This window comes from Xyrauchen texanus, chromosome 8 (assembly GCF_025860055.1).
Source record: "Xyrauchen texanus isolate HMW12.3.18 chromosome 8, RBS_HiC_50CHRs, whole genome shotgun sequence".
NCBI lineage: Eukaryota > Metazoa > Chordata > Actinopteri > Cypriniformes > Catostomidae > Xyrauchen > Xyrauchen texanus.
In genome coordinates, this window is record NC_068283.1 from 4,448,822 (window position 1) to 4,733,284 (window position 284,463).

At 39.8% G+C, this 284,463-nt stretch overlaps 4 protein-coding genes and 1 pseudogene across 6 annotated transcripts; 2 read left to right on the forward strand and 3 right to left on the reverse strand.

Moving 5' to 3' along the window:
• The first annotated feature begins 47,936 nt into the window (after window positions 1–47,936).
• On the forward strand, window positions 47,937–220,870 carry LOC127647503 (gastrula zinc finger protein XlCGF58.1-like; annotated as a pseudogene).
• Window positions 72,216–114,858, reverse strand: LOC127647412 (ubiquitin carboxyl-terminal hydrolase 36-like). Of its 2 annotated transcripts, XM_052131625.1 has the most exons (21): window positions 114,747–114,858; window positions 107,202–107,463; window positions 106,711–106,932; window positions 105,480–105,590; window positions 104,419–104,521; window positions 104,278–104,345; window positions 104,035–104,105; window positions 103,821–103,903; window positions 103,430–103,541; window positions 103,202–103,342; window positions 101,148–101,248; window positions 100,528–100,663; window positions 99,849–100,202; window positions 96,163–96,369; window positions 95,136–95,236; window positions 82,946–83,536; window positions 82,382–82,569; window positions 78,865–79,050; window positions 76,264–76,379; window positions 74,791–74,925; window positions 72,216–73,855 (listed from the first exon to the last, which is right to left on the reverse strand). In XM_052131625.1, the coding sequence occupies exons 2-20, from the start codon at window positions 107,452–107,454 to the stop codon at window positions 74,794–74,796; spliced, it is 3,276 nt and encodes a 1,091-aa protein (XP_051987585.1). In that variant the 5' UTR covers window positions 107,455–107,463; window positions 114,747–114,858; the 3' UTR covers window positions 72,216–73,855; window positions 74,791–74,793. The 2 variants fall into 2 exon arrangements, 1 of the variants encoding a protein (XP_051987585.1); XR_007971053.1 differs by lacking the exons at window positions 72,216–73,855; window positions 74,791–74,925; window positions 76,264–76,379; window positions 78,865–79,050 and having other exon boundaries at window positions 82,454–82,569; window positions 82,861–83,536.
• Window positions 115,261–127,634, reverse strand: LOC127647432 (metalloproteinase inhibitor 2-like). 2 transcript variants are annotated; one of them, XM_052131664.1, is made up of 6 exons: window positions 127,537–127,634; window positions 127,268–127,416; window positions 120,275–120,375; window positions 119,467–119,572; window positions 119,242–119,366; window positions 115,261–117,515 (listed from the first exon to the last, which is right to left on the reverse strand). In XM_052131664.1, the coding sequence occupies exons 2-6, from the start codon at window positions 127,392–127,394 to the stop codon at window positions 117,318–117,320; spliced, it is 657 nt and encodes a 218-aa protein (XP_051987624.1). In that variant the 5' UTR covers window positions 127,395–127,416; window positions 127,537–127,634; the 3' UTR covers window positions 115,261–117,317. The 2 variants fall into 2 exon arrangements, with proteins under 2 accessions (XP_051987624.1, XP_051987623.1); XM_052131663.1 differs by having other exon boundaries at window positions 127,268–127,419.
• Window positions 220,871–228,040: 7,170 nt separating the features above from the next.
• On the forward strand, window positions 228,041–237,039 carry LOC127647426 (gastrula zinc finger protein XlCGF7.1-like). The gene is made up of 2 exons (XM_052131648.1): window positions 228,041–228,312; window positions 234,688–237,039. Exons 1-2 carry the CDS (start codon window positions 228,231–228,233, stop codon window positions 235,533–235,535), a joined length of 930 nt encoding a protein of 309 aa, XP_051987608.1. The 5' UTR covers window positions 228,041–228,230; the 3' UTR covers window positions 235,536–237,039.
• An 11,211-nt stretch (window positions 237,040–248,250) lies between these two features.
• Window positions 248,251–254,914, reverse strand: LOC127647427 (gastrula zinc finger protein XlCGF8.2DB-like). The gene is made up of 2 exons (XM_052131649.1): window positions 254,699–254,914; window positions 248,251–252,242 (listed from the first exon to the last, which is right to left on the reverse strand). Exons 1-2 carry the CDS (start codon window positions 254,778–254,780, stop codon window positions 251,398–251,400), a joined length of 927 nt encoding a protein of 308 aa, XP_051987609.1. The 5' UTR covers window positions 254,781–254,914; the 3' UTR covers window positions 248,251–251,397.
• Window positions 254,915–284,463: the final 29,549 nt, after the last annotated feature.

The window sequence follows — 284,463 nt, forward strand, 5'->3', positions numbered from 1 at the left end:
GCGGGTCCGAGCTCACTCGACAAGGAGTGTTGCGTCCTCGTGGGCACTGGCCAAGGGTACCTCCCTGGCAGACATTTGTAGAGCAGCAGGTTGGGCGACACCCAACACCTTTGCGAGATACTACAATCTCAGGATTGAGTCAGTTTCATCCCGTGTTTTCTCAGGTCTGAGCCAGTAGAACTCGGTAACATGCTGATGGGCTGGCCGGGTGAATCGCTTGCATATACGCCCTTTCCCTCGCTTGAGGTAAAACAGTCCGTCTTTTTTCCCAGGAGACTCCACTCAACGCAAATCCCTGGTCAATTCCTCCCTAGCCCTCATGGGTCCGCAGTTCGGCGGAGGAACTTGCCGACCCAATCCACTGCGGGTACTCAGATCTATCCTGTACTGGAATAGGGGGACTCTTACGTGGACTCCCCCTGTGTGTATTTGCCGCGATACGGTCCCCTTACGAGCAGATCCGCGTTTTCCTTGGGTAAGTTTCGGCTGCCCCCCGGTCGCCGTGTGTAGCAACTCCACCCTCGCTGAGGCTGGATCTGTCACCGCGCCACTTCCACGTACCTCCCCAGTTGGGCAGGGGTGGTCTCCGCAGGGTCTTTTCCCCCCTGGAAGAATGGGAATTGGGTAAGACCCCCTTCCCTCAGTGCGTGTAAGGGCCCCGGCTATCTATTGCTCTATGCGAGAAACATAGAGAGAAAAGAGGCCCAGCCAGGCTTGGCCCGTTCCCAGGTTGGCAAGCGTCGCCTTGTTCCCCTGTCTAGGGTAACCATAAGGATTCCGACAACTTTTCTGGGGCATTGGGGAAGGATACGTGCAGTCTGACACAGCTGGTCGTATGGCACGTAACAAATACCTGCCCGCTCCTGTGTCAGCAGAACACATACATGGCTCAGCGCATGGCGGATTTAAATTGGACCCCTAGTGTCGCATCTCCGACACAACGTGGAGAGAGCGACAGATGGGGAACGTCTAGGTTACGGATGTAATCTCTGTTCCCTGATGGAGGGAATGAGATGTTGTGTCTTCCCGGCCACGTCGCTGAGCCGAACCGCTGTAGTGGCCAGAACCATTTCCAGCTCCTCAGAAAAATCCTGAATGAACTCTAGTATTTGCCTCGCCTTTATACCCATATGTCCGGGGGCGGGGTATGCAAATACTGACTGCCAACTTCTCATTGGCCTTTTTTCAATGGATCAGAGGCATATTCGGCGCTCAAGAGAGACCCCTAGTGTCGCTTCTCTGACACAAAGTCTCGTTCCCTCCATCAGGGAACGGAGGTTACATCCGTAACCTAGACGGTCACAAGAGATGCATTTAAGTGACCAACGGTGATGTGTCTACCCTGACCACATGTAATCGGATTACACATGACGTATCTTAATACCAGGTGTTAATGGGGTCATAAACAAGGAAGTGGATTTTATTGAACCACATGTGCAAGCTGCCTTATCTCTTTGCATTGCTCAAAAATGCTCTCTCACTTGTATCTGGAGCAGTTTTGTTTACTCAGCGTGTGTGCAATAGAGACTGAAAAGAAATGATCTGGCCTCTCAGCAAGCTGCTGACAGGTATACGTAAAGATTCTGAATAGCTGCCAGAGAAAATAATTATTTTAAGATTTTAAACTTCAGCACAAGATGAAAAGATAAATACCTGTAAAATGTGCCTCATTTACAAACATTTTAACCTGTGCATATTTAAAATAAAAGTTAAAGTTCTTTGTATAAAGTAAAATATATTTCTGATTATTTCTTTTTTTTTTTTCACAGAACTTATACACCGATCAGAGCGTTTATCTGAGTTACCGTAAACTTTGTCAGTTTGAACCAGTCTGGCCATTCTCTGTTGACCTCTCTCATCAAGGCGTTTCTGTCCACAGAACTGCTGCTCACTGGATGTTTTTTGCTTTTGACACCAATCGGAGTAAATTCTAGAGACTGTTGTGTGTGAAAATACCAGGAGATCAGCAGTTACAGAAATACTCAAACCAGCCTGTCTGGCACCAACAATCATGCCACAGTCGGAATCACTGAGATCATATTTTTACCCCATTCTGATGGTTGACGTGAACATTAACTGATGCTCCTGACCTGTATCTGCGTGATTTTTATGCACTTCACTGCTGCCACACAATTGGCTGATTAGATATTCGCATGGATGATTGTTGGTGCCAGACGGGCTGGTTTGAGTATTTCTGTAACTGCTGATCTCCTGGGATTTTTATCCACTGCAGTTTCTAGAATTTATTCTGAATGGTGCAAAAAAAAAAAAGCATCCAGTGAGCATCAGTTCTGCAGATGGAAATGTCTTGTTGATTAGAGAGGTCAACAAAGAATGTCCAGACTGATTCGAACTGACAATGTCTACGGTAACTTGGATAAACACACTGTACCTTTGTAGAGAGAAGAATAGCTGGTTAGCGCTGTTTTGGCAGCATGCGGGGGACCTACACAAAATTAGACAGGTGGTTTTAATGTGTTGTGGCTGATTGGTGTGTGTAAATATGTGTTGTGGCTGATTGGTGTGTGTAAATACACACACCAATCAGCCACAACACTTTAAAACCACCTCTCTAATTTTTTTATATATATAAGTGTATACATTACATGGAGGGTCACTTTTATTGCTTTTCTTTGATATTCATTGATATTTTCTTTTTAGACTTGATGGAAATTAAAGAGGAAAATCAAGAACTGATAGCAGTGAAAGAAGAAAGTCAAGAACAGAATGAAGTAGAGGAGGAACATCAGTATCAGAATCCTCATAATTTCATAACTGAAGAAACAGAGAGGCTATCTTAAGAAGCACACGAGAAAGCACACTGGAGAGAAGCCTTTTCACATGCCGTCAGTGTGAAAAAAGTTACACAAAGAAATTTGGCCTTAAGAGACACAAGATTTCACACTGGAGAAAAACCTTTCACATGCCATCAGTGTGGAAATAGTTTCAGACAGAAACAAAGACTTCAGACACACATGAAAATTCACTCTGGAGAGAAACCTTTCACATGCCCTCAGTGTGAAAAGAGTTTTATTCGGAAAGGAGATCGTAACAGGCACATGAAAACTCACACAAAAGAGAAGCTTTTTACATGCCTTCAATGTGGTAAAAGTTACACAGACAAATTAGGTCTTAAAAGACACATGCTATTTCACACTGGAGAGAAACCTTTCACATGTCTTCAATGTGGAAATAGTTACACGTCTAAACAATCCCTTACAGTGCACATGAGAATTCATACTGGAGAGCAACTCTACACTTGCAATCAGTGTGGAAATGGTTTCAGATGGAAAAGAGATCTTAACAAGCACATGAGAAATCACACTGGAGAGAAGCCATACACGTGTCCTCAGTGTGGAAAAAGTTACATGGAAAAATGTGATCTTAAAAAACACATGCTATTTCACACTGGAGAGAAACCTTTTATATGCTCTCAGTGTGGTAATAATTTCACATGTAAAGGATATCTTAAAGTGCACATGAGGATTCACACTGGAGAGAAACCTTTCATGTGCCCTATATGTCAAAAGAGTTTCATTTCTAGAGGAAACCTTAAGGATCACATAAAATCTCACACTGGAGAGAAGCCTTTCATATGTTTTTAGTGTAAAAAGTGTTTTGTTCATAAAAGAAGCTTTGACATTCGCATGAGAATTCACACTGGAGAGAAACCTTTCGTGTGCCCTCAGTGTCAAAAGAGTTTCATTTCTAGAGGAAACCTTAAGGATCAAATCAGATCTCACAATGGAGAGAAGCCTTTCATATGCTCTCAGTGTGGGAAGATGTTTGCTTGTAAAAGAAGCCTTAACATGCACGAGAATTCAAACTGGAGAGAAACCTTAAGGCCTTTGCACATCAAAGATATTTCGCCACAATTAATATTTTCAGAATCTGCTTTATTGCCAAGTATGCTTACACATAGAAGGAATTTGTCTTTGTGAGAGGAGCTTCCAGTGCACAACAATACAAAACAGCAACAATACATAGATAATAATGAAAAATGTTATAAAAAATACAGTATTTATAGAATACACAAGACAATATACACTCACCTAAAGGATTATTAGGAACACCTGTTCAATTTCTCATTAATGCAATTATCTAATCAACCAATCACATGGCAGATGCTTCAATGCATTTAGGGGTGTGGTCCTGGTCAAGACAATCTCCTGAACTCCAAACTGAATGTCAGAATGGGAAAGAAAGGTGATTTAAGCAATTTTGAGCGTGGCATGGTTGTTGGTACCAGACGGGCCGGTCTGAGTATTTCACAATCTGCTCAGTTACTGGGATTTTCAGGCACAACCATTTCTAGGGTATACAAAGAATGGTGAGAAAAGGGAAAAACATCCAGTATGCGGCAGTCCTGTGGGCGAAAATGCCTTGCTGATGCTTGAGGTCAGAGGAGAATGGGCCGACTGATTCAAGCTGATAGAAGAGCAACTTTGCCTGAAATAACCACTCGTTACAACCGAGGTATGCAGCAAAGCATTTGTGAAGCCACAACACGCACAACCTTGAGGCGGATGGGCTACAACAGCAGAAGACCCCCACCGGGTACCACTCATCTCCACTACAAATAGGAAAAAGAGGCTACAATTTGCAAGAGCTCACCAAAATTGGACAGTTGAAGACTGGAAAAATGTTGCCTGGTCTGATGAGTCTCGATTTCTGTTGAGACATTCAGATGGTAGAGTCAGAATTTGGCGTAAACAGAATGAGAACATGGATCCATCATGCCTTGTTACCACTGTGCAGGCTGGTGGTGGTGGTGTAATGGTGTGGGGGATGTTTTCTTGGCACACTTTAGGCCCTTTGTGCCAATTGGGCATTGTTTAAATGCCATGGCCTACCTGAGCATTGTTTCTGACCATGTCCATCCCTTTATGGCCACCATGTACCCATCCTCTGATGGCTACTTCCAGCAGGATAATGCACCATGTCACAAAGCTCGAATCATTTCAAATTGGTTTCTTGAACATGACAATGAGTTCACTGTACTAAAATGGCCCCCACAGTCACCAGATCTCAACCCAATAGAGCATCTTTGGGATGTGGTGGAACGGGAGCTTCGTGCCCTGGATGTGCATCCCACAAATCTCCATCAACTGCAAGATGCTATCCTATCAATATGGGCCAACATTTCTAAAGAATGCTTTCAGCACCTTGTTGAATCAATGCCACGTAGAATTAAGGCAGTTCCGAAGGCGAAAGGGGGTCAAACACAGTATTAGTATGGTGTTCCTAATAATCCTTTAGGTGAGTGTATACACATATATATACATAGTGTAAATTTGAATACAAATCTGTTATATAAGGGAATGTAATGGCAGAAGAGGTTGGATGTGTTTGATAAATATAAAAAGACTAGACTGTACATTGCACATAATTATAGCTCAATGGGGCAGTTTTAACTGTTCATGAGATGGATAGCCTGAGGAAAAAAAACTGATCCTGTGCCTGACGGTTCTGGTGCTGAAGCATCAGCCAGAAGGCAACAGTGCAAAAAGGTAGTAGGCAGGGTGAGTGGGATCCAGAGTGATTTTTTTCCAGCCTTTTTCCTCACTCTGGATGTGTATAGTTATTGAAGGGAGGGTAGGGGGGCAAGCAATTATCCTCTCAGCAGTCCAAACTGTCCTTTTGTAGTCATCTGATATCCAATTTCGTAGCTGAACCAAACCAGGCATTCATTGAAGTGCAGAGGAGCGTGTTCAGCTCCAGGATGTTTTGACTACACCAGACAGCTAGCTGTTCAACCTACCTTCTGTATGCAGACTCATGACCACCGCCGATGACGGTGGTGTTGTCTGCAAACTTACAGGTACAGGTGCTGGAAGTTAATTTCCCCTGTCTCACAAGCTGTTGCCTGTCCATCAGAAAGCTGGCAATCCACTGATAGATAATAGTGGGAACAGAGAGTTGGCATAGTTTAGTCTGGAGAATAGCTGGGATGATGTGGTTGAAAGCCAAGCTGAACTCCACAAAAAGGATTCTTGCATATGTCCCTGGTCTGTCCAGATGTCACAGATGTCAGGGCAACAGGTCTGTAAAGCAAGGTTTATTTTACAGTGAGTGTGCCACTAAATATATATATATATATATATATATATATATATATATATATATATATATATATATACACACACACAGCGGGGGCCAAAAGTTTGGAATACTGTACAGGTTGTCCTGTTTTGGAAGGAAATTGGTACATTAATTCACCAAAGTGGCATTCAACTGATCACAAAGTATAGTCAGGACATTACTGATGTGAAAATCAGCACCATTGAATGTAAAAAGGCCCCATTTCAAGCAGCCATCACTCCAACACCTTATCCTTGAGTAAACATGCTAAATTGCTAATTTGGTTCTATAAAATTACTTGCCATTATGTCAAACACAGCCGAAAGCTATTTGGTTTGTTAAACGAAGCTTAACATTGTCTTTGTTTTTGAGTTGCCACATTATGCAATAGACTGGCATGTCTTAAGGACATTATTAGGTCAAAAATGGCAAAAAAGAAAAAGCTTTCTCTAGAAACTCATCAGTCAATCATTGTTTTGTGCAAAAAACTGAATATTTCATACAAAGGTGTACACTACAGTCTTCAAAGACAAAGGACAACTGGCTCTAACAAGAACAGAGAGAGATGTGGAAGGTCAGATGTACAACTAAACAAGAGGATAAGAGCATCAGAGTCTCTAGTTTGAGAAATAGACGCCTCACATGCCCTCAGCTGACAGCTTCATTGAATTCTACCTGCTCAACACCAGTTTCATGTACAACAGTAAAGAGAAGACTCAGGGGTGCAGGCCTTATGGGAAGAAAAAGCTAATTTTGAAACAAAAAAAGGAAAGGTTAATAGTGGTCAAAGGAACAGACATTGGACAACAGATAATTGGAAGAGTTTAATGGATCTTAACCCCATTGAGCTTTTGTGGGATCAGACAACAAGACAGCCACATCTATGGCAAGTGCTACAGGAACTACGGGGTGAAATGTCACCCGAGTATCTGGACAAACTGACAGCTGGAATGTCAAGGATCTGTAAAGCTGTCATTGCTGCACATGGAGGATTTTTTTTTATAAGAACTGTTTTGAAGCATTTTATTTTTTTTTTTTATTGTAATGGTAATTTTTCACATTATTAATGTCCTGACTATACATTGTGATCAGTTGAATGGCACTTTGGTGAATAAAAGTACTAATTTCTTTCCATAAGATCAAAATAAAATCTGTACCTTGTTCCAAACTTTTGACCCCCAGTGTCTGTACATACATATATATATATATATATATATATATATATATATATATATATATATATATATATATATATATATATAGTAACATTGCCACATAAGGGAAGCTTATTTATAATAATTGAAATTGACTAAATTCTTGGTTGTCAATTAATTAATTGCTTTGCCCGGTAATCTGTATTGCCCTGACTGTTGTGAGATCGACGGCGATATTTACATGTTCTCGCGATCACTTCCCGTGATGTCTCATCACGTTACTATGCGACATGTAAACAGGAAATACGAGGAGTTGGGGATATAAGGAAGCGGTATTCCGGTACTCGAGAGAGCTGTTACAATCTCTGAAACCTTCAAAAAAGCAAGTGGATTATCTTTTTTGCTGGCTGTTTTTTTGGAGCATGTACATGCCGTTCCTTGGAGGAATTTCCAGATAGCGATCGCTTGGATTCTCATTCTGTTGGGACTTATAACAGTCACCCTCATCACATTGATCCTGCTCACGGACTGAACAGATCTCCGGTGAGACCGATCTTACACTGTTTGTTTGTACACGCTGGATTTTCAGACTGTAGTCACCTCCATACCGGACATTGAAAAGGATACGGAGGTAAATGACTTAAGGTGTAGCGCTGATGAAGCACAAGTGGCTGATTTCACAGCAGGCCCATTTGTCACTAGACGTAATCCTACTGCAGAAATAACATCTATGCTGAGTACCATGTATATTTCTGATGATGAGAAAACTGATGATGGTGATGATGCAAAAGATGTATTTAATGTAAATGTAGTACAACCAATGCAAACAGAGATTGAAAAACTAAAGGTGGATTTATTGGCTCTTAGTGCAAAAGTACAACATAATGAACAGGAGCTAATACAGTCGGTAGATAGTTCCCTTAATAGAGAAACCAGTTTCCGGGAGGCAGTGGACGCTGGTTTGGCAGATATAGAAGATCATTTCCAGAGGTCTATAGAGAAGTTGGAGAGAGCGGTGGTTGACTGTTTTCTGCAGAGAGATGCTAGATGGGAAAGTCAAATGAAAAATTTAAGATTCACCAGTACCCCATCACGTTCTCAAATGCAGACTTTTTACCCTGCCCCTTCCCTATCTACGGTGAATGATTTGAAAACTCCCGTACCAGCAACAAGAGTTAAAGTCCCCCCTGCTACCAGAGTCAATGCTACCTATGATGTCACTGCTGGAGCTCAACTATCAAACATGGCTCACCCTTTAAGTATGCCCAGTATATCGTCTTTCTGTGGGAGACCCCCGATCCGTCTGGAATTTCCTTCCTTCGGTGAATCTTGTGAGACGGCAGATGTACTCCATTTTGTCGAACAAGTTGAAAATTATCTGGCTATTAGACCCCTGCCTAGTGTGTAGCTCGTTGGCACACTGAGTACAGTGCTCAAAGGACCCGCTCAGAGCTGGTGGAAGGCTGAAAAGAACAAGATAAATGATTGGCAATCTTTCAAAAATGCTTTTATGTCTGCGTTTCTCCCAGAGGATTACCTAACGGAAGTGGAAGACAAGTTGAGATCCCTGGTGCAGCAACCCAGTCAGCATTTGAGAGATTTCGCCTATGATCACCGAGCCCTCTGCCTCAAATGGGAGCCAGCTATCACAGAAGAGGAGATGGTGAGCAAAATCCTTAATAACATCAACCCAAGGGTTGCGGGCTGTCTGAGAGGGAAGGTGAAATCTGCGGAACAGTTGGTGAAGGTGGGATCTATGGTGGAGAAGGACTGGATGGGAGCAAAAGATTACTGGCAGAAAGTGGGCAAATTGAACGGTATAGAAACTGCGACTAAAAGACCACCTGAACGAAATACCTCTAAAAATCTAGCAGGATTATCCATTGCACAACCCCACACTATGACATCCCTTCTAGTAGTGCCAATAACGATAAAAGGACAAGAGGTGAAGGCGGTGCTGGATACAGGGAGCACGTACACCCTTATTCAGGAAAACCTGTGGAGACAGTTAGGAGGGGAAGCAAAACCTGACCCCCCAGGCCCTCTTCAACGGTTCATTATGGCTGATGGAAAAATGCACCAGGCGATTAACAAGAAAACAGTCTGTTATGAGTGGCATGACAAGGTATGCAGGTTGGATACCTATATAATGAAGGATGCTCACCTGGCCTTTCCCCTTATAGCTGGTCTGGACTTCCTAAGAGCCGCTGAAGGCATAGTGGATGTAGGACAAGGGAGATATGGACTGAAAATGGGCAAAGGATATATTTATCATCCATTCCTAACTGCACTTATAAATCCGGTGCTGTCTTCACATCTGATGGGTGAAAGCATAGGCACGACTGCTGCTGTGAGTCTCTATTACGCCTTACCTCCAACCTGGAATCCACCAATATATGACTTACACCACAAGTTGTTCTCAGCTGGGACTCCGACAATCAGGAGGAATTAAGGAAGCTGATGGATAATTGGCCTCGTACCACCTCTCAAGTCCTGGGAAAAACATCTGTGGAACAGCACAAAATTATACTTTCTGACGAAATGCCCATGAGATCCAGAGCTTATAGGGTCTCACCGTTGAAGAAAAAGATTATCGATGAGCAAGTAGGACAAATGCTACGAGACCATATCATCGAGCCTTCTTTCTCTCCTTGGTCATCACCTGTAGTCCTGGTCCCCAAACCTGATGGTTCCTACAGGTTCTGTGTGGACTATAGGAGGCTTAATAGTAAGACCATACCTGACGCTTATCCAATGCCAATAATCCACGACATCTTGGAATCCATGGAAGGCGCCTCCTGGTTCAGTACATTGGATTTGCAGTCAGGATACTGGCAGGTAGAAATGGAGGAAAGAAGTAAAGATAAAACAGCCTTCATCACCTCCCAAGGACTATTCCAATTCCGCTCCATGCCATATGGATTACGGAATGCCGCTGCCACCTTTCAGAGGCTGATGGAGAAAGTCCTAGCAGAACTGAGAGGGAAGTTTTGTTTCGTCTATATTGATGATATTATAATCTAATCAACGAACTTTGACTGAACACGTCCAACATCTGAACACCATTCTGCAACGCCTTAACCAAGCATCGCTTACCCTGAACATGAAGAAGTGTCACTTCTTTAAAAAGCAGTTGAAGTTTATTGGACATATAGTCTCAGAGAAAGGAGTGGAGGTCGATCAGGAAAAGACCCGGGCGGTAGCTGAATATCCTCCACCCAAAGACCTTAAGGCCCTACAACATTTCTTGGGATTAGCTGGATGGTACCACAAGTTCATCCCACATTTTGCTGACATCACAGCTCCGTTAAACCACCTAAAAAAGAAAGGAGTAAAATGGGATTGGACCCCTGAGTGCCAGTCCAGTTTTGCAAACGTCAAGGAAATGTTACAAGACCCACCTGTATTGATGCAGCCTGACCTCAATCAACCTTTTCAGGTACACGCAGATGCTAGTGATGTGGGTTTAGGAGCTATCATTACCCAGCAAACTCCTGAGGGGGAAAGAGTGATAGCATATGCATCAAGAACATTGCGTGGACCTGAGGTAAACTATTCAACTGCTGAAAAGGAGTGTCTGGCTGTAGTCTGGACAGTGGAAAAATGGAGGCACTACCTTGAAGGAAGACAGTTTGAAATTTATAGCGATCATGCTGCCTTAACGTGGGCCTTCAATAGTCCAAAAACCTCCTCTCGACTGACCCGATGGACTCTTAGGCTGCAGCAGTTCATTTTCCAAGTTCATCACAGAAGAGGATGTCTGAACCTGGGACCAGATGCCTTGTCACGAGTCTGTGAAACTCAAGAAAGTGAAAGTGTGCCCTGTATGGCCATAGTAACATCAAAATGTGCCTCAGACATACCTCACACGTTAGAGGAAATCTCTCAAGCACAAAGTAATGACAATACAGTGTCTCTCCTCCAACTGGCCCAAAAAACCAGAAAGGTTCAAGCTCACCAGATTACCTTTGGGGTCCACCAGGGGGTGTTATATCGCCGGGTTCCTGTCAAGAACAATGGAAATAAATTCCAATTGGTTGTTCCTCAGGCATTAATTCCTGGATTCTTACATTACGTACACGATAACCCGTTGGGAGGACATCTGGGACGACTGAAAACCTTACTGAGGCTCTTGGAGGTGGCGTGGTGGCCCACTGTACGTAAAGACGTCTGGCAATACGTCAAAGGATGCGCTACCTGTCAGAGATACAAACATGACAATACAAAACCAAGTGGATTCTTACAGCATACGCAAGTTACAGAACCAGGTCACACTTGGGGAATGGATTTCATGGGACCTTTCCCGACCAGTAAGAAACAAAATGCTTTCCTACTGATGTTAGTTGATTATTACACCAAATGGGTAGAGTTGTTCCCCCTTTGAGATAGTAAGACCCCTAAGATCGTCAAAATCCTCAGGGAAGAGATCTTTACACGATGGGGGGTGCCAAAGTACATCATATCTGACCGGGGAGCCCAATTCACCTCCAATGTGCTCGCAGAGCTCTGCAAATCCTGGGGAAGTATTCAAAAACTCACTACCAGCTATCACCCTCAGACAAACCTGACGGAAAGAATTAACAGGACGTTAAAAACGATGATTGCGTCATATGTGGAACAACATCATGAGAGATGGGACCAGTGGTTGCCTGAATTAAGATTTGCTATCAACACAGCACATCAAGAAACTACAGGTAGAGCTCCTGCTGAATTAATGATGGGCAGACAGCTACATGGTCCACTAGAGAGGTTAATCCTCAAAAACCCCACGCCGGACCAAACATCGTATAATCTGATTGAAAGACAAAGAATCATGGCAGAGGAAGTAAAGCTACGAGTAGGAGTGCAACACGCCAGACAAGCTAGATACTACAATGCTCGACGGAAGGATGCGCAATTCCAGCCGGGAGATCTAGTCTGGATAAAAACTCACCCTCTCTCATCTTCTTCCAATAAATACTCTGCCAAGCTAGCGCCCAAGTGGGAGGGACCGGCTGAAATAAAATAAAAAATGGGGCCAATAAATTCACATTTGGTTGGGGTGACCCATATAAAACAGACAATATAAATGTGGTAAACCTGAAACGTTGGTACGGACAATCTCCTCCGATGCCGAAGGCTGGGGGGGGGGATTTATGTAACATTGCCACATAAAGGAAGCTTATTTATAATAATTGAAATTGACTAAATTGTTGGTTGTCATTTAATTAATTGCTTTGCCCGGTAATCTGTATTGCCCTGACTGTTGTGAGATCGACGGCGATATTTACATGTTCTCGCGATCACTTCCCGTGACGTCTCGTCACGTTACTACGCGACATGTAAACAGGAAATACGAGGAGTTGGGGATATAAGGAAGCGGTATTCCGGTACTCGAGAGAGCTGTTACAATCTCTCAAACCTTCAACAAAGCACGTGGATTATCTTTTTTGCTGGCTGTTTTTTTGGAGCATGTACATGCTGTTCCTTGGAGGAATTTCCAGATAGCGATCGCTTGGATTCTCATTCTGTTGGGACTTATAACAGTCACCCTCATCACATTGATCCTGCTCACGGACTGAACATATCTCCGGTGAGACCGATCTTACACTGTTTGTTTGTACACGCTGGATTTTCAGACTGTAGTCACCTCCATACCAGACATTCCTACATTCACACACACATATATATATATATATATATATATATATATATATATATATATATATATATCACTGTCTCAGTCATTATCATGCCATTATATGTTTTGTATATATACTTTTCCTTTAATGTAAATACACGTGTTTGTGTAGTTTCTTCCTCAACACTATCACTTTAGAACAGCACCGTTCCCTTTTTTTGTGTTATACCCCTTATTTATTTAGGGGAGTGTTACTAATATATATAGATAGATAGATAGATATATAATATGATATATAATTATATATAATATAATTTACTTTTTCAGTTGAAGTCAGAAGTTTACATACACTTAGGTTGAAGTTATTTTAAAAAAAATTTTTAACCACTTCACAGATTTAATATTAACAAACTATAGTTTCGAGAAGTTGTTTAGGACATCTAATTTGCTCATGGTATAAGTAATTTTTCCTACAATTGTTTACAGACAGATTGCTTCACTTTTAATTGACTATATCATGATTCCAGTGGGTCAGAATTTAACTGTACCTTTAAGCAGCTTGGAAAATTCCAGAAAATTATGTCAATTCTTTAGACAATTAACAAATTAGCTTCTGATAGGAGGTGTAATGAATTGGAGGTGTACCTGTAGATGTATTTTAAGGTCTACCTTCAAACTCAGTGCCTCTTAACATCATGGGAAAATCAAAAGAATTCAGCCAACACCTCAGAAAAAGATTTTGGACCTCCACAAGTTTGTTTCATCTTTGGGAGCAATTTCCAAATGCCTGAAGGTACCACGTTCATCTGTAAAAACAATGGTATGCAAGTATAAACACCATGGGACCACGCAGCCATCATACTACTCAGGAAGGAGACGCATTCTGTTTCCTAGAGATGAATGTAGTTTGGTGATAAAAGTGAGTTTGGTGATAAAAGTGCAAATCCATCCCAGAACAACAGCAAAGAACACTGTGAAGATGCTGGAGGTAGACAAGCATCTATATCCACAGTAAAATGAGCCCTATATCAACATAGCCTGAAAAGCTGCTCAGCCAGGAAGAAGCCACTGCTCCAAACCACTATAAAAAAAGCCAGGCTAGAGTTTGCGAGTGCACATGGGGACAAACATAAAACTTTTTGGAAAAATGTCCTCTGGTCTAATGAAACAAAAATTTTACTGTTTGCCCATAATGATTCTGAAATGATACATTTTGTTTGGATGAATGATGGTGAGGTTTGCAAGCCAAAGAACACCATTCCAACCATGAAGCATGGGGATGGCAGCACCATGTTGCAGGTGTGCTTTGCTGCAGGAGGGACTGGTGCACTTTACAAAATAGATGGCATCATGAGGAAGGAAAATTTTGTGGACATTTTGAAGCAACATCTCAAAACATCAACCAGGAAGTTAAAGCTCATTCACAAATGGGTAATCCAAATGGACAATGACCCCAAGCATACCTCCAAAGTTGTGGCAAAATGGCTTAAGGACAACAAATTCAAAGTATTTGAGTGGCCATCACAAAGCCCTGCCCTCAGAACTGAAAAAGCATGTGCAAGCAAGGAGACCTACAAACCTGTTTCAGTTACACTAGTTCTGTCTGGAGGATAAAGCCAAAATTCCAGCAACTTATCGTGATAAGCTTGTGGAAGGCTACCCAAAACGTTTGACCCAAGTTAAACAATTTAAAGGCAATGCTAACAAATACTAAAAAAGTGCATGTAAACTTCTGACCCACTGGATATGTGATTGTAGAACTTTACCCACTCAAGTTGAAAATCATTCTCTCTACTATTATTCTGACATTTCACATTAAATAATATTAAATAATAACTATTAAAATGCTGGCGACCTGTCCAGGGTGTCCCCCGCCTTTCGCCCAATGTTAGCTGGGATAGGCTCCAGCCCCCCGCGACCCTGTACGCAGGATAAGCGGTTGACGATGGATGGATGGATGGAACTATTAAAATGAATTAGCGATCATAACTGACCTAAGACAAGGAATGTTTTCTACAATTAAATGTTCAAATTTGTGAAAAATTTATTTGGTGTATGTAAACTTCTTTCTTCAACTGTATGTATGTGTATATTAGGGGTGTAATGGTATGAAATGTTCACATACGAAAACCTTCACAAAAAATACTGCGGTATTACAGAATCACAGTATTAAAATGCATTGCTGAAATTATTAGCAGTTTAATATTTATTTATGTAGTGCATTTTTTCCGGAAATAAAGTTGCACCCAAATATAAGTCAATGCTTTGCTCAGAAAAAAACAACAACAACAGATAAGTCACATCTCTGTATAAATCACACTGACAGAGATTGTATTTGTCAGGCACTACCCAGGAGCAGCCCCCACAGTCCTGACTTCCCTTCATCTGCTCAAAATTCATGTGCTCCGTTATGAAGATTATATTACCTCAGGAAATACAGATAGTCTTTTTTTTGTGCTAATTATAAATTTTTAAAAGTTGTAAGTTACATAAATGCATTTATAAGAGTGTCCTGAGTGCAGTACTTGAAGTTTGATTGATAATATTAAACGTAAACAGCAAGAAAAGCCATAAACATGATTGTCAACAGACAACCTATTTGCTATTTACTACAAATAAATTGCACATGGGCACTTAATGTCTTTTTGCTTAGTCATGCAGGAAAACTTACAACTTTTTTTAAAAGTTGTAAGTTACATACATGCATTTATAGTTGCAATCAAAATTATTCATAAAATAATGTATATGCAAAAATGTATTTCTATGCAAAAAATGCCATTGAAAATAAACTGTCTCAAAAGCTAATAGAGGAGATTATTTCATTACACGAGAAAGGTCATGGCTAAAAGTACAGTGGGTACGGAAAGTATTCAGACCCCCTTAAATTTTTCACTCTTTGTTATATTGCAGCCATTTGCTAAAGTCATTTAAGTTCATTTTTTTTCCTCATTATTGTACACACAGCCCCCCATATTGACAGAAAAACACAGAATTGTTGAAATTTTTGCACATTTATTAAAAAGAAAAACTGAAATATCACATGGTCCTAAGTATTTTTGCATATTAATTAATTGATGTCGCAATATTTTTTAAACACATTTCATTACTGTTTATAATAAGTTATTGAAAATAATAAAATTTAAAAAAGTCATTGTCGAGTCTCGAGTCGCTGGTTCTCAAGTCAAAGTCAAGTCATTTTCTCAAGTCACAAGTCCATAAATTTGCAACTCCAGTCAGACTTTAGTCAAGTCATGTAACTCGAGTCCCACGCCTCTGATAAAGACTATGGCTCCCTGCTCAGCACCCTTAAGAGGAGGAGGCAGCTGACTGCTGATGAGCTTAGGTTCATAGCAGAGGAGGACAAGGCTCATGAGAGCATGAGCACACAAGAGGAAGATTTGGAGTGGTGATGGTGTAGTGGTCTAAACCACATAACTGGTAAATTGGTAATCAGAAGGTCGCTGGTTCGATCCCCACAGCCACCACCATTGTGTCCTTGAGCAAGGCACTTAACTCCAGGTTGCTCCAGGGGGGATTGTCCCTGTAATAAGGGCTCTGTAATTCGCTTTGGATAAAAGCGTCTGCCAAATGCATAAATGTAAATGTAAGATTTGCTGGACCAGGAACTACTGCAGGAAGACCCAGACCATGAGGAGATTGAGGATGAGATGGAACCTGATCGCCAGCCAAGACCATCAAATGGGTATGTATGAATGTGTAAGTATTGTTTGTTTCTATTGCTCATATGATTGATACTCACAGTAACACTAACACTGTTACTCTTATTATTTTGGGTATGGCTAGCCATTCTCGCACATGTCCCAAGTCAGCTAGATAGTGTAAATGCTTCCCTGACTCTGTAGCTTTTCCCTTGCTGATGCCGAAATTTTTAGTATATTGCATTCCATTTCAAGATCGTAGTCCATCAATAGACCGAGGTGATGCAGGCAGAGATCAGGGATGTGAAACACAGTTCACAGTAATTTCGGTGAGGTTCGGTGTGGTCCATCCTAAATCCAAGGTTCAGACAATGGCATATGAATATGGCATAAGACCATGTCTTATGGTTAGAGTTGTCATCAGTTAATCCTCTGAAGCCCATCATAATAGACTGAAGTGATGTTTGGCTTGCACCGGCTGCATTTAGTCATCATCATTCAGCGACATGTAGCAGTGGAGTCCAACACGAAGCAGGAATGGTGCTGGATCCAGCCGGTTCTGGTGACCTCCGGATAGGCGTCCCGAGGTTGAGACAGGGAAACAAATCAAATAATAGAAACATAGATGCCATTCAATTTATTGCAGAGATATAAATCATGATCAATTAGGTGTATGCCTGGCTAAATAGATGAGTCTTTAGTCTAGAATTAAACTGAATGAGTGTGTCTGAGTCCCGAACAATATTAGGGAGACTATTCCATAGTTTAGGAGCCAAATAAGAAAAGGATCTTCCTCCTTTTGTGGATTTTGATATTCTAGGAACTATTAACAGGCAAGAATTTGGCGATCGTAATGAACGTGATGGAATATAGCATGGTAGAAGGTCACTTAAGTACAGCGGAGCTAGACCATTCAAAGTTTGTAGTTAACAGAATTTTTTTATTAATACGGAAGCCAATGTAACGATGATAAAATGTGGCTAATATGATCATATTTCTTGGTTCTTGTTAGCACTCTGGCTGCTGCATTTTGAACCAATTTAAGTTTATTTTTTTATTTTGCTGGACATCCTCCCAGTAATGCATTACAATAATGTAGTCTTGAGGTCATGAACACATGAATTAGTTTTTCGGCATCAGCAAAAGAGAGCATGTGCTGTAATTTAGCAATATTTCTTAGGTGGAAGAATGCTGTTCTACAAACATTGGTAATTTGATTTTCAAAGGACAGATTGGTTTCAATTATAACACCTAAGTTCTTCGCTGTTGAAGATGATGTAACAGTACATCCATCGAGAGTCAAATTATATTGTAGTGGCTTATTTTTAGAGTTTTTTGGTCCAATAATTAGAACCTCTGTTTTGTCACAATTGAGTAGAAGGAAATTTCTGGCCATCCAATCTTTTATTTCATTGATACACACTGCTAATTTCGAGAATTGTGAAATCTCATCAGGTTTTGAAGAAATATAAAGTTGTGTATCGTTGGCAAAGCAGTGGAAACTTATTCCACGATTCCTGATAATATCTCCCAGGGGAAGCATATACATGGAGAAAAGGTGTGGCCCTAAAACTGATCCCTGTGGCATTCCATATTTTACTTTTGTTTGGTTTGACAATTCCTCATTTACATAGACAAAGTGGTAGCGGTCTGCTAAATATGACCTAAACCATGCTAATGCAACTCCACAAATGCCAACATAATTCTCTAGCTTATTCAAGAGAATGTCGTGATCTATCGTGTCGAATGCGGCACTAAGATCAAAAGGCACTAGAAGAGAAATGCAGCTGTGATCAGTTGATAAGAGCAAGGCATTTGTAACTCTGTCTCTGTACTATGATGAGGCCTAAATCCTGACTGAAATTCTTCGTATATACTATTTCTCTGTAGAAATGAACATATTTGGGAGGATACTACCTTTTCTAGTATTTTTGACATAAATGGGAGATTTGAAATCGGTCTATAATTAGCCAGTTCTCCAGGATCAAGTTGTGGCTTCTTAATAAGCGGTTTGATAACTGCCATTTTAAAGTTTCTTGGGACATGTCCTGAGCATAGCAAGGAGTTAATAATATTAAGAAGAGATTACAGGGGATACCTCTTTTAAGAGCTTAGTTGGTATAGGATCTAACAAACATGTTGTGGCTTTTGATGTTTCGATAAGTTTTGTTAGCTCTTCATGACCTATGACAGAGAAGGATTGAAGTTGCACGTGAGGAAAATTATTAGACATTGTTCTCTGAGGTGCTATGACAGATGATTGCATAATTCCAATTTTATTTAAGATTATTTAAATTTTATCTGTAAAGAAATTCATGAAGTCAATACTCTTGTGCTGCGATGGAATATCTGGTTCTGTTGAGGCTTTAATCCTAACCAATTTAGCCACAGTACTGAATAAACATCTAGGATTGTTGTGGTTATTTTACTAAAATATGCTGACCTGGCAGCTTTTAGTGCCTCTGTATCTACAGACACTATCCTTCCATGCACCACAAAATACTTCTAATTTTGTATTTTTCCACATGCGCTCCATTTTCCGAGCTGCTCTCTTGAGAGCATGAGTGTGATCATTGTACCATGGTGCACCATGGGTTTATTTCTTTAATTTTCTTTAATCGAAGTGGGGCGACAATATCAAGAGTGCTAGAGAAGACTGCATTTATATTTTTTGTTATTTCATCAAGTTCTTCTGGGCTTTGGGGTTTATTGAGTGTATGAGATAGATCTGGAAGATTATTAGTGAAGCTATCTTTAGTGGTCGAAAGAATAGTTCTACCTGAACGATAGCGTGGTGTAGATTGAGTGACATTAGCTGATTGCAGCATACAAGAGACGAGGTAATGATCTGAGATGTCATCGCTCTGCTGCAGAATTTCTATATTATCAACATCAACTCCATATGACAGAATTAAATCTAGCGTATGATTATGGTGATGAGTTGGTCCTGTTACATTTTGTCTGACTCCAAGAGAGTTGAGAATATGAATAAATGCTAATCCCAATGTATCATTTTCATTATCTGTGTGAATGTCACCAATAATTAAAGCTCTATCTACAGTAACTACAAGATCTGATAAAAAATGAGCAAATTCACCTATAAAAAATAAGGCCCGGGTGATCTATTATTATAGCAAGGACAAAAGACGACACAGATTTTTTTATTTATATCTGATGGTGTCACATTAAGCATTATTAGTTCAAAAGACTTTTCAAAAGACATTTATATCCTGTCCTCTGAGTAACACCAAAAACTTCACTGTAAATTGTAGCAACACCTCCTCCTCGACCCTTCAGACGTGGCTCATGTTTATAACAATAACCTGGGGGAGTAGATTCATTTAAACTAATATATTCATCCGGTTTAAGCCAGGTTTCAATCAAACAGAGTGCATCCAATCTATGATCTTTTAATCATTTCATTAACAATTAGTGCTTTGCTAGAAAGAGATCTAATGTTTAGTAGCCCTATTATTATATGATGTGTATTTTTTATTTGTTTGTTTTGTTCAAGTTTGACCTTTGTTAGGGGTATAACAGTTATGGCCCGACCAGACATGGAGAAAGAAGACCAGGAGTCGAGAAGTTCAATTAAAGTATCAAAAATTTACTGAAGTATAGTCTGCAGTGAAATTGGTAGAGCCAGCGGCAAAGTCTCACGAGGAGATCGAAAGCCAACTCGTACCTTACACAAAATCTTACATCAATTATACCATTTGCAAGGACGTACATTCCAGTATTTTACTCCTGATTGGCTAAAAGACCATAAAGTCACAACATATAGATAGCTATGCGGCCTATCAACATTAATCAGCGCACTTGTCGTCCGAGCCCGAGATTTACATCTGAAGTGACCTCGCAGATGGTCGCGGGGCGTCTTCGAGTCAGCCTGGTGTGCATCCCTGGGTTCAAAACCTGGGTAGAAAGTCAAACGCACACACAAAACACTGACGAACGACAGTTCTTCTCTGGGCACAAGAGAGCCAGAGCACCACGTTATCAGGCCATTTAAACCAAAACAGAGAGATAAAATATTCACTCCTCGGGCAGAGGAGAGGGGCAGAAATAACATACATTTCTTCCCTAAAGAAATAATAAGAGAAAATCACACTTCTACTATTCAGGTATTATTACATAGGACTTTAAATCATATAATTAGTCATGGAAAGGTAACAATCAAACACAGAATACATCTGGAACCTATGTTTAACGCATTCTCCCAGAGCATCACAGATAAGCTTATCCCCAACAGAGAGAAAGTCTCTGGAATGTTCCTAAAAGAGACTAGTTAGCATTCAACACACATATGATTCAAAGTATATTTCAGTTATGCATAAGAAAATAGAATTGATTATGTGATCATGCATATAGTTAATTCATCACTTTATTAAAGAAGTTAAGCAACAGAATACAGATAGATATTGATATAAAAGGATATATATATATATATGTATTGATATATCTGAAGAGACAAGGGATTTTGACCCTCACCCTTCAGTCCCCCATTTTAGACCAATGTGGGGTCCAATACCACCACATCTGGTCTACCAAGTGAGGTCACTACGGAAGGTGGAGTGGTAACGCATGCTTCCCTGACGGGTCACACTTGTCTCTTCGCCTCATTGCGGACATGCTGGATACTAAAAATTCCCAGTCCCCACGCGAAGGCTCTCCCACCTTCCACTCACAACAGGGCATGGATGTTATCCTTCTTAAGTTTCTCTTTCAAGCGTGTCGTCAGTTTTCTCAGTCGGTTCTCCTCCTCGGAAGGGTTCAAGTTACTGCAAGCAGACCTGCATACATAAGAAAAACAGAAACAAACACACATCCACACACACAGACAGAGGACACCCACTCCCATAAGAGCTCCAAAAGCATATAACACATATTTAACAGCTCCCATGACCAAATCCTCTGACGCAGCCACAAACTCCTCCCAAGCTTCCTCCACATATTCCTCCACTGTTTCCGTCATCTCAGTAAATATTGTTCCTACCGAAAAAGCCAAAACCAATGCTACTGCTATAGCAGACGGAGGTTCCGAATCAGTATACCATGGATTTAAGCCATACGAATTCAAATACTCATAACCTGCAAATGGATCATTAGTTTTTATCTGTTCCAGAAATGCAGTGATACATTTCTGCCGAGCTGTTTGTGCCTTCAACCGAGGAAAATATTCAGTCTTCTGCTTCAACTCTGCAACACAAAGAGACAGCTCTGCTTCGTTAGCTTTCTTACTCTTATCAACTGGACGCCATGCAGGACCCATGGGGTGTGTCAACCTGTGTTTAGCACAGTCCTCTGATGGAGTCTTAGACTCTAGATCTCTGATTTCCTGTACTGAAGGAATTGGACTCAGAAATTGTCTAAATTGTTTTGCCCTGTCAAACCATTCATCTCCAATAGCTACATCAGACAACTGAGGCCACATCCTCACCTGAAATGATTTATAATTGTCCCACAACAGCTCCTCATACTTTAAAGGTACCAGACTAGTCTTTGCTCGAGTGTACATCATTTCAATATTCAGTTTAAACACTTGCAAGTGCATCCATGCTGTCACATTATAAGCCATCGATGTAGGATTATAACATTTATCTTCAAGGTAATCATGCAAGTGATCCATGTTGAAAACAGTTCTGTTAGCAAGGTTCCTAGCAAACTCATACTGGTGCAACACATCAGAAAAACTAGCCCAAGTGTAACCTGACTTAACAAAAGAAGCATTACACACCTCCCAGGGTATCTCCATCATCTTCACACCGGTGAGCTTCTCAGAAATTTCTCTACATTTATCAACATCTCCAGGAGGAAACATCTTAACAAACCACTGTTGAATTTCTTTACCTAAACAACGCTCAACATGTGCAGTCTCCTTCCAAGGGTCATCGAATCTAGTGGACCTGGGCCAAGAGAGGGACAAAGCATTAATAACAGGCAAACCATTTTTACTGCCATTCAGATCGAACTTGTCCCTGTCAGTTTTATCTATCCGTCCTAACCTATCACAGACTGCACCGTAAGCCCTATTAGTGTCCCATCCGATCATGTGGCATTTAGTTGGGACTAACACTCCCCATCTCATCAAATCCTTATCATTTATTGCTGTTTGATACTCATCAGACCCCGGTTCTTCTCTAATCACAATATAGCTGTATATATAGCTTTGGGCTACATCTTTAAACGACTTTGTTGTAACCAAGTTCATTCTTAGCTTTGGGAAAGTAGTATGACATGATGTGGAGAGGATCAGGAGCACTTGGGTATAACGGAAGTTTCACTGCTTTTCCACCTAAAATCATGTGGGAGTCATTCACATCTGCTACCTGACGCCTCCTTCGTTCTGCTCTACTCTCACCTTTTCTAGATTTTAACAAATATCGATTAACCATATCCATTCGTTTAGAGCATGCACTCATGTTTTCACGAGCTATGAGGTCAGGGATCCAGCTCATTGAACTGAAATCTCCTTCAAACAGGTCAATGCCTCCACTCCTCATCCACCGACCTTTTTGCATAATGAGGGTAGTATCGGGATAATTTGGGGAGTGACCAAGCCAATAGGTCACTGTCTCATTTCCATCCAGACGATAACAACAATCATTTACCTTTTGGTACATGGTCGGAATTAAATTTAGACCCTCATTTGAATTTAGACATAGGTATTGTACCCATGATGGACGGTTATCGATCTCCTCACAATCCTAATGAGTTGAAAACGCATGGAATCTCCCTGTCCAAATTGAAATTTGAATCCACATTAAAAATGATAAAGCGATCAGAATTAAAAATACCAACGAGAGCGGAAGTACCAATCGGATGAAAGCTCGTTTCACTTTCAGTCGTCTCTCACTACGCACTCTTCTTGAAGAATTAGCAGCTTCAGTATGTCGTCGGATTCAGCCATCTGTAATGATAAAACATTTGTTCTAGAATTCTAGAATTTTAACATACACGACAGACATTTAATGATCCCGAGGTAGTAAGTTTCACTTTTCAAGTGGTTTCACCTGTGACCAATGTCTCCATACGGTACCCAAAACCCCCCTGTCCAGTAGAACAGAGGTGTTAGTGGTCAATACCACCTGATAAGGCCCATCAAATTTCGGACTTAAGGGGGAAACTATCTCCCGCTGTAACATTACATTGTCACCTATTTCAGGCAAAGCAGGCATGTCTTTTTGCTCAACATTATCTCGATCTGCTTGTCATGTGCTAACACTAACCCGTGTGTCTCGCAGACTGTCATCCAAAGCTTTCAGATAATTTTGTAAAGTGTCTTTCAAAGGCCCGGATGGTCCCTCATGTTGCAAGGGGGCATCCCAGGGCAGCCGCATGTAGCGACCTGTCATTACCTCAAAAGGGCTGAGCTGTGTAGTCTTGTTAGGGCTGGCTCTCATGCTTAACAAAATCGCTGGGACAGCCGCATGCCACCCTTTCCCCCACTCCAACAATCTCTTTCTCAATGAAGTTTTAAGCGTACAATTAGTGCGTTCAATAGATCCGCTAGATTGGGGCCTAAATGGAATGTGAAAGTGTTGCCTCACCCCCATCAATTTCATGACATTTTTCATCACCTTCCCAGTAAAATGTGTACCCTGATCTGAATCAATTTGTAAGGGCAAACCCCATCTTGGGAAAACTTCATTCAACATAATCTTGGCGGTTGCATCTGCGGTGCAGTTTCTCAGTGGAAATGCCTCAACCCATCTGGAAAACAGATCAACAATCATTAGAATGTATGTAAAACCTCCACTAGGGGCAGTGGACCTATGAAATCAATTTGGAGGTGTGTCCACGGCCCTTGAGGTCGAGGGGCATGTCCTAAGGGAATTTTCAGCTTAGAGGAAGAATTAACCTTAAGGCATACTAGACATTTCTTACAAAAATCATTGCAAGAAGCCCTCAGTCGGGGCCACCACCAGGTTTTGGAAATCATTGCATGTAGTTTTTCAGGACCTGCATGTGCCAAACCATGATACAAAGACATTAGTTCAGTTCTAGCAGAAACAGGACAAATAGAACGCTCATTAAATTTCCACAGTCCTTCTGCATTTTTCTGAGCTCCTAAGGGTCAGGGTCATCCTCATCATAGAGTTTAAAAAGGTCTCTGGGGGTCTCACTCTCCTGAGGAGCAAGAGCCATAACACTCACGCAAGTCTCAGTCTGTGTTGCAGCCTCTCTGGCCGCTGTGTCAGCAGCTCGGTTTCCTGTGGCCTCAGGAGAATTGTCCGTTGCATGTCCAGTGACTTTGATAACTGCTCCTGTTGCAGGAAGATCACAGGCATTCATAAGTTCTTTTACCTGCTGTTGATGAGAGATCGGCAGACCGGCAGTGGTTAGAAATCCTCTGCGTCTCCACACAGGGCCGAAGTCATGAACAGCACCATATGCATAACGGCTGTCAGTGTAAACATTGACTCGTTTCCCCTGGCCATACTGCAATGCTCGTGTGAGCCCCTCCTCCTGAAAGAGAACCACAGTCAACAGTTTCACCATGTTCATTTACAACAGCCCAGCCAGTGAATCGTTTCCCTGTTCATGAAAGCTGGAACCATCCACAAACAACTTCATGGCATCAGAAAGTGGTTCAGATTGAAGAGGGCTCTGGCTGTCCGTCTCGATCAGTCGGGCACAGTTGTGTGCAGTTCCTTCTTCTTCTGATGAGTCACAATGTCCTCGGTAATCTTTACAGCCCACTCTGCACAGTCGCATATCAACAGGCACGGATGCTGTCCTGCCATTGAAACAGGAATAGGAGCAGAATAATATCCTACCATCCCATAGGAGTTTCTTCCTGGAACCCTTTGACCCAGGGCCGCTGAAAAGGATCGAGTTCCCACCCATGTCCATAGATGGAACGGCCTGCTGGCATCGGCATGACGTAATGCTGGGGAGGAAGCAAGAGTTTCTTTGATACTCACAAACGCCTCCTCCATCTCCTCAGTCCAGTCGATCAGCTCCGATCCAGGTTTTCCTCCTTTCAGCGCCTCTGTGAGTGGTTTAGGAAGTTCAGTGTATTCAGAAACATACTGGCGGCAGTAATTCAAAAGACCCATTACTTGCCTTAGACCAGTAACCGTGTTTGGTTTTGGAAGTTCAATGATAACTTTAACTCGTTCAGGAGTGATGCGTCTGCCGTGCACACCCACAATTTGCCCCAAATAAGTCACTTCAGGCAGTGCTAGCTGTGCTTTCTTCAAGTTCACTTTGAATCCTCCGTTTTGGAGGGCATTCAAAACAGTCTGTACAGCAGTCAAATGTTTGAACTTGGTTGGATTAGCAATTAAAATGTCATCCACATATTGTAGGACAACAGATCCGTCATATTCAATTTGTTTTCTTACCGGATCGATGAAGGATGCTAGTACCTGATGAAACAGTGTGGGTGAGTTGCAGAAACCTTGTGGCAAACGACTCCATGTCCATTGGCGACCCCTGCTGGTGAAAGAAAATCTGCCTTGGTCCTCCTTGGCTAGGGGACAAGTCCAAAAACCGTTAGAAATGTCTAAAGCAGTAAAAAGATAATGTTCAGATCCTATCTCATGTAGGATAGTTGCGGGGTTGGCCACCAGAGGGTGCATTTTCTCAGACACTGAATTCAGAGAAGTGTAATCAATGGTCAAACGCCAGCTCCCATCCAGCTTTTTGACAGGCCACATGGGAGAGTTAGTGGGAGAGGAGCAGGGAATCCCAATCCCCCGTTTGCATAGTTCATCTACAACAGTGTCAGCTCCCCCTCGAGTCTCATTTTTCAAAGGATATTGTCTTCTGGCTTCATGCAAAGGACCTGGGATGCTCAGTGGCTGAATCTGTGCTAAACCACAATCATATTTATCTTTTGCCCATACATCAGGAAATTTGGAAATTATAAACTTCCACTCAGGGCGAGTTTCAGTTAGACTAGCAGGTTCAGCCACTGCACATCTCTGCTCATGGTGGGGGCCACTCTGAGATAATTGCAGCCAAGCACTAGCTTATCTTGAGAAAGCAAAACATCAGCTTCGAGTTCTTTCAGAATGTCAACACCGATTAGTCCTACAGTATTTTTCCCTACCCAAAATTCAGTCCAATAGACTTTTTCAGAGTTAGAAATGGTTAGAGGGATAGGAACAGATTTATGATATACATTTGTGCCATTTAGACCTTCTATATACAAAGTTTCAGAAGTGATCTCAAGATCGAGATCTGTAATTGATACAATCGCGCCCGTGTCAATCAAAATAAGGCATTGCCGGCCTCCTAACAACGCATGTATGAATGGGCGGGTGTCTGCATAATTACATGAACCGGAGGCCGCTGACCCCTATTCGTCCCCTATCAGCTGCCTCAGCTTTTTGAGCTCAGCTGTAGTCAGAGAGTTAAGCTCGAGCATCACTGTTGACAGAAACATCATTTTTAGGACCTTCCTTTTTCTCATTTCTGTGATTTTTTTGTTTACCACTACGACAATGTCTAGCAATGTGGCCCTCTCTGTTACAATTTCTGCATCTGGCAACAGGCTTGGTACAATCTCTAGAGGTATGACCTCTCTCGTCACAATTATAGCAGGTTATGTTATTGCGGGGACTCATTTCCACTTCAGCTGACACAGCAGATACTTTACCCACATTAACATCATCATCACGTGTTTGCAAACGGCTCCAGCTTACAGAGCACCAACGAAGCAAATCCTCCCAATATCTGATGTCAATGGCACTGTTCAACAACATGTCTCTGTATTGTTTATTCAATCCGCCTGTAGCGGATTCTATCACTATGGCAGAATCAAGATCTTCTGCGTTGTTGTTTGCACGTTTCATAGGCTATGCGAAAGCGCTCAATGTATTCTAAGGGGTTTTCGCCAGCCCTCTGTTTAATCTGTGTCACACTGGTCCAGGGAAAAGACCCCGACCCAAAATATCTTTCACGCGTAACTTGTAATCTGAGTAAGCTTCACAAAACTCAGGCCAATCTGTGGGGACTCTGGGGTGGAAAGGAGCAATCTGAACCGCCCTTAATTTGCTGGTGGGAACCAAACCCTCAACCAAAGACTGTATATCTGCCATCCCCAGATTCTGTTGCCTAGCAACGGCCTCTAGCCTGTCCCATAGAATTTTGTTTGGGTTATACAACTTAAAAGGTTCCAACCCTGCAAGCAAACTGTTTTTCTCAGCCACTGTGAGTCTGACCCATTGACCATCCTCCCAGCCAGCACCCATCTCAGTATTCAATCCTCCCCAAGCCTGATGTCAGATTGGGGTGTCGAATGCCGTCTCGATGGGTTTAGACATTTCTCTGGGGGACAAGTTAAGATTTCCGACCCCCGGTTTTTGCTTAATCTGCTTTGCTTGCACGGCAGGAATCTCCGAAATGTCATAAGGTGGGGGGGCACGAAACAGCCACATTCAACAATCCGCGCGCCTCAGCATATGGCCCATCGTTCTGATTATCAGTCTGATCAGCAGCGCTGAAAGCAGCAGCTGCCTGAGCAGTCAGAGAAGAGCAGGTGGGGGGCCAAGGGAGCACTGGGAACTGTCTCATTTTTCACAGCATTTTCTGCCTTCTCACAAACAGCCTCGAAACCCTTACTCAAACTACACAGATCACAGCCGACTTCCTGCCCAATAATTTTTGCCACTCTATCACGCTGGGCAATCAAACTAGACCATCCGTCCATCATATTTGGAATTGCCTTTTCATGGCTTAAAGGTATACCACCCAGTTTACAAATCCATGAATAGGCAAACACGGATAGATATTTGGCCCTATCAGCGTCTTTTTTGTTCTGCAGCCAGTCAATCTGCTGCATGACGTTCCAATCAGAATCAAACCCCTGACTGACCATTTTCTTAATGAGCTGTGCACATTTCTTTGATTTGAGCTCGTCAGAGCAGAACTGTTTACAGCGTGTGCCCTCCTCGTTTTGGTCAGAACTACTCAGAAAATTCCCTTTATCAGTCATTTTTCTTGGTCACAGTTGAAAATCACTACCGAAAAGATTTTAGCAGCAAATATTTTACGTGGATAAATTAACTATAGCAGCAACAATACTGGATTTCTACACAATACACCACAAAGTATTCTTCACAAACATCCTGGTCACATATACTGATCCATACCAATTCGGGTCATAATTTATTTATTTACTTGGGACCGCTCCTGATGCATCCCTGGCAAAACAATCCCTATTGTATTTTATTTTATTTTATACCTAATATCTGAATCCCTAACTGCCTGATTCACTAAGCTCGGGGTACCCCTATCTGAGGTGGAAGAGATTGAGCAGGTTTACGGTGCCACTGGACCTCCCGTCCAGGGACGCACTCTGCCGGGGTGGTGCTACACCAATGTGGGTCCCCCACAGAGCACGCTTCACTTGCGCTGTTTGCTGTTTTAACCCTTAACAGCTCTTTCAGCGACTTCTTATACTTTCAATAGTATAATTAAATTACTCTTCACTCGCCTCATTGGAGTGAAGCTCTCCCGCTCCCCTTCAAAATCTCTTCCAGTCAGACAGCCCTAACAATTAATAAAAGCTTCCTACCTTGTTTGCTGATTTGCCAGAGATGTCACCACGGAGTGATTGCCCGCCGAATCCTCCACCAAACTGTTAGGGGTATAACAGTTATGGCCCGGACCAGATATGGAGAAAGAAGACCAGGAGTCGAGAAGTTCAATTAAAGAATCAAAAATTTACTGAAGTATAGTCTGCAGTGAAATTGGTAGAGCCAGCGGCAAAGTCTCACGAGGAGATCGAAAGCCAACTCGTACCTTACACAAAATCTTACATCAATTATACCATTTGCAAGGACGTACATTCCAGTATTTTACTCCTGATTGGCCAACAGACCATAAAGTCACAACATATAGACAGCTATGCGGCCTATCAACATTAATCAGTGCACTTGTTGTCCGAGCCCGAGATTTACATCTGAAGTGACCTCGCAGATGGTCGCGGGGCGTCTTTGAGTCGGCCTGGTGTGCATCCCTGGGTTCAAAACCTGGGTAGAAAGTCAAACGCACACACAAAACACTGACGAACGACAGTTCTTCTCTGGGCACAAGAGAGCCAGAGCACCACGTTATCAGGCCATTTAAACCAAAACAGAGAGATAAAATATTCACTCCTCGGGCAGAGGAGAGGGGCAGAAATAACATACATTTCTTCCCTAAAGAAATAATAAGAGAAAATCACACTTCTACTATTCAGGTATTATTACATAGGACTTTAAATCATATAATTAGTCATGGAAAGGTAACAATCAAACACAGAATACATCTGGAACCTATGTTTAACGCATTCTCCCAGAGCATCACAGATAAGCTTATCCCCAAAAGACCTTCAGCCTACGTGCAGGACAGAGAGAAAGTCTCTGGAATGTTCCTAAAAGAGACTAGTTAGCATTCAACACACATATGATTCAAAGTATATTTCAGTTATGCATAAGAAAATAGAATTGATTATGTGATCATGCATATAGTTAATTCATCACTTTATTAAAGAAGTTAAGCAACAGAATACAGACAGATATTGATATAAAAGGATATATATATATATATATATATGTATTGATATATCTGAAGAGACAAGGGATTTTGACCCTCACCCTTCACCTTAATCACATTTTTTCTAAATGATTTAGTGAGGGTATTGTGTTTGGTAGTTCAGGGAACAGACACAGTCTCTATGAGATATCTAGGTGATACAGTCTCTATGTGTTGTAGTTTATGTGACCTGTGTGACGTCTCAAGGCAGCTAACAGACGTTCGGATTAACCAGTTTGTGGTGGCAGAAAGCCCGCTGATTGTTGTGTTAGATTTGACAGATTAGAGGATTAATTGAAAGAATGACTCAAAACCATCATAAATACAAACATATTCTTAGTGATACGATTACTATAATGTATGAGTTAATAACAAACATGTAATCATGGTCACTATAAATTTATGCCGCAAAGTTGTGAGTTGAAATTATCTCCTCAGTCCAGTCAGCTCTGATGATGATCTTGAAACCACAGCAGTCATTTAGAGTCATTTGTTTTTTTTTTTATGCGAAAGTGGTCTTAAATTGTTCTTTTATTTGGCCTTAAAAAGTCTTACATTTAATTCCTTCGAACCTGCATATACACTGTTTTAGCAGCTCTACATGTTGTAGACCCTACCACAGAGGATAATCAGGATCATCTTAGGAAGTTGTGGTTATGAACCACCTTAAACAAAAATGCAAGCAGCTCATTCAGCCTAACCAAAATCTCCCAATAGTTGAACGTATGGTCAAGTCTAAAGCTCGGTCAGGATTTAAACAATACATGAAGGGCAAGCCTAGTCAGTGGGGTTTTAAAGTATGGGTAATTGCAACATCAGACTCTGGGCATACTTTCGACTTTAATGTTTACACAGGTAGTCATGATGGGCATGTCACTGACTTGGCCACCAAAATAGTTGAATCGTTACTGCTGCCATTCAAAGACCAGGGCCACAATGTTTGGTTTGATAACTTTTATACATCCCCAGCTTTTATGATTAAGTTGTTAGAAATGGGAACTAATGCCTGTGGGACATGCAGGGTGAATCATAAATTGTTTCCTACAGAATTTAAAGATATCAAAAGATGAGAACGCAAAACAGCTTGTGGGGATATGAGGTGGTGTAGGATTGAGGGGAATATACTTGTAATTCAGTAGAAGGACACGCGTGCAGTTACATGCCTCTCCAATTTCAACAATGCGAATGGCTCAACAGAAATGACTAGGTTTGTAAAAAAGGATGGCGACTGGACAAAAGTAGCCCTCCAGCCCACTGTCATCAGCGATTATAACAAAAACATGGGCGGTGTTGATAGGTCAGACCAAATGATAAAATATTACGACGTCCTACACAAAACTCAGAAGTGGTGGAAGACTCTTTTTTTTTCCCACTTCATAGACATTGCCGTCGTCAATAGTTTCATATTGTTTAAGGAATGGCAACACATTCATGTGGCACCAGGGGATGAGGGTAGACCGTTGAACTTAACCCAGATAAATTTCAGAGAAAATCTGACTCGTCAGCTGGGAGGTATTGATATTCACGCAAGTTTCCCTTTGCAAACACTAAAGCCTGTAGTCCCTCCTTCATCATCACTCATCACAGACTATGTCCCTAAATTTTATGAGTCCTCTAAGAGATGTTGGCTATGCTATCGGAAAAGTAGGACTGAAAATATAACTAAAGTAGCTTGTTGCGTGCTGGAATTTAATGGCAAAGACTTTGCTTGGTTCGCGATAGGATCTGTTTTCAGTCTTGGCACTCGTCTGTGGACTCGGGAGTGTCAACAGTTTCGTGAAGAGGCCTATGTTGGGCTATGTTTACTGGTGTTGTTGTCCTCCTCTTCCACTCTTTTCTCCCTCTCTTCTCTCCAAAGGTATTGAAGTTGTTGAGTATTTATGAATTTATATATATTCTGATTCTGCACTCTTTATTATAAATGTATTTACTGTAGAAAGTTTGATTTTGTATGTTTTGCTGTGTAATTCTTGTGTAATTCCAATGTTCAAATTAAATCATGTGTGTGTGTTATATTGAACACATAAAATGTATATTTCAGTGTTTGTGTCCTTCAATTTCAGGTCCAATCTCAATTTATTATTACAGGTGCTCAAAAGGAGTATTTGAGGAGTGGTCATGTGAAATGTATCTTAACATTCTAAATGTTTGTTTTATTCCGTTTTCCCACTAATCACTAGAATGATCATAACTTTTAAACCATAGATTATATTTCTAATCTGTCTGTTATTCTACATTGCCAACACAATTTTGCATATTTCATACACTCTAAGTTTCCCTTGCTTGTAAATAAAATGGTTGAAAATGCAGTTGTCTGATGATATATAGAAGACTTTTGTAAAAACTGCTGTCAAATATTATTGATAAAGGATGATTTAAATAAAGCCTTAAATAATCATACATATATTTGAAATACATATATACATTATATTTGAAAGCCCTAGTTCTTCTCTTCAATATGGTATATACTATACAGTTCAGGTATGTGATGTTATATGGATATGAATGTAATATGAATATGGATATGAATATCATATTCTGACAAAGAATGGAATTTTTATGAATTTTGGGCTCAGGCCTTAAAAGGTTAACCCTCTGGGGCCGACGGACACGCTGGCAGGTCCTGCTGGATTTTTTTCCTCATAACAGTGGAAATAATTTAAAATACTTCATTTTTGGGCATACAGATAAGATAAGACCTCATTAGAAACTATAAATGGTCTACTTTTATTTGTGTACACTCACAATAACAACAAAGCCTTGTAAAATAAAAAGCTTTTGTAAAATAAAGAAAATAAACAGGGTGCACTTTCATCCGTCTCTGTTTCCCTATTTCCCATCAGTTATGCATATAGGCTACTCTTGGGAATATATATGTAATAATAGTTTTCAACTTTTAGGAATGTGGCTGCATCACTCTCGCCTTCACCTGCCATTCGCACTAGGAGGGAAAACAGCACTCCAATCGAAAATCAGAGAGAGTAAGTACACATTTACCCACTATTTTACAGATATTTGTTTAATTTTGCTTATATAATTAGTGATAATACAATATTTATATGTGCCTATGTGGCTTACAGCTATAAGAATGATAGTGATCAGACACCTGTTGCAAAGAGGGCCAAGACAAACAACAGGCAGTCCACTCTGTCATGGAAAACAGAGACTGATATTGACATGGTTCCACAGACTCTGAGATTCCTGTCTGCATGGGAACCTGGGAGTCCTGCTGATGCACACACTCCCCAGAGTCTCTTCAAAATGTTTTTTTTTTTTATGAGAATGCAGAGTCAACTCTGTGCTACAACACCAATGCTCAGGCTGCCGGGGCGATTGCAAATTGCCACAAATATAAATGGATAGATGTCAGCATCAGTGATATGTACCGCTACATTGGCCTGTTATTTACATGGCCATGGTGAAGGTGAGCTCCATCAGAGACTACTGGCAGCAAGACAGTCTTTTCTCTGTGCCTTTTCCTGCCACAATCATGTCAAGAGTCAGATACCGCATCATTTCTTGGAAGTGCACATGAGTCACCCAGTTGCAGATGGGTGAGGAAAATGACAGAAGGAAAATGACAGAAAAAGTGGCACAGCTGAACATGACTGTCTTTTCAGGGTCAAACCTCTCATGGACACTATCCATCATGCTTGTAAATCCATCTATCATCCTAAAAGAAACTTAGCTGTGGATGAAAGAATGGTGGCATGTGAAGCAAATACAGGAATGACACAGTACACGAACGCCAAGCCAACCAGGTGGGGCTTCAAGATGTTTGTCCTTGCTGATTCATCAAATGGATACACTGTGAACTTTTCTGTGTACACAGGAAAAACAACTTTCCCACAGGCCATGGACTGTATATGATGCTGTGACATCTCTTTTGGACTGTAAAGTTTTAGGCTCTGGCTACCATGTGTACATGGACAATTTCTACACAAGTCCAGACAGACTTGTTTGCAATGGGGTTTGGTGCTTGTTGGACTTACAGAGACTATAGGAATGACTGCCGATGGGATGCAACTAATTCACTCTTAAAATAATCTGCCAGGGAATCCATCAGGTGGATTCGGGATGGACCTCCTGTATTTGTGAAGTGGATAGACACACGAGAGGTATCTGTCTGTTCTAACATCCATTCTGCTTATACAGATGAGACAGTGCAGAGGAGTGTGAAATCACAAGATACATGGAGGACAAAGACATTTCCATGTCCTGCACCTGTGACTGCCTACAACAAACATATGGGGGGCATTGACCTGTCTGATCAGCTGTTACAGTACTATACTGTACAACACAAAACAATAAAGTGGTACAGAAAGATCTTTCTACACTTACTGGACATTGCTTCCACCAATGCTTTCATTATGGACAAAGAGCTAGGTGGTAACATGACTCACAAAGAGTTCATGGAACAGCTTATTGCAGAGCTCTGTGGTGTGTCACAGATAGTAGCACCAAAACAGACCAGTAGTGATCATGTACCGGTTCCAGGAGCTCAGCTGACATCAGATGCAAAGAATATTACCACTGTTGGTCGACGGAAGTGCATGCTTTGCAAAGTACAGCACAGTAAAAGGCAGGTCACACCTTGGAAATGCCAGGCATGAGATGTTCACTTGTGTCTTCAGTTGAACAGGAACTGTTTTCAAAAATGGCACGAAGGCATGTAACTGTATTCTCAAATATGTGTGCAGTGAACTGTTCACTTCAAAGTTTACAATGCTTATGTGCAATACTATGTGAGCGAGTAGGTTACGCATAGGTGGATGAGTTTACCTTTGGTAATACTCTCGTCTCTCCCTATGTGCACTGGACACTTTCTTTTACTTTCATCTTGCACTGTCCCTGTTTGCACTTTTGCCCTGAATGTCTCTTTTGTACTGTCTTTTGTACCACTGCTCAATGTGTTGTTTCAAGTGTAAAACTGATCGAATCTCAGACACCTTGGCCTGGATGAAGGAACACCACCTGCAACTCAATCCAGCCAAAACCGAACTCCTGGTCTTTCCAGCCAACCCTGCTGTTGAACACAACATCACCATGCAGCTGGGTTTGACTAAAGTAACACCTTCAATAACGGTCAGAAATCTAAGGGTAACCATTGATAACAAACAAAATTTCATGGACCACATATCAAAGACTGCAAGATCATGTAGATTTACACTCTATAACATCAGGAAGATAAGACCCTTCCTATCTGAACATGCCACACAACTGCTTGTTAAGTCACTTGTCATAACTAGACTGGACTACAGTAATGCTCTCATTGCAGGCCTCCCTGCATGTGCAATTAGACCTCTGCAAATTATCCAGAATGCAGCAGCACGTCTGGTCTTTAATGATCCAAAGAGAGCACATGTTACACCACTCCTTGTCTCTCTCCACTGGCTACCGGTTGATGCACGTATCAAATTTAAGGCTCTGATGCTGGCATACAGAACAGTCACTGGGTCTGCTCCAACATACTGTACCTAAAATCATTTCTGCAGAGCTACACGCCCACTAGAAGCCTGCGGTCGGCTAAGGAACGTCGCCTTGTACCAAGGCACCAAAACACTTTCTCTGACTTTCAGCTTCATAATACCGCATTGGTGGAATGACCTTCTCAACTCCATTCGTGAAGCAAACTCACTCTCTGTCTTCAAAAAATGACTTAAAAGGCATCTTTTCCAAGAGCACATAACTAGTCATTAACAACAAAAAAAATATTTCAAATAAATAATTGCACTTTTATATGTTTTGAATACTAGTCTGATGCTAGTGAAACTTTGTAATATTCCACTTTTGTACCACTGTCTCCTTTTAATGATTCGCTAATGTTTTCCTTTTTTTGTAAGTTGCTTTGGATAAAAGCGTCTGCCAAATGAATAAATGTAAATTTTGTAGCAAAAACTCTGGGCTACAAGATCCAGTTCTCAAAAGTCTTGTGAACAAATGTTTAGAATATGTTATATGGCCTTATTTCAGTGACATCAAAAACCATGCATAAACACTATTTTCTAAAAAATACAAACATGTACATACATGTTGCTCACATATTATTGTAGCCCAGATTGTGCTGAATAAAGCGTTATCATCCCAGTTACAATCTGGGAATCTAAGGGGCTAAAATAGTTAGAGAGAGGAGAGAGGAGACTGAGATAGATGTGGCTGATATGAGCACAAGAGTACCTGTTTCAACTTCCTAACTCAATCCAGAGTTGAGGTATGGTGATTAGAATAACAATGTATCCCATTCAAAAATGTAAGCAGTTCGTGGACAGTTGAATTTTGAGTTAATTTTTGGGTGCAAAGAGTTTCAGTGAGGGTGCTGAATGCCAAACTAGTGCTCCTATCAAAATGAATCAAGTAAATCAAATGTGATCAACCACCTATCCAGTGTTATTCAAATACATTTTAGGCAGGCAGCCCACTTGCAATCTGTTCAGTTGCCTCAAAAAATATGGTTGGTGGAAATTTGTTCTAGATGACGCATTCTTGCCCTTTCTAAATACTATATAAATCTTGCCACTTGCACAGAGTACTACTCTGATCTTCATTAACTTCCAGTGGCGAATTCTCAGGGCCAGCAAAGCCTTCTCTGCTGGCCTAACATGCCAAATAAATAAATATTTTTCATCCTTTCATTCTCAATCACATTTTTGCCTATGTATTTTTAATTGATTTCCACTCTAAATTAATCTACAAAAAAATTTTAAAATTAATAGTTTATCCAGTCAGAATTTATACCTTGATGCTTACAAGCAAAGCGTGATGGCTGTTTCACAAATCGCATGCTCGAAGCAGTGCGTAAGTCTGAGATCCACCCCGTTAGGCTTTCAGAATTTGCACAGAATCCCTCAAAAGTGCAAGTGAATGTGCATCTAATGTCAGATTTTCAGATTCATCAGCCAATCAGTTTGATTTATTTGTTCTTGGTGGGTGTGGTCTTTAAGATATGTCCCAGTTGAGGCCTTCTAGCTGGCCTTGAATGACCCAGTCATGCTTTAAGTGATGTACATAATTTGAGAGCGAAAATATAATATATATATATATATATATATATATATATATATATATATATATAAACAAAATTTGAAAGCTGAAGAGCACAAGATCTTGCTGACGAGTCGGCTGTTATCACTACTGTTATTACCATTGAGAAAGCAATCTTTATATATTGAAAAACATGAGATGTTCTGCATGACCGTGTGATTTCTTAATTTATTAAAGAGGAAAGGAGGACTGAATTTCACTTCAAGTAAATTGGTAATTGCTTTTTGCATTATTATAGCAACATTGGGAGTTTTCAAAGTGTAAATTATGCTGCTTGAGCATTCAGTGTTAGATCAAATTTTGAAAAGTAGTGCTGCATTCCATTCAACTCGGAAAGTCAGATTTTACAAATTTCTACAAGGAAAAGTGCAATGTAGTACATGTTTAAGTTGTAGGCTTGTGCAGAAATTCTCAACTCCAATTTCGCAGAGATGCAGGTAACACAAACATGTTGACACTCATACACATATACAAAGTAAGTGATAAACATTCACTTTATTAAGTAATATCGATAAATACGTTTTTGTTTCCACATTACATGATATTAAAGCTTGTTTAAAAAAATATCTGCAGAAACAGGTGTATAAAACATGGTAAATTATAATCTCTTTTGATAATCCTACACCTGAAGCACAAATGCTAGTGCTGCAGCATTGTTTATCAGTTGGGTTGCTAGGACACATCTCTAATGAGAGTCAAACCCCTGCTAAGATAATGGGAGCCCCCATATTCTGAATATCAGGGAATGGAATGCATTTATGGTCAGAGATCGGAGATATCGAGTAGGAATATCTCACATCCAACTTTAATGGAACACAGCATAACCGTGTACCCTGATGAAATGAAATTTATTGCAAGCAACATTTAAATCTCAAATATTATTAGATAGATTAGAAGAAACTGTGAAACTGTGTTTTCTTAATGGCATGAATCATACTGAAGGCCTAGACTTTAAATGCATGGCCCACCACTGGTTAAATACAATAAATGTATGACTGCACACAGTATATTTACTTGTATATAAAATATATTTTCAGTTTATTTATATATATTGTATCCTCTATGTTACGTAATATGCATAGTATAATAATATAGATGTGTATTTATGTACCAATCTTGCACATTTCACTTCTGAACCACATCATACCTCATACCTTACCATGTCTTTGCACTACAGTGTTCATCTGCACTATTATACATATCTACCTTATTCGCAACTACATCAATTGAAAATACCATCTAGATTTTTCGACAGGTAAAATTCAGCCCCCTCTATTTCTCTTCACAAAATTTGCTTCCACAAATTCAGTGGTTCAAATTCGTTTGGAAATTCAACCTGCTACATCCGGGAACTGCAGGAAAAGCAGCAGCATAGTACCAATGCACAATCTCAACCTGGTGCTATTCGTTCTCACCTGTTGGTGGTGCAATGCGATTGGGTGTTGACTGCTGAAGACCAAAGCTACAGGCAGAGAGAACAGCCCTGTATGTTTTGATGGTTTGTTTTTCAATTTGAAAAGAAATGTGCAGAAACCAGAATGAAATAAAATAACATTACAATAAAAAAAAATTAATGAATTAAATTAATTGGGCAATAAACGATAGGCCTACCTTTTGTGCATGAGTTGGTACAAAATGGCCGCATGATATAGTATGAAATTCAGATGGAAGGATGTTGATGTTATACTGTATATATGGGCAATTTGCCTATCTTGGCGCATCTTCCCACATTCCTTCTCTTTACCAACTCTCATCTTCCTCTCTGACACTGAAGGGCGCTGTCACACGCACATTGTTATGCATCGATGTTCAGTTTGGGCGCAAAGCACAGATCTCCGCTTAATCAGTTGTTTGTACATTTACCCTATGATGGTGCTTCTACTGCACTATTGTGCGCATGAAATAGGCTTGCCAACACGTTAACCACTTTATACTATTTATATGTTTCATAGACCCTAGAAGCTTGCATTCCGATTGTCACAGAGGATAAATAAAACATTGCAAACACACATTTGATGAACAAAGCAGTGATTGTGTACAAACTGTAGATCGTAGCCTACAGCACAAAAATAATTACAAAACAATGTATTTTATTATGTAGTTAATTAGTTTGATTAAAAAAATCGCTTTGAACATTTCTCAGCGAGCTAAATTATAAGTATTTATAGTTATGCACAAATCTATGTATGAGCGACCCAATACGGTCAGATTTCAGCACTTCATAATGGACAGTAAAGAAGCACAAGTGCATTGCGCATTCCTGTTAAGTGCAGGTTTGGGAAACGCATGTAAAAAAGGAAAGAACATTCACAACTTCGCATGTAGAGCACAGTGTCTTGCCCAAGGACACTTTGGCATGTGGAGTCATGTGGGCAACGATTCAAACCACCAACCCTGCGATTAGTGGCCAACCCGCTCTACCAACTGAGCCACAGCTGCCCAACAAATAAGTCATTGTAGATCTGTTTTAACTTCCCTCAAGGAGATTGAGTGCCCTGTCAACACTCTTCAGTTAAGATGCAGTTGACCACAGATTTTAAACTGGGCTCACTTTGTTTCTTTAACTGTTGCACTTCATATAGTAGTTAAATAAAATCAGCAGAAAGTCACTTAAATAATAGAAGTAATTTGAATAATTATCAGTTGTTACATGAGTCTGTCTTTGATTTGCTTACAAGAAAACCTGATGCAAATTTTGCACAGCATTTATTTGTATTTGTTTAATTTAATTAGAATCAATTGTAATATTTTTGGGTATGATATGATTAGCACTGACAACATGTCACCCATTGAAATCAGTTCATTTTAAAATTGGGTTTTATTTTGCAGTTTATTTTAACCTGGCAAATCTACTTGTGCATATGCTCCCAAGCCCTGGCTTTCAAATAATATCTCTTTATGAGAGTTTCGAAGGATCGTGTAGTTCTTGAATTATTTTCTTCCGTGTTTTCAGCAATCTGATATGAGGTCCGTAAACTGTTGTATGATTGGCTGTGAATACTAAGCCTTTCAATGAGTGCTGCAGAGAAAAAAATCAGAAAAAGCTTTATTGCCAAGTATGTTTGTGGCAGGGGGGAGGGCGAGGCCGGGTCCTGATTCTACACACCCTTATCAGGCTAATCAAGCCTCCGAGGGGGATAAAGGCTGACTGCGGAGGATTGTGCTGGAGACATAGTTTACGGACATGTCCGTCATGTGTGTTTGTGTCTTCAGTTTCAGTTTATTATTAAACTATTATTTATATTGAAAAGCCGGTTCTCGCCTTCTCCTTTCCATTGAACTGCTTTACACTGGTGCCGAAATCCGGGAAGGAGGAGGGATACGCCGTACTAGAGCTCTTGCCACTACCGTCCACCAACGGAGCAGCCGCGGCCATCTGCTGGGGGACGAGGAGCCCGGCCGCCTGGAAGCAGACGATGGCTGCCGACCGCGAGGGGAGAAGGGGCTCCTAACCGACTGCCTGGAGCGGTCAGGGCTGCATTATGAAACTATTATTTATATTGAAAAGCCGGTTCTCGCCTCCTCCTTTCCATTGATCCCTTTACAATGTTTTTTACGCATACAAGGATTTGTTTTGGTGATGTAGGCGCGTGTCACATATTCTCTAAATATAAAAAACAAGTATTAAAATATAAGCAATATGAATATGTCCACACAGTATATATTAAAAGTAAGAATAAAAATAATAGAGCAGCAGAGTAAGTACAGTGGCATGTAGAGCCAGAGGTGGAGTGTGGAGAGTGTCAGGGTGGGTACCGGTCCTTGTTGATAAGGCAAGTGGCGGATGGGAAGAAACTGTTCTTGTGGCGTGAGGTTTTTGTCCTGATGGACCTCAGTCTTCTGACAGAGGGGAGTGTCTCAAAGAGATTGTGGCCAGGGTGGGAGAGATCAGCCACAATCTTTCCAGCACGTTTCAGGGTCCTGGAGGCGTACAGGTCCTGGAACGGTGGCAGATTGCAGCCAATCACCTTCTCTGCAGACCGGATGACACGCTGCAGTCTGCCCTTGTCCTTGGCTGTAGTAGCAGCATACCAGATAGTGATGGAGGATGTGAGGATGGACTCGATGATGGCTCTGTAGAAGTGCACCATCATTGTCTTTGGCAGGTTGAATTTCTTCAGCTGCTGCAGGAAGTACATTCTCTGTTGTGCTTTCTTGATGAGGGAGCTGATGCTCAGCTCCCACTTGAGGTCCTGGAAGATGATAGTTCCCAGGAAGCGGAAAGACTCCACAGTGTCGATTGTGGAGTCACAGAGGGTGATGGGGGCAGGTGCAGGTGAGGCTGAGTTCTTTCTGAAGTCCACAACCATCTCCACTGTCTTCAGAGCGTTGAGCTCAAGGTTGTTTTGATTGCACCAGGTCACCAGGTGGTCAACCTCCCACCTGTAGGCGGACTCTTCACCATCAGAGATGAGTCTGATGAGGGAGGTGTCATCAGCGAACTTCAGAAGCTTGACGGACTGGTGACTGGAGGTGCAGCTGTTAGTGTACAGGGAGAAGAGCAGAGGAGAAAGAACACAGCCCTGGGGGGATCCAGTGCTAATGGTTTGTGAGTCGGAGACGTGTTTCCCCAGCTTCACATGCTGCTTCCTGTCAGACAGGAAGTCAGCGATCCACCTGCAGGTGGAGTCAGGCACATTTAGCTGGGAGAGCTTCTCCTGGAGCAGAGCCAGGATGATGGTGTTAAAGGCAGAGCTGAAATCCACAAACAGGATCCTGGCATAGGTTTCTGCGGAGTCCAGGTGCTGGAGAGCCAAGATGAGGCTCAGAAAAAGAGAAAATATTTGTACCGCTCGCCAGGGATGGATTACTGACCAGGCCAATGGGGCCAGTGCCCAGGGGCCCTTGACTGCCTGTGGGGGCCCTAGGAACCCACGCCCCATACCGAAACCAAACCCTTCTCTGCACTACCCATGGTTTTGTGAGCCCCCCAATCACTGAGTGGACATAGTGTTTACTTTCAGTTATATATTTACACTCTGCTTTATTTACAAATTTTGTTCATAGAAAACTCTCTAATGGCTTATAAGCCCCTGTCTGTCTTCACTTAAATGGGATGAATATGGGGAGAAGAAAGAAATGGGCAAAAGGTTGATTTAAACCCCGGTCGCACATACTGATAGCCATCTGTCGTACTACTGTTGCCACACCACTTCTTAGGAAATCATGAATCAAATTCACATACTTATTTTGTTATGCCTTTTTTCTTTAAAGATTATATTATTTTTTTTCGTAGTTTGATTCGTAATTCTGTCAAACTATTGGTATGCTTATATCTGGGCTGTTTGCCCAGTGCTATTTAAAATTAAAGCAAATACATATTTGTCTATACCAATCCAGTGGTAGTGGGCCCCCTGGTAGCTATGGGACCCTAAACTGCTGCCTATAGCTAGAATGGCCCTGATTAGAGAATAAATACTGAAAGTAAACCCAGACTCTGACTTTTATTTTATGACTTTCACCACATACCCAAACTCAACATGAGTAGGCCTAATTTGTAGAATTTTCATATTTCTCCCAAGTAAAATCAGATAACTTCATAAGAGTAATTACTCATTGTTACCCTTGCAATCCATTTCTTTAGTAAAGAGAAAACTGTTTTAAAAATCTCTAAATCTGGTGGCTGTATTATTGTTTTTCTGTTTTAACAAATTGGTACAGATTACAGAAACCAGGTTATTTGTTTCAGATAGTCATTTAAATTATATTAATCTTGTTTATACTGTAATATTGTATTGGCTTTTGGGTAAATGTTCATATTCACATAGCCAGAAGTAATACATTTCAACAGAGTGCGAATTACCCCACCATAATTGGGGGGTACTGCTCCTTCACTTCTTCTATGACCATCATGGTCCACTACCATATCAATCCCCACCGTGATCGCCAAGTGCAACATGTGTTGTGCAACACACATACAAGGTCTAAACATGCGACAAACTGATAATCAGTAGGCTACAGAATATCTCATTGTTATTATATATCCAAAAGAGAACTGTTTTGATCAACTCCCAAAAGTTAGAAGTTAAGTGCACTGAAATACCATTCTAATCACTAGTAAAAGTAATACCTTTACAAGAAGCCTATTGCCTATTTCATGAAATATTGATTTGGTTTATTTTTAGATTTCATAAGACCTGGAGGTAAGACTCAACCCTCTCATATACTGTGTAAACAGAAACCAATTTTCCATTATAGTCTATGGTAGTCAGTGTCAAATCAACACAATTACTTGAAGATATGTGAAACCTGAGCAATCTTTAATGTGATTAAGGAGCATACTATCAAAAACCATACTACCACAGAAGAACTACATAGCGGTAACACACAAGAATCCGATAACCTGTTAATGTCAGAACAAGCTGGGTATCATCAACACTACAGTATCCTACAAATGAGTCACATATACACACATGCACAAACACAGATACTCTACTTCCAGACATTGTATTTACATTATATAGCACTATATTTCTAGACCTGTCCAAATCTGACATAAGTATGTTATGTATGAGTATGTGTAAAAGGTGTATATTGTATTGTATATGTATTATGCTTGAAGTGCACTGAAAACTGAAATAGTAAATGGCTATGTATTCCAACAAACACTGTTGTAATATATGCAGCAAATCAGGCTTGTTTTAAAATACTGACCACAGAGGTCGGGGTTTTGCCTCTTTTGCCTTCCTCCCTGGCACCCATGATTTAGAAAGGCGATGCCCTGCCTTTACCCAGGACATCACATATGGAGCAGGGTTAAAGATCTCCAAAGGAGGGCCATTAAGGTCCACAAAAAGCAGAGAAGACAGACTCGTTGCACGGAGCTTGTTGCGCGTTTTTCTATCTGTATCATTTACTGCCGAAAATCCTCTCTCACATTCAGCAGAGGTGGCCAAGTACGTGTTACTTGCAATGATAAGTTTTTTCAGGGTCCCTCCCTCCAGTGTTCCTTGTCATTTATAATTTCTGAACAACTCCACTGCTTCTCTCCCTGGCTCACCAAGGAGCTTTGCCAATGTACGGACCTCAGTCTCTCCAAACAGTACTAGGTCCTCACGTTTTTCTGGCCTGCTGGACTTGTGGCTGGAGGATGCAAATGAGGTCATCAGCTGGCATTCGGGCCATCAGATTGTCCACTACCGCTTGATAAAATTGTTGCCTATTAGTCTTTCCTGCTCTGTCACCCACAATGTTCACCCCCTTAAAAACACCAGCTGACAAGCCTTGTTGTGCCTTTGCGGCAGACTTTCCACCTTGCGATTTCATGACATTTAGAATTTCTGTTGTCTGTTTGATGTGGTGGTAACTCTGGACAATGGTTGTCTCCCGTTTTTGTAGTTTAAGTGACAGGCTCTGCAATTCACGCAAGACATCTTTCATACAGGCTAAATCATGCACAAAGCTGGCATTGCTAAGGTATTTCAATAGACCCAGGAACTTCTTCCTCACTTTATCAGAGTTGCCAGTATTTTCACTTTCAATTTGAAAATGTCTAGCCAGAGCAGGGTAATTTTTCCAAACAGCTCTCACAGTGTTAAAGCTGCTGGCAACCCATCTGATTGTAAAGATCTCCCCTATCCTCAGAATTTGAACATTGAGCTCATCTGCTACTTCTTTTAGCAATCTGGCCAGTTTGTGGGATTGATTAAATAAACTGTACAATTTAGAGATGAATATTTCAAAATAATTGCAGGCAGTCAGGGATTTTATGGAGTCATGGACAGCCAATTCCAACCTGTGAGCCATACAGTGGATGGATTTTAGCTTTGGAAATTCAGATTTAAATCTAGTAATGACACCAGACTTGCACCCTGTCAAAACTGAGGCCCCATCAGTTGCAATGCTTATGAGGTTTTTTTGTAAGAAGTCATCATCTAATCCAGCTGTCTTTAGGCTTTGTCTCAATGCATCATAAATGGAACTGGCATCTGTGCCCTCCTTTAGTTCAACAAGATCTAAGAAGATGTTCTCAACATCCCCATCACCTGTAACATCACACCTGATAAATACTATCATATAGGCCAGCCCAAATACTGTGCTCTCATCAACTGTCAATGAAATGTGAGTTTTTTTCTTTAATGTTCTTCACTACCACTTTTTTCATTTCTGTGGCAATGTGGTTCACAATTTCAGCACAAGAATGATCTGACCTATGCACATTCCCTATGACAGCACCATTAAGTTCTTGCAGAATCATGAGAGGTGGCATCTTTCTGAAAGCTAACCTTTCTTTCGCTACTGCATATGCAGTTCTGAAAGAGCTGGTTGTTTCTTGCACTAAAGCTGCATTGATTTCCAAAATGCCTTTTGGCAGGACCTCCTTTTGTTTCTGTTGTGCTATCTCAGTAGACCTCTGGTGCGAAGCACTATCTCTGTGTTTGTATATTTTTTTTGCTAATGTCCGTTTGCAGGTACTCCCCACTGCCCCATTAACCCATTCACTAGCAAAATTCATCCCCGGACATTTACCAGACAATAGCAAAGTCTTTGCGTCTCTGCATGGCTTGCAACCAAGGCATCCATCTTTTATGTGTAACTAGGGGTTATGTTCTATCCAGCCCTGCCATTGCTTTCTGGTCCAGCAGTGTGGTGTCTCTGTCCTCTCTGTCCCTCCATCTCCAATGGCCTTCAGACAGAAATATTTGCTTGTAAGACTAATTTCATTCTTGATGACACAGTAGGCCTTAAAGGGATTATCTGGAGTGAATCAACCCATAGCCCTGTTGTTTGATGTTGCAGAGTGCTGTAGGGAGGTATGAGAACAACAGAATTTGGTACAACATGGGCCAAATAGTGAAATAACAGCCAACTCTAACTCATGAGGGCAAGGAAGCTTTGTTTTATTTTTGTTCTTCTATGCCCCCATTAGTTAGCATTAGCTAGCAGTTTGCAAATTTGGTTTACATGCACTAAATTCTCTCTTTCCTATACCTGCCCGGACAACAGGGCTATGAGTTGATTCAGTCCAGACAATCCCTTTAAGTACAGCCTAATTTCTAACTCACCTCTTGGCCACATGCTGCCTGCTCAATGTCCTGCATTCTGCCCTCATCCTGTTGTGTGCCTGCTGCCTGCTCAGCGTCCTGCACACTCTCATCTTCCTGCCATCTACTTTCTGCCTGCCGAATGTCCTGCACACTGTCGTCCGCCTGTTGCCTGCTGAATGTTCTGTATACTGTTGTCCTGCCGTCTGCCTGCCGAATGTCCTGCACACTGTCATCCTCCTGCCGCCCTCCTGCTGCCTGCTGAATGTCTTGTGCAATGTCGTCCTCCAGCCATCTATCAACTGCCTGCTCTATGTTCTGCACTCTGCCCTCATCCTGTCGTCTCCCTGCGGCCTGCTCACGGCTTTCATCCTGTGCCTCTCCTGTCTGCTGGGCACCCCTTTCCTTAACACATATTCAGTGTATAAAACCTAACCGCACCTACACTTTTAATGTAATTGTTTGTAGATCTTAGTGCTAATATTTCCTGCTTACTCTTTTAGCACCAAAAAAGTGCCTGATGTCTGTGTGCCCTTTCCTTTTCCTCATAGTGTCTCTGTGAATTATTTCCCAGATGTAGTTTTGGTATTGAGGTCAAAGTTAACTTGCCTTGCGTTCGCTATACAAGAGTGGGTGATGGTCACACAAGACGACTCGGCAGATTTGAAGTGTTTCTATTGCAGCGACTTTTTTGTGCATGTTCTGCAGACAGGGTGACCAATGACCATCCTCGATTAAGTTTCCCTCAAGACTTTTGTAAAAACCAAAATATGACCACACCTCAGATTTGGACCTCTTAAAAGGCTGAAAAATCTCCCGAGCACGGTCACTGCCTTCCGCCATTCCTTCTCAAATAAAAAAAACCCCAACATTGCGCGCTGCGTCAGACTGTGGACATGATTTATAGTAAGTTATTAAAATTGCGATAATCAAACACGGTTTTAATGATAATTAAATTTGAAACGATAATACTAACCGTCAGTACATTTTATAGTGGTTTATAGTGAAACCGGTAATCGTCCCATCCCTACAGGTAAGTAGCCGGTAATTCAATGTATGAAGACGTGACATGAGCTATGAAAGAACAAAACACGTTAATAAATGAAGGTTGTAAAATCAACAAGCTAGACGTCAGCTAGCAACTTACATTTATTTATCCATGCACGTCAGCAGCAAACCGTTCTCTAAACCATCTCTCTGACTCTGACTCGTGGTTAAAAATGGTACGGTCCACAATAGGGGTGTCTGAAATCGCTTTACATTAAAATGTTCCTACAGTGAAAATAGGAGTTGACTTGTATTGTAACCGTAAATATATTTTTTCACAATATCAGAAAAATTATCTGACCCCCCCAAAACTGATATTTCTGTCCCTTTGTGGGGGATAGTTCGAATTACAGGGGGTACTGGGGGTACTATACCCCCCAATGAAGACCCAGTACCCCCTGTAATTCGAACTATGCATTTCAAACCTAATTTTAGATTATTTTCTGTTGATGTGAAGTCCTTTTTTTGGCCTCAAAGTTTCTAGACCCATGAATACTAAAGTAATACAATCATAAATTGAAATTCGGATTCCTGGTGGTGCATTGTGATCTCCGTCCGTTGTGTAAATGTTCTTTGTTACAAAGTTTATTATTTTTTGTTTTTTACGTCTTTGGTCCGTGCTCCCAATAGGTGGCGATAATGCGCTGTTAGTTTGTAATTCGCCATTAGAGAAGAAGTACAAGCAAGTCGCTTTTTGCTCTTGTCGAATGAAAATGAATGTGTGTCTTTCATCTGTTTTATTTCTTCGGTGATTTCACAAGTTTCATTTCCGACCTCGATCGTCGTTCCAGTGTTTATTTTCAAGTAGAAGGCGGGAGAATTGTGAGTTGTCTGTAATGCAGCAAAACGCCTGTAAACAAGTGAATATGAGTGACACTGTTGTAAAGATGTTTATTAAAGAGGAGAGTGAAGATATGGCTTATCCAGAAGCATGCAGAATTAAAACCGAACACACTGACGAACAAACAGGTTGGTGTTCATTCTTTACATTCAGACAGTTGAACAGATTTGATGACTGTAGTTAATGAACCAGACGAGCTGACAAATAACCTTGTCTTGTTTGTTTACCTATAAGTTAAACACACTTACGTTGCAGCGACGTCGCTGCCACGTTCCATTTTTATCATTGCAATCGGTGTTTTCTACGTTGCTTCCACGTAGAAATGTGAGAAGGCTCAACTTTCAGTGACAGCGAGACGGCGATCGATCGAAGACATACGAAGAGATTACCAATTATTTCTTAAATAAAAAAATTCAAAAATCAAATGAATGAAGATGTACACAGTAAAAGTCAGTCAGTCGTTATTATTTGGTTACATGTAACAGACATGAAACATTGATTTGAGTAGAAATTATTTAATTTGAGAAGAGAGACTGTGCAGTCTCCTGAAACACCAAGTTCTGATCAACTTGTTTGTGTTTAAGGTTATCAGAATCACCTTTATTGCCAAGTATGCTTACATATACAAGGAATTTGTCTTTGTGACAGGAGCTTCCAGTGCACAATACAAAACTGCAACAAGACATAATATTAAATAAATAAAAATGTAATAGAAAACAAAGTCTATATAGAATACACAATAAGACTGTATATTAAACTATTTATATTGTCAAGTCAGTTATCGCTGCCTCCTTAACCTTTAACCCCCTTTACACTGGTGCGGAAATCCCGGAAGGAGGAGGGATGCGCCCTAGTTCTCGGCGCTACCATCCACCCCAAAGGAGCAGCCGCGGCCATCTGACGGAGGAGCCCGCCTGCCGACCGTGAGGGGAGGAGGGGCTCCCAACCAACCACCTGGAGCGGTTACTGTTGCCAGGGGTGGGGGAGACCCCTACCATCCACCAAAAATGTGGCGTGGCGTTCCATCCGCCAGAGGACTGCCTCCGATCTGCCTGTGGAGGCGTGGCTGTCATCCATTGGAGCGTGGAGGAGTGGCCGAGGACCAAGCTACGGCGTATCGGTGAATCGTCAAGTTTTTTTTTTTCTCCCACTGCCACTCCGTGTTGGCCTTTCCCTCTTTTTTAAAATGTTTTGTTAATTTGGCATGATTGTGCCACATGTAGGTGCCACACTTTTCTTTTTTCATCCCCTTGTCCCCTCCCTCAGACATGGATGACCTCCCGGCAGAAGGCACGCCCCTCCCCAAGGAAAAGGGGGGGGGGGGTACGTCATGCCGGGGGCCGACTGAAGACGGCAGTGCGACAGAGAGAGAGAGAGAGAGAGCGAGAGAGCGAGATTTACGGACAGCTGTCCGACACCTGTGTGTGTTTGTCTTTTTTTTCAGTTTTATATTAAACTATTGTGGCAGGGCGGAGGATGGGGCCAGTTCGTGATTCTACACACCCGGTCCCTTATCAGGCTAATCAAGCCTCCGAAAGGGATAAAGGCCAACTGCGGAGGATTTTGCGGGAGAGAGAGATGGTTTAGTTACAACTATTATTTATATTGTCAAGCCGGTTCTCGCCTCCTCCTTTCCCTTTAACCCCCTATACAATATATATATACACTCACGTAAAGGATTATTAGGAACACCATACTAATACTGTGTTTGACCCCCTTTCGCCTTCAGAACTGCCTTAATTCTACGTGGCATTGATTCAACAAGGTGCTGAAAGCATTCTTTAGAAATGTTGGGCCATATTGATAGGATAGCATCTTGCAGTTGATTGAGATTTGTGGGATGCACATCCAGGGCACGAAGCTCCCGTTCCACCACATCCCAAAGATGCTCTATTGGGTTGAGATCTGGTGACTGTGGGGGCCATTTTAGTACAGTGAAGTCATTGTCATGTTCAAGAATCCAATTTGAAATGATTCGAGCTTTGTGACATGGTGCATTATCCGGCTGGAAGTAGCCATCAGAGGATGGGTACATGGTCAGAAACAATGCTCAGGTAGGCCGTGGCATTTAAACGATGCCCAATTGGCACTAAGGGGCCTAAAGTGTGCCAAGAAAACATCCCCCACACCATTACACCACCACCACCAGCCTGCACAGTGGTAACAAGGCATGATGGATCCATGTTCTCATTCTGTTTATGCCAAATTCTGACTCTACCATCTGAATGTCTCAACAGAAATCGAGACTCATCAGACCAGGCAACATTTTTCCAGTCTTCAACTGTCCAATTTTGGTGAGCTCTTGCAAATTGTAGCCTCTTTTTCGTATTTGTAGTGGAGATGATTGGGACCCGGTGGGGTCTTCTGCTGTTGTAGCCCATCCGCCTCAAGGTTGTGCGTGTTGTGGCTTCACAAATGCTTTGCTGCATACCTCGGTTGTAACGAGTGGTTATTTCAGGCAAAGTTGCTCTTCTATCAGCTTGAATCAGTCGGCCCATTCTCCTCTGACCTGTAGCATCAACAAGGCATTTTTGCCCACAGGACTGCCGCATACTGGATGTTTTTCCCTTTTCACACCATTCTTTGTAAACCCTAGAAATGGTTGTGCGTGAAAATCCCAGTAACTGAGCAGATTGTTAAATACTCAGACCGGCCCGTCTGGCACCATGCCACGCTCAAAATTGCTTAAATCACCTTTCTTTCCCATTCTGACATTCAGTTCAGGAGTTTGTCTTGACCAGGACCACCCCTAAATGCATTGAAGCAACTGCCATGTGATTGGTTGATTAGATAATTGCATTAATGAGAAATTGAACAGGTGTTCCTAATAATCCTTTAGGTGAGTGTGTGTGTGTATATGTATATATATATATATAACAGGACAGGTTCCACTCAGAACAGGCCTCATCATGGTCGACCAAAGAAGTTGAGTGCACGTGCTCGGCAGTGCACTCAACTTCTTTGGTCAGAGGTTGAAGAGGTGGGGGGTCAGCCTGTCAGTGCTCAGACCATACGTCGCACACTGCATCAAATTGGTCTGCATGGCTGTTGTCCCAGAAGGAAGCCTCTTCTAAAGATGATGCACAAGAGAGCCTGCAAACAGTTTGCACATCAGAATCAGGACTACCCACGTGCAGTTGTTTGAGTGCCTTGGCCTGGTGTACCTGCAGGATGGCCATGGAATGCAGGGCGGAGGTGGCCTGTCCAGCGGCACTGTAGGCTTTGGTCACCAGCGACAACGTAGCCCTACTGGCTTTGGAGGGGAGCGCCAGTCGATCCCGCTAGGTGGCAGTGTTTTGCGGGCACAGGTGCATTGAAAACCGCCTTATCCAACTGAGGGACCTCCGTGGACCACCCCGCCGTCGAGGGGAGTAGAGCAGATGAACCGAGAAGTCTGTTTCGGGCAGCGAAAGGTGCCCTCCACAACATCATCAGTTTGTCGTGCACCTCCAGGAAGAACGGGACCGGGGGGATCAGGAACCAATCATCAAGCCATGAGCACTCAGTGGAGGGTTCCAGTCCAACCTGATGGTTGCGGCACCCCGGGCTAGCATGATGGTCAGCTCTGCATCATCAAAAGTACAGTAAGTTCCCTCCGTCTGATGCCACAGGAATGTCTTCCAAAATCAGTGTATCTATTACCAATATTTCCTTTTTTTAAAGCGTATATTTTAATGCCTTTTCAATTAGTTACATAAATTAATATAGCTTAATATCATCTGGATAACTATTACTTCTGAAATGAGTGCTCAACATGTTAAATAAGTATTTTTCATTACTTGGCCAAAGTTTGTTTTCTAGAAATCTCTATGTGTGCGTGGGAAATTGCATACGTGCATTTCATTGCCCAATTTATGAGATTAATGTTTGTCCCTGATCTGGTCTGACTTAGTTCATCATTATTTAGGCGAACTACATTCTATATAAGGTGTGGCTCATTATAAGGAAAAGAAAAACACTGCTTTTGAGCAAACAAAATAAATTTTTCATATGGCAAATCAAACAATGCAAAAAGCACTTTTTACACTTAAAACACTGTCTATTTCTGTATTTTTCATGATTTTCTTTTCTTTTTTACAGCATTTCAAATTAGCATGGAATTTTATTTAAAACCCTATTTAAGTTTAAAATGGCATAAAATGCTGTTTGGATGTAAACGCATTACCATCATGGCATACAGTAAATCTGAGCTGTTTGGCTTACCATAGAAGGGCTCTGAATTATGCGTTCTAATGCGGTAGGCAAGAACACGATTGGCCGCTGTTGCAATCAGTCTTGTGATCAACCATGTTAGGATTGCAGTAGTCAAGTAAACATTATGCCTTTTGGTTCTTTTAGCCTTGATATCTAAGCAGCAACAATGTGAGATGTTAAATGTTTAACATATCAGAGTTACAATTGCAATTTCAAAATGTTGTGCTTTATTGTTATTATTGTTTTTTTTTTGTTTGTTTTTTTGGGCCAAATTGTGCAGCCCATGTTTGTTGGAATTAACATGAACAAGACACTATGAAACTTTAGTATATAATTTTTTATTTTGTAGTAGATTTCTTTCATTGAGAGTCACTTTTATTGATTTTCAATGATATTTTCTTTTTAGACTTGATGGAATTCAAAGAGGAAAATCAAGAACCGATTGAAGTGAAAATGGAAAGTCAAGAACTGAATGAAGTGAAGGAGGAACATCAGTATCATCAGTATCCTAATTTCATAACTGAAGAAAAATATTTCAGTTGTTCACAGACTGAGAAGAATTCCTCACTAAACAAAACTCAAGAACTGATAGAAGTCAAAAGGGAAAGTCAAGAAGTGAAGGAGGACTATCAGTATCCTAATTTCATAACTGAAGAAAAATATTTCAGTTGTTCACAGACTGAGAAGAATTCCTCACTAAACAAAACTCAAGAACTGATAGAAGTCAAAAGGGAAAGTCAAGAAGTGAAGGAGGAGTATCAGTATCCTAATTTCATAACTGAAGAAAAATATTTCAGTTGTTCACAGACTGAGAAGAAATCCTCACAAAACAAAACTCAAGAACTGATAGAAGTCAAAAGGGAAAGTCAAGAAATTAATGAAGTGAAGGAGGAACATCAGTATCAGAATCCGTATAATTTCAAAACTGGAGAAACATCTTTCGGTTGTTCACAGACTGAGAAGAATTCCTCACAAAACAAAACTCATGCCAAAAATTCCTTCACATGTTCTCAGTGTGGAAAGAGTTTCAAGCGTAAAGGAAACCTTTTAATTCACATACATCTTCACAATAGAGAGAGCTCTTTCACATGCCATCAGTGTGGAAAGAGTTTCACACAAAAAGTTAATCTTCAGAGACACACAATAATTCACACTGGAGAGAAACCATTCACGTGCCCTCAGTGTGGAAACAGTTTCACACAGAAAGAAAGTCTTCAGAGACACTTGAGAATTCACACAGGAGAAAAACCATTTACATGCCCTCAGTGTGGTAATAGTTTCATTTCTAAAGGACACCTTAATGATCACATGAGAATTCACACTGGAGAGAAGCCTTTTACATGCCTTCAGTGTGGTAATAGTTTCTCGTATAAAGGACACCTTAATGTGCACATGAGAATTCACACTGGAGAGAAGCCTTACACATGCCATCAGTGTGGAAAGAGTTTCATTAATAAAGGATACCTTGATGTGCACATGAGAACTCACACCGGAGAGAAACCTTTCACATGTCCTCAGTGTGGAAGGTGCTTCACACGGAAAGCAACTCTTAAAAAGCACATGCATATTCACACTGGAGAGAAACCTTTCACATGCCAACACTGTGGAAAGTGTTTCAGGTGGTCAAGAAGCCTTAAAAGACATGGGAGTGTGCATACTGGAGACAAGCCATAACTGCCCTTCATGTGGGAAAAGAAATAGAAAAGGGCATTGCCCAGAGTTGTAGTGAGCAAACTGCAGGTAATCGTGTCATTAGTATGTAATTTAGAAGAAGTCAAAGTTAGAATTTCCCCCAAATGAGCATTTAGTCTTTAGCTACATTGCATTACCTGTAGTGATGAATCAGCTGTCGTTCTATGTAAGGGGTAGTAGGAAGTAGATCTATTACTTGGATCTGTGCTTGGGGTCATTATTCAGGGGTTTTATTGGGTCAAAAATGGTCTTCTGTGGTGACTTGCATCCACAAGTGCGAAGTTGGATGATCACATAATTGCAATTAATATTGAATGTAATTAAGAAGTTACATTTCATGTCATCTAGAACCTTTTGAAATCTACAGTTTTTGTGTAATTAATGTCGATGCATGATATGGTGTTCTCTCTTTTCCTTGCCAGTGCTTTTCAGAATATCAGAAATATCAAGCTGTTGGAGATTTTGGCTTCCTCCATAGTGCTTTAAAGTAGATTCTCAGGAGAGATTTATGGTTCACGCCGAAAGCTCGTTTGTCTCGTGAAAGTTATCCAATCACATCATGCTTATTGAGGGGGCCTGGTTGACGTGTTGGCACTTCGTTCTGTTTCCTGTCAGGGCTACTCAACTTCGGCAAGCTCAAGGGCCGCAAAACAGGATCCCAACAGCCCTGAGGGCTGCACACATTTATTTATGTACATTATATATGGCACATACTGTATATACACCAATCATTAAACCAAAATATTAAAAACACCTGCCTAATATTGTGTAGGTCCCACTTGTGTCGCCAAAACAGCGTCAACCTGCATTGTACAAATTGGTTACCTGAGTTACCGTAGACTTTGTCAGTTCGAACCAGTCAGGTCATTCTATGTTGACCTCTCTCATCAACAAGGCATTTCCATCCACTGAGTTTCCACTCACTGGATGTTTTTTGTTTTTGACACCATTCGGAGTAAATTCTAGAGACTGTTGTGCATGAAAATACCAGTAGATCAGCAGTTATAGAAATATTCAAACCCGCCTGTCTGGCACAAACAATCTTCCATGCGATTACACTATGTAACACAGTTTCTGTTTCTGGATAGTCTAATTGTTTATGCCTCAAAAGTATAGAAAATGGGTATTATTCCCCACAAACTTTGCTTTTGTGACCAGGACAGTGATATTTTGAAATGTACCTATTTCCAGTGAAAAAACGGGCAAATTTGTGTCTTTTTGTTCACATAAATTTAGATCAAAACAACATGAATCCAAATTAACATGTATTTATACTAAAGTAATACAAAAATGACTACTAAGTGAGTTGTTTTTCGAGATTTACGATTATATTGTAAATCATTTTCACGAATCAGCCCCCAAATGTTGTCTCTCATCATGTTCTGTATAAGTATATCCTGATTGAAGTGTTCGCCTTGCTCCTCTGATTACACTCCCATGTTCTCCTTGAATTTATCAAGATGAGCATCAAGAATATGGACTTTAAGGGACATCCTACAGCCCATTGTGCCGTAGTTCTTCACCAGTCTCAACCAGCTCCACATAGTTTTCGGCCTTGTGATCCAGGAAGCCCCGAACCACTGCGACAAAGCTGTTCCAAGCTGCTTTCTCCTTACAAGTGAATTTCTTGGGGACTTCATTGCACTCCAGGATCTTCTTTGCCTCATACAGCTTAGGGAAAAAGTCTTGTACTTGAAGGCTGCTGACTCCTTATCTAGAGCTCTGACAAATTGTTTCATAAGGCCCAATTTGATGGGCAGTGGTGGCATCAGCATCTTCCGGGGGTCCACCAGTGGCTCCCACTTGACGTCGTTCTTCTCCACAGAGAACTCAGTCCGCTGTGGCCAGTCCTGCCTGTGGTAGTGCGCCTTGGTGTCCCTGTTGTACCAAAGAAAAAACATTTTAAAATTAAAACCTTTTTCATTTCGAAAAATTTACAAATTTGCTAACAACATTCCCGAGCAACAATTGTACATCTTACCTTCCTGAGTTTGCAGGTGAAATGAGGCGCCCAGGTCTTTGATCCCTGACAGGCATGATGAAATATGCCTTGTAGGCCTCACACATCTTAGCAGATGCTTCCACGGAGTACTTTTTCACTCTTGTCTTGATAAATTGGCTGCAGACATAGCAAAATGTATCTGCCGGATGCTTGCAGCCTCTTGATGCCATCTCAGAAACGTAGGCTGCTGGAACTCAACTAAACTGGTTAGCTTAAGGCCCCTGTATTTATACTACTATTTATATTAATTGAATGTTCTAGGCAGTTCTAGAAGTTACTCCAAGTTTACTCCGCACTGAATCTATCTGGAATGTTCTGGAAAATATGTAAATTTTTGTGTCCTGGACACAAAAGCAAAGTTTGTGAGGAATAATAGCAATTTCTATACTTTTTAGACATAAGCAATTAGGAAATAACACTACCAGGAACCCAAAAAAATACAAATATATTTTTGTTACATGGTGTTATCTAATCAGCCAATCGTGTGGCTGCAGTGCATAAAATTATTCAGATACGGGTCAGGAGATTCAGTTAATGATAACATCAACCATTAGAATGGGAAAAAAAAATTGATCTCAGTGATTTGGACTGTGGCATGGATTGTTGGTGCAGAGTATTTCTGTAACTCCTGGGATTTTCACACACAACAGTCTCTAGAATTTAATCCGAATGTTGCCAAAAACAAAAAACGTCTAGTGAGTGGCAGTTCTTTGAATGGAAATGCCTGGTTGATGAGAGCGGTCAAAAGAGAATGGCCGACTTCCGGGAGGCGCCATGTGAGAGTAGGACGCGTGTGAAGGCAGCTCCGTAATTTTTCATTTATTTGTGAAGCAAATTAAACAAAATTTTATTTTCACGTCATTAAGTTTATAATACCCATTTAATATGCCAAATAAATCCAAAAAAACTGCAGAACAAACAACTGAAGCCCCGAGGGACATTCAGGACGACAGCAGAAGCGAGGCTAGCACTCTGGCTAACAATGCAGAGGGGATAGCTGCTCTTCAATCAAATTTCCAGCTATTTAAGTCAGAGATAGTTGAGGCTATCAACAAGAGAATAGAGCAGTTCTCGGTCATCATTAGAGCTGAACTAACTGCTCTCAAAAATGATACTGATGTCACTATCTCAGCCATGAAAAGCACGGTGGACGACCAAGCTAAAACAATGGCGGAGCTCGAACGCAGCGCAGCTTTTACTTCTGACACGGTCTCCCAGCTACAAAAGGACGTTGAAAAGCTAACAAGCAGTGTCTTGCAGCTCACAGATAAATGTACGGATCTGGAAAGTCGCAGTAGAAGGCAAAATCTACGCATTCTTAATATTAAAGAGGGCGAAGAGGCTGGGTGTAAGCCCGCCGATTTTATTGCGCACCTGCTGAAGAACACGCTCTCGTTGGAAACTCTACCTTTGATCGACCGCGCTCACGGATCCTTGAGAAAACGCTCCGATAATACCTCATATCCCCGGGCCTTCATTGCTAGGATCCATTACTTTCAAGAATGGCAGGACATCATCCGAAAAGCTGCTCAGCTCAAGTCCATCACCCACAACGGAGAGAAACTTCTGATATTCCCTGACCTCCCAGCGGCCATACTGAAGCAACGTGCCTGTTTTAACCGGGCTAAAGACCTGCTTCGAGATCGTCCAGGGGTCCGCTTTGGTTTTCTATACCCAGCGAAGTTACGGGTCACACACAACGGAGAAGAAATGTACTTCACGGACCCGGTAAAGGCGTTCGCATTTGCAGAGCAACACTTTGGTGAGGGTAACCTGTCGCCATCATAATTTCTCCTTCGAACTAAACTTTATAACCAGGCTAATAGAGTGGGCCGGTGCGCTGCTCGGACAATTACAATTATGCGCTCCCCTTTTTTTTTTTTTTTTTTTTTGACGTGATTTGTTTAATATGCATGGTGTATATGCTTCATGATTCGAATCTGTAAAAGACTGAGCTGCCTGCGTGTGCAGACGACCATCTATAACACTCATAGAAACTGTTCACTGAGCTCCTGATAGTCAGCTAACTTCAGTCAAGCTTATTGTAGCTTGGTAAAACTTTGATCTGATGTTCAGGCAAGCCTGTGTTCTCAGGTACGTTCTTGTTTTGTTTTCTCTTTTCAGTTCTGTTGTGATAAGGGATCGTGGGAGGGGATGTTTAATGGGGTTTCGTCTGTGGGTGCATACCGCGGTGAGGGGAGGTAACAAACGCAATAACTGGGGTGGCTGCCACTCAGAGTACGACACTTGATAGTGGGTTGGGAGCGTTGATTTTTTCTTCCTGGAATGTTAAAGGCTTAAACCATCCTGTTAAACTGAGTAAAGTTTTGTCTCATCTAAAATCTATGAACACTGATATTATATTTTTACAAGAGACACACTTTAAAAATGATTCTCACTCTAAGTTGAGAACCAGATGGATAGGTCAGTCTTTTCACTCTTCCTTTTCATCTAAGGCTAGGGGTACTGCCGTTTTAATAAGAAAGGGGGTTCCGTTTAAACATAGGGCTATGATTACGGATAAAGAGGGACGATTTATTATAGTTGCGGGAGAAATATTTTCAACACCCATAACCTTAGTTAACATATACGGACCAAATTTTGATGATCCACGCTTTTTTCAAAATGTGTTTTCACAGATTCCCGATATATCGACTACTAATTTAATTATAGGGGGAGATTTTAATTGCGTTCTGGACCCATATTTAGACAGATCATCTGCTCATCGTGCTTCACCCTCTAAGTCCAGGGACTTTCTTAACATGTACATTAAAAATTCTAATGTTGGTGATGTATGGAGGCTAGCCAATCCAACTGGGAGGGACTACTCCTTTCATTCACAAGTCCACAATGTTTATACCCGTATAGATTATTTTCTAGTTGATTTTAAGTTAATTCCTTTTACGTTCAACGCCACTTATCATAATATTCTAATCTCGGGCCATAGTCCAATTAAATTTGCTCTAAAACTATCAGAAATTGTAACAACCCAACCATTGTGGCGGGCAGACCCCTATTTATTAAAGGACACAAAATTCTGTGAGTATTTGCGTACACAGCTTGAGTTATTTTTTGAAACTAATGATCAATCGGACACTTCCCCTTCTCTCTTATGGGACACCTTTAAAGCTTATTTACGGGGCTGTTTTATCTCCTTTAAGGGTGCAAAAAATAAACAAAATGCAGCTGCTCTACAATCTTTAGAAAGACAGCTTAGTCAAATAGATAATGAGAACGCTACAACACCCTCTTCAGAACTGCACAAGAAAATATTAAATCTTAGATATCAATACAATAAGATTATATCTGAAAAGTTTTCAAGCTCTTTAATGTTTATGAAACAAAAATATTTCGAATTTGGTGATAAGCCACACAAACTGTTATCTAGACAGCTGCGAAAGCTGGAAAATGACCGTATAAATCACCAGATCAAATCAGAATCCGGGACTTACTTATTTTCTCCTTCAGAAATTAACAAACGTTTTAAACAATTTTATGAATCATTGTATGCTAGTAATACAATAGATGATCCCTCCATCATGGACACTTTTTTAAACAGCTGTAATCTTCCAACGCTAGATCAGGAGGATGGAGAATTTCTTGGAGCTGATCTCACATTAGATGAATTAAAGAGCACTATAAAATCACTTAAAGGAGGTAAATCCCCCGGCCCCGATGGAATCCCGTGCGAGGTATATAAAACATTTACTGATCTATTGGGGCCCTATATGCTTAAAATGTTCTCCCAGGCTCTGGAGGTGGGACAACTGCCTCAGTCGTTTAATGAAGTGGTTATCACAGTCCTACCCAAAAAGGGCAAAGACTTTGAGGAGGTTGGGGGGTATAGACCAATTTTTCTCATTAATGTGGACCAAAAAATTTTAGCTAAGACATTAGCCATCAGACTCAATACGATTTTAGGAAAATTAGTAAAACCTGATCAGACCGGCTTTGTTTCAGGTCGTAGCTCTTTTAGTAATCTCCGTCGCTTGTTTAATATTTTATACTCTTCCCAGACTAATCGGTCTGATCTGGTGATTTTGTCCTTAGACGCTGAAAAGGCATTCGATCAGGAGTGGCCTTACCTCTTCGCCTTGCTACAGAAATTCCATATAGGAAATAAATTCATCACTTGGCTTAAAATTCTATATAAAAATCCTAGAGCGCGTATACTCACAAATAAAATTTTGTCACCATCCTTTACTTTATTTAGGGGTACTCGTCAGGGTTGCCCGCTTTCTCCCCTTCTGTTTGCATTGGCCATTGAGCCACTAGCGGAAGCCATTCGCTGTGATGAGAGAATTCATGGGCTACATACGAAAAACACTATAAATAAAATTTCTTTATATGCGGACGATGTCTTACTGTACGTGACTAAACCTGCGTCTAGTATCCCTGTAATCTTAGAAGTGATAGAACAATTTGGCTCATTCTCAGGCTACAGAACTAATCTAAATAAAAGTGAACTCATGCCAGTTAGGCTTAAAGATCTTTCGCAAATTTACCCCGTGCGGTTTAAAATAGCTAAAGACAGATTTACTTATTTAGGAATTGTTGTAACTAGGAAGTTTAGCTCTCTACGAGAAGCCAATTATGTCCCCCTTTTAGAAAAATTGAAAAGAAATATTCCCATCTCGTTAATAGGTAGAATAAATGCCATCAAGATGGTTTTTCTCCCGCAACTATTATATCTTTTGCAAAACACCCCTTTATTTCTCCCCAAATCCTTTTTTAAGCAACTTGATTCAACTATCTTACCCTTTATTTGGAATTATAAAAATCATAGAATTAAGCAAATACATCTTTCCAAACCCAGAAAGGCAGGGGGTTTTGCTTTTCCGGACTTCCGCTGCTATTACTTGGCAGCTAACCTCAGAATTATATCAATAATATTAAATGATAAAAGTGGACAACTGGGCTGGCTCAGATTAGAACAGGATGAATGTACCCCCTACGATCTTGGTGCTGTGATTCTTTCACCAACGAGCTGTAAAAAAGAAATCTACAGATACAGCCCTGTCATTAGCAGTATGATCCGTATTTGGAAACAAATTAGAATTCATTTTGGGGTGGAGACGTTACCTTTTATCAATTCCCATAGCTGACAATCCCTCTTTTATACCCTCCATATTAGATAAAGGTTTTCAGCAATGGAAAGAATCAGGAATTCATGCAGTAAGGGATCTGTATCAAGATGGTACATTCGTCTCCTTAGAAACATTCCGGGAGAAATACAAACTTCATAGAAGTAATTTTTTTAGGTTCTTGCGAGTCAGGAACTATGTACAATCTTACTTAAACAGGCTCTCTACAATTAGCCCTTCTTGTCTGGACACCTGCCTTAATTACTATTTTGGCAAAGGGAAAATTATTTCCTGCATTTATACCACCCTTCAGGCCTCCCAATTGCCTGTTACATCTTCAATCAAGAGTCTATGGGAGGAAGAATTAGGGTCAGAGATTTCTGAGGAGTTATGGGCTGATAGCCTGGAAGAGATCAATAGATGTTCTATAAACTCCAGACATTGCCTCATTCAGTTCAAAATATTGCATAGACTACACTATTCTAAAACAAAATTATACAGAATATTTCCAGCTGTCTCCCCAAAGTGTGATAAATGCAAGACGGCGGATGCGACCCTGCTTCACAGTTATGCAGTTTGTCCTAATCTTCAAAACTTCTGATGCAAGATTTTCAATGTCATCTCTGAAATCACAAATCAATATATTGAACCAGATGAGTTTTTAATTGTGTTTGGGGTTTCAAGACATGAGCTCTGCTTGTCCAAGTCTCAACAACAATTTCTTTCCTATGGTCTTTTAACAGCCAAAAACTTATTTTAACTTTCTGGAAAAGCGAATTGCCGCCATCTTTCCAGCTATGGCTTGAGGAACTCCACAAATACTCTTCATCTGGAACGTATACGGCTCCATATAAGGAATAAAAGACAACAGTTTGCTAAAATTTGGGAACCCTTCATAAGGTATTTAGGTGGAGAAGACTTGGAGGAAACGGATGTTGACTCAACTTGAGTTGGACCTAAGATCACTCCAATTTTGGTAGCTGTTTTATTATTTATTTATTTTGTTTTTCTGTTTAAGTACTCCTCTCCATGCAGTGCATATCAGGCGGAAGGGGTAGGTGGGAGGGTGGGAGTTCTAGTAGTTTTGTCTTAAAAGTTTCGGTATGCTGAAATATAAGCTTATGTTTGTGTGTAGGTGGCATGTACATGTATAGGCATGTTAATGAATATGTGTATGCGTGTGTGTGTGTACAATTGTATGTATAGGCTACATATGAATATATATATATATATATATATATATATATATATATATATATATATATATATATAATTAATAACTGCAGAAGGAACTATACTATCTTGTTAGATGTTTGTAAGTATAAGGAAAAGACTGAGGATTTTTGGATATATTTTCTGTGAAGCTTATTTGCTTATTTTTTTATTGGAGAAATATAAAGAGAATGGCCAAACTGGTTCGAAATGACAAAGTCTACGGTAACTCAGATAACCGCTCTGTACAATTGTGGTGACAAGAATATAATATCAGAATGCTATTCTGAGATGTGGGTTGGTGCTGTTTTGGTGGCACGAGGGGGACCTACACAATATTAGGCAGGTGGTTTTAATGTCGTGACTGATCGGTGTAGATTAGGGGTGTAACCAGGGCTGAACTGGGGCAAGAAATAGTCCCTGAAACTATTCAGCCCAAACAGCCCATGTTGGGGAGGGGGGAGGGGTTTATGTTTTATATAGTGATATTATTATTGAATAGCAAATGCAGTTATCATATTATTACTTCATATTTTTTGTTGCGTGGAAATGTACATTTGACTGTGAAGCATTCAGTTGGGAGGCAGATGTAAATGTATTGATATTAACAACAATAAAATCTATGGCTAACATTAACGCTATAACAGTAGGATTTCTATTAAATTAACTTTTTCCATTAAAGTTAATTAGGACTGAACATATTTACAGAGGAAAACCACATAGCTTCATCCTTAAATCACGAGGGTCCAGGCTTTAAAGGTCTTGTTAAAGTCTCCTTTGTACTTGCCTTTATGAAATAAAGAAATTTAAACTGTGGTATTAGTAAGAACATAGTGATCACAGGTAAACCATGTTCCTTATTACCAGATGGAATTATGTTTTTTCTAACTGTACAATTTATTCGGGTAGCAGCATTTCGTCTTACTTTTGGAGTATTTGGTGTTTTCCATGCACAGCAGTAAATGGCAGTGCTTAATAAATTAGAGTGGGGTGATTGACCGGCCCACTGGAAAAGTCCCAGTGCTCCAGATGACCAGATGGTGTAACAGTTACATTTTTTTCATGATTTGGTTTTATTTGTTGACAGAGCCACTTTCTATCACATTTATGATATGATAATTTCTGTTGTCACTGTCAAAGACTTTGTCAACTAATAAACACCATCACATACACCAGAGTTGCTCTCAAAAACAAGAGAGATTTATCCAATACTAGGACTTTACAATTTGGACAAAAATTCATAATGCGATTATTTTGAAAAACATTGCAATTGCGATTTGGACTACTAGTAAGTGATTCCTTTTTAACCAAAATTTGGTAATATTTTGTGCATGTTCCACTGCCAATTAAAAAATGAGGCTATTGAGGTATTACACCTAACTCTTAAGAAGAACCAAACTGAGACATTTTTAACTTCAGCCACAAACAGTGAAAAAAAGAAAAAGTTTTCAAATTGTACCTGTTCACTGTGTACCTGTTTTTGTCCACTTTGTGATGGTGTCTCAGTCCACTATTTATCATTATTCTTTGGAACCCATTCAACTTGAATATTAGGGATGCTCTGATTAGCATTTTTACAACTAATAGCGATCACCGATTGTCTTTTCATCTGATCGGTCAATGCAGACCATTTCATTTGTTATCAGCATTTCTGTCAAACTGGTTATATGTAAGCTTTCTGCTCATTGTCACAGTTTACTGAATTTCCCTGTTGGTAATATCATAGTTGCCTAGTTTTTTCGACAACAAACATGTAAGCTTACACAAAATATTCTCTACTGTATATAAAGCTGTTCAGGTTGTAGTACACAAACCCGGAAGAGAATTCTCAATGGGCTCCCTCTGGATTTTCCAGTGGGTTTTTATAATGGCAGTTTTGGATTTACTTGCGTGAAATAAATGATGTGGTAAACATCACTTGAAGATACAGTGCATCTGGAAAGTATTCACAGCGCTTAACTTTTTTCACATTTTGTTATGTTACAGCCTTATTCCAAAATGGATTAAATTAATTATTTTCCTCAAAATTCTACAAAAATACCCTATAATGACAATATGAAAGAAGTTTGTTTGAAATCTTTGCAAATGTATTAAAAATAAAAAAAAGTAAAAATCACATGTACATAAGTATTCACAGCCTTTGCTCAATACTTTGTTGAAGCACCTTTGGCACAAATTACAGCCTCAAGTTTTTTTTGTGTATGATGCTCCAAAGTTGGCACACCGATTTTTGGCCAGTTTCTCCCATTCTTCTTTGCAGGACCTCTCAAGCTCCATCAGGTTGGATGGGGAGCGTCGGTTATGGAGTTAGAATCATGCCAAAACCTCACACACACACACACACACACACACACACACACACACACACACACACAAAACGTGTTTTACTCACACCCAACGATTCACAAACAAACTCAGTGTGGTTTGCAAATACAAAACATCACTCACAAACTAATGCATTTTGTTCTGCAAATAAAAAACGTACCTATCAAACAAATACAGTATGTTTTACATATACATAGAAACGTATTTCTTCAATGACAAAAATATCCTCCAAGTACAAGCTAAAATCTTTCAAGTACAAAACAAAATTCTACAAGTACAAAACAAAATTCTACAAGTACAAAACAAAATCCTTCAAGTACAAAACAAAATTCTACAAGTACGAAAAACTGTCACGTGACTTTTGGCACTAATTTTCCGCCTTGCTGATCCACACACAAATGCCTTAAGATCCACACACATGATAGTAAATTGTCATGTAATTCGCACTCCACAACATCAGGTGGCGCCGCCACGGACATGGAAAGAGAAGAGAAGAAGAAACGTTAGCGTGGGTAGGGTGTTTTGAACACGATGAGTGGCCAACAGGTGAGTTTGCAGTCGTTGCTGGTGAAAAATCAAATGTTAACTAACTAAACTCCAGGAATTAGTGATGGCGAGATGAAGCTTCAAAGCATTGAAGCGTTCCATCCAATTGGTTCACTCATGTGCCGAAGCTTCATGGTGCTTCATTTGCTCTATTGTGCCATCAAGTGGACAATAAATGTAAAACGTGCAGTGTGATTATAATGACACTATGGCTTTGGTGTCTGTCTTTATGATACAATGACAGGGTCAAAATGAAAAGTGGAAACAAGGGAGAGTGTGTCATGTGAATGTGCTTGTGTTACTTATTTATTTATTAGGTGTTGTTGTTGTATCCAAGTTCTTTGGGACACAACAGACACTTCACCTTTTAAAATACCAGAAATAAGATGAAAGACATTAGAACAAGTAATACCTTGTGTTGCCACGTTTATTTATATTACACTAGTTATTATTACAATGTAAATACATTATTTGGTGAGATCAGCTCAAAGTGTTCCCAGACAGGGGAAAATCTCCTTTTTCTTGCTGGTTCCATCGCAAAAAAAAGAAGCTTGAATAGATCGCTAAGTCCCAATTCCACAAAATGTGAGGGGGAATCCATTGCATTTTGCTGGCCCTTATATTTCAAATAGACCGCCAAACCGCGAACCACTTCCTGAAGCAGTCACGTGGTACAGGCGGCTCGCGAGGCTTCAAACGTCACCACACACGTCACCGACAAGCCTCGATACGCGCTTCACAGAAATCATCCCGGATTACTCGACGCACGCTTCGAAGCCTCGATACGGGAGGACACATCACTACCAGGAATGTCTGTCGTGGGTAGGGTGAGATATATATACATATACATATTTATATGTGTGTAGCTTATGGTACCGCAGGAGCTAACCTAGCTTACACCGATTAGGCTAATTTTTCATTTTGTTTCTAACTTAACTAAATTAAACTATACTATGGTCACATATAATGTTACACTTGATACGTCTTGGTCTTAAGGCGGAATTTTGAAGTGAAGACCACCTCAGGCCACACACATTTGTTTAAGCACCATCTGAGGAGTCATGTTAAGTCACTGAAATAACAAAGTCACGGGAGGCTTTAAATGTGAAGAGTTTATAGGAGTTGAAATGTCATTAGCGCAAACTTTTTTAGTGACGCTGCTCGCGCTAATTCACGTGAAAAGATGTGGAGATATTTGGTGCTAATATGTTCACGGAACAGTTATAAATACTACAGGAGGTTAAAGTGTTGAGAAACAGCCACAGTGCGCTAAGTATGTGCGAAGATTTTAATTGAATTAAAGTATATTCAATCAGTTTTAAGAATAAACTTGAGGGAGGTTCAAGGGGGTCTTTTATATTTATATATATATATATACACACAACTTTTTAATTCTGACTTTTTCTAGAAATAGATTTTTAGAAATTTCTAGAGATAAATTTCACCAAAAATGCATCCCATTGACATTAATTTGAACATACATTGACAGAAAGTAATGTTATTCAGTCTCAGAATAAATATTGTGTATTTCTGGAGTTTGTTTCACAATGTTATCAAATGTGGTCCGGGTCCTTGATGTAAAAATGTTTGAAAACCACTGCTCTACATAAACACTTTACATGTCTTTTCAGGGATTGTACCTACCACATTTGGACTGGGAGGACAGTGGTCTGCCTGATGAGCCACACCATGGTGTCACTGTTCCTGAGATGGGCGATGTACTGAGTGATGAGCAAATGGCAGCACTAAGGGCAGCCATAAATCCCCTGGGACACTCCCAATCACATGGCTCAGACATCTACCTACTTACTGTGCAGTATGTCCAGCACTTACTAGGCTTACAGTAAAACGTACTCAGCAAAGGACCTGATTCGATGCAATTGTAGCACAAATACACTCTCACATTCTCTACATACATTTGGGTAACAAAAAGAACACTTATTTACAGAATAGTGCCCCTGCTAATAACTGGTTTGTAAGAGATGTTACAGTATAGGCCTGTAAGAGATGTTACAGTATAGGCCTATCATTTCTTTTCACACTAAAACCAAATAAATATTTCAGAATCAGTGAGGTTGTCTCATGTTTGATTTTTCTCTGTTTAATCAAATCAGACCAGCAGGAAGCATAGCTTTCCTCAAGCAGTGCTAGCAGCGGACTTTCAGCTCTCTTAATATCATAATGAATGTTCAAACCAAAGACATGTAGATTGTATTATTTTTATTGTAGTGTGAATACAATCTTAAAACATCTGGGGGGTTGGAATAACCAAAAAAATACAATAACTTTGTTTAACTGACAGCAAACAACCCAGGAGACAATGCAACGTGGTCGCATCGGGGAAAATGTTGAAATAAAAGGTTTTGAAGGTGTCAAAAAGACGACAAAAAAAAGATTAAAGAGAACCAAACTGGCTGCATTCTGGAGTTTAGTTAGTTAACATTTGATTTTTCACCAGCAACGACTGCAAACTCACCTGTTGGCCACTCATCGTGTTCAAAACACCCTACCCACGCTAACGTTTCTTCTTCTCTTCTCTTTCCATGTCCGTGGCGGCACCACCTGATGTTGTGGAGTGCGAATTACATGACAATTTACTAGCATGTGTGTGGATCTTAAGGCATTTGTGTGTGGATCAGCAAGGCGGAAAATTAGTGCCAAAAGTCACGTGACAGTTTTTCGTACTTGTAGAATTTTGTTTTGTACTTGTAGAATTGTGTTTTGTACTTGTAGAATTTTTTTTTTGTACTTGAAAGATTTTAGTTTGTACTTGGAGGATATTTTTGTCATTGAAGAAATACGTTTCTATGTATATGTAAAACATACTGTATTTGTTTGATCGGTACGTTTTTTATTTGCAGAACAAAATGCATTAGTTTGTGAGTGATGTTTTGTATTTGCAAACCACACTGAGTTTGTTTGTGAATCGTTGGGTGTGAGTAAAACACGTTTTGTGTGTGTGTGTGAGGTTTTGGCATGATTTTAACTCCATAGTCGGTGCACAGCCATTTTCAGATCTCTCCAGAGAGGTTCAATCGGGTTCAAGTCTGGGCTCTGGCTGGGCCACTCAAGGACATTCACAGAGTTGTCCCGTTGCCACTCCTTTGTTATCTTGGCTGTATGCTTAGGATCGATGTATTTTTGGTCGATGTATTTTTGGAAGATGAACCTTCGCCCCAATCTGAGGTCCAGAGCGCTCTGGAGCAGGTTTTCATCAAGGATGTCTCTGTACATTGCTGCATTCATCTTTCTCTCAATCCTGACTAGTCTCCCAGTTCCTGCCGCTGAAAAATATCCCCACAGCATGATGCTGCCACCACCATGCTTCACTGTAAGGATGTATTGGCCAGGTGATGAGCAGTGCCTGGTTTCCTCCAGACATGATGCTTGCCATTCAGGCCAAAGAGTTCAATCTTTGTTTCTCATGGCCTGAGAGTCCTTCAGGTGCCTTTTGACAAACTCCAGGCAGGTTGTCATGTCCCTTTTATTGAGGAGTGGCTTCCGTCTGGCCACTCTACTATAAAGGCTTGATTGGTGGAGTGCTGCAGAGATGGCTGTTCTTCTGGAAGATTCTCCTCTCTCCACAGAGAAACGCTGGAGCTCTGTCAGAGTGACCATCGGGATCTTGGCAACCTTGGCAAATTTGCAAAGATTTCAAAAAACTTCTTTCATGCTGTCATTATGGGGTATTGTTTGTAGAATTTTGAGGAAAATAATTAATTTACTCCATTTTGGAATAAGGCTATAACATAACAAAATGTGGAAAAAGTGAAGCACTGTGAATACTTTCCAGATGCACTATATGTAGACATTTTGTTCATAACATAAATCACACACAATCATACCCCAAATGTGAATTTTCAAGCCGTATTGAATTGCATACATTTTTTAAAAACCACTGTGGCTTCAAAATTAACATTTAAGTTATAAAATTGTGTAATTTATGTTGTAAAACAGAATGCCCACATATGGTGAAGTAATATTAACCACAAACCTTACTCATAAGTTGAAAACCCCCACAGGAAAATCCAGAGCATCCACCTAAAAATGACAATTCATTGTGATGTGTAGTGAAATCTTAAATCTGAAACCAGTAATTACAGATGAAATGTCATGTGCAGGCAGATCTGATCCAGGTTTTAATGGAGCATGTTCATAAAATGAAAAACTGTCTATTATTAGCATGTAAAGACTGCAGTAAAGATAGTTTGCAATTTGAAACTCAGACTTTCAATTGGCTATAAATCTGCTGTGCTGTGGTAGACATGTAAATGTTGTTGCATTTTATTCTTCAGGATTTGTGAATTTGGATGACATGATCTTCCTACACTCCGCATTCGGTCATTTAAATTTTCCAACTCTTAATGTTCTAATCTAAATAGATCAAACCACTCTGATTTGTGAATTAACAAAGGATTATTTTATAGTATCTAAATATTGAATAGCATTGTTTTTTTATCTACATTCCTAGCCTTTTCAGTTTTTTGGATGAGATTATATTAGTTCCATGCACTTTCACTTGTTTCCATTCGAGTTTGAATGAGGGGAACACTCTCTCCTGAGGTGAACAAATGAAAGGAGAATGGAGGAAGAGCACATGTTTCTGGAGTCCACATGTGCTACTGTTAATGCAGTTTTCTCAGGACTCATTTAATAAAGATGTCTGAATTATGCCTCGTCGCAAGATCACTTCAAACTAAAATTCCTACAAAATGACTGAAAAGGTGAGTTCTAAATAAAGGTCATGTTTGAGCCCTCTAAACTCTCACAGTGAATGATAAAGTCAGCAACGGGAATATGGGATATTGATTATCACTTCTGAATGAAATGTGCACTAGTGTTGTTGCTCTGCTTCTACTCTGCTTTATTTGACTTCCAGGTTAAATACACATTGTGCTGAAATCTGTTTTTCAGGGCGTGCACATAACGGCAAGGCCTGTTGTGGACCAATTGACGTTTATACATATTGGATGCAGCCGAGCTACAATTGCGTTATTATGGTCTAGTTCAATTTGACTATTTTATAAAGACAAATTATTGCATTAATTATTCATATGGTGAGAAGCCAGCCAATGGAAATCAAGCACGCAGAGCATAGAAGCTAAAGATATGGATATACGGCAAAAAAGCATTTTTTTGGAGCTCAACTTTTAACACCGCTCACCTCCAGCTTGCATTGCAGTTTATAGAGGCTGTACTTTTCACGTTTTCCAACCAAAGACTGCACCCAAACATGTTTGGCCTGTTTCTTTCGTGATTCAGAACACAAAGCAGCAACAATGACAGCAAGCTCCTATAAAGCCTGTTTATGTTATAGTCTGTTGTGATCGGACTGAAAAGACATTCATGTCATTCAGTTTTTAATGTGTAATGAAATTGGTTGCTCAAAGTGTGTGATGTCTAGTATTGTAAAATGTTTTCAGATAAGGTTATTGAGTGATAATGTTAAACCTGCACTACAGAAGATTTCTTGGGTAAAAATGATCAAAAATCCGTTATTGATTGAGTACATAAATCAGTTGTCAAAACAATGCCCTGAATCACTACGGTAAATCTACAAAAACTATCTGTATTTTGAGCTGTCGGGTCAAATTTTGGCACAACATTTTTGCCATTTGTCTTTACATCATGTCCATATACAGAAAAAAGTCTGTCACGTGTTCTCACTGTTTGTTCAGGAAAGCATCGCTGCAGTCTGGATGGATGTTTATATGTTTAGTGTAGTTCTTTACTTGCTAGAACGCTTGGGTATGTTGTCTAGTAGGATCGTGATGAATCTTTTACTAATATTCATGACTTCTGAGTATTTTATAACATTGCTGTAATTTTGAGGTTCCCTAACAGTGTGTGTGCCGCTGTTTTCACATTTCTATTGTCCCGTCACAGAAATGCACAAGCTATCTCTTGTCCTTTTAGCTGAATTAAGCAAGTAGTCTGTCTGTTTAAAAGCCACTGTCCAAGTTACTATAAGGTAGTTTACTCATGAATGTATGCTCATCTCAAGTGGTTTATAATGAGCCGATTTCATAGCACATTAATGTACATATTCATTTGTTTAGTGTAACCATCTCTATTACAACTTTACTGCTAAAGAAATGATTAAAGTATTATTGTAATTGTTATATTGCACATTTCTGCTTATTTTAATGTTTATTGAAGTATATTCCATCCCTATATGTTTTTAGCTTACAGTGTTGTTGTGTGCATTGCATAGATGTAGCTACTATTGTAGTATTATGGTTCATTGGCATTACCAGCTGAGGCTGTACAATATAATATCAAAAGAATAGTCTTTCATTCAACTTCTCTTTCACCTCTTAAATTGATAAAACACTTGTATAATCATATTAACATATTCTGGTAACTGGTGGTTGTGGACAATCTCATGCTCTGCTTGAAGTGTCAGAAAAGCGCATGAAGTGTCAAATTAATTCATTAAAAACATGTAAATTACAAGTGATGTGTATCTTAAAGTAAAATTTCAGTTTTAAATATTTATTCAAATAACATATCAACAGTAAAATAGCATGTTAAGGCTCTAAATATTTTCCAGTCATGATAGCACACAGACAATGTCCAGGTAAATTCAAATCATAAGTTTCATCTGCCAGAAGAGCACAACTCGCATAAACTGTTCTTCCACAAATGTCTTGCAATTTTAGACATTCTTCTGCTAGAGAGAAGTTATGTAGTGCAGCTTTGCATCTTGAAGCCATCTTTTTGAAACTGTATTTTCACATTTACAGGCTTCATTTTCTTAGATTGTAAGTGTCGTATGTAACAAACAGCCTTTTGGTATTTTTTGTAATAAATGAAAGGTGAGAATATATATGAACACTGTTAAATGATTTGAATCCTGAACATTTCTTTAAATCCTAGATACAACTTTAGTAAAAAATAAATACAAACATTTATATCTTATGTTATAGATCATTTCTGTTGACCCACTCATCCAATAGTCCAAATTACTTCATTTACCCCTCATGTCATTGCAAATTTGTATGACGTTTTACATTGGAACACAAAAGTACTTTAATTGGATGGTTGCTCTTCCCCCATGCAATTTTAAATGGGGACACAAAAGCACTTGTCTGCTATTCTAAAGTCATTCGATTATTTTTTATGATGAACAGACAACCATTTTTTCCCTTTTATTAGAGGACTACATGATCAAACACATTCAAGAAAATGACACTTTTTCTTCACAAAAGTCACAACTTTATTGCACCAGTATATCTATATTTATATTTGCAATACTGAATGACTTCTCCCATCAGAAAAGGCATATGTACAGAACCATCAATTCAAATATGATAAAGACACCGTTGTGTTAGATTTCAATCTAAAATGAATTTCTACAAGAATCCTGACATTCTACAGAACGTATAGAGAAGTCTTTGCCACCTTCTCACCCACTGCTTTTTGGGTCCTGAACAAGACTCCAGAGCAGTCTTTCAAACACAATCTATTGGTTAATAAAAATGTTCATTTACAGTTCAACAAACCTTAAATACATCAGGCTTCCATTTAGTGATGTGCATTTTTACATGCATGTCATTTTCAATATCTTCTATTCTTTTTTAAAAATGAAACCAAGGCAACTTCTAAAACAGACAGATTCATGGTAAGAATGGTCTTCAACGAGACTGATTGAGGGACACGGTGCGCAAAGTACACTGTACAATGTTCTAAATAGAAAAGCATCAACACAGGTTTCCTCCTATTAGTTCATTTGTGAACAATTGTGAAATGTATTTTTGACCCAATGTGTTACTGTTAACAGACACGGATGTTTAATCAGTGTAAACAAAAGGGTGATGACCGTTTACAGAGACGATGTTTGACCAGCGATCAGAGTTCTCCCTGGATTTAACCCTTTGCAGAGCATCCATGGGACTGCTGGAGTTGCATAGAGAGTATACAAGAGATTCATGGTGTGACAATCCAACAAGTTACTTCCTGCTTACAAGGGGACAGTCCAATTAAAAAGTAATTCAGCCCTCCTGGCAAAAACACAGTGGTTTGCATTAATGCCCATTTTTTTATTTTTCAAGGAAGATATGTTCATTTTGCATAAAACAATGCAAGACATGTTATCTTACCGAAAATGTTATCAGAAAATGTCACAAGAGTGATTTATATAATCTTATATATTCTTATTCAACAAAACACTGTCAATGAGGATGGGCTAGTATTCAAGCAGGCAAAATGCAAAAATGTTAAACTACAGGAAATCAATGTATTGCAATACAAGATGCCAGGGCTGTGACAAACTAAAAAGGCAACATTACGCCATCCATCGAGGCAAATAATTGCATAATACTTTTTGTAATAAACCGGCTCAAATATGCAAAAGCCAAATAATTTGGTGAGCAAAAGTTCTGTAATTACAACCTTTATGTTAGATTGGTTGATAAAGAAAAATGATGCTTAAAAATCATTAAAAGGAAGGGGCTACATAAAACTAGAAATAACTTCCGAAGGGGGGTTCTTCTCTTAAGTCTAATAGACATCTTGTCTAGATAAATCTGGCCCTGGTAGACATTGGTGATCTGGACTATTTTTCTAGTAATCAGCACTGAAGGTTAACAGGCTGCTGGCATTATAGTTCACATGATCCCAAGAGCATAATGCCACTATTGTTGTGTACACTTTAGATTTGGATTTTAGACAGTGACTAAAGTGTCAGGAGATGACCTCAACCTCATTACTTTAATTATTTCACAGTACTGCTGCATTCTGGGAGGACTGCAGAGGAAGTACCGGAGACAGTTCACAAAGATTCTGATCCAATAAGGCAGCTGGTCTGGTCAGGGAACACAAACAGGATCCTCATTTCAAAACTGTAATAAAGAGTTCAACAACTGGTTAAAAAAATTCAGAATATTCTGCTTCAAGGTTCCTACTTGACAAACATTTTCAATAAAATATCACTCAAAAATGAATTGTCAATTAATATGGCGAGTTAAATGTGGAAAACTTGCAAAGACAAAAATAATTTTTAAGTATTGATGCACAGATCTAGAAATGTTAATTGTGGCTGATAACCACCATGATGACATATTATAAATGTACACTCAATCAGGAATACCTGTACATCTACTTATTCATGCAATTATCTAATCAGCCAATCGTTTAACACCAGTGCAGTGAATAAATTCATGCAGATGTGGGTCAGGAGCTTCAGAAAATGTTCACATCAACCATCAGAATGGGGGAAAATTGTGATCTCAGTGATTTTTACCGTGGCATGATTTTTGGTGCAAGAAGGAAAAAATAAAAAGCTTTTGCTCCACCCCTTCATCGCTGCTTGATTTGAGCTAAATTAATACGTCACTTAAAAGATAAAACTATTATTTGAAGAACAATTACATTTTGGCTCTGCTAATTAAACAGCACTATCACCTTTTCAAAATGTATAAATAGAAATAAAAATGTCACCAGCTTTTGTTGCATCCCACAGCACACTGGAGATATATGGAATTTTGGTCATAAACATGGCGGCACGGTCCTACAGTGACGTTGCATAAAACAGGTCAATAGAAGAGAATATGTTTGGTGTGCTTCAAAAGTAATACATTTTATCTGCATGCGTGTTCAGTGGAAACCGATCCCCTGACCTTAGCGTGGCTAGTACCAGGTAAGCTACAGGAATCTTAGAAGGCCCATACTGATGTAGTGTGCATCACTTCTGAGAACCCCAGCTAAATACCAACATTATCAACCACTCATAACAGTGATGTCTTTGTCCAAGGCACAAACGCAAAACTCCCTCTACCTTTCAGTGTCGATAACCAAAACTGCTCCGCCTGCCACTCGGCGTCACTGACCACATGTTACGATGCTCTTGGATCTTCTGGAAGACATTGCCATTTCTCCTCCTCTTCTTTTTGTATTTCTTAATTTTCTTCACCTACTCAAGAGGGGGAAATGCAATTACTCTGTAGGTACACATGTGAACAGGGCATGATTTAAAATTATAATAGTTTGAATTACATGAAATGCTAATTACACACACTCACAGTTTTGGAAGGAAATTGGTACTTTAATAGTGGCATTAAACTGATCAAAGTATAGTCAGAACATTACTGATGTAAAAAAACAGCACAATCACTATTTGAAAAACGTCATTTGAAAAGTAATTCAAATCTAGACAGCAGCAACACCTTATCCTTGAGTAATCATGATAAATTGATAATTTAATATTAGAAATGCTTCTAATGCTGCTGTTCATTAAATGAAGCTTAACACTGTGTTTGTTTTTGAGTTGCCACAGTATGCAATAGACTGGTATGTCTTAAGGTCAATATTAGGTCAATAATGGGAAAAAAGAATCCATCCGCTTTCTCTAGAAACTCGTCAGTCAATCATTGTTTTGAGGAATGAAGGATATACACTGCTTGAAATTGCCAAAAAACTGAATATTTCATAAAAAAAGTGTACACTACAGTCTTCAAAGACAAAGAACAACTGGCACCAACAAGAACAGAAAGAGATGTGGAAGGTCAGATGTAAAACTAAACAAGAGGATAAGCAGATCAGAGTCTCTAGTTTGAGAAATAGACACCTCACATGTCCTCAGCTGATAGCTTCATTGAATTCTACCCGCTGAACACCAGTTTCATGTACAACAGTAAAGAGAAGACTCAGGTGTGCAGGCTTTTGGGAAGAATTGCAATGAAAAAGCCACTTTTGAAACAGAAAAACAAAAAGAAAAGGTTAGAGTGGGCAAAGAAACACAGACATTGGACAACAGATAATTGGAAAAGAGTGTTATGGATCTTAACCCCATTGAGCTTTTGTTGGATCAGCTAGACTGTAAGGTGTGTGAGAAGTGTCCCGGCAAGACTTTCTGTCACATCTAGTGCGACAGAAAGTGTGGGGTGAAATATCACCCGAGTATCTGGACAAACTGACAGCTAGAACGCCAAGGATCTGCAAAACTGTCATTGCTGCACATGGAGGATTTTTTTTGATGAGAACTCCTTGAAATAGTTAAAACATTTTTGTGTTTAATATTAATGTCCTGACTACACATTGTGATCAGTTGAATGCCACTTTGGTGAATAAATGTACCAATTTCTTTCCATAAGAACAAAATCTGTATATTCCAAACATTTGGTCGCCAGTATGTATATAAATTAGCTAAGAAAAGCATTTGCTCCCAAATGAAGATATAGAAAGACATAAGCCTGTATACACAACATTTTTATATTTAGTTCATTTAATATTAAAGCACAACAGCACTTACTTTTCCACTGTCAAAATCCTCATCCCACTCATCAATGACAGTATTGTTTTGGGCATAGTGGGTGTCTTCTATGGCATCTCTGCTGATGGCCGACTGCTCTCCTTCCCAACTAAGCACTGATGGCAGAAATTATTCAAAACGCAATAATTATTTCGGTACACTAATAATCCAAGCATTTCATTTAGAACTTTAAGAGCTTTATAAGTCATAGAATTGAACTTAATTAAATTTTCTTCCGATTAAAAGCTGTGCATTATGCATAAGCATTATGCATGGAGAAATTAAAGTAGATAAAAGAAATCAATATTATCTTTGACATAATTCTCAGTGTAAATAAAATGACAGAGTAAACTGGAACTGCATCAAAACCAAATAAACCATACAGAACGTAAAATAAGATAAAATCATATTGAAAGAATTAACGGTAACAAGTGTGCGGAGTGACTCCAGCCAGGTCTCCTAAGCAACCAAATTGGCCAGTTGCTAGGGAGGGTAGAGTCACATGGGGTAACCTCCTCGCGTTCGATATAATGTGGTTCTCACTCTCAGTGGGGTGCATATCAAGTTGTGTATGGATGCCGTGGAGAATAGCGTGAAGCCTCCACACGTGCTATGTCTCTGTGGTAACGTGGCATATTTCTATATTTTTCTTTGCATGCCCTCGCTTCAATTTAGAACACTTGATTAACTAATAAAAATAAAAATATGCTTTGAAGTTAGGATAAAAAATATGGAAGATTTAGACACTGCAAATCCCCTCAAGATTTCACCTCTAGAGACCAATGTTTTTATTTCACCTCTAGAGACCAATGTTATACTGTAGAGCAGGGGTCCCCAAACCTTTCGCTGCCAGGGCCAGGTCACTATGTTTTCAAAGGGGGGCCAGACTGAGCCTATGCTTTATTACATTTATATTACACTTTTATTACATCTGCTTTTTGATTAATTTGACAATTAAAATCCATTTCACAGAACATGATTTTTATATTTGTAACTTTATTGTATGTACAGTTAAAGTCAGAAGTTGACATACACTTAGGTTGAATTCATTAAAACAAATGTAACCACTTCACAGATTTCATATTAGCAAACTATGGATTTGGAAAGTCTTTCAGGCCATCTACTTTGTGCATGGTGGGGGGTGTACCTGTGGATGAATTTTAAGGCCTACCTTCAGTGCCTTTTTGCTTGACATCATAGGAAAATGACAAATAAATCAGCCAAGACCTCAGAACAACTATTGTGGACCTCTACAAGTCTGGTTCAAGTCTGGAGGAAACAGGTAGACAAGTATCTATATCCAGAGCAAAACAAGTCCTATATCAACCTAACCTGAAAGGCTGCTCAGCAAGGAAGATGCCACTGCTCCAAAATTGCCATAAAAAAGGCAGACTACATTTTGCAAGTGAACATGGGGACAAAGATCTTACTTTTTGGAGAAATGTCTTCTGGTCTGATGAAACAAAAATCCATAATGACCATCGTTATGTTTGAAGGAAAAAGGGTGAAGTTTGCAAGCCGAAGAACACAATCCCAACCGAGAAGCATGGGGGTGGCAACGCCATGTTGTGGGGATGCTTGCCTGCAGGAGGGACTGGTGCACTTCACAAAATAGATGGCATTATGAGGAAGGAAAATTGAGAACCTCAAGATATCAGTCAGGAAGTTAAAGCTTGGTGGCAAATGGGTCTTCCAAATGGACAATGACCCCAAGCATACCTCCAAAGTTGTGGCAAAATGGCTCAAGGACAACAAATTCAAGGTATTGGAGTGGCCATCACAAAGCCCTGACCTCAATCTGATAGAAAATTTGTGGGCAGAACTGAAAAAGCATGTGCAAGCAAGGAGGCCTACAAACCTGACTCAGTTACACCAGTTCTGTCTGGAGGAAAGGGACAAAATTCCAGCAAATTTTTGTGAGAGGCTAGTGGAAGCTACCCAAAATGTTTGACCCAAGTTAAACAATTTAAAGGCAATGCTAACAAATACTAATCTTCTGAACCACTGGGTATGTGATGAAATACATTATTCTCTCTACTATTATTCTGACATCCCATTCTTAATATAAAGTAGTGATCCTAACAGAGCTAAGAGAGGGAATGTTTTCTATGATTGATGTCAGGACTTGTGAAACTATAGTTTAGATGGTCTTATTAAGCTGTATGTAAATTTCCAACTGTACAACCTCTGCTTGGACAAATTTCCAAATATTTTTGTACAGCTTGTCTAAAAAAATAATAATGAGTTTCAATCAAGTCTATGCCATTGCTATAAGTTGTTTATCAAAAATGTAACAAACGACTTGCCGTCTCCTCTCGTTTAGTTGTTCAGCAGATCCTCGTTAATAATGTTGACTGATACATGCATTTTGTTCACGAACAAGTGCGCCAGTTCAGTTCCTTCATGAATGAGACGTCTCACCTCATTCAGACTCAAACCGTGAAGGGGCGTATTTGTTCAGTGGGTGAAACCAATAATATGCTTCTAAACAGCCTGTACTCAAATGCTATTGGGTCAGCAATAGCAATGTTTCCAAACTTATTACAATACAATTCTCAGAGAAAAACAAGCCTAGGTTCAGCACACAAGATTTCTGCTTACCTGCAGTTCCATAGGCTTTATCAGAAGCGCTCTTGAGGAGTTCCTGAACCACATCACAGCTTTTCTTGCCATCCCAACCTAGAGGGGCAGAGGACAGGCCTTTCTTCGACACGCCCTCTGGGTCGTCATTGTTCAGGTTGCGCTTGAAACCATCCTGAACTTGACTGTCCCAAACAATCACAGCAGCTGTAACAACACATATGTGATGTTAGTTTGCTCATTGTGCATAGTGAGCAGTTAGTCAGTAAATAATGTGCAAACGTCAAAGGTCTGATAAAGATTCTGCTGTACCATTTATATGTGCTGCACCACTTATACGTTTTTAAATCTATTATTGAAGCGTTACACTAATGCGAAGCAGCTATTCTTGTGCTGATGCCAGACTTAACATTCATTTATTATGAATAATCGTATGTTTTGGTTTGAGTCCATTAATTTTAAAATAAAACATCAAATTCATATCAGTCATTACATTATTAAAAAAAGACAATACATTGTTATGTAATATACCATATATTTTGGGTCTGAATCCCCGCATAAATAACTATCCACAATGTTTCTGAGCCCTGTGATGCTTTGTGGGTGATGTGGGTGGAACTTCTGGTTAAGTGTAAACAGTCCCAATGCAGCATTAAAAATTACGGAAACTTGAGAACAAATTATCACAGAATTATAGCGAGGCGATATTTTTCTTCCTCAACTATTTGTTAATGACTATGGATTTCAGGATGGCCAAATATTGCGAATATAGAAGCATTTAGTTATACGGTTGAGTCTTTATCCATCGATGGAAGAACCTGAGCAGACTAACCTGAAAAGCTATGTAGCCTATTAGCGCTTTCAAAGCTGTCAAGTTAAACATGTTTTGAGAACTGTCGATAATTAGTTATTTTTAAACATATCTAAAGTCTAGTCAGAACTTGAAGAGTTTGTTGTACTGAGATTATGTGCTTACTGCAGACACAGGGGAGGTCTAGTCTTAGCAGCCACACAAATAGAACTACATGCAATAAAAATAAACATTTATTTGGACATACATTATAAACATTGTAAAATGTGCCACCGCGTTATGTAGAACGGACCACAAAACGGCGCTGCGATATGCAGAAAAGGACAGCGAACACCGCCGGTCCCGGATCGATTTCTCTTCCCAGTCCAGCCCTAATAATATGTGACCCTGTCTGTGAAAACCCAGCGAAAGTCATTTTAAAAAATATAACCTCGATCTCTTTAATATTGACGGAGTAAAACATTTGCTGTATTTTGGGCCCACAGAATCATGTTTTTGAGAAAATCCAATTTAAAAACAAGCTTATTTTTAAAACTGCAACACATTTGAACCATAATTATCCTGACTATGCACCATATACGACAATAAAGCTGAGATTCTCCCATTTTCAGTGCTATATTTATGGGAAAATTCTTAAAGTTTTGTAAAACAGGCCTATTTATTATGATGCGCATGTCCAAAATGCATAAAAACATTTAAACGAATGGGGATACCACAAGAGCTTGATTGTAGCAAAAAAGTCAATTCGGTGGAATGATTTCTCATACTGGGCTACTGTGTAACATTTGGAGTAAAAAAAAAATTAAAATATCATCTGTTGAACACAAAAGATGATATTTTGAAGAATGTTGATAATCAAACAGTTGAAGGTAGCCATTGACTGCCATAGTAGGCAAAAAAAATACTATGGAAATCAATGGTTACGGTCAACTGTCTGGTTACCAACATTCAACAGAAGAAAGAAACTTATACAGGTTTGGAACAACATGAGGGTTAGTAAATGACAGAATTTTCATTTTTGGGTGAACTATCCCTTTAACAGTTCAGTTTAAAAGTATGTCCATTTTGGTATTAAATAGTCAAAAATTAGTATTCAAATAAAACAATAAAAAACGGTTATATCATAATTTTGGGAAATTCCACCAAGATTAATATCATGCACGCGGTTTAAGCAATCAGCTATTTTCTGTTCCTGCTCGCGCTTCATAGGTGCCATGACAGATCGTTAATTCATCAACCCGAGGCATCAGAATCCAGAAAACAAATTATTTGGCAGGTAGCAGACCTAAAATGTCCTTAAAATAGGCTGATTATTATTGACAGAATGTTGAGCTACAAAACAAATAAGCTGTTATAAATATCGGTGATGACACGAAAGAATCTCCACAGACATCGGAACCCGGCTTAAGTCGCATTTTTTTGCCTTAACTGGTGTTGACCTGATTGCTGCTGGTGCGGATTGATATTAAAATGTATTTACACTTTGTAATGGTAGAAAAGAAGTTCCTGATACGAATGAGACAAGAATAAGTAGGCGATGGTTTGGAGTGGTGATGGTGTAGTGGTCTAAACCACATAACTGGTAAACTGGTAATCAGAAGGTCGCTGGTTCGATCCCCACAGCCACCACCATTGTGTCCGTGAGCAAGGCACTTAACTCCAGGTTGCTCCGGGGGGATTGTCCCTGTAATAAGGGCTCTGTAAGTCACTTTGGATAAAAGCGTCTGCCAAATGCATAAATGTAAATAAGTAGGTGTTTTTGTGCCGAAATAAACCCAGAGACGATTGAAATCAATGTTTAGGAAGCCCAGGTCAGTTATTTTTTTGCGCAAAATTATAAAACGTAGCGTCAATAAAATCATTAATTTCAGTATTCATCATGTTATGAATTAAAATTTGAGTATTGAATCTCAAATCCCTTGGTATAATATATAATTACAGCAATAAACACACATTACCTATTTTCGTCATTTTTATGGCTGACTAATTTGACGCTCTTAATCTCATAATTATATTATGCGACTTTAGCCGGGGTTTCACAGACAGGGTCACATACAAGTAATCCCTGCTGTTGACGTCTTGCTAATAAAGTTAATAGCACATAAATATTCCAAAGCTTTTTCAAACAGATGTTCCTAAGTCAATCCTTCGGTAGGCAGCCTAAGGAAGCAGCAGCATCTGGGACTGCAGCCCTTTGCAACTGGTTTTTGATCATAAAATTGCCGTTTTAGATCAAACTTTAGTTTTGCTTGATTATTAGGATAACCATTAACTGCACACATTGTCTGGGGAATTTTAAAAGACATCTTACAACATTTAAAAATCAACAATCTAACCACATGACACGCAAGCAAGCAGCAACACACAAAACACACTTCAGCTAGCCAACCGGAAATTCCACCCACCTTGCAAAATAGTGGATTCGCTCAAATAATGTGGATGTGTGATATAAATAACAATATACTTATTATTAGCAGCATGTACCATAATTCAGAGCTCAACAATAAAATGTGAAGACTTGAACTCTGGTTTAAAGCAACTAATTGAGTTCAGTGTTAGTGCGGTCTAAGGTGAATATGGATGTTCCCCTGCCCTAGCTGTCAGGTTGTATTGAGCTCATAAAACAGTAGAAATAAACATGTTGCTCGACATTATTATTGTTAAAAATCAGTATGCGACTTTGAAACTTCAATCTATGACTGTGAGCTCCAGCGCCTGTATTCATACCTGTGCTGCTCATCTGACTGAGAGGCTCTTCTCCATTGGTCTCTTGAAGATCCACATGAAGTGCTCGCGTCTCCCTGCGTTTTTTCTCCTCTTCTCTCAAGTGTTTAGGTTTCCTCTTCTTTTTTTTCCTTGTCTCTAGAAGATCTTCAGTCTTTGGGTTTGCTGCTTCAACCACTTTGATGACAGCACTAGAAGAAAAAGACAGAAAAGGGCAACTTTAGGTGACTCAAGATGTACATTAAGAAGTACATTTCAATATATTATAAGGGCCTAGCCCTTAAATATGATTTAATAATCATAAAAATGTAAAAGATTTTCCATGGTGTTTTTTTCATGTATTCAAATATGTATTTTACTTCTCGCATTAATCATATTGGACCCACTTTATATCAGGTGTCTTTAACTACTATGAAAACATTAAAACACCCAAAATTTAACGTGATTATGTGTAACTACATGTTGTTCTGAAAAATTCTCACAAGATTCACATTTGCTGCTACTGAGGTTAAGGCTCATAATCGTTCGTCCACCTCTGATTACACTTCACTGCAATAACCAACTGACCACTTGGAAACTGTGGCTCCATTTCTGAACTCTTCCTGCTGCTCCATTAGTTTGTGCTTCTTTTTCTTCTTCCGGGTGTGGTCCTTCACTGGCAGTCCAGCCATATGAGCTGATTGAGAACTCTCTGGCGCTTTAGCCGACTCTGACTCCGCAGCTGCTGGGACAATGCTCCAGGTTTCTCCAAGACACCAATCCTCACACGGATGAGGCTCAAGATGGGACCTCACATTCTCCCTCTGTCCCTCAAGACCATTGGCCTCTTCTCTCTTCCTCTTCTTTTTTCTCTTGTTTGGCTTTGGTTCTTCTGGGAGTGAAGCTTCCTGCTCCATTTCAGAATGTTTTCCCTTTAATTTATTTTTATTTTTAAATGTAGGACTCGTCAGACCCTGGCTGAATCCTGTAGCTGAGGTTGAAGGGTTCTGGCTCTGGATTGGTCGTATAGTGGGCGTCTGGGGCTTAATGCCATTGGTCTGTGGAGAGCGAGCAGGGGCGGTGGGCACATGAGTGAAGGAGGGCCGTTTAAGAGGACTTGAATATTTAGAGAGATGAGTTGAAGATGGAGACTGCAGGTTACGAAAATGAGTTGGAACTCTGAATAAAAGACAAAAAGCAAGAAAAAAGTGCTACAGTAAAAACCATACTTTTTTATTGATTTCTTATTGCTTTAAAAAAATTACACAAAAGTAAAAAAACAATTATAGAATCAGGAATCGGCAACCGATATATTTTTTGGCAAAATCAAAACATAAAAATTGTGCAATATTTTTATAACATTACCTGAAAAGTTCAGCTTATGTGTGAACAAAGATGTAAGATTAAAGATTTGAGCATGGGCAAAGTCAGGACGAGTTGGCTTAAACTCACTGGAATTCCTGTTGCTGACAGCACGCTGCATGATTGTTTGTTTGTAGCCTGCTTAGCATTGCTTATTCTTATTCTCAAACGTTCATCGTTCCATCCTATGTCATTTTACTGCATTTCAGGTTTTTCCGCTTTTCTACCGTTTCATCTGCGTGTATTTTACCTGTTGCTGCAGTCTGTGTTTGTAGCCTGCTAGTTTTTTTTTTTTTTTAGCATCGCTTATATATCCGTTTTCAGCCTTTAATCTGCCATTTTTAAGCGTGCATCGGGTTTTCCCTCGTATTATTCTCTTATCGCGATTCAACTGCGCGCATATTCCACCTATGTCCACATTCTATTTTTATCACGATTAAACAGTGCATTTTTTCAGCACGCATCCATTTTTTCTCCTCTGCAGTACACAAATTATTGCATCGATCTCAAAGCACCGCTTATCAAGAACAACCAACAACAACAAACAAACAATTGCGTGAGGGATTCACATCAATCTCAAACCCTCACCGCTCAGGAACAACCAACAAACAACAATTTGCAGTAAGTCATGGCATCCGCTCATGTTATTTCTTCCTGCATTTTATGTCACATGTTTACAATAGCCTCCTCTGTCAGCAGTGAGGGATTCACATGTGATAAATGTAAGGAATTAGTCATGTTGACGGAGAAGGTTAATGAGTTAGAGCCTCGCAACCGAACGCTAGTGGAGGTCAGTGAGAAAGAGAAGCCGGTAGATACGGTTTCAGATGAGAAGTACAGAGAGCAACATACACACTTTGGTTCCGGCTGTAGAGACCATGCAGCAGGGCATTTGGGTGACGTCTCGGCAGCATACTTGCTCAGCAGAGACACCACGCTCCCGTTCCTGTTAGGGTTTCCAATCGATTCTCCCCACTCAGTGATAAATCCACTGAGAATCATGTTGAAAGAGCCCTTATTATTGGCAATTCTATTGTAAGGAACGTGGAAATCGAGACTCCGGCCACTATTGTTAATTGCATTTCGGGGGCCAGAGCGTCTGACATCAAATCCAATTTACAAGTGCTGTCTAAATTTTCTTAAATTGTTATTCATGTAGGCACTAACGATGTCCGGCTTCGCCAGTCGGCGATCACTAAAGATAATGTTAACATTGTGTTAACACAGTGGTTCTCAACCTGTGGGGCGCGCCCCGGACACTCTCCCGGGGGGGCGCGAGTAGGCTACGATGGAAGGGAAAAAAAACTGAAAACATTTTTTGGGGCACATTTTTTTTATCACTAAACTACTGTCATAAAAAGTTATAGTTTTGTATATACATAACTCCTGAATAAAAATGTAAATGTGTTTGGACTGATTTAAAAAAAAAAAAAGTTTTGAACAAATTTGATTGGTTTGTCGATAGTGAGCGCAAATGCAGGTGATAAGCGGTTTCATTAAGCCAGTCATTGAGTCGTTCATTCAAACGATTCGTTCAAACGGCCGATTCATCAAGAATGAGACAGATCTTTGTGAATGGGTCATTGAATCTTTGACTCAACCGATTCGTTCACAACACTGAATCATTCAAAACACGATTGAGTATTGCTGTGAGATGCGCTATGGCTATGCTGTGATCTTTGTTTGGATTCATCGGATCTATTTTCGCTGCTAAAATAGACCAAAACAATCATTATTTCGTCTAAAATGTAAGTGACTTAATATTATTAACTTGTTTGTTGAACTGTCATATGAAATCAGTGTCACATTTTCAATCGTGAGGGGATGGCAAATTAAGTGATGGTCAATTGTCAGCTCTCTTGGTCGTCAGGTCGTGTGATGTATGTTGCTGAACTGTATTCAAATGTTATAAATATAAAAACACCACATTTTTAAATTTAACTGCAGTATGTCAATTTAGTTTATTTGTGTGTGCTGCGCTCATAGACTTTAGAAAACGGCGCTCATTTGTTTGATTTCAACCTGTCTTTGCAAGGCCGCGAAACTCATATTTTGCTCCTTGCAGACATAGTGCACGCTTTCACACAAAAACTAGACCTCTGGCATGGCCGCATCAGTCGAGGGAACTGCGACATGTTCCCCAGCCTTGCAGACTTTATCACTGATGCAGGCACGTCACACGATTTCTCCTCCCTATTTCAATCAGCGTCTGAGCACCTGTCAGCAATGAGAAAACAATTTGCAACGTACTTTAAAGAGGATTATCGCTCTTTTGCGTGGGTTCGAGATCCGTTTGTGTGCACAGCAAACGAGCTATCAATTGATATGCAGGAACAGCTTATTGAGCTGAAGAGTGACAGTAGACTGAAGGAACTCTTTAGCTCCTGCCCTCTTTCGTCATTCTGGGCAGCATTGATGCAGGAATACCCTGAACTCTGATGTCGCCTTGAAGATTCTCCTTCCTTTCGCGTCGACATATTTGTGTGAGGCAGGATTCTCAAAAATGACTGCACTCAAAACGAAATACCGCAATCGTGCACAAATCGAGGATGATTTGAGGCTATATTTATCAAACATTGAGCCAAGAATTGAGGATCTTTTCAAGGCAAAGCAGGCTCAGGTCTCACATTAACATCACCTACCAGCAAGCTTCTGTAAAAAATGCAGATGATGCCTACTATTAGGCCTAGTAATAATAACAATAATAAAGCATAAATTAATATCAGAGGTCTGGTGCCAATTCCCAATTATAGCAATAGCCTAGTAATGATAATAATAATAATAACAATAAAGCATGTAACCTCATATAATTATATAGCAATAGCCTAGTAATGATGATAGGCCTACTGATGATGATGATGATGATGATAACAACAACAACAGTAAAGCATGTAACCTCATATAATTATACAGCAATAGCCTAGTAATGATGATAGGCCTACTACTACTCATAATAATAATAATAATAATAATAATGCCTGCAAGCTCACATTAGAAGTCTGGTGCTACTGCCAATTATAATAATAATAATAATAACAACAACAACAACAATAAAGCATGGGGTGGGGCAGGGGGCACTGGGGCCCCAACTGCAATGAACCAGCTTTGGGGGGGCCCAGCTTGCAAAAGGTTGAGAACCCCTGTGTTAACATAAGAAGTGTGCGAATTTGCAAAAACTATGTCAGACACTGTAATATGCTCTGGTCCCCTCCCTGCTCATTGTGGTGATGAGGTTTATAGTAGATTAGTGTCACTGAATGGCTGGATGTCGGAGTGGTGTCTGAAGAATAAAATAGGATTTATAGACAATTGGAAGAGTTTTTGGGGTAGACCTGACCTGCTAAAGAGAGACGGACTCCATACCTCCAGGGAAGGTGCCGCTCTCCTCTAGTAATTTGGCTCATAGTCTTAATAATGATAGTATTTGACTAACTGGGGCCCAGGTCAGGAAGCAGACAAACTGTTTAATCCGAACGTCTGCTAGCTGCCATGAGACATCACACAGGTCACATAAACTACAACACAGAGACTGTATCACCTAGATATCTCATAGAGACTGTGTCTGTTCCCCAAACTACCAAATACAAAACCCTAACTAAATCATTTAGAAAAATGTGATTAAGGTCAAACTTGAACCAAACAAACAAATTAAAAATGTACATCATATAAAAATAGGGCTACTAAACATTAGATCTCTTTCTACCAAAGCACTAATTGTTAATGAAATTATTACAGATTGGATGCACTCTGTTTGACTGAAACCTGGCTTAAAACAGATAAATATATTAGTTTAAATGAATCTACTCCCCCAGGTTATTGTTATAAACATGAACCTCGTCTGAAGGGTCGAGGAGGTGGTGTTGCTACAATTTACAGTGACGTTTTTGATGTTACTCAGGACAGGATATAAATGTAAGTCTTTAGAACTAATAATGCTTAATGTGACACTGTCAGATATAAATAAAAAAAATATTTTGTCCTTGCTACAATGTATAGATCACCCGAGCCTTATTCTGATTTCCTTGGTGAATTTTCTAATTTTTTTTTATCAGATCTTGTAGTTACTGTAGATAGAGCTTTAATTGTTGGTGACTTCAGCATTCAACTAGATAATGAAAATGATACATTGAGATTAGCATTTATCGATATTCTCAACTGTCTTTGAGTCAGACAAAATGTAACAAGACCAACTCATCGCCATAATTCTGTCATATGGAGTTGATAATATAAAAATTCTGCAGCAGAGCGATGACATCTCGGATCATTACCTCGTCTCTTGTATGCTGCAATCAGCTAATGTCACTCAATCTACACCACGCTATCGTTCAGGTAGAACTATTCTTTCGACCACTAAAGATAGCTTCACTAATAATCTTCCAGATCTCTCTCATACACTCAATAAACCCCAAAGCAGAGAAGAACTTGATGAAATAACAAAAAAATATAAATGCAGTCTTCTCTAGCACTCTTGATATTGTCACCCCGTTTGATTAAAGAAAAGTAAAGAAATAAGCCCTGCACCATGGTACAATGATCACACTCATGCTCTCAAGAGCAGCTCGGAAAATGGAGCGCATGTGGAAAAATACAAAATTAGAAGTATTTCGTGGTGCATGGAAGCATAGTGTCTGTAGCTACAGACAAGCACTAAAATCTTCCAGGTCAGCATATTTTAGTAAACTCAGAAAATAACCACAACAATCCTAGATGTTTATTCAGTACTGTGGCTAAATTGGTTAGGAATAAAGCCTCAACAGAACCAGATATTACGTCGCAGCACAAGAGTAATGACTTCATGAATTTCTTTACAGATAAAATTAATAATCAGAAATAAAATTGGAATCATGTAATCAACTGTCATAGCACCTCAGAAAACAGTTTCTAATAATTTCTCATGTGCAACTTCAATCCTTCACTGTCATAGGTCATGAAGAGCTAACAAAACTTATCGAAACATCAAAAACATGTTTGTTAGATCCTATACTAACAAAGTACTTAAAATAGGTATCTCCTGCCATTTCAAAACCTCTTCTTAATATTATTAACTCCTCGCTATGCTTAGGACATGTCCCAAAAAACTTTAAAATGGCAGTTATCAAACCGCTTGTTAAGAAGCCACAACTTGATCCTGGAGAACTGGCTAATTATGGACCGATTTCAAATCTCCCGTTTATGTCAAAAATACTAGAAAAAGTAGTATCCTCCCAAATATGTTCATTTCTACAGAGATTTAGGATTTAGTCCTCATCACAGTACAGATACTGCACTTATCAGAGTTACAAATGACTTGCTCTTATCATCTGATCTCTTCTAGTGCTTTTAGATCTTAGTGCTGCATTCGACAGGATAGATCACGACATTCTCTTGAATAGGCTAGAGAATAATGTTGGCATTTGTGGAGTTGCATTAGCATGGTTTAGGTCATATTTAGCAGACCGCTACCACTTTATGTAAATGAGGAATTGTCAAACCAAACAAAAAGTAAAATATGGAGTGGCACAGGGATCAGTTTTAGGCCCTCTGCTTTTCTCCTTGTATATGCTTCCCCTGGGAGATATTAGCAGTGGAAACTTATTCCACGATTCCTGATATGCCGACGATACACAACTTTATATTTCTTCAAAACCTGATGAGATCTCACAATTCTCTAAATTAGCAGAGTGTATCAATGAAATAAAAAGACTGGATGGCCAGAAATTTCCTTCTACTCAATTCTGACAAAACAGAGGTACTAATTATTGGACCAAAAAAACTCAAATAAATAAATAAAAATAAGCCACTACAATATAATTTGACTCTCGATGGTGTTATATTTGATACCAATCTGTCCTTTGAAAATCAAATTACCAATGTTTGTAGAACAGCATTCTTCCAAATAAGAAATATTGCTAAATTAAGGCACATGCTCTGTTGCTGATGCCGAAAACTAATTAATGCATTCATGACCTCAAGACTAGATTATTGTAATGCATTACTGGGAGGATGTCCAGCAAGAACAATAAATAAACTTCAATTGGTTCAAAATGCAGCAGCCAGAGTGCTAACGAGAACCAAGAAATATGCTCATATCAGCCCCATTTTATCATTGTTATATTGGCTACCTGTTAAATTCCCTGTATTAATTTTACAATTCTGTTAACTACGTACAAAGCTTTGAATGGTCTAGCTCCGCAGTACTTAAGTGATCTTCTACCACGCTATATTCCATCACGTTCATTACGATCGCTAAATTCTGGCCTGTTAATAGTTCCTAGAATATCAAAATCCACAAAAGGAGGTAGATCCTTTTCAAATTTGGTTCCTAAACTATGGAATAGTCTCCCTAACACTGTTCAAGATGAAGACACACTCCCTCAGTTTAAGTCTAGACTAAAGACTCATCTATTTAGCCAGGCATACACCTAATTTATTGTGTCATATACAATCGTATTTTATCGAATTACACAATGATGATTCATCGACATTATAGATATTACAGTTTTATCGTCTGTTAATGCCTGATCTTCTTTAAAGCTGCTTGAAAAACGATGTGTGTTGTGAAAGGCGCTATACAAATAAAATTGACTTGATTGACTTAAAAAGTCAATCATCTCTGTCAGAACTTTGCCCAAAGCAATTATTCAGGAGTAGGCATGTAATAAAATATTCATATATCGATTATTGATCGGCACCTTATTTTATCAATACGTTTATGAGGCATCAACATTTAAATTAGGAGCCTCATTTGTGGGCTTTCAAATTCACTGTCAGTTGACCTTCTGGCGTAATAGTGCTGCAATATAACATTTATTAATAGTCCGGTTGCACGATGGACTAAAAGTGGACAAGATACAGGTATCACAACAGGACTCATTAATGCGGTACAACTGGCAGTCCAAACTAAGTTGTGGATCTATTTATTCATCATTATAAACAAAATGTACAAACTGAACGATTAGAAATAATGCAATTTCTCTGTATGTAGACTTGAACAGTTTTAATTCAAGCTGTCAGACCATGAAAAGACATACTTGAAACAAAAACAAAAAAACTTTGTGTAGGCTATATGAAAGATACATAATTACATCTAGTGATGGCTCGAGTAAATATTCTATGTCCTTTGATAATGATTTGGGTCGAATTTAAATGGAAAACTATGGGAGTGATGCTCCATAGCGCTGCAGAATTTTAAGCAGACTCTGGAGACGGGCGGTGTGTGTACCTCCATAGAAAATAATTGTGTGCGGCCTGTCACAATAACAACATTATAGACTTATACGATATATGGACATGGCCACGATTATTTTTGATGAGCTCAATTTTGCCCATTGTGTTTACATGTATGTTTGTTTACATGAGAATGAATGTCACCAATATTTTAGCCAGTCTCGCCTGCTCTGTGTCAGAGGTGGGGCTCCAGACACAGAGTGGACAGCGACAGGTGAAGATTACGTGTTACTCGAGGCTATTTGGTGTTTTAATACGTTTTTTCCCCGAAGACTGCATAATTCCAGCCAGAAAAAGTACAAATTAACTTTTATTTCAGAGTCACATTCCAGAGCTCCGGTGTGGGAACATTTTGGTTTTAAGCCGAATGAGAGATGAGACCCCATTAACGTGAAGGAGCCGGTATGTCAACTTGGTTTAAAAACAGTGACGATACAAAACGCTTGTCCGCAAGTGGATTTTTGCAGTGTTCACACGGTTTGTTTTGTAGTTGAATGCTCATTTCGTGTTAATTAGTTGCATCATTTTAAGTTACTTCAAACAGATGTCATAATGAATTTCGCTATTCTCTCTTAATTTAGCAATTCATTGAAATTACCATAAATTATATAATTTATTAAAGTGTCGACAGCATTTGTGGCATAATGTTGACTACCACAAAAACGTATTTTGACATCCCTACTTTTCTTGAAAAACAAAAATCGAGGTTACAGAGAAGCACTTGTGTGGAATGTGAAGCTTATAATTGTATATTTTTACATTCATTATTCTGTTAAATCTCATTATTAGAGCTGTAAAGTTGTTTAAATTGACAGTTTTACAGCCGTTTTAGGTTTGGTTGACATTACATTGTCATCGAAACTAAGTAAAATTGGCTATAACTTTACACGGAAAAGGTTAGTAGTTGATTTTATCAAACTAAAATCATGTGAACACGAATATTGTTTTTGTCTTGTGGCTATACTTTTGAAACAATTAGTATGTTCAATAACCAATCAGCCACAACATTAAAACAACCTGCCTAGTATTGTGCAGATCGTGCCACCAAACCTGCATCTCAGAAAAGTATTCTGATATTATATTCTTCTCACCACAATTGTACAGAGTGATTATCTGGGTTACCGTAGACTTTATCAGTTCAAACAGTCTGGCCATTCTTTGATGACCTCTCTCATCAACAAGACATTTCCATTCACAGAACTGCCGCTCACTGGATGTTTTCTGTTTTTGGCACCATTCGGAGTAAATTCTAGAGACTGTTGTGTGTGAAAAATCCCAGGAAATACTCAAACCAGCCCATCTGGCAGCAAAAATCAATCATCCATGCAATTATCTAATCAGCCAATTGTGTGGCAGCAGTGAAGTGCATAAAATCAAGCAGATATGGTTCAGCAGCATCAGTTAATGTTCACATCAACCATCAGAATGGGGAAAAATATGACCTCAGTGATTGGGCATGGGATGATTGTTGGTGCCAAATGGGCTGGTTTGAGTATTCCTGTAACTACTGATCTCCTGGGATTTTCACGCACAACAGTCTCTATATATATATTTGTGCACACAAGTAAATTCTAGTGTTACTAAACCAGCAGAGTTGAATTCACATTGTGTTAGGACAAACTGCTCCATGACAATAAGCGAAACTCTGAGATTGGCTGAGGGAGACAGGCTCCAATCAATTCTGGACAAATTTCTGAGATCATCTGATAAAGATCTCATGTTATGCAAGGTGAGGATGAAAGGAAAGCTTTCTTGGAAGAACCACAGCATTTTCTTGTACCCAGATTTTGTGAATTCAACAAGAGAAACATGAATGATTCAGGGAATGCAAGAAACTTTTACATCAACAGAAGGCCGCTGCTCTGATGTTTCTGGTCAAACTGAGAATAGATACTAACCGACTTATTGAACATACATTTGACTGCCCGACAAAGCCGAGCGCCTTTTTGTTTCTCTTTGTGCTGGTTCCGTCTAGCGGCTGGAGCTTGTTTTGTGGAACACAACTTTGGGACAATTAAGTGGATGAATTTATATGTATTTTTGTTTATTCCACTTATGGGATGGGGTTTGTTTTTTAGATTATCTTCTGTTGTGTAATTCTGTCTTGCAAAATTTTGCATAGCAGCCCTTGAGCAGACTTGAGCAATCTGATGGCAAAGTTGTCATGGGGGATCTCGTAAGGCGTAATATATAAATATTTCCGTTTTTTTTATCTGCGTGTGTACTCAGACTTGGGCCATAGGGATGTTTGTTGGGGGTGGGGGAATGGAAACAACGGGGTTTAATGGTTGACTCTGTATATGAATGTTTTGCATTGTGTCATGTTGAGAAGCCAATAAAGTTAATCTGAAAACAGTGTCATATACTTCAAGCTTTGCAATCACACCCACACTTTCTGCAAGATAATTATCTCTAGAAAGCTTTAAACGATCATGTGTTGGACACCTGGCAAGCCACTTGTGTGATGAAATGATAAAAAATGGCAACTTCATTTTCAAATGCCCCAAGTATACAAACAGTGTTGATTCATTAAATGTTTGCTTACTCAGCTACATTTTACATTCTACATTCAAATGATGATTGGACGCATTTTACATTGCCACAAAAAAATGCGTCCAATCATCATTTGAAGTCTGGATTAAAATCACTGAATCCACTTTCACACACTACGAGCCAGCGGACACAGCGTTTGAGACTATTGGTGAGAAGCGGGACTACAAACTGATAAGAGCCATTGTATGTAAACACTTGTGTTACTGACTGTACTGTAGGCCTACAGAGCCATCTTGAGGACAAAACTAGAACATGTTTAAATTTATTTTACAAGCTGAAATAAACTGATAGAAAGCAAAAGCCACCTTCCAGAGTGGCCTGTGACACTAAAATTCACCAGCCAAATCAGAAAATTGTTAATTTCGGACCCTGGAGGTACTTACAATGGAAGTGAATGTCAAATTTTTGGAATGTTATAACACTCACTTTTTACAGTACAGTCACAAGACGTAAACAATATGCGTGTTAACATGATCTTAGTGTGATAAATTCACTTACTTACCATCTCTGTGTAAAGTTAGAGCCAATTTTACAACTTTGTTACCATGAAAATGTCAACAAACCTTAAAATGACTGTCAAAAAATAAAATTTAAACAGCACAAATTATACGAGTTTTAACAAAATAATTAATGCAAGTGCTTTTATAAAATTGTAAGCTTCATATTTCTGCTTTTAAACCCTCCAAAAATTGTCCCCATTCACTTCCATTTCAAGTGTCTCACTGTAAACGATTTTTGCTATTTTTTAAAGAAAAAAGGAGGGATGAGTTCAAATACTGTCAATTGAACAATTTCTATTGAACCCAAAATATTCCTTTAAGCTCTATAGGTCACAGGGAATCAGTTAAAGGGATAGTTCACCCAAAATGTTTAATTCTCTCATCATTTGCACACCCTCATTTCATCTCAGATGTGTATGACTTTTTCTTTTGCAGATCACAAACAAAGATTTTTAGAAGAATATTTCAGCTCTGTATGCCCAAACAAGTGAATGGATGCTAAAATTGATGCTCCAAAAAACACATGAATGCAGCATAGAAGTAATCCATATGACTCCAGTGGTTAAATTCATGTCTTCAGAAGTGATATGATAGGTGTGGGTGAGAAACAGATCAATATTAAAGTAATTTTTACTTGAAATTATTTTACGTCTAGTAGTGGGTGATATGAACGAAGAATATGAATCTCCAAAAACACAAGAATGTGAAAGTGATTGTTTCTTACTCCCACCGATCATATAGTTTCTGAAGACATTGATTTAACAACTGGAGTCTTCTGGATTACTTTTATGCTGATTTACATGATTTTTGGAGGACGAAAATCTTGGCAGCCATTAATTTGCATTGTATAGACCAAAAGAGCTGAGACATTCTTCTAAAAATCTTCATGAGTACAACAGATGAAAGAAATTCATACACATTTGGGATGCATGAGAGTGAGTAAATGATGAGAATTTTCATTTTGGGGTGAACTATTCCTTTAAGTCAATTTTATTTGTATCACATTTTTCACATCACGTTTCAAAGCAGCTTTACAGAAGATTGCGCTGTAACAGAAAATTGTGCTGCAATGTCTTAAGTCCTCATTGAGCAGTTGAATGAAAAATGTGATGGGGGAAAAAAAAAAAAAAAAATCACACTTTAAGCAGTGTTGGTACCTGTGTTGCATGTTAGGCGAGGCCAGGCTGAGGGGATGTGTGGGGTCACTGGACAGATGAAGAGCTTCAGTGCTGCTGCTCGGGCTCTGCCGGGGGCTGGCCTGCAGTTATTGACATAAATAAAAACTTTGTGGTCTAAAAAAAATATTAAAAGAATAAAAACAAAAAAGCCATGAAATGTGAATGACAAAGAGATCCAAATGAGGAAATAATCAAGGCCAAACCAAAAAAAAAAAAAACAACAACAAGTAGGAAGGGGGAGGGACAAAGAGTGTAGCAGAGAAGAATTAGAAATTTTTAAACAAAAAAAACAAACAAAAAAAAAAGGTAAAATAATTGTTTTTAAAAGGCGCAGTGCAGACAACAAACCAACACAGAAGACATGAGCGGAGATAACTTATTAAAGGATGTTTTGTTATAAAAAGGTAGGGGGGTGGTATGACCAAAAATGTTTATTACTTGTATATTTGTTTAATAAATTCAAATGAAAATGGTTTATATACCAAATAACTATGTGGTAATGCCTAGTTTTAGATATTCAAGGAAATTAAGTAGTTTAACAAATGAAAATTACTTCCCACACTTCTTGACCAATGACTTTCCATGACATTTCCAGATATTTGAAAGTACTGGATAAGAAGTAAAAAAAATCGTTTTGATTTAGACAGATTTGCTAATAAACCCATTCTTTGAGAAGAGATGAGTATGTCGAAAATTACTAGACAATGTTTACTGTAGAAATTTCCATGACTTAAGATTTTATTAATTTAACCTTTCCATGCCTGGAAAACAATTAGAAAATTCCCTGATTTTCCAGGTTTTCAATGACATTGGGAACCACAATTCTCATCTGGCTAATAGATTTAATTCGTCTCACAGTATACATGGTCATACCACCCATCCAATTATAAAGGGAAGTCTTAATGAACACCTGACTCTCTACGAGGATGAAGTGGACAAACACAGCAAACACATTCTTTAACCCCAGCAGTAGATGAAACCAGGTGGGTGGGGCTGGTGGACTGACCTTCTTGGCAGACAGGGCGAGTCGTTTGGCGGGCGGGGGGGACATGGTGCTGACGGGCACTGATGTGATGTTGGTGAGGGCCTGCGGTTTGAGCTTCACTACCTTCTGATCATCTGCATTCACGCGCTCTGTGCTCTTAGCAGGAGATGCAGGACCACTCACACCCGACGAGTCGCCAATAGGTGCGCTCCTTGTGCCAGTTGCTTCCTAAGAGTTCACACAGAGTACACTACTGAATCTTTACCCTTTGGATTATTGTGGGTCATTATGGATGCAATTCCAAGTGTCATAAATACATTGGAGAAAACATTGGTATATGACTCCTTTAACAGTCAATGTGAAACCACGTTTGCAAACTTTTCTTTACTTCAGTAATGTGACATTTCGAAATAAAACAAGATGTTCAACAAGAAAAAAAATAAAGTCTCCATATGACAGGTGGTTGCATCGGGGCTGAAAATTAAGAGGGCTTTGTGATGTCAGCCAAAAGGAAAAGCTGTTAGAAGCGGAGCAACTTATGAAATTTTCATACATTTTAAATTTTTTATTTTTAAATAATGCACACCAACGAATCTCAGTAAATCCATGAATGTGTTTCTGGGATCAATACAAGTTAAGCTCCATCAACAGTCTTTGTGGCATAATGTTGATTGCCACAAAAATATTTTTGACTCGTCTTTCCTTTTCTTAAAGCCAAAAAATTACATGGTTAATTTTCAGTATAAGTATTACTGAATTATAATTAAAGAGAAAAAAAAAAGGCCGAAAATATATGCCTCCCCGACCCTCAGTGCTCAGATTTCACTCTCGATCGATGTAGCCATAATCACGGCACTACCAAGCAAAGATCGATGTCAGCGGTGCGGAAATATTTAAAAGCAGTACCGAAGCTCCCTATACGCATACTACGCAGTCTGCTTAGGGCACCAACTCCCTAGCGGGGCACCTTCTTACCATAGGAGGGCACCAGAAAGTCCACCGGGTGCCCTTCCTCGCACGTTATTCAAGGACCCGAAAGCAGTTGCGGAACACAGTCGATCGCTTCACACTCATATCACGCGAACACGACAATCCTCTTGACTACTGGTGCATGAACAAAGATTGCTTTCGCAGATTGCACACAGGTATTTATCTGCCCCAAGCACCAGCACAGAGAGAGAGAGACTATTCAGTGCAGCATCTCATGTTCTTGAGTTGCCAGAAAGCTGAGCAACTTTTGTTATTGAAGATAAACCGAGACACTTTTACTTAAATAGAAAGCATTCCAATTTGCTGTGTATAGCAATTACATTAAAATTTGTTTATCCCTGCAAAACTTTATTCTTCACTTGAGGTTACCTTTGTCGTTTACAGTTTGAGGTTGGTTTAAGATCTATTTCTGTTGTTTTGCACGATAATTTTATATTAAAGTATAAATACGTTTACATAATCAGAATAGATGCCCTCTGCCGTTCTGTGTTCTGCCTGTTGTTTTCATTAAAATGACTGTGTAGCATATTTAAACTTTTTTATTTGCAAGATACTATACTAGTGCTGCTAAGTTCATTACTTGACTGCTGTTTTGCATATCATTAGAGTTTTCTAGAACGTTATATTATTTGGATAGTTGGTAAAAAAAAACAAATCTGTTAAATGTAATTGTTAAAGAACTGAATAAAGAATCATATATTTAATATTGTTATAATATATTTTCTGTGTGATCATTTTATTGGTTTGTAGTTTTTCAATTCAGATTAATTAAATTCATGAATATATATATATATTTATTATTATCACTTCGTTATTTTATTTGCTTTTTCGTTTGGATTGCAATTTGAATAAAAAAAAAATATTTTTTATAAGTTTTTAATTTTTTTAATCAATTCATTACATTTTCAATGCAAAATCACTAAACCAAGAATATTCACAATCTCTTGGTTTGCCGATGTAATTGGATATTGTGATTATATATATATATATATATATATCCTTAAATATTGCCAGAGAGATGTTCACAACTGTTGTAAATTGAAACCTGTAGTTTAACTTAAATTGTAAGAATGTTGCAAATCACTCAGTCTTTGTGCTGCATCTTATATTTTATACATATCGGTCACAATATAGAGATAGGCTGATCGGTGGAGATAGTTGTAGATAGTTTTTTCATCATTTCAAAATAAGAGTCCCCGTAGTGTTTCGGGCTTGTTTATACTTCAAGTCCAGTGTTAATCCCCAAATCTTAATTTGTTCTGGTTAATTTGGAGATTTTGGTTGAATAAAATGCATCTGGGATTTCATTTATTTAGGACTCTTTGCCTGTGCCCTTCAAGTCAAGTCAATTTTATTTGTATAGCGCCTTTCACAACACACATAGTTTCAAAGCAGCTTTACAGAAGATCAGGCATTAACAGACGATAAAACTATAATGTCTATAAAGTCGATGAATCATCATTTTGTAATTAGATAAAATACGATTCTTAATCGTATTTAAAAATAATTAAATAATAATTGTATTAATAACCCCAGTGAGCAAGCTGTAGCTGTTTCTTCATAGTTTTTTGATATTCTATTAATCTATTTGAAAAGCGAATTAGCCGATTTAGCTGTTTTCGGCCTTTCCCATCACCTTGGTTATCTGTAAAATTCACTATTGGTCAACCACAATGCACCACAATAACGTTTTTTTCAAATGACATCACCCTTACTAAAATGCAAAAAACGTTTTTACAGTAGTAACAGTAACTGTGGCATTTTGACAAATGTTGTAGGCTTGTTAAATAATCTAGTAGGTAGAATCTTTTTTTATAACAACTACTGCAGTTACTCAAATTCTTCATTGACCTAACTACAGCAATGTGGAGCCATCCATGGTCTTACTTGCCCTATAATTACAGTGCAATGTCATATAAGCACAAGCACATGTCTGAACCTCCAAGACTTGACAATTGATGGACAAAGTTTTCCTCCTGTTTAATAGATGTTGTGTTTATATGATGTTTGATATTTGCCTTCATATATTCCTAGAGATTACTTAAGTCATTAAGAGCTTGAGGAAAGGAAATCAATATCTTTTATAGAGTAGAAAAATTTCACTAACAAAGTACCAACTAAGAAAACTACTCAGGGGAACAGTCAGAATATTATAACTAGTTCTATAGAAATAGTTTAGAAGTTTACTTTGATTTCACACAGCACCTTACGGTATGACTCCAGCAGTTAAATTAATGTCTTTTAAAGTGATATGATCACTTTTAGTACAAGAAATATCAATATTTAAGTACTTAAAAATCCAACGCTTCATGAGGGTGGAGTCAAAGGTCTCTCGAGTGACGTGTTCGCGTTGCCTTAAGATACCGACATAATCTCAAGTTCTCCACTCAGTTGAGACATCCAGGATAAGAACACAATCGCACCATTGTGAGTAAAGAAATGGATAATAACAGATCTAAACCAAATCCAACCAAGCTACTTAATTTAACTATTGGAGTAGTATCAATGAAGTTTATTCTGACTGTCTGTGAGTTTTGGAGCTTCAAAAGCGAAATATTCATTCACTTGCATTTTAAGGACCTACTGAGCCAAGATATTTTTCTTCAAATGTGTTCTGGTGAAGAAAGAACGTCATACACACCTGAGATATCATGAGGGTGAGCAAATAATGAGAGAATTTCCATTTTTTGGTGAACCATCCCTTTAAGAAGACTTACTTTAGACTGAGAGGTGGTGTCTGCCGAGGAGGAGTCAGAGAGGGATTTGAGTGAGGTAGATGAAGGTAGGCCGCGGGACTCGCTGCTGCTCCGCTTGTCAGTGTCGGGTTTGGCGAGGCCGTTGGGTAGAGCTGGGGTGCTGCTGCGAGACACAGGCAGAGGTGCGGGCTTCTTTACCTTCTTAAAGGGCTCATCGATCAGTGTAGGGCCACTGGACGGTTTGGGCAGCGCATGGGAGGTGGCTGTACCGTTCGACATCTTGGGAGACTGGAGCCCCAAACAATTTCTGGCTAATGAAATGCCAAGACCACCATCTACAGACTGGATCTTCCTCAGCTGAGCAGGATCAAGCTTCTACAGAGTATAAGATGATAAAAAACAAAATCTTTATTGCCAGTTAATATTAATAGTGCCTAACAAAAAAAACAAAAACATTTTCCATGTGCTGCTACAGTTTGCACACAGTGGATGTCACAAAATGTAATCATTCGCACAGTATGATCATGTCACCTGCGCATGCCTCTGCCATTGTCTATCACAAAGCAATCATAGTGCGCATGCATAGAACGTATGGGCTTGCAGTCAAAAGAGTATGCTGTAAAAGGCTAGCGCACTTGACTGTGCGTGGGAAATCTAAATATACCTTTGAATATCTCAAGCTCGTGTCAGGGGTCTGTACCTTCATAATCTGCGGTGAAGATGGCGGCCCATTAAGTGTGCTCCTCTTCAGTTGCTCAGAGGTCATATTAGTCCTCCCAGAATGCACAAAGTTTTGTTTTGTATTTGAAGCATCTGTATTCTTCTTCTCTGGGATCCTACCGAACAAAACAAGTGAATGTAAAATAAAGACATTTCTACTTGCTGTAACACAAGCAATAGAAAGTAGAGGTCGGGCAACACATTTTGCCCATAACCATAATGGAGGCGGTGGGAAAGGCTGATAACCGATTAAATCGGCCAATACTTTATAAAACTGATTTATATAATATCAAAAAAATTCCTGCACAGAAAGAGAGAAAATTAATGAAATCCCTGATTCAGATTATTGTTCAACCAAAATTCCCCAAAATAACCAGAAGAAATTCAGATTTGGTGCATAACGCAGGACCCTTAAAGTATAAACAATCCAAAAACACACTGGGCACTCTTATTGAAATGACAAAAAAAAATATATAAAAAAAAAATCTGCAACTATCACTATAGAATTTTGCAGATAAGGATAGTTCCAAAAAACAATTATCAGTACAGACTAATCTAAAAAAACGGATATCGGTCTACCTCTAAATGAAAGAGAACTACCTCAGGTAAAAGAGCACATAAGCCTGCTGATTAAGGACAACTTTGATATTACTCGAGTGCACCATGGAGTCGTTCATCTGATACCACTGTCCGTTACTGGCCTGTGGAAGAAAATTAGCATTAGCCAAGACAAACAATAAACAAATAGCTAACCACATAGTTAAACCAAATAGATAAATTCAATACAAATCTAAATTGACCCAATTTTCTTTCTTAATAAATATTTCTGGTTTTAAATGCACAGAATTCATTAGTGGACATTTTTCCCAAAGAATAAAAAAGTTTGCATGGGTGGGTAAAATTCATATCAACTACTAATATACACATATTATTAACACATATACACTCACCTAAAGGATTATTAGAAACACCTGTTCAATTTCTCATTAATGCAATTATCTAATCAACCAATCACATGGCAGTTGCTTCAATGCATTTAGGGGTGTGGTCCTGGTCAAGACAATCTCCTGAACTCCAAACTGAATGTCAGAATGGGAAAGAAAGATGATTTAAGTAATTTTGAGCGTGGCATGGTTGTTGGTGCCAGACGGGCCAGTCTGAGTATTTCACAATCTGCTCAGTTACTGGGATTTTCACGCACAACCATTTCTAGGGTTTACAAAGAATGGTGTGAAAAGGAAAAACATCCAGTATCGCGGCAGTCCTGTGGGCTGAAAATGCCTTGTTGATGCTAGAGGTCAGAGGAGAATGGGCCGACTGATTCAAGCTGATAGAAGAGCAACTTTGCCTGAAATAACCACTCGTTACAACCGAGGTATGCAGCAAAGCATTTGTGAAGCCACAACACGCACAACCTTGAGGCGGATGGGCTACAACAGCAGAAGACCCCACCGGGTACCACTCATCTCCACTACAAATAGGAAAAAGAGGCTACAATTTGCAAGAGCTCACCAAAATTGGACAGTTGAAGACTGGAAAAATGTTGCCTGGTCTGATGAGTCTCGATTTCTGTTGAGACATTCAGATGGTAGAGTCAGAATTTGGCGTAAACAGAATGAGAACATGGATCCATCATGCCTTGTTACCACTGTGCAGGCTGGTGGTGGTGGTGTAATGGTGTGGGGGATGTTTTCTTGGCACACTTTAGGCCCCTTAGTGCCAATTGGGCATCGTTTAAATGGCACGGCCTTCCTGAGCATTGTTTCTGACCATGTCCATCCCTTTATGGCCACCATGTACCCATCCTCTGATGGCTACTTCCAGCAGGATAATGCACCATGTCACAAAGCTCGAATCATTTCAAATTGGTTTCTTGAACATGACAATGAGTTCACTGTACTAAAATGGCCCCCCCAGTCACCAGATCTCAACCCAATAGAGCATCTTTGGGATGTGGTGGAACGGGAGCTTCGTGCCCTGGATGTGCATCCCACAAATCTCCATCAACTGCAAGATGTTATCCTATCAATATGGGCCAACATTTCTAAAGAATGCTTTCAGCACCTTGTTGAATCAATGCCACGTAGAATTAAGGCAGTTCTGAAGGCGAAAGGGGGTCAAACACAGTATTAGTATGGTGTTCCTAATAATCCTATTATTACCACAGCTAGCATGTAATAACATTGTATTTTTCAAAGCACTTTGGAATAGCATGTGCATGCCAAGCTTAGTAACAATATACAACAGAATTAACATCTGATGCTTTCATTGCATTGTTTAACGTTAATCTTTATTTTGCTGTGCTGTCACCAAGTGGTGTAGATTTAACAAAAGATTTCAATTACCGCTGCCATCGAAGAAATGCTCGATTACCAGCCAGTCATGATTAATTTATTCCGTAAGTGAAAACATTCAATTACAAGGGATAAATGAGATGATTAATAAAGCAAGAAATATTCGGTGCTCATACAATCTCAACATGATTTTTACCATTGAGGTTCGATGTCATTGACGTGTCGCCATATTACGGGAGTTGATCACACATAACTGCTAATAGTTGATTGTCAACATTTAGCAGTACATAAGCATAAATAACCTCAAAAGCTCTGATTTCATTTTGATTTTATAAAACCAATTAAATTCACTACTCTCACCTTGACGTAGCAGTAGTAATGTCCAGCATGGCAGCTGTACCCAGAGTGCACGAGGACAGCATAGAGGCCATACATCACAGGATCTCCAGTGCTCTGCGACATGTACGGCCGAATGTTTAGGAACTCTGGGTAGCCAACATCCTAACAGAAAGCATCAATGGTGAAATCAGTGGTTTTCTCATGGGCTAAGAGCATGTTTGAGACTCAGTGGAGTGTAAAGGCGGGTACCTTGGTAATTTTTCCTCCACTGAAGTTGGCGAAGCGTTTAAGTGACAGCGTCAGCACATTGGATGTTCGGTGAACTGAGAACCGTTTAGTTGCTGGAACCTTCTTCTTACATCTAAAGCATGAAAACAAAGAATGATGCAAAATTTTTAATGGCAGGCTCTAGCGTTAACTGAATCAGAGTTGTTCTCTGTGGTTTTTAGCATGTTGCCAAGTGGGATTTCCGAGTGGCTCTTAGGTGGATATGCACCAAAGTTTAAGCTGAGTTTTGAGAAAGAGGAAGTACAGGCAATAGAAATCATGATTACTGACCATGCAGAAGAGCAATTTCAAACATTTAAACAAAACAGTCAAAACCACTGGAACATTTAAGAAATATGAGTGTACAACTCACTTGGCACACATGTAGGCATTCTCACCACTCAAAAAGTCAGGCTTGATAAACAGCTCCAGAGCACGGACAATGTTAGCCGCTTGCTAAAAGAGACAGAAAGAGAGAGTTAAAAGTTATTTAGAGGAGTTTTCCGTCCTGAACACAAGACATTAATCTTTCTTTCAAAAAAGATGAGGGTCAAAGTCTCTGACTTTTCTGTCTTTTTCTGTCTCACCCGAATCTCTAGAGCGATGTCTAGGTATGGGTCATACGTATCTGACACGCTTTTACAAATGGAGCACTTCACTGCAAAAACAGCAAGAGAAATGTTTTAAGAACACGTTTTAAACAGTTTTAACAAAAAGGCTTCACTTTGAAAAGTTTGAACGCTTTTTCAATGTCATTTCATTGGAAAACACTCCCTTAGATCTCAATGTATCACAATAGCCTTGAAACCGATGCGGTAATTGGTGCCTACCTCGGGACCTTAAATAACCCCCAAAAATCTGGTGGACGAGCGTGGTGGCCTGGGTCTGCCTGTCCAGTCTGTAATGAAAATAGGTTAATTATTCCTCTTATCCGAATCTTTAGGGTGCAGTAACACTAGTAGTGATCTTACTTTGGATATCCATTCAGACAAGCTTTCTGCATGGCATCAATGGTGTAACGCAAAAACTCGTGAGCATCCTCCTGGCTCCCAAATCGAAAATGGCGAGCAATTTCTGAAGGATCAGAAAAAAATCTGATTATTTCAGAGGTTACTCTCCCAAAAAAAAGGGAAAGTGGTTGGGGAACAGGAGGGGGGAAACTTGATTAGTTCACCTAAAAATGAAATTATCCCATAATTTACTCACCCTCAAACCATCCTAGTTGTACATGACATTCTTCTTTCAGCCAAACACAATCAGAGATATATAAAAAAATATCCTGGCTCGTCCAAGCATTATAATGGGGGTGAATGGTACCTTAGATTTTGAAGCCCAAAAAAGCGCATCCATCCATCAAAAAAGTAATCCATACAGCTCCAGGGGGTTAATATAGGCCTTCTGAAGCAAAGCAATACGTTTTTGTAAGAAAACTATCCATTTTTATAACTTTATAACTAGAATCACTGGCTTCCCATGGCTGTCCGCACGTTCACAAGAGAGTCGAATTCCAGCGTATGATGTATGCGTAGCGTAAGCTCCGGTGAGAAGTGACGAACGCGGAAGCGCGGAGGATAGTGATTATAGTTCATAAAGTTAGAAATATGGATATTTTTCTTACAAAAATGCATCACTTAATTTCAGAAGGCCTTTATTAAGTATGGATTACTTTTCTGATGGATGGATGAGCATTTTCTGGCTTCAAAATCTAAGGTACCATTCACTCCCATTATAAAGCTTGGAAGAGCCAGGACATTTTTTATATAACTCTGATTGTGTTTGGCTGAAAGAAGAAAGTCATATACACCTAGGATAGCTTGAGGGTGAGTAAATTATGGGATAATTATTTTTGTTTTTTGTCTGGGAACTCAATTTCATGGCTCAACACATTACACTCTACCATCAGGGAGCCTAATGAATCTCTGCACTTCCTGTAACTGTTAACTCATCTGACTCATAATGCCATGTGCAAGTGTTGTATTACTCTCTAAAACAAAAAGGACAAACTTCAACAGTCATTAGACAAAGCGCTTACTTTTCAGGTCTCGGATGAAAGATACAGGTTTGATGGCATTGCCTGTGTTGGCAAAGGCTTGGATGATATGGTTCTGCATTACACAAATCATGCAGAATCCAGACTGGTGACCTGAAGGTGACAAAAGAGGGTTTTAGTTCAGATTTGTATGGGTTTTTCATAGTAAAAGCTAGGATAACACCTTTTAGAAGAATTACCTAGAAATACATTTTGATCTACTTTACACTTGTTTCTTGATCCGGTTTCTTTTAATCAACCAATTTAAGGTCTGCAGCATAATTCTACACAATACTTAAGCATTTCAAAATGTTTATAGTAGGATGTTGAATTAACTTGCAAATTCAGTGTGATTATATATAAAATACAGAAATATAAAACAATTATTATTATTATTATTATTATATTTCTATAATTGTAACAATTAAAGCCTTTTTGATCAGGGGGCAGTAAGCAAAACTCCAGCTGTATAGGCAACTTGCAGTTGTACAGCGAACAATCCACACTTGCTTGACACTAACGATAGCACAAGATGAGAATGTATTCTTGCATTTAAACACAGCTGAAAAGAGGGCAAGGGATCTCGAGGCACATTTTTCTTAGTTTCAAACTACATTAAACTTACAACCGTGACCTAAAAACACAGCATTTATGACCTAAGTGAGGACTGCGATTTGTTACACGAACTCAAGAACACACAATGGTTCTCATTCATAACTTTTGTAAATATGTACGTAAACTGGGAGTAATTTGCACATAAAATGGACCTTATGTACACCCCAGATTTGTAAGTTAAACATATGCATGTTGGTCAATTCCAATCATTCATAAATAGTATGCACGTGCACAATCACTTACAATTATCATAATCCACGTGCCTCAAATTTCATTTAACGAGCCATCAGACTCGCTAGTAAATGCATCTATGCGGAACAGAAAAGAATACTTCAGTTGTCCGCGTTGCTGGTCGGAACGCACAATATGCTTGATGAAAATTTCATCATCAGCACAGACTGTCCATGCGTGGCTCAGATTTTGTCCATACGTAGACAGTCCTTGTCTGTACTAAGAGCGTCACAAAGCAGTCAAATTGCGCATATATCGAACACGTTTGTATTCACTCACAGTCAAAAGAGAATACTTTGAAAGGTTTAGTGCTTGACTGTGTGACAACCAGGTACATGGGAAAACAAAGTATACCAAAGCCTTAATATTCAGTGAAGTGGTTGCTCACAGGATCGGCTGTGCTCCTTCGACAGGAGGTAGTTGGCCAGCGGTGGGGTGTAGGTGAGACACTGCACAGTGGAGTTGAGGAAGCAGGTGTTGCCCAGGTTGTGGAGTCCAGCTCCAACCCGATACACCCGCTCCCACTTCATGGAGAGCTTGTTTCCAGGGAAGAGCATCTTCTGTGGAGCAGGGATACCATCGCTCTGCCCAACGTTCAGGTTCTCTGAAACTGCCGGGGAGATGAGACCAGTTACAATCACAGATGAAGGTTCATTTTATCATGTAAATTAAACTTTTCTTTAACTAAAGAGTGCCAACTGACATCAAATTTCAATCGCTGGGGAGGCTCAGCCAAGAAGGCTTTACTTTTCCTGAAGAAAATGTGAGTTGTGCTTGCCTTGCCTGCAAGGGTGGTTGCTAGAAGCTGAAAATAAACTTAACTGTTGAGCAATGTGTCGAAACCCTGGCTTTTATGTCATGAGAACTGATTTGTCTTACTTTGTCTCTTAATCGGAGCAGGCTCGAGTGATCTCTGTGATGCTGCCCCATCATTCTTGGGATTCAAGATCACATATTTCGTCTTGAGGGTCTCCAACTGGTAGCTGAAGCCTTTGCTGGCCGGTTCAAACTCTATCTTCTGCAACAGCACTTTCTTGGCGGATGAAGCCAGCAACTTGTTGAGGTCACCCTCATCGCTGGAATCCTTGCGGCCCGGCTTCAGGGCCTCTTTGAGCTTGTCAACTATTGGCATTATGCGTCACTGATGGGGGAAAAAAAAACATGGGTTTAACAGTTACTAAAAAATTGGGAAAACTTCAGCTCCAGGGTTCCATTCTTCAAACGTGGCTAACTTGGTCAGCCGGATGTTTTGTGATAACTAGTGCTTTTCCATTCTTCAAAACAAGCTTCAAGGTATAGAGCACCCAAAACTGAAAATTCAGTCATTTACTCACCCTTCTGTGTTATGTCAAACCTGTATGAATTACTTTCTTTTATGGAACACAAGAGTTATTTATAGCAGAATGTCCAAACTGCTCTTCTCCATAAAATGAATGTTAACCACGGCTGTCATGCAAGATTTTGAGTAAATATTTAATTTCAGTCTATTCCAACACACACACGCTATCATTTGGCAACTACAATTATGTTTTATGGTGCTTTGGAGCGCAGACATTCTGCAAAACTTCACCTTTGGTGTCTCAGAGAAGAAAGGATGAGTAAATGATGAGAGACTTCTCATTTTTGGATTATCACTTTAAGTTCATCGAGCTGTATTAGCGCACAACATATCCGAATTCTACAGTCAATTTCCCAAATTTTTATGAATCTTGTGCAGCAGATATGAAAAAAATTAGACCAGTACATTTGGTTGATACAATGAGGAACATCGCAAAGTGTACTTAAGCCACAACCCAGGCTTTGACAGTTCTGATAATAACCTGGATGATACACTGCCTATAGTTGCATGCAGGCTTGTATGAACTGAATTCTAAAGGTGACCAGTTAAGACTTGGCAGCCATCCAACCAGTTACTAAACAGAGATGTGTACCTGTGGCTATATTTTAGACATTGCTGTCATTGATTTGATGAAGACAGCGCAATATAAAAAATAAAAAAAAAAGGGAAAAAAAGCATTCCATTAATTTAAACAATGCAATTAACACATTTACCTATTTTCACAATAGATACTGATATATTATTCAGCTCTGTGTGAGTTGTAAACAAAACATTCTCTGCAGCACTTTTCATGTTGAGTTTAAAAATGGAGAAAATCATGTAAATGCAGCTTCACGATTGTTGTGGCAAAGTGGATAGCCACGATTTATATTGTGGAGGATGACACTTTGAAATGTAATGCCCATTGCAATGAATACTTAACCTATGCGAGATCTTATTATCAGTTCACCTCCCATTTAAACTTTGGAAAATGTTTAATGTAACTTTAATTGCTGCTTTTTTTTGTGAATTTCTGTCGTTGTATTGTGGAACACTTAGTTTGAAAAATGCTTATAAAATATTTATTTTCAATTTTATTATATATATATATATATATATATATATATATATATATATATATATATATATATATATATAATCAAATTTTAGCACTTTTAAAATATGTGATTACGGAAAATCATTAATTATTAGATTAATCATGATCAAGTCTTTTAAATGACTAAATGGCACTTTTTATTTTTTTTGCAACATGCTCCATGTGCGCATGAAGTGTTCAATGTCTAAGCCCAGACAAAAACAGACTTTTCTGACACTTTCTGTGCTGATTTTGTTGGAAAATCTACTACATTTTATGGAATAGATTTTCACATGGTAAAATGTAATAATCGGAATACTACAATCTTAATGGCTGCTGAATGTATTATCAAATTAGTTAAATATTTATTAAACACTCAAGACACATGGAATGAATTATTTCCCAATTTAGGTGGAAATCTGCAGAATTCTGCTCTCACAGATTATATCAGATATTAGAGTACAAATGCATTTTACGTGGTCATTTATTATTTAAATCATATTTCTAATATTATAAATAAGCCTAAATGAGCAAACATTTTTACATGTTCATTTATCATTGAAATTATATTAAATATTATAAATTAAAATCAGCATAAAAGGCATTTTACACAGATAGCTAGACCAATTACTAGGTGACTAGGAGAACTGATGACAAAAACAAGCTATATCTGTAACATTAAATGAGAATTTCAGTTTCTTCTTTAGACATCCCTGCAAAGCATCGGTTTTAGCTGGCTGTAGAGTAGCTAGAAATGTATTTATTTGTATTTTTTTAAGGACAATATTTCATTTGATGCATTCAGGAAACAGATAAAAGGCCGAGTTCACAGCACTTGGGCTTACTCATCAGGTCTGTTGCTGACGTACAGAGCAGAAGAGCAGAACGGTGGCTGCACATGCATTAAAGCCACAAGGGCAGACTAACCTTCATGTGCGCTTGTGATTACTGGTGACAGAGCGCTGTATGAGCTGCACTCATATGATGTAACAACTGCTGCCTGTGCATCTCCTGTGCATTCCCTACCTGTATTACTAATGTGAATAATTTATTCAAAAGCATGTCTAAACATTTAAGAAAAAACATTTCATTCAGATTTATTTAATCGCAATTTTGTATTTAAATTTTATATTGGGTTGGGAAGTTATGTTATAATGATTAAATGATAAAAAAAATCAATACATGAAAACATAACCCTATAAAGGCGGACTGCCAGCATACAAGTCAAAAATGATCATGATGTCAAGAAAATCAAGAGAACGAGGATTCAACAATGTTTGATAACGTCACTTAGAAATCAGAGATAAAAAAATCTAAAGAATAACCCAAATGTTTTAACATGATTTTTCCAGTTGTTTGCAATTACTGGAATTAATTAAATTAATTAAAAAACATTTTAACACAGATTGTCCTCACCAAGAGCAATTTCAGGCCAATGAAATACTTTAGAGCGGAGCATTGAATATTCTGCTAAAATGGTAAATCTCACGAAAACTTGTCAACTTGCTCATGTCTTATTTCACAACGAAATAAGCTGTTCAGGTTGTCGTCCAAACACCCTGAAGAGAATCAGCACTTTTTTTCATGGCAGTTTTAGATTAAGGAGTAAAATAATGTCATGGATATTTTGTTCTGCAAAATTTAATTAAAAACAATCATACCCAAAATGTTAATTTTGAAGCCCTCATGTTTTTTAAAAAGTATGTAGCTAACAAGTTGCTAAAAAAGGACTACAACGGTGTTCAGTTTCGTCAGGCACATGCACACACATGTAGGCCTGTCGCGATTATTAACTGACTGTCTGATTGCGTTTTTGAATCTAACCGCGGTTATTTGAGATAACTGTGACTATTGTGCACTTCAAATTCCAATCATATTTGAATTCCCACATGAGGGAATTTAAAGTGACTATATATAAATGCCATAAACTGTGTATTTGTGTGTCGTGCATGTCAAGAATGTGTGTGAGGAGGTCAGGAAATGTAATTATACCTGTAATTGTATAACTCGAGTCTGAAGGAATATAAAGACATTTTTATGAGTCTAAACTCCCAAAGAGAAATAGTCCAGTATATAAAGGCAGTCTTAGCACGAATGCACCAAAATATTTTACTATTGCAAAAAACAATATCATATGATAAAAATATATAACAAATTGTATGAATTCCAAAACCATGTAAATGTTAAATAGACAAACTAATGTTGACCAAAACGAGAGACATCTTTTAAGTATTTAGAAATATTTAGATATTGCAAACATGATTTTTCATGTCATTCATACGTTTTTGAACCCTTAAAAGGAAATCATATATTCCTATTTTATTATTTGTTTTCTATTTGGAAGTTAAAGGTGCAATATGTAACAATTTTCATGTATACTCGCCCTTTTTTTTTTTTTGTCAATGTGTGAATGGCTTGTATCGCACCTTAAAAGATTTGCCCTTTCCGGACTTCCTATGTTGCCTCTTAAAGCCTGTAGACTGATTTTCACGTGAAGGGAGCGGGTTGCTTTCGCCGGCAAAATCCAAACGATGTGACGTTTATGCACGCTACTGAGAGCCTCCTTGCCTCAGACAGTAATAGCTTCTCTTCCGCTATTAAACAACGACAACAAACTGCAACACAATGTAACGTTATCTTCGAGATGGAATCCAGCAAACATCCGGCTCCAACCACAACACCGACTCCTACACAAACTTTGAGTTAGCCAAAAAAAAATAAATAAAAAAAATGTATCTACTGAATCCCTTCTGGCTAAGCGGGAACGTGATCGTGGTCGAGTGAAACTATCGGCAGGGCATTTGATTCCTGGAGGGACCTTTGTTCGGCTTTGGGAATCAAAACCCTGAATTGGTGTTCTTCTTATTGGACAGGTAAACTTACATAACAGCAAACCATGTGAAATATAGTGCCATAAGGATTGATCGGTGTCATTTTAGACAAACTACAGTAATACATGAAATTAATGCTAAACAATGTTCAAGGTCATGCAAAAAGCTCCATTCATTAGTGTAACGTAACTTGGTTATACAGAAAACATATATTCTATTATTATAAAACAGCATTTATTATAAAGCTAACGCAGACATAGACTATCGTATAAATGCAGTCAATGTATCATGGAAAGAAAAATGATCTTCAAACTACATTCTCACATAGTCAGACCAATATCCACACTTTGTTTTAGCCCTGTTCCAGCACTGGAGAGTCAAATATAATTTACAGTCTCAAAGTTTGTAGTAAAACAATCATGTGTCATTTTAATTATGGTAACTCATCTGTCATCATGATGTCTGTGAATCACGTTCAGTCTCTTTGTTTTAGTTGATACTGGTGTCCCTATGGACTGTGTGCAGGAGCACGAGCAACAGGTAGCTGCAGTTCACTTAACAGCCACAGGTGTCATTAATAACAAGGGTTTCTGAATCTTACATACTGCACCTTTAACTATGAAAAATGACTTTGTAAGGTGTATGAAGCACATATACGACAATACATTTTGAAAGGCCTAAAAGAGACAATTAATCGTCAGCCAAATTTCATAATCTTGAAAGCCCTACAAACATGCTTGTGGTAATTGTAGTTCTTGGCTAATCGTAAGCCATATACATATTTAAAAACAAGGCGGCTCAATTCTTTTGACACCTAGTTCATTTGTCCACCAAATTGTCTTTACTGTAATGCGTAAAAATTCATTTTAAATATTACGTAAACTGGCGACCAAAAGTTTGGAATAATAGATTTTGCTGTATTGGAAGGAAATTGGTACTTTTATTCACCAAAGTGGCATTCAACTGATCACAATGTATAGTCAGGACATTAATATTAAACACAAAAAAATTCAACTTCAAAGAGTTCTCATCAATAAACCCTCCATGTGCAGCAATGACAGCTTTATAGATCCTTCGCATTCTAGCTGTCAGTTTGTCCAGATACTCGGGTGACATTTCACCCCACACTTCCTGTAGCACTAGAATTTCAGGTCTTGTCGGGCACTTCTCACACACCTTACAGTCTAGCTGATCCCACACAAGCTCAATGGGGTTAAGATCCATAACACTCTTTTCCAATTATCTGTTGTCCAATGTCTGTGTTTGTTTGCCCACTCTAACCTTTTCATTTAGTTTTTCTGTTTCAAAAGTGGCGTTTTCTTTACAATTCTTCACATAAGGCCTCCTGAGTCTTTTCTTTACTGTTGTACATGAAACTGGTGTTGAGCAGGTAGAATTCAATGAAGCTGTAAGCTGAGGACATGTGAGGCGTCTATTTCTCAAACTAGAGACTCTGATCTGCTTATCCTCTTGTTTAGTTGGTCTGGTCTTCCACATCTCTTTCTGTCCTTATTAGAGCCAGTTGTCTTTTGTCTTTGAAGACTATAGTGTACACCTTTATATGAAATCTTCAGTTTGTTTTTTTGTCAATTTCAAGCATTGTATAGCCTTCATTCCTCAACAATGATTGGCTGACGAGTTTCTAGAGAATGCGGTTTCTTTTTTGCCACGTTTGACCTAATATTGACCTTAAGACATGCCAGCCTATTGCATATTGTAGCAACTCAAAAACAAACACAAAGACAAAGTTAAGCTTCATTTAACGAACCAGATCGCTTTCAACTGTGCTTAATATAATGGCAAGTGATTTTCTAGTATCAAATTAGCAATTTAGCATGATTACTCAAGGATAAGGTGTTGGAGTGATGACTGCTGGAAATGGGGCCTTTCTAGATTTGATAAAAAATGACTTATTTTTTCAAATAGTGATTGTTTTTTTTTTACATCAGTAATGTCCTGACTATAATTTGTGATCAGCTGACTGCCACTCTGGTGAATTAAAAAAAATGGAAATTAGTCTACAAAAATACAAATACAATTTAACTCAGATGTTAGGCCGTCTGGACACATTATTGTAATAAAACTTTGAGGTAGGAAATTTGCTTAATTGTCATTAGAAAAAAACAACACACAATAACCTTAATGGTCCTTAGAACGGGCATCGTTAACTTTAAATAAAACACAATCTCTTTATTATTTTCATGTGAAATGTGACCTGTACATGTTTTCGTGAGATTCACCCAAACGTGTTTGTAATGAGGACTCGCGTGACATTATCCTTGAACATACGGTCAATAATATTAGCATAATTTCCCATTAACATTCATCTAGATGTCTTTCAGTCAGTCGGCGTATTAAAACGCGAGTTTTGCGCAATGTTTCACCACAAGATTGTTCTGTTTATTAATTCTCATCTCGCGTTTCTGCTTCCGCCACATTGACAAACTACGGCGTCTCAAAACCTAGTGAGCTCTCGTTGAGCGTCAAACTGCTGGCTATCTAGGGAGCTCACTAGGTTTTGAGACACAACCTAGAGGTTTACAAAGGTGAAAAATGGTGAACCACACATAGAGGTTCACCATTCATCCAAAATAAAAATGAGAGTACTTCCACTATTATTGGAAACCGAACCACTAATTTAATTAAAATTACATTAATTCGTGCTTTTATCCAAGGCGTCTTATAACTCACGTATTACACATCTAGTAACGCCGATGTTAAATACCTTGATAAAGGACACCATGGCGATAATTTATGCATCAACCATGCTTGAGTTTGACCCGTAATGTGACAGTAACTATCCCAGACACGTTAGAGAGCGTGTTTTGAGCTGCTTCTGTCCGCATACGTCAAAGAGTCGCTAGTTAGAGCGCACTTGAGCACTTCACACTAGACACGAGCTAACAAGCTAGTTTAGCGTCTGCTTCAGTGTCAACAGGGCTGTTCTCATCGACAGTCGCCGCTACTCGCGTATTTAATGTTCATTTAGTCACTGCCAGCTGGTTGTTTACGGCCGTTATCAGACGCTTCACTTCCTGAGCCGCTTCACAAAGCGAACGTGGCGTTCATATTGCTGCAATGTGCTCCTCCTCGCCTTGCTCTAGGCATTTTCTAAACAATTCACAACATTACGCACAGTATCCTCCGTCAAACGCATGCCAATAACACGGTGTACATACCCATCCGTGGACGAGCGCGAATCGTTTGATCTACTTGGATGTTAAGACTGTATTCCACGCGAAGCCGTCATTTTGTCACGTTCTCTCCCCCATGCTGCATTATGAAAGGGCGTACCCTTGCGTGATTGACGCGACGCAGCGGCCAATCAATCTTACGCACGGCTATGACGACACACTTCATTCATGGCGCAAGTGTCCAATCAGAGGGCAGATATCGATCGCCGTCTGGATGCTTTTAATTCATGCGTTGTTTACTCGCTGAGGATGCGGACGGAGGTCTCCTCACTCTGAATGTGTTTATTACTGCATATTTATAAGAGTACTAGTAAATGGTTGGACACATTCATCAAAGTAACATATATGTTGAAACGATTTTTAATCCTTGAATATAAAAATTGTGTTTTTTTAACTTTGGCCATTTCATGTACCAGGTGTTAGTTTTTAATAAGCAAATAGATTTAAACTCTAAACTCTTGTCATTGATTAAATAATTTATTCAGGACCAGCTTGTGCTCAGTCTTTTATTGTCATGTGTGAAACAGAAGCAAGTTCTCCAAACGATGCCCTTTATTTTTGCAGCTAATTTGCAATACCTGAATCTTTAAACTACAAGTATACAAAAACAGATATTCAACAACCATGGATGAGTTCCTTTATTCATGAATACCATAACAGTTCGAGCAATAGGAGTAATGGTCTATAAAAGGCATGCAAGGATATCTCTTAACAAATCTTTAGTGGTTCCAATACTAGAAATCTCAAACTACACTTCAAAAATGTTCTTGTATGATTAAAAACAAGGGAAAAGAACAGAATTGTAAAAAAATAACGTGGAAACAAACCTTTTCTGGCCTTACAGACATAAAAGAATCAGAGACAAGGCTTCATATTTGATACTGGGAATATAAAACAAATATAAAATAAAAGCATTCCCTAAATTAAAAAAAATATTTATATCATGCTCATCTTTTTTTTAAAAAAAAAGAAAGAAAAATATAGCAATTAAAAATACAAAATAGAATTTGCTTTCTTAACACATTCAGTGTGGAATGATTTTGATAAATAAATAAAAATGTAGTTCGTCACGGCCCACTCCCTGAACTATTCTATACAATTTGCAACTATATATTCAACACCCATGTACCAAATTCGTCTTCTGATAGACCTCAAATGATACAAGGACCCATTTCTTTTTTCTGTTCTATTTTGGCCATTTTCCAAGCTTACAGTATAAAATACCAGCCTGTTCGCAATGCCTTCAAATCATATGTCCAATATTTGTATTATATTGCATGATCGTCTTTCTGCTTTGCATTAAAAATTTAAATAAAAGACCTAAGATCAAATACTTCTTTGTGGGTCTTACTGGTTCTGAAAAGGATCTGATGTAATAGCCCAATTCTTCTTTATTAAAGAGCAAAATTTTAAGAAACAAGAGCTTTTGGGGTTCTCAAATTGCAGAGGAGAAACCAAATTTATGCCAGAATCTCGGTCATAAAAATAACTCATAATTAATTATCAGAGCTGAGTTTCACTTGATATATTAACATGCAACCAAATGTATAAATCTTGCCATGTCTGGCTGAATCTCATGAATGAATGTCATACTACACCCCAAAATCAAGAGATAAACAATAAGAAAATCATATTTTGTGTAAAGAAATGTAATTTTGCATTGTGAATATTTCATGACAATTAAATGAATTTCAACTCCCAAATACTCATTATCGTAATCATCACGATGTTCTACTTTTTTCCGTTTCATCCTTTCCAGACCCTTATTATGCAGCTCTCTGGAATACTCGATTCTGATTGGTCAATGGCGCCATCTAGCGGTCTGATATTTCTCAGTAACAACTGCACATCCACGTATCAGACCGCTCATACGAGTATTGTGAGTCGTCTCTCCTGCTTCTCAGATCACTGTGCAATCTCTACAAGTAAACTAATAAAATGATTTTAACACAAATCAATGTTTTATGTGCATTTATTTGTTTATTTGGCAAGTAGTCTTGTAACAAGCGGGATAATGAGGAGTGAGATGGTCATTAATTACTAAATAAATACCAACAGAACTCACAAACCGGAGGAGAAATTCAGCTGTTCAGTGATTTATTTCTTCTTACATAATTTCAACTCAAATCAATATTTTATCTTCATGTATTTATGTATTTGCTTAGTAGTTTGTAATATGTGGGATAATGTTCAGTCAGCTGGATGTTATTGCAAAATAAACCCCTTCAGGGTGATGCAAGAGTCCTCCCTTACAAACACTTGACTATTTAAACAAAGTATCATTTTTATTTTTTGGCATCATAAAAATAAGGCCTTTTTGTCTTAAACTGGTGCTAAAAATAAGCCTTATTTGCTTTATGGAAAATATATTTATTTTTATATTATTACAAATATATATTATTAACAATTTATTATATTGATTTTGGCATGAAATATGATGCGGAAATGTTCTTGATGGGTTTCGTGAGATTTACTAGTCTAGAATGTGTTTGAAGAATTAAGTTGCTTAAGGTGTTTTGTGAATGTACTGAATGGGCGATTAAACTGGGGTTTAGCTTATGGTTCCTCAATTTCCTGGAACTCTCTTTTAGGTGGGATGGCTCCATGGTACCAGGAACAGCTGCCATCATTCCTCTTAACGCAGGTGTAGTACTTCGCCTGGTTACCCTGATGGGTGCCCTCCAGCACCCAGTCAATCCAAAGACACCCGGCGGTTTCATTAATGGAACAGGGGATTGATTGACATGGGACGATCTGCATAAAGACAAAAGACCAGACAGAAGAGAAAAGCTGTGAGAAGGAGCAAACAGAAGAGGCACGGGAGAAAAACTACAGGGAAATTATTCATAAGTTGTGTCAACAACATTGTCAACATTACAGTCAATTCAAAGTAGCCAAAAACTACTTTTTTTTGTGTTTCCCAGAAGAAAGAAAGTCACCCAAGTTTGCAAAGACGTAAGAGTGATTAAACGATGACCGAATGAATGAAGATCTAATAATCACACAGTAAAAAACACAGTTTTATTTAGCATTAGATTACTTTTCTAATGTTTTGATATTATTTTATATAAATCTATCATTTTTCAAATGTTTAATTTATTCTGTTACTGAAAACTTAAATCACTGTTTAATCTGTCCTCGATTTAATTACTGGGTCTTGAATAATTACTTCAATGTTTCTTTTGTAAATGTGGCTTCAAGCTTTTAAAGCATATTTGCTTATTTATTTACCAGTGCAACACCAAGTTAACATAGAACTGTTTATGAAGCTTTTTTCCTCTTGTTTTGCTTTTTATTTCACTTTTACCATTTAGAAAATGAACGGGCTAAATCCTTTTTGTATGCTCTAAATTGTTTTTACCTTTTTAACAGGATTTATTTATTTATTTATTTATTGCAATAATAACACAGTGCTGTTTAGTATATAATGTGTTAGTTGCATCCACTTGAGGATTTAGGACTTTTTGATACATATTTTTGATTTACAACTTCCATTTCTTTATGTTTATTGCTTTTTTCAAATGAACAGAAGCAAAGAACATTTTGTTAGAACCTTTATCCAATTACATGTAACTTTGTTTAATAGCCTTATCCTCAGGTTTTGTAAATCACTGAAATATTTTTATTCTTCAAAATCGTGAAAGAATCGTGATCCTTTTTTCTTCAAAATCAAGAAAGAATCGTGATCCTTATTCTTCAAAATCGTGAAAGAATCGTGATCCTTTTTTCTTCAAAATCAAGAAAGAATCGTGATCCTTATTCTTCAAAATCAAGATAGAATCGTGTTCCTTATTCTTCAAAATCGAGAAAGAATCGGGATCCTTATTTTTCTAAATCGAGAAAGAATCGGGATCCTTATTCTTCTAAATCGAGAAAGAATCGGGATCCTTATTCTTCTAAATCGAGAAAGAATCGTGATCCTTATTCTTCAAAATCGAGAAAGAATCGGGATCCTTTTTTCTTTAAAATCGAGAAAGAATCGTGATCCTTTTTTCTTCAAAATCAAGAAAGAATCGTGATCCTTATTCTTCAAAATCAAGAAAGAATCGTGATCCTTATTCTTCAAAATCGAGAAAGAATCGGGATCCTTATTTTTCTAAATCGAGAAAGAATCGGGATCCTTATTCTTCTAAATCGAGAAAGAATCGTGATCCTTATTCTTCAAAATCGAGAAAGAATCGGGATCCTTTTTTCTTTAAAATCGAGAAAGAATCGGGATCCTTTTTTCTTTAAAATCGAGAAAGAATCGTGATCATTATTCTTAAAATCGAGAAAGAATCGTGATCCTTTTTCTTCAAAATCGAGAAAGAAACTCTTTATTCTTCTAAATCGAGAAAGAATCGGGATCTTTATTCTAAGCAAAAAAAATTTGATTCTAAATTCATCCAGAATCGTGCAGCTCTAGTATATACTGAAGTGAACTGAAGTATAATTACTCAAGTATTTTAAACGCCTGGAAAAGTGAAAGAAATAGTCATACCTTGCACTCGCATCCCATCTGGTAGCGCTCACCCAAATTCTTTTTCTGTGTTAGACTGAGTGACTCCCAAGATTCAATGTAGTCACAAAGATTTACACCCAATGTGCCATTTGAATCCAGATTACCTGTACGGAGCAATGAGAATGAGATTCTACTGTATGGAGAAACAAACGTAGGAGCTTTTTCTGGATACTATTCTCTATTTTAAGTGTATTCCTTCTTTACCTGTGATCAGGTATTCCTTTTTGCCATCGCTCTCAAGATTGACCCCACACAATGAGGAGGGGCCGGTGAAGATGGCATCAATCTGTTGATCGGGGCCCTTAAACATCTAGTGAAAGAAGATGGTGTGAAGAGGTCAATAAATAGTACACTCATGACTTCCGAGCCATATATAATGGTAAACGTATGCTGCGTTCACATCATGTTGGAATTACCGCAATTACGAGTTTCCAACATGTAAAACAATCCAAATGAAAGCTGCTTCAGCAGTTAAAAGTAGTTAGGTAGATAATTCGATGAATTCACAGTAGCCCCAAAAAGTATTTGGACACTTTAAGCCATACTTCACAATGTCTAAAGGTCATTGCACTAGGTACAAAATATCAACGCAAATGGCATCTACAAACAAATGATGCTAAAGCTTTCTTTAGAAAAGAAATGCACTTTTAAACTGTACATATTACTTAAAAAAAACCTAACAAATTACATTTTCTGAGATGTTTTACCTGAAAAGTATGCTTCTATCTTCCTTTACAATAAACAGCACTTGGTTTGATGTTTTGCTGATCTGATGCAATGGCATTCAGACATAAAAGTAGCTTACGTGCATATGGATTCATTTTGGCATCAAGAACATGGCATTATAAACAAATATTTGACAGCTTGGAGTCATATTATAATTATGGAAATTCTGACACAATGTGAACGCAGCAATAGTTTGGAGATATAAACATGAGCTTTAAGGAAACAAACTAAATCAGTACTGGCTTGAAATCTGTGGATAACAACATGAAGAATGTTCTCCACCAACCTTTGTCTGTTTGATATCATATTTGATCATCTTGATTAGGTTGCCATCAGTGTCAGTGCCAGCCACCATCTGCTGGTGTCCGATGACTGTGGCTCTGATGACTGAAGGGGGGAAAAAAGCACTTTAAAGTTTTCAAATCGAAATGTTTCAGGCACTTCATTTACAGTAAAGTGGGGCATTCTGAAGAAAGGGTGAAACTGAAGAATAAATTCTGCTTGAAGAAAAGATCATTTCTAGGTCACAAAATATTAGTGTTAGTTTACAGTATATTCCTGGCTACTAGTTGCAGGACTTCCACAGTATATTTGTCAGTAGTATTTCTACAATTGAATACAATTAATAGACAACATAGGTCCAGGACATTACTGTAATGTAGCCTTGCTGTGTTGTAGAATCACAATGACCGTCTGTATTTTTCTTATCTACAGTGTTTGTTAATTGTCACTATAGTTAAGTTTTATAAGCGGAGTTTTGATATCTGTGCGTGCCTTGCTGACAATTTTTTCCTAAAAGTTCATGAGAGATCAAACCAATTACATCATAGACTTGCATTGCAAAAATCCCTCCTTCATTCTACATTTAAAATGACAGTATTTCTTTACTTTCAATTACATTATACAATGTAGTCTACACATCATAACCAGACATAAAGTCAACCTTCAAATTGAACTGAATCATTCCATTTGCAACAAATTGTGTTTTAACCACAATTGCACCAGCTGGAAGAACATTAATAAGAAATAGTTCTAAAACAGTTAAAAAGGTCAAAGTTCCCATCCAAAGGGAACACTAAAACACCATAATGGTGACTTCAAATGAAACACAGTTATCCTTCAATGCAGTACGATATTATAATTTACTTTTTCACAGTAATTTGTTGCGTTATGATAGAAAATGACCAAGCTTGCATTGATTTTACAGTAACATTTTATTGTAAAAATTACTGTGAAACCTTAAACAAAATCCTGGCAATTTTTTACAGCGTATGAAAGATCAGGTTTCCAGAAAAGATGCTCTTTGGAACGTTCTTAAATCATGCCGTAAACATAGATCATCAAGTTTTGCACAAACGTATGGAGTCCATGCCAGTTCAAACACATGCTGCATTAAAGAAAATGGGAAGTGGGAATTACTGCAATTTATGAGTTTCTGACTTGTAAAGCATGTTCACATATTTGTAGCACTTGCAAAGTTAGAAACCCATAATTAAAAAAAAGCTACAACTTCTCCCACTTGACCGTTGCGATGTCATGTTAAGACAACCAAAAAGGCTGCGGCTTCGACAGTAAAGCGGGAACGTTGCGTTGCATTGCAGGTAGGTCAAGGCACAGGTATCACACACAGGATGTGTCCTTGCGGTACAAGTTACAGTCCGAAATTGTGAATCTTGTCACTATACACGAAAATGTTACAAAGCTTTTATTGTACTTCAGCAATGAGTTAAGGGTCGTTGATGAGTTTGCAGTATAGAGTTTGAAATTGATGTAACTGTGCAAACTGAACGATTAGAAATGACAATGGTTATTATGCAATTTCTCTATATCTTGCCTTGAATAGGTTTCATTCAAGCTGTCAAACCACAAAATACATACTTGTAACTTAAAATGCTAAATGAAAGATAAATATACAAAATATATCATCCAGTGATGGCTAAATATTATTAAATAATCTTTGTTCTTTGATAATGATTTGGGTCAAATTTAATGGAAAAAAATGTGAGGGGCGCTTCATGGCTCTGTATAATTTTGAGCAGCCTCTGCAGTCATAGCGGAGTTGTTGGCATCGGTGTGCGCATCTTCATTGAAAACACTTTATTCGAAATGAGCCGTGTCGTCCAGCAGACGAATCCAGTGTACGACCCCATTTAGTTAAGTACCAACCTCTACACATAGTGCCATTTCATATGCCATTTTATTATAGCAAGTGTTACCTGTTGCACTTTATTTGTCCTTCAATATCTTGTGCGAGATTACAGCATTAAAATGACAGTGGTCTTGAAGTATTTTGACACTTATGGACAGTTAAGCCACACTTAAAAATGCAATTTCTGAACTTCTCTTTCAAATTGTTGGGCGGATAATATAATTTGCATTTACAATTTTTTTTAAATAGAAGCATGTTCACCAATGGTCTCAGATCAGGAAACGAGGACATAGCAATCGAAGCAAGACGGATTTGTAAAATGAAATGTCCTTCTCACTGAAGCATACCTTCAAAGCGCCATCTCTTGATTAATTGACAGTTTAATAATAAATCCAAATTATTCAAGATGTTAATATGTGTCAATTATGGTTTAATTAAACCGCAAAAGTGAAACGTGAATTAAAACTCTTGTGTCAGATGTGAAGGGGAGGAGAATTTATGCAGGGGTCAGGTGCTTCGACCAAAAAATCTTCTGCATAGGATGCTCCCTATGATTCTTCGCTCAAGCGTCATTGGTGAGCGTCCTCCATCCTTGGTCCTCGCCTCAATGTGGTGCATTTAGGGAATCGATACGTCCTTCACGAATGTTTTCTTAAAAATCGTTGTAAATAACATCTTAAAGTTAGGATATCCTCACATTTGTCTTAAATTCTAAAAGGTAAGATGTTTAATGAATTGACTGGGTTTTTCATGTTGAGTCTGAAGTCACAGTGGGCTGTTTACGTAGAAATGTGATTTTAGACCAAAAAATTGTTATGACTGTTTTGTGTTTAATTATATTTTTATTTTCAGCTTTCAAACCATGTAAATGTTATCACCAAATCCAAACAATAACTGTTGATTTGAAGCTTATTGGTGACCAATCATGCTAATGGATGCGATGCATATAGCGCTCTCGCTATATGTCGTTCATAGGAGCTATTTCTCATTCATAGAAACAAAATAATTACAAAATTTGAATATTTTGTATATGAAAATATTTCATGAAATATTGAAATAGCCTATTTAGTTATTTTTCAAATAATTCGCAAGTATGTTTAATGGAGTAAAGATTTTTTTCAACATAGTATTTCTAAACGTAAGTTTATTTAGGCAACTTAGAGTGTTTATAATACAAATAGAAACAAAATTATAACCAAGAATAATAAAATCTACAAGTCAAAATGATTATCCCTCTGATGTTAATGGTCAATAGTGTATCCCTTTTGCTTGATAACAGCCTTTAGTCATTTGTTGTAGATCTCAAGAAGTTTTAGGCATTTCTCCTGAGTCGCCGCACCCCATTCCTCATCAAATCTCTCAAGCTCCTCCAGATTTGTTGGTCTCCTAACATTTATTAATGCAATTGCAATATCAACTATGATATCAATTGTGAACAATTATGCATGTGTATTAATCATGCAGCCCTAATGGTTTCTTAATCTTTTTGTAGGACACTGATTCATTTGCGGTTTCCTTCAGTCTGGCCCACAGATTTTCTATGGGATTCAAGTCTGTTCACTTTGCTCATTTGGAGGTAGTTCTTCACCAGAAGTGAGGTATGCTTTGGGTCGTTATCATGCTGGAAGACGAAATGTCGACCCAAACCAAGTTTTGTTACAGATTGCCTGAGGTTGTCTTTCAAAATCTTCTCGTAGTCTTCCTTTCCCAGTTCCAGACGCACTGAAACATCCCCACAGCATTATACTCCCACTGCCATGTTTCACTGTGGGAACGGTGTTCTTTGGGTTGAGCGCCTCTCCCTTCTTTCTCCAAAAATATGCAACATCTCTATGGCCAAAGAGCTCTAGTTTTGTCTCATCTGACTAAAGGACATATTTCCAATATGCATAATTTTTCTCTAGGTTGTCCTTGGCAAACTTCAGTCTAGCTTGGAAGTGTTTCTTTTTCAGAAGAGTTTTTCTTGGTCTGCAACCTCGCAGTCCATTCCTGTGCAGGGCTCTAGTGACTGTCTTCACTGAGACATCAATCCCAGACTTGGCAAAATCATTTGCTAGTGTCTTGGCAGTTGTTCTTGGGTCTTTAGAAACCTCTCTCACCAGTTTTCTTTCCAAAGTTTTTGAAATCTTTCGTTCTCCACTGTGTGGTCTCTTCAAACTTCTTGATAATATTTCTCACGGCAGTTCTTGACACATGAAAATGTTTTGATAAACGTGTATATCCTTCTCCCTCTTTGTGAGCATTAACAATTATTTTTCTCAAGTCTAAACAAATGTATTTTGTCTTTGCCATGATGACAGTTTTATATTACTTCACTAGTTGTTTTGCAAGATACTAATCCTCAGTTTAAAGTGCAACTTAAAGGCTTGGGGGATTAATTAGGCGAGTCATTAGATACAATGGTTGGGTCCGTAGCCAATCAAACAGATCATTTCTTAAGGGGGCTAATAATATTGACCTTAGCAGTTTTTTTTTTTATTTTTTATAATTATTCTATCCAGGCAAAATTGAAATAAATAAGGCTTTCTCCAGAGGAAAAATATAATAAGAAATACTGTGTTAAATTCCCCTTGCTTTGTTAAACATCACTTGGGAAATATTTGAAAAAGAATTGAAATTTCATAGGGGGGCTAATAATTTTGTCTTCAAGTGAAACACTGTGGATTCTATGATTAAATTGGCCTGATTGAATGCAAAGCTCTAAATAACTACAGGAACCATTAAATGAGACAATTAAATAAACTAGATTTTACAGATTTGTTGAATTTTGGTAAACACCTACCTTACCATGATTCTTAACGGCTTATCCAGTGTGTGCAAGTGTTGTGTGAATATCGGTTTACGTTTTGACGTCAAAAACAGAGAATAAACCAATTTAATTTTAACAAAATGTTTTGATTTTTGGTACATTACGAATATGGCCCCACATAAAATTAAATGTTAATGTAAACTCTACTAACATTTATTATTGCAATTACAATATCAACTATGATATCAATTGTGAACAATTATGCATGTGTATTAATCATGCAGCCCTAATGGTTTCCTAATCTTTTTGTAGGACACTGATTCATTTGTAGTTTCCTTCACTTCCTTTTCCTTAATCAACAAATATGCCATATCATTTTTTGGCATTACTAATTGTTGAAACCCTTCTTTATCATTGTACATTTGTTGAATGTTAAATCACAAAACCAATAAGTATTATGTGTGTTTCAAACATGCAGCCAATATCATGGTGACGCATCCCAGTATGTGGATGGCAATTCCAGTGGTGGAATCAGATGTATTTTTTTCAATGGGTCACTGAATGTATAGGTGGGTGTGCAGTGACTGTAGCTGACCCCAGTGACCCTAGTCTCACCATCCTAAGTCATGTAATATCCTTTTACTAACGACAGAGAAAACCACAATATGTTGTTTGCATGTGGCAATACTTTCTCAATGTTTTACATTTTTTTAAATCAGACTGTTGAAAGAGGTCTTGCAGGGCTGCAGCAACGAACAATGGAAAATGCATAGATCATGTAATGGCAGGTTATAGCAGGGACACTGAAGGTCAGAGGGTCGGTGGTGAGACAGGTTACACACAATGACAATATAAAACTAAAGTTAGTCTGGAGAATCTTCTCTTCAACCACACCACAAATTTCCACTCTTCAGTCTTTCTATATTCAGTATTTTTATATCCTATATCTATATTGCATATTTCATGGTAAGTGGTAATAAAAATAGGTATGCATGTATTATTCAAAGTGCTCAGTATTCACAGATTTATTAGATATTGAAAAACAACATATCTTTATAGTGGATAGCCTGAGTTAAAGGAATATTTCAACCCCAAATGAACATGTGCTGATACTTTACTCACCCTCAGGCCATCCAAGATGTATTTGACCTAATTTCTTAATCAGAACAGGATTTAAGATTTTTAGGAAAATGATCCCAGGTTTTTAGCTCCATCAAATGCAAGTGAATGGACACAATTTCTGACGGTCCAAAAAGCACACTTAGTCAGCATCAAAGTAATCCACATGACTCCAGTCAATGTAGTAATGTCTTCTGAAGTTAATTGATATGTTTGTGTGAAAAACAAATTGCTAATTACATTTTTTTAACTTTAAATCTGCGCTTCCGCCAGTTCTCTGTAGCTGTTTGAATTGACCTAACTCTCGCATGAAGTATGTTCCTCTGTGGTAAACAGAGTGGAACACCAGCGTGATGACGTCACGCGAAAGTGACGTGAGGCATTCAATGTTTACAGGAAGCGATTTTTAAGGTTAATACAATTTTAATTAGCGATTCGTTTTTCACATATCTGTATCGATTCACTTCAGAAGACATTACTTGATCGCCGGGAGTCGTGTGGATTACTTTGATGCTGACTAAGTGTGCTTTTTGGACCGTTAAATATTGATGTCCATTCACTTGCATTGATGAAGCTAAAAACCTGGGATACTTTCCTAAAAATCTTATATTCTGTTCTGATGAAGATAGAAGGTCATATACATCTTGGATGGCCTGAGGTTGAGTAACTTATCAGCTAATTTTAATTTTAATTTGGGTGAATTATTCCTTTAAGATTATTTTGCAAACAAAATCACTATGCACATTCAGGCTAAATGCAACACAATTTTAAATAATAATAATAAAAACTAAAACTGATTATTGTACTTTACAGCTTTCAAAGACAAGCATGTCCTGTCCAAGGATCCTTGTCAGCATATGTTTTTATGCCATCAGAGCCTTAGCCTAAATACTTTTGAGTTAAGTACATGTATAATATATATATATATATATATATATATATATATATATATATATATATATATATATATATATATATGATTAATTAGGCAAGATGATAATGTCATAGGCTACCTCCCAATGTAAACATGCAGAACCTTTAGGCAAATTTTGCGCATATTTTAAGGAATAAACCTCTCTTTGGACAAGACCTTTAAAAAGTCGTTTTACCCATATTTTTATGTCTTTTTAATATATTGGTATTGTGAATATTAACACTCATTTGCGCACAAGTAAAAAGTGTTTTCATCGGCAAACAAGTGCATTATTATAATATAGACATGGAGTTATGAATATGAAACAGTTAAAGGCATGGAATCTTACCGACATCCGCATTGCAATAGGCCTGCTGAGGATGTGCAGACGAACAGCTGCAGGCTTCAGCAAACTCTCGCGCTCCACACAACACGAGCAGCAGCAGACAAACACTGGACGACCGCATCATCTCCATCGAGGAACACTTCAAAACAAAACTGCTGAAAGTAACAAGAGCGTGAATTTCCTATATCAAGTTGCTTCCAAAGACAAGCTGATTTTGAAAAGCTAACTGACTCCAAACACTGTTAAAAATATTGACAAGAGAGAGTGCTGACCTGGTGCAAATGCTGTAACGTCAGAATACGGAGCGAATCTTCTGTCAGGAGTACAACGGCTCTCAGTCTGAATGTCTCTGTGCTTTATTGACGGCTGAGCTCCGCCCATTTGTGGTCTACATGTGCCTTTTGACTCATGTCCTCAGTGTGCTTTTTGATATTTTTTTTTTTTTACGTTAGAGTGACTCATTGTGAAATATAATAGTCTATGTTGGGTAACACGGTGCCTCTGACGTTCAGTGCCCATTGACCTGACCCTTTATTAAACCCAGTTTACTGAAATCTAGCAGCATTGCTAATGATTGAGCAATATGCATCACATTTAACAAGGTTTATTCACCAATAATATAGATCTATAATTATTGAGCCATTTCTTATCTATAGGTCTGTTTTAACATCAGAATCATTTCTTGAGAGGGGTTCACAGCATTTTTAAAGCATTCAAAGTATTTATACATTATATATTAAAACGGGTGAGATCAGATCTAAATGTATCACTTCCTAAAAGGTTTAATCACCTATATTTGACATTTATTATCGGGACTAGTTGGAGTCCTGGAATGGACAGGGCTGGAATGTAACTTTTTTTATGTTCATTTTTACGTTCGCCATAAGATTTGGGTTCTCTTGCAATAAATGTACTATTGTTTTACTACAGTAACTATATTTTTATCATGATATTCATAGTGAAACCATAGTAACAATACAGGGAAACTAAAACAATGGTTATAAAATAATAATTTTGTGGTTACTATGGTTTTACTAAAAATACCATTGTTTAACCAAAGTATTTATAGTAAAACTATAACCACAAGATTAACAATGGTGATTCTGTAATAAAACCATGGTTATGGATACAGTACCGTATAAAAACCATGGTTTTCGCTAAAGAGAATTTGGGTACTTTATATAGTTACTACAATATTACTATAGTAAAACCATTGGTGCTGCCAAAAACATGGTCAGCCTACAATCAAGGTTACTACAATATTACTATACTGCCCTACAAAGCAAAAAGGCAGTAACTACGCAGAGTGCAGAACTGAGAAAAATGACTTTAAAGTTATCCTGTCATCCAGCCTAAGTAGTTGTAGGTAGATTATTGGACATGTGGCTGTTTTGTTACTTTATATTAGCTTATTCTTTGTACATATCAATCCTCATATTTAATTTGATATTTTACCACTATTTTGCAGTTAATGTATTCTTGCTTTGTATTACTTACCAAAAACGTGGCACCATACCAAGGAAAAAGGCAGTAACTACAGATTCTCCAAAAACAATTTTGCCACAACTTGGGCTCTGGGTGTGTTAGATACACTGTATTTGAAATAATTGGAACCATTTGTTTTCCTGAACATGGATATACCAAACCCAAACTAATTTGACCATTTTAGGTCAATATTTTCCACCCGGAAGCTGTTTTGATGCTGAAACGGCTGCTTAAAGTCTCACATTGCTAAGCTGTATCAAGGCCCAAATTGGGACAATTTATTTTGAATAGGACCACATGCTTTTCTAGTTATTGAATATTTTTCCACTGCTGGTTGGATTATAACTTTGTGACATGAACAACAAAATGATGACATGGCATCGGCGATGATGTGAAGTTACAGAGGATAAAGTTACAGCTAGGAGCAGGGAGGATCAGGGGCAGGTAAGCAAAGCTATTTAAAACATCGCCTGTCAATTAGCATAATGCTATCTGAATGGACCTCTGAGAGGAAGTCCTGCCCTGGTGGCTGACAGGTGTTTATATTGTGATAGCCTAGCCTCTAAATGTTTAATTTGTCACTGTTACTTACCATTCTCCGGGTATTTTCTTTTCAATGCCAGTTCGACCATCTTCTTTCCCCAGCTTTGTGCCATCTCAAACAAAATTTGTGTGAAGTTAGAAGGGTGAAATCGCAAATGTTAAAACCGTCCCGTGAGGATGCCGCGAAGTCAGCTGTGTGTGTTCACCATGGAAACAGTAACTTCACTGCGCAGCAACACGGTTATTTTTTGTTAGGTAAAACATAACAAGAATACTGTAATGGATGTTACTGTACTCATGCTTTGTTTCACTAGGGCTTTTTGCAGTTACTGTACAAACGACTACCATTTTTCTCCAAAACGACACACATTTGAGATAAGATGTTTTGTCACATAACAAAGGATGCCTTGAATGTCATGAAAATGATAATAACTCATTTTTGACCAAAAATGCAGTTACTGCCTTTTTGTTTTGTAGGGCAGTATAGTAAAGTCATGGTTTCTAATTCTGCACAATTGTAAACTTGAATAAACTTTAGTCACTAAAATAGCTGGAATTGATGATTTTAGCTTATTCTTTAAAAATAAGTCCACAGAAAAAGTATTTGTGGACCAGTGATTGTCTTAACTTTTTCACCCCTCTCATGAGTTTACATCCCTATAATTTGTTGTGGAATTGGAAGAACAAATCTACAAATTAGAAAAGAAGCAAATGTGTTGTTTTTTCATTCCCCGTTTAGCGCTCTTGCCACCTGTGACTTGCAGGTGGAAAGACACCTGCCGACCTATGTGACTTGTTTTTTTGTTTCATTTTTTTTTCATAGCCGAATTTCAAACATTACAAGTAAACACTCTAATAAGACACACAGAAAACATGGACAAGTTCTTGAAAAGGAAAAATATTGAAGATGGTTAGCCTATGTGGGATAGTGGTGTGCCGTAGAATTTTTAAGTTGTGAAAAGTGTGCCGTGGCAAAAAAAGAGTTGGCAAACACTGCCTTAGACAACAGTTTTGCATTCTCAATAAGTTTTGGGTTCCCTTTCAATACAATTACCATGGTTTTACTACAGTAATCATATTTTAACCATGATATTCGTAGTGAAACCATAGTATATATGTATATATATATATATATATATATATATATATATATATATATATATATATATATATGTATGTGTGTGTGTGTGTGTGTGTGTGTGTGTGTGTGTGTGTGTGTGTGTGTGTGTATTTATTTATTCTTTACGTTAACAGGCAACAGAATGACTCGTTGTGATTTTATGCAATATAATAGTCTATGTTGTGTAACATGGTGCCTCTGACGTTCAGTGCCCATTGACCTGACCCTTTATTAAACCCAGTTCACTGAAATCTAGCAGCATTGCTAATGATTGAGCAATATGCATCACAATAATTGACACATTCAAAATGTGCCCATCTTCTGCAAATGTCACAGCACAACACCAACTCCTACACAAACTATGATTAAGCCAAAAAACTATAAAAACATTTATCTTCTGAATCCCATCTGGCTAAGCGAGAACGTGATCACAGTCGAGTGAAAACTAGAGTGAACATCAGCAGGGCATTTGATTCCTGGAGGGACCTTCATTCGGTTTTGTGGATCAAAACTGACCCTGAATTGGTGTTCTTCTTATTGGACATGTAAACTTACATAACAGCAAACCATGTGAAATATAGTGTCATAAGGATTGATCTGTGTCATTTTAGACAAACTACAGTAATACATGAAATTAATGCTAAACAATGTTCAAGGTCATGCAAAAATCTCCATTCATTAGTGTAACATAAATTGGTTATACAGAAAATATATATTCTATTATTATAAAACAACAGTGCATCAATTTATCAAAATGACAGTTGTGATAGAATCACATCAATACTGAATTGTGTTTGTTGTAAAACAAGCATGTGTCATTTTAATTATGGTAACTCATCTGTCATCATGATGTCTGATGAATCAAGTTCAGTCTCTTTGTTTTAGTTGATACTCGTGTCCCTATGGAGTGTGTGTCATTAAATTAATAACAAGGGTTTCTGAATCTAACATACTGCACCTTTAACTACGAGTTCCAAACCAATATTCAGATTTGACAACTCTGTAGTTTATTCAGTCAGACTTACTTTATCTCACTGCCGTTTCCTGTATTTTGTAGATGAAAAATATGTTTAACATTTTGACATTTGAAAAAAAACTAGATTTAAGGTGTTCTGGATGTTTTTTTGTTTTGTTTGTTACATATTGCTATGTGGTTTCTAGGGTGTTCTAGGGGGCGCCAAAGTGATGACGTGATGTGAAGTGATCAAATGAAGGTTTTGAAGGTGTATTTTAGGATTTAATGAGTAAAGTGTACCTCCTTAATCGAAAACTTCAACCTAAACCTATCTGATATTACCCTAAAAGGAAATGAGACATGAAAAGCACATTTACTGAGGCAACCACGTCTCCTCGAGTCAGTCTCTTTTCACGTGTCAGCTTGTGAGTCCATACCATGCCAGCACTCCATGAGGTGACCTACCACGGAAGCTAATCACATTTGAGTGTGTAAATGCCGGTCTGTCAAGCTTTAAAATGAATAATATTACAAAGGATGCGTAAGAGTAGAAGTGTTTTGACATCATAACTTAGCAGTATCTGAGAAACAGTGTGAGAAATACGTGTGTGTAAAGTTATAATCAACCGTTTTAGTAGTGATTTGTGTGAAAGTGAATAAAACGCACAGTTGTTGTAGCACCTCTAGTGTTAATTTCACCAGATAACTGATGAAACCATTTTGATTTGCAAAAATGTTGTTATAATAACGTCAATTCTGCGAGACTATGTTGGTGGCACAACATGTGCAGGACAAGGTCCATGCCAGTAATCGTGCTTCAAATCGTGTTCACACCAAGGATACTGCAGACCTCAAGATTTATAGTGAAAAAGGAGTAACATTATGGTCTGTTCTCACCCAAAACCAATCGGATCACTTCATTAGATATGGATTAAACTATATGAGTCGTATGGATTATCTTTATGCTGCCTTAATGTCGTACTTGGATCTTGAAAGTGTCAAACCCCATTGACTATCATTGTGTGGACAAACAGTCATCATATCTCCTTTAAAATATCTTCATCTGTGTTCCGCAGAAGTCATACACATCTGGGATGGCGTAAGATGGAGTAAATGATGAGAGAATTATAATTTTTTGGGTGAACTATTTCTTTAATGATACTCTACACATATGGGGATAAACTCCTTAAACCTCACTGTTGTGGAATAATTACAGGCTTCTTAAGACAGCAAAACACAAAAGCTTTTGGGTTAAATGGAAGGAAAGATACCTAGAGATTGTGGCGTATGGGGGCCTGAACCATAAATTATTCAAGCTGACCATTTATCCTTTCACAAAACTGCCCACATCTGGTTTACTTCCCGCCAAGCTCACAAGAGGACCTGACTTCTGAAATCAAGGGAGGATTCACGTCACCCCTGCTGCTTATACAAACAGAGTACATTGTTGAGGAATGTATTGCATGCCCAAAGGAGAGCATCTGTGAGCGCACATGTGAGTTATGACTTACAGGAAAAGAAATCAGTGAAAGTGTTATACAGTTGTTATGAGAGTGATGAGTAATGTGCAAAACATGAGCAGGATTGTATATGTAGTGACCTTTTCAACAACATCCATTATACCATTGCATGCCACAATCCTTTTGCTCTTTGCAATATTTCCAAATTTCCTTTAGTTCTTTCTGTTTATGTGTTGCGATGGTAAAAACAGTGCAGCAGTTTTCTGACTAAATCGTAATTACATTACAGTAACTAATTACTTTGTAATCAGATTATACACAAACGGCTAAGAGGAACTATAGCTCCTCATGTGCTAAAGTGGTAAAAAGTCGTAGTTCAGAGTAAAATGACCTCAAACAGTCTTTATTCCTGCAGTGTGAAAGGGCCTAATCTAGCCCATTTATTTAGCAACATGATCACATGGGAAGTCGGCATATTGTTGCAGAAAGTTCCGGTACCCTCGGATTGGTCACATTATGCTGAATCACCGGCAAGTGGCATCTTGTATCAGATATTTTTGCATCGACTTTGTTTACCTTCCTCTGTTGCGCGACTGAAAGCACATTGCATCGGCTTCATGGGAGACTCGTGTTTGTATCCCACATTGAAACCAGGAAGTACTCGCATTCGCTTAAGCAGTGACTAGCTTGATTCAGAGGTTGCATTTTTCCCTCTAACATTACATTTTTACTCCACTGATGGTTAAGTTTAGGACTGGATTTTGGTGGGTTCAGTATTCAAAACATGCATTTCTCTTCACTGTATTACAGCCTGTACAGCTGTAAACAACTCGTTTCACAACTCGCTTTTGGCGCCCCTCTGTGGACATTGGATAAAAGTTTCCCCAGAGTGTGCATAGATGCAGTCTTGACAACGGTTGACTGCTTTGCAGATCCTTAAATATAAGACTTATTTTGGTAGCAGCATAATTCCCATTCTAAACGTTTCACCAGTCTATATACTATACTATATAAAGATTTCCCGCTCACAGTCTGAAATAAGATTACGCATCTCTATGAATCAACAGTCCAAACTTTTGTCTTTACTGAAGGATCTCCTTGTATGGAAGATTTAATTGTAACTTGCCCAAAACCTCTGAGAAAAGAGTGGGCAATAAACAAAGAGGAGTGTGGAGTCAGACAATTAAAAAGCATGAAGGGGAAATGACAAAAGCAACTCAACATGGCACACCACAGCCTGATGAATAAAGCAGAGGTTTCTGTACGTGGGTGAAGTGTGCCACCACCCTGCCCAAATAGCCCCTCTCTTTCTGATGTGGCAGGGACAGTTTAGAGGAGTGTGGCTGGGATGTTCATTCCCTATAATCTCTGATGGCTGAACCATTCCAGGCCTCTGATATCACAGAGAGCACATGGCAGATTAGTATTCCAGGAATTCCAGCTAATATTTTCCTACTGAAACTATTTAAATGTTGAGTAGATATTTAAAAATAAATACAGAACACATACTGTACATAAAATAGATTAAAAGTAAATGTACTTTTCCATTAAAGGGCAGGAATTTCCCCATGGATTTGATTTTCTGGGGCATTTTGTACTTTTATAAGAGCATATTTTGTTCCAAACATAAAAAATATGTTTAGTGTTATCCTTTCTTTTCATGTCTATCTATCAGTCAGGGCCGTTTCCAGCTATAAGTGATATAAGTGGCCACTTAGGGCCCCCGAGCCACCAATGGCCCCCACACAGCAAGGCCGTTTTTAAAATTAAATGTTTTTGTTTTTTAAATATTCTAAAAGCTGTGCGTTAGACTGCTGTTTTGGCTCAATTAGACAGTTATAGGGGTCCCCCTAGTGGCCTGAGAGGGAAGGGAGTGTTGGGGAGGTGTATGGGGCAACTCACTTTTGGCGCTCACAGTCCATAAAACGTATTTACTTTAATCGATCTGTAACGTTAAAAGATCTTTCACTGATTACAAATATTACAAAATTCAGAACAATCTTCCTCTGATTTGCAGAAACATTTGATAAAATAACAATAATAAATATACTGCTACGTGATAATGCATAATAATTATTATTTTTTAAATAATGTACTTTCAGTTATGATGAATTGTTGAATTGAATGTGTTTTTACGAGGGCTGTCGATTAATTCAGTGCGATTAATTTGACAAAAAATAGCGTGTTAAAATATATATATATATATATATATATATATATATATATATATATATATATATATATATATATATATATTTTTATATTTAAAGATAGCTATGTATAATTATATATTGATATAAATATGTATAAGCTTTATATATTGAATTATTGTTATATGAGGGGCTTTCTCATCAAATATTTCAATATGTGATTAATCGAGATTATACTACAGGGCTGTTGAATGCTTGATTCTGATTGGTTGAGAACGTTCTAAGGTGTGCAATTATTTTCAGGGAAACGTACGGCTAAAGTAGTTCCAGGCAGGTCTTGACCGCATTACAGTTCCATATCACAGTTCCATATCACTCAACTGTAATAACGGAAAATAGGATACAATTCATAACAAGAAGTGACAGCGACAAATCCACTTCAACTTCAAGAGGAAAACAAATGACAGACTATTTTGATTTTCCGGAAGTAAATTTTAATATTTATGGTGAACATAAACATTTTAACAACTGGGTGACCGCAGTATTGGATAGCTCAGATGAAAAAACAAATAAACGGAAGAGGACATCAAAGGCAGCCGGCAACAACAAAAGACATAAAACAATCAGCGAAGAACAGCTAGACCGACTCGAGGGCGAAAAACATGAAGAAAACACCAAAAAACAACAGCTTGGGCTGTCAATGTGTTTAACGTGCAGTTTAATTTTAATAAATAAATTCGTTTGAATTAACGAATGAATTATAACGTATGAATTAATAAATAAATTAAATAATATGACGCACATGATTTTCTGTCTCATTATTACAACCTCTGTCTCTCTAATAACTACACTAATAACTGCATTAGTCTGCTGTCAGTGGCTCAAACCTCCGTTACTAACTCTAAAATGACGTTTTGGAATTAGCAACGGAGGCATGGGATTAGATGCGTAAGAAATTAGTCCTACATACAAGAGTGTTTTAATGACAAAAACTTGACAAACGTCTAGAATCACATCATCTGAACAATGTTTCGAGGTGTGGTAACTGTAGTGTAAGCGGAATAATTGACTCCGGGCCGTTGAATTATTAGAAAAATAATGCACACCCGAGGTGTAACGGCCACTCCGCTTCGCGTCGTGACCGCATTACCACCCCGGGTGTGCATTATTTTTTTAATAATTCAACGGCCCGTCGTCAATTATTCCTTACTTAATTAATTGGGACACCATGTAATTAATTCGATTGAAAATTGTAATCGATTGACAGCCCTAGTTTTTACTAGTATATACGTTTTTACCACATACATTTTACCCCAGATGGCTCAACTTACTACCCATTGGGTAGTATTTCTTCACTTAGATGATAACTTAACTAAAACCTGCCTCATATTAGACCACTTTCACTCTTTGTCTTTTTTTCATGTCTGGTTTTTGTTTTACTTTTCTTTGAGAAGTTTTTTAAAGCATACACAGATGCATTATTCTATGATACAATTTCACCACACACTGTATTTTTAAATAACATATTTTTAGATATGATTCAAGCAATAAAATGTATAGTGTAGGGAAAGTTAACAATATTGTACAAATACAGCCTTCTGGCAATAGTGAGCATGTAGTCATGCCATACTCTAGCTGTCAGTGTTTTATCACATTCTCTTAATGAAGAACAATGCCATTTCATATTATCCAGACAGCAAAAGTGACATCACTGAGGAAAGAACAGAATTGTGCAACTGGGGTGTGAGTGTGGTTTAATACTTTTGAGGGTTGCATGGCATTGCTTTTCAAGACTTTGGTGAGACGCAGTACTTGTCCTAACACAATAAACAATCATTTGATGTATTTCTCAGACCTAGCTTATCCAAACAACATTAGTCACTTTCTTTGTAGTTCACGTTTGACAAAATCTCTTTTGAATCAAACAAATATTGAAATTTAATCAGAAATGTGTCATGAGGAGTAATCCACATCCTTTGTGTTTAACAAGAAATTATCTTAACTGTGTGGTCTTTTACAGGAAATATATTTTCTTTGTCAGAGGACCACTTAAATACGTGGGCTGCTGTTCATAAACTAGTCTAGACTCGCAGACTTAGCATTCAAACCAAGACTATTAGACATGTTTTCTTGTATTGCTATTTTAAATGACTGGGAATATTAGAGTGAGTGTGCTCACTGGTATTTTACTTACTGAGGTTGATCAGTCATGATTCAATGCCCTACAGAAGGTTGTTGCATGTGTTATCAGAGGTTTGATCAAATACAACTAAAGGATTTTCCTTAAGATTATCATAAATCAAAATCAAACATTGTAAATGAAGATTAAACATGATTTGGAAACTGTTTTTGAATTGGCTAGACAGAACTGAAGTAAAACGCAATAACCATCCTCAAGTGGTCACATATACTGTGGACGCACAACAAATCTAAAGCTGTATTCATCTGGACAGGGGTTCGGCAAGCCCATACTACTGTTGTTTGGAATGACCGCCACATTTTTTTAAATCTTGTACGTGAAAGACATTGTTTTACAACAGATAATTAACCTGTTGTTGTAGCAAATGGTGCTGGCATAATCCTGCATATTGTTATCTGCGAAGAAACTTGCATCAGGGAGAGAATCACATTTAAAACTATAGTAAGAGCATTCTTGAATGCTAAGAAAAATAGCACTAGTGTGGGCAGGAGTTGAGAGAGTTTGGATTCTGTTATTTTGGCCGTAGTTGTTATGGTACCAGTAATTGGCTCTGGTGTCATTGATGGATACACTCCACTCTTCTGCAGTGTAGATTCTGGGTAAATACTCATCACTGATGTTATTAATTTGCTTCCTGATCTGAAAGCCTTTGAGCATGCCAGTTAGGTACAGTTTCTCATGTTTCTGATGGAGAATACTTGAGGTAAACTGCATGTCATAGAGTTTATCTACTGGGATCAACAAAAAGCGGATGTGATTCAGGAAACTGGCCTGTTGTTCTGGACTAACTGCATCGGCTTTGTCTTGGATCCAGGTCTCCAGTGCTTCAAGAAGAATAGCTTCATCCTTCACAACCAGGTCTGAGCGCAACAGCAGAGCGTCTATCATGTGAAAGGAGAGGGTGCTCCACAATGGAGAACTTATAAGGAACTCACAGTTCCAGGAAAGGTACTGAAGGATGTTCTACTGAAGAACAAGATCACCTGTGCGGACACCATACTCGTACGTTGATAACTGGGTCTGGAAGCTGTTGTCTTCAGGAATGAGTAGAGTGAAGACCCTGCCAACATTCTCCATAAGCTTCTTCACTCCAAAGATGTAAGCCAACTGATGGAGGCTGTCACGATCCCTTGTTGTCTGTCCCGTGTTTTCTGTTTCACTAACCACGTTCCATGTCACGTTTTCCTTGTTGTGCGCCCCGTGTTTCACTTGTCTATTGTCATGCACTACATTTCCCATAGTTCCCTGCCTTCATCACTGGCCATGCACTTCATTGTTCTCACCTGTATGTCATTTAGTCATTAGTGTGTCTGTGTATATAAACCCTGTTTGTTCCCCATTCCCTTGTCTATCGTTGATGTTTGTGGACGCCTGTTTCTGTGTTCTTTGTATGTTTATCCTGCCTGCTAAACTCCTCGTTTGTCTTCCATGTTTTTGGTTTATTTTCCCCATTGTGGGTATTTCCTTTGTTCTAGTTTTGTCTGTTTATTTCCTCCGTTCCTAATAAAGTTACACTGTGATTAGATCCTGTCTCCACGTCTGCCTTCATCTACGTGCATAACAGAACGATAGACCAAAACAATGGATCTAGCGGTGCAACACGCCAATTACCAACTGCTCTGCCTGAAACAAGGGACCCGACTGGTAGAAGACCACATCTGCGACTTCCTCGTTCTGGCGAGCATTTCGGACTTCCCTGACTCCTCCCTTGTGGTCTTCTTTAGGGGCAACCTGTGTGACTGGCTAAAGGAGTGGTTGCCACCGGCAACGCGCCACTGGAAGCTCCGCGACTTCTTGGAGGCAACTTTACTGGTCTGTGGCTCACCGTTCACCGTGGGCGTCGCTGAGGAGGACCCTACCTCTCCTCCCTCAGTGGTGACTCTCCAGTCGCCCATGGTACTTCCTGTCACGCCAGCCCCATCTGTCAGCGAGCTCACCCCCACGCCAGTCACTTCCCTTGAGCCAGTGCGGTCAACTTCGTCCGCCTGGAGGAGGAAGAGAAGATGGGCTTCCGCCTCCCAGCCCACGCCTGCCCCGGTCTGCGAGCCAGAGCCCACGCCTGCCCCGGTCTGCGAGCCAGAGCCCACGCCTGCCCCGGTCAGCGAGCCAGAGCTCACGCCAGCCACGGTCAGCGAGCCTGATGCAACACCAACCATGCACAGCGTTCCAGCATCGCCAGTCTCACCCGCCCGGAGGAAGAGGAGAAGGGGAAAGTCCTCAGCTATCCGACCTCCCACAGCTCCGTCCCCAGAACCCCCCGCGGCTCGGCCCTCAGTGTCCAGCGGACCCAAGCTCCCGCATACCACGGCTAACCAGCCAGAGCCTGAAGCCTCAAACGTCAATGAGCCAGTGCCAGAAGCCTCAAACGTCAGTGAGCCAGCGCATGTAGCCTCGACCATCCCTGAGCCAGCGCCTGTAGCCTCGACCGTCCCTGAGCCAGCGCCTGTAGCCTCGACCGTCCCTGAGCCAGCGCCTGTAGCCTCGACCGTCCCTGAGCCAGTGCCTGTAGCCTTGACCGTCCAAGAGCCAGCGCCAGTAGCCAGGACCGTCCAAGAGCCAGCGCCAGTAGCCAGGACCGTCCAAGTGCCAGCGCCCCTCGAGTCTTCCAGGGCTCCTCCTCCCGAGCCTTCCAGGGCTCCGCCTCTCAAGTCTCTCGAGCCTCCCAGGGCTTCTCTCGGGCCTCCCAGGGCTCCTCCTCTCGAGCCTCCCGAGCCTTCTAGGGCTCCGCCTCCCAAGCCTCCCAGGGCTCCGCCTCTCAAGTCTCCCAGGGCTCATCTCGGGCCTCCCAGGGCTCTGCCTCTCAAGTCTCTTGTGTCTTCCAGGATTCCTCCTCCCGAGCCTCCCAGGGCTCCACCTCTCAAGTCTCCCGAGCCTCCCAGGGCTCCGCCTCCCGAGCCTCCCAGGGCTCCGCCTCCCGAGCCTCCCAGGGCTCCGCCTCTCAAGTCTCTTGAGCCACCCAAGGCTCCGCCTCTCGAGACTTCCAGGTCTCCGCCTCTCGAGCCACCCAAGGCTCCACCTCTCGAGTCTCTCGATCCTTCCAGGGCTCCGCCTCTCGATCCTTCCAGGGCTCCGCCTCTCGAGCCTCCCAGGGCTCCTCTTAGGCCTCCCAGGGCTCCACCTCTCATGTCTCTCGAGCCACCCAGGGCTCCGCCTCCTGAGCTTTCCAGGGCTCCGCCCCCGAGCCTCCCTCTGCTCTGCCTCCTGAACCTCCCACGGCTATGCCTCCTGAGCCTCCAGAGCTCCCCACGGCTCCGCCTCCTGAGCCTCCCGAGCCTTCCTCGGCTCCACCTCCTGAGCCTTCCTCAGCTCCGCCTTCAGAGCCTTCTTCGCCCTCGCCTCCTTCGACTCCGCCTCCTGAACCTCCCTCGGCTCCGCCGCTAGAGCCTCCTTCTTCTCCACTTCCTGAGCCTTCCTCTGCTCCGCCTCCAATGGCTCCCTCAGCTCCGCCTTCTGAGCCTTCTACGCCATGGCCTCCTTCGGCTCCGCCTCCCGAACCTCCCTTGGCTCCGCCTCCTGAGCCTCCCTCGGCTCCACCTCCAGTGGCTCCCTCAGCTCCGCCTCCCAAGCCTTCTACGGCTCCGCCCACAGTGTACCCCACGGCTCTGCCTGCCTCTGCTCCACCCCCAGGGTCTCCTGCGGCCCTGCCTGCACCTCCTTCGGCGCCGCCACCCAAGTCTTCGACTGCTCCGCCTCAGAATTCCTCTTTGGCTCCGCCTCACGCGGCTCTGCCAGCTCCCCCAGTGGCCACTCCTCCTTCCAGGCTCCCTAAACCTGTCCCTGCCCGGTCGACGCCTCCCAGACCACCTAAACCTGTCCCTCCCCGGTCAACGCCTCCCAGACCACCTAAATCTGTCCCTGCCCGGTCGACACCTCCCTGGCCTCCTAAACCTATCCCTACCCGGTGGACGCCCCCCCAGGCCACCTGACCCGTTCCCAGTCTCATACCCCCATGGACTGCCTGTCGGCCCTCTCGGCCTCCCTGGACTGCCTAATTGCCCCTTGTGCCTCCTTGGTCTGTCTCTGTGTCCCTTGTGCCTCCTTGGTCTGTCTCGTGTCCCTTGTGCCCCCTTTGGTCTGTCTGTTTTCCCCCTTTTCTAGCCCCTCTCTCCTTGAACATTTGTTTATTTTTGCTATTTTTTTGTTTCTTAGGACCATCTGGAATCCGGTCCTTTTGAGGGGGGGTTATGTCACGATCCCTTGTTGTCTGTCCCGTGTTTTCTGTTTCACTGATCACGTTCCATGTCACGTTTTCCTTGTTGTCCGCCCCATGTTTCACTTGTCTATTGTCATGCACTACATTTCCCATAGTTCCCTGCCTTCATCACTGCCCATGCACTTCATTGTTCTCACCTGTATGTCGTTTAGTCATTAGTGTGTCTGTGTATATAAACCCTGTTTGTTCTCCATTCCCTTGTCTATCGTTGATGTTTGTGGACGCCTGTTTCCGTGGTCTTTGTATGTTTATCCTGCCTGCTAAACTCCTCGTTTGTCTTCCGTGTTTTTGGTTTATTTTCCCCATTGCGGGTATTTCCTTTGTTCTAGTTTTGTCTGTTTATTTCCTCCGTTCCTAATAAAGTTACACTGCGATTAGATGCTGTCTCCACGCCTGCCTTCATCTACATGCGTAACAGAGGCATTGAGCCGATGTGATGGAAACATCAACCTGCCGTGTATACAAATACCTGAGAAAAAATTTAAATCAGATCCTGTTAGCATTTAACACTAATGTGTCATTATGTTGTTAGTAGCATTCTGACATGGCTCGTTCTTAGGAAACAGTGCCATTTGTGCAAATAAATAAATAAAACCTGGATTTTTTATAATAATTTTATATGAAAATGCTACTGCTGAATTTTCCCACCTGTGGTTCCAGGGCCATAAACACTATTGATATGCAGGGTTGGGAGGGTTACTTTTCAAATGTATTCCACTACAGATTACAGAATACATGCTGTAAAATGTCATTTGTAACGTATTCCATTACTCAACTCAAGGCTAGTAACGTATTCTAAATACTTTGGATTACTTCTTCAGCACTGGTAGATTTTTTTCACTTGTTTTGACTATAAAAACTCTGCCAGTACAGTAAGACAAAATACACATGTTAAAAATACATTGTCTGAAAAACCCAATATCTTATGCAGTGTTGTTTCTAAAACAAGATCAATCATATTGATCTTGTTTTAAGGATTTCTTTGATATTTTTACAGGAAAACAATACAAAAAACAATATGATTTTTGCACTAATATCAAAGGTCTTACTAGAAAAAAAGAAATTATGATCCAACATGAATTTTCTTGTAGGCAAAATATGACAGTGCCTGGTAACGTGCATGTATAATGGCTAGAAATAGCATTTTAGCTTAGCTGACAATTTACTCAAGGTTTATTTCTATTTCTTCTGATCTAAACTTACTTTAAACGTACTTCTCTGTCTGATCGTATGAATGTAACACATCATAAGAAAGTGTTTCACCACTGTTCAAATGCACTTTGGATCACATCATTTATATGTATATATGTTTTCCATCTGAAAGGACCAAATATTAAATGAAACAAATGACAATAAAATGCAAAGTAATCTCTTCAGTAATCAAAATACTTTTTGAATGTAACTGTATTCTAATTACCAATGATTGAAATTCTAATTGTAGCGGAATACAGTTACTTATATTTTGTATTTTCAATATGTTATCCCGTTACATTTACATTTATGCATTTGGCAGACGCTTTTATCCAAAGCGACTTACAGTGCACTTATTACAGGGACAATCCCCCCGGAGCAACCTGGAGTTAAGTGCCTTGCTCAAGGACACAATGGTGGTGGCCGTGGGGTTCAAACCAACAACCTTCTGATTAACAGCCCTGTGCTTTAGCCACTACGCCACCACCACTCTGTTACTCCCCAACACTGTTGATATGAGGGAACCACCATAGGGGGATGTGACAGGGTGGAGGGCGGGGCTGTGTCGTGATTATACACACCCGGTCCCTTATCAGGCTAATCAAGCCTCCGAGAGGGATAAAGGCCTATGACAGACGGTGGTGCGACGAGAGAGAGATAGTTTACGGACATGTCCTTCATGTGTGTGTTTGTCTTTTGGTTTATGTTATTCATTAAAATATTATTTATATTGGCAAGCCGGTTCTCGCCTCCTCCTTCCCGGGCTTCGGCACCAGTGTAAAGGAGTTCAGTGGGCAGGATTATGGTAAGCCTTGCATCTGTGGAAAGACATGTGGCTTAACTTGTAAAGCATTCACGACAAGGACAAGACCTTCCTGTTGGACACTCCCATTTCCCAGAATGGTCTTTTTGGTGATGCCAAGAGTACCATTATATAAATGTTCTGTTATGTGCAGTACAAGCACATTTTCCCTCAGCAGTCTCGCAGATCTCCTTCCTTGAGGTAAAGATTGATTGGTGTACCATGAGGGTACGGCTCTCAGATGCATGCGTCAGGTCCATTCGGCAGAGCTTGATTTTAGTCATGCCTGGGCTGAACCTTCTGATTTGTCTATGAATTCTAGGCATGATTTCTGCTGCAGCCACAGTCACACCTTGGGGTTGCTTCACATGAGGCCTCTTTAGTGTTGGGTGAATGCCAGAGTCCCCCGGTTTATGTGGCAAAGCCGCATGTGCCAATGAGTCACCTGTATGGCAGCACTCTTGCTTTGGAGGAAAACCTCATTCTAGAGTGGGTGGGGGTGTGCCAGGTGTCCCGTCACAAAGTGGTTATGACAGACGCATTGCTCACAGGCTGGGGAGCCTTATACAATGTATGTCCCATGTTTGATTCCTCAGCGAATCAGCGTGGTTTGTCACACATCAATCACCTAGAGCTTGCCCATTCATCAAGGTATTTTACCTGGGGAGAGGCAACTGCATCCTCAGACAGTTCACAGCTTAGGGGCAGAGGTGAGTCTCTTTGCCTTATCGGAAACAACGCAATGCCAGCTCTGCTGACTCTGGCTTCCTTGAGGATTGATGCTCTGGCACACAAATGGCCTCCCTGTGCACTCTGTCCTGCATTTTCTTCTGGAATGTCTGAAATCTGGTTTTTCCCCATCCAGGTCCAATTTTCCAGATTCTCCAAAGTCATACTTTGACCATGGGTTTGTTATGTGCAAAAATGCATTCCACCCCGGTTATAGTTTTGCAAACCTTTTTGGTCCTTATTTGTCTAGCACTCACTGTTTTCTGTGGCAGCAAGCAGAATTTTGATAATGTGCGATAAAGTTCACATAGAGTCAGCAACTGACACAATGTTGAAGTGACCGTAATAAAAGGGAACGATTGGGTTATGTATTTTGGGTATTGGGGTGAGCAAGAGACAGACACAGTGGGTGTGGCATCAGGCCTCGATGAGGCATTTATTTTATATTACACACAACATCAAATTTCCAAAACTGGGAATATAAAGTGTTCATGGGGATAAGTGTCCAAAACAAAGGGAAATATGGAATATGGCATAATCGCAGTGCAACGCTTTGTGTAGGTTGGGGAGTGTCCAGAGGAATGGGCCAAGACATGGGTGGGGTCTGGCAGTCGTACATGCTCCACTCCTAGGTTTGGAGCATGAGGGGCGACAGCTTCTCCTAAGTGGCTCAACTTCCCAGCGCCGTGTGAGGGAAAGGGCAGCCTGGTTTCCTATCCCATCAGCCATGATGCGTGCTGTCATACCCGGCGACACATCTATGACAAGTGTCCAAAAAGGGCAGACAGCATCCTAGCCCATCAGCAGTGAACGAAATGGCACTGAGGTCAGCATTTAAGCACTGCAAGGAGTGTGCTTAAACCTTTCACACTCAAGTTTTCCCGATCCCAAAGAGTAATTTATTTAATGTCATTTTAAAATATGTCACTGTATACTATACAGTAGATGCACTGGAGGACATTTTATAAACTCAGCAAAAAATAAACTTGTTCTCACTTTCAACTGCTTTTATTATCAGCAAACTTAACATGTGTAAATATTTGTATGAACATAAAAAGATTCAACAACTAAGACATAAACTGAACAAGTTTGTGACTAACAAAAATGGAATAATGTGTCCCTGAACAAAGGGGAGTAACAGTCAGTATCTGGTGCATCTCCTCCTCATGGACTCCACCAGATTTGCCAGTTCTTGCTGTGAGATGTTACCCCACTCTTCCACCAAGGCACTTGCAAGTTCCAGGACATTTCTGGGGGGAATGGCCCTAGCCCTCACCCTCCGATCCAACAGGTCCCAGACATACTCAATGGGATTGAAATCTGGGCACTTTGCTGGCCATTGCACAACACTGACATACCTGTCTTGCAGGAAATCACACACAGAACGAGCAGTATGGCCAGTGACATTGTCATGCTGGAGGGTCATGACAGGATGAGCCTGCAGGAAGGGTACCACATGAGGGAGGAGGATGTCTTGCCTGCAATGAAAACAAGCTCAGTCCGATGATGCTGTGACACACCGCCCCAGACCATGACAGCACCTCCACCTCCAAATCAATCCAACTCCAGAGTACAGGCCTCAGTCTAACGTTCATTCCTTTGACGATAAACGCAAGTCCGCGAGTCCCCTGGTGAGTCAAAACCGTGACTTGTCTGTGAAGAGCACTTTTTGCCAGTCCTGTCTGGTCCAGCGAAGGTGGGTTTGTGCCTATAGGCAACGTTTTTGCCTGTGATGTCTGGTAAGGACCTGCCTTACAACAGGCCTAAAAGTCCTCAGTCCAGCCTCTCTCAGCCTATTGCGGACAGTCTGAGCACTGATGGAGAGATTGTACGCTCCTGGTGTAACTCGAGCAGTTGTTGTTGCCATCTTGTACCTGTCCCGCAGGTGTGATATTCGGATGTACCGATCGCGTGCAGGTGTTATTACACGTGGTCTGCCACTGCAAGGACAATCAGCTGTCCTTCCTATCACCCTGTACAGTACGGACATTGCAATTTATTGCCCTGGCCACATCTGCAGTCCTCATGCCTCCATGCAGCACGTTTACGCAGATGAGCAGGGACCCTGGGCATCTTTCTTTTGTTGTTTTTCAGAGTCAGTAGAGTTTAGTGTCCTAAGTTGTTATAACTTTGACCTTAATTGCCTGCTGTCTGTAAGCTGTTAGTGTCTTTATGACCATTCCACAGGTACATGTTCATTAATTGTTTATGGTTCATTGAACAAGCATGGAAAACATTGTTTATACCCTTTACAATAAAGATCTGTAAAGTTATTTGGATTTTTACAAAAATATCTTTAAAATACAGTGTCCTGGAAAAGGGGCGTTTTGTTTTTTTGCTGAGTTTATACATGTAATGTGGTTTTTAGATGTTTATAATAATTTATTATGATAGATAAAATGGGATCACGTATGCTATTGTCGGGTATGCATGCCACCATGTTGTTAACATTGCAATGCAGCATGGAATTCTGAGTTTGCCATTGAAGCATACATGGAGGAGCATAGATAGTTAGTTTCCCTGAACCGGAAGTGATGACAATTAGTGACAGACGGAATGGGAGAATGCTAATGTGGACTAACTAGTTTATATTTTCTTTGTTTGACGTCAGAAAATAGCGCTGCATTGCTGCATCAAAACAGCCAGCTCCAATGGCTTCATACTTTATGTTAAAACATTCAAATAATCACAAAATAAAAGTTATTGTGATGTTAAAAAGACTATTTGAGATTTTGGTACCCAAATGTTGACAGGTATGCTTGTAACAGACTGCGTGTGTGACATGACACGAGATTAAACAACTTGAGCAATGCTACTTCATAAAAGTACCACCTACTCCATATCGTGTATTTTGGGCTGAGGAAATGTATCAGATTTCTGAACCCTCTGTCCTCAACTATGGAGAACGACTGGTCATCCAGGGCCATGAATTCCATAATTTTCCTCGTAATTGCTTTGGTCTTTTCGCTGCTCATACCAAGGAAATATAAGAGAGGCTGCTGACTTGTGGATGGCTCTAAACTCTGGCTAGCTTTAGCCGCTTTCCCTTTTTTAGCTTCTTTTTTAAAATAGGTATATTCAGCTGGGTGATGGTGTTTTAAGTGTCTAATTAGGTTTGTTGTTCCGAATGTTATTGTGGTGGTTCCCCCACAGTTTACTTTAGCCCTACAATTATTACAGAGTTATTGACAATGAGACAAGCATGGCGGAGAGCATGGTGAGTTGTCTAACGTTTTTGACATCATGTTGTGAAAAATTATCGCATATATTAAGTTCAGCGTTTATCTGCTAAATATTTAATTTGTGCATAACTTTATCATCTTAATGAAGCTTGAATATGTTGTCATACGTTCGATACATTTTTGCGTGTTGTAAATGAGCCTTGCGGTGACGTTTTGAAGACATCTTGTGAAGGTGTTAAAGTGTTTGTTCCACCTTCCTCTGTTATATGCATTGTTTGTGAGTTAATGTTACCTTATAGTTGAGGTTTTTTTTTACGTTGAGATTATTGTGTGGTGCTTTCATCTCTTGTAGAGACATTTCGAATGAATGAAGACCACAAGGAAAAGGCCCGCAACAATCTCCTGGAACAGTCAGAAGCTTCCAGAGAGCCCTTTCTATTTCATTTTGTGTTCAGGGATGACATGGAGTTATTTTAGCAAGAATGTAAGGACAAAATGGGCCTGAGAGTGAATTCCTCATTTGATACATTTTAAGTTTAATTTATACAGGATTGTCATGATAAAATGGGCCTAGGGGTGAATTGGTCATTTGTTGTATATATTTTTATTGTTTCTTTTAAAATGATGCTGAATTTTCTCTCTTTTTTAGTTTTTTGACATGTTTTATTTTACATAAAGAAAAATGCATGCTGCACATGTTCTTGTGAAATAAAGTATATTTTATATAAATGCCCATAAGTTTCAAGCATTATTTTTCACCATCATGATCAGGAAGTAACTCTCATAATACAATGAAACGGATAACTATATACAATTATATTACACAAGATCAATGTTTTAAAGTGCTTATTGTACTGTACCTTAAAGAATCATTATAACATACGTATAAAGTATGATGTTTCATTTGTAATAAAAGCAAAGTACTCTCCAAAACGTTAGGTGGCGCTACTCGGTTTCGAACGTAAGCTCCGCCCCTCACTTCAGGTTCTGGCGCTGGTGTTCTGAAACTGGTGGTGCTGCGGGTCTGCAGCTGGATACTATTGAACTATTGAGCTTGACAATGCATCAGTATAAGTGTAAATACAATACAAAAAAGATTGTAAGAGAAACTTAGCTTTTAAAGGTTTAATGATGTCACTCCCTCAAAAGATCAAACCAAAGTTAACCAAAGCGACATCAATAAAATACAAATTTGGGTTAAACTAAATAAATTATATTATTACATTATGGTATTTGTATATATATATATATATATATATATATATATATATATATATATATATATATATATATATATATATATATTCACTAGTGGCCAAAAGTTTGGAATAATGTACAGCTTTAGATGTTTCAGAAGGAAATTGGTACTTTAATTCACCAAAGTGGCATTCAACTGATCACATAGTATAGTCAGGATATTACTGATGTAACAGCACCATCTCTATTTGAAAAAAGTCATTTTTGATCAAATCTAGATTAGCAAATTAGGCAGAACAGTATACAGCTGTCATCCGAGGGTAGTGAATTTCAACTTTCTATTAACCATCATTAAATTCTAAGAGTTATGAGTTTATTTTAGTTATATCTCCCCAATCTGACAAAATTGAATGGGTGTTCTCAAAATGTCCTGATTTTAAAATGTTGGCCTACCAAGTTTCATAAACTTTACATTCAGATGATATTATACAATGTATTTGAATGGTGGCCAGAACTCTGAATCTTCAAAAAACACAAAGGCAGCACAATAGTAATTCATAAGACTCCAGAAGTTAAATCCATATCTTCTAAATCAATATGTTTTACTATAAATCTCCACCTTTGACCAGCCCAACCAGTAGGAGGTGATATGCACTAAGAATGTGAATCTCCAAAAAAAAGAAGAAGAATGTGGATGTGAAAGTGGAGATTTACTGTATAGTAAAAAATGACTCAAATATTGATCTGTTTCTCACCCACACCTATCATATAATTTCTGAAAACATGGATTTAACCACCGGAGTGTAATGGATTAATTTTACGCTGCCTTTATGTGCTTTTTGAAGATCCAAAGTTCTGGTCACCATTCACTTGCATCATATAGACAAAAAAAAAGCTGAAATATACTTTTAGAAATCTTCCTTATTTTTCTTCCTTAAGATTTTAAGTCTTGTTTTGAGAGAAATCTAACCAAATCTAGTTTAAAAGAAAACGCTTAAAAACTGTTTGCCAATGGGGTAAGAATGAGGGTTAGGTCAGGGTTAGGTTAGTTTGTTTTGCTTATCCTCTTTTAGTTTTTAAATCATTAAATGGTTTGGCTCCTCTTTATCTTACTGACTAAATAAAGTCCCGCTTATTCTCTCCTGTCGTCCAACCAGAAGCTGAAGCTGTAGGGGTGAATGCACCTTCTCGGTAGCTGCACCCAGATTGTGGAATGCTCTGCCCCTCTATATCAAATCACTATCTGTTTTTAAATCTAAGCTAACAAAATCTCTTTGATTTGGCATATAACCAATGAGGAATTTTACTGCACTGTATTTTAGTAATGATACTACAGTATATTGTCTAATTGTTCTGGTCTTTATTGTGCAGCACATTGGTCAACCCTGGTTTTGTTTAATGGTGCTATATAAATAAAATTGACATTGACATTATCCCATTGGCAATTTTATTTTTGTTTAAGTCTAAAATTAACTGAATTTTTTCAGATTACTCTTAAAACAAAACATATGTTATACAATTTTTCTTGAAAAATAAATAAATCAGGTTAAGGATGTTTAGATAATTTTATAGGAAAACAAGACAAAAATACTTTTTTTTTTACAGTGTAGAAAAAGAAAGTCATAAACATCTGGGATGGCACGAGGGTATACCACAGTTAGTTCCGGTCCTCGAATCTGATTGGACGAGAGACGTTCCATGAGCACTGATGGTGTGACAGCATCAGCACTCACTATGTGTATCACTCCGCTTGTGTTTGTGCTGTTCTAAACTAAAGTGTAAGCGTAGTGCATATGTGTTAGTATTTTTTTAATTTTTTTTTTATTACATATGTTAGCCAGCAGGTGGTGGCAAAAAAAAGAATTTTTGTGTGTAATATGAGCCAGTTGGTGACGTAAAGTGAATCCGTTAATCATTGTTTACATAGAACAGCGCTCTGTGAGTTTCCACATTGGATACATACTGTTTAAAATGGTGAAGGACGTCGCTGTTTCTATAGTGAATGACATTTGCGCACTGGCTACCCGAAATAGAGAGGAATACCCCGCTTGGATGTCTATATTCCACTGAGAAAACTGACCTTCAGAAATCTGACAGCATCTCTGATTGGGTGTGGCAACAGGTGATCACACACACTCCATCTCTCTCTCTCTCTCTCTCTCTCTCTCTCTCTCACACACACACACACACACACACATCCATCCGTCTATCCTTGTTTATCCAATAACTTGTTAGAAACAGCACAACCCCTGATACTATTGATCTATTGAACAATTGATCTCTCACGATCAATAATTTGCACTGCACTTTATTAACCTATAATCTCACACTGGACTGTCAACATATTCTCCTCAATACAACTACTTATATATATATATATATATATATATATAAAATGTATACTCTTTACTTATTGTATATTGTGTATTGTATATTGTGTGTATTGTTTAATGTACATTGTATATAATTATTGTGTTGTGTAAGTATGTGTACATTTGATTTGTAAATTGTGTTGTGTAAGTATGTTGTTTACTGTAATTGGTATATGTCTCGTCACTGTCATGACCGCTATGTTGCTCGGACATGCACACAAGAATTTCACCTACTGTTGCACTTGTGTACATGGTAGTGTGACAATAAAGTGATTTGATTTGATTTGATTTTGATTTGATACTATTTCTGAAGTGAACATTTTGAATTACTAACAGAGGCTTGAACGCATCATTTGTTTTGAACCAGCAACAGCAGATTCTGATTGGTTGCTTAATAAAGTAGTTCCATGCATTTTTATGACCTTACTCAGTTTTTCCTAATTTTTTTAAATGTACTTGTTCATTGAACTGTTGTATATAAGCAATATCACACTCGCAATCATGCTATATGACCCTAAATCATCACTGCTGTAATTACCTACGGCACTCGGCCTGCAGCCGAATCACAGCAGTGCTGATGTAGGGCCATATCGCACTCATGCTCATGTGATATTGCAAAAAAAAAATATATATATATATATATATATATATATATATAGTCCAATTTGCCAATCACGGGCCACACGCAAAAAAAATTCATTGGGTTGCATCTGAACAAAAACGTTTATCTTGCTAGCCCACACGTTATAAGCTAACCTTAAAAACTTAGTTGCAGGTGGATGTATTTGCGCTTGCCCCCAGTAGTGGGTGAAATCATACCAAAAGTCACAGGTTTCGAAGCCCTGAGTCGATTAGGGAAGAAAGGAATTTATTCTAATAAGAAAATCTGAACAATAACATGAAGATTCCAGTACCTTCTGTGCTTTGACCCCTTAAAATTAATAAATGGATAGCTGCCATCTCGTTATGACATTGCATTACTGTAGATAACGGGGCAATTCCATGTACAAACAAGAGTTGCAATGTGAGGAAGTTCCAGTAGATGGCTCACCAGTTTCACAGACAACTTCTGCATCCTCTTTATGTGTACAGTCAGTAACACCCCAACCTTTGAGGCCACAATCAGACAAAGAATTCTCAGAGCCTTTACATTTAATGTCGTCCAGCCAGACTGGACCAGAGACTAAAAAGGGAAAAGAAATAAGTCAACTGTTGACAAATACAAAGAGCTACTATCAAACTCTCTCCAACACAGTGCAGAACTTGCCTTCACCATAATGTCCTCCAGTGGTGGCTGATATAGCTCCAGGAAAACCCAGCTGATGACACACCACCTGTGCGTCAGCTAGTTCCCATCCATCATCACACACTGAACCCCACTGTCCATCATGATACACCTCCACACGACCAGATGAAGGCAGATTGCCCACCAATCTCACTCTCCCTTCCTGTGTTTTATTGGTCATCTGGAGGAAGTGATAAAATGTTTTATTGTTTAATGAAAATGTGCTCAAAATATGAAATGCCTTTAAAACTATTATTGTCACGGTCCGGTGAATTCGCTGGTTTGTTCTGTTTGTTTTGTTTTTCTCTCATGTGTCTCAGGTACTGCCAGCATGCGTGATCGCGTTTCCATGGGAACACTGATTGTTTCCATGTGAACGCTGATCATGCCACTAATTACCGCGCTGACAGCACCTGTTCTCCATTGATTCTCTGCCTACTTAAACCCTTCATTGCGTCATGATCTTTGCTAGATTGTTGTTGTGTGTTCAAGTAACCCATCTCGCTCTCTCTGCCTCAGTTGGTCCTGTCGCATGTATCTGTATAGATGAAGTTACTGTTTACAAACAAATACCCCGCTCCTTCCAGGGGGCTGTTCCATAAACCAAGATTAGAGTATAAGCCAGGCTTATTTCGGTTAGTCAGGCTTATTTTTGGTAGATTCGGTTTCATAAATCAAACTTAAAAAAGTTCAAACTCAGTTACCCCGGCAACTTATGCTGGCAAATTAACCTGGTCCGAGGCAGGCTAACTGTCAGGCTAAGTCTGAGTTCAGGCTTAACGCGCATACCATTTATACTGGTATTTCGATGTCATTTTATTTTACTTAACCACTATTAATAAAATTTGTTTTTTAAATAAATAAATAAATCAGGAAATGTACTTTACTAATAAATGTAAGAAATTATAAGGTATAAATACACTAAGAAATGTTCAAAACTTGTGTGTTTAATTGGTGAGTTTGGTTAATGAGTTTGGTAATTAATTAAAAGTATATAAATAGGGAGCTGAACTCGTTTCCAAACTTAACCATGGCGTGTCCTTTCATAGATGAGGTGGTAGATGAGGGAGCTATAGTCTTATGGAGGGCATTTCAAAGAGAGAGAACTTTCAGAGACAGGTCAGACCCATTGGCTTTTAATGACAGCTACCTGTATGAGCGATATAGGTTCTCAAGAGATGGCATTGCATATATTTGTAGATTACTAAGCCCACACATTGCAAATAATACACGCCGCAACAGAGCTCACAGTCCCACAGACGGTGTGCATTGCACTTCGCTTTTTGCCAGTGGAACATTTTTGAACACAGTTGGAGATGCAGAGAATATCAGCAAAGCATCAGTTTGCCGCTCTGTACGAACTGTGTACCTTTCTTTAAAAAGACTACTCAATGTGTTCATCACATTCCCTGGCCACAAAGCTATTCGTACCATTAAACATGCCTTTTATGGAATAGCTGGGAAGTTCAAATAACTATAAAACTTGGAAATATTTCTTGACTGTTGATTTTACATGGGACATATTTAAAACAAACAAATAATTTTCCTAGGTTTCCCAAATGTTATCGGTGCATTGGACTGCACCCATGTGTGTATTAAGTGTCCGTCTGGTCCACATGAAGCGGACTTTGTGAATAGGAAATCAGTACACAGCATCAATGTACAGGTACGGTCCCACTGAGATGATATTGAAGGCTATGCTCTAGCACTGAGTGTTCTGTACTAAGCTGGGCACCAGTGTTTAGTTCATTGCAATTAAAATGTAGTTACCTACAGGTTTAATTTATTTTAGATGATTAGTGATGCAGATTGCATCATCACAAATGTAGAGGCCAAATGGCCAGGCTCTGTGCATGACTCCAGAATCTTTAGAGCCTCATCTCTCTACCAGCAACAGGTATGCTAGTAATCACTTAAATCGCAAAAAGTCTTAAAAAAAAAAAAAAAAAAAACTACATTATATAATATATATATATAAATATATATTCATTCTGTCTATGCAGGAGAATTCTCAGGAGTTTTGCTGGGAGACAAGGGATACCCATGCCTGCCTTACCTCTTGACTCCCCATCAGGAGCCCCAGACAGAGGCACAGCACCGCTACAACATTGCCCATGCACGCACAAGAGGTTGTATAGAGATGGCATTTGGGCTGATAAAGTCAAGGTTTCAGTGCCTGAAGCACCTCAGAGTGACTCCACCTAGGGCATGTGACATTGTAGTTGCTTGTGTAGTGCTCCATAACATTGCTTGTCTGAGGAGAGAGAGGCAACCAAGGATTGTTGAAGAGGAAGACTGGGGCAATGAAGCAGTATTGGAAGAAAACGAAACAGGCAGACTTATACGAGACACATATGAAAATAATTATTTTGCTTAATATGGTCTAAACCATGTGTAGCCTTTAACATTTTCCACTGGCCCCTCAACTTTCTCCTTAGTTGAACAAACACACAGAAGTCAAAGTATTTAATGTGATTTGTCTTTATTCAGAGTGAATCTGCCTGTTAGGGGTGAAAACACACAAATAAATGTTGTGGAAAGTGATCAAAAAGGTAATGTTTTTTTTTTTTTTCCCCTTTTCCTTTTTTAAAAATGGTAGTTCTACTTGCATTTTTCTGTAGCTGTTGAATTTCCAGCTCCAACTTCCTCATCTTCAGTTTTTTATACTGGATGTCGATATCAATTGCTTCCATTTGTTTAAGGAGGCAGCGTTTATACACTCCTTTTATGTTTTATGGGTTCTGTAGCAACATAGATTTAAGTTATTTCATTGAATACTCTTATCACATTGTTTTCATTTCTTAATACTCACTTTGTCACATGTGGTCCCAGACTGAGAGGGCTCTAGAACAGTGTCAGCATCCTGAAAACACATTATGATCATTTTATCACAAAAGTACACTTTTTAATATTCAATACAGTATAGCATGGAACCTGTGAGTACCTCAGGCCTCCTTGAACATACAGACACAGTCTCCTCATCCTCCTCAACTGATGGGCCTTCTCCCTGTGACCACTGATTAAACTCAGTTAAACTCATTAGCTTACATGACCGATTTAAAAGGTCTCATACTCACAGGCAACATGATGTCTGGTGGATCCATAATGCATACAGAATCTTGATAGAAAAAAATATATTTTGTTTTACCAAAATGCACCATTACAGTAGCACAAGTACCTCTACGTGACACTACTGCTATAATAAGGAATAATGATAAGAAGGAATAATGATAATAAAACACACACACCTTTTATATACTCACTCCTTATACTACGTGATATCATTTTAGATGATGTCCCCCCCTCTATTCCCTCAAGGACAGGCCTCCCTTTATTAATTTCCAAAGCCAGCTCCTCTGCAGGAGTGAAGCTGGCTGGTGGTGGCCCTCCCCCAGTGCCAGCAACCTCAGTCTTCTTTTTGGTCGCTGCAATTAATAAAAAAAAAATTAAAAAAAAAAAACCTGAATAGTTGTAACTTAAAGCTGGCATTGATTACATATGTACATACCATTAGATTTACTTACCATTCTGAACTATATTTTTATATTTTATTTTCACCTGTTGCCAGGTTCTTTTTCCTTTACTTAAGTTGCTGCTGCGTGAAAGCAATTAACGTTACTGTTATTCACACAAACTTTGCAATGTATTGTGACACACATTCAATGTTGATAAAGTATTTTAAATAGTTTACACCGCTACTTACGCATTGAGACGATCAGAAATTTCCTGCCAACCTTTCTCTCTTGCTTTATTTATTGCCGCTGTATTGCCTTTTTTGGTGATGACATCTTTAAATTCTTCATATGTTTCCAATAGCAAACGCTGTTCTGTTGCCGTGAACATCGCTGCTCTATCTTTTCCTTTTGTTGCCATGGTAGCCCACAGTAAATCGATTGACCCATGCTCGACTTTTCAGGACTTTTAAACAATGGCGTGCACGCGCAATTATCTAGACTATTTAAACCTGACTCAAATTAGTACGATCACATGATCCTCAACTTACTGTTATGGAACCAATTTAAGCGCGGATGTTTAGCTCGGCTCATTCAAGCCAGGTTTTGGACTTTAATCCCCGCTTTTCTAAGCGGCTTTTATGGAACAGCCCCCTGGTTTGCTTGTTGCCCAGAAAAGAACTGCTGTCTATGGGTGATTTGCACAAATTGTGTCAAATATGCTCAAAAAGTGCTGTTTGTGGGGTTGGAATACCCCGTTTCCCACAGATTATTGGAGAGTGGGGCGCCTTTAAATTTCCACCAGATTGTTGCACCAGGAAAAAGGATTTTAAATAGATTATGATAATTCATGGGTCACCATCATTGTTATCACTTCTACTCAAATAGACACAACTGATCCACAGCAGTTATTTGATTACTTTTTGCACTAAGAAACTACATAAACTGATTGTAAACAATTTTTATTTTAAATTTCCAAAGTGCTGTCGCTGTGACCGATATGATGTCAGATATGATCGAACAATGGTATTGTGACGTAAGTAGGAGGAGGCAGATGAGGAGTGCGGATCTAAACGCTGGTTTTTATTGAGCAAAAGAGAAAACAAGACAGACAGGAACAAAGGAAACATCCACGATGGGAAAAAGAAACCAAAACATGAAAACATCTAGGGTACACGAACTGGGTGAACACGGCAAGACTTCTACTTCCAGACATCTACAAACAACCATCGACTAGGAATGGAGGAATAGCAGGGTTTAAATACACAGACACGATAATGACAAAATGACATGCAGGTGAGAACAATAAGAAAGTGCTGGCAGTGATGAGGGCCGGGAATCATGGGAATTGTAGTTTGTGACAGGGGACACAAGAAACACGGGGCAGACAACCAGGAATCCTAACAGGTATTATCTGATCAAGATCACCGTGATATAGCAGGAGGTACAGATCCCATCTTCACCACCACAGAACATGGACTACTGTTTGTGAAATGGCAAGTGAATAAAAATAATATAATTTTATCAGTATGATGCCTTTGCATTTATTTTGAATGCAGTAGGCCTAGCTTATATTGTTCTAACGAAAACAGCTGTTATGTTTTGATATGGAATATGATCAGACTAAAGAATATTATTATTTATTGTATGTGGGTTAATAATTTAAGCAATAAAGACAAATATTGCATGTCTAGTGGTAGATTTATTTTTATATATCACTGTGGAAAGAACGAGACAGGGGGCTGTGATGCCTTTTTATGTCTGTGCAGTCCTCTCCAATCAAATCAACATGTGACACAAACTTTGTTAACATAAACTTCTTCAGCTTCACAACACTATCAATTTCAACATAAACTCTTCAGCTTCACAATAAACATTTAATACAACACGCCAGTCCCTGGTGACGTGTGTCGTTCACTCTCTCTTGCGGTCGTGTGGCCGTTTATATGCCACTCTCCCCATGCTCACTGGAATTAGAGACAGATGTTAGACATAATTTAGCTCAGATATAAGCACCCTTACCGCTTTCTCTCTCTCCGGACGGATGCTTGACCACGCCCCCACTGCCACAATCACATTTCTTAGGCTTTAGAAGTGTGTTACACATGAGGATGTGTAATCATCAACCTTTCATGTCCGACATAATCATACAGGAACCAAGTTTAAACTTGTTTTGCTGATATTTCAGAAAAGATCCCACATAATTTCTTCACTGTAGACCATAGGATAAACCATTTATAATAAATTAATATTAAAAGGCAATATTACATTCTATAAAGCATAAAAGATTATCAAAACTTCAGCGCTGCCTATTTCCACCATTGAAATCTGCTGCTCGAAAGAACCCAGATGCACGGTTTCCTGTGGTGTGACGTCAGAGTAATGTAATCTATTAGTTACCTGTCTCTGCCCATGTGTCTGGAGTGCAGTTACCTTCCAGTGTGCTGCTGCGCTTATCCTTCTGCCTACACATTCTTCAACTGAGGATTCCTCACGGATCTGTTCCCTATTACCACGACGCATACATGCCCACGAACACAGTCACCGCCTTCCTTCTGCAGTCGGTGCCGGGCTCCCCACCCTTCGCCAGCCTGATGTGTTCTAATTTATTGCCAATAAATCATGTGAACTGTTCCTCTGCTCTTGGGTCTCTTGCTTTCTGACAATTTTAGGTAATATTGCAAAAGCATTCATGCCCCCATAAGGAAAATGCAATAACTATTGCAACACTGAAACATAAAAAGTATAATAGTAAAAGTTTTTATCGGATTTTGTACTTTTACTTCGTTACTGAAGTTTTCAAACTCCCATTTTCTCTGAATCTGGTGTCAAACCAAATCTGTTACAGGAAAGATCATGGTCAAGAAGAGATCTAAGTTTGATTGTAACTTGTTTTGCCTTTGCACAGCAGAATAGACCACTGAATATTACATTTTAGAGACTACTTTACGTCTTAATTTTTTCTTTTTAACATGCAAACATGGCCAAACTTTAGGAGACACAGTATCTTAATATGGAAATAAATACATTTTAAATATGTTTTTATTGTAATACTTTTACATATTTGCTCCAAATGCAAATAATTGTTGTGCCGTTATTATATCTAAAAGCAGAGGTTAGTCGATATACTAACTACACTCTAAAAAATGCAGGGTTAAAAATAACCATTGCTGGGTTATTTGGTAACCCAGTGCTGGGTAAATATTGGACAGAACACATGCTGGGTTATTTTTGACTCAGCTTGCTGGGTTATTTATTTTAACCATTGTGCTGGGTTGTTTCTTGACACAATGCTGGGTTAAAGTGACTACTTTTTAAAGGTTCTTTATTTTAGATAATCTACTACTAAAAATAGTAATAAGCAAGTTATGCTTCTTAAAAAAAAAAAAAAACATGAAACATTTACATGATTTAATTATTAAATGGCCAGCAAAAACTATAATGTTATTCTGAATCAGAAATTTAAAACTCTATTAAAAAATATGTTTTTGGATGACAAAATAATAGCAAATAGTTATTTTACAGAATATCAAATTAAATAAATACTATCAGTATTTTATTTAACATTTAATTTCTTTAGTCCAGCATAAAATTATTCAAACAATGTTTAATTACATTTTTGGAACATGGCAGTGCATTAATTATTAAGAATGTAAAAGTATTACTAAATTATAGCAAATCAATTCACAAAACACCAAATAAATAAATAAAAATAGATACATACATGGATATAAAATACCTGCATTAGTTAGTTTAATAAACAGTTTAGTCTTCAGCTGCATAAATGGAGGCACGCAAAAAGCAAATTGTTGAATTTTCGGGAACCAGGCAACTCATAAACTACCTGCTGCAAAAACACACAGGCAGGGGCACATTGTTTTGGAAAGTGGGTGTCAAAGCATAAAAAGGACTTGAAACCAACATCTACTGCCTTGAGGAGAATCTGCTCATCTAGGGCTTCCCCATTCACCACCACGAAAAACTGTCCACCAAATCCAAGTTCTAAGACAAATGGGAAGGGCTTCTCCTCCCTCTGTTTTAGTAGGTACTGCACCATGTTGATTTCAAACTAAATAAGAAAATAACATCAAATTTAAAGTGCATGTACTCCTTACCAACATTTTTTTACAGGTGTAGTGCAATCGAAGAACAGCTGTAATTTAAAGTAAATAAATAAGCATGCTCTAGTGTTGTTTTCACATGTTCTACTTACTGGTTGTACATCAATGAAAAAGGTTCTGGCTTCCTCAGTAGTTGGCTGGAAGGTTTTGTTGCCAATCTTGTACACTGATGGTGGAAGGATCTGAGGTAAATTTTAGTCGGAGGCCAAATTTGGAATGAGTGCTGCAATTGTGTTCTCATCCAATAACAAGAAACTGTCATCATCTGTCTGCTCATCTGGAAGATAACAAGCAAAAACAAACAAACAGTAAAAGCAGGCATGGATTAAGTTATATACAGTATATATTACTCTGACATGGGTTAAATGCTATAGCTGACACTGGCTATATTGGAGAAAATCACAATTATTTACCCCCCAAAAAACAAACAAACCTTTAGCGTAATTGAAAAAGATGTTTGTGAATGGTTACCTGCCAGTTGGTGAGTTTTTGTTTCACCAAAATGTCCATTGCTGTACAAAAACACAAGGAAACATCTGATTAGCAATATCTTGACTAGGTTAGCTAGCTACTGCTAACTAAACCTAGCTAGCACTGTTGTGTCTTGTTAGCTAGTTTTCTTTTTGTCTATTTCAGCTATCCTCAAAGACAAGAGGTTGTAATATCCCTAACAATTCAACATTGTAAGGGTTTTTATGTTTACTATTTTGTGTTTAAAAAAACATATTGCACCCCTTTTGTGATGATATGACGTGTATACTAGTCATTGGTTGTTAAACAGCAGGGTAGGGTTGCACCTGCTGTGCGTAAATTCTCAAGTAAGTTAGGACGTAAAGCTCACACTAAGGGCTAACTACTATTTAGTTTGTAACTAAGTCAGTGCTTAATTCGGTTGCACCACCTGTTCTTAAGGCAGAACTCAAGATGACGCAAGGGGGGAGGTCCCTGCCCTCAGGGAATTCCCTGAGGGGGATTTCCCTCTAGGCCAGACCCGTGATGAGGCCCTCAAACACGCATTTGCCCAAGTGAGAGTAATTGATGGTCAACAGCTCTGGCCTGACGTCACAATCACATACCCATATTTTTCAATTATCAAAGATAGGTTGTATCGAGTGATGCAGGATACTCAAACAAAAGAAAATACAACCCAGTTATTAGTCCCCAAGAGCCGTCGGGAAGTGATTTACTACGTGGCTCACCATAATCCAATGGCTGGCCATTTAGGTCAGGAAAGAACACTAAAAAACGTTTTGTTTTGGCCGGGCATTCACGGGAATGTTCGCAGGTGGTGAGCAGTGTGCCATGAATGTCAGTTGGTGAATCCACCGCCCACCCCAAAAGCACCACCGTGCCCTCTACTGTTATTCAAGGTACCCTTTGAAAGAGTTGGTATGGACCTCATCGGGCCATTAGAATGGACTGCACGCGGCCATCGCTTTGCATTAGTTCTGGTGGACTATGCAACATGATATCTGGAAGCAGCATCCTGCGCAACATCTCAGCATGTGTAGCGGAAGCACTCTTCGGAATAATCTCCTGAGTGGGGATTCCAAAAGAAATCCTCACTTATCAAGGCACTACATTTATGTCACAAACACTATGCGAACTGTACAAATTAATTGGTATTAAATCTATTTAACCCAGTGTTTACCACCGACAAACTGATGGGTTGGTGGAACGATTTAATAAAACCCCAACAAACATGATCCGTAAGTTCATACATGAGGATTCTAAGAATTGGGATAAGTGGCTCAAACCCTGTTATTTGCCATGCGAGAGGTCCCACAAGCCTCCACAGGGTTTTCCCCATTCGAGCTGCTGTATGGGCATCTGCCACGCAGTGTGCTCGATGTCATATGGGAAACTTGGGAGGAGGGACCTTCAAACATTAAAAACGAAATTCAGTAGATTCTTGATCTTAGAGCAAAACTCCATACTTTGGGTCAATTAACACGGGAATTTGCTCCAAGCTCAAGGACATCAAATCCGGCTGTTTGACGGGGGCACTCGACTACGGGATTTCACATCAGGAGATAAAGTGTTTGTATTAATACCCACATCAAGCTCTAAAATTTCACCAGGTGGCAAGGGCCCTTTGGGGTCATGTGGCAAGTTGGAGATCTCGATTATGAGGTTAAGTGAACGGATAGGGATTGAACATGTCAAGTTTACCATCTCAACCTCCTAAAATCATGGAGGGAGGCAGTCCCTGTGGCCTTGGCGACATAGTTCCCGAGAGGGCAGAGCTCAGGTCAGAGGTGATGCTCAAACCTAATCAGTTCATCCCTTGTGGAGACCACCTCACACCGTCATAGCTCACAGAGTTAGGCAAGTTGCAAGTGGAATTCACGGAAGTGTTCTCGCCTCTCCCGGCCGCACAAACCTCATTTAGCACCACATCGAGACCACCCCTTGGGTGGTGGTTTGTAGCCGCCCCTATCGCCTTCCTGAACACAAAAAAGGTAGTTCAGGAAGAATTAGAGGCAATGCTCGAGATGGGCTTAATAGAAGAGTCACACAGCGATTGGGCCAGCCTGGTGGTTGTGGTACCTAAGAGCGACGGGATGGTCCGATTCTGTATGGACTATCGAAAAGTGAATGTGGTGTCTAAATTTGATACTTACCCAATGCCCCGGAATGACAAACTGCTCAATTGGTTGTGCACGGCTCAATTTTATTCGACACTGGATTTAACAAAGGGTTATTGGCAGATCCCCTTAACTCAAATCTCTGGAAAAAAAAACATCTTCTTTTAGATGTGTTGTTAAGTTGGTCATTGATGGTTACCCCCAAGTTTCTGACTGTATTGGATGCCATTATAGTTGATAAACCAGCCGAATGGTGATGTTGTGGAAAAGCAGGGTTGGCTGAAAAGATGAGGAGCTCGGTTTTCGCTAGGTTGGGTTGAAGGTGGTGTTCCTTCATCCAGGCTGAGATGTTTGCAAGGCAGCCTGAGATCCGAACAGTCACCGTGTTGTCTTCAGGCTGAAAAGACAAGTAAAGCTGCATGTCATCGGCATAGCAGTGGTAAGAAAATCGGTGTGCCTGATTGATGGGTCTCAGTGATTTTGTGTAAATGGAAAAGTCAAAGACCAAGCCCTGAGGCTGATTTTGAGGAATTTGACAACCCAGGCTACATTGAAAGACATACTTTACAACTTGATCCAGCAGAGCACAGTTCCTGTGATGCCCAGAGTGGAGAGGGTGACTGGAGGATCTGATGGTTGACTGTATCAAAGGCTGCAAATAAGTTCAGCAGAATGAGGATGGATGATCTGGAGCAAGGATTCAGTGATAGACAACAGTGCAGTCTCAATGGAGTGTCCACTTTGAAACATGACTGATTGTTGTCTAGCAGCTTGTTCAGAAAGGCTGATTGAAAACCACACTTTCAAGTGTTTTGCCAAAAATGGGAGAAGAGAAACTGTGCAGGTTTTTTAAGCAGTTGTTAGAAAAATAAAACACACAGGACCAGGCGTCGATCTTGAGACGAAGATGTTTAAGTTTTTATTGCAGTTTCGCTGTAACAGTACATGAAGCTCTTCAGATCTGTCAGAGTCAATCAAAGAGTTATTTAAAGAAAAATGTAAATTTCAACATATTAACCAAAAAAATCAGGTTGAGAATAAACAAAAGTATTCTTTACTCTCTGAGTCAGCTTCAAAAGAAAAAAAAGTATATATACACAAAAATAAGAAATTATAGCTCCAAAATATAGTAATATATTACAAAAAAAAAACAAGTACAATAATAATCAATTAGAATATATATGTACTACATATATTCATACAGTATAGTAACAATATAGACAAAATGAAGCAAAAATGTAAATAATAATAATAATTTAAAAAAAGAAAAACACACCAAAAAAATTAAAATAAATAGTTTGCACCTTTGTGGACAATCACTGGCAACTAGTGGGAAAACCAAAAACAATTTTTCCGCTTTTTTTTTTTATGTACACTCTGTTTCTTAATTAGTTAGGAATGAGAGTGAGGACAAGAACAGCAAGGGTCAAATGCAGAGGGAGGGATACAAATAGGATTACTTATAGGAAAACTATTATTTCTTTAAGTACAAAAGGAAAGGCTGCCAAATCTTGTGAAATTGTTCAGATCTGCCAAGCATCGTAAATCTAATTTTTTCAACAGGTCATGCATCCAATGAAAATAACTGGGTGGGGAAGGATTTTTCCAGTTCATTAGTGTAAGCCTTTTAGCAATTATTAAGCAAAAAGCTAGAGCATTTGACTGTAAAGATGATAAGGACACCTTTGCTGGATTTAGACCAAATAGCTCAACTAAGGGACACGGTTCAACATCTAAAACAAAAACGTAATTGATTTGAAGATTGATGTCCAGAACGAGGTCAACGCCAGACAAAGCCAAAAAGAATGATAAAGAGTGGCCGGAGCTTGTCGACATCTGTCACAAGTAGGGTCAAGATTCGGGTGATGAGTGAGGAGCACAAATAGAAGAGGTATTTACACGACAAAGAGCCTGTGACCATTCCTGATCTGTAAAAGAGTGGTTAAGATCTGATTCCCAACTCTGCTTTATTTTAGACAGGGTTGAAGAGTCTGACAATGCAGTAAATGAAAAAATAGCTTTGTAAATATTGGAGACAGTACCTTTAGAGACTTTTATTTCCAAAAAAAAAGTCTGAAAAAGTTGCAAAAGTATTCTCATGGAAAAGAATATGTGAATATTTGCCGCCCAATACTAAAATAAGAAATAAGAAAGTGCGAATCCAACTAATATTTTGGGTTGCTAAAGAGATACTTTCTGGATTCTTACTGGGCCCCCATTACAAATAAATTCAGAAATCGCTCGATCTAGTGATTTAAAGGCTTTTGGTATAAATACCAGAATATTTTGAAATAGAAAAATAAATTTGGGTAGAATATTCATTTTTATGGCATTAATTCTAACTACAAGTGAAAGTGGGAGAGTTGTCCACCTAGCAAGATCCTGTTTTGTGTAAGTTATGCTTAAAGAGATCATGGGGAAGACAAATTTCTGGATGTGAGACATATAACACTACATCATCAGCATATAGGGAAATTTTCTGTTCTTTTCCTGCTCTAAAAATGCCATTTATAGGCAGAATATAAGAGTTTAACCCAGGACACGAATTTATCACAAAACCCAAATTTTTTCAAAGTATAAAATAAATAGTCCCACTCAACATGGTCGAAGGCCTTCTCCGCATCGAGAGAGACTAGGGCCTCTGGCATAGATGAGTCTGTCGGGGTGTAAATTATGTTCATATATCAAGACTCGCCCGCCATCTCCTCAGGTCGCTGCCCGCCACTCACATCCCAATCACATCTCAACATGGCAGCGGACACGCTGTCGCGGCTGCGGTCCAGCTGATTTGGGATCGGTTCGGCAAAGCACTAATAGACCTTTTTGCTTCCCAAGAGACCTCCCATTGCCCGCTCTGGTACTCCCTAACGGAGGCTTCCCTAGGGACTGACGTGCTGGCACACAGCTGGCCCTGGGGGCAACTCAGGTACGCATTCCCCCCAGTGAGCCTACTTGCACAGGTGCTGTGCAAGGTCGGGGAGGATGAGGAACAAGTTACTCTAGTGGCCCCCTACTGGCCCACACGGACTTGGTTTTAGGATCTCATGCTCCTCATGACAGCCCCTTCCTGGCGAATTCCCCTGAGGAAGCACCTTCTTTCTCAGGGACGGGGCACACTCTGGCATCCGCGCCCAGGGATACGGAAGATCTAAGTGGCCTACCACCTGCTGTCGTAGACACGATCAACCAAGCCAGAGTGCTTGTTATGCTTTCAAATCAAAAGTGAAGAAATTGCCTAATGGAAGGCCAATGGTCAGTTATCATAGTTTAATTGTTTTAATGGATGCTGATCTTGATTCTTAGTTCCTTATATTCATCTAAAGGTTTTCTTTATATTTATACTCTGTATGTTCAATTTGTTCTATTAATGTACACCTGTTGGATTTATCACATATATCTTTTAACGCTAGGGGGTTGCATAATAATATTAAAAGAAAAGCATTATTTCTAGACAATACAGCGCTGATTTCTGTTATATACAAGAAGCTCATTCGGTTAATGATGATGCCAAATTCTGGAAAGCTCAATGGGGTAATTCAATATGTTTTTCCCATGGTTCTGAATATTCAGTGGGGGGTAATAACACTTAAGAATAGGTTTAATGGTGAAGTTGTGCGATCATTATGTGATTCAGAAGGTCACTTTCTTTGTTTGCTACTCAATTATAATGATATGTTTATTATTACAGCTAACGTTTACGGGTACAATAGGAAGTCAGAAAATGACAATCTTTTGGGGATCATAAAGAATACATTTAAAAGTTGGTTAGACAAATATCCACATGCTTATATTATAACTGGAGGGGTTTTTAACATTGTTCAGGACTATGCCGTAGATAAATGGCCAACAGGTCGACCAAACTCTACAAATACTAATCTCAAAAACGTTATGGATAAATTTAATCTAATAGATATTTGGAGATCTAAATGTCCTAATAGTTTAGCCTTTACATGGAGAAACAAATCAGGCTCAAGTCTGTCTAGAACAGACTACTGGTTAATTTTTGAAAGTCTTGACAAAGATGGGGTAAATGTAGATATTTTACCTACTCCCTTAACAGATAAAAGAGCTATTTATATAAATGTGAAGCTGTTCCCCAAAAAACACATTGTGAAATCTTCATTTTGGAAATTTAATAATTCCCTTCTGCTGCATAAGAATCAGAATCAGAATCAGAATCAGCTTTATTGCTAAGTATGCTTACACATACAAGGAATTTGTCTAGGTGACAGGAGCTTCCAGTCAACAACAATACAAACAATACCAAAAAACAGCAGCAAGACATAGGTAATTAAAAACAAAAAAGAACACAAAATAAATAATTATACATATACGTACATACACTCACCTTCATACATACCCACATACACACACGTAGTGCAAATCGAATACAATCTGTTATATAAAGAACAAAAAACTGTATATTATGTACAGAGCAATGTAAGCAATGGCAGAAGTGGATATGTTGAATAATATAAATTAAAATTAAACTGTGTATTGCACATAATATTTGCTCAATGGGGCAGTTTAATTGTTCATTAGATGGATGGCCTGAGGGAAAAAATTGTTCCTGTGTCTGACCGTTCTGGTGTTCAGAGCTCTGAAGCGCCGGCCAGAAGGCAACAGTTCAAAAAGGTAGTGGGCTGGGTGGGTGGTGTCCAGAGTGATTTTACCAGCCTTTTTCCTCACTCTGGAAGTGTATAGTTCTTGAAGGGGGGGCAGGGGGCAACCAATAATCCTCTCAGCAGACCGAACTGTCCTTTGTAGTCTTCTGATGTCTGATTTCGTAGCTGCACCAAACCAGACAGTTATTGAAGTGCAGAGGACAGACTCAATGACTGCTGAGTAGAACTGTTTCAGCAGCACTGGTGGCAGGTTGAACTTCCTCAGCTGGCGAAGGAAGTACAACCTCTGCTGGGCCTTTTTCACAATGGAGTCGATGTGTATCTCCCACTTCAGGTCCTGTGAGATGGTAGTGCCCAGGAACCTGAATGACTCCACTGCTACCACAGTGCTGTTTAGAATGGTGAGGGGGGACAATGTTGGGGTGTTCCTCCTAAAGTCCACAATCATCTCCACTGTTTTGAGCGTGTTCAGCTCCAGGCTGTTATGATTGCACCAGTGAGCCAGCCGTTCAACCTCCTTTCTATATGCAGACTCATCATCATCTCGGATGACACCGATGACAGTGGTGTCGTCTGTAAACTTCAGGAGCCTGACAGAGGGGTCCTTGGTGGTGCAGTCATTGGTGTACAGGGAGAAGAGTAGTGGGGAGAGCACACATCCCTGGGGGGCACCAGTGCTGATGGTACAAGTGGTGAAAGTGAATTTTCCCTGCCTCACAAGCTGCTGCCTGTCCGTCAGAAAGCTGGTAATCCACTGACAGATAGAGGTGGGAACAGGGAGTTGGTTTAACTTAGTCCGGAGTATATCTGGTATGATTGTGTTGAAAGCCGAGCTGAAGTCCACAAAAAGGATCCTTACGTATGTCCCCGGTCTGTCCAGATGTTGCAGGATATGATGCAAACCCATGTTGACTGCATCATCCACAGACCTGTTTGCTCGCTAAGCAAATTGGTGGGGGTCCAGAAAGGGTCCAGTGATGTCCTTCAGGTGGGCCAAAACCAGTCTCTCAAATGACTTCATGACCACAGATGTCAGGGCGACAGATCTGTAGTCATTAAGTCCTGTGATTTTAAGGAGGTCCAAAAGAAATTTTAAGATTTGTTTTCTAGTTATTGGATTAAAGCCAAGATGGAAAATTCCTTTAGCAAAAATTGGGAACTTCTAAAGTTTGAAATTGGCAAATATATGAGAAAATATGGTTCCTTTATGGCCAAAATTAGAAGATCCATAATAACAAGAAAAACAATTTTTTTCTCAGTAACATCCAGATTCTCTCCAAGAAGATGAAAATTTAGAAATGGTCTAGTTAACGAGTAAATTAGATGATATATATAAGAAAAAAAGTAGAGGGTGCCTTTATTCGTTCAAGAAGAAGGTGGCTTGAGGAAGGGGAACAAAACTTGCATTCGTTTTTCAATTTAGAAAGGCAACATTTGGTTAGTAACAGAATTAATAAGTTAATTTGAGGTTAGGCAAGGCAAGGCAAGTTTATTTATATAGCACATTTCATACACAATGGTAATTCAAAGTGCTTTACATAGAAGAGATTAAAATAAGAATAAAAAAAAGTAAGAGTAATTGAAACAGTTTAGAATATAAAATAAAATAAAATACAGTACAAACAGTCGGACACACAGTGGCACAGTGCTCATTCAGTAAATGCACAGCTAAACAGATGTGTTTTGAGTCTGGATTTGATTGTGAATACTGTAGGAGCACGTCTGATCTCTTCTGGAAGCAGGTTCCAGCTGCGGCTGGCATAATAGCTAAAAGCAGATTCTCCTTGCTTAGAGTGAACCCTTGGTATTTCTAGCTGATGTGATCCTAATGATCTGAGTGATCTGTTGGGTTTATATTCAGTGAGCATATCTGCAATATATTGAGGTCCTGGCCCATTGAGTGATTTTTATACCAGTAATAATACTTAAAATCAATCCTAAATGTAACTGGGAGCCAGTGTAAAGACCTGACCTTATTAAAAAAACTTTTTATAAAGCCAGTTTGGTCTGGATGAATGATATCTTGGATAACAAATAAGGATTTTCACATCTACATTAAGAAGGGAAAATGGACGGTAAGACCCACAGTCTAGGATTTTTTTATTAGGTTTCAAAATCAGTGAAATTGATGCCTGACTCATGGAAGGAGGAATATCTCCATTATTTAGGGATTCTTCAAAAAATGAAAGTAGTAGTGGGGAAAGCTGAGAAGAAAACTTTTTAAAAAACTCTGTGGGAAAGACATCTGGACCCAGGGATTTTCCACTCTGCATCTGTGTAATAGCTTGCAGAATTTCTGTTAGACTGATGCAGACCACGGCAGTCTTAATGACAGAACTAGCAAAGTCCATCGCTGCCTGCAGAGTCTGGAATATATGATGCTGTCCTTGGAAATCAACGCGGATTCTGGCGGGATGCAACATTCCATAGGTGATGCCAGCGTTTTGAAGTGCAGTTTTCAAGTCTTTAAAATCAGTGTGGCTTCTCACCACCTCAGCAGACATGTCAGGGAAAATGCAAACACCGCACCATTGAACTCCAAAGAGCCCAGCTCATGACTTAGTTTCAGTATGAGTTCTCTTGTTTGGTAATGGTGGAGCCAGACCACCATGTGTTTAGGATATACATTTGTTGAGATTTTTGACCAACACGATGGGCCCGATCGATTTCCAGAGGTCTCTTAAAGATGTTGTCTCCAAACAGTTCAGTAAAGAATGAGGCCATAAAAGCAACCGGACTTTGGCCCTCCGATCTCTCTGTTATTCCAATGATCCTTAAGTTTTGCCTCCACGAACGGTTCTCCAAGTCGTTCAGCTTAAGCTTGATGCTAGTGTTTTCTGCTTTCAGTGTGTTACACAGCTTCTCCACCTCTGTCAAACGGCCATCTGAAGCGGATGGTGGATGGTGGTGTTATATCTTCCTCCGCTTGTACTGGAGCGGTAGCTTTAGAATTAGCTGTCTGCTCACTGCCCTTGTCAGTCAGCATTTCTACAATGTTTCGCCCTTGTTTTCCTGATTTTGGCATTCTTCTATGTGAATGTGTAATAAGATCAATTACTTGGTGTATATATGATCAAAAATAAATAACACTGCTGAAAAATTGTATGAATGTTCACGGAGCGACTTCCAACCACTTCTACTCACCACAAGGCTGAATTTGGCTAATATTTATGCACCTAACGCTGATGATCAGGGCTTTTTTTTAATGGATCTTGAAGGGATGTTGCAAGCCTCATAATATAATATTGGGAGGAGACTTTAATCTATCCATGGACTCAGTCCTTGATCATAGTGAAGCAAAAGTGTGTAAGCCCTCTAGAGCAACATTGACGCTTCACAGGATGTGTAAAAGCTTGGTCTTACAGATATTTGGAGACATTTGAACTAATCTGATAGGGACTATACATTCTTTTCATCAGTCCATATGATTTACTCTAGAATAGATTTATTTTTTTTAGATATATCTAAGTCCTTAATTTCATCTGTTGTTGGCTGCTCAATTGGAAACATCTTAGTCCCAGATCACACTATGGTGAGTTTAGAGATGTTGCATACGGAGAAAAGGAAATCATATAGTTGCTGCTTAACCTCTTCCCAATCCTGTAAAATTAGCCTAAAACGCCTAATCAAGGCATACCCAAAGTAAATTTAAAGCTGTTCTTGAACCGTTTGGAGTACATGTATGGTTTTGGTCACATTTGGACACTCTGAAGTTTTTTCCCCAGTAGTCAGAATTACTGTAAGTGCTAATGATTTTGAGTAATAGAAGTTTGAACACAATGAAATAGAAGTTTGTATTTCCGCCTGAAATTTTTTTTTGCATACAGATGCCTGCAGATGACTATAACTTGTAGCTATTAGCTTGAGAACACAATGGGATCACAGCATGAAGCCTTACCTAGTCCAAGTTCAAATGTTATAACAATACCATAAAAAATGAATATTTTACACATGTTTTTCTAAGGGTACACCCAGGCGTTTTACAAAAGTGCCTTTTGGATACTCCAAAAGGACCCTTTGGTAACCTAGGACAAAAAGGCTACTACTTTTGAACGCTTCAACGTACAGTCATAATTTTGGGCTCTAATGAAAGATGACACTTAGAGCTATCATATTCCATATCCAGATCCACTATTAGTTTTGCTGACACAGAGTAACTGATGCATAAACACATTAGAGTGCCTTTTCCCTTCTTGAAACTAAATGTTGTGCATATAAAAGAGTCAAAACTAGTGCTATGGTGGACAATTTGTTTATATAAAAAATACACAACAAACTATTTACATGAATTTTTACACAAAGTATTTACAAACCATTATAAAATTGTACATGTTTCTAGCAACATGCCAGTCATTGTAGCAGTCACATTTGGGTACAAAGCACAAAGGCACATCACAGGAAGAGTACTTCACTGGTGTCTTTGCATGACACTGCCTGCACTTCAGACGACCAGCGGTGCAAGATTTGGTGATGTGCAACGGCCTGTGATGTGCTCTTCGTGGAGCAGGAGATACGGGTCTGGCTGTGGAGTGAGACCCCAACTCTGCCAGCTCCTCAGCAAGGTTCTCTCTGAAAGCCCTCCTCTCTTGATGAGGTGCTGTCCTGCTGCTCCACTTTATGTGGCCCGCATCCGGCTCCCAATCGCTATCTGATTCAGTGAGAATAAATAAATGTAATTTACAAAGCTAGACACAACTTTTCCATCTTTTCTGTATTCTATATATATATATATATATATATATATATATATATATATATATATATATAGTTTTTCTTTTCGACTGTGTAAATATGTATTATTGTATGTATATTTACTGTAAATACTGTATACTTTGCCAATGTACTATGGAACAAATAGATGGGCCTACACCTCCCCCCATGAATTCAGCATTGTAACAAATAGATGGGCCTACCCCTCCCACACCTCCCCGCATTGTAACAAATAGACTCTCAAACACAACATATATTCTTATTTTCAACTTATATTTATTGATTTATTTATATATATATATTTCGTGTCCATTTATATATATATATATAAATACATATTTACAGTAAATATACAAAACATCTATATAGCATGTCAATAAATCTGAAACAAACAATGAACTAAAACCTCACACACGCACAAACAAATACAAAAAACACGCACAAACGGTTCAAACACTCAATGAACTCACACACGCACAAACAAATACAAAAAACACGCACAAACGGTTCAAACACTCACTGAGGAAACACACGACAAAGGGTAATTACAAAATGTGTATTCATTATTCAAACTAAAGCTTATTTATGCGGAATATACAGTATATATGTTATAAAACACAAGAAAACACTTACTTGTCCAGAGCAATGTCTCATCTCTCCATAAACATTTCCTCTGCCTCCGAATTATCCGTATTGTTTTCAGAAATTTAATCTCCAAACTCATCATTTCCACAGTAAATGCCTTCTTATATCACATCCTGGGGTGAAATTCCTGTTTTTCGCGTCCGTTTCACCATATTTAAATCGCCAAATGTGTAAACAGTTCCAAAACAGCTCTCCAATATTTTTACGCACAGACGCACAAAAAACTGGGTAATGGCAAGGCAATTTTGCGCACACACATTACAGAACCGTGCTCTAATCTTCCCACTAAAGCTGCATATCACTGTTTTCAGAATTTCATTGGCTATACGATGCGTCAGTCATTTCCACTCTTCGATGTAATTGGTTTGATCAGTAAACAAAGGAAAGTGGGTATGCCCTTACATTCGACACAGACTGTGGTTGGGTAATGAAGGCTTTGGACAGGACATGGAAGCTCCTATTGGGTCAAATGAGGTGTCAATCGAAAGGTCAGAGTGCGTGCTTCCATTTTGATACCGGATATAGGAAATGTTTACATCTGAACTGAAGTTATTACCGATAATATGTGAAAGTTTAGGTACAGCTGCCAGGTGCTTTGAAATGATGCAACAAGAGTCTGTGGATATTTATTGATGTAATAATGTGATTTGGACTAAACATTTTACTTGATTTGATCATTTGGACATTTGACAATGAAACAACACCATTTTTGTCGGGAAGTTATGGATCAGTGGAATACTATGATGCTTCATAGGTGAGTTGCCTAAATTTTGTTATTGGTTGTTTATATGTTGGTGGTCTGACAAAGATATCGATTGTACCTGCTGTTGTGATTGTATCTTAAAATGGTTTATATCAATAGAAAATCAAGAAATTTAGCTTTCCAAAGATATGTGGCATGTGTACCAATGTAACACACAGCAGTTTTGTTTATCGCATACTTTTATTTTGTACATTTAAGGGCCCGTCCGCGGGCTGTGAATTCTATCATGTTAATGTATCCCTTTTGCAAAATTCCAATTCCAACAAATGTTAAAGGCTGAAATTAATGTTTATATGGAGACCAACTGGTCCTCCATATTCTCTGTGGGCGTGGCTTGGGAGGCACTTAAGGTGGTACCTAGGTGTCGGATCATACAGTATGCCTCATTCATCAAATATTCCAAAGCACGAGAACTCGCGGAGATGGAAGGGAATATTAAAAGTGCAGAGGCAGAGCCGAAGTGCTGAATGTCATCTGATGGCCTCAGGGAATTGACCCATTTGAAATACAGATATAATACTATTTCATATAGTGGCATACTATTTTATTGCAGAAAGTGGAGTTTTGGCTATTCAGGGCAAGACAGTTGTCACGAACCCCACTCCTCTGCCCCATCCCCGCTTCGTCGCACACACACTCACTCCCTCGACCTCACTCCCTCGCTCTGCCCCCTCGAGCTTTTCACGCTCTTTTTGCTCGCTCGAGCCCTCACGCCCACTTTGCGCCTGCTCGATCACATGCTCGTAGGTTCTCTCCCTTCCTCGAGTTTCTCACGCGCTTCCAATCCTCCTGCACATTAGTTTCACCTGCACTCGTCTCATCACCTTTCATTGTTTACACCTGCACCTTCCCCTATATATATCACCACCCTTTCGCTGCACGGGTGTTGGTTATTGTATTTAGATTCCCGTGTCTTTACCCCCCGCTAGTCTCGTCTAGTTTTGACCCCCCTTTGATTCGTTACCCCTTAGCTTGCCAGCTCTCTTGTTCCCCTAGCTCCCCTGTTTAGGCCTTACGATACTTTGATTCCCCGGCTTTTGACCCTACGCTTCCCTCGACGACGATTCTCCCTCTGGATTTGCCCTTTGTACTTTTGCCTGCTTTGCTTTTATTTAATAAAGCAGTTTTTTCCTGACATTGTGACAGCAGGTATGCGCTATTTCTGATTTGTTTCACCCTATTTTACCTGTGTCTGCCCCTGAGCCCGTTTATGCCTCCAGTGCATTTCTGAGCGCCGTGCACTCTCCACCCCCGGAGAGGTTTTATGGCTCTTCGGACGCTGACCAAGGGTTTTTTATGCGAGGCAGCGGTTGTGTAACTCATAACCTCGCCCTCGACATTATGGAGCCAGCGGCCCGACTCGTGGGGTTGCATCAGGGGAGTCAACCCTTGGAGGTTTATGTTGTAGATTTTTGTGCCCTGGCCAACCAGGTGAATTTTAATGAGGTGGCTCTGAAAACCATTTTTCAACATGGACTGAATGAGCCAGCCTCATCATTCATGCCTGGTGGTCACTGCTCCCTTAACCTGGCTCAGTTTATTGACCTCGCCCTACTGTACGCTGGTTCCTCGTTTACTGTAGGGGAGGCAGACACTGAACCAGCATTCCCTACCACGGCCCCCGTCTTGAAGCCTACCACGGCCCCCGTCTTGAAGCCTGACACGGCCCCCGTCTTGAAGCCAGACACGGCCCCCGTCTTGAAGCCAGACATGGCCCCCATCTTGAAGCCAGGCACGGCCCCCGTCTTGAAGCCAGACACGGCCCGAGGCCTGTCACGGCCCCAGCCTCGAAGCCTGGCACGACCAGCGAGTCAACGCCCATGCCTGCCACGGCCAACGAGCCAGCGCCCACGAGCCAGCGCCCATGCCCGCCACTGCCAACGAGCCAGCGCCCATGCCCGCCACGGGCAACGAGCCAGCGCCCATGTCCGCCACGGTCAGCGAGCCAGCACCTGTAGCCTCGACCGCCCCAGAGCCAGCGCCTGTAGCCTCGACCGTCCCCATGGCCACGTCCCCTGTTGGCCGAAGACGTAAGAGAAGGAAGAGGGCCCCTTCTCCCCAGTCTCGTCTTGTGCTCAAGACCGCAGAGGTTTCCACAGTTCTACCGACCTCTGCTCCGCCCCAGAGTCTTCTATGGCTCTGCTGGGTTCTGCTCTGCCCCCAGAGTCTTCTACGGCTCTGCTGGGTTCTGCTCTGCCCCCAGAGTCTTCCACGGCTCTGCTGGGTTCTGCTCCGCCCCCAGAGTCTTCCACGGCTCTGCCGGGTTCTGCTCCGCCCCCAGAGTCTTCCACGGCTCTGTATGCCCAAAAAGCATACAACAGTCATGCTTTTGAGTCGGGGGACAAAGCAGAGAAGCTTTTTGCAAGATATATAAAGCAAAGAGAGTCTTTTTCTACCATTACCTCAGTGAAATCTGCTGGTGGTGAAATATTTACCTCTTGATATTAATAATGCTTTTAAACAATTCTATCTTGATCTCTATAGTTCCACTTCTTCATTTACTGATGAAGATATTAGAAACTTTGTGGAATCATTAGAACTCCCTGAACTGACGAATGAGCAAAAATATTCTCTTGATTCTGGTATAACATTGGAGGAGCTTGGTGAGGTAATTAAGGCCTTGCCAACAGGCAAGGCTCCGGGGCCAGATGGCTTTGCAGCTGATTTTTTTTTAGATCTTATGAGAATTGGCTGCACATTTGCTAGAATTTTATACGGAATCATTAAAGAATGCATGTCTTCCGCCAACCGTGACACAAGCCCGGATCAATCTGATTCGTAAAAAGGACAAAACATCCAATTTCCCTGATCCAGCTAGACATTAAAATATTGTCAAAACCTTTGGCTAACCGATTAAGTAAATTTATGACATCTCTTATACATATAGATCAGGTGGAATTTATTCAGGGCTGTAGCTCTTCTGATAGCATTAGTCGTTTCATTAATATCATGTGGTCAGTGGCGAATGATCAGACTCTTGTTGTTGCCATCTCACTTGACACGAAAAGTTGTTTGATATGGTATAATTTTGGAAATGTATGGCTTTGGGAGTCAATTTATTGGATGGATTAAGTTGCTTTATAGACTGGATTAATTTCAGATTACTTACTCTGGATAGGAGAACCCTGCAGGGTTGCCCTCTTTCCCCATTATTGTTCTGTCTTGCCCTGGAACCATTAGCAGATGCGATAAGAAAGGAGGATGATTTTCCAGGGGTGATGGGGGTGAGGTGTGGCGCATAAGCTTCTGCTTTATGCAGATTATATTTTACTATTCGTCTCCAAACATTCTAGATCTATGCCTTGCCTCCACAGAATTATTAATTCCTTTTCTAAACCCTCAGGATACAGAGTTAATTGGTCTAAATCTGAAGCTTTGGCTCTAACAGCGTACTGCCCAATAACGGCTTTTCAGCCAGGTGCCTTTCAGTGGACCAAACAGGGCATTAAGTATTTGGGTATTTTATTCAGAGCAAATTGTAATTTAGTTGGGAGTTAATTTTGACCCTTTAATAAAAAGGTTTGAGCGATGTGGGCAGGTTGGCTTCATTACATTTGTCGATGAGAATGTTAATCTTATTAAAATGAATTGTATTCCAAAATTCAACTACCTGCTACAGTCTCTCGCTATTGATGTCCCCTCTCTTATTTCAAGCAATTTGAGAGCATAGTGAATTCCTTAATTTGGAATGGTAAAAGTACCAGATGACATTTCTGTAAGCTGTATAGGCCGATTGACAAAGGTGGGCTAGGTCTACCCAAGGTATTTTTTATTATTATGCTTTCGATCTCAGACATTTGGCTCATTAGTCACTTCAACCTGAGAGAGCTCCTCCCTTATTTTGTATTGAACAGGAAGTTATTGCCCCTATTTCGCCATTATAAAGCCTTTCTTTCAAACTAACCGGAGAAGTTAAATTACACCCAGTTATCTCACATTTGCAATCAGTATGGACAAAAGTGTCCAGAGTGTTCAATACTGACATTCATTTAAATGTTGCTTCAAACATATGGCTGAACCAAAAATTATGTATTAAGAAGTCCCCTTTTTGCTGGTTAGAGTTGATTGTGAGGGGGGTTCCTACACTCTGTGATCTATATGAGAGCAGAGTGTTGAAATCCTTTGAAAATGTGAAATTCCCAGATCTAAGTTCTTTAGGTATTTAAAGTTGCGCCACCTGCCCTGTACTATTTTTAGGAGTAGTACACACCCCCATAAGCGGCAGACACTCTGGCAGAGGTGATTACTGCTGAAACTACTACGGATTGGAAGGGGAAATAAGGGGGATTAATTGTTGATTCTATGTATATATGTTTTGTTTTTCTGTGTTCAATATGTGAATCAATAAAAAATTGTGAATCAGAAAAAATTATTGCAACTTTTTCTGAACCTACACTTTCTGAGCCTCAAGCCAAGTCAAGTCAAGTCAATTTTATTTGTATAGCGCCTTTCACAACACACATCGTTTCCAAGCAGCTTTACAGAAGATCAGGTATTAACAGACGATAAAACTGTAATGTCTATAATGTCGATGAATCATCATTGTGTAATTAGATAAAATACGATTGTTAATCGTGTTTAAAAATAAGTAATTCAATAATAATTGTATTTATAACCCCAGTGAGCAAGCTGAAGGTGACTGTGGCAAGAAACACAAAACTCCATAAGATGTTGATTTATGGAGAAAAATAAACTTGGGAGAAACCAGACTCACCTGTGGCGGCCAGTTCCCCTCTGGCTAACATCATGAATATAATGTAGATATTATATATTTCAATATATTTATATTTCATGTCATGGTTTCAAATTATTAAACTAAGTAAATTAAGGGTCAGTGTTTAAACATAGATTTTGTTTGAACTGTAAGATTAATGACTAATGTCTTTGAAGTCCATCCTGGATTAACTGCAGAAGTTTACATACAGTATATGCAATTGTCTTTGTTAATTGGCTGATGAAGGCTTTTGTTGGCAATTGATAGCCTATGTATTCCATTATAAGAGTGTAGTCCATCAATAGACGGATGCTGGCAGAGATCAGTGAGGTGCATCGCAGTTCAACCTGGCCAGTAATTTCAGTGAGGTTTGGTGTGGTCCATCCTAAATCCAAGATTCAGACAATGGCATATGAAGTATCCCATGTTTTATGGTTGGAGTTGGCATCAGTTTATCCTCTGAAGTCCATCATAATAGACTGAAGTGATGTTTGGTTGGCACCGGCTGCATTTAGTCATCATCACACAGCGACACGTAGCAGGAATGGAGCTTGATCCAGCCGGTTCTGGTGACCTCAGGATAGGAGTCCCGAGGTTGAGACAGGGAAACAAATAAAATAATATAAGCATAGATGCCATTCAATTTATTGCAGAGTTATACATCATGATCAATGTTTCTGGTTCTGGCAGACTAAACTAAAGCAGCCTAATTGTGGGTTGGAGGATAAATTAGGTGTATGCCTGGCTAAATAGATGAGTCTTTAGTCTAGACTTAAACCGAGGGAGTGTGTCTGCATCTCAAACTGTGTTTGGGAGACTATTCTATAGTTTAGGAGCCAATTATGAAAAGGATATACCTCCTTTTGTGAATTTTGATATTCTAGGATCTATTAACAGGCCAGAATTTGGCGATCGTAATGAACGTGATAGAATATAGCGTGGTAGGTCACTTAAGTACTGCGGAGCTAGACCATTCAAATCTTTGTACGTAGTTAACAGAATTTTTAAATTTATATGAAATTTAACAGGTAGCCAATGTAACAATGATAAAATGGGGCTAGTATGATCATATTTCTTGGTTCTTGTTAGCACTCTGGCTGCTGCATTTTGAACAAATTTAAGTTTATCAATCTTCCTGGACATCCTCCCAGTATGCATTACAATAATCTTGTCTTGAGGTCCTGAACGCATGAATTAGTTTTTCGGCATCAGCAACCAAGAGCATGTGCCGTAATTTAGCAATATTTCTTAGGTGGAAGAATGCTGTTCTACAAACATTGGTAATTTGATTTTCAAAGGACAGAATGGTATCAAATTGTAACCCGCACAAGAAGAGACAGTCACAATGATGAATACAAAACAGCTTTATTAAACACAAAGCGTGCAAAGTACAAAAAAGGGCAAATCCAGTGAAGAGGCGTCAAAGGGGAGCATGATGTCGGAGCCGGGGAATCAGAATAGAAGGAAGGGGCAAATCCGGGAGAGAGTGGTCAACGAGAGCGGGAGGTCGAGCCGGGAAAACAGTTAACAACTATGGCGTAGAACAAGACGGGACTAGCGGGATCAACGACAGGGGAACAAGGGGAGCTGGCAAGCTAAGGGGTAAACAAGAGGAGTTCAAAACTAAGCGAGACTAGCGGGGGGCAAGGACACGGGAAACTAAATACAATAACCAACAAGCGGGAGATGAATGTGCTGTGATATTTATAGAGATGAGTGCAGGTGTAAACAATGACAGGTGATAGGGACGAGTGCAGGTGTATACAATGAACAGGAGTGCAGATGACGCGAGTGCAGGTGTACATAATGTTCTGGCGATAGAAGTGGGCATGTGAGCCCGAGGGGGGGAGATAGTGTACGAGCATGTAAGCTCGTAGGAGTAAAACGAGCGTGCAAGCTCGAGCGAGCAAAAAAAGCGTAGAAGCTCGAGGGGGCGGAGCGAGGAGCGGAAGCGAGCACGCCATGGAGTGCGTGTGTGTGCTCGGTGAAGCCGAGCGTGCGCGTGAGCTGGACGAAGGGGAGCGCGTGTGCGGGCTCGAGGAAGCGGGGATGGGGCAGAGGAGCGGGGTTCGTGACAGTACTCCCCCCTCTATAACGGACAGCTCCTGACGGCCGCGCTCGGTTGTGTGGAGCACGACCTCTGGGAAGTGGTGCTGGACGATCCCCACAAACAAAAAACAACCCTGAACGGACAACCCACAAAACACACAAACAAAATTGAGGGCAGTCCCTGGGGTCAATGGGCAGTTTCAAGGCAAGGTCAGGGGGAACATAGCGGACAGGCGGGTGGTTGGGAGATCTAGGGGGCATCCAAAGGGCAGAGACTGGGTCAGGGGGTCTGGAAGGCGACTGGAGGACAGGGACTGGGTCCGGGGGTCTGGAAGGTGACCACCGGACAGGAATAGGGTCCGGAGGCCAGGGAAGAGGCCACAGGACAGGAAGGGGGTCAGGAAGTCCGGGCTGAGCCGTGAAAGGCGGTGCCGTCAGAGGCGGCACTGTAGGCGGCTCTGGAGGTGGGGTTCTGGAAGGCTCTGGAGGTGGAGCCGAAGGAGGCTTTAGGGGCGAAGGCCTGGAAGGCTCTGGAGGTGGAGCCGAAGGAGGCTTTAGGAGCGAAGGCCTGGAAGGCTCAGGAGGTGGAGCCAATGACAGTGGCGCCGTGGGAGGCTCTAGCGAGGTAGGCCTGGAAGGCTCTGGAGGTGGAGCCAAGGGAGGTGGCGCCGTGGGAGGTCCCCGAGGCGACGACCTGGCAGGCTCTGTAGTCTCGGGGGGGTAGAGCCGTAGGAGGCCCGAGAGGCGGAGCCGTAGGAGGCTCGAGAGGCGGAGCCATAGAAAGCTCTGGAGTCTTTGGGAGCAGAGCCGTGAGAGGCTCGGGAGGTGGAGCCGTGGGAGGCTCTGGAGGGGGAGTCGTAGGAGGCCCGAGAGGCGGAGCCGTAGGAGGCTCTAGTGGCAGAGTCCTGGAAGGCTCGAGAGGCTTGGGGGGCGGAGCCCTGAGAGGCTCGAGAGGAGGAGGAGCCCTGAGAGGCGTGACAGGGGGAGGAGCCCTGAGAGACTCGAGAGGCGAAGCCGTGAGAGGCTTGAGGGGTGGAGCCATGAAAGACTCGAGGGACGGAGCCCTGAGAGGCTCGAGGGGAGGAGGAGCCCTGAAAGACTCGAGAGGGGGAGCCCTGAGAGGCTCGAGGGGAGGAGGAGCCCTGAAAGACTCGAGGGACGGAGCCCTGAGAGGCTTGAGAGGAGGAGGAGCCCTGAAAGACTCGAGAGGCGAAGCCATGAGAGGCTTGAGGGGTGGAGCCCTGAAAGACTCGAGAGGAGAAGCCATGAGAGGCTTGAGGGGTGGAGCCCTGAAAGACTCGAGAGGAGAAGCCCTGAGAGGCTTGAGGGGTGGAGCCATGAGAGGCTCGAGGGACGGAGCCCTGAGAGGCTCGAGGGGAGGAGGAGCCCTGAAAGACTCGAGAGGGGAAGCCCTGGGAGGCTTGAGAGGGGGAGGAGCCCTGAAAGACTCCAGAGGAGAAGCCCTGAGAGGCTTGGAAGGAGGGGGAGCCCTGAAAGACTCGAGAGGAGAAGCCCTGAGAGACTCGAGAGGAGAAGCCCTGAGAGGCTTGGAAGGAGGGGGAGCCCTGAAAGATTCGAGAGGAGGAGCCCTGGGAGGCTTGAGAGGCGGAGCCCGGGGGGGCTCGAGGGGTAGAGCTCTGGGAGGCTCGAGCAACGGAGCCCTGGGAGGCTCAAGAGGAGGAGCCCTGGGAGGCTCGAGAGACTTGAAAGGCAGAGCCCTGGGGGGCTTGGGAGGTAGAGCTCTGGGAGGCTCGAGAGGAGGAGCCCTGGGAGGCTCGAGAGGAGGAGCCCTGGGAGGCTTGGGAGGAGGAGCCTTGGGAGGCTCGTGAGGCGGAGGCCGCGAGGGCTCTGAGGGGCGAGCAGAGGCTGGCAGAGTCGTGGAAGACTCTGAGGGCGAAGCAGAACCCGGCAGAGCCGTGGAAGGCTCTGAGGGCGGAGCAGAACCCGGCAGAGCCGTGGAAGACTCTGAGGGCGAAGCAGAACCCGGCAGAGCCGTGGAAGACTCTGAGGGCGGAGCAGAACCCGGCAGAGCCGTGGAAGACTCTGAGGGCGGAGCAGAGGTCGGCAGAGCTGTGGAAGACTCTGAGGGAACCTCTGCGGTCTTGAGCACAAGACGAGACTGGGGAGAAGGGGCCCTCTTCCTTCTCTTACGTCTTCGGCCAACAGGGACGTGGCCATGGGGACGGTCGAGGCTACAGGCGCTGGCTCTGGGGCGGTCGAGGCTACAGGCGCTGGCTCGCTGACCGTGGCAGACATGGGCGCTGGCTCGCCGGCCGTGGCAGGCATAGGCGCTGGCTCGTTGGCCGTGGCAGGCACGGGCGCTGGCTCGTTGGCCGTGGCGGGCATGGGCGCTGGCTCGTTGGCTGTGGCGGGCATGGGCGCTGGCTAGTTGGCCGTGGCGGGCATGGGCGCAGGATCAAGTTGTGGCTTCTTAACACTAGAAGCACCGAGCATGCAGTCATTTGACCATTGTGCATTAAGAAAAAATTTATCTTTGCACTCGATCAAATTCCAGGGCCCTACTTTCTTGACTTTTCCTAGATATTTGAGTTTTATCACCCAGTGTGCTTACATTTTCAAAATCGCACCAGGAAAAGCTAGTTTAAAGGAATTTCTTCTAATTCTGTGAATTGACGGCCGCCTTGCGTCCACGTCATGTTTATTTGTGCCGCTCAAGGCTGCAATTCTCTTTTCTTATTATATATATATATATATATATATATATATATATATATATATATATATATATATATATACATGTAAAGTGTATTATTTTATAACTAAATACAATATATATACATTGAAAATATAGACAGTAGGCCTATATTGTATATATATTCATACATTTTTGTACAATAAATGCAGATGTCGAGTTTTTCACTTTCCTTGTGCCGTACTTCAGTTACAACAATAAATGGTAAAACATAGATACTATAAAATATAGGCTACTATAGGTCTACTGTCTATATTTTTGATTGATAAATATTGTATTTAGCTATAAGATAATACACTTTACAGGTAAAGCAGTCAAACATAAATACATTTGTGAAAAACATTTGTAAAATCTTTCTTTTCTGTACATGTGCGTGTAATCTGTCATTACCTTGACTGTAATTAATAATCAATTAATAATAAAACAGTAATTAAAAATAATGAAAACATAATTATTTTAATAATAAAATAAAATGAACAGATTTCGTTTATTAAATGTTATGTTTATTAAAAAAAAAGTTGGCACATAAATGCATATAGGCTAGTGCATTTATATATATACACCGAACAGGACTTGAACCACAGACTCCAGCGTGAGAGACGGATGCACTAACCACAAGGCTAGAGGATACAACATCTATTAATAGTCGGTAGACGTCTTGAGGTTTAACCTACTGTGGGTGCAAGCCAGCCAGATGCTGATCTTTAGACTTTAAGGACAAAAACAAATGTGAATTCTTACTCACTGACTTCTTTCGGATATTTTAGAAGGCTCATTTGCTTCATTTTTGCTGTCTTTCCTGCTAACTGCTGTTAACTCGCCACTAAGTAACGTAAGTTGATGTCAGCTCCTCCCCTACCTGCTGCATATTCAACAGAGAGTTCGCCCATAGGCTACCGACAGCAAAGGAACTTATTCTATAGGCTAGATTATGCCTATGTCTATTTTTACAGGCTGTATGCAGTATGTGCAAAGCCAAAACACAATGAAATGAGGCAACTTGTGATTTCGGGGGTTTACATAGGCTATTGTCCGGTTTCATATTTGTCAGTCAACTTTTCAAAATACATTCGGGGCTACACTCAAAACATTTGGGGCTGAAGCCCCGGCAAAATCGGCTGCCGCCGCCTCTGGAGGTGCCGTTGATATTGAATCTGATTCAGATTCAGAATCAGACTCTGAAATTGAGTGTGCTGGGGACTCATTTCAAGAGGTTGCAAGAGATGGCACAGTATGGGTTGAACAAAACCCATCTCTACCCCTCGGGGTAGAGCCCAAGAGGCCAATATAATGAGAGAACCCCCAGGGCCAACATCTTATGCCAAGGACAATATTACAAGTCCATAGAGCAGCTTACTGTGTTTGATTGACACAGAAATGTGGCAAAACATACAAAAGTACACAGATGCAGAAGCTGGGCAGAATAATGCTGAAAAGTTCAAACTGACAGATGATGAACTAAAAGCATTTGTTGGTCTTGTTTATTTGAGAGGTGTTACGGGAGGCAAAAGCATGAGATTGGATGACTTTTGGTCAAATTAATTTGGACACTCTTTTTTTCAAAGAGACAATGTCGCAACAGAAATTCTGAGATATCATGCGCTATCTGCGCTTTGATGACAAGAACACGAGAGCTGCCCGCCTTGTGACAGATAGATTTGCCATGATATCTGAGAAAGCTCCTTTACCAGCTCAAGAATAAATTGCTTTCTGCTGATGGTTACATTCATGCACTCTTTGTACAAAATGTGTGCATTTATTGCAGCCAGGTCCAAGACGTTGTAAAACACAGCTACAGGCCAGTGACAGGATCCACCCTTTACCGAGTACAGTCATGCCATCTGGTCCATTACAACAACTGCAACTTTAGTGCTATTATAGTGGGGAATTGTATTGAAATTATTAAACATTCTGAAATTATAATGCAAACGGAATAAATCTGGATGTAAAGAATTACATTTATTCGATGAAAATAATTTTTTAAAGACTGAAAATACATGAATGGTATTTTATTATTAATTGATTATTAATTTCAGTAAAAGTAATGACAGATTACGTGCACATGTACGTGTAAACGCATGCACAGAAAAGAAAGCTTATATTTCTATGTAAATACATGTTAAGATTTCGAGAATTCAATGATTTAATTACGAATAACAGCACTAAATTTATTATTATTATTTATACTATATACACTACAATTATTTTCGATTATATTATAATAATTTTTATTGCAAGACAAAGCACGCCTTTGCTAAAACTATTATAAATGATAATTAATTAATAATTCAAACAGATAACACAACACGAAGTAACGCAAATAAATGAGAAGAAATCGTGAAAGATTTCTCAGTGCTCAAGAAAAAAAGATTCCATGATGAAATTTTAATATTTACTCAATCATATTTTGGCTTGTATAATGGTGATAAATATTAATATCACACTCGCGATCCTCCAGCTACAAGCCTTCGATCACAACATAATTTATGCCAAATGAGAACAAATTTATACAAACTAAATATAGGCGCATATCCTAAAATAATTGTAAGACAATTTTACACGGACAAATGGATCTGAATCAACCTTAGACAGAATGTAGATAAATTCAGTCTATAAGCGTTTATAGGCCTATGCGTATTTATAGGCCAACTGCTGCCTAACTTGCAGTGACATTTTTAAGACCAATCCATTGGCTACGCACAAGAGGCGCCATCTAGCGATCATTATGTGTCAGTAGCAGTGTCCCTGTCTGAAGTATAGGCGGTCATCTGACCCCTTAATCGTGCTATTCGTAGGTTACAGTGGCTCAGCGCTTCTAGTGTTAATAAGCGGTTTGATAACTACCATTTTAAAGTTTCTTGGGACATGTCCTAAGCATAGCGAGGAGTTAATAATATTAGGAAGAGGTTCTGAGATTAAAGGAAATACCTCTTTTAAGAACTTAGTTGGTATTGGAGCTAACAAATATGTTGTGGCTTTTGATGTTTCGATAAGTTTTATTAGCTCTTCATGAACTATGACAGTGAAGGATTGAAGTTGCACATGAGGAAAATGATTAGACACTGTTTTCTGAGGTGCTATGACGATGATTGCATAATTCCAATTTTATCTGTAAATAAATTCATGAAGTCATTACTCTTGTGCTGCAACGTAATATCTGGTTCTGTTGAGGCTTTATTCCTAACCAATTTAGCCACAGTACTGAATAGTGCCTGTCTGTAGCTACACTATCCTTCCATGCACAATTAAATACTTCTAATTTTGTATTCTTCCACGTGCACTCCATTTTCCGAGCTGCTCTCTTGAGAGCATTAGTGTGAGTGTGATCATTGTACCATGGTGCAGGGCTTATTTCTTTAATTTTCTTTAATCGAAGTGGGGTGAAGAGAAGACTGCATTTATATTTTTTGTTAAAACAAACTTTTTGTTAAGTGTAAAAAGAGACACGTAGCCTACATAAGCTCTTTACACATATGCACTGCTCTTACACTTTAGTTTAGGACAACAAACACAAGCGGAGTGATACACACAGTGACGCGTCCGAGTGCTGATGTGTCAGACCATCAGTGCTCATGGAATGTCTCTCGTCCAATCAAATTCGAGGATATATATATTTATATATACAAACAAGTTGAACTTGTGTCATGACAGTGATGCGCTAACATTTTCAGTTCCACTTCAACACGCATGACAGGATAATTCATGAATGTTCATGTATGCTCCTCCCACTGGAACCAAATATATCAGGAACTGAATATATTGTAACAGCAGCAATACCATCATCAACAGTGAGGCACGTGATAGCGTCATGGGTCATGAGCGAGCGTCATACAAATGAATATAAACTTTATCAAATTTAACATTTAAAAAAGTGATCATGGTTAAGTTGAAATTTAAAAACAACTCAAACTGAACCATGTAAATTTACCTCAGGCCACCTCATGGAAAACTGCCAGTGCAAGAATTAACGATTGGGCTGGTGCCCAGGAGCATTTGATGTCTAAGGGCCTCCGGCTGACGAGAGGAAATAATTAATGTAGCATTCTGAAATAGCTGAATCCCGCTTGCAGAGATTCAGTCTGAGATGCGTCCGCTTTCTCTTTTTTATTAACATTTCATAAATAAATAGATTCTTAATGGCTTTCGTTTCCCAGAAATAGTATGGACCTATCAGAGGCCAGTATTTAGCACCACGCCCATTTTTCACATTAGCAGTGAACGAAAGCTAGTAAACAGTTTTATCCTCACAGATTTGGAAGTGTGTGCGCTGAAAGACACAAAGTACTTCGAGCTACCTAAAGTCTTCACACACAGCAATATTCCGGTTCAAGACGAGAACATTCCTAAATCAGGAGACATAAGAAAATGGTCATACCTAACATTAAGAAAATGTTAGGTAATAAGCATACCTAACATTAATGCAAATGTGGATCTTCTAATTGGAGCAAACAATTCAAAGGCCATGGAGCCGTGGTACATCATAAATAGCCAACAAGATGGACCTTATGCTGTAAAAACTGCACTGGGCTAGGTAGTGAATGGACCCATCAAGAAAGAAAGCAACACTGCAGAAAAGTCCAAACTTACACACCATACAGTTAATCGTCTCTCAGTGGTGGAAATAGAGCAGTTGTTGATTCAACAGTACAACACTGATTTTCCAGAGCGTAACTGTGAAGAGAAAGAGGAAATGTCACTGGAAGATAAACAGTTCATGCAGTCAGTATATGAAAAGACTAGGTTTGAGAATGGGCATCACTGTGTGAAACTACCATTGAGAAATGAAGCAGTCAAAATGCCAAACAATCGATGTGTTGCGGAACTGCTTGCAGCTAACTTAAAAAGAACGCTAGTTTGCTTGAAGATTACAGTAATTTCACGAAGAGCATAATAGAGAAAGGATATGCAGTTAAAGTTCCCACAGTACAGCTTGGTTGCAATGAGAACAGAGTGTGATACATACCACACCATGGGGTGTACCACCCAAAGAAAAACTAAATTCTAGTGGTCTTTGATTGTACTGCTTCGTTTCAAGGCATGTCTCTGAATGGCCAATTGTTACAAGGTCTGAACCTCACAAACACACTTATTGGTGTGCTTATCAGATTTACAGAAGTACCAATAGCCATGATGGCAGATGTGGAGTCGATGTTCTATCAGGTGAGGGTTCCTGAAGAGGATGCAGATCTACTTTGTTTTCTTTGGTGGCCAGATGGCAATTTGAATGCACCTATAAAGGAATTTAGAATGACGGTGCACTTGTTCGGAGCCACTTCATCACCTGGTTGTGCCTCTTACGCACTGAGAAAAACAGAAGAGGACAGAAAAGATGTATCACCTCAAAATCTGTTGAAACAGTTTTGCACAATTTTTACGTGGACGATAGATTGAAATCTGTGTCCACAGAACAAGAAGCAATTGACTTAACGAAGGATATTCAGGATTTGTGTGCTGAAGGAGGTTTCTGCTTAATAAAGTGGGTAAGTAATAGTAGAAAATGATTAGTGTCTCTCCCAGAAGAACAAACCTTGACTTGGATCAGAATTCTCTGCCCAGTGAGAGGGTGCACTCGGCATGTAGTGGTGTACAGAAAATGATACCTTCACGTATAACATCAAAGTACAGGAGAAGCCATTGAGTAGAAGGGGTATTCTCTCAATTTACTTCAATTTATGACCCTCTTGGTTTTCTGGTGCCACTCATCCTACCAGTCAAGCTCCTTTTAAGGGTTATGTGTAAACAAGGATAGATGAAGGATGGGATGAAGAGATTGATGACAACCATGCTGATCAGTGGGTCAGATGGCTAGAAGATCTAAATCCCCTCTCAGACTTCAAAATTAAAATGTGTGTAAAATCAGAGAAATTTGGTAACACAACAGAAGCGTAGCTGCATCATTTCTCTGATGTCAGTGAGAGCTTACGGCACAACAACTTAACTGGTACTTACAAATGAACAAAATCAGAAACATTGTTCCTTGTTAATGGAAAGTCAAGAGTTAGCCCACTCAAGCAAATAACAATCCCTAGACTTGAACTGACAGCAGCAACCGTAGCCATCAAAATTGACAAACTACTAAGACAAGAGCATCACAAAATCCTGCAGATCAAGCTACTAGAGGTCTTAAAGCAAATACATTTGTGCAAGCATAATCCTGGATTAAAGGGCCCAACTTTTTGTTGAAACCAGAAAAAGAATGGCCCCAAAGACCAGATCAAATGAGTCAAGGTGCACAACAAGAACCTGAAATCAAAAATTAAATCAAGGTCAACATTCTCAACATCAAAGGAAACAATGACATTGTGAGCAAGTTAACTGATTACTACTCAAGCTGGTTTCATCTAAAAAAAAAAAGGCAGTGGCATGGATGCTAAGACTCAAAGAAATACTTTTACAATTAAGTAAAGCAAGAAAACGTCCATTACACAAAACAGAGAAGGACCCAGAAAAACAAGCATCCCTTCTACAAGAACATATGCATGCATAAATATAGATCAACAATGGAGAAAAGGTCACTGACCCTGGAAGACTTAAACCAAGCAGAAATTCATCTTATTCAATACAGTCAAAAACAACAATTCCCAGACTATATTAAGGCTCTGAGAAAGAATATCCCTGTAAAGAGTAAAAGTCAGCTGTACAAGCTTGATCCTGTACTTCAGGATGGGATACTAAGAGTCGGTGGTAGGCTTAACAGAGCAGCCATGCCAGAAGAATCCAAACATCCTGTAATTCTCTCAAAATGCTCCCGAATTTAAACTCTCATTCTAAATTACATTCATCAAAGATGTGGACACTGGTCAAAACTACATGCTATCTATTCTCTGACATAAATTCTGGATCCCCAAGCAAACTCAGCCATTCAAAATCTTATACATAAATGCTTAGTTTGTCGCAGACACAATGGAAGAATGGGAGAGCAAAAAATGGCAAGCTTGAGAAATCAGGGGCATGTGAAAGTGGCCCCCTACAAAGTGTAGACCTTACTTTAAGGAAAGCCTGTCGGCATGACTTTGTCCACTGGACCGGATCGAGGTGCCCCTAATTAGTAAGGTCAGTCAGTGGGCTGGTGACATCAGAATAACTAGGTATGAAACCTCCAGTAATAGTCGGCCAGCCACAAAAACTTCCTTACTATCTTTTTGGTCTTGGGCGCCGGGCAGGTTTTTTTAACCTGTGGACGCACCTGTTAATGACCCAAGTGGAACCCCAGATATCTAACTTCCAACCACCCAATTGTGACTTCTTTGGGTTGGGCCTCAGATTTTGCAAATGCCGCCACCAGTCATTGCTATAAATTATAATATCGACTAGATATACGATGGCAAATGCCGTATGCGGTCTGAGGATCTTGTCTATGAGGCACTGAAACATGGCCGGGGCCCCGAACAAATCAAATGGAAGCATCATGTACTGGTGTAATCCGTACGGTAAAATTAATCCGTGCCCAACCGGTCGAGTGACTCATCAACTCATCAACGCATCAAATTTGGACACTTCGTTCACTTTCCGGTAGTCAACACAGAACCGGACCGAGCTGTCGCTCTTCGGTACCAGAACTACCGGGCTGGCCCAATCACTGTGCGACTCTTGTATTACACCCATTTCAAGCATTGCCTCTAATTCTTCCTGAACAATCTTTTTCTTGTGTTCAGGAAGACGATAGGGGCAGCTACGCACCACCACCCCTGGAGTGGTCTTAATAAGGTGCTCTACAAGGTTTGTGTGACCAGGAAGGGGTGAAAACATGTCCGCAAATTCTGCTCGCAATCGGGCAATGTCTTTAAGCTGCGACGGTGAGAGGTGGTCTCCACAAGGGACCGGGATGAATGAATTTGGTTTGGGAGTTACCTCCGGTCTGAGCTCCGCCCTCTCCAGAACTACCATCGCCAAAGATATAGGCTCTGAATCCCACCATGATTTGAGGAGGTTGAGGTGGTAGATTTGACGTGCCCCTCCCCTATCCGTTCACCTAACTTCGTAATCGAGATCTCCAATTTGTCGTGTGACCTAAAACGTTCCTTGCCACTTGGCGAGAAATTTGGAGCTCGAAGTGGGCAGTAATACAAGCACTTTATCTCCCTGTGCGAATTCGCTTAGTCGAATGCCCATGTCGTACTGTTGGCATTGACATTCTTGTGCTTGGAGCAAATTCTCCTGTGTTACCTGCCCCAAAGTGTGGAGTTTTGATATGAGGTCAAGAATGCATTGAATTTGGTTTTTGGTATTCGAAGGTCCTTCGTACCAAGCTTCCTGTATGACGTCGAGCACACCATGTTGCTGCTGCCCACACAGTAGCTTCAATGGGGAAAACCCTGTGGAGGCTTGCAGGACCTCTTGTTCTGTAAACAACTGGGGTTCGAGCCACTTATCCCAATTTTTTGCAGCTTCGTGTACAAACTTACGACCAACCCGTCAGTTTGCAGGTGATAAACGCTGGTGCGAATTGATTTAATGCCTAATAATTCATACAGTTCACATTGTTTATATAACATACATTTTGTGCCTTGGCCAGTGAGGATTTCCTTTGGAATTCCCACTCGGGAGATAATTTTGAAGAGTTCCTCCACAACACTACATGCTGAGATATTGCGTAGAGGCACTGCTTCCGGATATCGCGTTGCGAAGTGCACCAGAAATAATACAAAGCAATGGCTGTGTGAAGTCCACTCTAATGGCCCGACGAGGCCCATGCCAATTCTCTCGAACGGGACCTCGATCAACGGCAGAGGGTGCATTGCACTTTTGGGGTGGCCGGTGGATTCACCAACTGACATTAACGGCACACCGCACACCATTTGCATACGTCGGCATGAATGCCCAAAAGAAACGGGCCATTATACGGTTCAAAGCCTTTTCATGACCTAAGTGGCCAGCCATTGGGTTATAGTGAGCTGCCTGGAAGAGTGTTTCCTGATGGCTCTTGATGGTATTAGATGGTACTAATGGCTGAGTTGTATTTTCTGAGAGTCCTGCGTCACTCGATACAACCGCTCTTTAATAATAGAAAAGTATGGATATGTGAGAAAAACATTAGGCTGGAGCTGTTGACCATAAATTACTTTCACTTGGTCAAAGGCATGCATGAGGGACTCCTCACGTGACTGCTCCTGAGGGAATTCCCCTCAAGGAAGCTCCTGAGTACGGAAATTCCCTCGTCTGTGTTATCATGATGTGGAGCAGACGTCGACAGCCCTGGCACCGCTTCTCCAGCCACAGCGTTGCACGTCACACACCATGACACCCCTTTGCAGGACCCATCCACACACATGACACTCAATACATTTTTAAAACTAGGCCAGCTGGTTCCCAGAATTAATGTATGGTTGAGAATTAACCACGGCCTCATCTCTATGTCTTTTTCCACTGAATTTTTCTTCATGTCTCCATGCACACACCTCACCCGTTTATTCTTATCAAATGCCTCGCCTTGCACCAAGCATTGGTGGATAGATGTTTGAGAACAATCCAAATCCACCAAAGCTTTATGTGTATCCCTTTTACCTTTATCTGTATCCGATATGCCCCCACCCGATCCGGGCTGGCCTGCGGAGCGTCAGGGTTCCGGATCAGTGTCCCCACCTCCATCACCGGACATTGATCATGGCAGTGCCCGGGTTCCCCGCAGCTGCGAAAGATCGGCCCAGGCATTCCTACCACATTCATCCGGGTGGTCCTGCCAACCTGGGCAGGAGAGTGGAGAGTGAAAGGGGGAGTAGGAAGGAAGGACAAGGGCAGGGATTTGGGCTGGGCTCCTCCCCTATTCCGGGGCGCCAAAACAGGGTGGAACTAGGAGGGACAGGGGTTTGGGAGGGGGGGGGGCACTGGGGAGGGAGAAAGAGATGAGAGACTAATTGCTCCAGTACCAGATCTACAATGTCCACGGCACTGCAGGTTCCCTCGGCCAGTAACCATTTCCGGCAGGCATCCTGGAGCTGATGTGCAAAGGCGAATGGTGGCCATGCCTCCCGAAACTCAGTGAACTGAAGTGCTGGCGACTCTGCTCGGGCTACGACCAACCTGTCGCTGGATGACTTTTCTCAGGTGTCGTTAATAAAGGAATCCGACCGCAAGGATTTGTTGTGCTGCCAGCTGCGCCTCCCCGGAGAGTAAGGACACTATGTCCTGTCGGAGGCCACCCCCATACCTCAGTGTTTTTCTCGAATAGATCAAGGAAGGCCTCCGGATCATCATTTAGACCCATCTTCATCAGGGATACGGGTGGGGTGGGCTCCAGGTGGGTCGCAGTACCAGCCTCCTCTCTGACGATCAGGCTCCAGAACACCTGCCGGTCCTCTACTTGTGCCTGGAGTAGGGCTTGTAACTGTTGTTTCAGCTCCAGCCGTTACTCCATGAGGGCTTTGAGTTGGTCTTGCTGGATGCTGGCGAGGGACTTGATAACTTCATCCAACGGTGTAGACTCAATAACAGCGTTATCCTCCAACGCCAGGTTTTTGCACCACTGTGATTGAGTGGGCTGAGTTTGTGGGGCAATGGAGGATTCAGGAGACAGTGAGAGTATTTTGCAAGGAATATAAACAAAAAAGCTCTTGGTGGCCATCATACACACAAACAGGTTCTCAATAATATAATCTCTTCACACTCTTAGAAGACATGTCATGTCACTCTGCTATTACTGTAATGAGAGACTGGTGTTAGAGTAATTACAACCCAAGTGACAAGCCTTACTGCTCTCCCTCTACCGCTGAGAGGCACGTGACCATGCCCCCTATACCACACAGATGAAACCACAAATGAGGAGGTGACCGTGCTGGGTAGAGTTCGATTTAAAATAGGTAAATTTTATGCTATTGACAGCCTGCTGAGCTGCTTTGTCATCGTGTTGGAGCATACAGTCATCTTACCGATCTATTCGGGGTCTTGTTCATGGATAAGGAGGCACCACACAGCAACATATTTTCACATTCTCAGGTGCTGTCATCTGCATATACAGCTACTTGGACCACAACCTTGGTGATGAACTTGTGCAGTTTAGGTCATATGTCTTAGACAGAGACTTCTCATGTACAAAGATGCTGAAAACAATCTTGGACCTGGGGCTCTTGTCAGTTTTTCCAAATGTCTACGTAGCACTTCGGATCTTTCCTACGGTACCAAATTGTGAAGGGAACGATCATTTTCCAAGATGGGACTTTTTAAAAAGGAATTGAGAATGCAAATGGGTCAGAAGCGTCTCACATCCTCATTTATGGCAATTGAAGAGCTATGGACTTTAATTTATTTTGCTCAAAGGAAAGAGAGGAAAAAGCACTTGTAGAATTGTATGTACTGCAACTGATTTGTATATTGCCTTTCATGGTGCAAGTGATCTCGAAACCGATGGAAAGACAAAGAAAGTAAAGATGTCAAGAAAAGGAATCGTAGATGTCATCTGTATTCTGTTGTTTTTATTTGTTTTAAAGTTAGTAGATATGTTTACAGGAGAACAGTTTGTGTTATTAACCAGCTTTCGTATTAAAAACAAGTTATATCTGTGTTTTGTGGCAACTTAAAGAAAACATTCCCAGTTGACACTCACAACGTTTTTAAAACATTTTTATTTTGGATAATTCAGATGTAATTTCTAGGACGTTTTGAACCAAAATAAAACTTTTTGAAACGTTGTATTAATATGTTATTTTTTGTTACAAAATGAAAATTACATTTACAATTTTACAGCGTGTCTGGTCAATGCTTTCAGTAGGTTGGTAATATATATAAAGTCTATAGTCAATGTAGGATGATTAAAAGGTGTGTTTATATAATTAACAATTTATTGGTGTGCTTCTTCCTCCTTTTCTGAACTGTGCGGAGCTGGGAGTAAAGCCGGAGCTGGGAGTAAAGCCAGAGCTGAACACGAAGCGCTAGATGAACTTTCGGATCTGACATTGTCTGGGAGGGATGAGGGAAGATTTGAGTTTCTGATACAAGTTGTCAGCAGGTGGCGGTAATGCGATCTGCCAATAAACAGAAAAAGAGAAGAAAAGGAAAAGAAGCAGACGAAGAAGAGGATGGTGATGATTTTCGAATGAATGTGTGACTTTAATCTGTTTTATTTCTTCAGTGACTTCACAATATTTATTTCCAGTGTATTTTCGGCGGGAGAATTTCGAGTTGTCTGTAACGCAGTATAAAACTCCAGGAAACAAGTGAAATCTGTGTGACACTGTTGTAAAGATGTTTATTAAAGAGGAGAGTGAAGATATGGCTTATCCAGAAGCATGCAGAATTAAAACCGAACACACTGACGAACAAACAGGTTGGTGTTCATTCTTTACTTGAGAAATAACCTAAAGACACACATTTATATTTTTAATACATGTAACTTAAATTTTAAATTATAACTTTGTATAGCAAACATCTTCCAGATTTGTTGTAGGGCTGCACAATTTGTCGAAATAAAAGTGAAACATTGTGTCAGTCACAGCGGTATAAACACGTGCAGCACGCTTTAAAATCCCTGGAGGTGATTCGTTTTGTGTGCAGTAAAAAACAAAGCGCCTCCGGTTTTTTCCATTTACATTCATTTAAAGTGATAGTTAACCCCAAAATTAGTTTTGTTTATCTAAAACAGGTCTGCCGCAGTGATGCTAAAGAACAGAACACCGCTGGACACAAACCATGTCCGAAGAGTCTGTAGTCCAAGAATAGTTACATTTATGGGGCTTTTCCACTGCATGGCACAACTGGACTCTGATGGCTTTTTGGGGGTTTTCCACTGTGGTTAGTACCTAGCAGCAACCTCTCAAGACATACCTGGTACTTTTTTAGTACCACCTCGTTCGAGATTTCAAGCAAGCTGAGCCGATACTAAATGTGACGTCAAAACCCTGCAGATCACCAATTGGTCAGAGAGAATCGTCACTACTAGCGTCACTGGATTTTCGACACGGGACTAGTGTTGTCACGGTACCAAAATTTCAGTAGTAGGTACCAATACCAGTGAAATTTACTAAACAACACTCTTTTATTAACAAAGACTACAAAACAGTAGCAGCAGAACTAAGAACAGAAATATGCCATTGAGCAACACTTTAATTTAAATATATTATTTTTTAATTATAACAAAACTGAACAATGTATGCTTAAAGTATTTTTGAACACTTATATAAGATTTGCTTCAACTTTTGCAACTTTTAATTTAAGTTTTTACCAAGTATTAAAAAAAATCCTAAATAAACAAGCATACAGTAGAATTAATAAAAAAACTATTTCCAAACTAATGTGCAAAGTGCTCTCTTATTAATAAAGCTGCATATTGCCAATTTTCTTCATGATAAGAAATGCACAGTGACATATATATAGATATTATGATTAAATAAGTTCTAATCTAGCTGCATTAAGCGTGTGCTCGCGAGGGAGAAGTTCCCAGAGGCAGAGTCTCTCTCAGCCGGGAGCAGTTTCAATCTCTCCCCCTTAGATCGGGACATTCGCGCAACTCATAGAAGAGGCACCGACCACACAGAGAAATGCCAGTTTCTGAGTTTATAGTTATTAACATGATCTGCTTCTGTATTATTTGAACTTTAATAAAGCAATTTTACTGCATTTAAGATGTTACGCCGGGATGTTTCCTTTTAAAGAGCTCCGCCTCCGCTTATTCCACAATGGTACATGCTTCTGAATGTACTTTTTTTTAATATTCCCTAATACTTTGGGATCTACATCAAATAAACTGTGAAAGTTTAGAGTGCATCTGGACTGATCTGTGCAATTCTTCCTCCATCAGACATGAATTGCTGCTCTCACGCGATATCATTACAGTTTAATGTGATTTCATGTTACGTTAAATGAGATCAAACGGCTATTCGACAACGAACATTTTTCTCTTCAATTTTGTATTTTCGACGATGTCGATAATGTCGACTAAATGTTTCAGCCCTAATGCAAATGATAATATGCTTTTAAACTCACCTGCTTTATTTACTTGAATAAATCCGGGTGTCTGTCTTTCATGTGCTTTATTAAGTTTGATGTGTTTCCTCCTTTCGTCAGAAAATTGTGAAAGCAGCGTTTACAAATAGGTTTTTGCTGATCTATGATGTTTCCCTTTTCATCAGCCTCAAATGCAAATAATTTCCATACCTGGCTTTTTCCACTTTTCATTTCGACAGGATTCAGTTGAGGCTCCGCAGCAGCTTTGCTTGCCGCAATCTTTTGCTTGTTGTGAGCGATGGAGGATGGTACGTTAACTCTATACTCCGCTTGAAAGCTTCACTTTATTTAGTTGACCAGCTTCTGGAAAGCTTGTTTCTAAAACAACCAGGCCAATTTAACTGTTACACTTGTGTAAAATCACCATGCAACAACTGCTTTATGCAGCACAATGAGCTAGTAGCTAACAGCTAGCGGTCATGTTATTGTTTATGGTCAGTAATGTGTCATGTTTAAGATGATGTCACAGCAGTAGAGGCGTCGCAACTATGACGATCAGCCTGTAAACCCACCCATGTTGAGGCGTCAGTAAACTGCAGTGGAAAAGCAAGCTCAGAAATGTAAAGCGAGTAGAGTCGAGTCGAACCGTAACATGCAGTGGAAAATTGGCATTATATGCCCAGCATTCTTTTTTTTTTTTTTAGAGTAGGTTCCTAGGCAAAAATGTGTGTCACCTGTTCTCCATTCTGAACATTCAGTAGGTGTGACATTCTCAGCCAAAATCAAGTAGTTTGTAACTGTCTCATGATATACTGGCTTCAATATACTGTTTTTGCACTGATGCCTCAATATACTGATCCAGACTCACGCTTCAAAATAACAGCAAAATACCACATTATTTTGTATTTATTACAGTTGTATGTTGGGTAGCAATATTTCCAGATAGCAGTGGTATTCGCCTAAATTTGGTGGTTAAGGGGCTCCGACTATGAGACCAGGCCAGAGGCTGTTCAATCAGACGGAACACAACCGAATGTAACAGAATGACAAAGTGTTTAAAAAACATATTGCTTAATCTGAGAAAGGCTTATAAGAGAGCAAGATGCAATGGCCAAACACCTCCACCTACTGTAAGGGGCTGGTCACACCGAACGCTTTTGCTTTTTTATTTTTCTGTTAACGCATGCTCAACGAACGTCTTTGTTTCGCTTTGTTTTTGTTTATTCAGCGTCTCGTGCAGGAGCACTGTTTTTAGATGTTGTGTCTAATTAAAAAGAACTTTAAAAAGCTTATTGACCCAACTGCTTTCTGATAAACTGTATTTGTTGTATTGTGTCTAGCCTTTTTTTGCTGTCGATCTGAAGTCATTGTCAGTGCTCGGCACACATCCAAAATTTGAATGCACAATTTTAGCATTTGATTGTTCTTTTTTGTTTTTTTATAAATCCGAGGAATATTCACATTTTAAAATTTTAATTTAACAGCCCTAGTATCGATTAACCTCAGAAGACATTCATCCTACCCAGCAAAAACGCAATGAAAAGACGTTGAAAAGACAACTTTGCCTGATGTCTCAACAATGTTGATATTTGGTTGAAAAGTGAAAGGTGAAAGCTGTCTTTTTCAGGTCGTTGAAAAGACATCTATAAAAAGACGTCCCTCTACGTCTAAATTTGGTTGCAAAGTTAAAGCTGAAAAGATGCATTTTGAGGCTGTTTCAACGACTTGAATTCAATCTAATTCTAACCATGAATTCATGAAATAAAACTACACAGGAAACCGACGAACACCGGTATTACCGCTGGTTGGACTCTAGGTGGTACTATGGGGTAATTTTTGTTAAGCAGGGTTAGGGTTAAGCCAACACAATTAAGCAAGACACCTTAATTTCAAACATTGAACTTTATTTTTGTATTTATTTGATCTAAAATTTCAAATGAAACTGGAAAAAGTGCAATTAAAATGTGTGTTGTTCAACTTTTTGAAAGATGGTTTTACAACAGTTGTGAAGGGCTGGGGGATGGAAAGACAAGAATCCCTAATCCCATATTCCCTAATATGATTAATAATCATCAAAAGGCTACAAATTAAATGAGCAAGCTTTGTGCTTTAAAGTGAAGATTCAGCATGTAACTTCCACGAAAATGTCTACCATACCATGAACATTTTTATGCAAATTATCAAAAACTCTTTCAAGTGGGGGCCTGGGTAGCTCTGCAAGTATTGATACTGACTACCACCCCTGGAGTCACGAGTTCGAATACAGGTTGTTCTGAGTGACTCCAGTCAGGTCTCCTAAGCAACCAAATTGAATCAAAGGACTCTTTATTTTCACTTTGTTAACAATAATATTTTTTCCAGAAAGATATGATGTATAAGACGTATATAGAGTCATTTTGTCATAACAGCAATTTTTCATTACATTAAAAGAGACATATTTATTAGGTCACTACGTTTTAGTGCTGTGTCATGTCCGTAGCATTTTAGAGTTTATTTCACTCAAACAATATTCATACAAATAAGTTGATACTTTCTGTACAAAGAAAACGTCTCTGTTATGTACGTAACCTCGGTTCCCCGAGACGAAGGGAACGAGACATTGCGTTTACTAATGCATATGGGGAGTGCCTTCATACACAACCTATTTGAAACCTCTCTACAATAACGCCGATATTCTAATATTGGCTATGGTGTTTGAGCCCCACCTGTTTTGGCGCGAATCTGACCGCTCGTTTTGGTATGAACTGACCACTATAAAACAGATGCACACACACCATTTCCTTAGAATTTCTGACTGAGAACAAGGAGCGCATTGCTCGTGCCTTAAGAACTCTTGAGTCTTGTGGTGCGGCTAGCGTTCGCAATGTCTTGTTCCCATCGTCTTAGGGAACCGAGGTTACGTATGTAACCGAGACATTCCCTTACGACTTCAGTCCACTTGACAATGCGTTTACTAACGCATATGGGGAACAGAATCCGACGTGTGTATGCCGCAGTGAGTGATCCTCATGATGGCCAGGAGGAGAGCACTCATAATGAATATATGAGCTATAGCCATATAGTATGAATTACTCCTTATGAACCCAGCCGGGAAGGGAGTTTATTTATAATGAAGTGCTTGTGACTTATGGAATTATAACCGCCTGAATGCAGGCAGTTGTGTAAATGATGCAGAGCCCGTACTTAAAAATGGGGCATAAGTGATATATATATATATATATATATATATATGGCCAATGAATAGCAAGTGCTCTAAACAGAGAGGACTTGTGAAGATAGTGACGTTACGTCTAGGTTGTAAAACCTTGCGAACGTGTTTTGCGAGGACCATCCTGCTGCAAAACATATGTCTTGTAAGGACACACCATTCGTCCATGCCCATGAGGAGGCCATGCCTCTAGTTGAGTGTGCTTTAAAACCAACTGGGCAAGTCTGACCCTGCGATTCGTAAGTCAGAGTAATTGCATCGACAATCCAGTGAGAAAGTCTTTGCTTGGAGATGGACATTCCTTTTGTGCATCCTCCATAGCATATAAAGAGCTGATCAGACAGTCTGAACTGGCAAGTACACTCAACGTATGTATGTAGCGCCCGCACAGGGCATAACAAATGCAATGATTGTTCCTCATCAGAATTAAATGGAGGAGGGAAGAATGCCTGGAGGTGAACCAACTGCGCTTTGAAGGGTGTGGTCAGAGCCTTGGGTACATAGCCTTTCTTGGGTTTGACAGTGACTCTTGAAAGACCGGGGTCAAACTCCAGACAAGAATTGTCAACTGATAACACATAAGGGTCACCGACCCGTTTTATTGAGGCCAGAGCCAGCAGTAGTGCGGTCTTAACAGAAAGCATGCGAAAGCAATGAATCGAGTCCAAAGGCTCGAAGGGGGGCCCTGCGAGAGCTTTTAGGACTGAAGTTAGGTCCCAAGTCGGGATTGTAGCTGGCTGAGGCAGGTTTAATCGTCTTGCTCCTTTTAGGACCTTTATGATTGAATCATGCTTGCCTATAGAGGTGCCGGCTTAATGTGCGTGATACACAGCTATAGTGGCCACATACACTTTGAGCGTTGATGGGTTGAGTCCTGCGTCTAATCACTCTTGAAGAAATATTAGAATTTCATGTATGGGGCAGTTTACTGGGTCCTTACTATGTGAGAGACATCAGTCAGTGAAAACCTTCCATTTTAGTGCATAGAGGCATCTTGTAAAATGGTGTTCATGACTGAACGTGTCAGTTCTGGCGCGTGTAGTGAGCCCTGTTCAGTGGCCACACATGCAGGTTCCACGGCTGGGGAAGCCAGATTGTGCCGTGCACTTGAGAGAGGAGATCCCTCCTCTGCGGTATTTCCCATGGTGGGCTGTACAGCATCTCTATCATTTCCGGAAACCATGGCTGGTTGGGCCTTCTCGGCGCAACTAAAAGAACAGTTTCCTTGTCCTCCCGGACTTTGCATATGACAGAGTGGATCAGGCATAGCGGAGGAAACGCATATTTGAGTCTGAGCGAACCAGGACATGACAGTTCACTATTTCTGACTGAAAAGCCTTCAAAAAGCCACGCCCTCCTCGGACCTGTCCAGGTGCTGAAAGTCGGGCACCCATCGCACACTGCCCCCCAACCTGTGTTGGAAGCATCCGTAGTGACCACTTTCCGCCTGATAATTTGCCCCAGTGCCACACCTTGCTGGTAAAATGCAGGAGCTGTCCATAGTACCAATGCAGCTATAGAGCGGCGGGATATAGTGATACGCATGCGCCCTTGGCGCAAGCATGTTGTGGTACATGCCGCTTCAGCCAGCACTGAAGTGGTCTCATGTCTAAGAGACCTAATGGGATGACGGCCGATGCCGCCACCCTAAATACCAGTACTTTCTGAAACGGCTTCAAAGGAAGTGTTCTCCCCAGTTTGAACTGAGACAGACACTGTAGAATGGCCCGAACGCACTCGCTCGTGAGGTGCGCATGCCCGCTCATGGAGTCGAGGGGGACTCCCAAAAAGGAGATATTTTGGCTAAGAGAGAGCGTGCTCTTCGCCCAGTTTACATTGAGGCCCAAGCTGTTTAGATACTAAAGCAGTAAGTCTCTGTGTTGGCATAACAGAGCCTCTGATTGTGCTAGTAACAGCCAATCGTCGAGGTAGTTCAATATTTGCATGCCACTCAGTCTCAGAGGGGTGAGCACCGCATCGATGCACTTCGTAAATGTGCGAGGAGCCAGAGACAAGTCCGAAGGGCAGGACTTTGAATTGATATGCTGTTCCCTTGAACGCGAATCTCAAAAAGATCCTGTGATGTTGCACAATTTGGATATGGAAGTACTCATCCTTCAGATCTATCGACACAAACCAATCGTGTGGGGGTACATGCGATAGAATTCGTTTCTGAGTAATCATTTTGAATGGGCACTTTCTAAGTGCGCGATTTAAATGTCTCAGATCCAGGATTGGCCGAAGTCCGCCATCTCTCTTTGAGACAAGAAAATAATGGCTGTAAAACCCTTTTTGTGCTTGACAATTTGGCACAATCTCTATCGCGTTTTTCATGATTAGATTGTGTATTTCGGCTCGTAACACTGGCGCGTTTTCGGACAGAACGGCGTTGAAATGGGGTGGCCGGCAAGCAAATTGGATCGTATAGTCATGTTCGATCGTTTTTTTGCACCATTCTGAAATGCCCGTTAGGGCTCGCCACACGTCCGCATAATGGGACAGAGGGCACTTTGGTTTGCTCACCGTATGATGTAATGCGTTGCTTACCACAGGGAAGTGGTTGTGAATAATGTGTGCGCTTTGAAGAGGAAAAGGGCTCTTTTTTGAGAATGTATGGGCATCTTGTGCATTTGCAACGAGTGCTGTATTCTTTATTGCATTTTTTATTGCATATGACACAGAAACAACATCTTTTAAAACGTTGTGAACGACAATATTCCTCTCCTGATGAACAGCAGTGGGGAGATGGGGAACAGTGTTCTGTGTCTCCAATTGAGCCTTCTTTGGAGCACCGGAGGGAACGATGGCTCTATTTTCTGCTTCAAAACGTTGCGCCCTACACGTATGCACAAGCAATGCCAACTAGCCATTAGGGTAGTTAAAATGCATTGGCAGAGTCTCCCCTTCATATTGACAAATAGGAATTAAAGAGAAATAAAATCCAGAGTCAGAATACAATGCACTTGCTAGGAAGATAGTGAACATTAAAAAAAATCAACCCTCCTTCGCAGTAAGAACTTGGGAAGAGACACCCAAGTTTTAAAAGCTGGCAAAGATGCTAGGGCAGGGGTTGGGAACCTTTTTCCTATCAAGGGCCATTTACATTTTTATAATGTCCTTTGAGGGCCATACTAAATTATTGAACATGTATATCACTAATAGGGCTGAGCCGATTAGTCGACATTATCGACAACAATAAAAAATTGCAGACAAAAATTTCCGTTGTCGAATAGTCGTCTGATTTCAAATAACACAACATGAGATCTTTTGAAACGCAAATGATGAGGCGACAGAGTAGCACTTCAGCTCACACCTGATTGAGGAGAGGAAGAAAGAACAGCTCACAGTCCAGACACACTCCAAACTTTCCAAACAGATTAAGGTGATGTAGATAGCAGAGTATTATAATACAAAAATGCAAAATAAGTAAATACAGAAGCAGTGTCATCGTGAAATAAAGCGAAGCCATACCTGGTGTTCCGCATGAGCAAAACTTGCCTATCAGAGCATCTAAAAAGGAAATGCTGTGCCGTTATATATACTGTATTTAATGCATCCTTTATTAAAGTTGGAATAATCAGGAAGCGGGCTGTATAAATAAGCACAATCTCTGAAATTGGCTTTTGTCTGTGCGGTCGAGTGAGTCGAGTCGGCTTATGAGTCGAGTGAAAAACCGCACGGGAGAGTTTCAAACTTCCCCTGGCTGATATACTGTCTCGTGCGGAGAGGCTCATCACTGGCGAACGCTTGCTGCAGCTAGATTTTGTTTATAGTGATTGCTCGAGACATAGTGAATTATAATATGTGTCATGGTGTGTATCTTATGGTGAAGAAAATCTGTGATACACAGCTCTATAAAGAAGAGTTTTTTATTAGTTAAAGATGGATCGAAATCAAGTGAAGAAAAAAGGTGAGAGGGTGTAGTCTTGGCCCATTATACAATGCAAAAAGTATTTTATTGATTTGTCTTTTTTGGTTTGTTTTCTAATATAAATATCTAAAACTCCTGAATTGTTATCAAAGAATTTTGAATATAATTGTGAGGATATTTGGTATGCGACATTTAGAAGGGAACTTTAAAGTGCCCTCATTCTCACACCATTATATGTAAGGGAATTTAGGGTCTAGAAATATGTGAGCTATGAACTAAATTAAACTCTCCTTATTGTACATTATTAGTGATGAAATGTATAATGGCTTATTGAAAATAATACCACACGTATTTAGGTACGGCTTTGAAGTAAAATCTTTTAGAAATAGGGCTGAGATTATTTATCAAAATATCCCAGTCACGTCATCTTTGAACACAGATAAACTTTATTACTATTCTAAACATAAATATAATCTAACACATATATACATGAGACAGGTTGGTGAGAAGAGTGACGGAATGTGAAATAAATTATCAATACAGTGAAAATGAACTTTATGGAGTCTGTTGACAATACCTTAACCCTCTGGGGTCGCCAGACGCGCCGGCACGTCCTGCTGGATTTTTTCGTCATTACAGGGATAACAACATAAAATTCAACATAAAACAACATCAACATTTTGGGTCATACAGATAAGTGTAAGACATCATTACAGACCATAAAAGAGTTACAATGTTCCTCAGAAGAAGAGCGGGACTCCGCTGAACGTTTGTATTTTGAAAGACTTGATCCAGCCGAGGATACAATTTCGGACGAGTAATTGGGCCCTGGAGAAATTTTGACAAGTCTGTTAACACTGTTTTCAGCACAAACTGGGCTAAAATAATATATGAGCAACATGTGTACATGTTTGTATTTTTGAGAAAATAATGTTTATGCATGGTTTTTGAAAGTCATTGAAATAAGTCCATATAACACATACTAAACATTTGTCCACAAGCCTTTTGAGAACTGGATCTTGTAGCCAAGAGTTTTTGCTACAAAATGATGTGAAAACCATCCTGATCACTCATTCATATAAAACAATATAGTAATTGAACTTTCTTGACACTTTTAGTGTTAGAAAGGTCATATGCGAGGAGACATGAACTATAATGAATATTGATTGTAATTCACACCTGAGGAGACAAAAGCCCCCTCCCCTGGGCCGATCAATGAGGAATGTGACAGAAAGAGAATGAATGTGAGGAGACTTAAGGATCAAAATCAAGTTTTAAGTTAAAAGAAGTAATCTGACTATACATTTTCTTTACATAAAGACTTGACTTAATTTTAAACCTACACTACCATTTAAAAGAAGTCTCTTCTGCTCACCAAGGCTGCATTTATTTGATCCAAAATACAGTGATATTTTGAACTATTTTTACAATTTAAAAAGAACAGTTTTCTATTTGAATATATTATAAAATGCAATTTGTGATCAAAGCTGAATTTTCAGCATCATTACTGCAGTCTTCAGTGTCACATTATCCTTCAGAAATCATTATAAGATGGTCATTTAACCTGAACACATATTTGCAAGCACAAGCTTTGTTGATGATAATGAGGGAGCATAAACACTAGTTAAAATATAATCTAAACATTCATATTATTCTTAAAATAATGTTTTAAGACATAGTCGGGGGCATGTACCATTTGTATTGATCGCCTCAGCACATTACAGTATGAAAAGCCCGCTTTGCTGGTGGGTGGGATCACATTAGAGATAAATTATTTTTAGCTTTCTTTAGACATATGTTTCATGTTTGTGTGGTAAGTATTCGCAGTTTCATTTCATTTTTGTGATGTGTTTCAGATATATGCCCGCAAACCTAGAGACTGCTTATGGCTCACCCTTTTTATTTTCTTTATTTTACAAAAGCACAAGGTTTTGTTGTTATTGTGAGTGTACACAAATAAAAGTAGACCCTTTATAGTCTCTAATGATGTCGTACACTTATCTGCATGCCCCAAAATGACGGAGAATTTTATATTGTTTCTGCTGTAATGACGAAAAAATCCAGCATGATGCGCCGATGCATCCATCGACCCCAGAGGGTTAAAGAGGTATATCAGGCTATATTCATTCATTTGTCAATTATAAAAGTTACAACAGTTCAAAGCAATTGTCAGAATTGCCTAGCAAACCTAGGTCTTGTATGAATCGTGGATTTAAATGCATTCTGTACATTTTAGAAGGTTGATTCAGCAAAGGACTGTGTGAGATGTTTCTGGATTAAGGATGCTGTTTGCTGAGCCATGGCCACAATGTCACGTGATCTGATGAGTCTAACTGTAGCAAACTGGTCCATATCAGAGGGTTGAACCCTGTGTGTCCCGAGTTTCTCGGGAACTCCAAGAGTATGTGTTCTGTCTTTTATTTCTTTGACCTTTGAACTTAGGGCCTCTTTGCAGAGAAGTTTTCAAGTCGTATGGGATCTAGACAAGTCTCTTTGTTAGCTTTATTGGTCAGATGTGTGACTCACTGTCTTTCCATTTGTGGCGTTGTGGAATTCCAGGATTAAGATTGGGTAAATCCTAGATTCAAATCATGTTGTTTCAATTCATCTTCATGTATAATACTACATAAAATTGAATTGATTTTAATATTTAAATATTTTAAAATATCGAAAATTCCTTAAAACAAGATACATTTACCTGAGAAACAACATTTATGCATTTAGAGCATTTATTTTGAATTTAGACAATGTTAAATGGAAAACAAGACAAATACACTTGATAATAATAATAATAGTACTTTTTGCTGTGAAATTTTTATTTTATTTTATAGAAATCCAAGTAGTTTTTCCCCTTTAATTCAGTGAATGTCATTTAGAGGTATTTTTAAAAGATGATTTTGTCCTCTTTATTGTTAGTAAGCACATTTAATACTACCTTTAAACGCACAAGCTCAATAGTCGGTTAAGAACTAATGATTAATCATTGCAATAATCGCCCGAATAATCATTCTAATAATCATTAGATTAGTAGATTATTAAAATGATCGTTAGTTGCAGCTCTAAACACTAACCTCTCTAATTTGATGGTTGGAATTTCCTCTCTTTGGCGAGGTGTCAGATGGCAGTGGTGATGATGATGCTACTCGCAGCTAGTTTTCCAAGTTTGGGTTAGTCAGTCTTGAGTGGAATTGAGTTTTGTAAGAGTCAGTTTTGAAAAGAACTGCTCACAGCAGTGAGAAGCAAATTTCAGTGCATGTCTCCTCAGAATGAGAAAATCCTCAAAGTACATATAGAACTCGAGCGGAGGTTGTTGTACCTAACTTTAAGCTCATTGTTGCTTTGCAGTTCAATTCATGTTGTCAGGTACATCAGCTGGCTCCACGTTAAATGGCGTAGCAAATATCTTCCATTCATTTTGTTTACTTTTCAGGTCCTGAAACCTCTTGCCAATTGCCGGAAGCAGTTTTGCACACTCACCAGCATATTCAGATGTCATAGCAGGCTTTTGATCTTGCAGAGTAGGAAAATGCACAGTGTTACCCTTTTCCAGTTGCAATTGCCACAGCTTTAATTTCACTTCAAATGATTTCACGTTTGAAAGCAGAGAGCTGAGAAACTGGTTAGGACCTTGAAGCTTGACGATCAGCTCTGACAGTTACTTGGTTATGTCAACCATAAAAACCAAATCACACAGCCACTTGACATCACTGAGTTCCACGACAGGTTTTCCCTTGATCTCCATGAATTGTTTTACTTCTTCCCTCAGTTTGTAAAACCATGTGAGCATATCTGTGCGACTCAGCCACCTCTTGATGTATGATAGAGTGCTATACAACTAAATCACTTGGCTTGAGACTGAGATTACTAATTTCTTTTTTGACCAATGCGGTTAATCCCTTTTGAGGGACAAGCATGGCTGGCAAGGCCACTTAACTTTTCAAATGGTAGTTCAAATTTGTTCTTCGCCAAAACAACTTTCTCAAACAAATCCTCACCTTTGGTAGTGCCATGCATGCTTTGCAAAGACAGAAATTCCCCCCTCGTATCAAACTCGGCAGTAATTCCATGCACAAAAATGGCTAGTTGGGCGGTATTTGTTATGTCTGTTGTTTCATCACAGGCCAGAGAGAAAAACTGGAAATTTCTTGCTGTGTCCTTCAGTGTTGTTTCAATGTCTTGTGCCATATCAGTAATTCGTTCCGCAGCGGTTCTTCGAGACAAACTGACACTTTGGAACAGTTTTACTTTGTCTGGTGCTAGCAGCTCCACAGTGGCAACAAGGCACTCTTTCACAAACTTTCCTTCTGAAAAAGGTTTCAGCTTCTTCGCTATTAGCTCACTCACCACAAAACCTGTGTGGATGACATTGTCTCTGTCAGAATGTGGTCTTGTGAAAAATAATTATAACCTCATCCCATGAAACTATTAAAGGAACAAATACAAAAAAACTCAAAACCAATAGAGAGCGGCGGCAAACTGCTTGGGCACATCCAGGAAGCAGAATGACGCGCTTCAATTTGCTTTTGCGAATTTCGATGCACATGCAGCAAGTAAACATAGCGCTTGTCACATGGTGATCGTTTCCACATTCAGAAGTGCACAGCTGTTAGATTATAAATATTGTGGGGGCACGACATGTAGTTCACAGCATCCAACAGTTTGACAAGCCTATTGATTATTGATTTAAGCAGTGTCAGACAGAATCTGCAGAATGACTCTTGACAATTACTTTTTACAACACCTCACAAATAAACCTGTGAATTTTGAATGTGTAAAGATCTAGAGTCTTCCTGCTAGAACTACGCTTATGCTTCCATTTGTATCAGAAAGATTGGGGATGATTACAATTCGAATGAGGGATGCATTTAGGTATTTTGGCGTAATCCCTGTCCCACGGTTCAGATACTTGCCCAAACAATCAGATCCTGACAGAAGGTGATGATTGCAATGGAGTCATCTAAAACATAAATTAAAACATAAAGCCCCTCCCCCCACAAAAACACAACATACACAAAATAATTAGACTTAAGGACAATAACCAGGTTTTCAAAAGGTGAAGGACTAATCTGAAAGAAGAAATAGAAACAATTTATGTAAACGCAAGCCTGCATATGACCATATAAACATACTACTATTGTGCTATACCCTGCAGAAGGGTAGGTTAGCTTATGAGACTTGTTGAGCACTTGCGAACAGGGTGAGCATTGTTTGTGCAATACCCTTGCCAAAGGATAAACCACACTTAGCGTTTGCGTTTGAGCCCTTATGATAATGACAAAAGTTGTTTGTGCAATAAGGATAAATGTTTTGTGCTTGAGCCCTATGATAAGAGCAACATTGTTTGTGCAATGCCCTTGCAAGACGACAAACAACATTTTGAGTTTAAGCTCAATGGTAAGGGTGAACGTTGTTTGTGCAATACCCTTTCAAGAGGACAAACAATGTTTTGTATTTAAGCCCAATGATAAGGGTGAATATTGTGCAAGCCCCTGCAAGATAAACAATGCTTTGCTACGTGACTGGAAATTAAATGCTCTATTCATAAACAACATTTGTCCAGGGATGCTTAGAAGCATGGGCCGAAAGACATGCACATTTGCGCTGCTTAGAGCTGAAAAGCAGAAAGCACACCACAGTTTTGGTTCCGTGAGATGCTTAGTTGCATGGTCAGAAAGACAAGCCACAGTTGTGGCACCTAGATGGCACATTTGCGCTGCTTAGAAAATGGATTGAGCCACTAGCAGGATCTGTCGAAACTTGTGTCAAAACCATAGCATGAGATTTTAATTTTTCATCTGGGAGATGTGCATGTGCTATCTGGGTGTATATAGAGACCTGCAATTAGAAAAATTGGTCTGCACACTTTCAGAGCACACTTTTCATCCTCAATTCTATTGAAATTTGTGTTATTTACACATACGCTTTGCGGATTTGCATCTAACCAAACTGCTTGGTTAGAGTATGAGTTGGAACGTCACGGTTAGGTGAATTTTGTTCTGGCCTCATTTGCTGCAGACCGAATCAGAGTTTCCAGCAGCCCTTGGTTTCAGTGTTGGTCTTGTTTCATACTCTCAGTTTTTGTCAAACCCCGGTGCTATGTTTTTATCAACTTGCATCACCAAAAATGTGCACATGATGGAGAACATAACATGAGTCAAAGAATGTGTGTTTTTTTTGTCATTATGCACATTAAGTGAACAACACTTGCGCCTCTGTGCATCTCATGCCATAATTCAGCAGATATGCATGTCCAGGAGAAGGTGACTATTATATGATACTGTGGCAGAAAGGTCTCTTGCTTATGGGAAAGGAGGCGGCAGGAACCGGGTGAAGAATCATGAAGGCCCGGAGAACCATCAAGCCCGACTTACTGGAGGGGAGGTGTTGCCCTTCTGTCCGTTCCGCCGCCGGCTGGACTTCCCCACCCCTTGAGAACATGAGAAGGATGAGGGGAGGGAGAGAGAATGGGAGAGAGAGAGAAGGGAAAGAAAAAAAAATCTGATTCCCGACCACACTGCCCTCCCAGTACTCAGCCAGCTGGAACACCTCCATCAGTGATTCTGGGCGATAGCACTAGACTCGCTCAGCCATCCCTTGGCCGCCACCTCCTGGTGGACAGCAGCGGACCACATCGGTAGCCTGTTGACGAACTGCTCCAGTTCAACCCAGATCATATATCTTCGGCGTCGCGTTCTTGAGCCATCAGCGAGGTCTCCAGGACAGCATGGCATAAAGGTCTCTTGTTTATCAGAAAGGACGTGGCGGGAACTGGGTGAACAATCGCAAAGACTTTTAATCAGACACTACACAAACACTGCTTTTTAGCTCAACCAAACATTGACATGCACGCACAGCTCCACTGTGCATCTCTCTCTTGCTCTCTTTCAAACTGGCTTCTCTGGCTCCTCCTTATCCCCCTCCCGGCTCATTGGGGTAACTTGGTGCCAAGCGTCCATCCTTATGGCCCGGCCACTCCCTCCTCCTCGTCACACTGATACTTGCAAATGGTCTTTTTTGAGGAGACAGCTGGTTGCAAGCAATGTGTTTTCAGCGCTACTTATGTTCCTCTGCCACTCATGGTGCATGTGTGTGCAAGTTATTTTACATCCTGAACAAGTGAGGACCAGAAAACAGGTTGCTTTTTCACTCAGTTCCATCGCAACCAAGTTCAGACCACCTCGTACTGTCTCTCGGGTTCAATACCACGGTCCACAAAACAGCTTTCATATTACCAATTTTTCATGCAAACAGTGCTCTATTTAGGACTAAAGTCTGCCAGTGTGGAAGCCCCCTTAGAGTCTGAGAAGGTACCTGTGATACCATTTAAGGATTACATTTTTTTTTTACAAAAGTCTCATAATGTGGATAAGTGCTCAGAATCTAGCAATGTAAATGCGTACTCTCCAACCAGTAAAAATTCTATTTAAGCATATACCTCATATTTTGTGACGTTGCTTCAACTTTCTTTTATAATCTGAGAGAACAAATTGACCAAAAAAACAAAAAACACTCTGCTGAATAATTAACATAATTCGTATTTTCTATCATTGTTTTCAATGACCCTTTAAACATATGGCAGTTGACCACATTATTATGATTTATTTATTTATTCTTATTTTTTTGCCAAATCATGCAGCCCTAATTTGTTGGAATTATCATGATCAAGACACATTTATTAATCTTTAGTACATAATAGCAAATAATAATTTACTTAACCCTGTAGATGTCACTCATTGATATTAATTTAAATTTATAATAACATTTAGTAATTTAGCATACACTTTAATAATTTTACAATATTCATTGATATTTTCTTTTTAGATTTAATGGAAATTAAAGTGGAAAATCAAGAACCAATAGAAGGAAAAGAAGAAACCCAAGAACTGAATGAAGTGAAGGAGGAACATCTGATTCAGAATCCACATTTCATTATTGGAGAAAAATCATTTAGTTGCTCACAGACAGAGAAGAATTCATCAAACAAAGGCCAAGCAAAAAATTATTTCACCTGCCCTCAGTGTGGAAAGAGTTACAAAAACAAAATAAGCCTTAAAAGACACATGATATATCACACTGAAGACAAGCCTTTTATATGCCATCAATGTGGAAAGAGTTTCACACATAGACAAAGTTTTCAGAGTCACGTGCTATTTCACACTGGAGAGAAGCCTTTCACATGCCTTCAGTGTGGTAATCATTTCACATGTAAAGGATCCCTTAATGTGCACATGAGAATTCACACTGGAGGGAAGCCTTTAACATGCCATCATTGTGGAAATAGTTTCACACATAAACAAAGTCTTCAGCGTCACATGCTATTTCACACTGGAGAGAAGCCTTTCACATGCCTTCAGTGTGGAAAGAGTTTCACAAAAAAAGGAGACCTAAATGTGCACATAAGAATTCACACTGGAGAGAAACCTTTCACGTGCCATCAGTGTGGAAAGAGTTTCATAAAAAAAGGAGACCTAAATGTGCACATGAGAATTCACACTGGAGAGAAACCTTTCACGTGCCATCAGTGTGGAAAGAGTTTCACAAAAAAAACATCCCTTAATGATCACATGAGACTTCACACTGGAGAGAAGCCTTTCACATGCCATCATTGTGGAAATAGTTTCACACATAAACTAAGTCTTCAGCGTCACATGCTATTGCACACTGGAGAGAAGCCTTTCACATGCCTTCAGTGTGGAAATAGTTTCACAAAAAAAGGAGACCTAAATGCGCACATAAGAATGCACACTGGAGAGAAACCTTTCACATGCCATCAATGTGGAAAGAGTTTCATAAAAAAAGGAGACCTAAATGTGCACATAAGAATTCACACTGGAGAGAAACCTTTCACATGCCATCAGTGTGGAAAGAGTTTTACAAAGAAATCATGCCTTAATGTGCACATGAGAATTCACACTGGAGTGAAGCCTTTCGCATGCCATCAATGTGGAAAAAGTTTTACACAGAAACCAAGTCTTCGTAGACATAAAATATCACACTGGAAAGAAGCCGTTCATGTGCCGTCATTGTGGAAAGAGTCAGTCAGACACCCTAAAACAACATGACAGTTCATTGTTGAGTGAAGCTATACCACTGCCCTTCACATGGGAAAAGGTTCCACTAACTAAGGTCGTGAGTAAACTGCACAAAATGGCATGTCATTGGTATAGAATTCATAAAAGCTCAAAGGATGACATTTCATCCAAAATAACAATTACATCTTAAAGGGTCGTTTGCTACATTGCTTTACCTGTAGCAGAGTATATGAGCAGAGTGGAGCAAAGAGTGGAGCGATCAGAATTTCACTGGAGCGGGGAGCGCATTTTACAAGAATTCGCTCAGCCCAGCAATAGCTGCTCTCGAGGCGATCTCTTTCCACTCCTCCCAGAGAATGCACTACATTTCTCGTGCAGCATTGTATATATATGTACTTCACAGAGTATATATTGCTGCCAACTCCAACCTTAAAACATGGGATACTCCACTGGCCACTACTTGAACCTTGGACTTAGGATGGACTTCACCGTAAATGAACTGCACAAGCTTCCAGCCAGACTGTAGTGCCCTCACTGACCTCTGCCTTCATCTTGGTCATCGGATGGACTACACTTGCTTAAAATGGAATACATAGACAAATGAATTGCCAACCAAAGCCTTCATCAGCCAAATAACAAAGGACATTTAAACTTTATGCACCTCCACAGTCAATTCAGGATGAACTTCAAAGACTGTTATTATGGTTACAGTTCATACAAAATCCTTTAGTTTAGACATTGGCCATCAACATCTACTCAGTTTACTAATTCAAACCATGACTTGTATTACACATAGATAACTTACATTGGCATTGCATTCATGCTTTTTTGCAAGCGGGAAACTTGTTTTGTCTTCATCAGGCATACATAAAACACCAAACACAATGCCAACAAGTTTAAAATATGTCATTAACAATCATGACAGCTGTCAACAATGACATGACCAGTTAACAATACTAATTGGGTAAATCAATGTCAGGTCCAATGTGGAGGAGCAACAAGACACCCCCAGTGAATAAAGACATGTAATATTACATTCAAATGCACAGGATAAACAATAAATCTAAACAAATTAAATTATAACAAGAATTTATATATATTTTAACAATTCTTTTATTTTATTACATATGTAAACACACGTAATAAACCGTTACAAAATTTAAACCGTCACAATATGACTATACCATCACGTTTAACAAAAGTTCATCATTAAGTCCGATCGGTGATAAGGTATGAAGCGTATAAATCCAAAATACCTCATGTGTCTGTAAAATAAATTGAAGGTTGCCTCTTCTATGTGGCATCTTAACACTCTTGATGCCACAGAAACGTAAATAATCATCATGCTTAAAATCAACAAAATGAGCTGCAACAGGATAATTTAGATCTTTTCGTCGTATCGAGATCTAGTATTCACCAATCCATTGTTTTAATTGTTGTGATGTTTTTCCATCATACCCAAGACCACAAGGGCAGTAAATTAAATAAATCACATGGGCAGATGAGCAAGTATTCACAGAGTTAATAGAGTTTTCTTTTCCAGTCTGAGGATGACAGAAATAGGATGCTTTAAACGTGTTTTTTGCATTGGGCACAATTTGCACAACAGTAATTACCATTTGGTATCAGACTGAGTTACGTCTGTGTAAGTGTGAGATCCTTATGATGAAGTTGAGCATGGACTAAGTGATCTTTTAGATTTTTGGTGTTTAAATACAAGAGGAGGATACTGAAACAATGCCATTAAATCAGGATCTGATGTCAACACATGCCAATATTGTTTGAAAATAGATCTTCTATGATAATATGGAAAATATGTAGTTGTAAAAGGAAATTGTTTTTTTTTGTGCTTATTCCAAATGAATGAGCTGCCCCAAAGGCTTCTTCAATCCAATCATGTGAGTAACCAAACTGAACAAGTTTTATCAACTTTGACTTGTCGATAAAATATTTATCCGAGTGACATATTCTTCTCAATCTATAAAATTGACTTTTAAAAAAAATCCTTAAAAAAAGTTACATTTACTTGAGAAGCAACTGGAAAGATATTTAGTGTCTTTGTATACTAGAATTTCTTCTCTTGTTCATACTTCTGCCAGTGCAGAAAAGTCCAAATATACTTATATATAAGATGTATTCTCTGAAAGCAAGTCTAAATGTATAATATGTTTCTTCTTGGGTAAATGCATTTTGTTTTAAGGATTTTTAGATATTTTTAAATATTTAAACATTTAATATTATATTCAACACTCTCAGATAACCAATTCTTCTTCTGCAGTATAGCTCCTAAAGTAAATGTTAAATTGTTTTAGATACTTACAGTTGAAGTCATAAGTTTACATACACTTTGGTTGAAGTCATTAAAACTTATTTTTTAACCACTCCACAGATTTCATATTTGTAATTTTTCCAACAATTGTTTACAGACAGATTGTTTCACTTTTAATTGACTATCAAAAGTCCAGTGGGTCAGAAGCTTACATACACTAAGTTAAATGTGCCTTTAAGCAGCTTGTAACATTTTCTGGAATTATTTCAAACCTTTAGGTAATAAGCCAATTGGCCTATCTTCAAACTCAGTGCCTCTTTGCTTGACATCATGGGAAAATAAAAATAAATCAGCCAAGACCTCAGAAAAAATATTGTGGATCTCCACAAGTCTGGTACATCCTTGGGAGCAATTTCCAAATGCCTGAAGGTACCACGTTCATCTGTACTAACAATAGTACACAAGTATAAAGACCATGTAGCCATCATGACGTTTCGGAAGGAGCTGCATTATGTCTCCTAGAGATGAAAATTGTTTGTTGCGGAAAGTGCAATTTATCCCAGAATAACAGCAAAGGACCTTGTGAAGATGCTTGAAGAAACAGGTAGACTAGTATCTATATCCACAGTAAAACAAGTCCTGTAGCTACATAACCTCATAAACAAGCCAGACTACAGTTTGCAAGTACACATGGGGACAAAGATCTTACTTTTTGGAGAAATGTACTCCTTGTCTGATTAAACAAAATGGAACTGTTTGGCTATAATGACCACCGCTAAGTTTGGAGGCTAAAGGGTGAGGCTTGCAAGCCGAAGAACACCATCCCAACCTTGAGGCATGGAGGTGGCAGCATCATGTTGTGGGGATGCTTTGCTACAGGAGGGACTGGTGCACCTCACAAAATAGATGGCATCATAGATAATGAAAATTATGTGGATATATTGAAGCAACATCTCAAGACATCAGCCAGGAAATTAAAACTCAGTCGCAAATGGGTCTTCCAAATGGACAATGACCCCAAGCATACCTCCAAAGTTGTGGCAAAATGGCTTAAGGACAACAAAGTCACGGTATGGGAGTGGCCATCACAAAGCCCTGACCTCAGTCTGATAGAAAATGTGTGGGCAGAACTGAAAAATTGTGTGCGAGCAAGGAGGCCCACAAACTTGACTCAGTTACACCAGTTCTGTTTGGAGGAATGGGCCAAAATTCCAGCAACTTATTGTGAGAAACTTGTGGAAGGCTCCCCAAAACATTTGACCCAAGTTAAACAATTTAAAGGCAATGCTACCAAATACTAACAAAGTGTATGTAAAAAATAAAAGGATGAAAGAAATAAAAGTTGAAATAAATTATTCTCTCTACTATTATTCTGACATTTCACATTCTTAAAATAAAGTAGTGATCCTAACCGAGCTAAGAGAGGGAATGTTTTCTGCAATTAAATGTCAAGAATTGTGAAGAGTTTAAATGTATTTAGCCTAGGTGTATGTAAAGTTCTGACTTCAATTGTATATTGGATATATAAAAAATGTATTTTGTTGCAGTGTATAATGGGTGAAGACTACCCTCTCTCACCTTTTTGTTTACTTCGAGCAATGTCTTTCTAGCAAGTCAGTCCGCTCTTGGCCATTTTTGGAACGCTTTTGGGAGGCTATTTCTAGTCATTGCCAGTGCAGCTCCTATCTACTTGAATGGGGGAACACCAAAATCTAAAAAAATGTTTGGTCAAGATTTCGATCAAAGAGCATATTTTAAATCAGCAGTTAAATCTGACAAAACTGGTATTATAAATTTGCTTTACATCAGATTATGCAAATAACGCAATTTCCCCGGCTTGTATAGCTAATGTGCATGCACGTTCCCTAATTCATTGAGTGCCGATGTCCGTATTTAAAATGTGATTGACTCTTTTACCTGTAAGGCGGGACTTCCATTCTACATCCGTTGACCATTAGTTGACCGCTAGATCTCCTTGGATGGGCGTTCCAATTTCTCCCATTCATTTTAATAGAAGTGGCCCATCTCTGCTAAATAGTCTCTGCTTCGATCCATCTTTTACTCACAAAAACCAACTCTCTCTTCTTAATAAAGCTACATATTGCTAATTTTCTTTGTGATAAGATATTGACCATGATGCAGATATTATGATTCACAATGTCACGAGCTGTCACGTTATAATCTAGCTGCAGATAGCGCAAGGGACGAGCATCCCCGTGCCAGAGTGTGCATAAGCAGGGTGCAGTTTCAATCTCTATCCCCTTTGATCGGGTCACATCACGTGACTTATAGAAGCTCCGCTGACCACACAGGGAAATGCCAGTTTTGGAGTTTGTACATATTTTCATGAACTGACCTGGCCTTATAATTTTACCTTTAATAAAAGATGCATTAAAGAGACAACACATGGGTTTTTCCTTTAACGCCTCTCTGACATGTACGTTTTGCTTAAGCGGAATGCCGGCTCCACTATATTTCACAACAAGTGTGCTTCTGTTTACCTATTTTGTATTCTTGTAAAATTCCCTCATACTTTGCAATCTTCGTCATCTGAAGCTGTTTGGAATATTTGGAGTGCGTCTGGACTATGAGATGTGTCTTCCTCTCCTCAATCAGGCGCAAGCTGCGGTCGGTGCTATCCTCGCATGTCATCAGAGTTTAATGTGATCTCATGTTATGTTAAATGAGATCAAACGACTATTCAACAAATAATTTTTCATAACGTCGACCAAACGTTTCAGCCCTACCAGTGAGCAAGCCAAAGGCGACTGTTGCAAAGGACAAAACTTTTGACATTACAGCTAAATTTGTTACATCATAATTGTTCTGTAAAGCTGCTTTGAAATTATATATGTTGTTAAAAGCACTAATCAAATAAAAAATTACTTGACTTGAATGCTTGGACTACACTGACAATTAACTTCTTTTAGTGGCTGTATTACATCCAAGATTTAATGCAGAGTGGATTATCAGAAATGAGGCAGTGAGTAATAAACTCGGATAGATTTGCAAGCTGCTGGTGACATACTTTGGGCTTTAAAGTTCAATCCTCAGAGTGTGATTGTATCCGGCGCCCCCTAGTTTCAGCGTTGTTCTGGTTCTTACTCTTTCAGTTTCTGTCAAACACTGGTGCTTTGTTTTTATCAACTTGCATCATCACAAACATGCACATGATGGAGAACACAACACAGGTCACAAAACCTTTTTATTTTTTATTATTTTATTACTATTATCATTATGCACACCAACATTATACCATCAAGTTGCTGACATGCCGGTTTTATGGACGACGCCATCTTTTATCCTCATCTTTTGTGACGTTGTTTTCAACTTTCGTTTTTAATCTGTGAGAACGAATTCGCAGATTGGCACAAAAAAAACACACTTTCCGTTTAATGAACATAATAAGTACCGTCATTGACACTTTAACATATTGCAAGTTGAGCACAATATTATAATTTTTTTCTCCAAATCGTGCAGCCCTATTTTGTTGAAATTAACATGAACAAAACAGCTTTATTTATCTTTAGTAAAATATCAAATAAAATATATAAAAAACCAGAACTTTTCACATTGAGGGTCACATGTATTGATTTTCATTTAAATGTATACTGTATTTACATTTAGTCATTTAGCAGACACAATTTTTTTTTTAGATTTAATGGAAATGAAAGAGGAAAATCAAGAACCAATAGAAGTAAAAGAAGAAACCCAACAACTTCAGTATCTGAGTCATCATTTCATAACTGGTGAAAAATCTTTTAGTTGCTCACAGACGGAGAAGAATTCCTCACAAAACCAAGGCCAAGCAAAAAATTCCTTCAACTGCCATCAGTGTGGAAAGAGTTTCACACGGAAAGATAGTCTTCAGAAACACAAAAAAATTCACACTGGAGAGAAACCTTTCACGTGCCATCAGTGTGGAAAGAGTTTCAGGCTGAAAGATGGTCTTCAGAAACACAAAAAAATTCACACTGTAGAGAAGCCTTTCACATGCCTTCAGTGTGGAAAGAGTTACAAAAACAAAATAAGCCTTAAAAGACACATGATGAATCACACTGATGAGAAGCCTTTCACATGCCTTCAGTGTGGTAATTGTTTCACATGTAAAGGATACCTAAATGTGCACATGAGAGTTCACACTGGAGAAAAACCTTTCACATGCCTTCAGTGTGGTAATAGTTTCACGTTAAAAGGATCCCTTAATGTGCACATGAGAATTCACACTGGAGAGAAACCTTTCACATGCCATCAGTGTGGAAAGGGTTTCAAAAAAAAAGGAGACCTTAATGTGCACATGAGAATTCACACTGGAGAGAGACCTTTCACATGCCTTCAGTGTGGAAAGAGTTTCACAAAAAAAACATCCCTTAATGATCACATGAGACTTCACACTGGAGAGAAACCTTTTACATGCCATCAATGTGGAAAGAGTTTCAAACAGAAGCCAAGTCTTCATAGCCATAAAATTTCACACTGGAGAGAAGCCTTTCGCGTGCGTTCATTGTGGAAAGAGTTTCAGTCAGTCAGACACCCTAAAACAACATGAGAAGAAGCTATACTACTACCCTCCACATGGGAAATGTTTCCATCAACAAAGATCTTTAAGACGTCATAGTTGTGAGTAAACTGCACATAATGTTATGGAATTGGAATATAATTCAGAAAAGCTATAAAGATGACATTTCTTCCAAAAGAACAATTACATCTTAAAGGGTCATTTGTGTAAGACAGGGGTGACCAACCCTGCTCCTGGAGAGCTACCTTCCTGCAGATTTTAGCTACAACACTGAATAAACTGGTTCAGGTGTGTTTAATTAGGGTTGGATCTAATCTCTGCAGGAAGGTAGCTCTCCAGGAGAATGGTTGGTCACCCCTGGTGTAGGAGATTACAGGCGGATAAATGTAACAATTCCACACAGAATGACTCAAATCCAGAATCTACACCGGCATTCCCCTGAGCTATAAAGAACTTCCTGACAAATAGTGCTTTCATTTGGCTAATGTTAACTGCCTTGAAAACAAAGGTAGATCTGTCCAAACACACACTGGCCATCTCTGATATAAACCCACTCCCTGTTGGATCTGAATTCTCCCTGTTGGATTCTCCAAATGTAGAATCTAGTTTTTATACCAAAATTCATCATACACAAAATGATTAGAACTTGCGTAATGACTTATAATCACTTGTAATCATGTTCTGTATGATTTATCACTGTTATAACTGACAATGTTAAACATTTTCATCTGTAGTCACTTATTCCTCATATTTTGTAACTTGTTATAAAATATATGATATGTGGTGTCTATGAGATCTAAAATGTATCTAAAATATATGTCTAGAATTGATTTCATGCCACTCCTTTTTGTAATCATATTAAAATGCATGATTAAACATTGCACCTTTTCAAGTGGGTATCTTCACACAAAGGATGGTAAATCACCTTGAGAAGGAGGGAAAGCGACAGTCACATTTCAGAGCAAAAGACACTCCTGATTGGCTGATTGACACCTTTGGGGTGCAGCCAACCTAAAACTCACAATACTTCCTGCCTCGAACAGATAGTTCTGTTAGTTCTCTATCATGCTCTTCAGTTCTCTTCAGCTCTCCTCTTTGGAAAAGTTCCAGAGTTCTTATGTTACCATCATGTTAGACCACAAGGCTCCTAGCAGGAGTTCTCGTCTTCAAGTCCGCAAATCTCTAGAATGTAGAAGATACAAACTTTCTTCTGCAGCCACCTTCGAGGATCTGCTGGTCGTTCCATCATCCATCCTGCATGTATAATAGATTTCTGGCAAAATCGATTCTACACCCTTCAACAGAACTCCAAACAACTGGCATAAACTTCCACAAGCCAAGCCAAAGGACTTCAAGGACTTCAACGCCAAACAATGTAAAGCAAGTACAATTACCTCCAGACTTTCGCTGAAATCTGGTGTTTTAATATAATTTGAGTAACATTATTTCATATCACGCCATACTAAATGAAGTATTGATGGTTCTGAAGGCATGGTCTATAGATTCCATAAAGTACAAATAATTTCCATTCATCTTCTGTCAGATCTCATTTACCAACTGTGCTAATGTTTGCCCTTGTGTGTTAGTTTAGTTTTATATTGTAGATTAGTAAATAAAGATTTTTTTTGTTTAAAGAGAAGTTAACTGTGGTTTATTTAGATTTGTAATATGTCCCTCTAAAAGATCTGAAGCTCAGTGCTCAAACAGTATTGAGTAGATAAAACGGGCTTGTTGTATTACATATATTGGTTTGAAATAATGCGGACAGAAGTCCTAACATTTCTGAATTCTTTCCATATATTGGTTGGCACATGGGCGCTTATCTGTTCTTAAAGTTTCTACACATTTAATAGTGAAGAATGTTTTCAAACTAATTATTTGCCATATTATTATATTCCCCATAGATTTGCCTCATTGCTTTACCTGTAGCAGAGCATGTGATTGGAGTGATCAGAATTTATATATATATATATATATATATATATATATATATATATATATATATATATATATATATAAGAAATGTTAAAAACTCTTATTCAAATGTTATATATAAATGTTAAAAAGCTGAATGAGAAGTGTAAAAAATACATAATATCCTGAGATAATTAGCAGGAGTCAAATGGCGAGTTAGGATGTCATTAAGAAAAATGAATTTTGCAGTAGTCAGATCATCTCTTTATGATTGTAAGTACAATATATAGGTTTGCATCAGCATCTATAATTAAGAAGATAGAAACAGTGCAGTCTCAAGCCCTAAGAATATGCCGTGGTACTTTTTAAATCATCCCCAATTTCAGCATTGCAGGTATAAATGGGGGATGCACTTTTATATCATCTTGGTCATAAACTGGAAATAAAGTATTGGATTAATTTGAAAGGACTTAATGAGAATGATCCAGTAAATAATGTGTTGAAGGAGTGTTGGGAACATGAAAATAACAATATTAAAAGCTTTGGAATGGATGGACTATGTGGTAGGGTGGAGGGCGGGGCTGGGTCGTGATTCTGCACACCTGGCCACTAATCAGGCTAATAAAGCCTCAGAGAGGGAAAAAGGCCGACTGGAAGCTGCAGTGCGACCAAGAGAGAGAGATTTACGGACAGCTGTCTGACACCTTTGTGTGTGTTTGTCTTTTTGGTTAAGTTCTTCATTAAAATATTATTTATATCGTCAAGCCGGTTCTCACCTCCCTAAGGTGACAGACAGCTCTCCGTAAGTCCCTCTCTCTGTCGCACTGCAGTTCCAATATGCAGCTTCCAATGAAACTATCATTGGCCATGTGTTCAAACAAACACGAGACAAGACAGAGGAGTGCATGGCTTTGGATCATGACTCTTCAATCTGGTTCTGTCGGGACCTGGATACTTGTGCTCCATGTCTCATCTTTGTGAGCGAATGGCTTTAAGTTCGGCTCCATTGCCATGCACTCCTCTGTCTTGTCTCTTGTGTTTGTTTGAGCACATGGCCAATGATGGTTTCGTTTGCCATGTGCTCTACTGCTAGAGACAAGACAGAGGAGCACATGGCACCTTTTCTTACGTCCTGTGATGCTTATCGAGAAATGTGGCCGTTACTTCCGTTGTCAAGTAAACACATTTGTTGCTGCTATGTACGTCATTTGCGATCGGATCATCCAAAACACGTCTTAATACCAGCTGTAAACGGTCTAAAATGATTGCAGCACTCTTATTCAAATGGCCACGAGAACAAGGCACTTTTTGGTAAAAACATAAAACAAGTAACTCTGAGAAAACACTTCGATTATCACAATAAATAAGTCTGAAAATGTCTGTTTAGATATAAACATTTATATATTAGATTTTAGATATAAAATCGGTGATCAAATGACTTATGTTTACTCGTTAGAAGAAAATATTATACACTGAATGTCAAAACATGATTGATGACCCAATGATTTATGACCTAACAGGTGTATTCTCACATTTGACTTTTGCTTCCTCTTCCTCCCGGCTGTTGTACTTGATATGGTATGATGTGTTTGGTCAGCTGTTATGATATTCCCACGCTGTGGCCATACCATCTGTGTAATTAAAAGAGTAAAAATTATTTATCTATAAAGTGTACGATGCTTAATGGAAAACTGAGGTGACAAAATATTGCTAGGTATAAGCCTTGTTTTCTCTCAACTCAAACTCAAAAATAGTGATTGATTAAATAATACAATGATGTAAGCACCAAGATGTTTTCAACAATGATGGCGTAATATGGGTTAAATAATATTATCATTATTAATGTAAAAATAAAATGTAGTATTACCATGTTAAGAAGCTGTGGTGTGTTCCAATTCATGGTGATGTTTATCCTGACCTTAAGATCAGGAAATATCTGAAAGTTTTGGTAAATGTAGACAAGAGGATTCCTTACAGTTTGTGTGTCAAACAGTAATAGCGGTGACTAACTCTTGCAGGAAATTGTGTGAATTCATGTTAGACAGATCCCACCCTGATGATATTCTGGAATGATTTGTTAAGTGTAAACAGGGGGTGTTACCAACCCTGTGGGGCAAAATATTTCAGCCACATGTTCATCTCGAGTCCATGAAAGAAAGAAGGGGTTTGGGTGGCATTCACCAATTTCCACAGCAATCTTGAGCTTTTAATATTTTAAAAACTTTTTTTTTTTTTTTTTTTTTTGCAGGTATTATATAAATCAATCTTACTGGCTGTTTTATAGATTGCCTAATATATTATGTGTGTATATATTTTTTATATAAAACACTCTATCTGCTGAAAATCTACATATAAATTCTCAAATTTATCATGAAGGGTCAATTTTGTGGATTTCTCCGATTTTTATTTGTAAAGTGTGCTTTAAGAGACACGGGGGAGAGATTTGATTTAATCAAAGATGTCATTTAATCAGAGGTGTGTGTGTGTGTGTGTGTGTGTGTCAGTCCAGTTTTTATACTCAATAATATAAAAAATATTCAATACTCTTTAGAGTATTGAGGAGTCTGATGGCTTGGGGGAAGAAGCTGTTAAACAGTTTGTATGAGGGGTGTGTGAGGTTATCCACAATGCTGGTTGCTTTGCGGATGCAGCGTTTTGTGTAAATGTCTTTGATGAAGGGAAGAGATGTTCATCTCAGCTGTCGTCACTATCCTCTGCAGGGCTTTGCTGTCCAAAAAGGTGCAAGTCCCAAACCAGGCAGTGATGCAGCTGCTCAGGATGCTCTCAATAGTCCCTCTATAGAATGTAGTGAGGATGGAGGGTGGGAGATTTGCTTTTCTCAGCCTTCGAAGAAATTGGAGATGCTGCTGGGCTTTCTTGGTAATGGAGCTTGTGTTGAGGGACCAGGTGAGGTTCTCCGCCAAGTGAACACCAAGGAATTTGGTGCTCTTGACGATCTCTGTAGAGGAGCCATCAATGTTCAATGGAGAGTGGTCACTCTGTGCTCTCCTGAAGTCAACAACCATCTCTTTTGTTTTGTCCACATTCAGAGACAGGTTATTGGCTCTACACCAGTCCGTTAGCCGCTGCACCTCCTCTCTGTATGCTGACTCGTTGTTCTTGCTGGTGAGACCCATCATGATCGTGTCATCGGCGAACTTGATGATCTGGTTCGAGCTGTGCATTGCTGCACAGTCGTGAGTCAGCTGAGTAAACAGCAGTGGACTGAGCACACAGCCCTGGGGGGCCCCAGTGCTCAGTGTGGTGGCGGTGGAGATGCTCTTCCCGATCCGGACCGACTGAGGTCTCCCAATCAGGAATTCCAGGATCCAGTTGCTTCTGTACATGTCTGTGAAGCTCGCTCATGACAGGAATGACGTAAGCTTGTTGGTAAGGACACGCGTCACGTGGAGGAGGCGCATCATTGTTTACAAGAGAAGCGCTGTACAAAAGTTGAATTGTCTTTGCTCTAGAGTTGTATTTGTATAAGTGCATTGTTCAAAATGGTCGTTTGGTGTGTGTATCCTGGATGCTTCAACCTTCAGAAACCCCAAAGAAAATGCACGCCAGGAAAAATATGAACTTTTCATCGATTGCATATATATGATCATTATCGCACTGAACCTGGATATCAGTACACCCCTACATTCTCTCAAATATTGTAGGGTGTAGAGTGAACATTTTACCCCTGAGGATTTCAGACCATCGAAAGAAACAAAGGGTCGATATCTGAATTCATCTGCTGTGCTGTTTTTCCAGCGAACTCAGGTATTTGTGAAAACGTTGTCATTGTCACGTGCCCCTCAGCGCTCCGGTACTCATCACCCGATTTCTAATTCACAGCACCTGCACTCAATTCACAAAATGTTCCCAAAACTTTCACTTGCATTGTTTGAAGGAGTAGGCCTGAAATTAAATCCTAAACATTTTAAATTCTGTTTTGATTAAGAAAGAAACTCAGACACATCTTGGATAGCCTGAGGGTGAGTAAATTATCAGCACATTTTCATTTTTGGGTGAACTTTTTTAGAGATAGAAGCAACTGAGACAGATAGAATAGATAGAATGTGGTGAATTCTTCAAGAATCTTGGAACATCCTATCTGCCAACAACCAAGAAAAACTGTGTCCAGGTGTATCTAGGAGAATTGGTGCTGTTTTAAAGACAAAGGTGGTCACACCGAATATTGATTTAGCTTTTTTATGTTTACTGGACTTTGTATGACATTAAGTGATAAATGAAAACTATTAATGTCATTATTTTTGAAGATATCCTCACTATGCAACATTTTTCACAAGTGCCTAAAACATTTGCACAGTACTGTATAATACAATAGTTAACATATGCACTCTCCGAGCACTTTATAAGGAGCATTATGGTCTTAATAAAGTGCCCGACTTGGTCTTCTGCTGTAGTAGCCCAACTGCCTCAAGGGTCGACATGTTGTGCATTCTGCTCACTACAGTTGTACAGAGTGGTTACTGAGTTACTGTAGCCTTTCTGTCAGCTCGAACCAGTCTGGCAATTCTCCATTGACCTCTCACATCAATAAGGTATTCCTTTCTGCAGAACTGCCGCCTCCTGGATGTTTTTTTGTTTTTGGCACTATTCAGAGTAAACTCTAGAGACTGTTGTGTGTGACAAACCCAGGAGATCAGCAGTTACAGAAATACTCAAACCAGCCTGTCTGGCACCAATAATCATGCCATGGTCGAAGTCACAGATCAAATTTTCCCCCATTCTGATGGTTGATGTGAACATTAACTCCTGATCCATATCTGCACGATTTTATTGGCTGATTAGATAAACGCATGAATAAGTAGATGTACAGGTGTGCAGTGAGTGTATATGGCTGTACACTGTGGTTGCACGATGTTAGCCAATCGTAAGAATGGGCATTTACTTTCAAGTCTTTAAGGGCCAGAGAGCTGAAAACTGAGTGCTTTAGACAGAGGGCCAGCATGCAGATTGTCTTTTTTTATAGTGGTTTTGTCATTTTTAATATATACTGTACAATTAATTGAATGGGGCCCATTTTTGAACATTAAAATACTCACTGTTTCAAAACTAAAACCACAACACATAAAGGATACGTGTGTAAACATGATTTTGTGTGATAAAATCGCTTACTAGCCTTTTCTGTGTAAAGTTATAGCCAATTTGACTACTTTGTTACCATAACAATGTAATGTCAACAAAAACTAAAACCCTAAACCGTCTGTAAAAATGACCATTTAAACCATTTTAGAGCATAAATAATACATGAGTTTTAACAGAATAATTAATGTAAGTGCTTTTATAAAATTATAACCAGAGGCGGCGGCAGCCGATTTTGCCGGGGCTTCAGCCTCAAATGTTTGAGTGTAGCCCCGAATGTATTTTGAAAAGTTGACTGACAAATATGAAACCGGACAATAGACTATGTAAACCCCCGAAATCATAAGTTGCCTTATTTCATTGTGTTTTGGCTTTGCACATACTGCATACAGCCTGTTAAAATAGACATAGGCATAATCTAGCCTATAGAATAAGTTCCTTTGCTGTCGGTAGCCTATGGGCGACTCCGTTTCTTCCTCTTTGTTGAATATGCAGCAGGTAGGGGAGGAGCTAGCACAGTCGTTGACATCAACTAACGTTACTTAGTGGCGAGTTAACGGCAGTTAGCAGGAAAGACAGCAAAAATGAAGCAAATGAGGCTTTGGGGATTTTTCAGAAAGAAGTCAGTGGGTAAGAATTCACATTTGTTTTTGTCCTTAAAATCTGAAGATCATCATCTGGCTGGCTTTCACCCACAGTAGGCTAAACCTCAAGAGGTCCACTACCGACTGTCATTACATGTTGTAGCCTCTAGCCTCCTTGTTATCGCATCCGCCTCTCACTCCGGAGACGTCGGTTCGAGTCCCGTTCGTAGTGTACTTTTCTTGTTTATCAGGTGTTGTTTTCGCTAAGGATAACCAATAAGCATTAGCATAAAATGTATGTGTTACTATAATATAACTCTTTTGTGATGACTTTATGGTAATGTACATGAAAAGTCAAGAATCATGATAGATCTTAGGGCAATCCCACTGATCTGCTCTTCCCAATACATTTTCTTCAATGGTATTGGTCTACAATTTGACATATGTAGCACTTGATGAATTAGTTGTTTGAAGCTGATTTGCAATAAGTTATGTGCTGTATCTGTTCTTTTGCATCACAGATGATTCAGGGAGGAGAGAGGATGTTGAGGATAGTACTAGAGTGGAAGATTTAGGAACTGTAGAAACAGGCCCAGCCAGAGCAAAACTCAAAGAATGCCCTCTCACCAGCTTTGGACTACAGAGAAGTGGTTGCTAGTGTGAAAATAAAATTGTCTGGGCTAAGCCCCGGATGTCCTTCAATGCTGGAAACGCCTCTGATTATAAGCTTCATATTTTTACTTTTAAACCTTCCAAATGTGTCCCCATTCACTTCTATTGTAAGTCCCTTAACCTCAATATTTGCTTTTTAATTTTTATACATTTTTAAAAGAAGAGTAACGAGTCGAAATTAATTATTGTGTTAATCGACGTTATGGAAAAATCCTGTTGATTGAGCTTAACTTTTTTAAACCGGAATATTACTTTAAGACCATCATAAAAAGTTATTCGAATTAATAAATATAGTGGCAATGCTTTAATATACTATTTAGTGTAAGCTGGGGAGTATTGGGATGACCGTATGTCCTGTGATATTTGTTCTTAGTTACAGAAAATAAAAATGAAAACCATTTCTACAGTTGCTTTCAGTAGGTGGCGATAGTGCACATATTAGTTTGTGAATCGCCATTAAAGAAGAAAAGGAAGATGGTGACGACGACGATGATTCTCCGCGCAGAATGAGAATAAATGTGTGACTTTAATATCTTTTATTTCTTCAGTGATTTCACAAGTTTTATTTCCGGTGTTTATTTTCGGCGGGAGAATTGCGAGTTGTCTGTAACGCAGTAAAACTCCAGGAAACAAGTGAAATCTGTGTGACACTGTTGTAAAGATGTTTATTAAAGAGGAGAGTGAAGATATGGCTTATCCAGAAGCATGCAGAATTAAAACCGAACACACTGACGAACAAACAGGTTGGTGTTCATTCTTCATTCTTTACATTCAGACAGTTGAACACATTGCATGACTAGTAATACAATTATATGAGCTGACAAATAACCTTGTTAAACAAAGGACTGCAAAAACAGTACAATTATTTTCACATAGTATGTCACATCCCACACAATAGTTATGAGAACATAATTCAAATCAGACCAAATTGGATTTTTTCATAATGGAGGAATTTCACCCCTTTGAATGTAGTTTAATGGATTTGAACCATTCAGAAATGAAAACATCCATGCTGGTGAATTTATTTGTTCACGTTCATCTTAATGATATCAGGGCAAAACTCAACAATATCTAATATTAATCTTTCATCTTGTTCATTAAATGTAGACAAATCAGTGTTTCCTTCACATCTGTTGTTATTATTATTATTATAATATTTTACTCTAGTTGTAAACTTTCAGTTTACCACACAATAACAGCCTCACAACATGAACATTTGTTTGTTTTGCATTGTGTAGGGCTGAATAAATATATTGAAATATATATTTGTGCGATTATTAAATCGCAAATGGCATGAGTCTGCATGCGCTGCTCGCTTCAAAGTTTGTGTGTCTGTAGAAGTGTGTATTTGACATTAGTGTTGTCACAATACCACAATTTCAATTCCACAGCAAAAATGGGCAATATGCCTTTGAACACACTCTTTTAGCTGAAATAAAAAGTTAAATGTCAATGCAATTAATAGTTTACAACAATTGCATGTTTCTTTCATGTGTTATGGCATAGTGCTGTGCTTAGTATGTCCCATATCAACATCCAGTGACCGATGAGAAGCGCACACATTGAAACAACACTAAAATAACTGTTCTGCTTTAAATTAGGTTGTAAATACTATGTTTACTTGCATGCAAGTCATTCAAGTATAATTTTAGCTTTTTTTTCTTGTTCTTTGTTGTGAATTGTTATGATGCTGTAACACACTGAGGTAATGATTAATATAATACTAGATGTATACAGGGCCTCATTCGGTGATGAATGGTTGTGTAGTTAATACACCCATTTGTGTAGTGTGTGCAGGGTGCCGATTGCAAATTCATTCAAGTTTGGGTCATCTGAACCACGCTGTTTGTCCCACGTGCCCCGAATGATTATCTTCAGCGGAGTAGTGTATCACAAGACCAGTCCTAGAGGATCGTATTGAGTGGATAAGACCTTGTAGATATTTCTCAGGGTTGGAGCATCATGAACAACAGGCCTGTGGTTATGTGCCAGGATATCAGTCTGACATTTCCAGGCCTAAGTTTGACTCGTATGGAGGCAAGTGGCTTAGAACACTAGGGACATTGCTGGCCCATTGGCATGGCTTGGGACAGAATTTCTCTCAGTCTGTCATCTAAGTGTCTGGCTGATTCTAGGGTTCACAGGCTTTGCAGCCAGTTGTTGACATAAAAACATCTCTCAACTGAGAATCTCTGAGAATGTCTGCATTGATTGGGCATTGGTCGACAATATGATGCTGCAGGACATGGATGCTGCAGCACATACTGCAGGTAGTGCCGAAAGGTAAAACCTGCCATTCAAAGATTCTTGGGGCTCATCCATGTTCAGGTCACACCAAAGAAAATGCAGTAAAGGATGATCCTCAGGAAGATGGCAGAAATGATGAAAAATTGCCTTGATGTCGCCACTAACTGCCACTGGATGCTCCCTGAGTCGAAGTAATATACCATCAATGAGGCTCTGTGGATAGGACCCAGCAACAGGTATTGGTTCAGGCACTCTTAAATATTGGTGGGAGCAGTTAAATACCAGGCGGTTCTTGCCATTATGATTGACAAGGTGGTGGGGAATATACAAACATGAATCAGAGCTGGTTGTCTCTACTTACTTGATGGCTCCTGCTTGAGCTTCTCCATCTCTGCGCTATTGGCTTCAGTTCTCTTTGAGTCTTTAAACAGGTGTCTCTCAGTACCGTGATGACTGGGCATAACTGACTCTTTTAGGGGCGTGCAAATGAGGCATGTCCTTTTGCTGCAGTAATGGCTTTGCCAACCTGAGTATTCTGTTCATTTCAGGATGGATTGTATTAGTTTCAAGCAGCTTTAGCACATCCAGGTCTTGCTTGGATCGATTTACATCTTAGTCATGACTGTGAGAAACAGCATCTATCTGCCAGGGTCATTGAACATTTAATAAGGAGCTCATCTTATGGCTAAAAGGTAAAAGTCAACATACACTGGAGAGTTTAAGGGTCACTCCATGACCTAGTGTTGGGTCCGAGTCCACCTTAGTTGAATCCAAGTCAAGTAAGAGCCTTTAACCAATCGAGTCCACAACAGGCCATGTCGAGTCCGAGTCCAAGAGAATCTGTTAATATTTTAACTGTAAACTCAACATTGAGCCATTACATCAATATTTAAGCTTATTTTAGTATTCACAACTAAGAAGAAATTGTCAAATAAATGTAACCAAAAACATACCTCTTTTGCATTTCATATCTGTATATTTTATGATTAGTATCCTGCTTAACAAACTTCAAAGTAGTTTCAGACAAAATCATATGTTTAAAGTGTATGAAGACAAAATTCGATGAAAAATTATTTTTCATAGTTATGTCCTTTAGCACACTTCTTATTGCGTTCTGTTGACATTTCAAAAATGTGTTGCTTTTTCCCTCCTTTCAAACATAGATTAAAGAAATTGAAATGTGGCTAGAAATTTCCTTCCTAACAATTCCAAAAAGAGAAGTACTAATTATTGGAACAAAAACCAGATGCTAAAATATTATCTGACTTCTTAAGCAAAAAATAAAGTTTTATATTTGATGGCAATCTAGCCTTTGAAAAACAAATTTCCAATATTTGTAGAACTGCTTTCTTCAACCTCAGAAATATTGCCAAGTTACGACACATGATGTCTGTTTCTGATGCCGAAAAACTAATTAATGCGTTCATGACCTCAAGACTAGATTATTTTGATGCATTATTTTGTGGATGTCCTGCTGGTTTAATAAATAAACTTCAGTTGGTTCAAAATGCAGCAGTGAGAGTGCTAACTAGAACCAAGAAATATAAGCCCCATGTTATCAGTTACATTGGCTACCTTTAGTATTAATTTTAAAATTCTGTTAATTAGCCTACTTGCAAAGCTCTGAATGGTCTAGCTCCAGAAGTACTTAAGTGACCTTCTGTCACGTAATAATCCATCACGCTCATTATGATCACAAAACTCCAGCCTGTTAACAATACCAAAAATATAAAAATCCAGGAGGGAGATCATTTTCATATTTGGCTCATATTTTCATATCTCCTAAACTATGGAATATAGTCTTCCTAGCAGTGTTTGGCACTCAGACACACACCCTCAATTAGACTAAAGACTTATCTATTTAGCCAGGCAAACACCTCATTTATCCTGCAATTCATAGCTATGCTGCTTTAGTTAGGTCTGCTGGAACTGAAAACACTTCTCTTATTCTTTAAATCTGCTTCAAGTTGAATGACATCTACACAAATTTTATTCAATTTCCTTGTGTAAACCTCGGGATTATATCCCAAGGTTACTAGAGCCTGCCAGATCCATCTCCGGTCCTGCCTGATGATGACCAACTGCAGCATGTGCCAGCCAGACTTCACTTCAGTCTACTTAGATGGACTTCACAGAGGATGAATTGATGCAATCTCAAAGACATGGGATTCTTCTTGAGCCACTGCCTGAAGCATGGGCTCAGGATGGAGTTCATCAAAATTACCTGCCATAAGCTTCCACCCAGACTGCAATGCTCCTTAATGAATGATAACTAAATCAAACTGATCAGGGGAGTGACAACACTCTCTTAAACCACATAGAAAATGAATTAACCACAACAAAAAAAGCCTTCATCAGCCAAAATCAAAGGACAATGCATCTACGTGTATTTCCTCAGTTAATTTGTGATGACTTCAAGAACTTTAACAATAAAATTTATAGTTTATATACAAAGGTGTTGTCGGGCATATTGCCGATGGGCATATTGTAACCGGGCTTTTTTGTGGCATCGGCGCAATAAAGGCTTCTTTCTTGCAACTCGGCCATGCAGCTAATTTTTGTTCAAGTATCGTCGTATTGTGCTTCTTGAAACAACCACACCGTGTTTTTCCAAAGCATACTGTATTTCTCTTGAGGTTACCTGTGGTCTTTCTTTGTATCCCGAACAATTCTTCTGGCAGATGTGGCTGAAATCTTTCTTGGTCTACCTGACCTTGGCTTTGTATCAAGAGATCCCTGAATTTTCCACTTTTTAATAAGTGATTGAACAGTGCTGTCTGGCATTTCCAAGGCTTTAGCTATCTTTTTATATCCTTTTCCATCTTTATACATTTCCATTACCTTGTTACACAGGTCTTTTGACAGTTATTTTCTGCTCCCCATGGCTCAGTACCTAGCCTGCTCAGCGCAGCTACATGAGAGTGTGGCATGGGGGCACACTCTCATATATATATATATATATATATATATATATATATATATATATATATATATATGAGATATATATATGAGATATCTTACTAAAAAGGAGTAGTGAATTGTTATCGACGGTGACCGTCGATTCTGTGAATGAAAACAGAAATAATAAAAGGACTGACCTTGAACCTGCCTCGTTGTCTCCTGACTCCTCCATTGCTCCAATCAAACCAGTTCACAGTCGTGCTTTCAGGACACACTCTCTCTCACTCTCGACACTTGCCGTTCCTTAAATGTCTCTCTCCGTATCACTATAATAAGACACAGGTGTTGGAGGTAATTACAAACCAGGTGATGAGCCTTACCGCTCTCTCTCTCCCGCAGACCGACACACGACCACGCCCCCATGCCATAGAGAGCTAACAATCTCATTGACTATTTATACACAGACACTAATTGCAATATAAAAAGCCAAAGGTGTGGGAAATTAACCTTTAATTGCCATTTAAACCTGTGTGTGTCACCTTGTACAGTTTTTTTTGCTTGATCAGTCATATTTTCAAAATCAATGCCAAAATGTAAGCATTTCTGCCAGGGTATGCAAATTTTTTAGCACAACTGTACATATATATATAACATTTTATATATTGTATAGCATATATAGGGAGAAAAGTAGAGACCCTAAAACTGATCCCTTATGCCAACATCATTCTCAAGCCTATCCAAGAGAATATCATGATCTATGGTGTTGATGGCAGCACTAAGATATAAAAGCAATAGAAGAGAAATGCAGCTGCGATCAGATGATAAGCAAGTCATTTGTTACTCTGGTAAGTGCAGTCTCGACTATGATGGGGCCTTAATCCTGACTGAAATTCTTCATATATATAATTTATTTTTAAAAATTAATATAGTTGGGAGGACACTAACTTTTGTAGTAGTTTTGACATAAATGGGTCAGTCTATAATTAGCCAATTCTCCAGGATCAAGCTGTGGTTTCTTTATAAGCCTTTTGATAACTGCCAGTTTAAAGTTTCTTGGGACATGCCTTAAGGATATGGAGGAGTTAATCATATTAAGAAGAGGTTCTGAGATTACAGGAAACACCTCTTTTAGGAGTTTAGTTGGTATTGGGTCTAACATACTTGGTGTTGATTTTGATGTTTTAATCATCCTCTTCCTGACCTATAACAGCGAAGGGTTGAAGTTGCTCGTAAGGAATCATTTTAGTCTTCTGGGGTGCTGTGGCAAACAGATGTGTAATTCCAGTTTTGTTTCTGATGATTTCGATTTTATCGGTAAGGAAATTCATAGTCATTACTACTATGCTGCGATGGAATATCTGGTTCAATAGAAGTTTTATTCCTAACAAATTTAGCCACAGTACTGAATAAACACTTAGGATTGTTGTGGTTCTGGCTTAGCATTCGCATCTAACCAAAGTATACTTTGGGCTTTAGAGTCTTTGTTCTAACCTCTCGGTTAGAGTCTGAGTTGTAAGGAACACTGGATACCAGATAAGGATAAAAGTCAGATCTAGAATTTCTACGATATTCTCATGAATAATTCTGAGAAATGCTCAGTCTAACAATGTAAATGGGGTACTCTCCTTAATAACAACTCAGAGTTTATGCATAAACATCTATTTTGTGAGGTTGCTTTAACTTTCGTTTTTAAACTGGAAGAACAAAATTAAAAAAAGATAACTACTTTCCACATAGGGTTAGCAACATAAAGAGTGCTCTCATTGTTTTCAGTGTCTCTGTAAACATTTAACATCTTTCAGTTGCAATTACAATATTTTTAATGAAGCATAAAGTGATTTTTTTTCTTGTAAATTCCTAATTTGTTGAAATTAACTCAAAAACACCTTTATGAACCTTTAGTGCATAAGATTCTAGTCAGTTTAGCAGACACTTATCTTTTTTATGATTTTCATTTGTTTTCTTTTTAGATTTAACGGAAATGAAAGCGGAAAATCAAGAATCAATAGAAGTGAAAGAGGAACATCAAGAACTGAATGAAGTGGAGGAACATCATTATCAGAATCCTCATAATTTCATAACTGGTGGAAAATCTTTTAGTTGCTCACAGAAGAAGAATTCCTCACAAAACAAAACTCAAGCCAAAAAATCTTTCACCTGCTCTCAATGTGGACATAGTTTCACGCATAAAGGAAACCTTTTGATTCACATAAGACTTCACAGTGTAGGGAGCCCTTTTACCTGCCATCACTGTGAAAGAAGCTTCACCAATAGAGGACACCTTCATAATCACATGAAAGTTCACACTGGAGAGAAGCCTTTTAAATGCCATCAGTGTGGAAGAAGCTTCAGGAATAGAGGACACCTTCATAATCACATGAAAATTCACACTGGAGAGAAGCCTTTCAAATGCCTTACGTGTGGAAAGAGTTTTACAAGAGAACGAGACCTTAATAAGCACATGCAAATTCACTCTGAAGAGAAACCTTTCACTTGCCTTCAGTGTGGTAAGAGTTTCACGTCTAAAGGATACTTTAATGTGCACATGAGAATTCACACTGGTGAAAAACCTTTCACATGCCATCAATGTGGTAACTGTTTTATTTCTAAAGGATCCCTTAATGTGCACTTGAGAATTCACACTGGAGAGAAACCTTTCACATGCCTTCAGTGTGGAAAGAGTTTCAGTCAGTCAAACACCCTAAAACAACACGAGAGGATACATACTGGAGTGAAGCCATACCACTGCTCTTCGTGTGGGAAACGTTTCCGCCAATTAAGGTGTTTAAAAAGTCATAATTGTTGTAGTGAGCAATAGGGCTGGCGAAAGGACAATGTTATCGGATATTGACAATAACTTACAAAGATCCCAATGCCAATTACGACACTCAATTGACAGATGATGATAGACAATATCGGGAAATGGCAAAACCATGGATCTGTGAAGTAAGCAAATATATTAAACAGTATCCCAGGGTGTAAAACTAGCACCTGCCAAATGCGACAAGGTGAATCCAGCTCGCAAGCTTCTCGTCCATATGCATTTCAGGCATGGGTAATTTGCTCATCTACCTGCTACAGGCGGGTGACTTGTAAGACATCTCAGAGTGACACATGACAAGAAATTCTGTTGGACACAAAGACACATGCTTGAAAAACACACTTTATTATATATTTAAGAACAGTAAAAAAAAAAAAAAGACACCAATGCTTGTGTCTGATTCACTGTTTGTTTAGAGGTGTGAAGAAGTGGAACAAGCACATGTAAAGAGTTATCACTCTTTTTTTCTCTGGTTCATTCATCTGAAAACTGCAAGAATAATGTTGCCTATGAGAATGCTGCAAATGATCTCTGATCTTCTCAGGAGGTGCTGTGAGTTTAGTTCGCTTTATTTCCACAGACCAGTTAACGTGCATTGTGAATGCAATCTGCAGGTTCAGTAATTTGTCTTTGTATTAAAGAAACAAACACAAAAGTGATTAAATCTGTAGGCTATTAGTAATTTTCCACCTGTTGTCATTGACGGATGCTTGCGTGATGGCAAATGGAGCCACTGGAGAATGTACATTTTGGGATTTATAATTTTGTATTGCTTTTTTCATATTGTTTAAAGTACAGTTTGAATTTAGAAATTCATTTTGTGCATGTTTTTCATGTTTCAAGAAATGAATTCAAATTTTAAAGCAAAATCAATAAAGCAAAAATTTTACTTATCGCCTAGCCCTAGTGAGCAAATTGCTGTTAATGGTAAAAACTACAAAAATAAAATTAAAACTACATTGCTTTACCTGTAGCAGAGGATGTGAGCACAGCAAGGAGTGGGGCAGAGCTACAGCCATGAGAATGTGTTCTACACTGACAAATATCTGGTGTTGGCAGCTTTATTAGGTCCAAGAGAGGATTATAAAAGATGAGTTAGCTGCTAGTTATAAACTCAGAGATTCGCTTGCTGCAATTAGGACAACAGCATGAGGAGGTGAGCGTGCGGAGGCAGTTAAACAAATCAAAGAGAGAACAAGACTATTAACAAGGTGTTGTTAATGCAGTTTTGTCATTTGATTTGCGACATGAAAGATTAGATTATGCCTATATGACATGTTGTCTTTTTTCTCGTACCTGATTAAAACAAATAAACACTGAATGTTGACAAATAAATGTTCAAAGAGTGATCAAACTAATTATTTTATGCTAATTTTATGCATCGTCACTCTTTGTAAAAGACAGCTGTATAAAGGATATCAAACATAGGCTATTTAATATCACTGAGTGATTCAAATGATAAACATATTCAACAGGCAACTAAATCTGAGAAAATCTAAATCGGAAGATCCTACCAAATTAGGAGGATTTCATTAAGGTTAAACGGTGCAAGGCTGAGTGCATTTTACTTTTTATTTAGACAGGCAGCCGTGACATTTGTCATAAGCGCGCCACAATCTGATGATAGTGCTGATATTTTTATGTATTTTGTGCGTAAATCACAACGTGATTTTATTATGAGCAGATATTTGAGAAGAACTTCTACTCTCTCCATGCCACTCACATATTATACTCTGACCTGTAGTGATGAATCAGCTGTCCTTCTTTGTATGGGGATGTAGAAATTAGACCTGGGCAACAAAGCAAAAATAATAATAATAATAATAATTTTAAAATATTTAAATGGCTTTTTTAGGGTTGAAAAAATAAAACCAAGATTAATCTTTTCCCACCTTTAACTTGATATTAAAATTCAAGTGGAAAAAAAAAACATTTTTGAAGAATACAATTTGAAATAACCTGGTTGCATAAGTCTAAACAACATTTTATAATGGTTATGTAACTTGGTATGTTTATATGCCTTAGAAAAGTTTGATTTCAGTCAGACAAAACAACTATTATTTTGTTTTTAACTGCCATGTAAATGCTTTAGGCTGACTGAAATGGGGCAATTTTTGCAAAGTTAGATTAACAGACCTACATTATGTGATTGTAATGTAGCTCAGCTTCATCCGAGCATGTACTGTATACATGTTAATCGGACCAGAATATACACAACGTGTGACATCCTTCAGATATTGATTCCACATTATGTTCTAAACTTGCAGAGACAGTCTGTAGCTGGACTTGTAAAAAACTTGCTATAGCTGTGCATGTAAAAACACTGACTAGGGCTGGACAATTAATCAAAATAAAATCGAAATGACGTCATAGTCGCCACCAGGCAGATATACAGGTGAAACTCGAAAAATTAGAATATCGTGCAAAAGATCATTAATTTCAGTAATTCAACTTAAAAGGTGAAACTAATATATTATATAGACTCATTACAAGCAAAGTAAGATATTTCAAGCCTTTATTTGATATAATTTTGATGATTATGGCTTACAGCTTATGAAAACCCCAAATTCAGAATCTCAGAAAATTAGAATATTGTGAAAAGGTTCAGTATTGTAGGCTCAAAGTGTCACACTCTAATCAGCTAAACACCTGCAAAGGGTTCCTGAGCCTTTAAATGGTCTCTCAGTCTGGTTCAGTTGAATTCACAATCATGGGGAAGACTGCTGACCTGACAGTTGTGCAGAAAACCATCATTGACACCCTCCACAAGGAGGGAAAGCCTCAAAAGGTAATTGCAAAAGAAGTTGGATGTTCTCAAAGTGCTGTATCAAAGCACATTAATAGAAAGTTAAGTGGAAGGGAAAAGTGTGGAAGAAAAAGGTGTACAAGCAGCAGGGATGACCGTAGCCTGGAGAGGATTGTCAGGAAAAGGCCATTCAAATGTGTGGGGGAGCTTCACAAGGAGTGGACTGAGGCTGGAGTTACTGCATCAAGAGCCACCACACACAGACGGGTCCTGGACATGGGCTTCAAATGTCAAACGCCTTACCTGGGCTAAAGAAAAAAGAACAGGTCTGTTGCACAGTGGTCCAAAGTCCTCTTTTCTGATGAGAGCAAATTTTGCATCTCATTTGGAAACCAAGGTCCCAGAGTCTGGAGGAAGAATGGAGAGGCACACAATCCAAGATGCTTGAAGTCCAGTGTGAAGTTTCCACAGTCTGTGTTGGTTTGGGGAGCCATGGCATCGGCTGGTGTTGGTCCACTGTGCTTTATTAAGTCCAGAGTCAACGCAGCCGCCTACCGGACATTTTAGAGCACTTCATGCTTCCTTCAGCAGACAAGCTTTATGGAGATGCTGACTTCATTTTCCAGCAGGACTTAGCACCTGCCCACACTGCCAAAAGTACCAAAACCTGGTTCAATGACCATGGTATTACTGTGCTTGATTGGCCAGGTAACTCGCCTGACCTGAACCCCATAGAGAATCTATGGGGCATTGCCAAGAGAAAGATGAGAGACATGAGACCAAACAATGCAGAAGAGCTGAAGGCCACTATTGAAGCATCTTGGTCTTCCATAACACCTCAGCAGTGCCACAGGCTGATAGCATCCATGCCACGCCGCATTGAGGCAGTAATTAATGCAAAAGGGGCCCAAACCAAGTACTGAGTACATATGCATGATTATACTTTTCAGAGGGCCGACATTTCTGTATTTAAAATCCTTTTTTTATTGATTTCATGTAATATTCTAATTTTCTGAGATTCTGAATTTGGGGTTTTCATAAGCTGTAAGCCATAATCATCAAAATTATATCAAATAAAGGCTTGAAATATCTTCCTTTGCTTGTAATGAGTCTATATAATATATTAGTTTCACCTTTTAAGTTGAATTACTGAAATTAATGAACTTTTGCACGATATTCTAATTTTTCGAGTTTCACCTGTATGATGATAATAATTCTGGATACAGATGATGTTTAATTCAAGCATCTTTATTAAATGAATTCCAAGAAAACTGCATTAACAGCAGCACCTGTTGAGAGTGCAAACATGCACACTTTCTTTCTCAGCTCTTGAGAGCGTGTTTCCCTCATTAAAGCTCCAGCGGGAACAAGTGAAAACAGTTTTAATATTATCCAACAAAATGAAAAGGCAAGGAATGTAGATAAAGTTGATGGATATCGAATATTTAGATACTATAAAATAATACATTGTTAAATACAATTTAATAAATTACTAAAATGAAATAAAACGGTGACGATGAATAAATAACCAAAATGTTCACATTAAGTTTAGTCACTTTAGTTTGACACTAAGCCTTGTTTTTATAGGGCCATCTATCCTAATATACTGTATAGTACAGAACATTTTATATAAGTCTACTTGTCGTTAAGGCCTATAAAATTATATTTTTATGTTTGTTTATTTGATTATCATTTAAATATCCAACAGTACTTTAGTCAGCAAATAGCTAGGTAATAGCTGTGATATTACCAACAGGGAAATTCATTTAACAGTGACAGTGAGCATAAAGCTTACATACAGTATAAACAGTTTTGACAGAGCAGCTGATAAAGGTCAAATGATCAGGATTGGTATCAGCCGATCAGATGAAAAGACAATTTGTGATCTGTATCGGCATTAAAAATCCTGATGAGAGCATCCCTAATATTCTTGTTGAGTGATGATGAATAATGGGGCTGAGACTCTTTCACAAAGTGGACAAAACAGGCACACAGAGGACTGATACAACATGAATACGAAGAAGACAGTGTTTTCTTGTTCTTTGTTTCACTTTGTTTTATTTATTCATTTATTTGTTTGTTTGTGGCTGAAGTGTAAAACTGTGTGTGTGGTTCTTTTAAAGAAGAATAAAGTGTGAACCCCCAAAGAAGAGCCCAAGTCTTTTTATTGGCAGTAGAAAATTGGCAAGTCATTACACAATTTGGATTAAAAAAAATCACTACACACACATATATATATATATATATATATATATATATATATATATATATATATATATATATATATATATATATAGTGATCACAGTTCAAATTGCAATATTTTTCAAATTAATCACAAAATTAATTTTTGTCCAAATTACTGACTGTTCAAAATGAACCAATCACATCCAAACTCTTGATCATCCAATTAAATGATTCTGATCAATCCTGAATGAAGATCTGCTGTTTCTGAGTCATTTTCTTGGCATCCTCTTGGAATAATCTGACTGCTGAAGCCCTGGTCCACAAAGAGCTTCAAAGCACGTAAAAGCTTAGTTTAAATTGGTCAAATTGGAAAATGGGCCACCACAATGACATTCCTACAGGACATCAATTGAAAAACTTGTGAAAAGACTGGAAGAAAACTAATCAGGGAGTCTGTTGCTCTAAATAAACATTTATTCACAGTTGTGTTGGTAACGGTCATGCAATGTCAGCAGGGTTTAGCAGTGTATTTATATTAATGAGTTAGTACATGGTTTATTTATTTTATTTTGTATTTACTTTTAACATTTAATTATCACACTGTGAGACTATTGAAGTCAGTTGCATAAAAGCTAAAGGGTGATTAAAAGACAGCAGTGTGGAAATCGTCTTTAACTAGATTTTTACAGTATTTACAGTAAGTTCTGCATTAACAATTAATAGTTTGAATCTGAAAGAATGATGGTTGCTCTGATTAAATAAAAGGTTACTATTCTAAACTATTTCAAAATGAATACATTTAGAGATATCGTTAACACTTTGGAATAAGGTTTTATTAGTAAACAATATTTGCTAACATGAACTAACAATGAACAATTCTTTTGCTGCATTTTTAAAGGGATAGTTCATCCAAAAATAAAAATTCAGTCATTGTTTGCTCACCCCTGTGTTGTTATAACCCCATATGAATTTTTCTTTTTCTTAACAAAATGGAGATATTGTGAAACATTTTGTGCTCAGTGATGTCATACAATGGCAGTTTATAGTGACCACCTCTTCAAGCTTCAAACGGAACCAAAAGTATAATTCAGAATTCTAATAAATTATTGCAGGGGTATTCAACCAATTTCAGGCCAAAGGACCCTTGGTGGGTAGAGAGACGGAGCCGGGACCCCGTTACATATTGTATAAAATTGAGTGTTGCATTTTATGCCTATAAAACTTTTATGGTAGGCCATGATATTATTGTATGTACATACTTCAAAATATTTACATTGCAAAGCCATTGAAATAATCATTAAATTCTGCCCTGCTGAAAAGACCAGGATACAGTGCATCCGGAAAGTATTTACAGCGCTTCACTCTTTCCACATTTTGTTATGTTAAAGCCTTATTCCAAAATTTATTAAATTCATTATTTTCCAAAAAAGGTTTATTGGCATGTTGGCGCTCACGCGGAACACACGCATATGTCGAGTTCTAACTATTTCTTCCCTGTTCGTAATCTGGTAACAAATTGCAGGAATAGTGTCATCTGTGAGAATGCTGAATATGATCTCAGACCATCTCAGGATGCAAGGACATTGTGACGACAGGTGAAGTGTCATATGTGTCATAATTCATTAGCTACAACCACAGAAACGGTTCTTGAACAAAAAGTTTCTCTTCTTGTGCTTTAGCCATCACCGTCGTCAGGTCATTTTTCAGGGGCTTCAGCCCCAAATGTTTTGACTGTAGCCCCAAATGTAATTTTAAATGTAAACAACACAAGTTTAAGTGCAGCAGCAGCTCAACAACAACAACAAAAATATTTCTGTATGAGTATGCAATAATCTTCATGATGCAGCCTGTATCACAGATCTTCGAAGTCTATAGGCTACTCACAATAATATTGCTACATTTTGTTTGAAGTTCCCGCGGCATGACACTCTCCCCTCCTGCTACTAGAGAGAGGCAGCTTGTGTCACTCTGGAGGAAAAATGAAACGCAGCCTTTTGGACTTTATCGAAAAGAAGAGTAATGGTGAGGATTTACTGATGTTACCTACATGTTTAGCTTAATGTTTTTAAACTCGTGGGCTGGTCAAAGACGTCCAAAAGTAGGGTGACCATATGTCCTCTTTTTCCCAGACATGTCCTCTTTTCCGGACCTTAATGTGTCAGTTGCTAATAAAGTTGCAAGTGATTTAGAAGCACACATAAGCTCTGCGAAGCATAAAGGGTCAGCAAAAGGTGAAAGTTCATCAGGTAAATTAATGGACTACTTTTTGTGACCAGGTAAAATTGTTATCACATTGCTTCATTTTACATTGACATTGAAAATACTAGTAAATGAAGGTACACACATGGCATCAAATACTTTATTTTAGTACATGGACATTCAAAAGAATGTTGGACATTTATATTTATTTATGTTATGCTAAGAGTGTCTTTTTCCCTGTATTAAAATTTACATTCATAGTAGCACTGTTTTGAACCCTATTACCCCCATGCAAAAAAAGGTAAAATAAGTGTAAATTTGGTGGAGAAATAGCCTACATCTTAATCATACTTGCCATAGCCAGTGGGTGACATCTGTCTCTCATTGTGGTTTAAACGGGTTTGTCTCATAGACCAAGTAAATCAAATTGGTTGAAGAAATTGTCTGCATGGGGGTGTGCTAGTCCACTTATGCTAGTAACCAGCAACTGACTTACTTAAATGTTCATATTAGAGTAAACTAACATAACACCAAAATAAATTGTTTCACTGTTTAATGCTAAATCAGGAAATTAGCCATTTTTGAGGTACACATTGAAATTTTCAATGAACAACACATGTACTTCAGTGTTTCCCATTAATTGACTAGAATCTGGCTGCCCGCCACAGTCTCACAATGAAATAATTTTTTATAAATAAACATTTTTTTTGGCACTTTTCAGTCTCATAATAACATAAAATAAAAGGTTGTGTTTTGCGCTCTCTCTCGTGCGCCAGTCAGCTCCTCACCCGCTGCTGTAAACTCACGCACTCACACACACACACATACACTCACAGATATCTGCACTGGAGTATTTCTGGATCCGTCTAAAGTTATTTGGTTGAAGAGAGGTAATTAACTTTAACATTAAATGTATCCACTGCATTTATACACTTTTCCACACAAAATTTATCGTCATCAGTGTACAAGAGCAAACATAATATTATTGCCTAAGTTACAATCTTGATGATTAACGTAAATTAACGTTAGTATTACTAGGTTACCCCGCGACCCTGTACACAGGATAAGCGGTTGACGATGGATGGATGGATGGATGGATGGATTACTAGGTTAATTGGCATAACCTTACACTACATATGGCTTCACTAGCTAGCTATCATTAGCATTCTGAGGTAACATTAAAAGATAAAAAGCTGAAACTGACATACCTAGTTTTACCCTTCTTTTCAGATTGAGCATACAAAAATATTTTAAGAGATGTCGAACCCCAGATGAGGAAGAGACATGGTGTCTAAGATAAATGAGGCCCTGTGAGAGATTAGTTAGGACCAAAGACTCTAGCTCTGAGTGAAAATTGTGGGTCGGGTATTGTCAATCCAGCTAATTTTAGCCAATTTACGTGCAGCTGATCTGATCGGGAGCGGCATTCAGACAAGCGCTGTGAATTCTTTTTCTCCTCCTTATTTAACCTTTGGTGAATTTATAGTGTATCTAACAATAGCGTGTGCAATGTTTTTATGCAAAATATGTATTCCTCGATAAAAAAATATAAAATAAAAAACCTACATTTTAATTAATTAAAGAAAAAAAAAACCTGAAAAACCGCCCAGTCCTATGAGCAATGATAACAGATAATGATCCAATGCAAACATATTAGAGTACAGATGCTCCTGCAGAGGCCAAGGGTAAAGCAAACCAGCTTTATGCAAAAGAGTTAGGCAAAAGTAGAAACTGGAATATAGTCCTGTAAAGAGGATGGTAAATCTGTTACATATAGGATGAATTCATAGATGCAAATGTGAAAAACAGTACTGTTACTTATTTAGTTTAAGTACTTCAGTTTATTATTGGTAAAGAAAGCTGTGTGTGACTCAGCAGTCTGCTGGCAATCTGGGGTAAAGAAATGAGCATAGAGTGATGTATGTTAATTCTTAAATTTTTTTCTCCTAAAAGTTTCCATTTTGTTCTTTACTTACATTTAGTTGGTTTCATTATCACATTAAAGGTGAAAAAAGATCTGATATGATTAATCTTGGTATAATTTTATACATCTAAAAAACCTGACATTTCCAGTAATGTTCCAGTACCCTGACATCAGCCCCACTATGCCTTTTTACTGTGCGGCAACACATGCCATCATTAAGTTTGCTGACGATACGACGGTGGTAGGTCTGATCACTGACAATGATGAAAGAGCCTACAGAGAGGAGGTGCACACTCTGACACACTGGTGTCAGGAGCACAACCTCTCCCTCAACGTCAGTAAGACCAAGGAGCTTGTGGTGGACTTCAGGAGAAAAGACAGAGAACACAGCCCCATCCCTATTAATGGAGCACCGGTGGAGAGAGTCAGCAGTTTCAAGTTCCTCGGTGTCCACATTACTGAGGAACTCACATGGTCCGTCCACACTGAGGCCGTTGTGAAGAAGGCTCACCAGCGCCTCTTCTTCCTGAGATGGCTGAGGAAGTTTGGAAAGAACCACCACATCCTCACACAGTTCTTCACCAGTACTGTAGAGAGCATCCTGACTGGCTGCATCACCGCCTGGTACGGCAATAGCACCGCCCACAATCGCAAAGACCTGCAAAGGGTGGTGCGAACTGCCAGAAACATCATCGGAGGTGAGCTTCCCTCCCTCCAGGCAGGGGCGGATTGGCCATCGGGAATACCGGGAACAATCCCGAACGGCCGGTCCATTTCAGGCCGAAGACCGGCCAGTGGTCAAAGAGTTTTTTTTTTTTAATGATACGCGACCGGCCTTACCGGCCTCTCAGCTGCAGCGGAACGCTGTGTGTGTGTGATTCAGACCAGGCCAGACCAATAATTTCAATCTGAGGGGGGATACGAGCGGCCCCTCCCAACTTGGACTGATCCTCGTTTTTCCTGACATCCGATTGGCTCAAACTAGGCGCCGATCAAAGGAGTTTACTTTTGGTCATGTTTGGCGGGTTTGTGTGAATGCAACAGATACAAACGGTAAAAATGGCAAAAAGAAGGAAAGAAGAGAAAGAAATGGGTGGGGCCGAAAAAATAAGGATTAAAAAGAAAAAAATTTGGCACAAGAGGCAGCTAAATGCGCCAAATTAACAGACCTTTTCCGTAGTGGAAAGAGTGCTGTGGCAGCCGGAGGTGCAGATGAGGAAGAACCCAGCAGCATGTACAGGACAGGTGCACGATTAGGGATATATTAGTGATTTATTATACACTGAAATTGTTTATATTTGCATTTAAATATAGGCATTTATTACATGGCTTGGTAGAATTCCAATGTTGGAAGAGAGAAGAGGAGGAGCAGGAGAAGAGAGGAGGAGGAGGAGGCGGAGGAGCAGCAGAAACCAGGAAACAGACAGATAGAGGGGCAGTGTGCAAGGCTGGGTAGGCAATCATATTAGGCATATCAATCAATCAATCAATCAATCAAAGCTTTATTAAGGACACACACACACACAAAATAGAAAAATACAGCACAATATTACATATTTACATATAGGATAAAATGCCAATAGTTCCACATACTAGATAATAACCTGACTGAAGCACAGATTGAATTAGAAAATGTATTATTCTTAGTCATATTTATTACTGATGTTCTTCTCATGTTCTTCTCAGCTGTACAATCAGTAAGCAGAGGCAGGGTCCAGCACAGGGAAACTGAGCCAGGGAGAGTTGAAAGTGAGGACACACACACACACACACACACACACACAAATCTCTATTTTATGGGACTGCATTGTGGTTTTTGAGTATCTGAGTGGGTATTTGTTAGTATTTGTAACCATTTTATCACTCCGACTGACTGTACACATGACATGCTGGTAGTTAGCAGTATACTAACTATACTGTGACTTATGTGTTCGAGATTAGGTTTTGCTGACCTGGTTGTGTTCAGTGCAGTGGTGACTTGCTTATACAACCTGAAGAGGCAGGTGTCATCCTAAAATTTCTTGAAGGTCTTCAGTGTAATCTGATTCTCTTTATACCATAAAAACACTATTAGAATTCAAATAACTGCAAAAAATCCTTCTGCTCGTGCACCAAGAGCACTCGCGTAAAAGGCCTCTCCATCTTAAAGTCCCGGGCTGAATTTCAGTCCCAGTACGTCCCTGCCTCCAGGACATCTATAACAGGCGGTGTGTGAAAAAAGCTTGGAGGAAGACCCTGCTACCATCTGCTTCTTCCCCCAAGCAATCAGACTTTTGAACACTTGATCTCTCATGATCAACAATCAGCACTGCACTTTATTAATCATCATCTTGTATCACACACTGGACTGTCAAATTCTCCCCAATTCAACTACTGTATATATATTTTATATACCCTTACCCTTATTTTTATTGTATGTGTAGTCTATATTGTGTGTATTGTTTACTGTACATTGTATATTGTGTTGTGTAAGTATGTGTACATTTGTTATGTAAATTGTGTTGTGTAAATATGTTGTTTATTGTAATTGGTACTGCTATGTTATTCGGAACTGCACACAAGACTTTCACCTACTGTTGCACTTGTGTACACAGTAGTGTGACAAAGTAATTTGATTTGATTTGATTTACTGACAAGCAGCATCTCCCATCAGACATTTTTGCATTGGTTCAAGAGTGTTTACCTACTCCTCCGGTGGAACCAGTAGCACATTACGGAACCAGTAGCACATTAGCCCTTATTATTATTATTACTAATTATGCGTTTCCTGGCACCCTTTATTAAAACGATGTACAGTTGCTCCAATACTGCAAACACAACTCTTCCCGAAGCAAGGAGGTAATTCATCTGCTCCATCATGATGAGGCAGGCTCCATTAAGATGGACACATGCTAACTACCACCCCTGGAGTTAGCCAGTTTGAATCCCAGGGCGTGCTGAGTGACTCCAGCCAGGTCTCCAAAGTAACCAAATTGGCCTGGTTGCTAGGGAGGGTAGTCACATGGGGTAACCTCCTTGTGGTCGCAATAATGTGGTTCACTCTCGATGGGGTGCATGGTGAGTTGTGCGTGAATGCCGCGGTGGATGGCGTGAAGCCTCTATGTCTCCGCAGTAACGCGCTCAACAAGCCACGTTGATAAAATAAGCAGGTTGACGGTCTCAGATGAGGAGGCAACTGAGATTCATCCTCCACCACCCTGATTGAGGCGAGTCACTACACCACCACTAGGACTTAAGAGTGCATTGGGAATTCCAAATTGGGGTGAAAAGTTTTGAGATGTGCTTAAAAATGTGAAATACTTTAGTACCACTAACACTACACATTTTGGATGTCTTCCTTATTTGACACACAGTTCAGATCATGGAATACTCCACTAATTAGCTTACAGAAAAATCAGGTGAGTTAGATAAATGAAAATGTGTAGTGTTAGTGGTACTCCAGGAAAGGATTGAGAAACAGTACTAAGTTACATAACCCATTATAAAATGGTGTTCACATATGCAACCAGGTTATAGTTAATGTTTCTTGTAAAAAAAAAACATTCTCAGAAAAACAGAAAGGAAAAATTCCTTTCACTTGAATTTTGTTGGGAAAGAATAACATTGGTTTTGATGTAGGGTAGTCAGAGACAAGGACGAGACCAAGATTTATAGGAGCTTTTATTGAGATTTGCAGATAAGCATACAGCATTGCCGGGTCTATACGAGAGACAACTTAATGACTGTGAACACAGGTTTTATACCGTGAGACACCTGGAAAGGAGAAGCAAATCTAACAGAGATAAGTTTAATTTTACCACAGAACATTCTATGAGACTAGTGGTTGACCGCTAAGGGTTTTTAACAGCCGATAACCATATCCAGAGTGCAGGGTGGCCGCTACAATGCCTATTAATCAGTTGTATTAATAAACTTTTTTTATATTGAATTATCTTTCAAAAATAAGATTGCATTTTAAATGGTAGATGGCATTTTCTTCTGATTTCTCTTTAGTCATAGAACATTAGTAATTTATTCGCACATTACTAATAAAATTCTCACAAAAGACCCAGTCAAACCAATTGCACAGAGTACTAGGTGTCAACCGATATATCGGTTTTGCCGATTAATCGGCACATTAACAGATTTTTGGAACTATCGGTTATCAGCAAAAATCCACACCGATTGTTTTCCCCCCATTGGGACCTGTGCTGGAGCGGCTGGGAAGGGTCTGCTGTCATTATACAGTATGAGAGCAGCCTCTAGGGGTGAAATAAAAAAAATCACTTCACTGATGCCTTGTGCTGTTTGTTTTGACACGTGAGAATACACTCTGCATCGAGTGGAACACTTCAGATGCGGATTTAAAACATCAATATATGGTATGTATACAGTAAACTACATGTTATATCATTATAAAGTAACGAATTTGTTGACTAGATGATGCATTAGTAGAGAACAGCAGTGTTTGCCAACAAGGCTAAGAGGATGTTAACGTTAAAGCTAACCTCAAGCGGTTAGAACAATGTGACAAATATACACGCAAGTCCTATCCAAATGTTTAAATGTCACAATTGTTACCACCTATTAGCATTAGTTTATATCCAGCTGGTCATGTTTATGCATTCATTAGCCAGCAAAGTTGCATATTTAAAGCTGACATGAAAGTAAATTAATATTTTCATGCAGCTGAGAGAGACATATAAACAAATCAGAAATGCATCTGATTTCAATTACAGTTTGTTTATCCTCACTGTAATACAATGACTTCAGATCGACCACATTCTTGCGCTAAAAAAGGCTAGACACAGCGCAACAAATACAGCGCTTTTAAAGTTCTTTTTAATTAGACTTCATCTAAAAAAACAGTGCTCCTGCACGAGATGCTGAATAAACAAAAACAAAGGGAAACAAAGATGTTTGTCTAGCGTGTGTTTACATAGAAAAACATATAGTTTGAACAGACCTTTACAGTTGGTGGAGGTCTTTGGCATTTGCGTCTTCCTCTCTTATAAGCGTTTCTAAGATTAAGCAATGAGTTGTTTAAATGCCTTGTCAGGAAAGATGTTCAACTTGGAAATGTGTTTCTCGAGATCCTTGCGTTCGGGTCCAGTCTGTTGTGAGGAACATTTGATCCTTATCCTGAATTTTTAATTCTGGCTGATGGAATACGCACTTCAGAGGAAGATATTAGATGAGCACTGGAAGGGAAGAAAACGCTGTATATTTTCATGAGTTTCTTGTACATCATCTGTTTAAACGAGATAGACGAGGCGTATAACTGCAGTTTTATTGATATTTGCCTTTTTACCATTAGACAAGACAATTAAGAGATACAGGGAACTGTTGAGGAGAGAGATGGAGAAGGTAACAGGCAACACTTAACACGTCGTAGCTCTGATATGCGGACCGTTTTAATAAGACTGTGTTGCACACCGGGCTTTTATTGTATTAACACTATGGCACATAACAACAAAAACTGTGATTGGTTGTTTACATGCCTCAAACGCTCCTTCACATACAAGCAGGCAAATCTCTGCACCCTTGTGGCCTTAAACCAATCGGCCAACCGGGAAAATGTATTGTCCAATGCTGATAATTAATACATTCCAAATATCGGCCGATTTATCGGCCTCTGTGATATAACGGTTGACTATTATATGAGACTACCTTCACTCTAAATCACAAAACATTCCATACAGACACAAATGATAACAATAACAGCAGAAACAGAAATAACCGCTGCATGATAGCATTTGGGTACAAAAGAACAAGAACATTATTCATTCAAAATCAGCTCTGGGGCTACAGCAGACATCTTTTATTCCCAAAGCTCCCATCTTCTATCAGTTCCTGTCCTCCCTTCCACCTGTCCCAGAACCTACAGCACAGGTGTCCTCTGATGGAAAAGTGAAATACTGAGGGGGGAATTTACTAATATTAAATTGCACCCAGTAAAAGTGATGTTTTTTTGGCGCACTGGTTTAGTGCCCGATTCACTTAAGTAATTAGACATATCAAGCAATGGCGTAAACATGCCCACATATCGTTGCTGAATGCAATTTGCACGTGCAATTCTGATCTTAATATAGCGGATGATGCTGCCAACCACCATATTTGACACACCCTTCCAGGACGGTACACCATCACTGTGATCCAATCACCTTAATCATCTCTTAAACAAGCCGAAACAGCGCTTGTCTACACCACGCATCCGTGTATATATATAAGCCAGATAATGCTCTTCTCCATCATTTGATCATTATTTAATAAATAACAGCAAACATGATCGGTTGAAAATTTTCTTTAACATCTCTTTTAAATAAAATTAAATTTACCAAATAATTTCATTCGCTATAGTAGCACAAATTGCAGCAGACAATTTCTGTGAATGAAGCACAATACACAATGAGTCTTATTTACATAGAAAGATGTTTTTGCATGGAAAGGATTGATAATGAATTCTCAAGATGCAGTGCAATTTCAGTGCTGACTGCCACTTCTAAAATAGTTTGCAGCGAATAAGATGCAGATATTTGCACTGAAATATCATGTGCTAAAACTGTTTAGTGAAACTGCCTCTGATTGTTGCAGACTGTCCCATAACAATTTCATCTTTTAATTTCGAAAATCTGCCATTTAATAATTTTGCCATTTCGCCCAACTTCACTTCCTACTACATAGAATGAAAGCTGATTCATGATCATGGTAATGCAATGTAGCAAATGACCCTTTATGATAGAATTGCGCTTTTTGAAGAAATACTTTCCCCCCCGTCTTTTCTGAATTTCATTCCAATGACACACCATTACCTCCAGTTTGCTCACTATAACAATTCTGGGCAATGCCCTTTTCTATGATTTCTGAAATATTTTGATTGTTTGAATCTTTTCCCACATGAAATGCAGTGGTATGGCTTTTCTCCAGTATGCACTCTCTCATGTTGTTTTAGGGTGTATGGCCGACTGAAACTCTTTCCACACTGATGGCATCTGAAAGGTTTCTCTCCAGTGTGAGTTCTCATGTGTACTTTAAAGTATTCTTTATACCTGAAACTATTACCACACTGAAGGCATCTGAAAGGCTTCTCTCCAGTGTGAATTCTCATGTGTCTCTGAAGACCATCATTCTGTTTGAAACTCTTTCCACACTGAAGGCAAATGAAAGGTTTCTCTCCAGAATACATTTTCATGTGCTTTTTAAGACTGTCTTTACTCATAAAACACTTTCCACACTGATGGCATGTGAAAGGGCTCTCTCCGTTGTGAAGGCTTAAGTGTATCAAAAGGTTATCTTTACATGCAAAACTCTTTCTACACTGAGGGCACTTGAAATGCTTCTCTCCAGTATGAATTTTGATGTGCTTGTTAAGAATGTCTTTGCGCATAAAACTCTTTCCACACTCAGGGCACTTAAAAGGCTTCTCTCCAGTGTGAATTCTCATGTGCTTTTTAAGACTTTCTTTCCGTGTGAGACTCTTTCCACACTGAGGGCAGGTAAAGGATTTTTTGGCTTGAGTTTTGTTTTGTGAGGAATTCTTCTCAGTCTGTGAGCAACTAAAAGATATTTCTCCAGGTCCAGGATTCTGATGTTCCCCCACTTCATTCAGTTCTTGACTTTCCATTTTCACATCTATAGGTTCTTCATTTTCCTCTTTAATTTCCAGCATGTCTAAAAAGAAAATATCAATGGAAATCAATAAAAGTAGAGTAATGCTTCACATACAATAAATTGGTTTTCAAGGATGTATACATATATACACATACACAGGCTAACAATTGGGGTAAATTCTGTCATGTAACACAATTTTTGCACTAATGCCAATTTTACAAAGTGTGTCCAAACCAGTTTTCCATGACATTTCAAGTATCGACAGTTTATGCGCTAGAGTTTAACGGAAAAATATTATGTCGGCACATTAAATTTTAGCGATAATTTGCCTTTCCATCAGCTACATTGGTAACTTTGGCAACACCTTTTGTCGCAAAAACATTTTTATGTTGTTTATATAGTTTATATACTAAACTAAGGTTCATAAAATGCTTTCATACAAGAGCCCAGAGAATCACTGAGTTCTACCGTGTCAGGTTGGGTAATCCTAGCAGCGCCCTATTGTATGCTTGACTTCCACAATTCTATTGCAGTAGATCATATGATTGATTCAGAGCCCTTTTATCTAAGAAAACACATTTAGATTTACACCATAGAACTTATTCATGCTAGCGCCATCTTTCCCATTTTTAATGGGATTAACAACGAAGCTATGAGGGATAGATGTAGTATTTTCAATGGGCTATACTGCAGTTTAAAGTGCTTTTGAATTGTTCTGCAAACAAAACATTGATAAAATATCTGTCCGAGAACGTTCAGTATACAAAGAACTCCAGATAACATGAGTTGTGGAAAATCAGATGTGATCTAGGAGCTTTATACACTTTATAATGTCCGTGCCATTGAAGAGATGGGTAAGTCCATCCCTCACAGCCTCATTGTCATTCCATTAAAAACCAAAGATGTTTTAATGTAATTGTTCTATTCTCGTTTAATTAGTTTTATGAATTCATTTGATTAGACACCATTTTGATGCCCAGCTGACAATGTTGGTTCCCAGAACATTCTGGAAATGTTAGTTTTTGAATGTAGAAATGTTAGTTTTTTCCTGTCATGTTTACACACTCTACTTAATGGATAAGTTTAGATAAGGGGTTTGGGTAAGGGCACAATATTAATAAGCCTGTCCTTAAAACCTTGTGCACGGAACTCACACTTGCTTCTGCATTATCACATGCAAATTCCCGGATGTGTAAAGTCGTACGAGTTTATGCGAACAAAATCATGCAACATCAAACGAAATATCCACCTTGTAAATGATGTACAACATTTCATAAAGTTAAGATAATATTATTAATGTTAATGTGTGCACAACACTTTATAGATTTTGTAATATGATATGCTTGATTTAATGATTACAGCTATTGATTTGTTAAGGGATCATTATGATACCACTCCAAGTAAACGAACCAACAGCTATTAATTGTTTCTGTTTTACTTTGTGAAGCTTTAGAACTTTAGGGCGTTTTCACACCTGGCTCTTTTGGAGAGTTTGCACATTTTCTCCCTTGGTTCGGTTCGTTTAAGCATGAACACGACAATCGCACTCAGATCCGCACCAAACAGGTGGTCTCGGTACGATTGCAAACGAACTCTGGAGCGGTTTACTTGTGGGGAGAATGCAAACGGACCAAACAATCTCTCTATAAAAACCATGAACATAACTGAGGGATCTTTGGAGAAGACATCTGTAGATCAGCACTTCTCAGAAATTCGTCATCAAAACGTTGATATAGCCTTTTGGCAACTATATTAGTTTTAATCGCACGTTAAAATAGGAGCCGTTATATAATTCCTGAGGTAATTTTAGTACGATCGTTATCTTTTGGATAGCGGCAGAACACGGGTAGGGTGGGTTTTGCAACTTTTTGACAAACACAGCTTTACTTTGCGGGTTGTGTGTGTACGCGCGAGTGAGAGATCTGTGAGAACAGGCACTTTTCAATAGAGAAATAAATGCAAAAGCAACTAATGATGGATAAATATAACCATGTCGGAAACTATACAACTAATATCCAACCGAGTGACGGATAATTTGTGTTTGGAGCACAACCTCTAACTGGTGACGCTCTAAAATTCCGTAAAATGTTAAATGGTTGACATTTTGACAGGCAAATACTTTTAACCGGTATATCACTGGATGAGCTTAATCCTGGAACAGCGAACAATACGGTGACTAATAAGGGGACAGCTTGCTCCCATGTGACTTTTATTAACATAGGTTTGTCCATTTTGAAACGTTGCTTTGTGAAAGCGAACCGGACCAAGAAGAAAATGCGACATTTTAACAATTTAGTCCCCGTTTCGGAACAAAGCAAACGGACTTCAGGTCTGAAAACGCCCTTAGAAACATAATATTCCAGAACACCGACAGCGCATTGTTCATTGTCAATGCATGCAAGTCGTTTTGTACATTTGCCTGTTTTTATTTGTTTGTTTTCTCAGCCGCTCTGGTTTAATAACTATACAGTCATCAAATCTGTTCAACTGTCTAAAAAAGAAGAATGAACACCAACCTGTTTGTTCGTCAGTGTGTTCGGTTTTAATTCTGCATGCTTCTGGATAAGCCATATCTTCACTCTCCTCTTTAATAAACATCTTTACAACAGTGTCACACAGATTTCACTTGTTTCCTGGAGTTTTACTGCGTTACAGACAACTCGCAATTCTCCCGCTGAAAGTAAACACTGGAAATAAAACGCTTTTATTTTCATGCTGCGCAGTAGCCTATATTCTTCTTCTGTAATGGCGAATCACAAACTTATAAGTGCTTTATCGCCATCTACTGACAGTATGGGCCTGTCAGTACATATGCAGTAAAATTATATATGTACGTGTGTGTGTATAGATAATTTGACTTTTGCACGTGCATTTGAGATTGCATTGAGCATGGACACTGCAGAGAAAGATAGTTGAGGGGGCATGACTCACGCTCGGGAATTCTGCATAAAGTGGAGGCGCAACATTCAGAAAAAAGAGGGAAGATATTCTATAAATGTCACAGAAAAAAACACAGCCCAAAGGTATGCAACTTTAGAGATGCCAGATGTCATAACTGTGGAAAGACGAGTATCATATCTGAGAAATTGTTTCAAGATGCATTCTCAGTAGCGCCAATAGATGTCGCAGGCATCAAGATTAAAACTAACACAGGAGAGATTATGCCTGTGTTAGGACAGTTTCAAGCTATTGTTAATTATGAAAACCAGAGCGAGCACATATCCTTGATTGTAGTTAAAGGGGAGGGGCCGGCCTTGTGTGGCAGGAATTGGCTGCAAAAGCTCAAATTAAATTGGGAAAAAATAAAACATGTCAGTCAAGTGCGCCAAGCAAAGTCCATTGAAGAGGTGCTGGACTTGTGCTCTGAGGTGTTTATAGATGAATTGGACATGCTCCGTAGGGTCAAAGCAAAGATACTGTTGAACCCTAAAGTTGCTCTGTGTTTCTGTAAGAGTCGACCATTACCTTTTGCCATGAAGGCACAGGTTGATGCAGAACTGGACCGTTTAGAAAAGGCCCAAATAATAACTCCAGTGAAACATGGTGAATGGGCAGTGCCCATAGTACCGGTTGTGAAGAAGGAAAAAAACCATTGGACTATGTGGAGATTACAAATTGACTGTAAATCAAGCAGCTGATACTGAGACTTACCCACTACCCCAGATTGAGGAATTAATGGAGACACTGGTGGAGGAACTGTGTTCTCTAAAATGTACCTGGCTTCTTGCATAGCAGGTCTATAATAGACTGCCTTTTGGTGTCAGTGCAGCACCCTCTATATTCCAGAGAATTATGGAAAACATCATGAAAGGTCTTGATGTTGTAGTGTACTTGGATGACCTGCTGGTGACTGGGAGAACTGAATAAGAGAATTTGCACAAATGGCAGGAAGTGCTGCAGAGATTGCAAGAGAACGGTTTAAGAGTGAGTTTGGGAAAAGACAGATTGAATATCTGGGATATGTGCTAGACAGCCAAGGCCTTCATCCATCTCCAAACAAAGTTACAGCAATCGAGCAGGCACCAGCACCCACATGTGTAAAGGAGCTGAGAGCTTTTCTGGGGCTGGTGATTGTAGCTCCCTTATACAGACTTCTGAGGGATAATGTTCCATGGGAGTGGAAACAGGCAGAGCAAAGAGCCTTTGATAACTGTAAAGTCTTGGTGACGACTGAAAAGATCCTGGTACACTATAATCCAAAGTTACCACTCATCTTAGCTTGTGACTCATCAGTTAATGGAATTGGTGGTGTTTTGCCATATACAGTGCCCACTGGAGAGGAACATTATATTGCTTATGCCTCGCTGAAAAAACATAGTCCCAAATTGAAAAAGAAGGGTTGTCACTTATTTTCGGAGTTAAAAAGTTTCACCATTATCTGTGGAGAAGGAAATTGAAAATGGTGACTGATCATAAGACCTTGTTGACTTTGTTTGGGGAACATAGAAGTCTACCCACAATGGCAGCAGCCAGGATTCAGAGATAGGCATTCTTCATTCATCATTCTTTCAGCTTATGACTATGTTATTGAATACTGTACTTCAGAGAAACATGGTAATGCAGATGGTCTTTCATGGGTGCCCCAGGCTGACACAAGAGATGTGGGTACTGCAGCTCTGTCAGAGAACATTTATGTGTTGTTAACTAAACATTTTTAACAGGATCACTTGAATGCAGATCAGGTAGCACGTGTGATGTGTACGGACAAGGTGCTATCAAAGGTGCTAAAGTATGTCATGGAGGGGTGACCAATGCAGCAAAATGGCATTCATCATTCTACAAGTGCCCCAGGGCATCCTGCTACCAATGGGCTTGCGGAAAGGTAAGTGCAAACTTTTAAGAGTGGAATGAAGAGACTCGCACACTCGACAAAGGATTTGGAAGATCGGATCTCTCTCTTCTTAATGCAGTATCGCAATACCCCAAACTGCATGACAGGTCAATCACCAGCAGACCTGTTTCTGAACAGGCATGTTCGCATTCGCCTGGATTTCATCCACCCTGATGTTGCTGTTAAGGTTCGGGGAAAGCAATACATGCTAAAGTTCTATCTTGACCAACGGGTTGAGGAGAGGTCCTTTTCTGAAAAAGACGCAGGATACATGCGTAATACCACAGGAAAGGGAAACAAATGGATTCCGGGAGTTATAGTACAACAAAAAGTATCCTACAAGGTTCAGGGACGAGACACAGATAACATTTTCAGGAGACATGGTGATTGGTTGAAATATAGGTAAATATATATATATATATACATATATGTGTGTGTTTGTGTGTGTGTGTGTGTGTGTGTGTGTAAAAAAATTGTTAGTTATGGGTTGTTAAACAGTAATGTTTTCACTTTGGTTTTCTGTTCAGATTGTTGATGAAAATAATGGAGAGTACTATTGTTTAAAATGGGGAAAATGTAATGTAACACGATGATAGTGCTAATAGATTTTTGGGACATTAGAGATTCCGTTGTTGTAGTGTGTTGGTGCATGCTGGAAAATGTTGTCAGGAAGCAACCATAGTAATTAAAAAATGTGGCTCTAAGTTCAGACAAGCGTCTCGTGTATATTCTTTTGTATTTAATACATCACATTAGTATTTGCATTTTGTGGGTGATTTGACACTGTTTGAGCAATTAACAATCCGTGTTTTTCATGCGAGTGAGAAGAGGACATCAACACAAATCTATGTCCATCCGTGTCTTGATAAAACCAATTTTTTTAGCCTATATTCCCTCAAGGTGGTCATCTGCACAAACTGCTGAAACATCTAACCAACATTAACATATAATTCAGTTTTCTTTATTTAGAAAGAAATTGAATGCTTTAACAAGTTTGCTACAAAAAATTTGATTCATCATAACTGACCATGTTTCTCCTGCTCTATCAATGCTTTTATGTCCTTTTTGGGCATTGAGTTTTGGTCACACAAATTAAGATTTTAAGAAGAATATATGAGCTCTGTAGGTCCATACAATTCAAGTTAATCTTGAATTGTATGGACCTACAGAGCTCATATATTCTTCTTAAAATCTTAATTTGTGTTCTGCAGATGAAAGAAGGTCATACACATCTGGGATGGCATGTGGGTGAGTGAATGATGAGATCATTTTTTATTTTTGGGCGAAGGATCCCTTTAAGTTTAGGCTACTAAAAGGGAATCTTTCATATATTTTTTTTCTTTTAAAAAGTGCACGTTGTATTAATTTGAACTTTTAATTAAATTTTAAATAATTATGTTTTAATAACCTTTTAGTGTACAATAACATTTTTTACATTGGATTTATTGACAAGATGCACTATGTGGCTCAATAAAAAAATCAGTTTATCAGCAATTAACCGCAAACAAAAGTCTTTTTAGCATGTCTGTCCACTGTCGGCCATGTTTGGAACGCTCTCGGGAAACTATTTCCAGTCATAACAGTGCAGCTCCTATCTACTTGAATAGGGAAAGACCAAAATCTCAAAAACGGTTGGTCAAGATTACGATCAAATGGAAAATTTTAAATCAACAATAAAATCTGACAAACTGGTATATTAAATATAAATGAATTTACCCTTATATTGCATTATTACACAATTTCTGCTAAATATCTCTGCCGCAAATTACTGTAACTGACGGTGTATTGTGATGTCCGTATGTGCAACAGACTTTCAGTAGATGGCGAATGCGCTTATTAGTCTGCTATTTGCCATTTAACAAGAGAGAAGATGACAATGAAGAAGCTTATCCATGCTGAATGAGAATAAATGTGTGACTTTTATCTTTTTTATTTGTACAGTGATTTCATCTGTTTTATTTCTTCAGTGACTTCACAAGTTTTATTTCCGGTGTTTATTTTGGGCGGGAGAATTGCGAGTTGTCTGTAACGCAGTAAAACTCCAGGAAACAAGGGAAATCTGTATGACACTGTTGTAAAGATGTTTATTAAAGAGGAGAGTGAAGATATGGCTTATCCAGAAGCATGCAGAATTAAAACCGAACACATTCCTCATTCTTTACATGAACATATTTGATGACTGTAGTTATTAAACCAGAGGAGCTGACAAATATCATTGTTAAACAAACAAATAATGATATGTGCATCAATTTGATGATAACTTGAATTGCAAACGTTACAGATTTGTTTGAGTGCTGCACAATCTATAGAAATATGGTTTGTAATACATGATTTTTATTGTATAATTAAATGAGAATGTCCAGTATATTAATAAGTGGTGAAAATCTACTTGAGTAAGGTATTGCTATTGAAGAACATGAATACAATTTGAAGTACTGGGCAATAATATTACAATTAAGAGTAAATAGGTAATTCGCTTAAAATCTACTCAAGCAATTACTTTAACAGTTACTTTTATGAAAATGTTATATAGTTTACACACTTCCCGTTTTTTTTTTTAAATCATTAAGAAATGTTTTGCCATATTCTACCTTTTTTTATTTATTTATTTTTTCCCAAGGATTAGTAATGTCGTAAATTATCATTAACATTTGAAATAAGTGTTTTAAAGGTGGAGTGTGTAATTTCTGCGCTTCTAGTGGCACCAAAAGGAATTAAAAAAATAAAGTATGTTTTCAAACAACCTTTGCCAACACCCCTTAAACTCGTCATGTCCTGTCGCACTCTCTGATTCCCTATGAACAAATAGGCCATTCTAAATAAAAGATGATAAACATTTAATGTCGTAATATACAAGACCACTATAACATAAACACTCTGGACAGAAAGCGTTGCAGTAGAATCGGCTTGTCCGATAACATTGCCGGTGTTACGTTTCAACTGGTTTTCATGTTAAAGGTGGAGTAAGCAATTCCTTAGAAAGACTGTTGATATTTGAACTCAATTTTTTCAGTGCAAACACAGCAGCTAGCAGGCCGTGAAGAGATATTCGTGGAATTTAACAAAAAGTGAATTGGATTTAAATTACACACTCCTCCTTTAAGTGTTGATTAATTTTTAAATCATTAGTCTTAATGGCAAAGTCCTGTTTTCAGTAGCAGTTACTCCAGTGTACTGAAAACATACTGTCACCTAATCCATTTTAATGTGCTAATTTGGTACTTAAAGTAAATATTCTTATTATTAGAATGGTTGAAAATGGTTGTGCTTTGAAATTCACGAGACTGTCTGTGTCAAAGTTAAGTGTGATTAAAGTCCGATTTTTTTTCCCTTACCTCCCGAAATGACATGAGGGCATTATAATATAATCCATATAATCCCTTAGGGTGCGTCTCAATCAACTCCCTAGTTCAGTAGTCAGGGCACTGATCAGTGAGTTGGAAATGTTTAGGGCTGTTTCAATTACAAAAAACCTCCAGTGCACTGAAACGTTCACTCCCTAAAAATCCCACAATGCACCGTAAAAACCAGGGAGCATCATTGATCATTATATTCTCTTACCGGAAATGTCCTCTTATCTTCTGAAGTCTCTCAAGTCATTAGATGATGAGCACAAGTGTAAAACTATGAAGTCCAAGCCTTATTTTCTCTTTAAAAGAGATGTTGTTTGTAATGTCTTTCATTCATAATTACCATGAAAGTGAAACAATCTTTTAAATATTTGAATTATTAAAAGGTTTAAAATACACTCCTATATATTTTTATTTATTGATGCCATTTATCGGTTATAACAACACTGTACGTTTGAATATCGTCAAGGAAAATTAACGATAGTGTCATTTATACAGCGACAGTGCTGATTAAAAACAGCTGCGCTTCAATTCGTGAGCTTGTTAATGTGTCGCAGGTGATTGAGTCATAAGTGTCTCAATGTTCAGTGGATCAGTACCCTTACCAGTGCCTGAATTCGTGTTCACGATATTCTGATTCACAACAGCTAGAGAGCTGATTGAGACACAGGGTTAGACACATCTCTTAGCTAAGTAATTCCATTAAGGAATTTACTACAGTGAGCCAGATTTGACCATAATAATATTCTGCTGTTACCACAGATACAACATGTCCCTACCTACTTTCAAAAGATTTGGGCAATTTTACCACATAGAAAATAAATCTGAACTCGAGTGGATGTTTGTTATTAGACTTCTGTGCTAGTCATGGATTATCTATAACAAACACCATGTTCGAACATAAGGATGCTCATAAGTGTATGTGGTACCAGAGCACCCTAGGCCGAACGATGATGATCGATTTTGTAATCGTGTCGTCGGATCTGAGGCCATATGTTTTGGACACTTGGGTGAAGTGCAGTCAACCGATCACCATCTGGTTGTGAGTTGGGTCAGGGGGTGGGGAAAGACTCTGGACAGACCTGGGAAGCCCAAGCGAGTAGTGCGGGTGAACTGGGAATGTTTGGAGAAGGTCCCTGTCTGCGAGATCTTCAACTCACACCTCCGGTGAGCTTTTCAGGCATCCCTGCGGAGGTTGGGGACATTGAACCGGAGTGGGCAATGTTCAAAGCTTCCATTGCCGAAGCCGAGGTGGAGAGCTACGGCCTCAAGGTTTTAGGTGCCGCAAGGGGAGTAACACTCAAACGCCGTGGTGGACACTGGTGGTCAGGGAAGCCGTCCGACTAAAGTCCCGGAGGTCTCCGGAGGCAGTTGCACGGTACCGACAGGCCCGAAGGGTTGCGGCCTTGGCCGTGAGGGAGGCAAAGCAGTGGGTGTGGGAAAAGTTCGTAGAAGCCATGGAGAATGACTTTCGGTGCTTCTGGAAAACTGTCCGCCACCTTAGGAGGGGGAAACGGGGAACCATCCAAGCTGTATACAGCAAAAATGGGACGCTGTTGATGTTATTGGGCGGTGGAAGGAACACTTTGAAGAACTCCTAAATCCCAACACCCTGTCTATGCTAGAGGCAGAGCCGGAGGCTGATGGGGGATCAGATTCTATTTCCCTGGGGGAGGTCACTGAGGTAGTCAAACTACTCCGTGGCAAAGCCCCGGGGATTGATGAGATCCGACCAGAAATGCTGAAAGCTTTGGATGTGGAGGGGGTGTCATGGATGGGTTCGGCCGATTGTGGAACCTCGGATTGAAGAGGAACAATGCGGGTTCCATCCTGGCCGCGGAATGACGGACCAGATCTTTACTCTCGCAAGGATCCTGGAGGGGGCCTGGGAGTATGCCCATCGGTCTACATGTGTTTTGTGGATCTGGAGAAGGCATATGACCGGGTCCCCTGGGAGAGACTGTGGGAGGTGCTGCAGGAGTACTGGGTGGGGGGGTCCCTTCTTAGGGTGATCCAATCCCTGTATGTCCAGAGCAAGAGCTGTGTCCAGGTCCTCGACACGAAGTCGAGTTCGTTCCATGTGGGGGTTGGTCTCCGCCAAGGCTGCGTGCGCTTTGTCACCAATCCTGTTTGTGATATTCATGGACAGGATATTGAGGCGTAGTCGGGTGGGGAAGGTGTGCGGTTCGGTGGGCTGGGGATCTCATCGCTGCTTTTTGCAGATGATGTTGTCTTCATGTCATCATCGGTCCGTGACCTTCAGCTCTCACTGGATCGCTTGGCAGTCGAGTGTGAAGCGGCTGGGATGAGGATTAGCACCTCTAAATCTGAGGCCATGGTTCTCAGCAGGAAACCGATGGAGTGCGTACTCCAGGTAGGGAAGGAGGTATTGCCCCAAGTGAAGGAGTTCAAGTACCTCGGGGTCTTTTTCACGAGTGAGGGGACAATGGAACGGGAGGTTGGCTGGAGAATCGGGCAGCGGGGGCGGTATTGCACTCACTCTATCACACCGTTGTCAGGAAAAGAGAGCTGAACCAGAAGGCAGAGCTCTCGATCTACCGGTCAATTTTTGTTCCTACCCTCACCTATGCTCATGAAGGCTGGGTCATGACTGAAAGAACTAGGTCGCGAGTACAAGTGGCTTCCTCAGAAGGGTGGCAGGCTTCTCCCTTAGAGATAGGGTGAGGAGCTCAGTCATCCATGAGGAGCTCGGTGTAGAGCCGCTGCTCCTTTGCGTCGAAAGGAGTCAGTTGAGGTAGTTTGGGCATCTGGTAAGGATGCCCCATGGCCGCCTCCATAGGGAGGTGTTTCAGGCACATCCTGCTGGGAGGAGGCCTCGGGGAAGACCCAGGATTGGGTGGAGAGATTACATCTCCACACTGGCCTGGGAACGCCTCGGGGTCCCCCAGTCAGAGCTGGTTAATGTGGCTCAGGATAGGGAAGTTTGGGGCCCCCTGCTGGAGTGGCTGCCCCCGCGACCCGACTTCGGATAAGCGGTTGAAGATGGATGGATGGATGGATGGGTCTGTGCCACAGTATCGAGTGAAGCCTGATTGAGTCGCTCAAGTGATTGGCTCTGCTCTCCTGTCTCTGGAGCCCACATGTCGCGTCAACAACTGCGTTGATCACTGTAAATGATTCTGTGATGGTTTGCATGACACTTGTGTGAAACCAGGCTTAAATGTGGATGGTGCATTTCAGACATCTCTAGATCAGTGATTCCCAGTCTGGGATTCACGTATATCAGGGGCTATGTCAGCAGGTTGTGATAAATTTAATTTCCGACTCCCACCGCTTTCTACCGAGAGAAAAGATGAATGTGTCTGTTCTAATAGCGAGTTTCACGGTTCTTATGGCCCGGTTTTTGTTTTGTTGTTATTGATGAATAAATGTCACAACCGGCAACTTTGTCTATTCATTAAGGGTTAATCTGTGAAATCAGTGCCTTTTTCATTTCAAAAAGGTGATTTTTAAAGTAAATTTCAGTAAGTTTATAAACATTCTATCAGAAAAAAAAAAAATATTTTAAGTGTTAATAAATGGCACTGTGCAATCTTAAGCTAAATGAATTTTTATAAAATATATGTTGGAATAAAGCATCCCTTAATTCAGTATCAAGTTTGACAGTTTTAATGTTCATATAGACATCACTATATTTATGCTCAGAGTTACGACACAAGAGAATTTAATGCTGATATTTCTTCTAATCAAATATACTCTGAAGTCATGTAACAGGAATGACAATTTGAGATCCTCTTCTAAAAATACCTAACAAAACATAAGATAAAGTGATAAAAATAGAGACTTTTATTTACTTGTATATATTATTGTATATATAATATATTTATGAAACTGTACATTACTTTAAGTTACAAGTAACTTGGGGACACAACTTTGAAAATATATTATAAAATATATCCTTGCTTATGTTTTGGTGGGAGTCTGCCCCGGAAGTCTGCAGACGGTGCATGCATCACTGCTTGTCAGAGGTAGTTAATTTTCACGTGCTCTTCAGAATTGTGATTATTCATTAATCGACACAAAAATGAGACACACATGTGGTAGAGGAATTTATACATTCCCTTAAAACTCCCTATTTGGGAGAAAGGAATTTGAAGGGCACAATAATCGCGGTAATCTCAAATAACTGCTGTTAGATCAAATAATCACGATGAGACGATTATTTACTGATCTCCACAACCCTCAGAATACATTTGAACCAAAGGTCTTTTCTCCATTTTGATCAATGGGAGAGCTTCTAACTGTTGTGTGTTTATACTGAACATATAATAATGATAAATACTATTAATTAACATTATGGTTAATTCATGGCTCTCGTTGGTTTTAGGCAGTTTTCTCTTAAATAGGCAAATACTTTGCATACATATTGCCATGATCATATATTTGCCTGTGTTATGCTTGAGCAGCGAGGCAGACGAGGAGATGCGGATCCAATCGCAGTTAGGACTTTTATTAAATAAACAAACAAGAAAACACAAAGGAACAACCCTCAATGGGGAAATAAAACATAAAATTGAAAACCAAAACACGATGAAAACAAAACAGAGAACTCTGGCAGGGAACACATACCGGGCTAACACCAAACAACGATAGACAAGGACTGAACAAAGAAACAGGGTATAAATACATAAACATGGGACAAAGGGGCCAATGAACAAACAGAACTCAAACACGATAACAAGGTGATTAACAGAAGCAAAAGGCAAACTAATGAGGACAGGTGAAAACAATGACAGAAAACGCGAACGCTAACAAAGAGACTATGGAGTTACATAAGGGACAAAAGTGAAAACTAAGGAATGCAAAAGTGACAAAAATGGCAAACAAAAGGGCAACAATGAAACAAGACAGGGTATACGTAACAGCCTGATTGAGATTTGAAGCCAAAATTTGACATTTGTTGTTTAATGTAATTTATAATGCATGCTATGTAGGCTAAATATATGCATAGCCAACCTATAACCCACATCTTGGCCATTTAAAACGAAAGTAAATAGATTAAGGACACATTTATTGATTTTCATATTTTCTTTTTAGACTTGGTGGAAATGAAAAAAGGAAATAAAGAACCAATAGAAGTGAAAGAGGAAAGTCAAGAACTGAATGAAGTGAAGGAGGAACATCAGTATCAGAATCCTCATAGTTTCATAACTGAAGAAATTTCATTTAGTTGTTCACAGACTGAGAAGAATTCCTCAGAAAACAAAACTCAGGCCAAAAGTCCTTTCACTTGCCATCAGTGTGGATAGAGCTTCACGCAGAATAAAAATCTTAAGGTCCACATAAGACGTCACACTGGAGAGAAACCTTTCACCTGCCCTCAATGTGGAAAGACTTTCATACGGAAAGAAAGTCTTAAGAGACACATAAGAACTCACACTGGAGAGAAGCCTTTCACATGCATTCATTGTGGAAAGAGTTTTACAAAGAAAGGAGACCTTAATGATCACATTAGGTATCACACTGGAGAGAAGCCTTACACTTGCCATCAGTGTGGGAAAAGTTTCATCAATAGAGGAAACTTTCATGTGCACATGAGCATTCACACTGGAGAGAAACCTTTCACATGCCATCAGTGTAGAAAGGGTTTTAGTCGGGGATTCACCCTAAAACAACATGAGAGTGTGCACACTAGAGAGAAGTCATTCCTCTGCCCTTCATGTGGGAAATGTTTCCGCCAATCAAGGTCTTTAAGAAATCATAGAAAAGTACATTGCTAAGAGTTGATGTTGTAAACAAACTGTAGGTAATTGTATGTCATTGGTATGACATTTAGAGAAACTTAAATGATAGAATTGCTCTTTTGTAAGAAAGTATTTAGAATAAATCAATCACATTCAAACTCTTCAAAATGAATGATCATCCATTCTTCTAAAGAATCCAGATTGAAGATCAGCCGTTACATTGGGATTTTCTTGGCATCCTCTTGGTTCCATCTGACTGCTGAAGCCATGGTCTGCAAAGAGCCTGCAAAGCATGTGTGGGATAACATGGTGAAAAGGTAGCAATCAGCACAAAGGAGCAAAATTTAAAAGCATTTGATATGCCATCTAGCACCACAATAACAGTCCCTAGAACGGGACATTCATCCAAATACTGAAGAATAGACTAGAAAAAAAACTGAATCAACTTAATATTTTTATTCATATGTTTGCTTTAATGATTTTGTTTATTGTTTATTAAGTCAGATGATTGCAACACGCACCAAAAAAGTTGGAACAGTCGAGTGTTTACCACTGTGTAACATCACCATTTCTTCAAATAACATTTATTAAACATTTGGGCACTGAAGACACGTGTTTGTGAAATTTAGAAAGCCAAATTTCCCCCATTCATCCATTAAGTATGTCTTCAGCTGCACATTTGTATGGGGCCTTCTTGCTGTATTGCGTGCTTCATAATGAGCCACACATTCTCAATTGGAGAGAAGTCAGGAATGCAGGCAGGTCAATATTGCACCTGCACTCTCTGCTTACACAGCCATGCACTTGTAATGGGCAGTATGTGGTTTGAAGTCTTACTGGAAAATCACTTCCGAATGTTTGTGATCTCTGATCTCGCGGACGTCACTATCTAAAAAAATGCCATGTGTCAGTAATGGATATCATGACATGGGCTCGGGAATACTTCTGTAAACCTTTGTCTGTCGACACCATTCGCCACTGCACACACAGATGCAAGCTAAGACAGTACTATGCAAAGCTGAAGCTGTACATCAACACTGTCCAGAAGTGCTGGACTCTGTCTCATCTGAGATGGAAAGTAGAGTGGAATCGTGTTTTGTGGTCCGACAAGTTCACATTTCAAATAGTTTTCTGATAAAATGGCTGTCGTGTTCTCTGGGCCAAAGAGGAAAAGAACCATCCCTGCTGTTATCAGCACAATGTCCAAATGCCAGTGTCTGTCATGATATGAGGTGTGTCAATGCCCATAGCTGGCCAAATTTCACATCTGCAACAATTCAGGTAACTTTAAACATTTCCGAATGTATACAAGTGTATCCGGAAAGTATTCACAGCGCTTCACTTTTTCCACATTTTGTTATGTTACAGCCTTATTCCAAAATTGATTAAATTGATTATTTTCCTAAAAATTCTACAAACAATACCTTTTTGGCAAACTCCAGGCTGGCTGTCACGTGCCTTTTACTGAGGAGCGGCTTCCGTCTGGCCACTCTATCATACAGGCCTGATTGGTGGAGTGCTGCAGAGATGGCTGTTCTTCTGGAAGGTTCTCCACTCTCCACAGAGAAACGCTGGAGCTCTGTCAGAGTGACCATCGGGTTCTTGGTCACCTCCCTAACTAAGGCCCTTCTCCCCTGATCGCACAGTTTGGCCGGGCGGCCAGCTCTAGGAAGAGTCCTGGTGGTTCCAGACTTCTTCCATTTCTAGAAATTAAAACATCCTCTTTCCTGTTTCCAAACGTTCTTCTTTCTAGACCAACTATTTCTTGAATGTGATGCAAGTGTCTACCTTTAATTCCACTGTCCCACTCTTTCTGCCATATCTTTCTTATTTCACTCGTTATAAATGCTTTAACTTCTGTTTTACTTAATGACACTTTTATGTCAATTTGTGAATGTTTCAAAGCCTGTTTAGCCAGATGGTCTGCCTCCTCATTTCCTTTTACACCCACATGTGATGGTACCCACAAAAAGTTTACAATAAGTCCAAATTGTCTTATTCTAAATAGACTCTGCATCACTTCATTTATCAAATCTTGTCTTGCTAGCGATATTCCACTTGACAAGCTATTGATAGCTGAAAGTGAATCTGTGCATTTCACTGACCTTGTAGGTTGTATTTCTTCTAGCCTTTGAAGTGCTAGGAATATTGCTAATAATTCTGAAGTAAATACAGAAATATGATCAGAGATTCTCATTGAAATTTTAACTTTAAAAAGAGGTATGTAAGCTGCTGCTGCTGTAAATCCAGAATCTGGATCCTTTGATCATCTGTATAAATTTGCTCTACAACAATATATTGATCAAATATATTATAATGCACTGTTAAACTTTCCAACATATTTCTTTCCTTGTTATGCTTACCGTCATACAACTGAATGTTCACTAGAGGGAAAAGCCAAGGAGGTATTGCTGACATAGCGACAGAAGGGGCAATGTTGATATCACTTATTCCTATGTTTTGTGCCTCCTTATTGGCTGTCCATCCAAAGCTTGTTGATTTTTTATACTCGTATTTATAGCAATCATTCAAGACTTTCTTAACTGGATGACTATCCGAATGACCTTTTATATTAGTCCAGTATAGCATCTTTAATTTGAGCCTTCTAATTTCTAGAGGCATTTCGTCCATCTCTACTTGTACTGCTGTTACTGGAGATGATCTTATTGCTCCACAACATATTCTCAATGCTTGTGATTGCAATGCCTCAACTTTTAAAAGTAGCGTTTTAGATGCAGAACTGTACACCATACATCCATAATCAATAGCAGTTCTTATTAGTGCACAATATATACTTTTAAGAGACTGATGGCATGCTCCCCATTCAATTCCTGCCAAACACCTCATTATATTTATTGCTTTTTTTGCATTTGTCTATAATTTTCTGAATATGCACTTTAAAATTCAATTTTGAATCCATCTACATTCCCAGGAATCTAACTACTGATGTTTGCTCCAATTATTGTCCATACATATTAATATTTATTGTTGGGTTAATTTTTCTTTTTGTAAAACAGATCACCTGAGTTTTTGCCACTGAAAAACGAAAACCCCATTCAAAAGCCCAATTCTCTACCTTTGAATACACCTCTCAACATGCCCAACATTGCATCCTCTCTTCCACAGTGCCCTGTCATCTGCATATAAAGACCTCCCTATCCCTGAATCTATCTGTGAAAAAACATCATTGATCATTATGGGACTGCTTACTCTTCCTTCCTTACTTGATATACCTGAGAAAAATCTGACCCTACTCACACTGGTATTGTTCTTTTAAACAAAAAAAATCATAATCCAGTTATACATTCTACCTTTTACTTCCATTCTATCCAATTTTATTAAAAGTCCCTCTTTCCACATCATATCGTAAGCTTTTTCAACGTCAAAACATACTCCTACTAACACCTCCTTTTTTACTTGGGCCTTTCTAATTACAGCTTCCAGGCATAAAACAGAATTCATTGTGCTTCTCTCTTTTCTGAAACCACTTTGGAATGCAGAGAAAAGGTTTTTCTTTTCAATAACATATATCAATCTGTTCATGACCATACGCTCCATAAGTCTGCATAAATTCAACATTAATGCTGTGGGCCTGTAGTTAGTGTGCTGTGAATGATCCTTCCCTGGCTTCGCTATTGGCACTATGATCCCATGCTTCCAGTCATCTGGTAATTTCCCTGATTCCCACACCTTATTAAAAAAAACTTCTTCTTTAGAGATGTTTCTGATAGGTGTTTACCATCTCATAACAGATGTCATCTCTACCTGGAGAACTTTGTTTTACCCCAGCAAGCGCTTTCTTCCGTTCAAATAGGGTAAACTCTAAATCTAATGTACATCATGATAGTCCTTTTTCCTCCAGAATTTGAGGGTTCTTACTCAAGCTCAGATCCCTATATCTCCTTATTTATTCTGTTACATTTGAATTACTATGCACATTTGCAAATGTTTCTGCTAACACCTCTGTCTGATATTACTGATCTATTATACTAAGACAGGAATGTTACTGTTTCTTTGTTTCCCTCCCATCTTTCTTATCATACTCCATACTTCATTCATTTCAATTTCTTCTCCAATATTATTACAAAATTCCCTGCAATATCTTTTCTTAGATGTCCATATTACTCTTCTCACTATAGCCTGTGCTCTTTTATAATTAATAAAATAATTATAATTGAATGATCTTCTTACTCGTGCTTTATTTCTTTTTTTAATTGCCTCATTGCATTCCTCATTCCACCATGGGACAGCTTTACTCCTGCATTCTGACCTCTTCTTACCAGAGGTGGGAGACTCGAGTCATATGACTTGACTCGAGTCAGACTCGAGTCGCAATTTTCTGGACTTGAGACTTACTTGACTAGATCTCTGAAAAGACTCGACTCGACTTTAGACTTGCTCCTTGTGACTTTAGACTTGACTTGATCGGACTTGTGCCTATTTACTTGAAATGACTTGTGGAAAAAAATGTTTTTCAATTATTGTGATTTTTTTATATATTTAAGAATGAACTATATATTTTCCAATAATTCGGCGAACCCAAGCTACTCTTCTTTATACGCATGCGTAATCAGGAAGCCGCTTGCTGCCTGCCAAAACAGCAGATCCCTCCGCGGACAACATGGACACAGCAACAACAACACCAGCTCCAGCCCCGAGGATAATAAAGTTTGGGTTTAGAGATTACACATATACGGCCAAGAAAAGAACGGCTGTGTGTAATATCTGCAGTGCCAAGATAAGTGATTCATCGGCCACAACTTCAAATTTCATTTGTCACTTCAAGTTGCACAGCGAGAAGTAAGTGGATTTGCTAGTTTTCAAGCACGAGGTTTTCTGTGGTATCTACTTCCATCTTAAAGTGTAAATTAAATTGCAGGTTAACCACCACAAACAATTAATGTGTAAATTTAAGAGCTCAATATGTATATTTTTAAAAATTTCTTAAGTCTTAAAATGCCTTAAAATAACATTTATTGGGGTTTCTTCAAAGGTAGCATGTTTTTTTTTTTTTTACAGTAACTGGGTGATGACGTTATTAGAGGGAGCGCGGGCAGTATTCCACTCACTCTGTGTGTGCGGGTTGAGGGAGAATAAAATAACATGTTTGCAGCGTTGAGCGATGTAGCCAATCACAGACATATGTGTTGATTTCTTGAACACAATGGCCAATCAGAAGCATTTATGATAGAGTTCCCTCACCGCTCAAAACAGACTTTTTGTTCAGTGCTGAATTCTGTATGCTGGCAAATCCTCTAATTATAACAAACAAAGTGTATATATTATGAAAGCTTCATTGATAATAACAGAGATGTGTGAGATCGCGATGAACTGATGTCAGCTTTTTAGGAATTATCAAGTCATGCCAAACCATGCACGCAGTAGCCTGCTTGCTTTTATGTTATAACAGTGGTTTGTGTGTTAATAACAAATAATTTATCGGGAGCATCTATGCTGATGTGTATGGTGGCGACACGTAGGCTAACTTGAAAGTATTTGGAGGTACAGAAAAAAAGTCTTTTTGCGGGCGGGAGCGGGACAAAACATAAATGTTGCAGGCGGGAGAAAGTAATATAGAAAGTAGTTGAGAACGTCAGTTATAACGACCCACGTATTAAACAATAGTCGGGTTTAAATCATTTAAATGATTAGATTTGTTTTCTTAAAATTTCCATATAATATTTTGTGTTATGGGATCAAATCACCTGGATATTTAGAGTAAGAACATACAAACTTTGGCATACAGTACTAATTTAGAATGCAATTTCTTTTTAGTTTTGTTTTTTACAATTATGTTTATAATTACTCTAGCCTAATGTTTAAAATGTGTTTATTACATAAAGTAATAGGTGCTTTTCTTTTCTTTTAGATATGAAGAGTACCTCAAGGCCAAAATTGAGATGGACTCAACGCAGCCTCGGATCTTGCAGTTCTTTGACCAGCGCACTGTTCCATTCTACAGCAGTAGTCATCCTCAGCAAAAAGCAATAACGCACTCAATACTATCAGACCTGATCATAAACTGCAATCTTCCATTGTCAATAATTGACAATAAAAACTTTCATCACTTTTTGTCAATTGTGGACAGTAAATACACTCCTGTTTGTAGACGCACAATGACCTCAAAACTTGAAGATCTGGTGAGCCAAAGGAAGCTTAAATTAAAAGCGGAACTGGCCAGAATAGACAATGTGTCAGTGACCGTTGACATTTGGTCTGACCGTAAAATGAGGGGCTTTTTAGGGGTCACAGCACACTGGCTCGACATTGAAAACGACAATCTGAAGCTACAGTCAAACTTGTTAGCATGTGACCGGTTCAAAGGATCACACATTGGTGAAAACATATGTGAAAAATTTCAACAAATATGTGATGAGTATCACATCAAGAAGAAGATTTCACATGTGATATGCGATAATGCGGCCAACATGAAGAAAGCCTTCACTGTCTGCTTTCCAGGACCAGAGGAGGAGGTGGAGGATAGTCTTGATGACGCAGAGATGTGGAATGATGTGTCTGTAGAGGAGCAAGAGATGATGGATAGAACTTTGAAATCACAAACCAGACTCCAGTGTTTTGCTCATACCTTGCAGTTGGTCATAGGGGATGTCCTTAAAGACACAAAAGTTGCAAGTGCCAGTTTGTCAAAGTCCTCAAAATTGAGCTTATTGCTCCACACCAGTTCTTCTTTCAAAGAGAACTTTGAGTCGGAGTTCGGTCAACATGGAATCCCAGCTTCAGTGACTACTCGCTGGAATTCCACCCTGAGACAGTTAAAAGCAATCCTTGCATGTGAAAACCAAAGACTGGGTGTACTTCTTTCAAATGTTGGCCATAAATATCGTCTAGGTTACGTATGTAACCTCCGTTCCCTGATGGAGGGAACGAGATGTTGTGTCAGAGAAGCGACACTAGGGGTCTCTCTTGAGCGCCGATATTCACCTCTGGACTATGAAAAAAGGCCAATGAGAGTTGGCAACCAGTATTTGCATGTCCCGCCCCCGGACATACGGGTATTTAAGTGGCGCAAATACGGGAATATAGGAGGATTTTTCTGAGGAGCCGGAAATGGTCCGGCCACAACAGTGGCTCGGCTCAGCGACGTGGCAGGGGAGACACAACGTCTCGTTCCCTCCATCAGGGAACGGAGGTTACATACGTAACCTAGATGTTCCCCTTCTGTCGCTCTCTCCACGTTGTGTCAGAGAAGCGACACTAGGGGTCCACTTATAAAAGTGCCATGTGCTGAGCCGTGTACGTGAACTGCTGACACAGGAGTGAGCAGGTATTCTTACGTGCAGGACGACCAACTGTATCAGGCTGCACGTTCCCTTCCCCAATGCCCCATTTAAGCCATCAGGATTCCTTATCATTACCCTGGAGAGGAACAAGGTGCTGGCCGCCAACCTGGGAATGGGCCAAACCTGGCCGGGCCTCTTTTCTCTCTATGTTTCTCGCATAGAGCAACTAAGGCCGGGGCCCTTACACGCATTGAGGGAAGGGGGTCTTAGCCCTTATTCAGGGCGGAGAAGACCCTGCGGAGGCCACGCCTATCCGAGAGGGGAGGCAAGTTTAAGTGGCAAAACCATCAGAGGCCTGCTTAGGGCCTGTGTGGAAAAGTCGGTGCGGTGGTGGATCCAGCCTCATAGAGGGGGGAACATACAGCGCGGCAACCGAGGCAGACATGACTGCCTAAGGGAAACACGGGAGTCAGCTCGCCAGAGGGGACAGAACCGTGGTGTTACACACAGGGGGAGTCCGAAGGAGGCCTTACCTGTGGAGCACCTATACCAGTACAGGGTAGCTTGCGGTACCCGCAGTGGCTTGGGTCAGCGAGTTCCTCCGCTGAACTGCAACCCACGAGGGCTAGGGAGGAATCGACCAGTGTCCCAAACCTGAGATCTCCTGGGAATGAAGAGCACTGTTTCCCTGGTTAGGGGGAAGGGCGCTAGGTGCAAGCGATTCACCCGGTCAGATCGTGGGCGTGCCACCGAGTTCTACGGGCTCGGTACCTGAGAGAACACGGGACGATACTGACTCAACTCGGAGATTGTAGAATCTCACGAAAGTGTTAGGTGTTGCCCAGCCCGCTGCTGTACAAATGTCTGCTAGGGCAGTGCCCCTAGCCAGTGCCCATGAGGACGAAACACTCCTGGTGGAGTGGGCTCGGACCCGCAAAGGGGGGGGCACGGCCTGGGTGTAATAAGCCAGGGAAATGGCGTCGACAACCCAGTGGGCGAGTCTCTGCTTGGAGACAGCATTCCCTTTCTGCTGTCCCCCAAAGCAGACGAAGAGCTGCTCAGAGCGTCTAGTGCTCTGTGTGCAGTCCAGGTAGATACGTAAGGCACGTACTGGACACAGCAGTGAAAGGGCTGGATCTGCCTCCTCCCGGGGCAGCACTTGCAGGTTCACTACCTGATCCCTGAAGGGTGTGGTAGGAACCTTGGGCACATAGCCCGGTCGCGGTCTTAGGATCACGAAAGTATCTGCCGGACCGAACTCCAGGCAAGCGTCGCTAACAGAGAACGCATGCAGGTCCCCGACCCTCTTGATGGAAGCAAGCGCGATCGGCAGGGCAGTCTTGAGAGAGAGGGCCCTGAGTCCAGCTGAGTCAAGCGGCTCGAAGGGGGGTCTCTGGAGGCCCGTAAGGACGACCGAGAGATCCCAGGAGGGGAACAGGTTAGGCCGGGAGGGAGTTATCCTCCGGGCACCTTTTAGGAACCTGACGATTAAGTCGTGCTTACCAAGAGACTTGCCGTCTACCGTGTCGTGGTGGGCTGCGATAGCGGCGACATACACCTTGAGGATGGAGGGGGACAGCCTCCTCTCCAGCCTCTCCTGAAGAAACACGAGCACTGACCTAACTGCGCACTTCTGCAGGTCTTCGGCTCGGGAAGAACACCAGTCCACGAACAGACGCCACTTTAGAGCGTAGAGATGCCTGGTAGAGGGGGCTCTGGCTTGATTGATTGTATCTATGACGGTCGGTGGTAGGCCGGCTAGATCTTCTGCATCCCGTCCAAGGGCCAGACGTGGAGGTTCCAGAGGTCTGGGTGCGGGTGCCAGAGCGTTCCCCGTCCCTGAGAAAGAAGGTCCTTCCTCAGGGAATTCGCCAGGAGGGGCTGTCATGAGGAGCGTGAGGTCCGAAAACCAAGTCCGGGTAGGCCAGTAAGGGGCTACCAGAATGACTTGCTCCTCGTCCTCCCTGACCTTGCATAGCACCTGTGCAAGAAGGCTCACTGGGGGAATGCGTGCTTGCAGCAGCCCCAGAGGCCAGCTGTGTGCCAACACGTCTGCCCCGAGGGGAGCCTCTGTACGGGCATACCAGAGCGGGCATTGGGAGGTTTCTTGGGAGGCAAACAGGTCTACCTGAGCCTTGCCGAACCGGTCCCAAATCAGCTGGACCGACTGGGGGTGGAGCCTCCACTCTCCGCCAGGCAAGCTTTGTCTTGACAGCGCATCCGCTATCACATTGAGGTTGCTGGGGATGTGAGTGGCGCGCAGTGACTTGAGTCGCTGCTGACTCCAAAGGAGGAGACGACGGGTGAGCTGTAACATGTGGAGGGAGCGTACTCCGCCTTGGCGGATTATGTAGGCTACGACCGTGGTGCTGTCTGTCCTGACTAGGACGTGTTTGTTCCGAATTAACGGGAGAAACTTCTGCAGGGCCAGAAACACAGCCAACAGCTCTAGGCAGTTGATGTGCCAGCGCAGCGGGCCTCGGTTCCACCGGCCTGCGGCTGCGCGCCCGTTGCATACGCCGCCCCAACCCAATTTGGAGGCGTCAGTTGTGACCAGAACGCGTCGGGACACCTGCTGCAAGGGTACTCCTGCCCTTAGGAAGCAGAGGTCTGTCCAGGGTTTGAAGGTTTGGCGGCAGGTAGAGGTAACTTTTATGTTGTGCGTGCCGCGGCGCCATGCTGGTCTCGGGACTCGAGTCCGGAGCCAGTGCTGAAGTGGTCTCATATGCATCAACCCCAGCGCCGCGGCCGCCGCGGAGGATGCCATATGCCCCAGGAGCTGTTGGAAACGTTTTAGCGGGACCATGGCGCCTGGCTTGAAGGAAGCGAGGCATTTCAGCACTGACTGAGCACGCTCGTTGGAGAGACGTTCTGTCATTGGGACTGAGTCTAACTCCAGACCAAGAAAAGAGATGCTCTGGACCGGGGAGAGCTTGCTCTTTTCCCAGTTGACCTGAAACCCCAAACGGCTGAGGTGGCTGAGCACCTGGTCTCTGTGTGTGCATAGTAACTCTCGGGAGTGGGCCAGTATGAGCCAGTCGTCGAGGTAATTGAGTATGCGTATGCCGGCTTCTCGGAGCGGGGCAAGAGCTGCCTCTGCGACTTTTGTGAAGACGCGAGGGGACAGAGACAGGCCGAAGGGGAGGACTTTGTACTGATATGCCTGGCCGTCGAACGCGAACCTTAGGAAGGGGCGGTGTCGAGGGCGAATTGAGACGTGGAAGTACGCGTCCTTCAGGTCTATCGCTGCGAACCAATCTAGATGCCGGACGCCAGATAGAATTTGTTTCTGGGTGAGCATTTTGAATGGGAGTTTGGACAAGGTCCGATTGAAAACTCGCAGGTCCAAGATCGGTCGTAAGCCGCCGCCTTTCTTGGGTACAACGAAGTAAGGGCTGTAGAAACCCTTCTTCGTTTCGGTTGGAGGGACAGGCTCTATCGCGTCCTTTAATAGAAGGGAGGCGATTTCTTCGTGCAGGGAGAGGGCATGTTGGCCGTGTACTGCGGAAAAATGTACGCCCACGAAGGGGGGCGGAGACCTGGCAAACTGAATTGCGTAACCGAGTCGAATGGTCCGGTGCAGCCAGCGTGAAGGGTTGGGCAGTGAAAGCCACACCTCTAAACTCCGTGCTAGGGGCACCAAGGGGACGGGTTTTTTGGACGTGCCCTGTTCGCAGCGGTGCGGAACAGGTAACGCGGCGTCGGGAGGCAACATGGCGTCCCGAGGCTCTGGTGCTGAGAATAAACTCAAAGTACTTACCTTGCTCCTCGCACCCGGCGGGGGGCGGGTTCATGACTGAGGAGGAGGTCTGATGTTGGCGTCCTCTGGACTCGTCTGAACCGGCCGGCCGGGGAACAGTCGTGGCGCTGAAGGCGGGGACACCGCGTCCATGGAGCCGGGACTGTTGAGGCCTGAAAGCAGAGTGCCGTGAGAACGGCATTTGTGGGCCATGTGCCACAGAGACAAAGGAAATAGCTCTTTTATTGAGAATTTGGGTACCACAGCCCGTGTTAGGGGGTGCGGCAAATGAAAAAACAAAGGATTCTCCTCCCGGCCCTCCACCGGGGGACGGAGCGGTCTTACCACCTCCGGAGCTAACGTCTTGGGCTCTGGGTGCATTGTCTCAGGAGCGCCTGGGAGCCTTCCGGGTCCTCGAGGGGGTCCGTGAGACAGGGGGCGTGCGCTTCCCGCGGTTTGCTCGATGCTGGGGCTGAGAGCTGGGCCCAGGTTGAGGCGGAGCAGGGGTTTGCCTTCTGGCCGCGGGAGGACGCCCTCGGCGAGCAGACAGGGCATGGGCCGTGGCGGCAGGCTTGCGGCGAGGCATGATGTGAGAGATGGCCTCCGTCTGCTTCTTCACCATGGAGAACTGCTGGGCAAAGTCCTCGACGGTGTCGCCGAAGAGGCCGAACTGGGAGACAGGGGCGTTGAGGAAGCTAGTCTTGTCGGCTTCACGCATCTCGACCATGTTCAGCCACAGTTGACGTTCCTGGACCACTAGCGTGGCCATCGCCTGCCCGAGCACTTGCGCTGTGACCTTCGTCGCTCTCAGGGCGAGGTCGGTCGCTGAGCGCAGTTCCTGCAGCGTGTCGGGATCAGGGCCACCCCCGTGCATGTCGCGTAGTGCCTTGGCTTGGTGGACCTGCAGGAGAGCCATGGCATGCAGGGCAGAAGCGGCACGTCCGGTGGCGCTGTAGGCCTTCACTGTCAGCGAGGAGGTTGCTCTACAGGTCCGGGAAGGGAGTACGGGGCGACCTCGCCAGGTGGTAGGGGTACCGGGGCATAGATGGATCGCAACCGCCCTATCCACCTGGGGAATCGCCTCGTACCCATGGCGCGCTCCGCCGTCGAGGGTGGCGAGGGCGGACGAGCCTGTGGCGATGTGACGAGTGGAGAGGGGTGCTCTCCACGAAGACGTCAGCTCGTCATGCACTTCCGGGAAAAAGGGACCGGGGGGGGCGAGGCTGTGAGCGGCGCCCATACCCCAGGAACCAGTCGTCCAGCCGTGATGGTTGTGGGGAGGATGGAGGGTTCCAATCCAAGCCCACGCTGTCGGCTGCCCGGGAAAGCATGTCAGTCATCTGTGCGTCAGCCTCAGCCTGGGCGTGCAGGCCTGAAAGCGGCAGCCCAGGGGAGTCCTCAGCATCAGATAACCCGCCCTCCGATGCCGCGGCGAGCTCATGTTGAGCGTGTCGGGGTGCGGGTGGTCCGAGGGGGCGTACCCGGCAGAGCTGCACCGGCTGCCATCCCCAAATCGCCTCCATCGCCAGCCGCATCGTCCTCAATCCCGTGGGAAGAAGGAGCGACACGGGGGGCGGCTGGAGTGGCTTGCTCACAGTTGTAAGCAAGCCGCGACCGCAATGTTGTCATGGTCATGTTCTCGCAGTGAGAACATGAACCATCCACAAACGCAGCCTCGGTGTGATCACTACCCAGACACACGAGACAGCGCCTGTGGCCGTCGGAAGCGGAGAGCACTCTATCGCATCCAGAAACAACACAGGTGCGGAAGGGCATCTTTATAAAGACGCGTCCTTAAAAGGACGTTCAATGAAAAATTCCCAGATATATGTTCTTAGTTCTTTTTAAGCGTGTTCACGTTGGCCTAATTGGATTAAATTGAAACTTTTAATGTTTTTGTTTAGTTTACACTTTCATAGGGACATCACAGCAAAATAACTATATGTAGGCCTAGCACAAGATGGGAAAAGTTTTATTAATTCTTGTTTACTTGTGTTCATTTAATTTATTTTTATTTTAGAGCATTTAAAGTGCTTCTTAATGATATTTTATTTATTACACAAGTTAATTTATTTATTTTTGTAACCCATCAGCCCTATGGTTGTGTCTAAATAAGTAATACAAGTCCCAGAGTTAAAAAATGTGTAAAACTAGCCTGTGTGCGACTTGGTATGACTTGATGACTAAGTTGCGACTTGACTTGACTTGACCCTTACAACAGAATGACTTGACTTTGACTTGACCCTTACAACAGAATAACTTGACTTGACTTGACCCTTACAACAGAATGACTTGACTTGACTTTGACTTGCAATGTTAAGACTTGGACTTGACTTGAGACTTGCATTTAGTGACTTACTCCCACCTCTGCTTCTTACCAATTACTTCTTCAGCTGTACTCCAAAGAACTTCACTTGTGTTGCTATGTTGCTACCCCACCACCATTTCCTTTATGTCTATCTCTTCTAATTGTATTGTATCCATGCATTAAATTCTTGTACGCATATAATGTCAGGATAATTTTCTTGATTTGTTATGAATTTCTTAAATTCTTGTCTGTTAGCAATTAAACTTCTTGCATTCCATTGCAGGATTGTAAATACCATTATGAACCACCACATGCTGCCTGACTATTTACTGTCTGACTGTTTGCTGTTTGCAATCAACATTAACATCCACTAATTCCAAGTACTTTTCAGCAGCTCTGATAATAATTTTAATTCTTTCTGTCCTACTTTCGGTTTGGGCTGAACAATTTACCACTTCTGCCAAGAATGCTATGAATGACACTTTATCTACAATCACTTCTTTCTATTTACTTTGTTCTTGCAGCTTAACTTTTTGTTGTGAAATTGTTGCCTTAGCTTCTATTACTTTGCTTGTCTGTCTTACCTTCTTTAGTGCTTCAGCGTATGATATTCCTTCTTCCACTCTGACATTTTGAACTTTCACTGCATTTTTCCTCACTAAACAACCTCCATACCCCGCACTATGATCACCTCCGCAATTACAGCACTTAGGGTTTGTACCTTGCTCACATTTGCCATATTCATGTTCACCTCCACATCTCGCACATCTCTGTTTGCCTCTGCACACAGCTGCTACTTGTCCGAATTTTTGACATTTATAACACCTTAAAGGGGGTGGGACGTAAGGTCTAACCATGTAGCTCACAAATCCTACGTATACTCTCTCAGGTAACTTATGCTCATCAAAGTTTAACACCACTGAGAGACTGTCTGTCTTTACATTATCTCTGACACACTTCAGTCGTCTGACATCATTTACCGAAGCTCCAGTTATATTTATTTTTATCTTTTCAACTGATACATCAGTTGGAATCCCCGTTATCACACCTTTAACCCAGATCTTTTCTTCAGGAATTAAACAAACTACTTTATGCCCAACTAAGTCGAGTTCATTCCATGTGGGGGTTGGTCTCCGACAAGGCTGCGCTTTGTCACCAATCCTGTTTGTGATATTCATGGACAGGATATCGAGGCGTAGTCGGGGTGGGGAAGGTGTGGTTCGGTGGGCTGGGGATCTCATCGCTGCTTTTTGCAGATGATGTTGTCTTCATGTCATCATCGGTCCGTGACCTTCAGCTCTCACTGGATCGCTTGGCAGTCGAGTGTGAAGCAGCTGGGATGAGGATTAGCACCTCTAAATCTGAGGCCATGGTTCTCAGCAGGAAACCGATGGAGTGCGTACTCCAGGTAGGAAATGAGGTTTTGCCCCAAGTGAAGGAGTTCAAGTACCTCGGGGTCTTGTTCACGAGTGAGGGGACAATGGAGCGGGAGGTTGGCTGGAGAATCGGGGCAGCAGGGGCGGTATTGCACTCGCTCTATCGCACCATTGTCACGAAAAGAGAGCTGAGCCGAAAGGCAAAGCTCTCGATCTACCGGTCAATTTTTGTTCCTACCCTCACCTATGGTCATGAAGGTTGGGTCATGACCGAAAGAACTAGGTCGCAAATACAAGCGGCCGAAATGGGCTTCCTCAGAAGGGTGGCGGGCTTCACCCTTAGAGATAGATCACCCTCATCCATGAGGAGCTCGGAGTAGAGCCGCTGCTCCTTTGCGTCGAAAGGAGCCAGTTGAGGTGGTTTGGGCATCTGGTAAGGATGCCCCCTGGCTGCCTCCTTAGGGAGGTGTTTCAGGCACGTCCAGCTAGGAGGAGGCCTCGGGGAAGACCCAGGACTAGGTGGAGAGATTACATCTCCACACTGGCCTGGGAACGCCTCGGGGTCCCCCAGTCAGAGCTGGTTAATGTGGCTCGGGATAGGGAAGTTTGGGGCCCCCTGCTGGAGCAGCTGCCCCCGCGACCCGACCTCGGATAAGCGGTTGAAGATGGATGGATGCATGGATGGATGGATGGATGCCCAACTAGTGATTTAATTCTCAGGGCCGTTTTTTGTTGCCTACTATCTTTACAAAACAGCAACATTTTACCATCCCTTAAGGTCTTAACACTTTCAATCGTCCCTAATATTTCTTTCAGTGCTTTAGTTAATTTCAAAGGCTTGATGATGTTTACAGATTCTGAAATAAACTTCAACAACACCTTATATTCCTCTTTCCTCCTTCTTACCTGTTGATATATCCCTTCTCACTATCCGTTTCTGATATTTGTCCCCAACTTTTCTTTCTTGTCCTAGCTTCTACCACCTTCCATTCATAACTTGCATTTCCTTCTTTATCCACATCCGCCATTTCTGGATCGCTTCCAGAGTTCACGCTACTTCCTACCATCAGCGCTCCAGTCACAATCCAGCCGTCACCAACCGCCTTCCGTCCCCCTCTGACATGCACTGTTAACTGTGGGACCTTATATAGACAGGTGTGTGCCTTTCCAAATCATGTCCAATCAACTGAATTTACCACAGGTGGACTCCAATCAAGTTGTAGAATCATCTCAATAATAATCAGTGGAAACAGGATGCACCTGAACTCAATTTTTAGTGTCATGGCAAAGGCTGTGAATACTTATGTACATGTGATTTTTTTTTGTTTTTTATTTTTAATAAATTTGCAAAGATTTCAAACAAACTTCTTTCACGTTGTCATTATGGGGTATTGTTTGTAGAATTTTGAGGAAAATAATGAATTTAATCCACTTTGGAATAAGGCTGTAACATAACAAAATGTGGAAAAAGTGAAGCGCTGTGAATACTTTCCGGATGCACTGTAAGTGGGAGGTTGACCACTATATTTGAAAGAACTAAGACCCATATCCATTGCAGTGTGCGTTAAATTTACTAAACCCACATCTTCCACAATATATATATACATATATACATTTTGTCCTCTTTTCTGCATTCCAGTGCTCTAGGTCTTCGTGGTGGCCTCAATCCTGTTGGCGGAGGACGAATCTCAGTTGCCTCAGAGTCTTAGACAGTCAATCCACACATCTTATCATGTGGATTGTTAAGCGTGTTACTTAGCAAGGCCCCCCATCTTATTATATATTAACTATCCACTTTGGATATGAAATTAACATGATTCACATGAGTGCATCAAGCACCAAAAATGAAAAGTACTTCAGACAACAAATGTGTTCTCAATGACATGTGTGGCCGAAAAAGGAATGTAGTAATGTGGTAGTATGTCATTCCAAACACAGCCAACATCTTGTTCTACTTTTATCTGCTGGCACTTCCCATTTAATGATTCTTCAACTGAATTGTCCAGTAATCATAAGTTGATGCTTCGAAAGTTCAGCGGCTATGGGTAAAAAGTAGAAATTACATATAACTTTGAGCAGAGTGCATGTGATCTGGAGGGCATATTTTGATAGATGATTCCACTGACAGATGACAGAAATTCCCAATTCATCTGTGCTACACAGTAACATTTTGCTTGTGACCAGGGAGTGCAGAGTTGTTAAAACCTTTATCTCATGGGCAGTGCTGTATAGTAACGGATTACATGTCATCTGGATTATGTAATCAGATTACAAAAACTAGTAATTATATTTTGATTAAATTAGATTTTAAAATACTTGTAATCAGATTAGGTACTTTTTATAGATTCCATATTAACAAGGTAATAGAGGTAAATTGTAAATTTATTGATCATCTTAGTGATTCTCTTTATTCAGTCTTTTACATTATTAATTCTAAATCACCACACTGCTGATATACGTTTGATAAGTCTTCGAGTGTATTTGGAAGAGATGGGGAGGGTAGTGTATTGCACTCAGAACTGATACTCGCTACTAGCTAGTCAGGTGAAGATGGAGCCATCTACCTAACATATTTAAGGAGATACTGGCAAAAACATCACTGGGCAAAGTAAACTCTGCCATGCATAAGTAAATATCCTGTTAACTGCGAAGGATACTACGGCAAATCTAAAGCATTTGAAGGAATGTTTGCATTTTTTTTTAATTTTACTTCAAAAATACAACTCAAAAACATTCTTTCAATTATTATTAGAATTATCACTTCGTGTGTAATATGACCATGTGTCGCATAATATGACAGAATGGTTTTGTCCATTAAACACATGAAAATGCAAAAATATCATTTGTATTATAGCTGCAAAGTTACTTTAAGTTTCTTAAATTGCTTTGTAGTCTGCTACAAAAGTGTATATGAATGCACTTTTGGTGTATTGATATTTTTGTGACACCGATTCACAACTATATCTGGTCTGATCTCTTACTACACGTGGAACGCACCCCAGGGAACAGGGAACCTGTCCATAGTTTTAGAAACTCCAATAAGAAATGCCTGTTAAACTTATACATGTGTGAGGTGCAATTATTTGTGGCCATAAGCACCACTCAAAACGATTAATCCATGCAGAATTCAGTTGAAAGAAATTCAAAAATAATCCAAACGTGATTAAATTATTGCAAAATTGTAATCTATGAGATTACATTACTGATTGCATTTTTTTGTCACATAATTTGTACTCAGTCCATTTTAATCCGTCCAGCACTGTTTAGCAATAATTCAAAGCTCATCTTTTTACTTAATGATTGATGATTATCACCATCATTGCGATCTGTGTGTTTCCCAAACCAACTCACTCTGTGTTATTCTTTTCCCTTTATCCAAATAAAAAGATGATGATGGTGGTAATAATGATAATAATAACAATCTCTTTTTATATATAAATTGAGAATAATTAATTAATAAATAATCCATTTATTTATTTTACCTTCCTTCTTCGTTTTCTCTTTCAACCCCTTTCTGTTTATACATTCAGGCATAATAGTTTGTTAGACTTATACAAGGCTTTGAATTCCTTTATTCTTTTTTCTCCCTTATCCTCCTTTTTTTTTGTTGCTTTTTTCTTCTTGTTTGTATGTTCTGTAATGACTGTCAAAAATAATATTGTATATGTTTCTTGTTATATTTTGCAATAAAACATTAATGTACATATTATCCTGGCATTAAAAAAATCAGC

Excerpts from the sequence above, each read along its gene's own strand:
- LOC127647427 (XM_052131649.1), bottom strand. The coding sequence starts at position 254,780 with ATGTTTATTAAAGAGGAGAGTGAAGATATGGCTTATCCAGAAGCATGC. Across the intron at positions 252,243-254,698 it reads ACACACTGACGAACAAACAG|ACATGCTGGAAATTAAAGAG; the intron begins GTTGGTGTTCAT and ends TTTTCTTTTTAG.
- LOC127647426 (XM_052131648.1), top strand. The coding sequence starts at position 228,231 with ATGTTTATTAAAGAGGAGAGTGAAGATATGGCTTATCCAGAAGCATGC. Across the intron at positions 228,313-234,687 it reads ACACACTGACGAACAAACAG|ATTTAACGGAAATGAAAGCG; the intron begins GTTGGTGTTCAT and ends TTTTCTTTTTAG.
- LOC127647432 (XM_052131664.1), bottom strand. The coding sequence starts at position 127,394 with ATGGAGATGATGCGGTCGTCCAGTGTTTGTCTGCTGCTGCTCGTGTTG. Across the intron at positions 119,573-120,274 it reads ATGATATCAAACAGACAAAG|ATGTTTAAGGGCCCCGATCA; the intron begins GTTGGTGGAGAA and ends TTCTTTCACTAG. Across the intron at positions 119,367-119,466 it reads AAAGGAATACCTGATCACAG|GTAATCTGGATTCAAATGGC; the intron begins GTAAAGAAGGAA and ends TGCTCCGTACAG.
- LOC127647412 (XM_052131625.1), bottom strand. The coding sequence starts at position 107,454 with ATGCCAATAGTTGACAAGCTCAAAGAGGCCCTGAAGCCGGGCCGCAAG. Across the intron at positions 100,664-101,147 it reads TATGTGCTCTTTTACCTGAG|GATCCCAGAGAAGAAGAATA; the intron begins GTAGTTCTCTTT and ends TTTGTTCGGTAG. Across the intron at positions 74,926-76,263 it reads AGGATTTTGACAGTGGAAAA|GTGAAGAAAATTAAGAAATA; the intron begins GTAAGTGCTGTT and ends CCTCTTGAGTAG.